The 256094-nt window shown below is 36.7% G+C and overlaps 68 non-coding genes across 68 annotated transcripts; all 68 read right to left on the bottom strand.

Moving 5' to 3' along the window:
- Positions 1-13034: 13034 nt before the first annotated feature.
- TRNAI-UAU (transfer RNA isoleucine (anticodon UAU)) lies at positions 13035-13127 on the bottom strand. The gene is given in 2 exon segments: positions 13035-13070; positions 13090-13127. It is a non-coding gene; the product is annotated as a tRNA-Ile (tRNA).
- Positions 13128-15408: 2281 nt separating this feature from the next.
- On the bottom strand, positions 15409-15501 carry TRNAI-UAU (transfer RNA isoleucine (anticodon UAU)). The gene is given in 2 exon segments: positions 15409-15444; positions 15464-15501. It is a non-coding gene; the product is annotated as a tRNA-Ile (tRNA).
- A 20207-nt stretch (positions 15502-35708) lies between these two features.
- TRNAI-AAU (transfer RNA isoleucine (anticodon AAU)) lies at positions 35709-35801 on the bottom strand. Its single transcript is given in 2 exon segments — positions 35709-35754; positions 35764-35801. It is a non-coding gene; the product is annotated as a tRNA-Ile (tRNA).
- A 3513-nt stretch (positions 35802-39314) lies between these two features.
- TRNAI-AAU (transfer RNA isoleucine (anticodon AAU)) lies at positions 39315-39407 on the bottom strand. The gene is given in 2 exon segments: positions 39315-39360; positions 39370-39407. It is a non-coding gene; the product is annotated as a tRNA-Ile (tRNA).
- Positions 39408-40220: 813 nt separating this feature from the next.
- TRNAI-AAU (transfer RNA isoleucine (anticodon AAU)) lies at positions 40221-40313 on the bottom strand. Its single transcript is given in 2 exon segments — positions 40221-40256; positions 40276-40313. It is a non-coding gene; the product is annotated as a tRNA-Ile (tRNA).
- Positions 40314-42929: 2616 nt separating this feature from the next.
- On the bottom strand, positions 42930-43022 carry TRNAI-AAU (transfer RNA isoleucine (anticodon AAU)). The gene is given in 2 exon segments: positions 42930-42965; positions 42985-43022. It is a non-coding gene; the product is annotated as a tRNA-Ile (tRNA).
- Positions 43023-43833: 811 nt separating this feature from the next.
- Positions 43834-43926, bottom strand: TRNAI-AAU (transfer RNA isoleucine (anticodon AAU)). Its single transcript is given in 2 exon segments — positions 43834-43869; positions 43889-43926. It is a non-coding gene; the product is annotated as a tRNA-Ile (tRNA).
- Positions 43927-46530: 2604 nt separating this feature from the next.
- On the bottom strand, positions 46531-46623 carry TRNAI-UAU (transfer RNA isoleucine (anticodon UAU)). Its single transcript is given in 2 exon segments — positions 46531-46566; positions 46586-46623. It is a non-coding gene; the product is annotated as a tRNA-Ile (tRNA).
- A 3556-nt stretch (positions 46624-50179) lies between these two features.
- Positions 50180-50272, bottom strand: TRNAI-UAU (transfer RNA isoleucine (anticodon UAU)). Its single transcript is given in 2 exon segments — positions 50180-50215; positions 50235-50272. It is a non-coding gene; the product is annotated as a tRNA-Ile (tRNA).
- A 2627-nt stretch (positions 50273-52899) lies between these two features.
- On the bottom strand, positions 52900-52992 carry TRNAI-UAU (transfer RNA isoleucine (anticodon UAU)). The gene is given in 2 exon segments: positions 52900-52935; positions 52955-52992. It is a non-coding gene; the product is annotated as a tRNA-Ile (tRNA).
- Positions 52993-57412: 4420 nt separating this feature from the next.
- On the bottom strand, positions 57413-57505 carry TRNAI-UAU (transfer RNA isoleucine (anticodon UAU)). Its single transcript is given in 2 exon segments — positions 57413-57448; positions 57468-57505. It is a non-coding gene; the product is annotated as a tRNA-Ile (tRNA).
- A 7123-nt stretch (positions 57506-64628) lies between these two features.
- Positions 64629-64721, bottom strand: TRNAI-UAU (transfer RNA isoleucine (anticodon UAU)). The gene is given in 2 exon segments: positions 64629-64664; positions 64684-64721. It is a non-coding gene; the product is annotated as a tRNA-Ile (tRNA).
- Positions 64722-69151: 4430 nt separating this feature from the next.
- TRNAI-UAU (transfer RNA isoleucine (anticodon UAU)) lies at positions 69152-69244 on the bottom strand. The gene is given in 2 exon segments: positions 69152-69187; positions 69207-69244. It is a non-coding gene; the product is annotated as a tRNA-Ile (tRNA).
- A 4422-nt stretch (positions 69245-73666) lies between these two features.
- Positions 73667-73759, bottom strand: TRNAI-UAU (transfer RNA isoleucine (anticodon UAU)). Its single transcript is given in 2 exon segments — positions 73667-73702; positions 73722-73759. It is a non-coding gene; the product is annotated as a tRNA-Ile (tRNA).
- Positions 73760-75477: 1718 nt separating this feature from the next.
- TRNAI-UAU (transfer RNA isoleucine (anticodon UAU)) lies at positions 75478-75570 on the bottom strand. The gene is given in 2 exon segments: positions 75478-75513; positions 75533-75570. It is a non-coding gene; the product is annotated as a tRNA-Ile (tRNA).
- A 1706-nt stretch (positions 75571-77276) lies between these two features.
- On the bottom strand, positions 77277-77369 carry TRNAI-UAU (transfer RNA isoleucine (anticodon UAU)). Its single transcript is given in 2 exon segments — positions 77277-77312; positions 77332-77369. It is a non-coding gene; the product is annotated as a tRNA-Ile (tRNA).
- Positions 77370-85470: 8101 nt separating this feature from the next.
- On the bottom strand, positions 85471-85563 carry TRNAI-UAU (transfer RNA isoleucine (anticodon UAU)). The gene is given in 2 exon segments: positions 85471-85506; positions 85526-85563. It is a non-coding gene; the product is annotated as a tRNA-Ile (tRNA).
- Positions 85564-87278: 1715 nt separating this feature from the next.
- On the bottom strand, positions 87279-87371 carry TRNAI-AAU (transfer RNA isoleucine (anticodon AAU)). Its single transcript is given in 2 exon segments — positions 87279-87314; positions 87334-87371. It is a non-coding gene; the product is annotated as a tRNA-Ile (tRNA).
- A 1711-nt stretch (positions 87372-89082) lies between these two features.
- Positions 89083-89175, bottom strand: TRNAI-AAU (transfer RNA isoleucine (anticodon AAU)). Its single transcript is given in 2 exon segments — positions 89083-89118; positions 89138-89175. It is a non-coding gene; the product is annotated as a tRNA-Ile (tRNA).
- An 808-nt stretch (positions 89176-89983) lies between these two features.
- On the bottom strand, positions 89984-90076 carry TRNAI-UAU (transfer RNA isoleucine (anticodon UAU)). The gene is given in 2 exon segments: positions 89984-90019; positions 90039-90076. It is a non-coding gene; the product is annotated as a tRNA-Ile (tRNA).
- A 1726-nt stretch (positions 90077-91802) lies between these two features.
- On the bottom strand, positions 91803-91895 carry TRNAI-UAU (transfer RNA isoleucine (anticodon UAU)). The gene is given in 2 exon segments: positions 91803-91838; positions 91858-91895. It is a non-coding gene; the product is annotated as a tRNA-Ile (tRNA).
- Positions 91896-94505: 2610 nt separating this feature from the next.
- Positions 94506-94598, bottom strand: TRNAI-AAU (transfer RNA isoleucine (anticodon AAU)). The gene is given in 2 exon segments: positions 94506-94541; positions 94561-94598. It is a non-coding gene; the product is annotated as a tRNA-Ile (tRNA).
- A 1256-nt stretch (positions 94599-95854) lies between these two features.
- TRNAT-AGU (transfer RNA threonine (anticodon AGU)) lies at positions 95855-95947 on the bottom strand. Its single transcript is given in 2 exon segments — positions 95855-95890; positions 95910-95947. It is a non-coding gene; the product is annotated as a tRNA-Thr (tRNA).
- Positions 95948-97648: 1701 nt separating this feature from the next.
- TRNAM-CAU (transfer RNA methionine (anticodon CAU)) lies at positions 97649-97741 on the bottom strand. The gene is given in 2 exon segments: positions 97649-97684; positions 97704-97741. It is a non-coding gene; the product is annotated as a tRNA-Met (tRNA).
- An 889-nt stretch (positions 97742-98630) lies between these two features.
- Positions 98631-98723, bottom strand: TRNAI-UAU (transfer RNA isoleucine (anticodon UAU)). Its single transcript is given in 2 exon segments — positions 98631-98666; positions 98686-98723. It is a non-coding gene; the product is annotated as a tRNA-Ile (tRNA).
- A 1787-nt stretch (positions 98724-100510) lies between these two features.
- On the bottom strand, positions 100511-100603 carry TRNAI-UAU (transfer RNA isoleucine (anticodon UAU)). The gene is given in 2 exon segments: positions 100511-100546; positions 100566-100603. It is a non-coding gene; the product is annotated as a tRNA-Ile (tRNA).
- Positions 100604-101401: 798 nt separating this feature from the next.
- TRNAI-UAU (transfer RNA isoleucine (anticodon UAU)) lies at positions 101402-101494 on the bottom strand. Its single transcript is given in 2 exon segments — positions 101402-101437; positions 101457-101494. It is a non-coding gene; the product is annotated as a tRNA-Ile (tRNA).
- A 4487-nt stretch (positions 101495-105981) lies between these two features.
- Positions 105982-106074, bottom strand: TRNAI-UAU (transfer RNA isoleucine (anticodon UAU)). Its single transcript is given in 2 exon segments — positions 105982-106017; positions 106037-106074. It is a non-coding gene; the product is annotated as a tRNA-Ile (tRNA).
- Positions 106075-106876: 802 nt separating this feature from the next.
- TRNAI-UAU (transfer RNA isoleucine (anticodon UAU)) lies at positions 106877-106969 on the bottom strand. Its single transcript is given in 2 exon segments — positions 106877-106912; positions 106932-106969. It is a non-coding gene; the product is annotated as a tRNA-Ile (tRNA).
- A 1700-nt stretch (positions 106970-108669) lies between these two features.
- Positions 108670-108762, bottom strand: TRNAL-UAA (transfer RNA leucine (anticodon UAA)). The gene is given in 2 exon segments: positions 108670-108705; positions 108725-108762. It is a non-coding gene; the product is annotated as a tRNA-Leu (tRNA).
- A 2600-nt stretch (positions 108763-111362) lies between these two features.
- On the bottom strand, positions 111363-111455 carry TRNAI-UAU (transfer RNA isoleucine (anticodon UAU)). The gene is given in 2 exon segments: positions 111363-111398; positions 111418-111455. It is a non-coding gene; the product is annotated as a tRNA-Ile (tRNA).
- A 1712-nt stretch (positions 111456-113167) lies between these two features.
- Positions 113168-113260, bottom strand: TRNAI-UAU (transfer RNA isoleucine (anticodon UAU)). The gene is given in 2 exon segments: positions 113168-113203; positions 113223-113260. It is a non-coding gene; the product is annotated as a tRNA-Ile (tRNA).
- Positions 113261-114971: 1711 nt separating this feature from the next.
- TRNAI-UAU (transfer RNA isoleucine (anticodon UAU)) lies at positions 114972-115064 on the bottom strand. Its single transcript is given in 2 exon segments — positions 114972-115007; positions 115027-115064. It is a non-coding gene; the product is annotated as a tRNA-Ile (tRNA).
- Positions 115065-121368: 6304 nt separating this feature from the next.
- On the bottom strand, positions 121369-121461 carry TRNAI-UAU (transfer RNA isoleucine (anticodon UAU)). Its single transcript is given in 2 exon segments — positions 121369-121404; positions 121424-121461. It is a non-coding gene; the product is annotated as a tRNA-Ile (tRNA).
- A 1705-nt stretch (positions 121462-123166) lies between these two features.
- Positions 123167-123259, bottom strand: TRNAI-UAU (transfer RNA isoleucine (anticodon UAU)). The gene is given in 2 exon segments: positions 123167-123202; positions 123222-123259. It is a non-coding gene; the product is annotated as a tRNA-Ile (tRNA).
- A 4438-nt stretch (positions 123260-127697) lies between these two features.
- On the bottom strand, positions 127698-127790 carry TRNAI-UAU (transfer RNA isoleucine (anticodon UAU)). The gene is given in 2 exon segments: positions 127698-127733; positions 127753-127790. It is a non-coding gene; the product is annotated as a tRNA-Ile (tRNA).
- Positions 127791-129498: 1708 nt separating this feature from the next.
- TRNAI-UAU (transfer RNA isoleucine (anticodon UAU)) lies at positions 129499-129591 on the bottom strand. The gene is given in 2 exon segments: positions 129499-129534; positions 129554-129591. It is a non-coding gene; the product is annotated as a tRNA-Ile (tRNA).
- Positions 129592-134987: 5396 nt separating this feature from the next.
- Positions 134988-135080, bottom strand: TRNAI-UAU (transfer RNA isoleucine (anticodon UAU)). Its single transcript is given in 2 exon segments — positions 134988-135023; positions 135043-135080. It is a non-coding gene; the product is annotated as a tRNA-Ile (tRNA).
- A 2597-nt stretch (positions 135081-137677) lies between these two features.
- Positions 137678-137770, bottom strand: TRNAI-UAU (transfer RNA isoleucine (anticodon UAU)). The gene is given in 2 exon segments: positions 137678-137713; positions 137733-137770. It is a non-coding gene; the product is annotated as a tRNA-Ile (tRNA).
- Positions 137771-142757: 4987 nt separating this feature from the next.
- On the bottom strand, positions 142758-142850 carry TRNAI-UAU (transfer RNA isoleucine (anticodon UAU)). Its single transcript is given in 2 exon segments — positions 142758-142793; positions 142813-142850. It is a non-coding gene; the product is annotated as a tRNA-Ile (tRNA).
- Positions 142851-145454: 2604 nt separating this feature from the next.
- TRNAI-UAU (transfer RNA isoleucine (anticodon UAU)) lies at positions 145455-145547 on the bottom strand. Its single transcript is given in 2 exon segments — positions 145455-145490; positions 145510-145547. It is a non-coding gene; the product is annotated as a tRNA-Ile (tRNA).
- A 1722-nt stretch (positions 145548-147269) lies between these two features.
- On the bottom strand, positions 147270-147362 carry TRNAI-UAU (transfer RNA isoleucine (anticodon UAU)). The gene is given in 2 exon segments: positions 147270-147305; positions 147325-147362. It is a non-coding gene; the product is annotated as a tRNA-Ile (tRNA).
- Positions 147363-148155: 793 nt separating this feature from the next.
- TRNAI-UAU (transfer RNA isoleucine (anticodon UAU)) lies at positions 148156-148248 on the bottom strand. Its single transcript is given in 2 exon segments — positions 148156-148191; positions 148211-148248. It is a non-coding gene; the product is annotated as a tRNA-Ile (tRNA).
- A 2698-nt stretch (positions 148249-150946) lies between these two features.
- Positions 150947-151039, bottom strand: TRNAI-UAU (transfer RNA isoleucine (anticodon UAU)). Its single transcript is given in 2 exon segments — positions 150947-150982; positions 151002-151039. It is a non-coding gene; the product is annotated as a tRNA-Ile (tRNA).
- A 793-nt stretch (positions 151040-151832) lies between these two features.
- TRNAI-UAU (transfer RNA isoleucine (anticodon UAU)) lies at positions 151833-151925 on the bottom strand. Its single transcript is given in 2 exon segments — positions 151833-151868; positions 151888-151925. It is a non-coding gene; the product is annotated as a tRNA-Ile (tRNA).
- Positions 151926-156474: 4549 nt separating this feature from the next.
- TRNAI-UAU (transfer RNA isoleucine (anticodon UAU)) lies at positions 156475-156567 on the bottom strand. The gene is given in 2 exon segments: positions 156475-156510; positions 156530-156567. It is a non-coding gene; the product is annotated as a tRNA-Ile (tRNA).
- Positions 156568-157379: 812 nt separating this feature from the next.
- On the bottom strand, positions 157380-157472 carry TRNAI-AAU (transfer RNA isoleucine (anticodon AAU)). The gene is given in 2 exon segments: positions 157380-157415; positions 157435-157472. It is a non-coding gene; the product is annotated as a tRNA-Ile (tRNA).
- Positions 157473-164032: 6560 nt separating this feature from the next.
- TRNAI-AAU (transfer RNA isoleucine (anticodon AAU)) lies at positions 164033-164125 on the bottom strand. Its single transcript is given in 2 exon segments — positions 164033-164068; positions 164088-164125. It is a non-coding gene; the product is annotated as a tRNA-Ile (tRNA).
- Positions 164126-170543: 6418 nt separating this feature from the next.
- Positions 170544-170636, bottom strand: TRNAI-AAU (transfer RNA isoleucine (anticodon AAU)). Its single transcript is given in 2 exon segments — positions 170544-170579; positions 170599-170636. It is a non-coding gene; the product is annotated as a tRNA-Ile (tRNA).
- A 5351-nt stretch (positions 170637-175987) lies between these two features.
- Positions 175988-176080, bottom strand: TRNAI-UAU (transfer RNA isoleucine (anticodon UAU)). The gene is given in 2 exon segments: positions 175988-176023; positions 176043-176080. It is a non-coding gene; the product is annotated as a tRNA-Ile (tRNA).
- A 20909-nt stretch (positions 176081-196989) lies between these two features.
- Positions 196990-197082, bottom strand: TRNAI-AAU (transfer RNA isoleucine (anticodon AAU)). The gene is given in 2 exon segments: positions 196990-197025; positions 197045-197082. It is a non-coding gene; the product is annotated as a tRNA-Ile (tRNA).
- Positions 197083-198849: 1767 nt separating this feature from the next.
- On the bottom strand, positions 198850-198942 carry TRNAI-AAU (transfer RNA isoleucine (anticodon AAU)). The gene is given in 2 exon segments: positions 198850-198885; positions 198905-198942. It is a non-coding gene; the product is annotated as a tRNA-Ile (tRNA).
- Positions 198943-200652: 1710 nt separating this feature from the next.
- TRNAI-AAU (transfer RNA isoleucine (anticodon AAU)) lies at positions 200653-200745 on the bottom strand. The gene is given in 2 exon segments: positions 200653-200688; positions 200708-200745. It is a non-coding gene; the product is annotated as a tRNA-Ile (tRNA).
- Positions 200746-202453: 1708 nt separating this feature from the next.
- TRNAM-CAU (transfer RNA methionine (anticodon CAU)) lies at positions 202454-202546 on the bottom strand. Its single transcript is given in 2 exon segments — positions 202454-202489; positions 202509-202546. It is a non-coding gene; the product is annotated as a tRNA-Met (tRNA).
- Positions 202547-203349: 803 nt separating this feature from the next.
- Positions 203350-203442, bottom strand: TRNAI-UAU (transfer RNA isoleucine (anticodon UAU)). Its single transcript is given in 2 exon segments — positions 203350-203385; positions 203405-203442. It is a non-coding gene; the product is annotated as a tRNA-Ile (tRNA).
- A 3451-nt stretch (positions 203443-206893) lies between these two features.
- TRNAI-UAU (transfer RNA isoleucine (anticodon UAU)) lies at positions 206894-206986 on the bottom strand. Its single transcript is given in 2 exon segments — positions 206894-206929; positions 206949-206986. It is a non-coding gene; the product is annotated as a tRNA-Ile (tRNA).
- A 4339-nt stretch (positions 206987-211325) lies between these two features.
- TRNAI-AAU (transfer RNA isoleucine (anticodon AAU)) lies at positions 211326-211418 on the bottom strand. Its single transcript is given in 2 exon segments — positions 211326-211361; positions 211381-211418. It is a non-coding gene; the product is annotated as a tRNA-Ile (tRNA).
- Positions 211419-213188: 1770 nt separating this feature from the next.
- Positions 213189-213281, bottom strand: TRNAI-AAU (transfer RNA isoleucine (anticodon AAU)). The gene is given in 2 exon segments: positions 213189-213224; positions 213244-213281. It is a non-coding gene; the product is annotated as a tRNA-Ile (tRNA).
- Positions 213282-214990: 1709 nt separating this feature from the next.
- On the bottom strand, positions 214991-215083 carry TRNAM-CAU (transfer RNA methionine (anticodon CAU)). The gene is given in 2 exon segments: positions 214991-215026; positions 215046-215083. It is a non-coding gene; the product is annotated as a tRNA-Met (tRNA).
- Positions 215084-215886: 803 nt separating this feature from the next.
- TRNAI-UAU (transfer RNA isoleucine (anticodon UAU)) lies at positions 215887-215979 on the bottom strand. Its single transcript is given in 2 exon segments — positions 215887-215922; positions 215942-215979. It is a non-coding gene; the product is annotated as a tRNA-Ile (tRNA).
- Positions 215980-224813: 8834 nt separating this feature from the next.
- TRNAT-UGU (transfer RNA threonine (anticodon UGU)) lies at positions 224814-224906 on the bottom strand. The gene is given in 2 exon segments: positions 224814-224849; positions 224869-224906. It is a non-coding gene; the product is annotated as a tRNA-Thr (tRNA).
- A 2588-nt stretch (positions 224907-227494) lies between these two features.
- Positions 227495-227587, bottom strand: TRNAI-UAU (transfer RNA isoleucine (anticodon UAU)). The gene is given in 2 exon segments: positions 227495-227530; positions 227550-227587. It is a non-coding gene; the product is annotated as a tRNA-Ile (tRNA).
- A 5294-nt stretch (positions 227588-232881) lies between these two features.
- Positions 232882-232974, bottom strand: TRNAT-UGU (transfer RNA threonine (anticodon UGU)). Its single transcript is given in 2 exon segments — positions 232882-232917; positions 232937-232974. It is a non-coding gene; the product is annotated as a tRNA-Thr (tRNA).
- Positions 232975-234669: 1695 nt separating this feature from the next.
- On the bottom strand, positions 234670-234762 carry TRNAI-UAU (transfer RNA isoleucine (anticodon UAU)). The gene is given in 2 exon segments: positions 234670-234705; positions 234725-234762. It is a non-coding gene; the product is annotated as a tRNA-Ile (tRNA).
- Positions 234763-240064: 5302 nt separating this feature from the next.
- TRNAT-UGU (transfer RNA threonine (anticodon UGU)) lies at positions 240065-240157 on the bottom strand. Its single transcript is given in 2 exon segments — positions 240065-240100; positions 240120-240157. It is a non-coding gene; the product is annotated as a tRNA-Thr (tRNA).
- Positions 240158-241852: 1695 nt separating this feature from the next.
- TRNAI-UAU (transfer RNA isoleucine (anticodon UAU)) lies at positions 241853-241945 on the bottom strand. The gene is given in 2 exon segments: positions 241853-241888; positions 241908-241945. It is a non-coding gene; the product is annotated as a tRNA-Ile (tRNA).
- A 2596-nt stretch (positions 241946-244541) lies between these two features.
- TRNAT-UGU (transfer RNA threonine (anticodon UGU)) lies at positions 244542-244634 on the bottom strand. The gene is given in 2 exon segments: positions 244542-244577; positions 244597-244634. It is a non-coding gene; the product is annotated as a tRNA-Thr (tRNA).
- A 6175-nt stretch (positions 244635-250809) lies between these two features.
- On the bottom strand, positions 250810-250902 carry TRNAI-UAU (transfer RNA isoleucine (anticodon UAU)). Its single transcript is given in 2 exon segments — positions 250810-250845; positions 250865-250902. It is a non-coding gene; the product is annotated as a tRNA-Ile (tRNA).
- Positions 250903-256094: the final 5192 nt, after the last annotated feature.

Genomic DNA, 256094 nt, shown 5'->3' with positions numbered 1-256094 from the left:
GGCACAGCACCCACTTGTATGGCAGACAGAGCACCCAGTGATTTATTATGGAGCACAGCCCAAGCACAGGACTGATTTGTGGCAGACAGGCACAGCACCCACTTGTATGGCAGACAGAGCACCCAGTGATTTATTATGGAGCACAGCCCAAGCACAGGACTGATTTGTGGCAGACAGGCACAGCACCCACTTGTATGGCAGACAGAGCACCCAGTGATTTATTATGTAGCACAGCCCAAGCACAGGACTGATTTGTGGCAGACAGGCACAGCACCCACTTGTATGGCAGACAGAGCACCCAGTGACTTATTATGGAGCACAGCCCAAGCACAGGACTGATTTGTGGCAGACAGGCACAGCACCCACTTGTATGGCAGACAGAGCACCCAGTGACTTATTATGGAGCACAGCCCAAGCACAGGACTGATTTGTGGCAGACAGGCACAGCACCCACTTGTATGGCAGACAGAGCACCCAGTGACTTATTATGGCAACACAGCCTCAGCGCTGGACCGATTTGTGGCAGACAGGTGCAGCACCCACGTGTATGGCACACAGAGCACCCAGTGACTTATTATGGCAACACAGCCTCAGCGCTGGACCGATTTGTGGCAGACAGACGCAGCACCCACTTGTATGGCAGACACTGTCGATCTTCAGACCGGATCCCAGTGAAATATATGTGGTATTGAAATACCAAAAATTCTCTCTACTCACACCTTAACCACCAAACAATTGCAAAAAATGACAAGTATCAATAGTGCCTTTTAGTTAGTATCATAATTTCTATATTGAATCTCTGTGTGGAGTTTGTATGAACTCTTCATCAGCACATTATCAATCACAAGGAAAAAGATTTTTTTAAACATATAGGCAACATTGAGCCAGGTACATGTTGGAAGTTAGTATGAGAGATGTATTTGAAAAATATTAATACTTCACAATTAGCTGCTGCAGCTGATATTCCCGTGTGCATGATGGATAAATTGCCCTGCACATACGGCTCATGGGGGTCATTCTGACCCGATCGCTGCTGCTGACCAGCCGCTGCGGGCCGTGTAGTAATGAGTAGCTCCCGGCCAGCACGCTAAAGCTGCGCTGGCCGGGAGCTACTCCTGAAGTACAAAAGCATCTCCGCTGTGCAATACTTTTGCACTTCTGCAGGGGGGGGCGTAACTGACCTGCGGGGCGGACTGGCCCTGTGCTGGGCATCCCCCGCATGTCTCTGTTCCTGATCGTAGCCCTGCAAAATTTTGCAGGGCTACGATCAACTCGGAATGACACCCCATAGCTGCAATTTTGTTAGCAGATGGGCAAAACCATGGGGGTCATGCAGGCCTGATTGCACACTAGGTTGTTTTGCTGAGCTGCGATCAGGACATAACTGCGCATGTGTGTGCCCCGCAATACGCAGGTGCGTCGCACAGGTACAAAGTGGATCGTTGCTGAGCAATGGATTTAATGAATAATCCATTCGCACAGACAATCGCAAGGAGATTGACTGGAAGAAAACATTTGTGGATGTCAACTGACCATTTTCTGGGAGTGTTTGGAAAAACGCAGGTGTGTCAATGCGTTTGCAGGGTGGGTGTCTGATGTAAATTCGGGGCAAACACTTTAGCCTGTTCGTGTCCGGAATTGACGTCAGACACCTGCCCTGCAAACGCTTGGACACGCCTGCGTTTTTCCAAACACTCCCAGAAAGCGTTCAGTTGCCACCCACAAATGCCCTCTTCCTGTCAATCTCCTTGCGATCTGCTGTGCGAATCGATTCTTCGTTAAATCCATTGCTCAGCAATGATCCGCTTTGTACCCGTACGACGCACATGCGCATTGAGGTGCATACGCATGTGCAGTTTCGACCTGATCGCACCGCTGTAAAACAACCTAGCGTGCGATCATTTCGGAATGACCCCCATGGTTTTGCCCATTTGCAAATAAAATGCTGCTAGAATCAGGTCTGAACTACTCCCTCTAGAATCTCTTTATCAGACTTTCTGCTTGCTCAGTTTCTGAAAATGCCACCTGCTGTCTGAAAAGTGGTACTGCACTATATTTCAGAGGAGATACACATGGCTTGCCGTCTATATCTTAAGAGGAAATCTTATCTCGTGCCATGAACGGCAGGCCATGATACTTTTTTCAGAAAGGTAATAGTGGACACATCTGTAGCAGAAAATCAATTTGATGCAACTGCTTTACCAACAGTATGTTAATCTTTTCCATTGCTGTTTTGTTGGCTAACTGAAGGAAGATATGCAGTGCATTTGAACCAAAGCAGATGTGTGCTGACAACTTAAATGCACAATCATGTTTTTGTTTTTTCTTTCTTTCTTCGATCCTTAGTAATATCATATTAAATATTAAGGTAGCAGTTTATAATCAATGACTAATGACATAAGAAAAGGAAAAAAAACAGTATACAAAGATACTCCAGGTGAGGCTTGAACTCACAACCTCAGCATTGCTCAACAGATACTGTCTTATAAGTACCGTGCGCTGACCAATTGCGCCACTGGAGCACTTTGCAGCATTAATTGATTATGCTAGATGTAGATTTTATTCAATACAATCAGTACAGTCATAAGAATTGAAAAAGAAAATCATTTTTGGTGATGAATGATGAGCAACAAAGGAACATGCATGCCAGATGGCACTTGAATAAGCTGTCCACGGTGATAGAAAAGGTTTAAAAAACAACAACAACAACAATGTTATCATAATTAATGTAATATTTTAGCTTCTGTAGTCATTTTTTTACAAGCTAAACACTGCAAGACTGTTTTACAGTTGAAGCAAGGATAAAATATCAACTCTAGTGATGAGACACTTGCTGTAATGACTTCCAACTCAGACGGGACTTAAACCCACAACCACTGGCTTAGGAGAACAGTGCCTTATCCATTATGCCAGTGGTGCTTACTGATGTCCTTATTTAAGACTGATAGGTTTTTAATAGTCAATTATTTATTTTTGAAAAAAAGTGAAGCTGTTTACTGTGTTCTTTGCATTACCAAGTCCAGCAAGAAATGTGCTAATACTATCCAGAGCTGTCAGTATGGATTATCATGCTATATTGCAGAAAATCAATTTGATGCAACTGCTTTACCAACAGTATGTTAATCTTTTCCATTGCTGTTTTGTTGGCTGACTGAAGGAAGATATGCAGTGCATTTGAACCAAAGCAGATGTTAAATATTAATTTAATCAATGACTAATGACATAAGAAAAGGAAAAAAAAAACAGGATACAAAGATGCTCCAGGTGAGGCTTGAACTCACAACCTCTGCATTGCTCAACAGATACCATCTTATAAGTACCGCTTGCTGACCAATTGCGCCACTGGAGCACTTTGCAGCATTGTTTGTTTATGCTAGATGTGGATTTTATTCAATACAATCAGTACAGTCATAAGAATTGAAAAAGAAAATCATTTTTGGTGATGAATGATGAGCAACAAAGGAACATGCATGCCAGATGGCACTTGAATAAGCTGTCCACAGGGATAAAAAAGGTTTAAAAAACAACAACAACAACAACAATGTTATCATAATTAATGTCATATTTTAGCTTCTGTGGTCATTTTTTACAAGCTAAACACTGCAAGACTGTTTTACAGTTGAAGCAAGGATAAAATATCAACTCTAGTGATGAGACACTTACTGTAATTACTTCCACCCCATATGGGACTTGGACCCCCTGGCTTAGGAGGGCAGTGACTTATCCATTATGCCAGTGGTGCTTACTGATGTTCTTATTTAAGACTGTTAGGTTTTTAATAGTCAATTATTTATTTTTGAGGAAAAAGTGAAGCTGTTTACTGTGTTCTTTGCATTACCAAGTCCAGCAAGAAATGTGCTGGTACTATCCAGAGCTGTCAGTATGGATTATCATGCTATATAGCAGAAAATCAATTTGATGCAACTGCTTTACCAACAGTATGTTAATCTTTTCCATTGCTGTTTTGTTGGCTAACTGAAGGAAGATATGCAGTGCATTTGAACCAAAGCAGATGTGTGCTGACAACTTAAATGCACAATCATGTTTGTGTTTTTTCTTTCTTTCTTCGATCCTTAGTAATATCATATTAAATATTAAGGTAGCAGTTTATAATCAATGACTAATGACATAAGAAAAGGAAAAAAAACAGTATACAAAGACACTCCAGGTGAGGCTTGAACTCACAACCTCAGCATTGCTCAACAGATACTGTCTTATAAGTACCGTGCGCTGACCAATTGCGCCACTGGAGCACTTTGCAACATTAATTGATTATGCTAGATGTAGATTTTATTCAATACAATCAGTACAGTCATAAGAATTGAAAAAGAAAATCATTTTTGGTGATGAATGATGAGCAACAAAGGAACATGCATGCCAGATGGCACTTGAATAAGCTGTCCACGGTGATAGAAAAGGTTTAAAAAACAACAACAACAACAATGTTATCATAATTAATGTAATATTTTAGCTTCTGTAGTCATTTTTTTACAAGCTAAACACTGCAAGACTGTTTTACAGTTGAAGCAAGGATAAAATATCAACTCTAGTGATGAGACACTTGCTGTAATGACTTCCAACTCAGACGGGACTTAAACCCACAACCACTGGCTTAGGAGAACAGTGCCTTATCCATTATGCCAGTGGTGCTTACTGATGTCCTTATTTAAGACTGATAGGTTTTTAATAGTCAATTATTTATTTTTGAAAAAAAGTGAAGCTGTTTACTGTGTTCTTTGCATTACCAAGTCCAGCAAGAAATGTGCTAATACTATCCAGAGCTGTCAATATGGATTATCATGCTATATTGCAGAAAATCAATTTGATGCAACTGCTTTACCAACAGTATGTTAATCTTTTCCATTGCTGTTTTGTTGGCTGACTGAAGGAAGATATGCAGTGCATTTGAACCAAAGCAGATGTTAAATATTAATTTAATCAATGACTAATGACATAAGAAAAGGAAAAAAAAACAGGATACAAAGATGCTCCAGGTGAGGCTTGAACTCACAACCTCTGCATTGCTCAACAGATACCATCTTATAAGTACCGCTTGCTGACCAATTGCGCCACTGGAGCACTTTGCAGCATTGTTTGGTTATGCTAGATGTGGATTTTATTCAATACAATCAGTACAGTCATAAGAATTGAAAAAGAAAATCATTTTTGGTGATGAATGATGAGCAACAAAGGAACATGCATGCCAGATGGCACTTGAATAAGCTGTCCACGGTGATAAAAAAGGTATAAAAAACAACAACAACAATGTTATCATAATTAATGTCATATTTTAGCTTCTGTGGTCATTTTTTACAAGCTAAACACTGCAAGACTGTTTTACAGTTGAAGCAAGGATAAAATATCAACTCTAGTGATGAGACACTTACTGTAATTACTTCCACCCCATATGGGACTTGGACCCCCTGGCTTAGGAGGGCAGTGACTTATCCATTATGCCAGTGGTGCTTACTGATGTTCTTATTTAAGACTGTTAGGTTTTTAATAGTCAATTATTTATTTTTGAGGAAAAAGTGAAGCTGTTTACTGTGTTCTTTGCATTACCAAGTCCAGCAAGAAATGTGCTGGTACTATCCAGAGCTGTCAGTATGGATTATCATGCTATATAGCAGAAAATCAATTTGATGCAACTGCTTTACCAACAGTATGTTAATCTTTTCCATTGCTGTTTTGTTGGCTAACTGAAGGAAGATATGCAGTGCATTTGAACCAAAGCAGATGTGTGCTGACAACTTAAATGCACAATCATGTTTGTGTTTTTTCTTTCTTTCTTCGATCCTTAGTAATATCATATTAAATATTAAGGTAGCAGTTTATAATCAATGACTAATGACATAAGAAAAGGAAAAAAAACAGTATACAAAGATACTCCAGGTGAGGCTTGAACTCACAACCTCAGCATTGCTCAACAGATACTGTCTTATAAGTACCGTGCGCTGACCAATTGCGCCACTGGAGCACTTTGCAGCATTAATTGATTATGCTAGATGTAGATTTTATTCAATACAATCAGTACAGTCATAAGAATTGAAAAAGAAAATCATTTTTGGTGATGAATGATGAGCAACAAAGGAACATGCATGCCAGATGGCACTTGAATAAGCTGTCCACGGTGATAGAAAAGGTTTAAAAAACAACAACAACAACAACAATGTTATCATAATTAATGTAATATTTTAGCTTCTGTAGTCATTTTTTTACAAGCTAAACACTGCAAGACTGTTTTACAGTTGAAGCAAGGATAAAATATCAACTCTAGTGATGAGACACTTGCTGTAATGACTTCCAACTCAGACGGGACTTAAACCCACAACCACTGGCTTAGGAGAACAGTGCCTTATCCATTATGCCAGTGGTGCTTACTGATGTCCTTATTTAAGACTGATAGGTTTTTAATAGTCAATTATTTATTTTTGAAAAAAAGTGAAGCTGTTTACTGTGTTCTTTGCATTACCAAGTCCAGCAAGAAATGTGCTAATACTATCCAGAGCTGTCAGTATGGATTATCATGCTATATTGCAGAAAATCAATTTGATGCAACTGCTTTACCAACAGTATGTTAATCTTTTCCATTGCTGTTTTGTTGGCTGACTGAAGGAAGATATGCAGTGCATTTGAACCAAAGCAGATGTTAAATATTAATTTAATCAATGACTAATGACATAAGAAAAGGAAAAAAAAAACAGGATACAAAGATGCTCCAGGTGAGGCTTGAACTCACAACCTCTGCATTGCTCAACAGATACCATCTTATAAGTACCGCTTGCTGACCAATTGCGCCACTGGAGCACTTTGCAGCATTGTTTGGTTATGCTAGATGTGGATTTTATTCAATACAATCAGTACAGTCATAAGAATTGAAAAAGAAAATCATTTTTGGTGATGAATGATGAGCAACAAAGGAACATGCATGCCAGATGGCACTTGAATAAGCTGTCCACGGTGATAAAAAAGGTATAAAAAACAACAACAACAATGTTATCATAATTAATGTCATATTTTAGCTTCTGTGGTCATTTTTTACAAGCTAAACACTGCAAGACTGTTTTACAGTTGAAGCAAGGATAAAATATCAACTCTAGTGATGAGACACTTACTGTAATTACTTCCACCCCATATGGGACTTGGACCCCCTGGCTTAGGAGGGCAGTGACTTATCCATTATGCCAGTGGTGCTTACTGATGTTCTTATTTAAGACTGTTAGGTTTTTAATAGTCAATTATTTATTTTTGAGGAAAAAGTGAAGCTGTTTACTGTGTTCTTTGCATTACCAAGTCCAGCAAGAAATGTGCTGGTACTATCCAGAGCTGTCAGTATGGATTATCATGCTATATAGCAGAAAATCAATTTGATGCAACTGCTTTACCAACAGTATGTTAATCTTTTCCATTGCTGTTTTGTTGGCTAACTGAAGGAAGATATGCAGTGCATTTGAACCAAAGCAGATGTGTGCTGACAACTTAAATGCACAATCATGTTTGTGTTTTTTCTTTCTTTCTTCGATCCTTAGTAATATCATATTAAATATTAAGGTAGCAGTTTATAATCAATGACTAATGACATAAGAAAAGGAAAAAAAACAGTATACAAAGATACTCCAGGTGAGGCTTGAACTCACAACCTCAGCATTGCTCAACAGATACTGTCTTATAAGTACCATGCGCTGACCAATTGCGCCACTGGAGCACTTTGCAGCATTAATTGATTATGCTAGATGTAGATTTTATTCAATACAATCAGTACAGTCATAAGAATTGAAAAAGAAAATCATTTTTGGTGATGAATGATGAGCAACAAAGGAACATGCATGCCAGATGGCACTTGAATAAGCTGTCCACGGTGATAGAAAAGGTTTAAAAAACAACAAAAACAACAATGTTATCATAATTAATGTAATATTTTAGCTTCTGTAGTCATTTTTTTACAAGCTAAACACTGCAAGACTGTTTTACAGTTGAAGCAAGGATAAAATATCAACTCTAGTGATGAGACACTTGCTGTAATGACTTCAAACTCAGACGGGACTTAAACCCACAACCACTGGCTTAGGAGAACAGTGCCTTATCCATTATGCCAGTGGTGCTTACTTATGTTCGTATTTAAGACTGATAGGTTTTTAATAGTCAATTATTTATTTTTGAAAAAAAGTGAAGCTGTTTACTGTGTTCTTTGCATTACCAAGTCCAGCAAGAAATGTGCTGGTACTATCCAGAGCTGTCAGTATGGATTATCATGCTATATTGCAGAAAATCAATTTGATGCAACTGCTTTACCAACAGTATGGTAATCTTTTCCATTGCTTTTTTGTTGGCTGACTGAAGGAAGATATGCAGTGCATTTGAACCAAAGCAGATGTGTGCTGACAACTTAAATGCACAATCATGTTTGTGTTTTTTCTTTCTTTCTTCCATCCTTTGTAATATCATATTAAATATTAAGGTAGCAGTTTATAATCAATGACTAATGACATAAGAAAAGGAAAAAAAAACAGTATACAAAGATGCTCCAGGTGAGGCTTGAACTCACAACCTCAGCATTGCTCAACAGATACTGTCTTATAAGTACCGCGTGCTGACCAATTGCGCCACTGGAGCACTTTGCAGCATTGTTTGGTTATGCTAGATGTGGATTTTATTCAATACAATCAGTACAGTCATAAGAATTGAAAAAGAAAATCATTTTTGGTGATGAATGATGAGCAACAAAGGAACATGCATGCCAGATGGCACTTGAATAAGCTGTCCACGGTGATAAAAAAAGGTTTAAAAAACAACAACAACAATGTTATCATAATTAATGTCATATTTTAGCTTCTGTGGTCATTTTTTACAAGCTAAACACTGCAAGACTGTTTTACAGTTGAAGCAAGGATAAAATATCAACTCTAGTGATGAGACACTTACTGTAATTACTTCCACCCCATATGGGACTTGGACCCCCTGGCTTAGGAGGGCAGTGACTTATCCATTATGCCAGTGGTGCTTACTGATGTTCTTATTTAAGACTGTTAGGTTTTTAATAGTCAATTATTTATTTTTGAGGAAAAAGTGAAGCTGTTTACTGTGTTCTTTGCATTACCAAGTCCAGCAAGAAATGTGCTGGTACTATCCAGAGCTGTCAGTATGGATTATCATGCTATATAGCAGAAAATCAATTTGATGCAACTGCTTTACCAACAGTATGTTAATCTTTTCCATTGCTGTTTTGTTGGCTGACTGAAGGAAGATATGCAGTGCATTTGAACCAAAGCAGATATGTGCTGACAACTTAAATGCACAATCATGTTTGTGTTTTTTCTTTCTTTCTTCGATCCTTAGTAATATCATATTAAATATTAAGGTAGCAGTTTATAATCAATGACTAATGACATAAGAAAAGGAAAAAAAACAGTATACAAAGATACTCCAGGTGAGGCTTGAACTCACAACCTCAGCATTGCTCAACAGATACTGTCTTATAAGTACCACGCGCTGACCAATTGCGCCACTGGAGCACTTTGCAGCATTAATTGGTTATGCTAGATGTGGATTTTATTCAATACAATCAGTACAGTCAGAAGAATTGAAAAAGAAAATCATTTTTGGTGATGAATGATGAGCAACAAAGGAACATGCATGCCAGATGGCACTTGAATAAGCTGTCCACGGTGATAGAAAAGGTTTAAAAAACAACAACAACAACAACAACAATGTTATCATAATTAATGTAATATTTTAGCTTCTGTGGTCATTTTTTACAAGCTAAACACTGCAAGACTGTTTTACAATTGAAGCAAGGATAAAATATCAACTCTAGTGATGAGACACTTGCTGTAATGACTTCCAACTCAGACGGGACTTAAACCCACAACCACTGGCTTAGGAGAACAGTGCCTTATCCATTATGCCAGTGGTGCTTACTTATGTTCGTATTTAAGACTGATAGGTTTTTAATAGTCAATTATTTATTTTTGAAAAAAAGTGAAGCTGTTTACTGTGTTCTTTGCATTACCAAGTCCAGCAAGAAATGTGCTGGTACTATCCAGAGCTGTCAGTATGGATTATCATGCTATATTGCAGAAAATCAATTTGATGCAACTGCTTTACCAACAGTATGGTAATCTTTTCCATTGCTTTTTTGTTGGCTGACTGAAGGAAGATATGCAGTGCATTTGAACCAAAGCAGATGTGTGCTGACAACTTAAATGCACAATCATGTTTGTGTTTTTTCTTTCTTTCTTCCATCCTTTGTAATATCATATTAAATATTAAGGTAGCAGTTTATAATCAATGACTAATGACATAAGAAAAGGAAAAAAAACAGTATACAAAGATGCTCCAGGTGAGGCTTGAACTCACAACCTCGGCATTGCTCAACAGATACTGTCTTATAAGTACCGCGCGCTGTGCAAATGCGCAACTGGAGCACTTTGCAGCATTAATTGGTTATGCTAGATGTGGATTTTATTCAATACAATCAGTACAGTCATAAGAATTGAAATAGAAAATCATTTTTGGTGATGAATGATGAGCAACAAAGGAACATGCATGCCAGATGGCACTTGAATAAGCTGTCCACGGTGATAGAAAAGGTTTAAAAAACAACAACAACAATGTTATCATAATTAATGTCATATTTTAGCTTCTGTGGTCATTTTTTACAAGCTAAACACTGCAAGACTGTTTTACAGTTGAAGCAAGGATAAAATATCAACTCTAGTGATGAGAGTGTTGCTGTAATGACTTCCATCTCAGACGGGACTTAAACCCACAACCACTGGCTTAGGAGAACAGTGCCTTATCCATTATGCCAGTGGTGCTTACTTATGTTCTTATTTAAGACTGATAGGTTTTTAATAGTCAATTATTTATTTTTGAAAAAAAGTGAAGCTGTTTACTGTGTTCTTTGCATTACCAAGTCCAGCAAGAAATGTGCTGGTACTATCCAGAGCTGTCAGTATGGATTATCATGCTATATTGCAGAAAATCAATTTGATGCAACTGCTTTACCAACAGTATGTTAATCTTTTCCATTGCTGTTTTGTTGGCTGACTGAAGGAAGATATGCAGTGCATTTGAACCAAAGCAGATGTGTGCTGACAACTTAAATGCACTATCATGTTTGTGTTTTTTCTTTCTTTCTTCCATCCTTTGTAATATCATATTAAATATTAAGGTAGCAGTTTATAATCAATGACTAATGACATAAGAAAAGGAAAAAAAAACAGTATACAAAGATGCTCCAGGTGAGGCATGAACTCATAAACTTGGCATTGCTCAACAGATACTGTCTTATAACTACCGCACGTTGACCAATTGCGCCACTGGAGCACTTTGCAGCATTGTTTGGTTATGCTAGATGTGGATTTTATTCAATACAATCAGTACAGTCATAAGAATTGAAAAAGAAAATCATTTTTGGTGATGAATGATGAGCAACAAAGGAACATGCATGCCAGATGGCACTTGAATAAGCTGTCCACGGTGATAGAAAAGGTTTAAAAAACAACAACAACAATGTTATCATAATTAATGTCATATTTAAGCTTCTGTGGTCATTTTTTACAAGCTAAACACTGCAAGACTGTTTTACAGTTGAAGCAAGGATAAAATATCAACTCTAGTGATGAGACACTTGCTGTAATTACTTCCACCCCATATGGGACTTGGACCCCCTGGCTTAGGAGGGCAGTGACTTATCCATTATGCCAGTGGTGCTTACTGATGTACTTATTTAAGACTTTTAGGTTTTTAATAGTCAATTATTTTTTTTTGAGGAAAAAGTGAAGCTGTTTACTGTGTTCTTTGCATTACCAAGTCCAGCAAGAAATGTGCTGGTACTATCCAGAGCTGTCAGTATGGATTATCATGCTATATTGCAGAAAATCAATTTGATGCAACTGCTTTACCAACAGTATGTTAATCTTTTCCATTGCTGTTTTGTTGGCTGACTGAAGGAAGATATGCAGTGCATTTGAACCAAAGCAGATGTGTGCTGACAACTTAAATGCACAATCATGTTTGTGTTTTTTCTTTCTTTCTTCCATCCTTTGTAATATCATATTAAATATTAAGACTACCAGTTTATAATCAATGACTAATGACATAAGAAAAGAAAAAAAAACAGTATACAAAGAAACTCCAGGTGAGGCTTGAACTCACAAACTCGGCATTGCTCAATAGATACTGTGTTATAAGTACCGCGCGCTGACCAATTGCACCACTGGAGCATTCTGCAGCATTAATTGATTATACTAGATGTGGATTTTATTCAATACAATCAGTACAGTCATAAGAATTGAAAAAGAAAATCATTTTTGGTGATGAATGATGAGCAACAAAGGAACATGCATGCCAGATGGCACTTGAATAAGCTGTCCACGGTGATAGAAAAGGTTTAAAAAACAACAACAATGTTATTATAATTAATGTCATATTTTAGCTTCTGTGGTCATTTTTTACAAGCTAAACACTGCAAGATTGTTTTACAGTTGAAGCAAGGATAAAATATCAACTCTAGTGATGAGACACTTGCTGTAATGACTTCCAACTCAGACGGGACTTAAACCCACAACCACTGGCTTAGGAGAACAGTGCCTTATCCATTATGCCAGTGGTGCTTACTGATGTCCTTATTTAAGACTGATAGGTTTTTAATAGTCAATTAAATATTTTTGAAAAAAAGTGAAGTTGTTTACTGTGTTCTTTGCATTACCAAGTCCAGCAAGAAATGTGCTGGTACTATCCAGAGCTGTCAGTATGGATTATCATGCTATATAGCAGAAAATCAATTTGATGCAACTGCTTTACCAACAGTATGTTAATCTTTTCCATTGCTGTTTTGTTGGCTGACTGAAGGAAGATATGCAGTGCATTTGAACCAAAGCAGATGTGTGCTGACAACTTAAATGCACAATCATGTTTGTGTGTTTTCTTTCTTTCTTCCATCCTTTGTAATATCATATTAAATATTAAGGTAGCAGTTTATAATCAATGACTAATGACATAAGAAAAGGAAAAAAAACAGTATACAAAGATGCTCCAGGTGAGGCTTGAACTCACAACCTCGGCATTGCTCAACAGATACTGTCTTATAAGTACCGCACGCTGACCAATTGCGCCACTGGAGCACTTTGCAGCATTGTTTGGTTATGCTAGATGTGGATTTTATTCAATACAATCAGTACAGTAATAAGAATTGAAAAAGAAAATCATTTTTGGTGATGAATGATGAGTAACAAAGGAACATGCATGCCAGATGGCACTTGAATAAGCTGTCCACGGTGATAAAAAAAGGTTTAAAAAACAACAACAACAATGTTATCATAATTAATGTCATATTTTAGCTTCTGTGGTCATTTTTTACAAGCTAAACACTGCAAGACTGTTTTACAGTTGAAGCAAGGATAAAATATCAACTCTAGTGATGAGACACTTGCTGTAATGACTTCCAACTCAGACGGGACTTAAACCCACAACCACTGGCTTAGGAGAACAGTGCCTTATCCATTATGCCAGTGGTGCTTACTGATGTCCTTATGTAAGACTGATAGGTTTTTAATAGTCAATTATTTATTTTTGAAAAAAAGTGAAGCTGTTTACTGTGTTCTTTGCATTACCAAGTCCAGCAAGAAATGTGCTGGTACTATCCAGAGCTGTCAGTATGGATTATTATGCTATATTGCAGAAAATCAATTTGATGCAACTGCTTTACCAACAGTATGTTAATCTTTTCCATTGCTGTTTTGTTGGCTGACTGAAGGAAGATATGCAGTGCATTTGAACCAAAGCAGATGTTAAATATTAATTTAATCAATGACTAATGACATAAGAAAAGGAAAAAAAAACTGGATAAAAAGATGCTCCAGGTGAGGCTTGAACTCACAACCTCTGCATTGCTCAACAGATACTGTCTTATAAGTACCACGCGCTGACCAATTGCGCCACTAGAGTACTTTGCAGCATTAGTTGGTTATGCTAGATGTGGATTTTATTCAATACAATCAGTACAGTCATAAGAATTGAAAAAGAAAATCATTTTTGGTGATGAATGATGAGCAACAAAGGAACATGCATGCCAGATGGCACTTGAATAAGCTGTCCACGGTTATAGAAAAGGTTTAAAAAACAACAACAACAATGTTATCATAATTAATGTCATATTTTAGCTTCTGTGGTCATTTTTTACAAGCTAAACACTGCAAGACTGTTTTACAGTAGAAGCAAGGATAAAATATCAACTCTAGTAATGAGACACTTGCTGTAATGACTTCCAACTCAGACGGGACTTAAATCCACAACCACTGGCTTAGGAGAACTGTGCCTTATCCATTATGCCAGTGGTGCTTACTGATGTCCTTATTTAAGATTGATAGGTTTTTAATAGTCAATTAAATATTTTTGAAAAAAAGTGAAGCTGTTTACTGTGTTCTTTGAATTACCAAGTCCAGCAAGAAATGTGCTGGTACTATCCAGAGCTGTCAGTATGGATTATCATGCTATATTGTAGAAAATCAATTTGATGCAACTGCTTTACCAACAGTATGTTAATCTTTTCCATTGCTGTTTTGTTGGCTGACTGAAGGAAGATATGCAGTGCATTTGAACCAAAGCAGCATTGTTTGGTTATGCTAGATGTGGATTTTATTCAATACAATCAGTACAGTCATAAGAATTGAAAAAGAAAATCATTTTTGGTGATGAATGATGAGCAACAAAGGAACATGCATGCCAGATGCCACTTGAATAAGCTGTCCACGGTGATAAAAAATGTTTAAAAAACAACAACAACAATGTTATCATAATTAATGTCATATTTTAGCTTCTGTGGTCATTTTTTACAAGCTAAACACTGCAAGACTGTTTTACAGTTGAAGCAAGGATAAAATATCAACTCTAGTGATGAGACACTTACTGTAATTACTTCCACCCCATATGGGACTTGGACCCCCTGGCTTAGGAGGGCAGTGACTTATCCATTATGCCAGTGGTGCTTACTGATGTTCTTATTTAAGACTGTTAGGTTTTTAATAGTCAATTATTTATTTTTGAGGAAAAAGTGAAGCTGTTTACTGTGTTCTTTGCATTACCAAGTCCAGCAAGAAATGTGCTGGTACTATCCAGAGCTGTCAGTATGGATTATCATGCTATATAGCAGAAAATCAATTTGATGCAACTGCTTTACCAACAGTATGTTAATCTTTTCCATTGCTGTTTTGTTGGCTGACTGAAGGAAGATATGCAGTGCATTTGAACCAAAGCAGATGTGTGCTGACAACTTAAATGCACAATCATGTTTGTGTGTTTTCTTTCTTTCTTCCATCCTTTGTAATATCATATTAAATATTAAGGTAGCAGTTTATAATCAATGACTAATGACATAAGAAAAGGAAAAAAAACAGTATACAAAGATGCTCCAGGTGAGACTTGAACTCACAACCTCGGCATTGCTCAACAGATACTGTCTTATAAGTACCGCACGCTGACCAATTGCGCCACTGGAGCACTTTGCAGCATTGTTTGGTTATGCTAGATGTGGATTTTATTCAATACAATCAGTACAGTAATAAGAATTGAAAAAGAAAATCATTTTTGGTGATGAATGATGAGCAACAAAGGAACATGCCTGCCAGATGGCACTTGAATAAGCTGTCCACGGTGATAAAAAAAGGTTTAAAAAACAACAACAACAATGTTATCATAATTAATGTCATATTTTAGCTTCTGTGGTCATTTTTTACAAGCTAAACACTACAAGACTGTTTTACAGTTGAAGCAAGGATAAAATATCAACTCTAGTGATGAGACACTTGCTGTAATGACTTCCAACTCAGACGGGACTTAAACCCACAACCACTGGCTTAAGAGAACAGTGCCTTATCCATTATGCCAGTGGTGCTTACTGATGTCCTTATGTAAGACTGAAAGTTTTTAATAGTCAATTATTTATTTTTGAAAAAAAGTGAAGCTGTTTACTGTGTTCTTTGCATTACCAAGTCCAGCAAGAAATGTGCTGGTACTATCCAGAGCTGTCAGTATGGATTATTATGCTATATTGCAGAAAATCAATTTGATGCAACTGCTTTACCAACAGTATGTTAATCTTTTCCATTGCTGTTTTGTTGGCTGACTGAAGGAAGATATGCAGTGCATTTGAACCAAAGCAGATGTTAAATATTAATTTAATCAATGACTAATGACATAAGAAAAGGAAAAAAAAAACTGGATAAAAAGATGCTCCAGGTGAGGCTTGAACTCACAACCTCTGCATTGCTCAACAGATACTGTCTTATAAGTACCGCGCGCTGACCAATTGCACCACTAGAGCACTTTGCAGTATTAATTGGTTATGCTAGATGTGGATTTTATTCAATACAATCAGTACAGTCATAAGAATTGAAAAAGAAAATCATTTTTGGTGATGAATGATGAGCAACAAAGGAACATGCATGCCAGATGGCACTTGAATAAGCTGTCCACGGTTATAGAAAAGGTTTAAAAAACAACAACAACAATGTTATCATAATTAATGTCATATTTTAGCTTCTGTGGTCATTTTTTACAAGCTAAACACTGCAAGACTGTTTTACAGTAGAAGCAAGGATAAAATATCAACTCTAGTAATGAGACACTTGCTGTAATGACTTCCAACTCAGACGGGACTTAAACCCACAACCACTGGCTTAGGAGAACAGTGCCTTATCCATTATGCCAGTGGTGCTTACTGATGTCTTTATTTAAGATTGATAGATTTTTAATAGTCAATTAAATATTTTTGAAAAAAAGTGAAGCTGTTTACTGTGTTCTTTGAATTACCAAGTCCAGCAAGAAATGTGCTTGTACTATCCAGAGCTGTCAGTATGGATTATCATGCTATATTGCAGAAAATCAATTTGATGCAACTGCTTTACCAACAGTATGTTAATCTTTTCCATTGCTGTTTTGTTGGCTGACTGAAGGAAGATATGCAGTGCATTTGAACCAAAGCAGATGTGTGCTGACAACTTAAATGCACAATCATGTTTCTGTTTTTTCTTTCTTCCATCCTTTGTAATATCATATTAAATATTAAGGTAGCAGTTTATAATCAATGACTAATGACATAAGAAAAGGAAAAAAAAACAGTATACAAAGATGCTCCAGGAGAGGCTTGAACTCACAAACTTGGCATTGCTCAACAGATACTGTCTTATAAGTACCGCACATTGACCAATTGCGCCACTGGAGCACTTTGCAGCATTGTTTGGTTATGCTAGATGTGGATTTTATTCAATACAATCAGTACAGTCATAAGAATTGAAAAAGAAAATCATTTTTGGTGATGAATGATGAGCAACAAAGGAACATGCATGCCAGATGGCACTTGAATAAGCTGTCCACGGTGATAGAAAAGGTTTTAAAAACAACAACAACAATGTTATCATAATTAATGTCATATTTTAGCTTCTGTGGTCATTTTTTACAAGCTAAACACTGCAAGACTGTTTTACAGTTGAAGCAAGGATAAAATATCAACTCTAGTGATGAGACACTTGCTGTAATTACTTCCACCCCATATGGGACTTGGACCCCCTGGCTTAGGAGGGCAGTGACTTATCCATTATGCCAGTGGTGCTTACTGATGTACTTATTTAAGACTTTTAGGTTTTTAATAGTCAATTATTTTTTTTTGAGGAAAAAGTGAAGCTGTTTACTGTGTTCTTTGCATTACCAAGTCCAGCAAGAAATGTGCTGGTACTATCCAGAGCTGTCAGTATGGATTATCATGCTATATTGCAGAAAATCAATTTGATGCAACTGCTTTACCAACAGTATGTTAATCTTTTCCATTGCTGTTTTGTTGGCTGACTGAAGGAAGATATGCAGTGCATTTGAACCAAAGCAGATGTGTGCTGACAACTTAAATGCACAATCATGTTTGTGTTTTTTCTTTCTTTCTTCCATCCTTTGTAATATCATATTAAATATTAAGACTACCAGCTTATAATCAATGACTAATGACATAAGAAAAGAAAAAAAACAGTATACAAAGAAACTCCAGGTGAGGCTTGAACTCACAAACTCGGCATTGCTCATCAGATACTGTGTTATAAGTACCGCGCGCTGACCAATTGCACCACTGGAGCACTCTGCAGCATTAATTGATTATGCTAGATGTGGATTTTATTCAATACAATCAGTACAGTCATAAGAATTGAAAAAGAAAATCATTTTTGGTGATGAATGATGAGCAACAAAGGAACATGCATGCCAGATGGCACTTGAATAAGCTGTCCACGGTGATAGAAAAGGTTTAAAAAACAACAACAATGTTATTATAATTAATGTCATATTTTAGCTTCTGTGGTCATTTTTTACAAGCTAAACACTGCAAGATTGTTTTACAGTTGAAGCAAGGATAAAATATCAACTCTAGTGATGAGACACTTGCTGTAATGACTTCCAACTCAGACGGGACTTAAACCCACAACCACTGGCTTAGGAGAACTGTGCCTTATCCATTATGCCAGTGGTGCTTACTGATGTCCTTATTTAAGACTGATAGGTTTTTAATAGTCAATTAAATATTTTTGAAAAAAAGTGAAGTTGTTTACTGTGTTCTTTGCATTACCAAGTCCAGCAAGAAATGTGCTGGTACTATCCAGAGCTGTCAGTATGGATTATCATGCTATATAGCAGAAAATCAATTTGATGCAACTGCTTTACCAACAGTATGTTAATCTTTTCCATTGCTGTTTTGTTGGCTGACTGAAGGAAGATATGCAGTGCATTTGAACCAAAGCAGATGTGTGCTGACAACTTAAATGCACAATCATGTTTGTGTGTTTTCTTTCTTTCTTCCATCCTTTGTAATATCATATTAAATATTAAGGTAGCAGTTTATAATCAATGACTAATGACATAAGAAAAGGAAAAAAAACAGTATACAAAGATGCTCCTGGTGAGGCTTGAACTCACAACCTCGGCATTGCTCAACAGATACTGTCTTATAAGTACCGCACGCTGACCAATTGCGCCACTGGAGCACTTTGCAGCATTGTTTGGTTATGCTAGATGTGGATTTTATTCAATACAATCAGTACAGTAATAAGAATTGAAAAAGAAAATCATTTTTGGTGATGAATGATGAGCAACAAAGGAACATGCATGCCAGATGGCACTTGAATAAGCTGTCCACGGTGATAAAAAAAGGTTTAAAAAACAACAACAACAATGTTATCATAATTAATGTCATATTTTAGCTTCTGTGGTCATTTTTTACAAGCTAAACACTGCAAGACTGTTTTACAGTTGAAGCAAGGATAAAATATCAACTCTAGTGATGAGACACTTGCTGTAATGACTTCCAACTCAGACGGGACTTAAACCCACAACCACTGGCTTAGGAAAACAGTGCCTTATCCATTATGCCAGTGGTGCTTACTGATGTCCTTATGTAAGACTGATAGGTTTTTAATAGTCAATTATTTATTTTTGAAAAAAAGTGAAGCTGTTTACTGTGTTCTTTGCATTACCAAGTCCAGCAAGAAATGTGCTGGTACTATCCAGAGCTGTCAGTATGGATTATTATGCTATATTGCAGAAAATCAATTTGATGCAACTGCTTTACCAACAGTATGTTAATCTTTTCCATTGCTGTTTTGTTGGCTGACTGAAGGAAGATATGCAGTGCATTTGAACCAAAGCAGATGTTAAATATTAATTTAATCAATGACTAATGACATAAGAAAAGGAAAAAAAAAACTGGATAAAAAGATGCTCCAGGTGAGGCTTGAACTCACAACCTCTGCATTGCTCAACAGATACTGTCTTATAAGTACCGCGCGCTGACCAATTGCGCCACTAGAGCACTTTGCAGCATTGATTGGTTATGCTAGATGTGGATTTTATTCAATACAATCAGTACAGTCATAAGAATTGAAAAAGAAAATCACTTTTGGTGATGAATGATGAGCAACAAAGGAACATGCATGCCAGATGGCACTTGAATAAGCTGTCCACGGTTATAGAAAAGGTTTAAAAAACAACAACAACAATGTTATCATAATTAATGTCATATTTTAGCTTCTGTGGTCATTTTTTACAAGCTAAACACTGCAAGACTGTTTTACAGTAGAAGCAAGGATAAAATATCAACTCTAGTAATGAGACACTTTCTGTAATGACTTCCAACTCAGACGGGACTTAAACCCACAACCACTGGCTTAGGAGAACAGTGCCTTATCCATTATGCCAGTGGTGCTTACTGATGTCCTTATTTAAGATTGATAGGTTTTTAATAGTCAATTAAATATTTTTGAAAAAAAGTGAAGCTGTTTACTGTGTTCTTTGAATTACCAAGTCCAGCAAGAAATGTGCTGGTACTATCCAGAGCTGTCAGTATGGATTATCATGCTATATTGCAGAAAATCAATTTGATGCAACTGCTTTACCAACAGTATGTTAATCTTTTCCATTGCTGTTTTGTTGGCTGACTGAAGGAAGATATGCAGTGCATTTGAACCAAAGCAGATGTGTGCTGACAACTTAAATGCACAATCATGTTTGTGTTTTTTCTTTCTTTCTTCCATCCTTTGTAATATCATATTAAATATTAAGGTAGCAGTTTATAATCAATGACTAATGACATAAGAAAAGGAAAAAAAAACAGTATACAAAGATGCTCCATGTAAAGCTTGAACTCACAACCTCGGCATTGCTCAACAGCTACTGTCTTATAAGTACCGCGCGCTGACCAATTGCGCCACTGGAGCACTTTGCCGCATTAATTGGTTATGCTAGATGTGGATTTTATTTAATACAATCAGTACAGTCATAAGAATTGAAAAAGAAAATCATTTTTGGTGATGAATGATGAGCAACAAAGGAACATGCATGCCAGATGGCACTTGAATAAGCTGTCCACGGTGATAGAAAAGGTTTAAAAAACAACAACAACAATGTTATCATAATTAATGTCATATTTTAGCTTCTGTGGTCATTTTTTACAAGCTAAACACTGCAAGACTGTTTTACAGTAGAAGCAAGGATAAAATATCAACTCTAGTGATGAGACACTTGCTGTAATGACTTCCAACTCAGACAGGACTTAAACCCACAACCACTGGCTTAGGAGAACAGTGCCTTATCCATTATGCCAGTGGTGCTTACTGATGTCCTTATGTAAGACTGATAGGTTTTTAATAGTCAATTATTTATTTTTGAAAAAAAGTGAAGCTGTTTACTGTGTTCTTTGCATAACCAAGTCCAGCAAGAAATGTGCTGGTACTATCCAGAGCTGTCAGTATGGATTATCATGCTATATTGCAGAAAATCAATTTGATGCAACTGCTTTACCAACAGTATGTTAATCTTTTCCATTGCTGTTTTGTTGGCTGACTGAAGGAAGATATGCAGTGCATTTGAACCAAAGCAGATGTGTGCTGACAACTTAAATGCACAATCATGTTTGTGTTTTTTCTTTCTTTCTTCCATCCTTTGTAATATCATATTAAATATTAAGGTAGCAGTTTATAATCAATGACTAATGACATAAGAAAAGGAAAAAAAAACAGTACACAAAGATGCTCCAGGTGAGGCTTGAAATCACAACCTCGGCATTGCTCAACAGATACTGTCTTATTAGTACTGCGAGCTGACCAATTGCGCCACTGGAGCACTTTGCAGCATTAATTGGTTATGCTAGATGTGGATTTTATTCAATACAATCAGTACAGTAATAAGAATTGAAAAAGAAAATAATTTTTGGTGATGAATGATGAGCAACAAAGGAACATGCATGCCAGATGGCATTTGAATAAGCTGTCCACGGTGATAGAAAAGGTTTAAAAATAACAACAACAATGTTATCATAATTAATGCCATATTTTAGCTAGAGATGAGCGGGTTCGGTTCCTCGGAATCCGAACCCGCCCGAACTTAATGTTTTTTTACACGGGTCCGAGCGACTCGGATCTTCCCGCCTTGCTCGGTTAACCCGAGCGCGCCCGAACGTCATCATGACGCTGTCGGATTCTCGCGAGGCTCGGATTCTATCGCGAGACTCGGATTCTATATAAGGAGCCGCGCGTCGCCGCCATTTTCACACGTGCATTGAGATTGATAGGGAGAGGACGTGGCTGGCGTCCTCTCCATTTAGATTAGAAGAGAGAGAGTGAGATTGAGACAGAGACACTTGATTTACTGGAGCTTAGGAGTACTAGAGAGTGCAGAGTTTACTAGTGACTGACCACTGACCAGTGACCACCAGTGCAGTTTTATTTAATATAATCCGTTCTCTGCCTGAAAAAAAATGATACACAGTGACTCAGTCACATACCATATCTGTGCTCAGCCCAGTGTGCTGCATCATCTATGTATAATATCTGACTGTGCTCACACAGCTTAATTGTGGGGGAGACTGGGGAGCAGTTATAGGTTATAGCAGGAGCCAGGAGTACATACATATTATTAAAATTAAACAGTGCACACTTTTGCTGCAGGCAGGAGTGCCACTGCCAGTGTGACTGACCAGTGACCTGACCACACTGACCACCAGTATAGTATACTATATTGTGATTGCCTGAAAAAGTTAAACACTCGTCGTGTGACTTGTGTGGTGTTTTTTTTTTTATTCTATAAAAAACTCATTCTGCTGACAGACAGTGTCCAGCAGGTCCGTCATTATATAATATATACCTGTCCGGCTGCAGTAGTGATATATATATATATTTTTATATCATTATTTATCATCCAGTCGCAGCAGACACAGTACGGTAGTTCACGGCTGTAGCTACCTCTGTGTCAGCACTCGGCAGTCCATCCATAATTGTATACCACCTACCCGTGGTTTTTTTTTTCTTTCTTCTTTATACATACTACATCTCATTATCATCCAGTCTATATTAGCAGCAGACACAGTACAGTACGGTAGTCCACGGCTGTAGCTACCTCTGTGTCGGCACTCGGCAGTCCATCCATAATTGTATACCACCTACCCGTGGTTTTTTTTTTCTTTCTTCTTTATACATACTACATCTCATTATCATCCAGTCTATATTAGCAGCAGACACAGTACAGTACGGTAGTCCACGGCTGTAGCTACCTCTGTGTCGGCACTCGGCAGTCCGTCCATAATTGTATACCACCTACCCGTGTTTTTTTTTTCTTTCTTCTTTATACATACATACTACATCTCATTATCAACCAGTCTATGTTAGCAGCAGACACAGTACAGTACGGTAGTCCACGGCTGTAGCTACCTCTGTGTCGGCACTCGGCAGTCCATCCATAATTGTATACCACCTACCCGTGGTTTTTTTTTCTTTCTTCTTTATACATACATACTACATCTCATTATCATCCAGTCTATATTAGCAGCAGACACAGTACAGTACGGTAGTCCACGGCTGTAGCTACCTCTGTGTCGGCACTCGGCAGTCCATCCATAATTGTATACCACCTACCCGTGGTTTTTTTTTTCTTTCTTCTTTATACATACTACATCTCATTATCATCCAGTCTATATTAGCAGCAGACACAGTACAGTACGGTAGTCCACGGCTGTAGCTACCTCTGTGTCGGCACTCGGCAGTCCATCCATAATTGTATACCACCTACCCATGGTTTTTTTTTCTTTCTTCTTTATACATACATACTACATCTCATTATCAACCAGTCTATATTAGCAGCAGACACAGTACAGTACAGTAGTCCACGGCTGTAGCTACCTCTGTGTCGGCACTCGGCAGTCCATCCATAATTGTATACCACCTACCCGTGGTTTTTTTTTCTTTCTTCTTTATACATACATACTACATCTCATTATCAACCAGTCTATATTAGCAGCAGACACAGTACAGTACGGTAGTCCACGGCTGTAGCTACCTCTGTGTCGGCACTCGGCAGTCCATCCATAATTGTATACCACCTACCCGTGGTTTTTTTTTCTTTCTTCTTTATACATACTACATCTCTGTTAGGAATATTTGTGTTTTGTTTTGCCTTGCATTACCTCATTCCTGCCTCTAGGGGTCTCACTTGTTGCCTCAGGTCTGAATGGCAGTTGCACACTGCCTCTGCAGGGTAATTACCTGATTGTGTGCACCTGGAGCCCAACACCCTGCTGCTATTTAACTCCAGCTCACAGGCACTTAGTTGCAGATCATTGCGGTTCCGTATGGAGTGAGACTGGGCTCTCTCCAGTAACCCTGTCCAGATTCTGCCTTATTTGCTTCTTGGAGACTTCCCTGCAGTTTGCTAAAATGCATGTGCCTTGCTTCTGGACTTCTTACCCTGCCAGTTCAACATCTACATTTCTGGACTATTATTTGCAGTTTGTTTCCATTCCTGCCTGATCACTTCATTTTTGGTATGTTATTTTTCCCCTGCTTGATTTAAACCCGGATTTCTTCATGTTTATTTTGCATCTATGTTTAACCTGAAATATTCCATTTATCGTGTTTTGTTCCATGTAATCAAGCATCCAGTTTATATTTATTTTTACCACCACTTTTTCCACAATAAACTTTACTTAATTTTCACCTGGCTTCAGCTGACATCTTTCCAAGCACGCACACACAGAGAACTCTAGAAATCGTTACAGAATGATCTGCCAAAATAAACGTGTGCAGGAGTTTTGTTTTGATTCAGCTGAATCTCATAAAATGGCTTCACTTCAGAAAGGTTCCCTGCCTCTCAAGTTTTTGCCGTTTTTGAGTTCTGCATTGCTGGTGGATTTCAGAGAGAAACTGGAGGGTATTCAAATCCTATCTTCAGAGATACTGTCTGCTCTGCCTGAAGATTCAGTAAGGTTACCTGCTCCCTTTAAGGAGACGCAGGAAAAAAGGGGAAAAGATCAGTCTGGTACTCTCAATTCTGGCTGCTGTTTTTCTAGCGTAAGCAAAGGCAAGTTTTGGAGTTTTCCACGACCCAGTCTCTCTGAGGAAGAAAGGAGACATAGAAGGGATAAGAAGCTCTGTTTTTATTGCGGCAGGTCGGGACATTTTATTCAGTTATGTCCTGCTCGCAAACATAAAAAGAGCTTTCCTCATTCTGCCATAGTGCCAAATTCTGCTCAGTTATGCCACTGTGGTGCTCAAATTTCGAAAGGAGGGGTGTCCGGCCAAGCGACCCCAGGAGGGGTGTCCGGCCAAGCGACCCCAGGAGGGGTGTCCGGCCAAGCGACCCCAGGAGGGGTGTCCGGCCAAGCGACCCCAGGAGGGGTGTCCGGCCAAGCGACCCCAGGAGGGGTGTCCGGCCCTGCGACCCCAGGAGGGGTGTCCGGCCCTGCGACCCCAGGAGGGGTGTCCGGCCCTGCGACCCCAGGAGGGGTGTCCGGCCCTGCGACCCCAGGAGGGGTGTCCGGCCCTGCGACCCCAGGAGGGGTGTCCGGCCCTGCGACCCCAGGAGGGGTGTCCGGCCCTGCGACCCCAGGAGGGGTGTCCTGCCCTGCGACCCCAGGAGGGGTGTCCGGCCCTGCGACCCCAGGAGGGGTGTCGGTCCCTGCTGCCCTTGCCTTCGGGCATGAGGTCCCTGCTGCCCTTGCCTTCGGGCATGAGGTCCCTGCTGCCCTTGCCTTTGGGCATGAGGTCCCTGCTGCCCTTGCCTTTGGGCATGAGGTCCCTGCTGCCCTTGCCTTTGGGCATGAGGTCCCTGCTGCCCTTGCCTTTGGGCATGAGGTCCCTGCTGCCCTTGCCTTCGGGCATGAGGTCCCTGCTGCCCTTGCCTCACGGCATGAGGTCCCCGTTGCCCTTGCCTCACGGCATGAGGTCCCCGTTGCCCTTGCCTCACGGCATGAGGTCCCCGTTGCCCTTGCCTCACGGCATGAGGTCCCCGTTGCCCTTGCCTCACGGCATGAGGTCCCCGTTGCCCTTGCCTCACGGCATGAGGTCCCCGTTGCCCTTGCCTCACGGCATGAGGTCCCCGCTGCCCTTGCCTCACGGCATGAGGTCCCCGCTGCCCTTGCCTCACGGCATGAGGTCCCCGCTGCCCTTGCCTCACGGCATGAGGTCTCCGCTGCCCTTGCCTCACAGCATGAGGTCCCCGTTGCCCTTGCCTCACGGCATGAGGTCCCCGTTGCCCTTGCCTCACGGCATGAGGTCCCCGTTGCCCTTGCCTCACGGCATGAGGTCCCCGTTGCCCTTGCCTCACGGCATGAGGTCCCCATTGCCCTTGCCTCACGGCATGAGGTCCCCGTTGCCCTTGCCTCACGGCATGAGGTCCCCGTTGCCCTTGCCTCAAGGCATGAGGTCCGAGAGGTGCCCGCTTCGCCAGAGGTCCGAGAGGTGCCCGCTTCGCCAGAGGTCCGAGAGGTGCCCGCTTCGCCAGAGGTCCGAGAGGTGCCCGCTTCGCCAGAGGTCCGAGAGGTGCCCGCCTTGCCAGAGGTCCGAGAGGTGCCCGCCTTGCCAGAGGTGCCCGCCTTGCCAGAGGTCCGAGAGGTGCCCGCCTTGCCAGAGGTCCGAGAGGTGTCCACCTTGCCAGAGGTCCGGCCAAGGCCTGTCCAGCCCCAGGAGGGGGCTCTGCCTGTCCAGCCCCAGGAGGGGGTTCTGCCTGTCCAGCCCCAGGAGGGGGTTCTGCCTGTCCAGCCCCAGGAGGGGGTTCTGCCTGTCCAGCCCCAGGAGGGGGTTCTGCCTGCCCAGCCCCAGGAGGGGGTTCTGCCTGCCCAGCCCCAGGAGGGGGTTCTGCCTGTCCAGCCCCAGGAGGGGGTTCCGCCTGTCCAACACCAGATAGAGGTGCCTGCCATGCCCGAGATCCAAGATTTGCCCGAGGATCTGCCTTACTTTTATGGAAATATCTCTCACTGTTTAGCTCTCTTCAGATATTATCTGAGTTTTGATGACTTGTCCCCTATTGATATCATTGCTAACGTATGTATGAGATTCAGAGGGAGGGCCTTGAAGTGGGTAAATGGTCTTATAGATAAGGGAGATCCAGTGTTACAAGATTTGCCCGGTTTCCTCAAGGCTGTGACCGAAAGATTCAGTCCACCAACTGTCCTCACGCTCCTAGATGAATCTACTAAGGTGTGCCCCTCTGAGAACCTGCCTTTGCAGTCTGGGGAGCACCCTCAGTTTTTCAGATGTGGGCAGGTATCTCTAGGTGTTCACGCAGATTGCTCGGCAAGTTTAACATCTACAAGTTTACCATCCGCTCTTGATTCCATCCAGGAAAATAAGAGGTCAGTTCTACCGCTGGGTGGTGGCTCCGACTCTGAGAGTGAGCTTCTGGATGATCCGAGACTCGTTTTTGATGGACCTGTATTGCCTAATAGTGTCTTTGTGACACCTTCAAATAGGGTTAGGCAACCCAGAAAGAAAAAAGGAAAAAAGAAGAGAAGGTGAACTTTGAGGCGTCTGGAATCCGCCTGTTTAAGGGGGGGATAATGTTAGGAATATTTGTGTTTTGTTTTGCCTTGCATTACCTCATTCCTGCCTCTAGGGGTCTCACTTGTTGCCTCAGGTCTGAATGGCAGTTGCACACTGCCTCTGCAGGGTAATTACCTGATTGTGTGCACCTGGAGCCCAACACCCTGCTGCTATTTAACTCCAGCTCACAGGCACTTAGTTGCAGATCATTGCGGTTCCGTATGGAGTGAGACTGGGCTCTCTCCAGTAACCCTGTCCAGATTCTGCCTTATTTGCTTCTTGGAGACTTCCCTGCAGTTTGCTAAAACGCATGTGCCTTGCTTCTGGACTTCTTACCCTGCCAGTTCAACATCTACATTTCTGGACTATTATTTGCAGTTTGTTTCCATTCCTGCCTGATCACTTCATTTTTGGTATGTTATTTTTCCCCTGCTTGATTTAAACCCGGATTTCTTCATGTTTATTTTGCATCTATGTTTAACCTGAAATATTCCATTTATCGTGTTTTGTTCCATGTAATCAAGCATCCAGTTTATATTTATTTTTACCACCACTTTTTCCACAATAAACTTTACTTAATTTTCACCTGGCTTCAGCTGACATCTTTCCAAGCACGCACACACAGAGAACTCTAGAAATCGTTACAATCTCATTATCATCCAGTCTATATTAGCAGCAGACACAGTACAGTACGGTAGTCCACGGCTGTAGCTACCTCTGTGTCGGCACTCGGCAGTCCGTCCATAATTGTATACCACCTACCCGTGGTTTTTTTTTTCTTTCTTCTTTATACATACATACTACATCTCATTATCATCCAGTCTATATTAGCAGCAGACACAGTACAGTACGGTAGTCCACGGCTGTTGCTACCTCTGTGTCGGCACTCGGCAGTCCATTCATAATTGTATACTAGTATCCATCCATCTCCATTGTTTACCTGAGGTGCCTTTTAGTTGTGCCTATTAAAATATGGAGAACAAAAATGTTGAGGTTCCAAAATTAGGGAAATATCAAGATCCACTTCCACCTCGTGCTGAAGCTGCTGCCACTAGTCATGGCCGAGACGATGAAATGCCAGCAACGTCGTCTGCCAAGGCCGATGCCCAATGTCATAGTACAGAGCATGTCAAATCCAAAACACCAAATATCAGTAAAAAAAGGACTCCAAAACCTAAAATAAAATTGTCGGAGGAGAAGCGTAAACTTGCCAATATGCCATTTACCACACGGAGTGGCAGGGAACGGCTGAGGCCCTGGCCTATGTTCATGGCTAGTGGTTCAGCTTCACATGAGGATGGAGGCACTCAGCCTCTCGCTAGAAAAATGAAAAGACTCAAGCTGGCAAAAGCAGTTGCACCGCAAAGAACTGTGCGTTCTTCGAAATCCCAAATCCACAAGGAGAGTCCAATTGTGTCGGTTGCGATGCCTGACCTTCCCAACACTGGACGTGAAGAGCATGCGCCTTCCACCATTTGCACGCCCCCTGCAAGTGCTGGAAGGAGCACCCGCAGTCCAGTTCCTGATAGTCAGATTGAAGATGTCAGTGTTGAAGTACACCAGGATGAGGAGGATATGGGTGTTGCTGGCGCTGGGGAGGAAATTGACCAGGAGGATTCTGATGGTGAGGTGGTTTGTTTAAGTCAGGCACCCGGGGAGACACCTGTTGTCCGTGGGAGGAATATGGCCGTTGACATGCCTGGTGAAAATACCAAAAAAATCAGCTCTTCGGTGTGGAACTATTTCAACAGAAATGCGGACAACAGGTGTCAAGCCGTGTGTTCCCTTTGTCAAGCTGTAATAAGTAGGGGTAAGGACGCTAACCACCTTGGAACATCCTCCCTTATACGTCACCTGCAGCGCATTCATAATAAGTCAGTGACAAGTTCAAAAACTTTGGGTGACAGCGGAAGCAGTCCACTGACCAGTAAATCCCTTCCTCTTGTAACCAAGCTCACGCAAACCACCCCACCTACTCCCTCAGTGTCAATTTCCTCCTTCCCCAGGAATGCCAATAGTCCTGCAGGCCATGTCACTGGCAATTCTGACGAGTCCTCTCCTGCCTGGGATTCCTCCGATGCATCCTTGCGTGTAACGCCTACTGCTGCTGGCGCTGCTGTTGTTGCTGCTGGGAGTCGATGGTCATCCCAGAGGGGAAGTCATAAGCCCACTTGTACTACTTCCAGTAAGCAATTGACTGTTCAACAGTCCTTTGCGAGGAAGATGAAATATCACAGCAGTCATCCTGCTGCAAAGCGGATAACTGAGGCCTTGACAACTATGTTGGTGTTAGACGTGCGTCCGGTATCCGCCGTTAGTTCACAGGGAACTAGACAATTCATTGAGGCAGTGTGCCCCCCGTTACCAAATACCATCTAGGTTCCACTTCTCTAGGCAGGCGATACCGAAAATGTACACGGACCTCAGAAAAAGACTCACCAGTGTCCTAAAAAATGCAGCTGGACCCAATGTCCACTTAACCACGGACATGTGGACAAGTGGAGCAGGGCAGGGTCAGGACTATATGACTGTGACAGCCCACTGGGTAGATGTATGGACTCCCGCCGCAAGAACAGCAGCGGCGGCACCAGTAGCAGCATCTCGCAAACGCCAACTCTTTCCTAGGCAGGCTACGCTTTGTATCACCGCTTTCCAGAATACGCACACAGCTGAAAACCTCTTACGGCAACTGAGGAAGATCATCGCGGAATGGCTTACCCCAATTGGACTCTCCTGTGGATTTGTAGCATCGGACAACGCCAGCAATATTGTGTGTGCATTAAATATGGGCAAATTCCAGCACGTCCCATGTTTTGCACATACCTTGAATTTGGTGGTGCAGAATTTTTTAAAAAACGACAGGGGCGTGCAAGAGATGCTGTCGGTGGCCAGAAGAATTGCGGGACACTTTCGGCGTACAGGCACCACGTACAGAAGACTGGAGCACCACCAAAAACTACTGAACCTGCCCTGCCATCATCTGAAGCAAGAAGTGGTAACGAGGTGGAATTCAACCCTCTATATGCTTCAGAGGTTGGAGGAGCAGCAAAAGGCCATTCAAGCCTATACAATTGAGCACGATATAGGAGGTGGAATGCACCTGTCTCAAGCGCAGTGGAGAATGATTTCAACGTTGTGCAAGGTTCTGATGCCCTTTGAACTTGCCACACGTGAAGTCAGTTCAGACACTGCCAGCCTGAGTCAGGTCATTCCCCTCATCAGGCTTTTGCAGAAGAAGCTGGAGACATTGAAGGAGGAGCTAACACGGAGCGATTCCGCTAGGCATGTGGGACTTGTGGATGGAGCCCTTAATTCGCTTAACAAGGATTCACGGGTGGTCAATCTGTTGAAATCAGAGCACTACATTTTGGCCACCGTGCTCGATCCTAGATTTAAAGCCTACCTTGGATCTCTCTTTCCGGCAGACACAAGTCTGCTGGGGTTGAAAGACCTGCTGGTGAGAAAATTGTCAAGTCAAGCGGAACGCGACCTGTCAACATCTCCTCCTTCACATTCTCCCGCAACTGGGGGTGCGAGGAAAAGGCTCAGAATTCCGAGCCCACCCGCTGGCGGTGATGCAGGGCAGTCTGGAGCGACTGCTGATGCTGACATCTGGTCCGGACAGAAGGACCTGACAACGATTACGGACATGTCGTCTACTGTCACTGCATATGATTCTCTCAACATTGAAAGAATGGTGGAGGATTATATGAGTGACCGCATCCAAGTAGGCACGTCACACAGTCCGTACTTATACTGGCAGGAAAAAGAGGCAATTTGGAGGCCCTTGCACAAACTGGCTTTATTCTACCTAAGTTGCCCTCCCACAAGTGTGTACTCCGAAAGAGTGTTTAGTGCCGCCGCTCACCTTGTCAGCAATCGGCGTACGAGGTTACATCCAGAAAATGTGGAGAAGATGATGTTCATTAAAATGAATTATAATCAATTCCTCCGCGGAGACATTGACCAGCAGCAATTGCCTCCACAAAGTACACAGGGAGCTGAGATGGTGTATTCCAGTGGGGACGAATTGATAATCTGTGAGGAGGGGGATGTACACGGTGATATATCGGAGGATGATGATGAGGTGGACATCTTGCCTCTGTAGAGCCAGTTTGTGCAAGGAGAGATTAATTGCTTCTTTTTTGGGGGGGGTCCAAACCAACCCGTCATATCAGTCACAGTCGTGTGGCAGACCCTGTCACTGAAATGATGGGTTGGTTAAAGTGTGCATGTCCTGTTTATACAACATAAGGGTGGGTGGGAGGGCCCAAGGACAATTCCATCTTGCACCTCTTTTTTCTTTTATTTTTCTTTGCGTCATGTGCTGTTTGGGGAGGGTTTTTTTGGAAGGGCCATCCTGCGTGACACTGCAGTGCCACTCCTAGATGGGCCCGGTGTTTGTGTCGGCCACTAGGGTCGCTTATCTTACTCACACAGTCAGCTACCTCATTGCGCCTCTTTTTTTCTTTGCGTCATGTACTGTTTGGGGAGGGTTTTTTGGAAGGGCCATCCTGCGTGACACTGCAGTGCCACTCCTAGATGGGCCCGGTGTTTGTGTCGGCCACTAGGGTCGCTTATCTTACTCACACAGTCAGCTACCTCATTGCGCCTCTTTTTTTCTTTGCGTCATGTGCTGTTTGGGGAGGGTTTTTTGGAAGGGACATCCTGCGTGACACTGCAGTGCCACTCCTAGATGGGCCCGGTGTTTGTGTCGGCCACTAGGGTCGCTTATCTTACTCACACAGCGACCTCGGTGCAAATTTTAGGACTAAAAATAATATTGTGAGGTGTGAGGTATTCAGAATAGACTGAAAATTAGTGGAAATTATGGTTTTTGAGGTTAATAATACTTTGGGATCAAAATGACCCCCAAATTCTATGATTTAAGCTGTTTTTTAGGGTTTTTTGAAAAAAACACCCGAATCCAAAACACACCCGAATCCGACAAAAAAAATTTGGTGAGGTTTTGCCAAAACGCGGTCGAACCCAAAACACGGCCGCGGAACCGAACCCAAAACCAAAACACAAAACCCGAAAAATTTCAGGCGCTCATCTCTAATTTTAGCTTCTGTGGTCATTTTTTACAAGCTAAACCCCGCAAGACTGTTTTACAGTTGAAGCAAGGATAAAATATCAACTCTATTGATGAGACACTTGCTGTAATGACTTCCACCCCATATGGGACTTGGAACCCCTGGCTTAGGAGGGCAGTGACTTATCCATTATGCCAGTGGTGCTTACTGATGTTCTTATTTAAGACTGTTAGGTTTTTAATAGTCAATTATTTATTTTTGAGGAAAAAGTGAAGCTGTTTACTGTGTTCTTTGCATTACCAAGTCCAGCAAGAAATGTGCTGGTACTATCCAGAGCTGTCAGTATGGATTATCATGCTATATTGCAGAAAATCTATTTGATGCAACTGCTTTACCAACAGTATGTTAATCTTTTCCATTGCTGTTTTGTTGGCTGACTGAAGGAAGATATGCAGTGCATTTGAACCAAAGCAGATGTGTGCTGACAACTTAAATGCACAATCATGTTTGTGTTTTTTCTTTCTTTCTTCCATCCTTTGTAATATCATATTAAATATTAAGGAAGCAGTTTGTAATCAATGACTAATGACATAAGAAAAGGAAAAAAAAAACAATATACAAAGATGCTCCAGGTGAGGCTTGAACTCACAACCTCAGCATTACTCAACAGATACTGTTTTATAAGTACCGCGCGCTGACCAATTGCACCACTGGAGCACTTTGCAGCATTAATTGGTTATGCTAGATGTGGATTTTATTCAATACAATCAGTACAGTCATAAGAATTGAAAAAGAAAATCATTTTTGGTGATAAATGATGAGCAACAAAGGAACAAGCATGCCAGATGGCTCTTGAATAAGCTGTCCACGGTGATAGAAAAGGTTTAAAAAACAACAACAACAACAACAATGTTATCATAATTAATGTCATATTTTAGCTTCTGTGGTCATTTTTTACAAGCTAAACCCTGCAAGACTGTTTTACAGTTGAAGCAAGGATAAAATATCAACTCTAGTGATGAGACACTTGCTGTAATGACTTCCACCCCATATGGGACTTGGAACCCCTGGCTTAGGAGGGCAGTGACTTATCCATTATGCCAGTGGTGCTTACTGATGTTCTTATTTAAGACTGTTAGGTTTTTAATAGTCAATTATTTATTTTTGAGGAAAAAATGAAGCTGTTTACTGTGTTCTTTGCATTACCAAGTCCAGCAAGAAATGTGCTGGTACTATCCAGAGCTGTCAGTATGGATTATCATGCTATATTGCAGAAAATCAATTTGATGCAACTGCTTTACCAACAGTATGTTAATCTTTTCCATTGCTGTTTTGTTGGCTGACTGAAGGAAGATATGCAGTGCATTTGAACCAAAGCAGATGTGTGCTGACAACTTAAATGCACAATCATGTTTGAGTTTTTTCTTTCTTTCTTCCATCCTTTGTAATATCATATTAAATATTAAGGTAGCAGTTTATAATCAATGACTAATGACATAAGAAAAGAAAAAAAACAGTGTACAAAGATGCTCCAGGTGAGGCGTGAACTCACAACCTCGGCATTGCTCAACAGATACTGTCTTATAAGTACTGCGCGCTGACCAATTGCGCCACTGGAGCACTTTGCAGCATTAATTGGTTATGCTAGATGTGGATTTTATTCAATACAATCAGTACAGTCATAAGAATTGAAAAAGAAAATAATTTTTGGTGATGAATGATGAGCAACAAAGGAACATGCATGCCAGATGGCACTTGAATAAGCTGTCCACGGTGATAGAAAAGGTTTAAAAAACAACAACAACAATGTTATCATAATTAATGTCATATTTTAGCTTCTGTGGTCATTTTTTACAAGCTAAACACTGCAAGACTGTTTTACAGTTGAAGCAAGGATAAAATATCAACTCTAGTGATGAGACACTTGCTGTAATGACTTCCACCCCATATGGGACTTGGAACCCCTGGCTTAGGAGGGCAGTGACTTATCCATTATGCCAGTGGTGCTTACTGATGTTCTTATTTAAGACTGTTAGGTTTTTAATAGTCAATTATTTATTTTTGAGGAAAAAGTGAAGCTGTTTACTGTGTTCTATGCATTACCAAGTCCAGCAAGAAATGTGCTGGTACTATCCAGAGCTGTCAGTATGGATTATCATGCTATATTGCAGAAAATCAATTTGATGCAACTGCTTTACCAACAGTATGTTAATCTTTTCCATTGCTGTTTTGTTGGCTGACTGAAGGAAGATATGCAGTGCATTTGAACCAAAGCAGATGTGTGCTGACAACTTAAATGCACAATCATGTTTGTGTTTTTTCTTTCTTTCTTCCATCCTTTGTAATATCATATTAAATATTAAGGTAGCAGTTTATAATCAATGACTAATGACATAAGAAAAGGAAAAAAAAAACAGTATACAGAGATACTCCGGGTGAGGCTTGAACTCACAACCTCACCATTGCTCAACAGATACTGTCTTATAAGTACCGCGTGCTGACCAATTGCGCCACTGGAGCACTTTGCAGCATTAATTGGTTATGCTAGATGTGGATTTTATTCAATACAATCAGTACAGTCATAAGAATTGAAAAAGAAAATCATTTTTGGTGATAAATGATGAGCAACAAAGGAACAAGCATGCCAGATGGCTCTTGAATAAGCTGTCCACGGTGATAGAAAAGGTTTAAAAAACAACAACAACAATGTTATCATAATTAATGTCATATTTTAGCTTCTGTGGTAATTTTTTACAAGCTAAACACTGCAAGACTGTTTTACAGTTGAAGCAAGGATAAAATATCAACTCTAGTGATGAGACACTTGCTGTTATGACTTCCAACTCAGACGGGACTTAAACCCACAACCACTGGCTTAGGAGAACAGTGCCTTATCCATTATGCCAGTGGTGCTTACTGATGTCTTTATTTAAGACTGTTAGGTTTTTAATAGTCAATTATTTATTTTTGAAAAAAAGTGAAGCTGTTTACTGTGTTCTTTGCATTACCAAGTCCAGCAAGAAATGTGCTGGTACTATCCAGAGCTGTCAGTATGGATTATCATGCTATATTGCAGAAAATCAATTTGATGCAACTGCTTTACCAACAGTATGTTAATCTTTTCCATTGCTGTTTTGTTGGCTGACTGAAGGAAGATATGCAGTGCATTTGAACCAAAGCAGATGTGTGCTGACAACTTAAATGCACAATCATGTTTGTGTTTTTTCTTTCTTTCTTCCATCCTTTGTAATATCATATTAAATATTAAGGTAGCAGTTTATAATCAATGACTAATGACATAAGAAAAGGAAAAAAAAACAGTATAAAAAGATGCTCCAGGTGAGGCTTGAACTCACAACCTCGGCCTTGGTCAACAGATACTGTTTTATTAGTACTGCGCGCTGACCAATTGCGCCACTGGAGCACTTTGCAGCATTAATTGGTTATGCTAGATGTGGATTTTATTCAATACAATCAGTACAGTCATAAGAATTGAAAAAGAAAATCATTTTTGGTGATGAATGATGAGCAACAAAGGAACATGCATGCCAGATGGCACTTGAATAAGCTGTCCACGGTGATAGAAAAGGTTTATAAAACAACAACAACAATGTTATCATAATTAATGTCATATTTTAGCTTCTGTGGTCATTTTTTACAAGCTAAACACTGCAAGACTGTTTTACAGTTGAAGGAAGGATAAAATATCAACTCTAGTGATGAGACACTTGCTGTAATGACTTCCACCCCATATGGGACTTGGAACCCCTGGCTTAGGAGGGCAGTGACTTATCCATTATGCCAGTGGTGCTTACTGATGTTCTTATTTAAGACTGTTAGGTTTTTAATAGTCAATTATTTATTTTTGAGGAAAAAGTGAAGCTGTTTACTGTGTTCTATGCATTACCAAGTCCAGCAAGAAATGTGCTGGTACTATCCAGAGCTGTCAGTATGGATTATCATGCTATATTGCAGAAAATCAATTTGATGCAACTGCTTTACCAACAGTATGTTAATCTTTTCCATTGCTGTTTTGTTGGCTGACTGAAGGAAGATATGCAGTGCATTTGAACCAAAGCAGATGTGTGCTGACAACTTAAATGCACAATCATGTTTGTGTTTTTTCTTTCTTTCTTCCATCCTTTGTAATATCATATTAAATATTAAGGTAGCAGTTTATAATCAATGACTAATGACATAAGAAAAGGAAAAAAAAAACAGTATACAAATATACTCCAGGTGAGGCTTGAACTCACGACCTCACCATTGCTCAACAGATACTGTGTTATAAGTACCGCGTGCTGACCAATTGCACCACTGGAGCACTTTGCAGCATCAATTGGTTATGCTAGATGTGGATTTTATTCAATACAATCAGTACAGTCATAAGAATTGAAAAAGAAAATCATTTTTGGTGATGAATGATGAGCAACAAAGGAACATGCATGCCAGATGGCACTTGAATAAGCTGTCCACGGTGATAGAAAAGGTTTAAAAAACAACAACAACAATGTTATCATAATTAATGTCATATTTTAGCTTCTGTGGTCATTTTTTACAAGCTAAACACTGCAAGACTGTTTTACAGTTGAAGCAAGGATAAAATATCAACTCTAGTGATGAGACACTTGCTGTAATGACTTCCATTTCAGACGGGACTTAAACCCACAACCACTGGCTTAGGAGAACAGTGCCTTATCCATTATGCCAGTGGTGCTTACTGATGTCTTTATTTAAGACTGATAGGTTTTTAATAGTCAATTATTTATTTTTGAAAAAAAGTGAAGCTGTTTACTGTGTTCTTTGCATTACCAAGTCCAGCAAGAAATGTGCTGGTACTATCCAGAGCTGTCAGTATGGATTATCATGCTATATTGCAGAAAATCAATTTGATGCAACTGCTTTACCAACAGTATGTTAATCTTTTCCATTGCTGTTTTGTTGGCTGACTGAAGGAAGATATGCAGTGCATTTGAACCAAAGCAGATGTGTGCTGACAACTTAAATGCACAATCATGTTTGAGTTTTTTCTTTCTTTCTTCCATCCTTTGTAATATCATATTAAATATTAAGGTAGCAGTTTATAATCAATGACTAATGACATAAGAAAAGAAAAAAAACAGTGTACAAAGATGCTCCAGGTGAGGCGTGAACTCACAACCTCGGCATTGCTCAACAGATACTGTCTTATAAGTACTGCGCGCTGACCAATTGCGCCACTGGAGCACTTTGCAGCATTAATTGGTTATGCTAGATGTGGATTTTATTCAATACAATCAGTACAGTCATAAGAATTGAAAAAGAAAATAATTTTTGGTGATGAATGATGAGCAACAAAAGAACATGCATGCCAGATGGCACTTGAATAAGCTGTCCACGGTGATAGAAAAGGTTTAAAAAACAACAACAACAATGTTATCATAATTAATGTCATATTTTAGCTTCTGTGGTCATTTTTTACAAGCTAAACACTGCAAGACTGTTTTACAGTTGAAGCAAGGATAAAATATCAACTCTAGTGATGAGACACTTGCTGTAATGACTTCCACCCCATATGGGACTTGGAACCCCTGGCTTAGGAGGGCAGTGACTTATCCATTATGCCAGTGGTGCTTACTGATGTTCTTATTTAAGACTGTTAGGTTTTTAATAGTCAATTATTTATTTTTGAGGAAAAAGTGAAGCTGTTTACTGTGTTCTATGCATTACCAAGTCCAGCAAGAAATGTGCTGGTACTATCCAGTGCTGTCAGTATGGATTATCATGCTATATTGCAGAAAATCAATTTGATGCAACTGCTTTACCAACAGTATGTTAATCTTTTCCATTGCTGTTTTGTTGGCTGACTGAAGGAAGATATGCAGTGCATTTGAACCAAAGCAGATGTGTGCTGACAACTTAAATGCACAATCATGGTTGTGTTTTTTCTTTCTTTCTTCCATCCTTTGTAATATCATATTAAATATTAAGGTAGCAATTTATAATCAATGACTAATGACATAAGAAAAGGAAACAAAAAGTATACAAAGATGCTCCAGGTGAGGCTTGAACTCACGACCTCGGCATTGCTCAACAGATACTGTCTTAAAAGTACTGTGCGCTGACCAATTGCGCCACTGGAGCACTTTTCAGCATTAATTGGTTATGCTAGATGTGGATTTTATTCAATACAATCAGTACAGTCATAAGAATTGAAAAAGAAAATCATTTTTGGTGATGAATGATGAGCAACAAAGGAATATGCATGCCAGATGGCACTTGAATAAGCTGTCCACGGTGATAGAAAAGGTTTAAACAACAACAACAACAACAATGTTATCATAATTAATGTCATATTTTAGCTTCTGTGGTCATTTTTTACAAGCTAAACACTGCAAGACTGTTTTACAGTTGAAGCAAGGATAAAATATCAACTCTAGTGATGAGACACTTGCTGTAATGACTTCCAACTCAGACGGGACTTAAACCCACAACCACTGGCTTAGGAGAACAGTGCCTTATCCATTATGCCAGTGGTGCTTACTGATGTCTTTATTTAAGACTGTTAGGTTTTTAATAGTCAATTATTTATTTTTGAAAAAAAGTGAAGCTGTTTACTGTGTTCTTTGCATTACCAAGTCCAGCAAGAAATGTGCTGGTACTATCCAGAGCTGTCAGTATGGATTATCATGCTATATTGCAGAAAATCAATTTGATGCAACTGCTTTACCAACAGTATGTTAATCTTTTCCATTGCTGTTTTGTTGGCTGACTGAAGGAAGATATGCAGTGCATTTGAACCAAAGCAGATGTGTGCTGACAACTTAAATGCACAATCATGTTTGTGTTTTTTCTTTCTTTCTTCCATCCTTTGTAATATCATATTAAATATTAAGGTAGCAGTTTATAATCAATGACTAATGACATAAGAAAAGGAAAAAAAAACAGTATACAAAGATGCTCCAGGTGAGGCTTGAACTCACAACCTCGGCCTTGGTCAACAGATACTGTGTTATTAGTACTGCGCGCTGACCAATTGCGCCACTGGAGCACTTTGCAGCATTAATTGGTTATGCTAGATGTGGATTTTATTCAATACAATCAGTACAGTCATAAGAATTGAAAAAGAAAATCATTTTTGGTGATGAATGATGAGCAAAAAAGGAACATGCATGCCAGATGGCACTTGAATAAGCTGTCCACGGTGATAGAAAAGGTTTAAAAAACAGCAACAACAATGTTATCATAATTAATGTCATATTTTAGCTTCTGTGGTCACTTTTTTACAAGCTAAACCCTGCAAGACTGTTTTACAGTTGAAGCAAGGATAAAATATCAACTCTAGTGATGAGACACTTGCTGTAATGACTTCCAACTCAGACGGGACTTAAAACCCACAACCACTGGCTTAGGAGAACAGTGCCTTATCCATTATGCCAGTGGTGCTTACTGATGTCTTTATTTAAGACTGATCGGTTTTTAATAGTCAATTATTTATTTTTGAAAAAAAGTGAAGCTGTTTACCGTGTTCTTTGCATTACCAAGTCCAGCAAGAAATGTGCTGGTACTATCCAGAGCTGTCAGTATGGATTATCATGCTATATTGCAGAAAATCAATTTGATGCAACTGCTTTACCAACAGTATGTTAATCTTTTCCATTGCTGTTTTGTTGGCTGACTGAAGGAAGATATGCAGTGCATTTGAACCAAAGCAGATGTGTGCTGACAACTTAAATGCACAATCATGTTTGTGTTTTTTCTTTCTTTCTTCCATCCTTTGTAATATCGTATTAAATATTAAGGTAGCAGTTTATAATCAATGACTAATGACATAAGAAAAGGAAAAAAAAACAATATACAAAGATGCTCCAGGTGAGGCTTGAACTCACAACCGCGGCATTGCTTAACAGATACTGTCTTATTAGTACTGCACGCTGACCAATTGCGCCACTGGAGCACTTTGCAGCATTAATTGGTTATGCTAGATGTGGATTTTATTCAATACAATCAGTACAGTCATAAGAATTGAAAAAGAAAATCATTTTTGGTGATGAATGATGAGCAACAAAGGAACATACATGCCAGATGGCACTTGAATAAGCTGTCCACGGTGATAAAAAAGGTTTAAAAAACAACAACAACAATGTTATCATAATTAATGTCATATTTTAGCTTCTGTGGTCATTTTTTACAAGCTAAACCCTGCAAGACTGTTTTACAGTTGAAGCAAGGGTAAAATATTAACTCTAGTGATGAAACACTTGCTGTAATGACTTCCACCCTATATGGGACTTGGAACCCCTGGCTTAGGAGGGCAGTGACTTATCCATTATGCCAGTGGTGCTTACTGATGTTCTTATTTAAGACTGTTAGGTTTTTAATAGTCAATTATTTATTTTTGAGGAAAAAGTGAAGCTGTTTACTGTGTTCTTTGCATTACCAAGTCCAGCAAGAAATGTGCTGGTACTATCCAGAGCTGTCAGTATGGATTATCATGCTATATTGCAGAAAATCAATTTGATGCAACTGCTTTACCAACAGTATGTTAATCTTTTCCATTGCTGTTTTGTTGGCTGACTGAAGGAAGATATGCAGTGCATTTGAACCAAAGCAGATGTGTGCTGACAACTTAAATGCACAATCATGTTTGAGTTTTTTCTTTCTTTCTTCCATCCTTTGTAATATCATATTAAATATTAAGGTAGCAGTTTATAATCAATGACTAATGACATAAGAAAAGAAAAAAAAAACAGTATACAGAGATACTCCGGGTGAGGCTTGAACTCACAACCTCACCATTGCTCAACAGATACTGTCTTATAAGTACCGCGTGCTGACCAATTGCGCCACTGGAGCACTTTGCAGCATTAATTGGTTATGCTAGATGTGGATTTTATTCAATACAATCAGTACAGTCATAAGAATTGAAAAAGAAAATCATTTTTGGTGATAAATGATGAGCAACAAAGGAACAAGCATGCCAGATGGCTCTTGAATAAGCTGTCCACGGTGATAGAAAAGGTTTAAAAAACAACAACAACAATGTTATCATAATTAATGTCATATTTTAGCTTCTGTGGTCATTTTTTACAAGCTAAACACTGCAAGACTGTTTTACTGTTAAAGCAAGGATAAAATATCAACTCTAGTGATGAGACACTTGCTGTAATGACTTCCAACTCAGACGGGACTTAAACCCACAACCACTGGCTTAGGAGAACAGTGCCTTATCCATTATGCCAGTGGTGCTTACTGATGTCTTTATTTAAGACTGATAGGTTTTTAATAGTCAATTATTTATTTTTGAAAAAAAGTGAAGCTGTTTACCGTGTTCTTTGCATTACCAAGTCCAGCAAGAAATGTGCTGGTACTATCCAGAGCTGTCAGTATGGATTATCATGCTATATTGCAGAAAATCAATTTGATGCAACTGCTTTACCAACAGTATGTTAATCTTTTCCATTGCTGTTTTGTTGGCTGACTGAAGGAAGATATGCAGTGCATTTGAACCAAAGCAGATGTGTGCTGACAACTTAAATGCACAATCATGTTTGTGTTTTTTCTTTCTTTCTTCCATCCTTTGTAATATCATATTAAATATTAAGGTAGCAGTTTATAATCAATGACTAATGACATAAGAAAAGGAAAAAAAAAACAGTATACAAAGATACTCCAGGTGAGGCTTGAACTCACGACCTCACCATTGCTCAACAGATACTGTGTTATAAGTACCGCGTGCTGACCAATTGCACCACTGGAGCACTTTGCAGCATTAATTGGTTATGCTAGATGTGGATTTTATTCAATACAATCAGTACAGTCATAAGAATTGAAAAAGAAAATAATTTTTGGTGATGAATGATGAGCAACAAAGGAACATGCATGCCAGATGGCACTTGAATAAGCTGTCCACGGTGATAGAAAAGGTTTAAAAAACAACAACAACAATGTTATCATAATTAATGTCATATTTTAGCTTCTGTGGTCATTTTTTACAAGCTAAACACTGCAAGACTGTTTTACAGTTGAAGCAAGGATAAAATATCAACTCTAGTGATGAGACACTTGCTGTAATGACTTCCAACTCAGACGGGACTTAAACCCACAACCACTGGCTTAGGAGAACAGTGCCTTATCCATTATGCCAGTGGTGCTTACTGATGTCTTTATTTAAGACTGATAGGTTTTTAATAGTCAATTATTTATTTTTGAAAAAAAGTGAAGCTGTTTACCGTGTTCTTTGCATTACCAAGTCCAGCAAGAAATGTGCTGGTACTATCCAGAGCTGTCAGTATGGATTATTATGCTATATTGCAGAAAATCAATTTGATGCAACTGCTTTACCAACAGTATGTTAATCTTTTCCATTGCTGTTTTGTTGGCTGACTGAAGGAAGATATGCAGTGCATTTGAACCAAAGCAGATGTGTGCTGACAACTTAAATGCTCTATCATGTTTGTGTTTTTTCTTTCTTTCTTCCATCCTTTGTAATATCATATTAAATATTAAGGTAGCAGTTTATAATCAATGACTAATGACATAAGAAAAGGAAAAAAAAAACAATATACAAAGATGCTCCAGGTGAGGCTTGAACTCACAACCTCGGCATTGTTTAACAGATACTGTCTTATTAGTACTGCACGCTGACCAATTGCGCCACTGGAGCACTTTGCAGCATTAATTGGTTATGCTAGATGTGGATTTTATTCAATACAATCAGTACAGTCATAAGAATTGAAAAAGAAAATCATTTTTGGTGATGAATGATGAGCAACAAAGGAACATGCATGCCAGATGGCACTTGAATAAGCTGTCCACGGTGATAGAAAAGGTTTAAAAAACAACAACAACAATGTTATCATAATTAATGTCATATTTTAGCTTCTGTGGTCATTTTTTACAAGCTAAACACTGCAAGACTGTTTTACAGTTGAAGCAAGGATAAAATATCAACTCTAGTGATGAGACACTTGCTGTAATGACTTCCAACTCAGACAGGACTTAAACCCACAACCACTGGCTTAGGAGAACAGTGCCTTATCCATTATGCCAGTGCTGCTTACTTATGTCTTTATTTAAGACTGATAGGTTTTTAATAGTCAATTATTTATTTTTGAAAAAAAGTGAAGCTGTTTACTGTGTTCTTTGCATTACCAAGTCCAGCAAGAAATGTGCTGGTACAATCCAGAGCTGTCAGTATGGATTATCATGCTATATTGCAGAAAATCAATTTGATGCAACTGCTTTACCAACAGTATGTTAATCTTTTCCATTGCTGTTTCGTTAGCTGACTGAAGGAAGATATGCAGTGCATTTGAACCAAAGCAGATGTGTGCTGACAACTTAAATGCACAATCATGTTTGTGTTTTTTCTTTCTTTCTTCCATCCTTTGTAATATCATATTAAATATTAAGGTAGCAGTTTATAATCAATGACTAATGACATAAGAAAAGGAAAAAAAAACAGTATACAAAGATGCTCCAGGTGAGGCTTGAACTCACAACCTCAGCATTGCTCAACAGATATTGTCTTATTAGTACTGCGCGCTGACCAATTGCGCCACTGGAGCACTTTGCAGCATTAATTGGTTATGCTAGATGTGGATTTTATTCAATACAATCAGTACAGTCATAAGAATTGAAAAAGAATATCATTTTTGGTGATGAATGATGAGCAACAAAGGAACATGCATGCCAGATGGCACTTGAATAAGCTGTCCACGGTGATAGAAAAGGTTTAAAAAACAACAACAACAACAATGTTATCATAATTAATGTCATATTTTAGCTTGTGTGGTCATTTTTTACAAGCTAAACCCTGCAAGACTGTTTTACAGTTGAAGCAAGGATAAAATATCAACTCTAGTGATGAGACACTTGCTGTAATGACTTCCACCCCATATGGGACTTGGAACCCCTTGCTTAGGAGAACAGTGCCTTATCCATTATGCCAGTGGTGCTTACTGATGTCCTTATTTAAGACTGATAGGTTTTTAATAGTCAATTGTTTATTTTTGAAAAAAAGTGAAGCTGTTTACTGTGTTCTTTGCATTACCAAGTCCAGCAAGAAATGTGCTGGTACTATCCAGAGCTGTCAGTATGGATTATCATGCTATATTGCAGAAAATCAATTTGATGTAACTGCTTTACCAACAGTATGTTAATCTTTTCCATTGCTGTTTTGTTGGCTGACTGAAGGAAGATATGCAGTGCATTTGAACCAAAGCAGATGTGTGCTGACAACTTAAATGCACAATCATGGTTGTGTTTTTTCTTTCTTTCTTCCATCCTTTGTAATATCATATTAAATATTAAGGTAGCAATTTATAATCAATGACTAATGACATAAGAAAAGGAAACAAAAAGTATACAAAGATGCTCCAGGTGAGGCTTGAACTCACGACCTCGGCATTGCTCAACAGATACTGTCTTAAAAGTACTGTGCGCTGACCAATTGCGCCACTGGAGCACTTTTCAGCATTAATTGGTTATGCTAGATGTGGATTTTATTCAATACAATCAGTACAGTCATAAGAATTGAAAAAGAAAATCATTTTTGGTGATGAATGATGAGCAACAAAGGAACATGCATGCCAGATGGCACTTGAATAAGCTGTCCACGGTGATAGAAAAGGTTTAAACAACAACAACAACAACAATGTTATCATAATTAATGTCATATTTTAGCTTCTGTGGTCATTTTTTACAAGCTAAACACTGCAAGACTGTTTTACAGTTGAAGCAAGGATAAAATATCAACTCTAGTGATGAGACACTTGCTGTAATGACTTCCACCCCATATGGGACTTGGAACCCCTGGCTTAGGAGGGCAGTGACTTATCCTTTATGCCAGTGGTGCTTACTGATGTCCTTATTTAAGACTGATAGGTATTTAATAGTCAATTATTTATTTTTGAAAAAAAGTGAAGCTGTTTACTGTATTCTTTACATTACCAAGTCCAGCAAGAAATGTGCTGGTACTATCCAGAGCTGTCAGTATGGATTATCATGCTATATTGCAGAAAATCAATTTGATGCAACTGCTTTACCAACAGTATGTTAATCTTTTCCATTGCTGTTTTGTTGGCTGACTAAAGGTAGATATGCAGTGCATTTGAACCAAAGCAGATGTGTGCTGACAACTTAAATACACAATCATGTTTGTGTTTTTCTTTCTTTCTTCCATCCTTTGTAATATCATATTAAATATTAAGGTAGCAGTTTATAATCAATGACTAATGACATAAGAAAAGGAAAAAAAAACAGTATACAAAGATGCTCCAGGTGAGGCTTGAACTCACAACCTCGGCATTGCTCAACATATACTGTCTTATAAGTATAGCGCGCTGACCAATTGCGCCACTGGAGCACTTTGCAGCATTAATTGGTTATGCTAGATGTGGATTTTTTTCAATACAATCAGTACAGTCATAAGAATTGAAAAAGAAAATCATTTTTGGTGATGAATGATGAGCAACAAAGGAACATGCATGCCAGATGGCACTTGAATAAGCTGTCCACGGTGATAGAAAAGGTTTAAAAAACAACAACAACAATGTTATCATAATTAATGTCATATTTTAGCTTCTGTGGTCATTTTTAACAAGCTAAACACTGCAAGACTGTTTTACAGTTGAAGCAAGGATAAAATATCAACTCTAGTGATGAGACACTTGCTGTAATGACTTCCACCCCATATGGGACTTGGAACCCCTGGCTTAGGAGGGCAGTGACTTATCCATTATGCCAGTGGTGCTTACTGATGTTCTTATTTAAGACTGTTAGGTTTTTAATAGTCAATTATTTATTTTTGAGGAAAAAGTGAAGCTGTTTACTGTGTTCTTTGCATTACCAAGTCCAGCAAGAAATGTGCTGGTACTATCCAGAGCTGTCAGTATGGATTATCATGCTATATTGCAGAAAATCAATTTGATGCAACTGCTTTACCAACAGTATGTTAATCTTTTCCATTGCTGTTTTGTTGGCTGACTGAAGGAAGATATGCAGTGCATTTGAACCAAAGCAGATGTGTGCTGACAACTTAAATGCACAATCATGTTTGAGTTTTTTCTTTCTTTCTTCCATCCTTTGTAATATCATATTAAATATTAAGGTAGCAGTTTATAATCAATGACTAATGACATAAGAAAAGGAAAAAAAACAGTGTACAAACATGCTCCAGGTGAGGCTTGAACTCACAACCTCGGCATTGCTCAGCAGATACTGTCTTATAAGTACTGCGCGCTGACCAATTGCGCCACTGGAGCACTTTGCAGCATTAATTGGTTATGCTAGATGTGGATTTTATTCAATACAATCAGTACAGTCATAAGAATTGAAAAAGAAAATCATTTTTGGTGATGAATGATGAGCAACAAAGGAACATGCATGCCAGATGGCACTTGAATAAGCTGTCCACGGTGATAGAAAAGGTTTAAAAAACAACAACAACAACAACAATGTTATCATAATTAATGTCATATTTTAGCTTCTGTGGTCATTTTTTACAAGCTAAACACTGCAAGACTGTTTTACAGTTGAAGCAAGGATAAAATATCAACTCTAGTGATGAGACACTTGCTGTAATGACTTCCAACTCAGACGGGACTTAAACCCACAACCACTGGCTTAGGAGAACAGTGCCTTATCCATTATGCCAGTGGTGCTTACTGATGTCCTTATTTAAGAATGTTAGGTTTTTAATAGTCAATTATTTATTTTTTGAAAAAAAAGTGAAGCTGTTTACTGTGTTCTTTGCATTACCAAGTCTAGCAAGAAATGTGCTGGTACTATCCAGAGCTCTCAGTATGGATTATCATGCTATATTGCAGAAAATCAATTTGATGCAACTGCTTTACCAACAGTATGTTAATCTTTTCCATTGCTGTATTGTTGGCTGACTGAAGGAAGATATGCAGTGCATTTGAACCAAAGCAGATGTGTGCTGACAACTTAAATGCACAATCATGTTTGTGTGCTTTCTTTCTTTCTTCCATCCTTTGTAATATCATATTAAATATTAAGGTAGCAGTTTATAATCAATGACTAATGACATAAGAAAAGGAAAAAAAAACAGTATACAAAGCTGCTCCGGGTGAGGCTTGAACTCACAACCTCGGCATTGCTCAACAGATACTGTCTTATAAGTACTGCGCGCTGACCAATTGCGCCACTGGAGCAATTTGCAGCATTAATTGGTTATGCTAGATGTGGATTTTATTCAATACAATCAGTACAATCTTAAGAATTGAAAAAGAAAATAATTTTTGGTGATGAATGATGAGCAACAAAGGAACATGCATGCCAGATGGCACTTGAATAAGCTGTCCACGGTGATAGAAAAGGTTTAAAAAACAACAACAACAATGTTATCATAATTAATGTCATATTTTAGCTTCTGTGGTCATTTTTTACAAGCAAAACACTGCAAGACTGTTTTACAGTTGAAGCAAGGATAAAATATCAACTCTAGTGATGAGACACTTGCTGTAATGACTTCCAACTCAGACGGGACTTAAAGCCACAACCACTGGCTTAGGAGAACAGTGCCTTATCCATTATGCACATGGTGCTTACTGATGTCCTTATTTAAGACTGATAGGTTTTTAATAGTCAATTATTTATTTTTGAAAAAAAGTGAAGCTGTTTACTGTGTTCTTTGCATTACCAAGTCCAGCAAGAAATGTGCTGGTACTATCCAGAGCTGTCAGTATGGATTATCATGCTATATTGCAGAAAATCAATTTGATGCAACTGCTTTACCAACAGTATGTTAATCTTTTCCATTGCTGTTTTGTTGGCTGACTGAAGGAAGATATGCAGTGCATTTGAACCAAAGCAGATGTGTGCTGACAACTTAAATGCACAATCATGTTTGTGTTTTTTCTTTCTTTCTTCCATCCGTTGTAATATCATATTAAATATTAAGGTAGCAGTTTATAATCAATGACTAATGACATAAGAAAAGGAAAAAAACAGTATACAAAGCTGCTCTAGGTGAGGATTGAACACACAACCTCAGCGTTGCTCAACAGATACTGTCTTATAAGTACCACGCACTTACCAACTGCGCCACTGGAGCACTTTGCAGCATTTATTGGTTATGCTAGATGTGGATTTTATTCAATACAATCAGTACAGTCATAAGAATTGAAAAAGAAAATCATTTTTGGTGATGAATGATGAGCAACAAAGGAACATGCATGCCAGATGGCACTTGAATAAGCTGTCCACGGTGATAGAAAAGGTTTAAAAAACAACAACAACAATGTTATCATAATTAATGTCATATTTTAGCTTCTGTGGTCATTTTTTACAAGCTAAACACTGCAAGACTGTTTTACAGTTGAAGCAAGGATAAAATATCAACTCTAGTGATGAGACACTTGCTGTAATGACTTCCAACTCAGACGGGACTTAAACCCACAACCACTGGCTTAGGAGAACAGTGCATTATCCATTATGCCAGTGGTGCTTACTGATGTTCTTATTTAAGAATGTTAGGTTTTTAATAGTCAATTATTTATTTTTTGAAAAAAAAGTGAAGCTGTTTACTGTGTTCTTTGCATTACCAAGTCTATCAAGAAATGTGCTGGTACTATCCAGAGCTCTCAGTATGGATTATCATGCTATATTGCAGAAAATCAATTTGATGCAACTGCTTTACCAACAGTATGTTAATCTTTTCCATTGCTGTATTGTTGGCTGACTGAAGGAAGATATGCAGTGCATTTGAACCAAAGCAGATGTGTGCTGACAACTTAAATGCACAATCATGTTTGTGTGCTTTCTTTCTTTCTTCTATCCTTTGTAATATCATATTAAATATTAAGGTAGCAGTTTATAATCAATGACTAATGACATAAGAAAAGGAAAAAAAACAGTATACAAAGATGCTCCAGGTGAGGTTTAAACTCACAAACTCGGCATTGCTCAACAGAAACTGTCTTATAAGTACTGCGCGCTGACCAATTGCACCACTTGAGCAATTTGCAGCATTAATTGGTTATGCTAGATGTGGATTTTATTCAATACAATCAGTACAATCATAAGAATTGAAAAAGAAAATAATTTTTGGTGATGAATGATGAGCAACAAAGGAACATGCATGCCAGATGGCACTTGAATAAGCTGTCCACGGTGATAGAAAAGGTTTAAAAAACAACAACAACAACAACAATGTTATCATAATTAATGTCATATTTTAGCTTCTGTGGTCATTTTTTACAAGCTAAACACTGCAAGACTGTTTTACAGTTGAAGCAAGGATAAAATATCAACTCTAGTGATGAGACACTTGCTGTAATGACTTTCAACTCAGACGGGACTTAAACCCACAACCACTGGCTTAGGAGAACAGTGCCTTATCCATTATGCACATGGTGCTTACTGATGTCCTTATTTAAGACTGATAGGTTTTTAATAGTCAATTATTTATTTTTGAAAAAAAGTAAAGCTGTTTACTGTGTTCTTTGCATTACCAAGTCCAGCAAGAAATGTGCTGGTACTATCCAGAGCTGTCAGTATGGATTATAATGCTATATTGCAGAAAATCAATTTGATGCAACTGCTTTACCAACAGTATGTTAATCTTTTCCATTGCTGTTTTGTTGGCTGACTCAAGGAAGATATGCAGTGCATTTGAACCAAAGCAGATGTGTGCTGACAACTTAAATGCACAATCATGTTTGTGTTTTTTCTTTCTTTCTTTCTTTCTTTCTTTCTTTCTTCCATCCTTTGTAATATCATATTAAATATTAAGGTAGCAGTTTATAATCAATGACTAATGACATAAGAAAAGGAAAAAAAAACAGTATACAAAGCTGCTCCGGGTGAGACTTGAACTCACAACCTCGGCATTGCTCAACAGATACTGTCTTATAAGTACCGCGCGCTGACCAATTGCGCCACTGGAGCACTTTGCAGCATTAATTGGTTATGCTAGATGTGGAGTTTATTCAATACAATCAGTACAGTCATAAGAATTGAAAAAGAAAATAATTTTTGGTGATGAATGATGAGCAACAAAGGAACATGCATGCCAGATGGCACTTGAATAAGCTGTCCACGATGATAAAAAAGGTTTAAAAAACAACAACAACAATGTTATCATAATTAATATCATATTTTAGCTTCTGTGGTCATTTTTTACAAGCTAAACACTGCAAGACTGTTTTACAGTTAAAGCAAGGATAAAATATCAACTCTAGTGATGAGACACTTGCTGTAGTTACTTCCACCCCATATGGGACTTGGACCCCCTGGCTCAGGAGGGCAGTGACTTATCAATTATGCCAGTGGTGCTTACTGATGTTCTTATTTAAGACTGTTAGGTTTTTAATAGTCAATTATTTATTTTTGAGGGAAAAGTGAAGCTGTTTACTGTGTTCTTTGCATTACCAAGTCCAGCAAGAAATGTGCTGGTACTATCCAGAGCTGTCAGTATGGATTATCATGCTCTATTGCAGAAAATCAATTTGATGCAACTGCTTTACCAACAGTATGTTAATCTTTTTCATTGCTGTTTTGTTGGCTGACTGAAGGAAGATATGCAGTGCATTTGAACCAAAGCAGATGTGTGCTGACAACTTAAATGCACAATCATGTTTGTGTTTTTTCTTTCTTTCTTCCATCCTTTGTAATATCATATTAAATATTAAGGTAGCAGTTTATAATCAATGACTAATGACATAAGAAAAGGAAAAAAACAGTATACAAAGCTGCTCCAGGTGAGGCTTGAACACACAACCTCGGCGTTGCTCAACAGATACTGTCTTATAAGTACCACGCACTTACCAATTGCGCCACTGGAGCACTTTGCAGCATCAGTTGGTTATGCTAGATGTGGATTTTATTCAATACAATCAGTACAGTCATAAGAATTGAAAAAGAAAATCATTTTTGGTGATGAATGATGAGCAACAAAGGAACATGCATGCCAGATGGCACTTGAATAAGCTGTCCACGGTGATAGAAAAGGTTTAAAAAACAACAACAACAATGTTATCATAATTAATGTCATATTTTAGCTTCTGTGGTCATTTTTTACAAGCTAAACACTGCAAGACTGTTTTACAGTTGAAGCAAGGATAAAATATCAACTCTAGTGATGAGACACTTGCTGTAATGACTTCCAACTCAGACGGGACTTAAACCCACAACCACTGGCTTAGGAGAACAGTGCCTTATCCATTATGCCAGTGGTGCTTACTGATGTCCTTATTTAAGAATGTTAGGTTTTTAATAGTCAATTATTTATTTTTTGAAAAAAAAGTGAAGCTGCTTACTGTGTTCTTTGCATTACCAAGTCTATCAAGAAATGTGCTGGTACTATCCAGAGCTCTCAGTATGGATTATCATGCTATATTGCAGAAAATCAATTTGATGCAACTGCTTTACCAACAGTATGTTAATCTTTTCCATTGCTGTTTTGTTGGCTGACTGAAGGAAGATATGCAGTGCATTTGAACCAAAGCAGATGTGTGCTGACAACTTAAATGCACAATCATGTTTGTGTGCTTTCTTTCTTTCTTCTATCCTTTGTAATATCATATTAAATATTAAGGTAGCAGTTTATAATCAATGACTAATGACATAAGAAAAGGAAAAAAAACAGTATACAAAGATGCTCCAGGTGAGGTTTAAACTCACAAACTCGGCATTGCTCAACAGAAACTGTCTTATAAGTACTGCGCGCTGACCAATTGCGCCACTGGAGCAATTTGCAGCATTAATTGGTTATGCTAGATGTGGATTTTATTCAATACAATCAGTACAATCATAAGAATTGAAAAAGAAAATAATTTTTGGTGATGAATGATGAGCAACAAAGGAACATGCATGCCAGATGGCACTTGAATAAGCTGTCCACGGTGATAGAAAAGGTTTAAAAAACAACAACAACAACAACAATGTTATCATAATTAATGTCATATTTTAGCTTCTGTGGTCATTTTTTACAAGCTAAACACTGCAAGACTGTTTTACAGTTGAAGCAAGGATAAAATATCAACTCTAGTGATGAGACACTTGCTGTAATGACTTCCAACTCAGACGGGACTTAAAGCCACAGCCACTGGCTTAGGAGAACAGTGCCTTATCCATTATGCACATGGTGCTTACTGATGTCCTTATTTAAGACTGATAGGTTTTTAATAGTCAATTATTTATTTTTGAAAAAAAGTGAAGCTGTTTACTGTGTTCTTTGCATTACCAAGTCCAGCAAGAAATGTGCTGGTACTATCCAGAGTTGTCTGTATGGATTATAATGCTATATTGCAGAAAATCAATTTGATGCAACTGCTTTACCAACAGTATGTTAATCTTTTCCATTGCTGTTTTGTTGGCTGACTCAAGGAAGATATGCAGTGCATTTCAACCAAAGCAGATGTGTGCTGACAACTTAAATGCACAATCATGTTTGTGTTTTTTCTTTCTTTCTTTCTTTCTTCCATCCTTTGTAATATCATATTAAATATTAAGGTAGCAGTTTATAATCAATGACTAATGACATAAGAAAAGGAAAAAAAAACAGTATACAAAGCTGCTCCGGGTGAGGCTTGAACTCACAACCTCGGCATTGCTCAACAGATACTGTCTTATAAGTACCGCGCGCTGACCAATTGCGCCACTGGAGCACTTTGCAGCATTAATTGGTTATGCTAGATGTGTATTTTATTCAATACAATCAGTACAGTCATAAGAATTGAAAAAGAAAATCATTTTTGGTGATGAATGATGAGCAACAAAGGAACATGCATGCCAGATGGCACTTGAATAAGCTGTCCACGGTGATAGAAAAGGTTTAAAAAACAACAACAACAATGTTATCATAATTAATGTCATATTTTAGCTTCTGTTGTCATTTTTTAAAAGCTAAACACTGCAAGACTGTTTTAGAGTTGAAGCAAGGATAAAATATCAACTCTAGTGATGAGACACTTGCTGTAATTACTTCCACCCCATATGGGACTTGGACCCCCTGGCTCAGGAGGGCATTGACTTATCCATTATGCCAGTAGTGCTTACTGATGTTCTTATTTAAGACTGTTAGGTTTTTAATAGTCAATTATTTATTTTTGAGGGAAAAGTGAAGCTGTTTACTGTGTTCTTTGCATTACCAAGTCCAGCAAGAAATGTGCTGGTACTATCCAGAGCTGTCAGTATGGATTATCATGCTCTATTGCAGAAAATCAATTTGATGCAACTGCTTTACCAACAGTATGTTAATCTTTTCCATTGCTGTTTTGTTGGCTGACTGAAGGAAGATATGCAGTGCATTTGAACCAAAGCAGATGTGTGCTGACAACTTAAATGCACAATCATGTTTGTGTTTTTTCTTTCTTTCTTCCATCCTTTGTAATATCATATTAAATATTAAGGTAGCAGTTTATAATCAATGACTAATGACATAAGAAAAGGAAAAAAAACAGTAAACAAAGCTGCTCCAGGTGAGGCTTGAACACACAACCTTGGCGTTGCTCAACAGATACTGTCTTATAAGTACCACGCACTTACCAATTGCGCCACTGGAGCACTTTGCAGCATTGATTGGTTATGCTAGATGTAGATTTTATTCAATACAATCAGTACAGTCATAAGAAGTGAAAAAGAAAATCATTTTTGGTGATGAATGATGAGCAACAAAGGAACATGCATGCCAGATGGCACTTGAATAAGCTGTCCACGGTGATAGAAAAGGTTTAAAAAACAACAACAACAACAATGTTATCATAATTAATGTCATATTTTAGCTTCTGTGGTCATTTTTTACAAGCTAAACACTGCAAGACTGTTTTACAGTTGAAGCAAGGATAAAATATCAACTCTAGTGATGAGACACTTGCTGTAATGACTTCCAACTCAGACGGGACTTAAACCCACAACCACTGGCTTAGGAGAACAGTGCCTTATCCATTATGCCAGTGGTGCTTACTGATGTCCTTATTTAAGAATGTTAGGTTTTTAATAGTCAATTATTTATTTTTTGAAAAAAAAGTGAAGCTGTTTACTGTGTTCTTTGCATTACCAAGTCTATCAAGAAATGTGCTGGTACTATCCAGAGCTCTCAGTATGGATTATCATGCTATATTGCAGAAAATCAATTTGATGCAACTGCTTTACCAACAGTATGTTAATCTTTTCCATTGCTGTATTGTTGGCTGACTGAAGGAAGATATGCAGTGCATTTGAACCAAAGCAGATGTGTGCTGACAACTTAAATGCACAATCATGTTTGTGTGCTTTCTTTCTTTCTTCCATCCTTTGTAATATCATATTAAATATTAAGGTAGCAGTTTATAATCAATGACTAATGACATAAGAAAAGGAAAAAAAACAGTATACAAAGATGCTCCAGGTGAGGTTTAAACTCACAACCTCGGCATTGCTCAACAGAAACTGTCTTATAAGTACTGCGCGCTGACCAATTGCGCCACTGGAGCAATTTGCAGCATTAATTGGTTATGCTAGATGTGGATTTTATTCAATACAATCATTACAATCATAAGAATTGAAAAAGAAAATCATTTTTGGTGATGAATGATGAGCAACAAAGGAACATGCAAGCCAGATGGCACTTGAATAAGCTGTCCACGGTGATAGAAAAGGTTTAAAAAATAACAACAACAATGTTATCATAATTAATGTCATATTTTAGCTTCTGTGGTCATTTTTTACAAGCTAAACACTGCAAGACTGTTTTACAGTTGAAGCAAGGATAAAATATCAACTCTAGTGATGAGACACTTGCTGTAATGACTTCCAACTCAGACGGGACTTAAACCCACAACCACTGGCTTAGGAGAACAGTGCCTTATCCATTATGCACATGGTGCTTACTGATGTCCTTATTGAAGACTGATAGGTTTTTAATAGTCAATTATTTATCTTTGAAAAAAAGTGAAGCTGTTTACTGTGTTCTTTGCATTACCAAGTCTTGCAAGAAATGTGCTGGTACAATCCAGAGCTCTCAGTATGGATTATCATGCTATATTGCAGAAAATCAATTTGATGCAACTGCTTTACCAACAGTATGTTAATCTTTTCCATTGCTGTTTTGTTGGCTGACTGAAGGAAGATATGCAGTGCATTTGAACCAAAGCAGATGTGTGCTGACAACTTAAATGCACAATCATGTTTGTGTGCTTTCTTTCTTTCTTCCATCCTTTGTAATATCATATTAAATATTAAGGTAGCAGTTTATAATCAATGACTAATGACATAAGAAAAGGAAAAAAAAACATTGTACAAAGATGCTCCAGGTGAGGCTTGAACTCTCAACCTTGGCATTGCTTAACAGATACTGTCTTATAAGTACTGCGCGCTGACCAAAGCGCCACTGGAGCAATTTGCAGCATCAGTTGGTTATGCTAGATGTGGATTTTATTCAATATAATCAGTACAGTCATAAGAATTGAAAAAGAAAATCATTTTTGGTGATGAATGATGAGCAACAAAGGAACATGCATGCCAGATGGCACTTGAATAAGCTGTCCACGATAATAAAAAAGGTTTAAAAAACAACAACAACAATGTTATCATAATTAATATCATATTTTAGCTTCTGTGGTCATTTTTTACAAGCTAAACACTGCAAGACTGTTTTACAGTTGAAGCAAGGATAAAATATCAACTCTAGTGATGAGACACTTGCTGTAATTACTTCCACTGCATATGGGACTTGGACCCCCTGGCTCAGGAGGGCAGTGACTTATCCATTATGCCAGTGGTGCTTACTGATGTTCTTATTTAAGACTGTTAGGTTTTTAATAGTCAATTATTTATTTTTGAGGGAAAAGTGAAGCTGTTGACTGTGTTCTTTGCATTACCAAGTCCAGCAAGAAATGTGCTGGTACTATCCAGAGCTGTCAGTATGGATTATCATGCTATATTGCAGAAAATCAATTTGATGCAACTGCTTTACCAACAGTATGTTAATCTTTTCCATTGCTGTTTTGTTGGCTGACTGAAGGAAGATATGCAGTGCATTTGAACCAAAGCAGATGTGTGCTGACAACTTAAATGCACAATCATGTTTGTGTTTTTTCTTTCTTTCTTCCATCCTTTGTAATATCATATTAAATATTAAGGTAGCAGTTTATAATCAATGACTAATGACATAAGAAAAGGAAAAAAAACAGTATACAAAGATGCTCCAGGTGAGGCTTGAACTCAAAACCTCGGCATTGCTCAACAGATACTGTCTTATAAGAACCGCGCGCAGACCAATTGCGCCACTGGAGCACTTTGTAGCATTGATTTGTTATGCTAGATGTGGATTTTATTCAATACAATCAGTACAGTCATAAGAATTGAAAAAGAAAATCATTTTTGGTGATGAATGATGAGCAACAAAGGAACATGCATGCCAGATGGCACTTGAATAAGCTGTCCACGGTGATAGAAAAGGTTTAAAAAACAACAACAACAATGTTATCATAATTAATGTCATATTTTAGCTTCTGTGGTCATTTATTACAAGCTAAACACTGCAAGACTGTTTTACAGTTGAAGCAAGGATAAAATATCAACTCTGGTGATGAGACACTTGCTGTAATGACTTCCACCCCATATGGGACTTGGACCCCCTGGCTTAGGAGGGCAGTGACTTATCCATTATGCCAGTGGTGCTTACTGATGTCCTTATTTAAGACTGATAGGTTTTTAATAGTCAATTATTTATTTTTGAAAAAAAGTGAAGCTGTTTACTGTGTTCTTTGCATTACCAAGTCCAGCAAGAAATGTGCTGGTACTATCCAGAGTTGTCTGTATGGATTATAATGCTATATTGCAGAAAATCAATTTGATGCAACTGCTTTACCAACAGTATGTTAATCTTTTCCATTGCTGTTTTGTTGGCTGACTCAAGGAAGATATGCAGTGCATTTCAACCAAAGCAGATGTGTGCTGACAACTTAAATGCACAATCATGTTTGTGTTTTTTCTTTCTTTCTTTCTTTCTTCCATCCTTTGTAATATCATATTAAATATTAAGGTAGCAGTTTATAATCAATGACTAATGACATAAGAAAAGGAAAAAAAAACAGTATACAAAGCTGCTCCGGGTGAGGCTTGAACTCACAACCTCGGCATTGCTCAACAGATACTGTCTTATAAGTACCGCGCGCTGACCAATTGCGCCACTGGAGCACTTTGCAGCATTAATTGGTTATGCTAGATGTGTATTTTATTCAATACAATCAGTACAGTCATAAGAATTGAAAAAGAAAATCATTTTTGGTGATGAATGATGAGCAACAAAGGAACATGCATGCCAGATGGCACTTGAATAAGCTGTCCACGGTGATAGAAAAGGTTTAAAAAACAACAACAACAATGTTATCATAATTAATGTCATATTTTAGCTTCTGTTGTCATTTTTTAAAAGCTAAACACTGCAAGACTGTTTTAGAGTTGAAGCAAGGATAAAATATCAACTCTAGTGATGAGACACTTGCTGTAATTACTTCCACCCCATATGGGACTTGGACCCCCTGGCTCAGGAGGGCATTGACTTATCCATTATGCCAGTAGTGCTTACTGATGTTCTTATTTAAGACTGTTAGGTTTTTAATAGTCAATTATTTATTTTTGAGGGAAAAGTGAAGCTGTTTACTGTGTTCTTTGCATTACCAAGTCCAGCAAGAAATGTGCTGGTACTATCCAGAGCTGTCAGTATGGATTATCATGCTCTATTGCAGAAAATCAATTTGATGCAACTGCTTTACCAACAGTATGTTAATCTTTTCCATTGCTGTTTTGTTGGCTGACTGAAGGAAGATATGCAGTGCATTTGAACCAAAGCAGATGTGTGCTGACAACTTAAATGCACAATCATGTTTGTGTTTTTTCTTTCTTTCTTCCATCCTTTGTAATATCATATTAAATATTAAGGTAGCAGTTTATAATCAATGACTAATGACATAAGAAAAGGAAAAAAAACAGTAAACAAAGCTGCTCCAGGTGAGGCTTGAACACACAACCTTGGCGTTGCTCAACAGATACTGTCTTATAAGTACCACGCACTTACCAATTGCGCCACTGGAGCACTTTGCAGCATTGATTGGTTATGCTAGATGTAGATTTTATTCAATACAATCAGTACAGTCATAAGAATTGAAAAAGAAAATCATTTTTGGTGATGAATGATGAGCAACAAAGGAACATGCATGCCAGATGGCACTTGAATAAGCTGTCCACGGTGATAGAAAAGGTTTAAAAAACAACAACAACAACAATGTTATCATAATTAATGTCATATTTTAGCTTCTGTGGTCATTTTTTACAAGCTAAACACTGCAAGACTGTTTTACAGTTGAAGCAAGGATAAAATATCAACTCTAGTGATGAGACACTTGCTGTAATGACTTCCAACTCAGACGGGACTTAAACCCACAACCACTGGCTTAGGAGAACAGTGCCTTATCCATTATGCCAGTGGTGCTTACTGATGTCCTTATTTAAGAATGTTAGGTTTTTAATAGTCAATTATTTATTTTTTGAAAAAAAAGTGAAGCTGTTTACTGTGTTCTTTGCATTACCAAGTCTATCAAGAAATGTGCTGGTACTATCCAGAGCTCTCAGTATGGATTATCATGCTATATTGCAGAAAATCAATTTGATGCAACTGCTTTACCAACAGTATGTTAATCTTTTCCATTGCTGTATTGTTGGCTGACTGAAGGAAGATATGCAGTGCATTTGAACCAAAGCAGATGTGTGCTGACAACTTAAATGCACAATCATGTTTGTGTGCTTTCTTTCTTTCTTCCATCCTTTGTAATATCATATTAAATATTAAGGTAGCAGTTTATAATCAATGACTAATGACATAAGAAAAGGAAAAAAAACAGTATACAAAGATGCTCCAGGTGAGGTTTAAACTCACAACCTCGGCATTGCTCAACAGAAACTGTCTTATAAGTACTGCGCGCTGACCAATTGCGCCACTGGAGCAATTTGCAGCATTAATTGGTTATGCTAGATGTGGATTTTATTCAATACAATCATTACAATCATAAGAATTGAAAAAGAAAATCATTTTTGGTGATGAATGATGAGCAACAAAGGAACATGCAAGCCAGATGGCACTTGAATAAGCTGTCCACGGTGATAGAAAAGGTTTAAAAAATAACAACAACAATGTTATCATAATTAATGTCATATTTTAGCTTCTGTGGTCATTTTTTACAAGCTAAACACTGCAAGACTGTTTTACAGTTGAAGCAAGGATAAAATATCAACTCTAGTGATGAGACACTTGCTGTAATGACTTCCAACTCAGACGGGACTTAAACCCACAACCACTGGCTTAGGAGAACAGTGCCTTATCCATTATGCCAGTGGTGCTTACTGATGTCCTTATTTAAGACTGATAGGTTTTTAATAGTCAATTATTTATCTTTGAAAAAAAGTGAAGCTGTTTACTGTGTTCTTTGCATTACCAAGTCTTGCAAGAAATGTGCTGGTACAATCCAGAGCTCTCAGTATGGATTATCATGCTATATTGCAGAAAATCAATTTGATGCAACTGCTTTACCAACAGTATGTTAATCTTTTCCATTGCTGTTTTGTTGGCTGACTGAAGGAAGATATGCAGTGCATTTGAACCAAAGCAGATGTGTGCTGACAACTTAAATGCACAATCATGTTTGTGTGCTTTCTTTCTTTCTTCCATCCTTTGTAATATCATATTAAATATTAAGGTAGCAGTTTATAATCAATGACTAATGACATAAGAAAAGGAAAAAAAACAGTATACAAAGATGCTCCAGGTGAGGTTTAAACTCACAACCTCGGCATTGCTCAACAGAAACTGTCTTATAAGTACTGCGCGCTGACCAATTGCGCCACTGGAGCAATTTGCAGCATTAATTGGTTATGCTAGATGTGGATTTTATTCAATACAATCATTACAATCATAAGAATTGAAAAAGAAAATCATTTTTGGTGATGAATGATGAGCAACAAAGGAACATGCAAGCCAGATGGCACTTGAATAAGCTGTCCACGGTGATAGAAAAGGTTTAAAAAATAACAACAACAATGTTATCATAATTAATGTCATATTTTAGCTTCTGTGGTCATTTTTTACAAGCTAAACACTGCAAGACTGTTTTACAGTTGAAGCAAGGATAAAATATCAACTCTAGTGATGAGACACTTGCTGTAATGACTTCCAACTCAGACGGGACTTAAACCCACAACCACTGGCTTAGGAGAACAGTGCCTTATCCATTATGCCAGTGGTGCTTACTGATGTCCTTATTTAAGAATGTTAGGTTTTTAATAGTCAATTATTTATTTTTTGAAAAAAAAGTGAAGCTGTTTACTGTGTTCTTTGCATTACCAAGTCTATCAAGAAATGTGCTGGTACTATCCAGAGCTCTCAGTATGGATTATCATGCTATATTGCAGAAAATCAATTTGATGCAACTGCTTTACCAACAGTATGTTAATCTTTTCCATTGCTGTATTGTTGGCTGACTGAAGGAAGATATGCAGTGCATTTGAACCAAAGCAGATGTGTGCTGACAACTTAAATGCACAATCATGTTTGTGTGCTTTCTTTCTTTCTTCCATCCTTTGTAATATCATATTAAATATTAAGGTAGCAGTTTATAATCAATGACTAATGACATAAGAAAAGGAAAAAAAACAGTATACAAAGATGCTCCAGGTGAGGTTTAAACTCACAACCTCGGCATTGCTCAACAGAAACTGTCTTATAAGTACTGCGCGCTGACCAATTGCGCCACTGGAGCAATTTGCAGCATTAATTGGTTATGCTAGATGTGGATTTTATTCAATACAATCATTACAATCATAAGAATTGAAAAAGAAAATCATTTTTGGTGATGAATGATGAGCAACAAAGGAACATGCAAGCCAGATGGCACTTGAATAAGCTGTCCACGGTGATAGAAAAGGTTTAAAAAATAACAACAACAATGTTATCATAATTAATGTCATATTTTAGCTTCTGTGGTCATTTTTTACAAGCTAAACACTGCAAGACTGTTTTACAGTTGAAGCAAGGATAAAATATCAACTCTAGTGATGAGACACTTGCTGTAATGACTTCCAACTCAGACGGGACTTAAACCCACAACCACTGGCTTAGGAGAACAGTGCCTTATCCATTATGCACATGGTGCTTACTGATGTCCTTATTTAAGACTGATAGGTTTTTAATAGTCAATTATTTATCTTTGAAAAAAAGTGAAGCTGTTTACTGTGTTCTTTGCATTACCAAGTCTTGCAAGAAATGTGCTGGTACAATCCAGAGCTCTCAGTATGGATTATCATGCTATATTGCAGAAAATCAATTTGATGCAACTGCTTTACCAACAGTATGTTAATCTTTTCCATTGCTGTTTTGTTGGCTGACTGAAGGAAGATATGCAGTGCATTTGAACCAAAGCAGATGTGTGCTGACAACTTAAATGCACAATCATGTTTGTGTGCTTTCTTTCTTTCTTCCATCCTTTGTAATATCATATTAAATATTAAGGTAGCAGTTTATAATCAATGACTAATGACATAAGAAAAGGAAAAAAAAACATTGTACAAAGATGCTCCAGGTGAGGCTTGAACTCTCAACCTTGGCATTGCTTAACAGATACTGTCTTATAAGTACTGCGCGCTGACCAAAGCGCCACTGGAGCAATTTGCAGCATCAGTTGGTTATGCTAGATGTGGATTTTATTCAATATAATCAGTACAGTCATAAGAATTGAAAAAGAAAATCATTTTTGGTGATGAATGATGAGCAACAAAGGAACATGCATGCCAGATGGCACTTGAATAAGCTGTCCACGATAATAAAAAAGGTTTAAAAAACAACAACAACAATGTTATCATAATTAATATCATATTTTAGCTTCTGTGGTCATTTTTTACAAGCTAAACACTGCAAGACTGTTTTACAGTTGAAGCAAGGATAAAATATCAACTCTAGTGATGAGACACTTGCTGTAATTACTTCCACTGCATATGGGACTTGGACCCCCTGGCTCAGGAGGGCAGTGACTTATCCATTATGCCAGTGGTGCTTACTGATGTTCTTATTTAAGACTGTTAGGTTTTTAATAGTCAATTATTTATTTTTGAGGGAAAAGTGAAGCTGTTGACTGTGTTCTTTGCATTACCAAGTCCAGCAAGAAATGTGCTGGTACTATCCAGAGCTGTCAGTATGGATTATCATGCTATATTGCAGAAAATCAATTTGATGCAACTGCTTTACCAACAGTATGTTAATCTTTTCCATTGCTGTTTTGTTGGCTGACTGAAGGAAGATATGCAGTGCATTTGAACCAAAGCAGATGTGTGCTGACAACTTAAATGCACAATCATGTTTGTGTTTTTTCTTTCTTTCTTCCATCCTTTGTAATATCATATTAAATATTAAGGTAGCAGTTTATAATCAATGACTAATGACATAAGAAAAGGAAAAAAAACAGTATACAAAGATGCTCCAGGTGAGGCTTGAACTCAAAACCTCGGCATTGCTCAACAGATACTGTCTTATAAGAACCGCGCGCAGACCAATTGCGCCACTGGAGCACTTTGTAGCATTGATTTGTTATGCTAGATGTGGATTTTATTCAATACAATCAGTACAGTCATAAGAATTGAAAAAGAAAATCATTTTTGGTGATGAATGATGAGCAACAAAGGAACATGCATGCCAGATGGCACTTGAATAAGCTGTCCACGGTGATAGAAAAGGTTTAAAAAACAACAACAACAATGTTATCATAATTAATGTCATATTTTAGCTTCTGTGGTCATTTATTACAAGCTAAACACTGCAAGACTGTTTTACAGTTGAAGCAAGGATAAAATATCAACTCTGGTGATGAGACACTTGCTGTAATGACTTCCACCCCATATGGGACTTGGACCCCCTGGCTTAGGAGGGCAGTGACTTATCCATTATGCCAGTGGTGCTTACTGATGTCCTTATTTAAGACTGATTGGTTTTTAATAGTCAATTATTTATTTTTGAAAAAAAGTGAAGCTGTTTACTGTGTTATTTGCATTACCAAGTCCAGCAAGAAATGTGCTGGTACTATCCAGAGCTGTCAGTATGAATTATCATGCTATATTGCAGAAAATCAATTTGATGCAACTTCTTTACCAACAGTATGTTAATCTTTTCCATTGCTGTTTTGTTGGCTGACTGAAGGAAGATATGCAGTGCATTTGAACAAAAGCAGATGTGTGCTGACAACTTAAATGCACAATCATGTTTGTGTTTTTTCTTTCTTTCTTCCATCCTTTGTAATATCATATTAAATATTAAGGTAGCAGTTTATAATCAATGACTAATGACAAGAAATGGAAAAAACAGTATACAAAGATGCTCCATGTGAGGCTTGAACTCACAACCTCGGCATTGCTCAACAGATACTGTCTTATAAGTACCGCGCGCTGACCAATCGCGCCACTGGAGCACTTTGCAGCATTAATTGGTTATGCTAGATGTGGATTTTATTCAATACAATCAGTACATTCATAAGAATTGAAAAAGAAAATCATTTTTGGTGATGAATGAAGAGCAACAAAGGAACATGCATGCCAGATGGCACTTGAATAAGCTGTCCACGGTGATAGAAAAGGTTTAAAAAACAACAACAACAATGTTATCATAATTAATGTCATATTTTAGCTTCTGTGGTCATTTTTTACAAGCTAAGCACTGCAAGACTGTTTTACAGTTGAAGCAAGGATAAAATATCAACTCTAGTGATGAGACACTTGCTGTAATGACTTCCAACTCAGACGGGACTTAAACCCACAACCACTGGCTTAGGAGAACAGTGCCTTATCCATTATGCCAGTGGTGATTACTGATGTCCTTATTTAAGAATGTTAGGTTTTTAATAGTCAATTATTTATTTTTTGAAAAAAAGTGAAGCTGTTTACTGTGTTCTTTGCATTACCAAGTCTAGCAAGAAATGTGCTGGTACTATCCAGAGCTCTCAGTATGGATTATCATGCTATGTTGCAGAAAATCAATTTGATGCAACTGCTTTACCAACAGTATGTTAATCTTTTCCATTGCTGTTTTGTTGGCTGACTGAAGGAAGATATGCAGTGCATTTGAACCAAAGCAGATGTGTGCTGAAAACTTAAATGCACAATCATGTTTGTGTGCTTTCTTTCTTTCTTTCTTCCATCCTTTGTAATATCATATTAAATATTAAGGTAGCAGTTTATAATCAATGACTAATGACATAAGAAAAGGAAAAAAAACAGTAAACAAAGATGCTCCAGGTGAGGCTTGAACTCACAACCTCGGCATTGCTCAACAGATACTGTCTTATAAGTACCGCGCGCTGACCAATTGCGCCACTGGAGCACTTTGAAGCATTGATTGGTTATGCTAGATGTGGATTTCATTCAATACAATCAGTACAGTCATAAGAATTGAAAAAGAAAATCATTTTTGGTGATGAATGATGAGCAACAAAGGAACATGCATGCCAGATGGAACTTGAATAAGCTGTCCACGGTGATAGAAAAGGTTTAAAAAACAACAACAAAAATGTTATCATAATTAATGTCATATTTTAGCTTCTGTGGTCATTTTTTTAAAGCTAAACACTGCAAGACTGTTTTAGAGTTGAAGCAAGGATAAAATATCAACTCTAGTGATCAGACACTTGCTGTAATGACTTCCAACTCAGACGGGACTTAAACCCACAACCACTGGCTTAGGAGAACAGTGCTTTATCCATTATGCCAGTGGTGCTTACTGATGTCCTTATTTAAGACTGTTAGGTTTTTAATAGTCAATTATTATTATTTTTTTTAAAAATTGAAGCTGTTTACTGTGTTCTTTGCATTACCAAGTCTAGCAAGAAATGTGCTGGTACTATCCCGAGCTCTCAGTTTGGATTATCATGCTATATTGCAGAAAATCAATTTGATGCAACTGCTTTACCAACAGTATGTTAATCTTTTCCATTGCTGTTTTGTTGGCTGACTGAAGGAAGATATGCAGTGCATTTGAACCAAAGCAGATGTGTGCTGACAACTTAAATGCACAATCATGTTTGTGTGCTTTCTTTCTTTCTTCCTTCCATCCTTTGTAATATCATATTAAATATTAAGGTAGCAGTTTATAATCAATGACTAATGACATAAGAAAAGGGAAAATAACAGTGTACAAAGATGCTCCAGGTGAGGCTTGAACTCACAACCTCGGCATTGCTCAACAGATACTGTCTTATAAGTACCGCGTGCTGACCAATTGCGACACTGGAGCACTTTGCAGCATTAATTGGTTATGCTAGATGTGGATTTTATTCAATACAATCAGTACAGTCATAAGAATGGAAAAAGAAAATCATTTTTGGTGATGAATGATGAGCAACAAAGGAACATGCATGCCAGATGGCACTTGAATAAGCTGTCCACGGTGATAGAAAAGGTTTAAAAAACAACAACAACAATGTTATCATAATTAATGTCATATTTTAGCATCTGTGGTCATTTTTTACAAGCTAAACACTGCAAGACTGTTTTACAGTTGAAGCAAGGATAAAATATCAACTCTAGTGATGAGACACTTGCTGTAATGACTTCCAACTCAGACAGGACTTAAACCCACAACCACTGGCTTAGGAGAACAGTGCCTTATCCATTATGCCAGTGGTGCTTACTGATGTCCTTATTTAAGACTGATAGGTTTATAATAGTCAATTATTTATTTTTGAAAAAAATTGAAGCTGTTTACAGTGTTCTTTGCATTACCAAGTCCAGCAAGAAATGTGCTGGTACTATCCAGAGCTGTCAGTATGGATTATCATGCTATATTGCAGAAAATCAATTTGATGCAACTGCTTTACCAACAGTATGTTAATCTTTTCCATTGCTGTTTTGTTGACTGACTGAAGGAAGATATGCAGTGCATTTGAACCAAAGCAGATGTGTGCTGACAACTTAAATGCACAATCATGTTTGTGTTTTTACTTTCTTTCTTCCATCCTTTGTAATATCATATTAAATATTAAGGTAGCAGTTTATAATCAATGACTATTGACATAAGAAAAGGAAAAAAAACAGTATACAAAGACGCTCCAGGTGAGGCTTGATCTCACAACCTCGGCATTGCTCAACAGATACTGTCTTATAAGTTTCGCACGCTGACCAATCGCGCCACTGGAGCACTTTGCAGCATTAATTGGTTATGCTAGATGTGGATTTTATTCAATACAATCAGTACATTCATAAGAATTGAAAAAGAAAATCATTTTTGGTGATGAATGAAGAGCAACAAAGGAACATGCATGCCAGATTGCACTTGAATAAGCTGTCCACGGTGATAGAAAAGGTTTAAAAAACAACAACAATGTTATCATAATTAATGTCATATTTTAGCATCTGTGGTCATTTTTTACAAGCTAAACACTGCAAGACTGTTTTACAGTTGAAGCAAGGATAAAATATCAACTCTAGTGATGAGACACTTGCTGTAATGACTTCCAACTCAGACGGGACTTAAACCCACAACCACTGGCTTAGGAGAACAGTGCCTTATCCATTATGCCAGTGGTGCTTACTGATGTCCTTATTTAAGACTGATAGGTTTTAATAGTCAATTTTTTATTTTTGAAAAAAAGTGAAGCTGTTTACTGTGTTCTTTGCATTACCAAGTCCAGCAAGAAATGTGCTGGTACTATCCAGAGCTGTCAGTATGGATTATCATGCTATATTGCAGAAAATCAATTTGATGCAACTGCTTTACCAACAGTATGTTAATCTTTTCCATTGCTGTTTTGTTGGCTGACTGAAGGAAGATATGCAGTGCATTTGAACCAAAGCAGATGTGTGCTGACAACTTAAATGCACAATCATGTTTGTGTTTTTTCTTTCTTTCTTCCATCCTTTTTAATATCATATTAAATATTAAGGTAGCAGTTTATAATCAATGACTAATGACATAAGAAAAGGAAAAAAAAACAGTAAACAAAGATGCTCCAGGAGAGGCTTGAACTCACAACCTCGGCATTGCTCAACAGATACTGTCTTATAAGTTTTGCGCGCTGACCAACTGCACCACTGGAGCATTTTGCAGCATTATCTGGTTATGCGAGATGTGGATTTTATTCAATACAATCAGTACATTCATAAGAATTGAAAAAGAAAATCATTTTTGGTGATGAATGATGAGCAACAAAGGAACATGCATGCCAGATGGCACTTGAATAAGCTGTCCACGGTGATAGAAAAGGTTTAAAAAACAACAACAACAACAATGTTATCATATTTAATGTCATATTTTAGCTTCTGTGGTCATTTTTTACAAGCTAAACACTGCAAGACTGTTTTACAGTTGAAGCAAGGATAAAATATAAACTCTAGTGATGAGACACGTGCTGTAATGACTTCCAACTCAGACGGGACTTAAACCCATAACCACTGGCTTAGGAGAACAGTGCCTTATCCATTATGCCAGTTGTGCTTACTGATGTCCTTATTTAAGACTGATAGGTTTTAATAGTCAATTTTTTATTTTTGAAAAAAAGTGAAGTTGTTTACTGTGTTCTTTGCATTACCAAGTCCAGCAAGAAATGTGCTGGTACTATCCAGAGCTGTCAGTATGGATTATCATGCTATATTGCAGAAAATCAATTTGATGCAACTGCTTTACCAACAGTATGTTAATCTTTTCCATTGCTGTTTTGTTGGCTGACTGAAGGAAGATATGCAGTGCATTTGAACCAAAGCAGATGTGTGCCGACAACTTAAATGCACAATCATGTTTGTGTTTTTTCTTTCTTTCTTCCAACCTTTGTAATATCATATTAAATATTAAGGTAGCAGTTTATAATCAATGACTAATGACATAAGAAAAGGAAAAAAAACAGTATACAAAGATGCTCCAGGTGAGGCTTGAACTCACAACCTCGGCATTGCTCAACAGATACTGTCTTATAAGTTTCACGTGCTGACCAATTGCGCCACTGGAGCACTTTGCAGCATTAATTGGTTATGCTAGATGTGGATTTTATTCAATACAATCAGTACATTCATAAGAATTGAAAAAGAAAATCATTTTTGGTGATGAATGATGAGCAACAAAGGAACATGCATGCCAGATGGCACTTGAATAAGCTGTCCACGGTGATAGAAAAGGTAAAAAAAACAACAACAACAACAATGTTATCATAATTAATGTCATATTTTAGCTTCTGTGGTAATTTTTTACAAGCTAAACACTGCAAGACTGTTTTACAGTTGAAGCAAGGATAAAATATCAACTCTAGTGATGAGACACTTGCTGTAATGACTTCCAACTCAGACGGGACTTAAACCCACAACCACTGGCTTAGGAGAACAGTGCCTTATCCATTATGCCAGTGGTGCTTACTGATGTCCTTATTTAAGACTGATAGGTTTTTAATAGTCAATTATTTATTTTTGAAATAAAGTGAAGCTGTTTACTGTGTTCTTTGCATTACCAAGTCTAGCAAGAAATGTTCTGGTACTATCCAGAGCTGTCAGTATGGATTATCATGCTATATTGCAGAAAATCAATTTGATGCAACTGCTTTACCAACAGTATGTTAATCTTTTCCATTGCTGTTTTTTTGGCTGACTGAAGGAAGATATGCAGTGCATTTGAACAAAAGCAGATGTGTGCTGACAACTTAAATGCACAATCATGTTTGTGTTTTTTCTTTCTTTCTTCCATCCTTTGTAATATCATATTAAATATTAAGGTAGCAGTTTATAATCAATGACTAATGACATAAGAAAAGGAAAAAAAACAGTAAACAAAGATGCTCCAGGTGAGGCTTGAACTCACAACCTCGGCATTGCTCAACAGATACTGTCTTATAAGTACCGCGCGCTGACCAATTGCGCCACTGGAGCACTTTGAAGCATTCATTGGTTATGCTAGATGTGGATTTCATTCAATACAATCAGTACAGTCATAAGAATTGATAAAAGAAAATCATTTTTGGTGATGAATGATGAGCAACAAAGGAACATGCATGCCAGATGGAACTTGAATAAGCTGTCCACGGTGATAGAAAAGGTTTAAAAAACAACAACAAAAATGTTATCATAATTAATGTCATATTTTAGCTTCTGTGGTCATTTTTTTAAAGCTAAACACTGCAAGACTGTTTTAGAGTTGAAGCAAGGATAAAATATCAACTCTAGTGATCAGACACTTGCTGTAATGACTTCCAACTCAGACGGGACTTAAACCCACAACCACTGGCTTAGGAGAACAGTGCTTTATCCATAATGCCAGTGGTGCTTACTGATGTCCTTATTTAAGACTGTTAGGTTTTTAATAGTCAATTATTATTATTTTTTTTAAAAATTGAAGCTGTTTACTGTGTTCTTTGCATTACCAAGTCTAGCAAGAAATGTGCTGGTACTATCCCGAGCTCTCAGTTTGGATTATCATGCTATATTGCAGAAAATCAATTTGATGCAACTGCTTTACCAACAGTATGTTAATCTTTTCCATTGCTGTTTTGTTGGCTGACTGAAGGAAGATATGCAGTGCATTTGAACCAAAGCAGATGTGTGCTGACAACTTAAATGCACAATCATGTTTGTGTGCTTTCTTTTTTTCTTCCATCCTTTGTAATATCATATTAAATATTAAGGTAGCAGTTTATAATCAATGACTAATGACATAAGAAAAGGGAAAAAAACAGTGTACAAAGATGCTCCAGGTGAGGCTTGAACTCACAACCTCGGCATTGCTCAACAGATACTGTCTTATAAGTACCGCGTGCTGACCAATTGCGACACTGGAGCACTTTGCAGCATTAATTGGTTATGCTAGATGTGGATTTTATTCAATACAATCAGTACAGTCATAAGAATGGAAAAATAAAATCATTTTTGGTGATGAATGATGAGCAACAAAGGAACATGCATGCCAGATGGCACTTGAATAAGCTGTCCACGGTGATAGAAAAGGTTTAAAAAACAACAACAACAATGCTATCATAATTAATGTCATATTTTAGCATCTGTGGTCATTTTTTACAAGCTAAACACTGCAAGACTGTTTTACAGTTGAAGCAAGGATAAAATATCAACTCTAGTGATGAGACACTTGCTGTAATGACTTCCAACTCAGACAGGACTTAAACCCACAACCACTGGCTTAGGAGAACAGTGCCTTATCCATTATGCCAGTGGTGCTTACTGATGTCCTTATTTAAGACTGATAGGTTTATAATAGTCAATTATTTATTTTTGAAAAAAAGTGAAGCTGTTTACAGTGTTCTTTGCATTACCAAGTCCAGCAAGAAATGTGCTGGTACTATCCAGAGCTGTCAGTATGGATTATCATGCTATATTGCAGAAAATCAATTTGATGCAACTGCTTTACCAACAGTATGTTAATCTTTTCCATTGCTGTTTTGTTTACTGACTGAAGGAAGATATGCAGTGCATTTGAACCAAAGCAGATGTGTGCTGACAACTTAAATGCACAATCATGTTTGTGTTTTTACTTTCTTTCTTCCATCCTTTGTAATATCATATTAAATATTAAGGTAGCAGTTTATAATCAATGACTATTGACATAAGAAAAGGAAAAAAAACAGTATACAAAGATGCTCCAGGTGAGGCTTGATCTCACAACCTCGGCATTGCTCAACAGATACTGTCTTATAGGTTTCGCACGCTGACCAATTGCGCCACTGGAGCACTTTGCAGCATTTATTGGAAATGCTAGATGTGGATTGTATTCAATACAATCAGTACATTCATAAGAATTGAAAAAGAAAATCATTTTTGGTGATGAATGATGAGCAACAAAGGAACATGCATGCCAGATGGCACTTGAATAAGCTGTCCACGGTGATAGAAAAGGTTTAAAAAACAACAACAACAATGTTATCATATTTAATGTCAAATTTTAGCTTCTGTGGTCATTTTTTACAAGCTAAACACTGCAAGACTGTTTTACAGTTGAAGCAAGGATAAAATATCAACTCTAGTGATGAGACACTTGCTGTAATGACTTCCAACTCAGACGAGACTTAAACCCACAAACACTGGCTTAGGAGAACAGTGCCTTATCCATTATGCCAGTGGTGCTTACTGATGTCCTTATTTAAGACTGATTGGTTTTTAATAGTCAATTATTTATTTTTGAAAAAAAGTGAAGCTGTCTACTGTGTTATTTGCATTACCAAGTCCAGCAAGAAATGTGCTGGTACTATCCAGAGCTGTCAGTATGAATTATCATGCTATATTGCAGAAAATCAATTTGATGCAACTTCTTTACCAACAGTATGTTAATCTTTTCCATTGCTGTTTTGTTGGCTGACTGAAGGAAGATATGCAGTGCATTTGAACAAAAGCAGATGTGTGCTGACAACTTAAATGCACAATCATGTTTGTGTTTTTTCTTTCTTTCTTCCATCCTTTGTAATATCATATTAAATATTAAGGTAGCAGTTTATAATCAATGACTAATGACAAGAAATGGAAAAAACAGTATACAAAGATGCTCCATGTGAGGCTTGAACTCACAACCTCGGCATTGCTCAACAGATACTGTCTTATAAGTACCGCGCGCTGACCAATCGCGCCACTGGAGCACTTTGCAGCATTAATTGGTTATGCTAGATGTGGATTTTATTCAATACAATCAGTACATTCATAAGAATTGAAAAAGAAAATCATTTTTGGTGATGAATGATGAGCAACAAAGGAACATGCATGCCAGATTGCACTTGAATAAGCTGTCCACGGTGATAGAAAAGGTTTAAAAAACAACAACAACAATGTTATCATAATTAATGTCATATTTTAGCATCTGTGGTCATTTTTTACAAGCTAAACACTGCAAGACTGTTTTACAGTTGAAGCAAGGATAAAATATCAACTCTAGTGATGAGACACTTGCTGTAATGACTTCCAACTCAGACGGGACTTAAACCCACAACCACTGGCTTAGGAGAACAGTGCCTTATCCATTATGCCAGTGGTGCTTACTGATGTCCTTATTTAAGACTGATAGGTTTTAATAGTCAATTTTTTATTTTTGAAAAAAAGTGAAGCTGTTTACTGTGTTCTTTGCATTACCAAGTCCAGCAAGAAATGTGCTGGTACTATCCAGAGCTGTCAGTATGGATTATCATGCTATATTGCAGAAAATCAATTTGATGCAACTGCTTTACCAACAGTATGTTAATCTTTTCCATTGCTGTTTTGTTGGCTGACTGAAGGAAGATATGCAGTGCATTTGAACCAAAGCAGATGTGTGCCGACAACTTAAATGCACAATCATGTTTGTGTTTTTTCTTTCTTTCTTCCAACCTTTGTAATATCATATTAAATATTAAGGTAGCAGTTTATAAACAATGACTAATGACATAAGAAAAGGAAAAAAAACAGTATACAAAGATGCTCCAGGTGAGGCTTGAACTCACAACCTCGGCATTGCTCAACAGATACTGTCTTATAAGTTTCACGCGCTGACCAATTGCGCCACTGGAGCACTTTGCAGCATTAATTGGTTATGCTAGATGTGGATTTTATTCAATACAATCAGTACATTCATAAGAATTGAAAAAGAAAATCATTTTTGGTGATGAATGATGAGCAACAAAGGAACATGCATGCCAGATGGCACTTGAATAAGCTGTCCACGGTGATAGAAAAGGTAAAAAAACAACAACAACAACAATGTTATCATAATTAATGTCATATTTTAGCTTCTGTGGTAATTTTTTACAAGCTAAACACTGCAAGACTGTTTTACAGTTGAAGCAAGGATAAAATATCAACTCTAGTGATGAGACACTTGCTGTAATGACTTCCAACTCAGACGGGACTTAAACCCACAACCACTGGCTTAGGAGAACAGTGCCTTATCCATTATGCCAGTGGTGCTTACTGATGTCCTTATTTAAGACTGATAGGTTTTTAATAGTCAATTATTTATTTTTGAAAAAAAGTGAAGTTGTTTACTGTGTTCTTTGCATTACCAAGTCCAGCAAGAAATGTGCTGGTACTATCCAGAGCTGTCAGTATGGATTATCATGCTATATTGCAGAAAATCAATTTGATGCAACTGCTTTACCAACAGTATGTTAATCTTTTCCATTGCTGTTTTGTTGGCTGACTGAAGGAAGATATGCAGTGCATTTGAACCAAAGCAGATGTGTGCTGACAACTTAAATGCACAATCATGTTTGTGTTTTTTCTTTCTTTCTTTCATCCTTTGTAATATCATATTAAATATTAAGGTAGCAGTTTATAATCAATGACTAATGACATAAGAAAAGGAAAAAAAACAGTATACAAAGATGCTCCAGGTGAGGCTTGAACTCACAACCTCAGCATTGCTCAACAGATACTGTCTTATAAGTACCGCGCGCTGACCAACTGCGCCACTGGAGCACTTTGCAGCATTGATTGGTTATGCTAGATGTGGATTTTATTCAATACAATCAGTACATTCATAAGAATTGAAAAAGAAAATCATTTTTGGTGATGAATGATGAGCAACAAAGGAACAAGCATGCCAGATGGCACTTGAATAAGCTGTCCACGGTGATAGAAAAGGTTTAAAAAACAACAACAACAATGTTATCATATTTAATGTCATATTTTAGCTTCTGTGGTCATTTTTTACAAGCTAAACACTGCAAGACTGTTTTACAGTTGAAGCAAGGATAAAATATCAACTCTAGTGATGAGACACTTGCTGTAATGACTTCCAACTCAGACGGGACTTAAACCCACAACCACTGGCTTAGGAGAACAGTGCCTTATCCATTATGCCAGTGGTGCTTACTGACGTCCTTATTTAAGACTGATAGGTTTTTAATAGTCAATTATTTATTTTTGAAAAAAAGTGAAGCTGTTTATTGTGTTCTTTGCATTACCAAGTCCAGCAAGAAACGTGCTGGTACTATCCAGAGCTGTCAGTATGAATTATCATGCTATATTGCAGAAAATCAATTTGATGCAACTGCTTTACCAACAGTATGTTAATCTTTTCCATTGCTGTTTTGTTGGCTGACTGAAGGAAGATATGCAGTGCATTTGAACCAAAGCAGATGTGTGCCGACAACTTAAATGCACAATCATGTTTGTGTTTTTTCTTTCTTTCTTCCAACCTTTGTAATATCATATTAAATATTAAGGTAGCAGTTTATAAACAATGACTAATGACATAAGAAAAGGAAAAAAAACAGTATACAAAGATGCTCCAGGTGAGGCTTGAACTCACAACCTCGGCATTGCTCAACAGATACTGTCTTATAAGTTTCACGCGCTGACCAATTGCGCCACTGGAGCACTTTGCAGCATTAATTGGTTATGCTAGATGTGGATTTTATTCAATACAATCAGTACATTCATAAGAATTGAAAAAGAAAATCATTTTTGGTGATGAATGATGAGCAACAAAGGAACATGCATGCCAGATGGCACTTGAATAAGCTGTCCACGGTGATAGAAAAGGTAAAAAAACAACAACAACAACAACAATGTTATCATAATTAATGTCATATTTTAGCTTCTGTGGTAATTTTTTACAAGCTAAACACTGCAAGACTGTTTTACAGTTGAAGCAAGGATAAAATATCAACTCTAGTGATGAGACACTTGCTGTAATGACTTCCAACTCAGACGGGACTTAAACCCACAACCACTGGCTTAGGAGAACAGTGCCTTATCCATTATGCCAGTGGTGCTTACTGATGTCCTTATTTAAGACTGATAGGTTTTTAATAGTCAATTATTTATTTTTGAAAAAAAGTGAAGTTGTTTACTGTGTTCTTTGCATTACCAAGTCCAGCAAGAAATGTGCTGGTACTATCCAGAGCTGTCAGTATGGATTATCATGCTATATTGCAGAAAATCAATTTGATGCAACTGCTTTACCAACAGTATGTTAATCTTTTCCATTGCTGTTTTGTTGGCTGACTGAAGGAAGATATGCAGTGCATTTGAACCAAAGCAGATGTGTGCTGACAACTTAAATGCACAATCATGTTTGTGTTTTTTCTTTCTTTCTTTCATCCTTTGTAATATCATATTAAATATTAAGGTAGCAGTTTATAATCAATGACTAATGACATAAGAAAAGGAAAAAAAACAGTATACAAAGATGCTCCAGGTGAGGCTTGAACTCACAACCTCAGCATTGCTCAACAGATACTGTCTTATAAGTACCGCGCGCTGACCAACTGCGCCACTGGAGCACTTTGCAGCATTGGTTGGTTACGCTAGATGTGGATTTTATTCAATACAATCAGTACATTCATAAGAATTGAAAAAGAAAATCATTTTTGGTGATGAATGATGAGCAACAAAGGAACAAGCATGCCAGATGGCACTTGAATAAGCTGTCCACGGTGATAGAAAAGGTTTAAAAAACAACAACAACAATGTTATCATATTTAATGTCATATTTTAGCTTCTGTGGTCATTTTTTACAAGCTAAACACTGCAAGACTGTTTTACAGTTGAAGCAAGGATAAAATATCAACTCTAGTGATGAGACACTTGCTGTAATGACTTCCAACTCAGACGGGACTTAAACCCACAACCACTGGCTTAGGAGAACAGTGCCTTATCCATTATGCCAGTGGTGCTTACTGACGTCCTTATTTAAGACTGATAGGTTTTTAATAGTCAATTATTTATTTTTGAAAAAAAGTGAAGCTGTTTATTGTGTTCTTTGCATTACCAAGTCCAGCAAGAAACGTGCTGGTACTATCCAGAGCTGTCAGTATGAATTATCATGCTATATTGCAGAAAATCAATTTGATGCAACTGCTTTACCAACAGTATGTTAATCTTTTCCATTGCTGTTTTGTTGGCTGACTGAAGGAAGATATGCAGTGCATTTGAACCAAAGCAGATGTGTGCTGACAACTTAAATGCACAAGCATGTTTGTGTTTTTTCTTTCTTTCTTCCGTCCTTTGTAATATCATATTAAATATTAAGGTAGCAGTTTATAATCAATGACTAATGACAAGAAATGGAAAAAAACAGTATACAAAGATACTCCATGTGAGGCTTGAACTCACAACCTCTTCATTGCTCAACAGATACTGTCTTATAAGTACCGCGCGCTGACCAATTGCGCCACTGGAGCACTTTGCAGCATTCCTTGGTTATGCTAGATGTGGATTTTATTCAATACAATCAGTACATTCATAAGAATTGAAAAAGAAAATCATTTTTGGTGATGAATGATGAGCAACAAAGGAACATGCATGCCAGATGGCACTTGAATAAGCTGTCCACGGTGATAGAAAAGGTTTAAAAAACAACAACAATGTTATCATAATTAATGTCATATTTTAGCATCTGTGGTCATTTTTTACAAGCTAAACACTGCAAGACTGTTTTACAGTTGAAGCAAGGATAAAATATCAACTCTAGTGATGAGACACTTGCTGTAATGACTTCCAACTCAGACGGGACTTAAACCCACAACCACTGGCTTAGGAGAACAGTGCCTTATCCATTATGCCAGTGGTGCTTACTGATGTCCTTATTTAAGACTGATAGGTTTTAATAGTCAATTTTTTATTTTTGAAAAAAAGTGAAGCTGTTTACTGTGTTCTTTGCATTACCAAGTCCAGCAAGAAATGTGCTGGTACTATCCAGAGCTATCAGTATGGATTATCATGCTATATTGCAGAAAATCAATTTGATGCAACTGCTTTACCAACAGTATGTTAATCTTTTCCATTGCTGTTTTGTTGGCTGACTGAAGGAAGATATGCAGTGCATTTGAACCAAAGCAGATGTGTGCTGACAACTTAAATGCACAATCATGTTTGTGTTTTTTCTTTCTTTCTTTCATCCTTTGTAATATAATATTAAATATTAAGGTAGCAGTTTATAATCAATGACTAATGACATAAGAAAAGGAAAAAAAACAGTATACAAAGATGCTCCAGGTGAGGCTTGAACTCACAACCTCGGCATTGCTCAACAGATACTGTCTTATAAGTACCGCGCGCTGACCAACTGCGCCACTGGAGCACTTTGCAGCATTGATTGGTTATGCTAGATGTGGATTTTATTCAATACAATCAGTACATTCATAAGAATTGAAAAAGAAAATCATTTTTGGTGATGAATGATGAGCAACAAAGGAACATGCATGCCAGATGGCACTTGAATAAGCTGTCCACGGTGATAGAAAAGGTTTAAAAAACAACAACAACAATGTTATCATATTTAATGTCATATTTTAGCTTCTGTGGTCATTTTTTACAAGCTAAACACTGCAAGACTGTTTTACAGTTGAAGCAAGGATAAAATATCAACTCTAGTGATGAGACACTTGCTGTAATGACTTCCAACTCAGACGGGACTTAAACCCACAACCACTGGCTTAGGAGAACAGTGCCTTATCCATTATGCCAGTGGTGCTTACTGATGTCCTTAATTAAGACTGATAGGTTTTTAATAGTCAATTATTTATTTTTGAAAAAAAGTGAAGCTGTTTACTGTGTTCTTTGCATTACCAAGTCCAGCAAGAAATGTGCTGGTACTATCCAGAGCTGTCAGTATGAATTATCATGCTATATTGCAGAAAATCAATTTGATGCAACTGCTTTACCAACAGTATGTTAATCTTTTCCATTGCTGTTTTGTTGGCTGACTGAAGGAAGATATGCAGTGCATTTGAACCAAAGCAGATGTGTGCTGACAACTTAAATGCACAATCATGTTTGTGTTTTTTCTTTCTTTCTTCCGTCCTTTGTAATATCATATTAAATATTAAGGTAGCAGTTTATAATCAATGACTAATGACAAGAAAAGGAAAAAAACAGTATACAAAGATGTTCCATGTGAGGCTTGAACTCACAACCTCGGCATTGCTCAACAGATACTGTCTTATAAGTACCGCGTGCTGACCAATTGCGCCACTGGAGCACTTTGCAGCATTCATTGGTTATGCTAGATGTGGATTTTATTCAATACAATCAGTACATTCATAAGAATTGAAAAAGAAAATCATTTTTGGTGATGAATGATGAGCAACAAAGGAACATGCATGCCAGATGGCACTTGAATAAGCTGTCCACGGTGATAGAAAAGGTTTAAAAAACAACAACAACAATGTTATCATAATTAATGTCATATTTTAGCATCTGTGGTCATTTTTTACAAGCTAAACACTGCAAGACTGTTTTACAGTTGAAGCAAGGATAAAATATCAACTCTAGTGATGAGACACTTGCTGTAATGACTTCCAACTCAGACGGGACTTAAACCCACAACCACTGGCTTAGGAGAACAGTGCCTTATCCATTATGCCAGTGGTGCTTACTGATGTCCATATTTAAGACTGATAGGTTTTAATAGTCAATTTTTTATTTTTGAAAAAAAGTGAAGTTGTTTACTGTGTTCTTTGCATTACCAAGTCCAGCAAGAAATGTGCTGGTACTATCCAGAGCTGTCAGTATGGATTATCATGCTATATTGCAGAAAATCAATTTGATGCAACTGCTTTACCAACAGTATGTTAATCTTTTCCATTGCTGTTTTGTTGGCTGACTGAAGGAAGATATGCAGTGCATTTGAACCAAAGCAGATGTGTGCTGACAACTTAAATGCACAATCATGTTTGTGTTTTTTCTTTCTTTCTTCCATCCTTTGTAATATCATATTAAATATTAAGGTAGCAGTTTATAATCAATGACTATTGACATAAGAAAATGAAAAAAAACAGTATACAAAGATGCTCCAGGTGAGGCTTGAACTCACAACCTCGGCATTGCTCAACAGATACTGTCTTATAAGTTTCGCGTGCTGTCCAATTGCGCCACTGGAGCACTTTGCAGCATTCATTGGTTATGCTAGATGTGGATTTTATTCAATACAATCAGTACATTCATAAGAATTGAAAAAGAAAATCATTTTTGGTGATGAATGATGAGCAACAAAGGAACATGCATGCCAGATGGCACTTGAATAAGCTGTCCACGGTGATAGAAAAGGTTTAAAAAACAACAACAACAATGTTATCATAATTAATGTCATATTTTAGCATCTGTGGTCATTTTTTACAAGCTAAACACTGCAAGACTGTTTTACAGTTGAAGCAAGGATAAAATATCAACTCTAGTGATGAGACACTTGCTGTAATGACTTCCAACTCAGACGGGACTTAAACCCACAACCACTGGCTTAGGAGAACAGTGCCTTATCCACTATGCCAGTGGTGCTTACTGATGTCCTTATTTAAGACTGATAGGTTTTAATAGTCAATTTTTTATTTTTGAAAAAAAGTGAAGTTGTTTACTGTGTTCTTTGCATTACCAAGTCCAGCAAGAAATGTGCTGGTACTATCCAGAGCTGTCAGTATGGATTATCATGCTATATTGCAGAAAATCAATTTGATGCAACTAATTTACCAACAGTATGTTAATCTTTTCCATTGCTGTTTTGTTGGCTGACTGAAGGAAGATATGCAGTGCATTTGAACCAAAGCAGATGTGTGCTGACAACTTAAATGCACAATCATGTTTGTGTTTTTTCTTTCTTTCTTCCATCCTTTTTAATATCATATTAAATATTAAGGTAGCAGTTTATAATCAATGACTAATGACATAAGAAAAGGAAAAAAAAACAGTATACAAAGATGCTCCAGGTGAGGCTTGAACTCACAACCTCAGCATTGCTCAACAGATACTGTCTTATAAGTTTCACGTGCTGACCAATTGCGCCACTGGAGCACTTCGCAGCCTTAATTGGTTATGCTAGATGTGGATTTTATTCAATACAATCAGTACATTCATAAGAATTGCGCCACTGGAGCACTTTGCAGCCTTAATTGGTTATGCTAGATGTGGATTTTATTCAATACAATCAGTACATTCATAAGAATTGAAAAAGAAAATCATTTTTGGTGATGAATGATGAGCAACAAAGGAACATGCATGCCAGATGGCACTTGAATAAGCTGTCCACGGTGATAGAAAAGGTTTAAAAAACAACAACAACAATGTTATCATAATTAAAGTCATATTTCAGCTTCTGTGGTAATTTTTTACAAGCTAAACACTGCAAGACTGTTTTACAGTTGAAGCAAGGATAAAATATCAACTCTAGTGATGAGACACTTGCTGTAATGACTTCCAACTCAGACGAGACTTAAACCCACAACCACTGGCTTAGGAGAACAGTGCCTTATCCATTATGCCAGTGGTGCTTACTGATGTCCTTATTTAAGACTGATAGGTTTTTAATAGTCAATTATTTATTTTTGAAAAAAAGTGAAGTTGTTTACTGTGTTCTTTGCATTACCAAGTCCAGCAAGAAATGTGCTGGTACTATCCAGAGCTGTCAGTATGGATTATCATGCTATATTGCAGAAAATCAATTTGATGCAACTGCTTTACCAACAGTATGTTAATCTTTTCCATTGCTGTTTTGTTGGCTGACTGAAGGAAGATATGCAGTGCATTTGAACCAAAGCAGATGTGTGCTGACAACTTAAATGCACAATCATGTTTGTGTTTTTTCTTTCTTTCTTTCATCCTTTGTAATATCATATTAAATATTAAGGTAGCAGTTTATAATCAATGACTAATGACATAAGAAAAGGAAAAAAAACAGTATACAAAGATGCTCCAGGTGAGGCTTGAACTCACAACCTCGGCATTGCTCAACAGATACTGTCTTATAAGTTTTGTGCGCTGACCAACTGCGCAACTGGAGCACTTTGCAGCATTAATTGGTTATGCTAGATGTGGATTTTATTCAATACAATCAGTACATTCATAAGAATTGAAAAAGAAAATCATTTTTGGTGATGAATGATGAGCAACAAAGGAACATGCATGCCAGATGGCACTTGAATAAGCTGTCCACGGTGATAGAAAATGTTTAAAAACAACAACAACAATGTTATCATATTTAATGTCATATTTTAGCTTCTGTGGTCATCTTTTACAAGCTAAACACTGCAAGACTGTTTTACAGTTGAAGCAAGGATAAAATATCAACTCTAGTGATGAGACACTTGCTGTAATGACTTCCAACTCAGATGGGACTTAAACCCACAACCACTGGCTTAGGAGAACAGTGCCTTATCCATTATGCCAGTGGTGCTTACTGATGTCCTTATTTAAGACTGATAGGTTTTTAATAGTCAATTATTTATTTTTGAAAAAAAGTGAAGCTGTTTACTGTGTTCTTTGCATTACCAAGTCCAGCAAGAAATGTGCTGGTACTATCCAGAGCTGTCAGTATGAATTATCATGCTATATTGCAGAAAATCAATTTGATGCAACTGCTTTACCAACAGTATGTTAATCTTTTCCATTGCTGTTTTGTTGGCTGACTGAAGGAAGATATGCAGTGCATTTGAACCAAAGCAGATGTGTGCTGACAACTTAAATGCACAATCATGTTTGTGTTTTTTCTTTCTTTCTTCCATCCTTTGTAATATCATATTAAATATTAAGGTAGCAGTTTATAATCAATGACTAATGACAAGAAATGGAAAAAAACAGTATACAAAGATGCTCCATGTGAGGCTTGAACTCACAACCTCGGCAGTGCTCAACAGATACTGTCTTATAAGTACCGCGCGCTGACCAATTGCGCCACTGGAGCACTTTGCAGCATTAATTGGTTATGCTAGATGTGGATTTTATTCAATACAATCAGTACATTCATAAGAATTGAAAAAGAAAATCATTTTTGGTGATGAATGATGAGCAACAAAGGAACATGCATGCCAGATGGCACTTGAATAAGCTGTCCACGGTGATAGAAAAGGTTTAAAAAACAACAACAACAATGTTATCATAATTAATGTCATATTTTAGCATCTGTGGTCATTTTTTACAAGCTAAACACTGCAAGACTGTTTTACAGTTGAAGCAAGGATAAAATATCAACTCTAGTGATGAGACACTTGCTGTAATGACTTCCAACACAGACGGGACTTAAACCCACAACCACTGGCTTAGGAGAACAGTGCCTTATCCAGTATGCCAGTGGTGCTTACTGATGTCTTTATTTAAGACTGATAGGTTTTAATAGTCAATTTTTTATTTTTGAAAAAAAGTGAAGTTGTTTACTGTGTTCTTTGCATTACCAAGTCCAGCAAGAAATGTGCTGGTACTATCCAGAGCTGTCAGTATGGATTATCATACTATATTGCAGAAAATCAATTTGATGCAACTGCTTTACCAACAGTATGTTAATCTTTTCCATTGCTGTTTTGTTGGCTGACTGAAGGAAGATATGCAGTGCATTTGAACCAAAGCAGATGTGTGCTGACAACTTAAATGCACAATCATGTTTGTGTTTTTTCTTTCTTTCTTCCATCCTTTGTAATATCATATTAAATATTAAGGTAGCAGTTTATAATCAATGACTATTGACATAAGAAAAGGAAAAAAAACAGTATACAAAGATGCTCCAGGTGAGGCTTGAACTCACAACCTCGGCATTGCTCAACAGATACTGTCTTATAAGTTTCGCGCGCTGACCAATTGCGCCACTGGAGCACTTTGCAGCATTAATTGGTTATGCTAGATGTGGATTTTATTGAATACAATCAGTACAGTCATAAGAATTGAAAAAGAAAATCATTTTTGGTGATGAATGATGAGCAACAAAGGAACATGCATGCCAGATGGCACTTGAATAAGCTATCCACGGTGATAGAAAAGGTTTAAAAAACAACAACAACAATGTTATCATAATTAATGTCATATTTTAGCTTCTGTGGTCATTTTTTACAAGCTAAACACTGCAAGACTGTTTTACAGTTGAAGCAAGGATAAAATATCAACTCTAGTGATGAGACACTTGCTGTAATGACTTCCAACTCAGACGGGACTTAAACCCACAACCACTGGCTTAGGAGAACAGTGCCTTATCTATTATGCCAGTGGTGCTTACTGATGTCCTTATTTAAGACTGATAGGTTTTTAATAGTCAATTATTTATTTCTGAGAAAAAGTGAAGCTGTTTACTGTGTTCTTTGCATTACCAAGTCCAGCAAGAAATGTGCTTGTACTATCCAGGGCTGTCATTATGGATTATCATGCTATATTGCAGAAAATCAATTTGATGCAACTGCTTTACCAACAGTATGTTAATCTTTTCCATTGCTGTTTTGTTGGCTGACTGAAGGAAGATATGCAGTGCATTTGAACCAAAGCAGATGTGTGCTGACAACTTAAATGCACAATCATGTTTGTGTTTTTTGCTTTCTTTCTTCCATCCTTTGTAATATCATATTAAATATTAAGGTAGCAGTTTATAATCAATGACTAATGACATAAGAAAAGGAAAAAAACAGTAAACAAAGATGTTCCAGATGAGGCTTGAACTCACAACCACGGCATTGCTCAACAGATACTGTCTTATAAGTTTTGCGCGCTGACCAACTGCGCCACTGGAGCACTTTGCAGCGTTCATTGGTTATGCTAGATGTGGATTTTATTCAATACAATCAGTACATTCATAAGAATTGAAAAAGAAAATCATTTTTGGTGATGAATGATGAGCAACAAAGGAACATGCATGCCAGATGGCACTTGAATAAGCTGTCCACGGTGATAGAAAAGGTTTAAAAAACAACAACAACAATGTTATCATAATTAATGTCATATTTTAGCTTCTGTGGTCATTTTTTACAAGCTAAACACTGCAAGACTGTTTTACAGTTGAAGCAAGGATAATATATCAACTCTAGTGATGAGACACTTGCTGTAATGACTTCCAACTCAGACGGGACTTAAACCCACAACCACTGGCTTAGGAGAACAGTGCCTTATCCATTATGCCAGTGGTGCTTACTGATGTTCTTATTTAAGACTGATAGGTTTTTAATAGTCAATTATTTATTTTTGATGAAAAAGTGAAGCTGTTTACTGTGTTCTTTGCATTACCAAGTCCAGCAAGAAATGTGCGGGTACTATCCAGAGCTGTCAGTATGGATTATCATGCTATATTGCAGAAAATCAATTTGATGCAACTGCTTTACCAACAGTATGTTAATCTTTTCCATTGCTGTTTTTTTGGCTGACTGAAGGAAGATATGCAGTGCATTTGAACCAAAGCAGATGTGTGCTGACAGCTTAAATGCACAATCATGTTTATATTTTTTCTTTCTTTCTTCCATCCTTTGTAATATCATATTAAATATTAAGGTAGCAGTTTATAATCAATGACTAATGACATAAGAAAAGGAAAAAAAACAGTTTACAAAGATGCTCAAGGTAAGGCTTGAACTCACAACCTCGGCATTGCTCAACAGATACTGTCTTATAAGTACCGCGCGCTGAACAATTGCGCCACTGGAGCACTTTACAGCATTAATTATTTATGCTAGATGTGGATTTTATTCAATACAATCAGTGCAGTCATAAGAATTGAAAAAGAAAATCATTGTTGGTGATGAATGATGAGCAACAAAGGAACATGCATGCCAGATGGCACTTGAATAAGCGGTCCACGGTGATAGAAAAGGTTTAAACAACAACATCAATGTTATCATAATTAATGTCATATTTTAGCTTCTGTGGTCATTTTTTATAAGCTAAACACTGCAAGACTGTTTTACAGTTGAAGCAAGGATAAAATAACAACTCTAGTGATGAGACACTTGCTGTAATGACTTCCACCCCATATGGGACTTGGACCCCCTGGCTTAGGAGGGCAGTGACTTATCCATTATGCCAGTGGTGCTTACTGATGTTCTTATTTAAGACTGTTAGGTTTTTAATAGTCAATTATTTATTTTTGAGGAAAAAGTGAAGCTGTTTACTGTGTTCTTTGCATTACCAAGTCCAACAAGAAATGTGCTGGTACTATCCAGAGCTTTCAGTATGGATTATCATGCTATATTGCAGAAAATCAATTTGATGCAACTGCTTTACCAACAGTATGTTAATCTTTTCCATTGCTGTTTTGTTGGCTGACTGAAGGAAGATATGCAGTGCATTTGAACCAAAGCAGATGTGTGCTGACAACTTAAATGCACAATCATGTTTGTGTTTTTTCTTTCTTTCTTCCATCCTTTGTAATATCATATTAAATATTAAGGTAGCAGTTTATAATCAATGACTAATGACATAAGAAAAGGAAAAAAAACAGTATACAAAGAAGCTCCAGGTGAGGCTTGAACTCACAACCTCGGCATCGCTCAGCAGATATTGTCTTATAAGTACCGCGCGCTGACCAATTGCGCCACTGGAGCACTTTGCAGCATTAATTGGTTATGCTAGATGTGGATTTTATTCAATACAATCAGTACAGTCATAAGAATTGAAAAAGAAAATCATTTTTGGTGATGAATGATGAGCAACAAAGGAACATGCATGCCAGATGGCACTTGAATAAGCTGTCCACGGTGATAGAAAAGGTTTAAAAAACAACAACAACAACAATGTTATCATAATTAATGTCATATTTTAGCTTCTGTGGTCATTTTTTACAAGCTAAACACTGCAAGACTGTTTTACAGTTGAAGCAAGGATAAAATATCAACTCTAGTGATGAAACACTAGCTGTAATGACTTCCAACTCAGACGGGACTTAAACCCACAACCACTGGCTTAGGAGAACAGTGCCTTACCCATTATGCCAGTGGTGCTTACTGATGTTCTTATTTAAGACTGTTAGGTTTTTAATAGTCAATTATTTATTTTTGATGAAAAGTGAAGCTGTTTACTGTGTTCTTTGCATTACCAAGTCCAGCAAGAAATGTGCTGGTACTATCCAGAGCTGTCAGTATGGATTATCATGCTATATTGCAGAAAATCAATTTATGCAACTGCTTTACCAACAGTATGTTAATCTTTTCCATTGCTGTTTTGTTGGCTGACTGAAGGAAGATATGCAGTGCATTTGAACCAAAGCAGATGTGTGCTGACAACTTAAATGCACAATCATGTTTGTGTTTTTTCTTTCTTTCTTTCATCCTTTGTAATATCATATTAAATATTAAGGTAGCAGTTTATAATCAATGACTAATGACATAAGAAAAGGAAAAAAAACAGTATACAAAGAAGCTCCAGGTGTATCTTGAACTCACAACCTCGGCATCGCTCAACAGATACTGTCTTATAAGTACCGCGCGCTGACCAATTGCGCCACTGGAGCACTTTGCAGCATTAATTGGTTATGCTAGATGTGGATTTTATTCAATACAATCAGTACAGTCATAAGAATTGAAAAAGAAAAACATTTTTGGTGATAAATGATGAGCAACAAAGGAACATGCATGCCAGATGGCACTTGAATAAGCTGTCCACGGTGATAGAAAAGGTTTAAAAAACAACAACAACAATGTTATCATAATTAATGTAATATTTTAGCTTCTGTTGTCATTTTTTACAAGCTAAACACTGCAAGACTGTTTTACAGTTGAAGCAAGGATAAAATATCAACTCTAGTGATGAGACACTTGCTGTAATGACTTCCAACTCAGACGGGACTTAAACCCACAACCACTGGCTTAGGAGAACAGTGCCTTATCCATTATGCCAGTGGTGCTTACTGATGTCCTTATTTAAGACTGATAGGTTTTTAATAGTCAATTATTTATTTTTGAAAAAAGTGAAGCTGTTTACTGTGTTCTTTGCATTACCAAGTCCAGCAAGAAATGTGCTGGTACTATCCAGAGCTGTCAGTATGGATTATCATGCTATATTGCAGAAAATCAATTTGATGCAACTGCTTTACCAACAGTATGTTAATCTTTTCCATTGCTGTTTTGTTGGCTGACTGAAGGAAGATATGCAGTGCATTTGAACCAAAGCAGATGTGTGCTGACAACTAAAATGCACCATCATGTTTGTGTGTTTTCTTTCTTTCTTCCATCCTTTGTAATATCATATTAAATATTAAGGCTACAAGTTTATAATCAATGACTAATGACATAAGAAAAGGAAAAAAATCAGTATACAAAGATGCTCCAGGTGAGGCTTGAACTCACAACCTCGGCATTGCTCTACAAATACTGTCTTATTAGTACCACACGCTGACCAATTGCGCCACTGGAGCACTTTGCAGCATTAGTTGGTTATGCTAGATGTGGATTTTATTCAATACAATCAGTACAGTCATAAGAATTGAAAAAGAAAATCATTTTTGGTGATGAATGATGAGCAACAAAGGAACATGCATGCCAGATGGCACCTGAATAAGCTGTCCACGGTGATAGAAAAGGTTTAAAAAACAACAACAACAATGTTATCATAATTAATGTCATATTTTAGCTTCTGTGGTCATTTTTTACAAGCTAAACACTGCAAGACTGTTTTACAGTTGAAGCAAGGATAAAATATCAACTCTAGTGATGAGACACTTGCTGTAATGACTTCCACCCCATATGGGACTTGGGCCCCCTGGCATAGGAGGGCGCAGTGACTTATCCATTATGCCAGTGGTGCTTACTGATGTTCTTATTTAAGACTGTTAGGTTTTTAATAGTCAATTATTTATTTTTGAGGAAAAAGTGAAGCTGTTTACTGTGTTCTTTGCATTACCAAGTCCAACAAGAAATGTGCTGGTACTATCCAGAGCTTTCAGTATGGATTATCATGCTATATTGCAGAAAATCAATTTGATGCAACTGCTTTACCAACAGTATGTTAATCTTTTCCATTGCTGTTTTGTTGGCTGACTGAAGGAAGATATGCAGTGCATTTGAACCAAAGCAGATGTGTGCTGACAACTTAAATGCACAATCATGTTTGTGTTTTTTCTTTCTTTCTTCCATCCTTTGTAATATCATATTAAATATTAAGGTAGCAGTTTATAATCAATGACTAATGACATAAGAAAAGGAAAAAAAACAGTATACAAAGAAGCTCGAGGTGAGGCTTGAACTCACAACCTCGGCATCTCTCAACAGATATTGTCTTATAAATACCGCGCGCTAACCAATTGCGCCACTGGAGCACTTTACAGCATTAATTGGTTATGCTAGATGTGGATTTTATTCAATACAATCAGTACAGTCATAAGAATTGAAAAAGAAAATCATTTTTGGTGATAAATGATGAGCAACAAAGGAATATGCATGCCATATGGCACTTGAATAAGCTGTCCACGGTGATAGAAAAGGTTTAAAAAACAACAACAACAATGTTATCATAATTAATGTCATATTTTAGCTTCTGTTGTCATTTTTTACAAGCTAAACACTGCAAGACTGTTTTACAGTTGAAGCAAGGATAAAATATCAACTCTAGTGATGAGACACTTGCTGTAATGACTTCCAACTCAGACGGGACTTAAACCCACAACCACTGGCTTAGGAGAACAGTGCCTTATCCATTATGCCAGTGGTGCTTACTGATGTCCTTATTTAAGACTGATAGGTTTTTAATAGTCAATTATTTCTTTTTGAAAAAAAGTGAAGCTGTTTACTGTGTTCTTTGCATTACCAAGTCCAGCAAGAAATGTGCTGGTACTATCCAGAGCTGTCAGTATGGATTATCATGCTATATTGCAGAAAATCAATTTGATGCAACTGCTTTACCAACAGTATGTTAATCTTTTCCATTGCTGTTTTGTTGGCTGACTGAAGGAAGATATGCAGTGCATTTGAACCAAAGCAGAAGTGTGCTGACAACTAAAATGCACCATCATGTTTGTGTTTTTTCTTTCTTTCTTCCATCCTTTGTAATATCATATTAAATATTAAGGTAGCAGTTTATAATCAATGACTAATGACATTAGAAATAGAAAAAAAAACAGTATACAAAGACGCTCCAGGTGAGGCTTGAACTCACAACCTCAGCATTGCTCAACAGATACTGTCTTATTAGTACCGCACGCTGACCAATTGCGCCACTGGAGCACTTTGCAGTATTAGTTGGTTATGCTAGATGTGGATTTTATTCAATACAATCAGTACAGTCATAAGAATTGAAAAAGAAAATCATTTTTGGTGATGAATGATGAGCATCAAAGGAACATACATTCCAGATGGCACTTGAATAAGCTGTCCACGGTGATAGAAAAGGTTTAAAAAAACAACAACAACAATGTTATCATAATTAATGTCATATTTTAGCTTCTGTGGTCATTTTTTACAAGCTAAACACTGCAAGACTGTTTTACAGTTGAAGCAAGGATAAAATATCAACTCTAGTGATGAGACACTTGCTGTAATGACTTCCACCCCATATGGGACTTGGGCCCCCTGGCGTAGGAGGGCGCAGTGACTTATCCATTATGCCAGTGGTGCTTACTGATGTTCTTATTTAAGACTGTTAGGTTTTTAATAGTCAATTATTTATTTTTGAGGAAAAAGTGAAGCTGTTTACTGTGTTCTTTGCATTACCAAGTCCAACAAGAAATGTGCTGGTACTATCCAGAGCTTTCAGTATGGATTATCATGCTATATTGCAGAAAATCAATTTGATGCAACTGCTTTACCAACAGTATGTTAATCTTTTCCATTGCTGTTTTGTTGGCTGACTGAAGGAAGATATGCAGTGCATTTGAACCAAAGCAGATGTGTGCTGACAACTTAAATGCACAATCATGTTTGTGTTTTTTCTTTCTTTCTTCCATCCTTTGTAATATCATATTAAATATTAAGGTAGCAGTTTATAATCAATGACTATTGACATAAGAAAAGGAAAAAAAACAGTATACAAAGAAGCTCCAGGTGAGGCTTGAACTCACAACCTCGGCATCTCTCAACAGATATTGTCTTATAAATACCGCGCGCTGACCAATTGCGCCACTGGAGCACTTTGCAGCATTAATTGGTTATGCTAGATGTGGATTTTATTCAATACAATCAGTACAGTCATAAGAATTGAAAAAGAAAATCATTTTTGGTGATGAATGATGAGCAACAAAGGAACATGCATGCCAGATGGCACTTGAATAAGCAGTCCACGGTGATAAAAAAAAAGGTTTAAAAAACAACAACAACAATGTTATCATAATTAATGTCATATTTTAGCTTCTATGGTCATTTTTTACAAGCTAAACACTGCAAGACTGTTTTACAGTTGAAGCAAGGATAAAATATCAACTCTAGTGATGAGACACTTGCTGTAATTACTTCCACCCCATATGGGACTTGGACGCCATGGCTTAGGAGGGCAGTGACTTATCCATTATGCAAGTGGTGCTTACTGATGTTCTTATTTAAGACTGTTAGGTTTTTAATAGTCAATTATTTATTTTTGAGGAAAAAGTGAAGCTGTTTACTGTGTTCTTTGCATTACCAAGTCCAGCAAGAAATGTGCTGGTACTATCCTGAGCTGTCAGTATGGATTATTATGCTATATTGCAGAAAATCAATGTGATGCAACTGCTTTACCAACAATATGTTAATCTTTTCCATTGCTGTTTTGTTGGCTGACTGAAGGAAGATATGCAGTGCATTTGAACCAAAGCAGGTATGTGCTGACAACTTAAATGCACAATCATGTTTGTGTTTTTTCTTTATTTCTTCCATCCTTTGTAATATCATATTAAATATTAAGGTAGCAGTTTATAATCAATGACTAATGACATAAGAAAAGGAAAAAAAAACAGTATACAAAGATTCTCCAGGTGAGGCTTGAACTCACAACCTCGGCATTGCTCAACAGATACTGTCTTATAAGTACCGTGCGCTGACCAATTGCGCCATTGGAGCACTTTGCAGCATTAGTTGGTTATGCTAGATGTGGATTTTATTCAATACAATCAGTACAGTCATAAGAATTGAAAAAGAAAATCATTTTTGGTGATAAATGATGAGCAACAAAGGAACATGCATGCCAGATGGCACTTGAATAAGCTGTCCACGGTGATAGAAAAGGTTTAAAAAACAACAACAACAACAACAACAACAATGTTATCATAATTTATGTCATATTTTAGCTTCTGTGGTCATTTTTTACAAGCTAAACACTGCAAGACTGTTTTACAGTTGAAGCAAGGATAAAATATCAACTCTAGTGATGAAAAACTTGCTGTAATGACTTCCAACTCAGACGGGACTTAAACCCACAACCACTGGCTTAGGAGAACAGTGCCTTACCCATTATGCCAGTGGTGCTTACTGATGTTCTTATTTAAGACTGTTAGGTTTTTAATAGTCAATTATTTATTTTTGAGGAAAAAGTGAAGCTGTTTACTGTGTTCTTTGCATTACCAAGTCCAGCAAGAAATGTGCTGGTACTATCCAGAGCTGTCAGTATGGATTATCATGCTATATTGCAGAAAATCAATTTGATGCAACTGCTTTACCAACAGTATGTTAATCTTTTCCATTGCTGTTTTGTTGGCTGACTGAAGAAAGATATGCAGTGCATTTGAACCAAAGCAGATGTGTGCTGACAACTTAAATGCACAATCATGTTTGTGTTATTTCTTTCTTTCTTCCATCCTTTGTAATATCATATTAAATATTAAGTTAGCAGTTTATAATCAATGACTAATGACATAAGAAAAGGAAAAAAAAACAGCATACAAATATGCTCCAGGTGAGGCTTGAACTCACAACCTCGGCATTGCTCAACAGATACTGTCTTATAAGTACCGCACGCTGACCAATTGCGCCACTGGAGCACTTTGCAGCATTAATTGATTATGCTAGATGTGGATTTTATTCAATACAATCAGTACAGTCATAAGAATTGAAAAAGAAAATCATTTTTGGTGATGAATGATGAGCAACAAAGGAACATGCATGCCAGACGGCACTTGAATAAGCTGTCCACGGTGATAGAAAAGGTTTAAAAAACAACAACAACAACAACAATGTTATCATAATTAATGTCATATTTTAGCTCTGTGGTCATTTTTTACAAGCTAAACACTGCAAGACTGTTTTACAGTTGAAGCAAGGATAAAATATCAACTCTAGTGATGAGACACTTGCTGTAATGACTTCCACCCCATATGGGACTTGGACCCCGTGGCTTAGGAGGGCAGTGACTTATCCATTATGCCAGTGGTGCTTACTGATGTTCTTATTTAAGACTGTTATTTTTTTAATAGTCAATTATTTATTTTTGATGAAAAAGTGAAGCTGTTTACTGTGTTCTTTGCATTACCAAGTCCAGCAAGAAATGTGCTGGTACTATCCAGAGCTGTCAGTATGGATTATCATGCTATATTGCAGAAAATCAATTTGATGCAACTGCTTTACCAACAATATGTTAATCTTTTCCATTGCTGTTTTGTTGGCTGACTGAAGGAAGATATGCAGTGCATTTGAACCAAAGCAGATGTGTGCTGACAACTTAAATGCACAATCATGTTTGTGTTTTTTCTTTCTTTCTTCCATCCTTTGTAATATCATATTGAATATTAAGGTAGCAGTTTATAATCAATGACTAATGACATAAGAAAAGGAAAAAAAAACAGCATACAAAGATGCTCCAGGTGAGGCTTGAACTCACAACCTCGGCATTGCTCAACAGATACTGTCTTATAAATACCTCGCGCTGACCAATTGCGCCACTGGTGCACTTTGCAGCATTAATTGGTTATGCTAGATGTGGATTTTATTCAATACAATCAGTACAGTCATAAGAATTGAAAAAGAAAATCATTGTTGGTGATGAATGATGAGCAACAAAGGAACATGCATGCCAGATGGCACTTGAATAAGCTGTCCACGGTGATAGAAAAGGCTTAAACAACAACAACAATGTTATCATAATTAATGTCATATTTTAGCTTCTGTGGTCATTTTTTATAAGCTAAACACTGCAAGACTGTTTTACAGTTGAAGCAAGGATAAAATATCAACTCTAGTGATGAGACACTTGCTGTAATGACTTCCACCCCATATGGGACTTGGACCCGCTGGCTTAGGAGGGCAGTGACTTATCCATTATGCCAGTGGTGCTTACTGATGTTCTTATTTAAGACTGTTAGGTTTTTAATAGTCAATTATTTATTTTTGAGGAAAAAGTGAAGCTGTTTACTGTGTTCTTTGCATTACCAAGTCCAACAAGAAATCTGCTGGTACTATCCAGAGCTTTCAGTATGGATTATCATGCTATATTGCAGAAAATCAATTTGATGCAACTGCTTTACCAACAGTATGTTAATCTTTTTCATTGCTGTTTTGTTGGCTGACTGAAGGAAGATATGCAGTGCATTTGAACCAAAGCAAATGTGTGCTGACAACTTAAATGCACAATCATGTTTGTGTTTTTTCTTTCTTTCTTCCATCCTTTGTAATATCAAAATAAATATTAAGGTAGCAGTTTATAATCAATGACTAATGACATAAGAAAAGGAAAAAAAAACAGTATACAAAGATGCTCCAGGTGAGGCTTGAACTCACAACCTCGGCATTGCTCAACAGATACTGTCTTATAAGTACCGTGCGCTGACCAATTGCGCCACTCTAGCACCTTGCAGCATTAATTGGTTATGCTAGATGTGGATTTTTTTCAATACAATCAGTACAGTCATAAGAATTGAAAAAGAAAATCATTTTTGGTGATAAATGATGAGCAACAAAGGAACATGCATGCCAGATGGCACTTGAATAAGCTGTCCACGGTGATAGAAAAGGTTTGAAAAACAACAACAATGTTATCATAATTAATGTCATATTTTAGCTTCTGTGGTCATTTTTTACAAGCTAAACACTGCAAGACTGTTTTACAGTTGAAGCAAGGATAAACTATCAACTCTAGTGATGAAACACTTGCTGTAATGACTTCCAACTCAGACGGGACTTAAACCCACAACCACTGGCTTAGGAGAACAGTGCCTTACCCATTATGCCAGTGGTGCTTACTGATGTTCTTATTTAAGACTGTTAGGTTTCTAATAGTCAATTATTTATTCTTGAGGAAAAAGTGAAGCTGTTTACTGTGTTCTTTGCATTACCAAGTCCAGCAAGTAATGTGCTGGTACTATCCAGAGCTGTCAGTATGGATTATCATGCTATATTGCAGAAAATCAATTTGATGCAACTGCTTTACCAACAGTATGTTAATCTTTTCCATTGCTGTTTTGTTGGCTGACTGAAGGAAGATATGCAGTCCATTTGAACCAAAACAGATGTGTGCTGACAACTTAAATGCACAATCATGTTTGTGTTTTTTCTTTCTTTCTTCCATCCTTTGTAATATCATATTAAATATTAAGGTAGCAGTTTATAATCAATGACTAATGACATAAGAAAAGGAAAAAAAAAACAGTATACAAAGAAGCTCCAGGTGAGGCTTGAACTCACAACCTCGGCATCGCTCAACAGATACTGTCTTATTAGTATCACGCGCTGACCAATTGCGCCACTGGAGCACTTTGCAGCATTAGTTGGTTATGCTAGATGTGGATTTTATTCAATACAATCAGTACAGTCATAAGAATTGAAAAAGAAAATCATTTTTGGTGATAAATGATGAGCAACAAAGGAACATGCAAGCCATATGGCACTTGAATAAGCTGTCCACGGTGATAGAAAAGGTTTAAAAAACAACAACAACAATGTTATCATAATTAATGTCATATTTTAGCTTCTGTGGTCATTTTTTACAAGCTAAACACTGCAAGACTGTTTTACAGTTGAAGTAAGGATAAAATATCAACTCTAGTAATGAGACACTTGCTGTAATGACTTCCAAATCAGACGGGACTTAAACCCACAACCACTGGCTTAGGAGAACAGTGCCTTATCCATTATGCCAGTGGTGCTTACTGATGTCCTTATTTAAGACTGATAGGTTTTTAATAGTCAATTATTTATTTTTGAAAAAAAGTGAAGCTGTTTACTGTGTTCTTTGCATTACCAAGTCCAGCAAGAAATGTGCTGGTACTATCCAGAGCTGTCAGTATTAATTATCATGCTATATTGCAGAAAATCAATTTGATGCAACTGCTTTACCAACAGTATGTTAATCATTTCCATTGCTGTTTTGTTGGCTGACTGAAGGAAGATATGCAGTGCATTTGAACCAAAGCAGATGTGTGCTGACAACTAAAATGCACAATCATGTTTGTGTTTTTTCTTTCTTTCTTCCATCCTTTGTAATACAGGTTGAGTATCCCATATCCAAATATTCCGAAATACGGAATATTCTGAAATACGAACTTTTTTGAGTGAGAGTGAGATTGTGAAACCTTTGTTTTTTGATGGCTCAATGTACACAAACTTTGTTTAATACACAAAGTTATTAAAATATTGTATTAAATGACCTTCAGGCTGTGTGTATAAGGTGTATATGAAACATAAATGAATTGTGTGTATGTAGACACAGTTTGTTTTATGCACAAAGTTATAAAAAAATATTGGCTAAAATGACCTTCAGGCTGTGTGTATAAGGTGTATATGTAACATAAATGCATTCTGTGCTTAGATTTAGGTCCCATCACCATGATATCTCATTATGGTATGCAATTATTCCAAAATACGGAAAAATCCCATATCCAAAATACCTCTGGTCCCAAGCATTTTGGATAAGGGAGACTCAACCTGTATCATATTAAATATTAAGGTAGCAGTTTATAATCAATGACTAATGACATTAGAAATAGAAAAAAAAAACAGTGTACAAAGACGCTCCAGGTGAGGCTTGAACTCACAACCTCAGCATTGCTCAACAGATACTGGCTTACTAATACCACGCGCTGACCAATTGCGCCACTGGAGCACTTTGCAGTATTAATTGGTTATGCTAGATGTGGATTTTATTCAATACAATCAGTACAGTCATAAGAATTGAAAAAGAAAATCATTTTTGGTGATGAATGATGAGCAACAAAGGAACATGCATGCCAGATGGCACTTGAATAAGCTGTCCACGGTGATAGAAAAGGTTTAAAAAACAACAACAACAATGTTATCATAATTAATGTCATATTTTAGCTTCTGTGGTCATTTTTTACAAGCTAAACACTGCAAGACTGTTTTACAGTTGAAGCAAGGATAAAATATCAACTTTAGTGATGAGACACTTGCTGTAATGACTTCCACCTCATATGGGACTTGGACCCCGTGGCTTAGGAGGGCAGTGACTTATCCATTATGCCAGTGGTGCTTACTGATGTTCTTATTTAAGACTATTATGTTTTTTATAGTCAATTATTTATTTTTGAGGAAAAAGTGAAGCTGTTTACTGTGTTCTTTGCATTACCAAGTCCAGTAAGAAATGTGCTGGTACTATCCAGAGCTGTCAGTATGGATTATCATGCTATATTGCAGAAAATCAATTTGATGCAACTGCTTTACCAACAGTATGTTAATCTTTTCCATTGCTGTTTTGTTGGCTGGCTGAAGGAAGATATGCAGTGCATTTGAACCAAAGCAGATGTGTGCTGACAACTTAAATGCACAATCATGTTTGTGTTTTTCTTTCTTTCTTCCATCCTTTGTAATATCATATTAAATATTAAGGTAGCAGTTTATAATCAATGACTAATGACATAAGAAAAGGAAAAAAACAGTATATAAAGATGCTCCAGGTGAGGCTTGAACTCACAACCTCGGCATTGCTCAACAGATACTGTCTTATAAGTACCGTGCGCTGATCAATTGCACCACTGGAGCACTTTGCAGCATTGATTGGTTATGCTAGATGTGGATTTTATTCAATACAATCAGTACAGTCATAAGAATTGAAAAAGAAAATCATTTTTGGTGATGAATGATGAGCAACAAAGGAACATGCATGCCAGATGGCACTTGAATAAGCTGTCCACGGTGATAGAAAAGGTTTAAAAAACAACAACAACAATGTTATCATAATTAATGTCATATTTTAGCTTCTGTGGTCATTTTTTACAAGCTAAACACTGCAAGACTGTTTTACAGTTGAAGCAAGGATAAAATATCAACTCTAGTGATGAGACACTTGCTGTAATGACTTCCACCCCATATGGGACTTGGACCCCCTGGCTTAGGAGGGCAGTGACTTATCCATTATGCCAGTGGTGCTTACTGATGTTCTTATTTAAGACTGTTAGGTTTTTAATAGTCAATTATTTATTTTTGAGGAAAAAGTGAAGCTGTTTACTGTGTTCTTTGCATTACCAAGTCCAGCAAGAAATGTGCTGGTACTATCCAGAGCTGTCAGTATCGATTATCATGCTATATTGCAGAAAATCAATTTGATGCAACTGCTTTACCAACAGTATGTTAATCTTTTCCATTGCTGTTTTGTTGGCTGACTGAAGGAATATATGCAGTGCATTTGAACCAAAGCAGATGTGTGCTGACAACTTAAATGCACAATCATGTTTGTGTTTTTTCTTTCTTTCTTCCATCCTTTGTAATATCATATTAAATATTAAGGTAGCAGTTTATAATCAATGACTAATGACATAAGAAAAGGAAAAAAAACAGTATACAAAGATGCTTCAGGTGAGGCTTGAACTCACAACCTCGGCATTGCTCAACCGATACTGTCTTATGAGTACCGCGTGCTGACCAATTGCGCCACTGGAGCACTTTGCAGCATTAATTGGTTATGCAAGATGTGGATTTTATTCAATACAATCAGTACAGTCATAAGAATTGAAAAAGAAAATAATTTTTGGTGATGAATGATGAGCAACAAAGGAACATGCATGCCAGATGGCACTTGAATAAGCTGTCCACGGTGACAGAAAAGGTTTAAAAAACAACAACAACAATGTTATCATAATTAATGTCATATTTTAGCTTCTGTGGTCATTTTTTACAAGCTAAACACTGCAAGACTGTTTTACAGTTGAAGCAAGGATAAAATATCAACTCTAGTGATGAGACACTTGCAGTAATGACTTCCACCCCATATGGGACTTAGACCCCGTGGCTTAGGAGGGCAGTGACTTATCCATTATGCCACTTGCTGTAATGACTTCCAACTCAGATGGGACTTAAACCCACAACGACTGGCTTAGGAGAACAGTGCCTTATCCATTATGCCAGTGGTGCTTACTGATGTCCTTATTTAAGACTGATAGGTTTTTAATAGTCAATTATTTATTTTTGAAGAAAAGTTAAGCTGTTTACTGTGTTCTTTGCATTGCCAAGTCCAGCAAGAAATGTGCTGGTACTATCCAGAGCTGTCAGTATGGATTATCATGCTATATTGCAGAAAATCAATTTGATGCAACTGCTTTACCAACAGTATGTTAATCTTTTCCATTGCTGTTTTGTTGGCTGACTGAAGGAAGATATGCAGTGCATTTGAACCAAAGCAGATGTGTGCTGACAACTTAAATGCACAATCATGTTTGTGTTTTTTCTTTCTTTCTTCCATCCTTTGTAATATCATATTAAATATTAAGGTAGCAGTTTATAATCAATTACTAATGACATAAGAAAAGGAAAAAAAAAACAGTATACAAAGATGCTGCAGGTGAGGCTTGAACTCACAACCTCGGCATTGCTCAACAGATACTATCTTATAAGTACCGCGCGCTGACCAATTGCGCCACTGGAGCACTTTGCAGGATTAATTGGTTATGCTAGATGTGGATTTTATTCAATACAATCAGTACAGTCATAAGAATTGAAAAAGAAAATCATTTTTGGTGATGAATGAGGAGCAACAAAGGAACATGCATGCCAGATGGCACTTGAGTAAGCTGTCCACGGTGATAGAAAAGGTTTAAAAAACAACAACAACAATGTTATCATAATTAATGTCATATTTTAGCTTCTGTGGTCATTTTTTACAAGCTAAACACTGCAAGACTATTTTACAGTTTAAGCAAGGATAAAATATCAACTTTAGTGATGAGACACTTGCTGTAATGACTTCCACCTCATATGGGACTTGGACCCCGTGGCTTAGGAGGGCAGTGACTTATCCATTATGCCAGTGGTGCTTACTGATGTTCTTATTTAAGACTGTTAGGTTTTTAATAGTCAATTATTTTTTTTTGAGGAAAAAGTGAAGCTGTTTACTGTGTTCTTTGCATTTCCAAGTCCAGCAAGAAATGTGCTGGTACTATCCAGAGCTGTCAGTATCGATTATCATGCTATATTGCAGAAAATCAATTTGATGCAACTGCTTTACCAACAGTATGTTAATCTTTTCCATTGCTGTTTTGTTGGCTGACTGAAGGAATATATGCAGTGCATTTGAACCAAAGCAGATGTGTGCTGACAACTTAAATGCACAATCATGTTTGTGTTTTTTCTTTCTTTCTTCCATCCTTTGTAATATCATATTAAATATTAAGGTAGCAGTTTATAATCAATGACTAATGACATAAGAAAAGGAAAAAAAACAGTATACAAAGATGCTTCAGGTGAGGCTTGAACTCACAACCTCGGCATTGCTCAACAGATACTGTCTTATAAGTACCGCGTGCTGACCAATTGCGCCACTGGAGCACTTTGCAGCATTAATTGGTTATGCAAGATGTGGATTTTATTCAATACAATCAGTACAGTCATAAGAATTGAAAAAGAAAATAATTTTTGGTGATGAATGATGAGCAACAAAGGAACATGCATGCCAGATGGCACTTGAATAAGCTGTCCACGGTGACAGAAAAGGTTTAAAAAACAACAACAACAATGTTATCATAATTAATGTCATATTTTAGCTTCTGTGGTCATTTTTTACAAGCTAAACACTGCAAGACTGTTTTACAGTTGAAGCAAGGATAAAATATCAACTCTAGTGATGAGACACTTGCAGTAATGACTTCCACCCCATATGGGACTTGGACCCCGTGGCTTAGGAGGGCAGTGACTTATCCATTATGCCACTTGCTGTAATGACTTCCAACTCAGATGGGACTTGGACCCACAACGACTGGCTTAGGAGAACAGTGCCTTATCCATTATGCCAGTGGTGCTTACTGATGTCCTTATTTAAGACTGATAGGTTTTTAATAGTCAATTATTTATTTTTGAAGAAAAGTTAAGCTGTTTACTGTGTTCTTTGCATTGCCAAGTCCAGCAAGAAATGTGCTGGTACTATCCAGAGCTGTCAGTATGGATTATCATGCTATATTGCAGAAAATCAATTTGATGCAACTGCTTTACCAACAGTATGTTAATCTTTTCCATTGCTGTTTTGTTGGCTGACTGAAGGAAGATATGCAGTGCATTTGAACCAAAGCAGATGTGTGCTGACAACTTAAATGCACAATCATGTTTGTGTTTTTTCTTTCTTTCTTCCATCCTTTGTAATATCATATTAAATATTAAGGTAGCAGTTTATAATCAATTACTAATGACATAAGAAAAGGAAAAAAAAAACAGTATACAAAGATGCTCCAGGTGAGGCTTGAACTCACAACCTCGGCATTGCTCAACAGATACTATCTTATAAGTACCGCGTGCTGACCAATTGCGCCACTGGAGCACTTTGCAGGATTAATTGGTTATGCTAGATGTGGATTTTATTCAATACAATCAGTACAGTCATAAGAATTGAAAAAGAAAATCATTTTTGGTGATGAATGAGGAGCAACAAAGGAACATGCATGCCAGATGGCACTTGAATAAGCTGTCCACGGTGATAGAAAAGGTTTAAAAAACAACAACAACAATGTTATCATAATTAATGTCATATTTTAGCTTCTGTGGTCATTTTTTACAAGCTAAACACTGCAAGACTATTTTACAGTTGAAGCAAGGATAAAATATCAACTCTAGTGATGAGACACTTGCTGTAATGACTTCCACCCCATATGGGACTTGGACCCCCTGGCTTAGGAGGGCAATGACTTATCCATTATGCCAGTGGTGCTTACTGATGTTCTTATTTAAGACTGTTAGGTTTTTAATAGTCAATTATTTATTTTTGATGAAAAAGTGAAGCTGTTTACTGTGTTCTTTGCATTACCAAGTCCAGCAAGAAATGTGCTGGTACTATCCAGAGCTGTCATTATGGATTATCATGCTATATTGCAGAAAATCAATTTGATGCAACTGTTTAACCAACAGTATGTTAATCTTTTCCATTGCTGTTTTGTTGGCTGACTGAAGGAAGATATGCAGTGCATTTGAACCAAAGCAGATGTGTGCTGACAACTTAAATGCACAATCATGTTTGTGTTTTTTCTTTCTTTCTTCCATCCTTTGTAATATCATATTAAATATTAAGGTAGCAGTTTATAATCAATGACTAATGACATAAGAAAAGGAAAAAAATACAATATGCTCCAGGTGAGGCTTGAACTCACAACCTCGGCATTGCTCAACAGATTCTGTCTTATAAGAACCGTGCGCTGACCAATTGCGCCACTGGAGCACTTTGCAGCATTAGTTGGTTATGCTAGATGTGGATTTTATTCAATACAATCAGTACAGTCATAAGAATTGAAAAAGAAAATCATTTTTGGTGAAAAATGATGAGCAACAAAGGAACATGCATGCCAGATGGCACTTGAATAAGCTGTCCACGGTGATAGAAAAGGTTTAAAAAACAATAACAACAATGTTATCATAATTAATGTCATATTTTAGCTTCTGTGGTCATTTTTTACAAGCTAAACACTGCAAGACTGTTTTACAGTTGAAGCAAGGATAAAATATCAAATCTAGTGATGAGACACTTGCTGTAATGACTTCCAACTGAGACGGGACTTAAATTCACAACCACTGGCTTAGGAGAACAGTGCCTTATCCATTATGCCAGTGGTGCTTACTGTTGTCCTTATTTAAGACTGCTAGGTTTTTAATAGTCAATTATTTATTTTTGAAAAAAAGTGAAGCTGTTTACTGTGTTCTTTGCATTACCAAGTCCAGCAAGAAATGTGCTGGTACTATCCAGAGCTGTCAGTATGGATTATCATGCTATATTGCAGAAAATCAATTTGATGCAACTGCTTTACCAACAGTATGTTAATCTTTTCCATTGCTGTTTTGTTGGCTGACTGAAGGAAGATATGCAGTGCATTTGAACCAAAGCAGATGTGTGCTGACAACTTAAATGCACAATCATGTTTGTGTTTTTTCTTTCTTTCTTCCATCCTTTGTAATATCATATTAAATATTAAGGTAGCAGTTTATAATCAATGACTAATGACATAAGAAAAGGGAAAAAACAGTAAACAAAGATGCTCCAGGTGAGGCTTGAACTCACAACCTCGGCATTGCTCAACAGATACTGTCTTATAAATAACGTGCGCTGACCAATTGCACAACTGGAGCACTTTGCAGCATTAATTGGTTATGCTAGATGTGGATTTTATTCAATACAATTAGTACAGTCATAAGAATTGAAAAAGAAAATCATTTTTGGTGATGAATGATGAGCAACAAAGGAACATGCATGCCAGATGGCACTTGAATAAGCTGTCCACGGTGATAGAAAAGGTTTAAAAAACAACAACAACAACAACAATGTTATCATAATTAATGTCATATTTTAGCTCTGTGGTCATTTTTTACAAGCTAAACACTGCAAGACTGTTTTACAGTTGAAGCAAGGATAAAATATCAACTCTAGTGATGAGACACTTGCTGTAATGACTTCCACCCCATATGGGACTCGGACCCCCTGGCTTAGGAGGGCAGTGACTTATTCATTATGCCAGTGGTGCTTACTGATGTTCTTATTTAAGACTGTTAGGTTTTTAATAGTCAATTATTTATTTTTGAGGAAAAAGTGAAGCTGTTTACTGTGTTCTTTGCATTACCAAGTCCAGCAAGAAATGTGCTGGTACTATCCAGAGCTGTCAGTATGGATTATCATGCTATATTGCAGAAAATCAATTTGATGCAACTGCTTTACCAACAGTATGTTAATCTTTTCCATTGCTGTTTTGTTGGCTGACTGAAGGAAGATATGCAGTGCATTTGAACCAAAGCAGATGTGTGCTGACAACTTAAATGCACAATCATGTTTGTGTTTTTTCTTTCTTTCTTCCATCCTTTGTAATATCATATTAAATATTAAGGTAGCAGTTTATAATCAATGACTAATGACATAAGAAAAGGAAAAAAAGCAGTATACAAAGATGCTCCAGGTGAGGCTTGAACTCACAACCTCTGCATTGCTCAACAGATACTGTCTTATAAATAACGTGCGCTGACCAATTGCACCACTTGAGCACTTTGCAGCATTAATTGGTTATGCTAGATGTGGATTTTATTCAATACAATTAGTACAGTCATAAGAATTGAAAAAGAAAATCATTTTTGGTGATGAATGATGAGCAACAAAGGAACATGCATGCCAGATGGCACTTGAATAAGCTGTCCACGGTGATAGAAAAGGTTTAAAAAACAACAACAACAATGCTATCATAATTAATGTCATATTTTAGCTTCTGTGGTCATGTTTTACAAGCTAAACACTGCAAGAAGGTTTTACAGTTGAAGCAAGGATAAAATATCAACTCTAGTGATGAGACACTTGCTGTAATGACTTCCACCCCATATGGGACTTGGACCCCGTGGCTTAGGAGGGCAGTGACTTATCCATTATGCCACTTGCTGTAATGACTTCCAACTCAGAAGGGACTTAAACCCACAACGACTGGCTTAGGAGAACAGTGCCTTATCCATTATGCCAGTGGTGCTTACTGATGTCCTTATTTAAGACTGATAGGTTTTTAATAGTCAATTATTTATTTTTGAAGAAAAGTTAAGCTGTTTACTGTGTTCTTTGCATTGCCAAGTCCAGCAAGAAATGTGCTGGTACTATCCAGAGCTGTCAGTATGGATTATCATGCTATATTGCAGAAAATCAATTTGATGCAACTGCTTTACCAACAGTATGTTAATCTTTTCCATTGCTGTTTTGTTGGCTGACTGAAGAAAGATATGCAGTGCATTTGAACCAAAGCAGATGTGTGCTGACAACTTAAATGCACAATCATGTTTGTGTTATTTCTTTCTTTCTTCCATCCTTTGTAATATCATATTAAATATTAAGGTAGCAGTTTATAATCAATGACTAATGACATAAGAAAAGGAAAAAAAAACAGTATACAAAGATGCTCCAGGTGAGGCTTGAACTCACAACCTTGACATTGCTCAACAGATACTGTCTTATAAGTACCGCGCGCTGACCAATTGTGCCACTGGAGCACTTTGCAGCATTAATTGGTTATGCTAGATGTGGATTTAATTCAATACAATCAGTACAGTCATAAGAATTGAAAAAGAAAATCATTTTTGGTGATGAATGATGAGCAACAAAGGAACATGCATGCCAGACGGCACTTGAATAAGCTGTCCACGGTGATAGAAAAGGTTTAAAAAACAACAACAACAATGTTATCATAATTAATGTCATATTTTAGCTCTGTGGTCATTTTTTACAAGCTAAACACTGCAAGACTGTTTTACAGTTGAAGCAAGGATAAAATATCAACTCTAGTGATGAGACACTTGCTGTAATGACTTCCACCCCATATGGGACTTGGACCCCCTGGCTTAGGAGGGCAGTGACTTATCCATTATGCCAGTGGTGCTTACTGATGTTCTTATTTAAGACTTTTATGTTTTTAATAGTCAATTATTTATTTTTGAGGAAAAGTGAAGCTGTTTACAGTGTTCTTTGCATTACCAAGTCCAGCAAGAAATGTGCTGGTACTATCCAGAGCTGTCAGTATGGATTATTATGCTATATTGCAGAAAATCAATTTGATGCAACTGCTTTACCAACAGTATGTTAATCTTTTCCATTGCTGTTTTGTTGGCTGACTGAAGGAAGATATGCAGTGCATTTGAACCAAAGCAGATGTGTGCTGACAACTTAAATGCACAATCATGTTTGTGTTTTTTCTTTCTTTCTTCCATCCTTTGTAATATCATATTAAATATTAAGGTAGCAGTTTATAATCAATGACTAATGACATAAGAAAAGGAAAAAAAACAGTATACAGAGATGCTCCAGGTGAGGCTTGAACTCACAACTTCTTCATTGCTCAACAGATACTGTCTTATAAGTACCGCGCGCTGACCAATTGCGCCACTGGAGCACTTTGCAGCATTAATTGGTTATGCTAGATGTGGATTTTATTCAATACAATCAGTACAGTCATAAGAATTTAAAAAGAAAATCATTTTTGGTGATAAATGATGAGCAACAAAGGAACATGCATGCCAGATGGCACTTGAATAAGCTGTCCACGGTGATAGAAAAGGTTTAAAAAACAACAACAACAATGTTATCATAATTAATGTCATATTTTAGCTTCTGTGGTCATTTTTTACAAGCTAAACACTGCAAGACTGTTTTACAGTTGAAGCAAGGATAAAATATCAACTCTAGTGATGAGACACTTGCTGTAATGACTTCCACCTTATATGGGACTTGGACCCCGTGGCTTAGGAGGGCAGTGACTTATCCATTATGCCAGTGGTGCTTACTGATGTTCTTATTTAAGACTGTTATTTTTTTAATAGTCAATTATTTATTTTTGATGAAAAAGTGAAGCTGTTTACTGTGTTCTTTGCATTACCAAGTCCAGCAAGAAATGTGCTGGTACTATCCAGAGCTGTCAGTATGGATTATCATGCTATATTGCAGAAAATCAATTTGATGCAACTGCTTTACCAACAGTATGTTAATCTTTTCCATTGCTGTTTTGTTGGCTGACTGAAGGAAGATATGCAGTGCCTTTGAACCAAAGCAGATGTGTGCTGACAACTTAAATGCACAATCATGTTTGTGTTTTTTCTTTCTTTCTTCCATCCTTTGAAATATCATATTAAATATTAAGGTAGCAGTTTATAATCAATGACTAATGACATAAGAAAAGGAAAAAAAACAGTATACAAAAATGCTCCAGGTGAGGCTTGAACTCACAACTTCGGCATTGCTCAACAGAAACTGTCTTATAAGTACCACGCGCTGACCAATTGCGCCACTGGAGCACTTTGCAGCATTAATTGGTTATGCTAGATGTGGATTTTATTCAATACAATCAGTACAGTCATAAGAATTGAAAAAGAAAATCATTGTTGGTGATGAATGATGAGCAACAAAGGAACATGCATGCCAGATGGCACTTGAATAAGCTGTCCACGGTGATAGAAAAGGCTTAAACAACAACAATGTTATCATAATTAATGTCATATTTTAGCTTCTGTGGTCATTTTTTATAAGCTAAACACTGCAAGACTGTTTTACAGTTGAAGCAAGGATAAAATATCAACTCTAGTGATGAGACACTTGCTGTAATGACTTCCACCCCATATGGGACTTGGACCCCCTGGCTTAGGAGGGCAGTGACTTATCCATTATGCCAGTGGTGCTTACTGATGTTCTTATTTAAGACTGTTAGGTTTTTAATAGTCAATTATTTATTTTTGAGGAAAAAGTGAAGCTGTTTACTGTGTTCTTTGCATTACCAAGTCCAACAAGAAATGTGCTGGTACTATCCAGAGCTTTCAGTATGGATTATCATGCTATATTGCAGAAAATCAATTTGATGCAACTGCTTTACCAACAGTATGTTAATCTTTTTCATTGCTGTTTTGTTGGCTGCCTGAAGGAAGATATGCAGTGCATTTGAACCAAAGCAGATGTGTGCTGACAACTTAAATGCACAATCATGTTTGTGTTTTTTCTTTCTTTCTTCCATCCTTTGTAATATCATATTAAATATTAAGGTAGCAGTTTATAATCAATGACTAATGACATAAGAAAAGGAAAAAAAAAAACAGTATACAAAGATGCTCCAGGTGAAGCTTGAACTCACAACCTCGGCATCGCTCAACAGATACTGTTTTATAAGTACCGCGCGCTGACCAATTGCGCCACTGGAGCACTTTGCAGCATTAATTGGTTATGCTAGATGTGGATTTTATTCAATACAATCAGTACAGTCATAAGAATTTAAAAAGAAAATCATTTTTGGTGATAAATGATGAGCAACAAAGGAACATGCATGCCAGATGGCACTTGAATAAGCTGTCCACGGTGATAGAAAAGGTTTAAAAAACAACAACAACAATGTTATCATAATTAATGTCATATTTTAGCTTCTGTGGTCATTTTTTACAAGCTAAACACTGCAAGACTGTTTTACAGTTGAAGCAAGGATAAAATATCAAATCTAGTGATGAGACACTTGCTGTAATGACTTCCACCCCATATGGGACTTTGACCCCGTGGCTTAGGAGGGCAGTGACTTATCCATTATGCCAGTGGTGCTTACTGATGTTCTTATTTAAGACTGTTATTTTTTTAATAGCCAATTATTTATTTTTGATGAAAAAGTGAAGCTGTTTACTGTGTTCTTTGCATTACCAAGTCCAGCAAGAAATGTGCTGGTACTATCCAGAGCTGTCAGTATGGATTATCATGCTATATTGCAGAAAATCAATTTGATGCAACTGCTTTACCAACAGTATGTTAATCTTTTCCATTGCTGTTTTGTTTGCTGACTGAAGGAAGATATGCAGTGCATTTGAACCAAAGCAGATGTGTGCTGACAACTTAAATGCACAATCATGTTTGTGTTTTTTCTTTCTTTCTTCCATCCTTTGTAATATCATATTAAATATTAAGGTAGCAGTTTATAATCAATGACTAATGACATAAGAAAAGGAAAACAAACAGTATACAAAGATGCTCCAGGTGAGGCTTGAACTCACAACTTCGGCATTGCTCAACAGATACTGTCTTATAAGTACCGCGCGCTGACCAATTGCACCACTGGAGCACTTTGCAGCATTTATTGGTTATGCTAGATGTGGATTTTATTCAATACAATCAGTACAGTCATAAGAATTGAAAAAGAAAATCATTGTTAGTGATGAATGATGAGCAACAAAGAAACATGCATGCCAGATGGCACTTGAATAAGCTGTCCACGGTGATAGAAAAGGCTTAAACAACAACAACAATGTTATCATAATTAATGTCATATTTTAGCTTCTGTGGTCATTTTTTATAAGCTAAACACTGCAAGACTGTTTTACAGTTGAAGCAAGGATAAAATATCAACTCTAGTGATGAGACACTTGCTGTAATGACTTCCACCCCATATGGGACTTGGACCCCCTGGCTTAGGAGGGCAGTGACTTATCCATTATGCCAGTGGTGCTTACTGATGTTCTTATTTAAGACTGATAGATTTTAATAGTCAATTATTAATTTTTGAAAAAAAGTGAAGCTGTTTACTGTGTTCTTTGCATTACCAAGTCCAGCAAGAAATGTGCTGGTACTATCCAGAGCTGTCAGTATGGATTATCATGCTATATTGCAGAAAATCAATTTGATGCAACTGCTTTACCAACAGTATGTTAATCTTTTCCATTGCTGTTTTGTTGGCTGACTGAAGGAAGATATGCAGTGCATTTGAACCAAAGCAGATGTGTGCTGACAACTTAAATGCACAATCATGTTTGTGTTTTTTCTTTCTTTCTTCCATCCTTTGTAATATCATATTAAATATTAAGGTAGCAGTTTATAATCAATTACTAATGACATAAGAAAAGGAAAAAAAAAACAGTATACAAAGATGCTCCAGGTGAGGCTTGAACTCACAACCTCGGCATTGCTCAACAGATACTGTCTTTTAAGTACCACGCGTTGACCAATTGCGCCACTGGAGCACTTTGCTGGATTAATTGGTTATGCTAGATGTGGATTTTATTCAATACAATCAGTACAGTCATAAGAATTGAAAAAGAAAATCATTTTTGGTGATGAATGATTAGCAACAAAGGAACATGCATGCCAGATGGCACTTGAATAAGCTGTCCACGGTGATAGAAAAGGTTTAAAAAACAACAAAAACAATGTTATCATAATTAATGTCATATTTTAGCTTCTGTGGTCATTTTTTACAAGCTGAACACTGCAAGACTATTTTACAGTTGAAGCAAGGATAAAATATCAACTCTAGTGATGAGACACTTGCTGTAATGACTTCCAACTCAGACAGGACTTAAACCCACAACCAATGGCTTAGGAGACCAGTGCCTTACCCATTATGCCAGTGGTGCTTACTGATGTTCATATTTAAGACTGTTAGGTTTTTAATAGTCAATTATTTATTTTTGAGGAAAAAGTGAAGCTGGTTACTGTGTTCTTTGCATTACCAAGTCCAGCAAGAAATGTGCTGGTACTATCCAGAGCTGTCAGTATGGATTATCATGCTATATTGCAGAAAATCAATTTGATGCAACTGCTTTACCAACAGTATGTTAATCTTTTCCATTGCTGTTTTGTTGGCTGACTGAAGGAAGATATGCAGTGCATTTGAACCAAAGCAGATGTGTGCTGACAACTTAAATGCACAATCATGTTTGTGTTTTTTCTTTCTTTCTTCCATCCTTTGTAATATCATATTAAATACAAAGGTAGCAGTTTATAATCAATGACTAATGACATAAGAAAAGGAAAAAAAAAAACAGTATACAAAGATGCTCCAGGTGAGGCTTGAACTCACAACCTCGGCATCGCTCAACAGATACTGTCTTATAAGTACCGCGTGCTGACCAATTGCGCCACTGGAGAACTTTGCAGCATTAATTGGTTATGCTAGATGTGGATTTTATTCAATACAATCAGTACAGTCATAAGAATTGAAAAAGAAAATCATTTTTGGTGATAAATGATGAGCAACAAAGGAACATGCATGCCATATAGCACTTGAATAAGCTGTCCACGGTGATAGAAAAGGTTTAAAAAACAACAAAAACAATGTTATCATAATTAATGTCATATTTTAGCTTCTGTGGTCATTTTTTACAAGCTAAACACTGCAAGACTGTTTTACAGTTGAAGCAAGGATAAAATATCAAATTTAGTGATGAGACACTTGCTGTAATGACTTCCACCCCATATGGGACTTGGACCCCGTGGCTTAGGAGGGCAGTGACTTATCCATTATGCCAGTGGTGCTTACTGATGTTCTTATTTAAGACTATTAGGTTTTTAATAGTCAATTATTAATTTTTGAGGAAAAAGTGAAGCTGTTTACTGTGTTCTTTGCATTACCAAGTCCAGCAAGAAATGTGCTGGTACTATGCAGAGCTGTCAGTATGGATTATCATGCTATATTGCAGAAAATTAATTTGATGCAACTGCTTTACCAACAGTATGTTAATCTTTTCCATTTTGTTGGCTGACTGAAGGAAGATATGCAGTGCATTTGAACCAAAGCAGATGTGTGCTGACAACTTAAATGCACAATCATGTTTGTGTTTTTTCTTTCTTTCTTCCATCCTTTGTAATATCATATTAAATATTAAGGTAGCAGTTTATAATCAATGACTAATGACATAAGAAAAGGAAAAAAACAGTATATAAAGATGCTCCAGGTGAGGCTTGAACTCACAACCTCGGCATTGCTCAACAGATACTGTCTTATAAGACCCGTGCACTGATCAATTGCGCCACTGGAGCACTTTGCAGCATTGATTGGTTATGCTAGATGTGGATTTTATTCAATACAATCAGTACAGTCATAAGAATTGAAAAAGAAAATCATTGTTGGTGATGAATGATGAGCAACAAAGGAACATGCATGCCAGATGGCACTTGAATAAGCTGTCCACGGTGATAGAAAAGGCTTAAACAACAACAACAATGTTATCATAATTAATGTCATATTTTAGCTTCTGTGGTCATTTTTTATAAGCTAAACACTGCAAGACTGTTTTACAGTTGAAGCAAGGATAAAATATCAACTCTAGTGATGAGACACTTGCTGTAATGACTTCCACCCCATATGGGACTTGGACCCCCTGGCTTAGGAGGGCAGTGACTTATCCATTATGCCAGTGGTGCTTACTGATGTTCTTATTTAAGACTGTTAGGTTTTTAATAGTCAATTATTTATTTTTGAGGAAAAAGTGAAGCTGTTTACTGTGTTCTTTGCATTACCAAGTCCAACAAGAAATGTGCTGGTACTATCCAAAGCTTTCAGTATGGATTATCATGCTATATTGCAGAAAATCAATTTGATGCAACTGCTTTACCAACAGTATGTTAATCTTTTTCATTGCTGTTTTGTTGGCTGCCTGAAGGAAGATATGCAGTGCATTTGAACCAAAGCAGATGTGTGCTGACAACTTAAATGCACAATCATGTTAGTGTTTTTTCTTTCTTTCTTCCATCCTTTGTAATATCAAAATAAATATTAAGGTAGTAGTTTATAATCAATGACTAATGACATAAGAAAAGGAAAAAAAACAGTATACAAAGATGCTCCAGGTGAGGCTTGAACTCACAACCTCGGCATTGCTCAACAGATACTGTCTTATAAGTACCGCGCGCTGACCAATTGCGCCACTGGAGCACCTTGCAGCATTAATTGGTTATGCTAGATGTGGATTTTTTTCAATACAATCAGTACAGTCATAAGAATTGAAAAAGAAAATCATTTTTGGTGATAAATGATGAGCAACAAAGGAACATGCATGCCAGATGGCACTTGAATAAGCTGTCCACGGTGATAGAAAAGGTTTAAAAAACAACAACAACAACAACAATGTTATCATAATTAATGTAATATTTTAGCTTCTGTGGTCATTTTTTACAAGCTAAACACTGCAAGACTGTTTTACAGTTGAAGCAAGGATAAAATATCAACTCTAGTGATGAGACACTTGCTGTAATGACTTCCAACTCAGACGGGACTTAAACCCACAACCACTGGCTTAGGAGAACAGTGTCTTACCCATTATGCCAGTGGTGCTTACTGATGTTCTTATTTAAGACTGTTAGGTTTCTAATAGTCAATTATTTATTCTTGAGGAAAAAGTGAAGCTGTTTACTGTGTTCTTTGCATTACCAAGTCCAGCAAGAAATGTGCTGGTACTATCCAGAGCTGTCAGTATGGATTATCATGCTATATTGCAGAAAATCAATTTGATGCAACTGCTTTACCAACAGTATGTTAATCTTTTCCATTGCTGTTTTGTTGGCTGACTGAAGGAAGATATGCAGTGCATTTGAACCAAAGCAGATGTGTGCTGACAACTTAAATGCACAGTCATGTTTGTGTTTTTTCTTTCTTTCTTCCATCCTTTGTAATATCATATTAAATATTAAGGTAGCAGTTTATAATCAATGACTAATGACATAAGAAAAGGAAAAAAAACAGCATACAAAGAAACTCCAGGTGAGGCTTGAACTCACAACTTCGGCATCGCTCAGCAATTACTGTCTTATAAGTACCACGCGCTGACCAATTGCACCACTGGAGCACTTTGCAGCATTGATTGGTTATGCTAGATGTGGATTTTATTCAATACAATCAGTACAGTCATAAGAATTGAAAAAGAAAATCATTTTTGGTGATAAATGATGAGCAACAAAGGAACATGCATGCCATATGGCACTTGAATAAGCTGTCCACGGTGATAGAAAAGGTTTAAAAAACAACAACAACAATGTTATCATAATTAATGTCATATTTTAGCTTCTGTGGTCATTTTTTACAAGCTAAACACTGCAATACTGTTTTACAGTTGAAGCAAGGATAAAATATCAACTCTAGTAATGAGACACTTGCTGTAATGACTTCCAACTCAGACGGGACTTAAACCCACAACCACTGGCTTAGGAGAACAGTGCCTTATCCATTATGCCAGTGGTGCTTATTGATGTCCTTATTTAAAACTGATAGGTTTTTAATAGTCAATTATTTATTTTTGAAAAAAAGTGAAGCTGTTTACTGTGTTCTTTGCATTACCAAGTCCAGCAAGAAATGTGCTGGTACTATCCAGAGCTGTCAGTATGGATTATCATGCTATATTGCAGAAAATCAATTTGATGCAACTGCTTTACCAACAGTATGTTAATCTTTTCCATTGCTGTTTTGTTGGCTGACTGAAGGAAGATATGCAGTGCATTTGAACCAAAGCAGATGTGTGCTGACAACTTAAATGCACAATCATGTTTGTGTTTTTCTTTCTTTCTTCCATCCTTTGTAATATCATATTAAATATTAAGGTAGCAGTTTATAATCAATGACTAATGACATAAGAAAAGGAAAAAAAAACAGTATGCTCCAGGTGAGGCTTGAACTCACAACCTCGGCATTGCTCAACAGATTCTGTCTTATAAGAACCACGCGCTGACCAATTGCGCCACTGGAGCACTTTGCAGATTAATTGGTTATGCTAGATGTGGATTTTATTCAATACAATCAGTACAGTCATAAGAATTGAAAAATAAAATCATTTTTGGTGATGAATGATGAGCAACAAAGGAACATGCATGCCAGATGGCACTTGAGTAAGCTGTCCACAGTGATAGAAAAGGTTTAAAAAATAACAACAACAATGTTATCATAATTAATGTCATATTTTAGCTTCTGTGGTCATTTTTTACAAGCTAAACACTGCAAGACTGTTTTACAGTTGAAGCAAGGATAAAATATCAACTCTAGTGATGAGACACTTGCTGTAATGACTTCCAACTCAGACGGGACTTAAACCCACCACCACAGGCTTAGGAGAACAGTGCCTTACCTATTATGCCAGTGGTGCTTACTGATGTTCTTATTTAAGACTGTTAGGTTTTTAATAGTCAATTATTTATTTTTGGGGAAAAAGTGAAGCTGTTTACTGTGTTCTTTGCATTACCAAGTCCAGCAACAAAAGTGCTGGTATTATCCAGAGCTGTCAGTATGGATTATCATGCTATATTGCAGAAAATCAATTTGATGCAACTGCTTTACCAACAGTATGTTCATCTTTTCCATTGCTGTTTTGTTGGCTGACTGAAGGAAGATATGCAGTGCATTTGAAACAAAGCAGATGTGTGCTGACAACTTAAATGCACAATCATGTTTGTGTTTTTTCTTTCTTTCTTCCATCCTTTGTAATATCATATTAAATATTAAGGTAGCAGTTTATAATCAATGACTAATGACATAAGAAAAGGAAAAAAAACAGTATACAAAGATGCTCCAGGTGAGGCTGAAACTCACAACTTTGGCATTGCTCAACAGATACTGTCTTATAAGTACCGCACGCTGTCCAATTGCGCCACTGGAGCACTTTGCAGCATTGATTGGTTATGCTAGATGTGGATTTTATTCAATACAATCAGTACAGTCATAAGAATTGAAAAAGAAAATCATTTTTGGTGATGAATGATGAGCAACAAAGGAACATGCATGCCAGATGGCACTTGAATAAGCTGTCCACGGTGATAAAAAAGGTTTAAAAAACAACAACAACAACAATGTTATCATAATTAATGTCATATTTTAGCTTCTGTGGTCATTTTTTACATGCTAAACACTGCAAGACTGTTTTACAGTTGAAGCAAGGATAAAATATCAACTCTAGTGATGAGACACTTGCTGTAATGACTTCCACCCCATATGGGACTTGGACCCCCTGGCTTAGGAGGGCAGTGACTTATCCATTATGCCAGTGGTGCTTACTGATGTTCTTATTTAAGACTGTTAGGTTTTTAATAGTCAAATATTTATTTTTGATGAAAAAGTGAAGCTGTTTACTGTGTTCTTTGCATTATTAAGTCCAGCAAGAAATGTGCTGGTACTATCCAGAGCTGTCAGTATGGATTATCATGCTATATTGCAGAAAATCAATTTGATGCAACTGCTTTATCAACAGTATGTTAATTTTTTCCATTGCTGTTTTGTTGGCTGACTGAAGGAAGATATGCAGTGCATTTGAACCAAAGCAGATGTGTGCTGACAACTTAAATGCACAATCATGTTTGTGTTTTTTCTTTCTTTCTTCCATCCTTTGTAATATCAAAATAAATATTAAGGTAGCAGTTTATAATCAATGACTAATGACATAAGAAAAGGAAAAAAAACAGTATACAAAGATGCTCCAGATGAGGCTTGAACTCACAACCTCGGCATTGCTCAACAGATACTGTCTTATAAGTACCGCACGCTGACCAATTGCGCCACTGGAGCACCTTGTAGCATTAATTGGTTATGCGAGATGTGGATTTTTTTCAATATAATCAGTACAGTCATAAGAATTGAAAAAGAAAATCATTTTTGGTGATAAATGATGAGCAACAAAGGAACATGCATGCCAGATGGCACTTGAATAAGCTGTCCACGGTGATAGAAAAGGTTTAAAAAACAACAACAACAACAACAATGTTATCATAATTAATGTAATATTTTAGCTTCTGTGGTCATTTTTTACAAGCTAAACACTGCAAGACTGTTTTACAGTTGAAGCAAGGATAAAATATCAACTCTAGTGATGAGACACTTGCTGTAATGACTTCCAACGCAGACGGGACTTAAACCCACAACGACTGGCTTAGGAGAACAGTGCCTTATCCATTATGCCAGTGGTGCTTACTGATGTCCTTATTTAAGACTGATAGGTTTTTAATAGTCAATTATTTATTTTTGAAGAAAAGTTAAGCTGTTTACTGTGTTCTTTGCATTGCCAAGTCCAGCAAGAAATGTGCTGGTACTGTCCAGAGCTGTCAGTATGGATTATCATGCTATATTGCAGAAAATCAATTTGATGCAACTGCTTTACCAACAGTATGTTAATCTTTTCCATTGCTGTTTTGTTGGCTGACTGAAGGAAGATATGCAGTGCATTTGAACCAAAGCAGATGTGTGCTGACAACTTAAATGCACAATTATGTTTGTGTGCTTTCTTTCTTTCTTTCTTTCTTTCTTCCATCCTTTGTGATATCATATTAAATATTAAGGTAGCAGTTTATAATAAATGACTAATGACATAAGAAAAGGAAAAAAAGCAGTATACAAAGATGATCCAGGTAAGGCTTGAACTCACAACCTCGGAATTGCTCAACAGATACTGTCTTATAATTACTGCGCGCTGACCAATTGCGCCACTGGAGCACTTTGCAGCATTAATTGGTTATGCTAGATGTGGATTTTATTCAATACAATCAGTACAGTCATAAGAATTGAAAAAGAAAATCATTTTTGGTGATGAATGATGAGCAACAAAGGAACATGCATGCCAGATGGCACTTGAATAAGCTATCCACGGTGATAGAAAAGGTTTAAAAAACAACAACAACAATGTTATCATAATTAATGTCATATTTTAGCTTCTGTGGTCATTTTTTACAAGCTAAACACTGCAAGACTGTTTTACAGTTGAAGCAAGGATAAAATATCAACTCTAGTGATGAGACACTTGCTGTAATGACTTCCAACTCAGACGGGACTTAAACCCACAACCACTGGCTTAGCAGAACAGTGCCTTATCCATTATGCCAGTGGTGCTTACTGATGTCCTTATTTAAGACTGATAGGTTTTTAATAGTCAATTATTTATTTCTGAGAAAAAGTGAAGCTGTTTAATGTGTTCTTTGCATTACCAAGTCCAGCAAGAAATGTGCTGGTACTATCCAGAGCTGTCAGTATGGATTATCATGCTATATTGCAGAAAATCAATTTGATGCAACTGCTTTACCAACAGTATGTTAATCTTTTCCATTGCTGTTTTGTTGGCTGACTGAAGGAAGATATGCAGTGCATTTGAACCAAAGCAGATGTGTGCTGACAACTTAAATGCACAATCATGTTTGTGTTTTTTCTTTCTTTCTTCCATCCTTTGTAATATCATATTAAATATTAAGGTAGCAGTTTATAATCTATGACTAATGACATAAGAAAAGTAAAAAAAAAAACAGTATACAAAGAAGCTCCAGGTGAGGCTTGATGAGTTCAAGCCTCACCTGGAGCTTCTTTGTATACTGTTTTTTTTTCCATTTCTTATGTCAACCTCGGCATTGCTCAACAGATACTGTCTTATAAGTACCGCGCGCTGACCAATTGCGCCACTGGAGCACTTTGCAGCATTAATTGGTTATACTAGATGTGGATTTTATTCAATACAATCAGTACAGTCATAAGAATTGAAAAAGAAAATCATTTTTGGTGATAAATGATGAGCAACAAAGGAACATGCATGCCAGATGGCACTTGAATAAGCTGTCCACGGTGATATAAAAGGTTTAAAAAAACAACAACAACAACAACAATGTTATCATAATTAATGTCATATTTTAGCTTCTGTGGTCATTTTTTACAAGCTAAACCCTGCAAGACTGTTTTATAGTTGAAGCAAGGATAAAATATCAACTCTAGTGATGAGACACTTGCTGTAATGACTTCCAACTCAGACGGGACTTAAACCCACAACGACTGGCTTAGGAGAACAGTGCCTTACCCATTATGCCAGTGGTGCTTACTGATGTTCTTATTTAAGACTGTTAGGTTTCTAATAGTCAATTATTTATTCTTGAGGAAAAAGTGAAGCTTTTTACTGTGTTCTTTGCATTACCAAGTCCAGCAAGAAATGTGCTGGTACTATCCAGAGCTGTCAGTATGGATTATCATGCTATATTGCAGAAAATCTATTTGATGCAACTGCTTTACCAACAGTATGTTAATCTTTTCCATTGCTGTTTTGTTGGCTGACTGAAGGAAGATATGCAGTGCATTTGAACCAAAGCAGATGTGTGCTGACAACTTAAATGCACAATCATGTTTGTGTATTTTCTTTCTTTCTTCCATCCTTTGTAATATCATATTAAATATTAAGGTAGAAGTTTATAATCAATGACTAATGACATAAGAAAAGGAAAAAAAACAGCATACAAAGAAGCTCCAGGTGGGCTTGAACTCACAACTTCGGCATTGCTCAACAAATACTGTCTTATAAGTACCACGTGCTGACCAATTGCGCCACTGGAGCACTTTGCAGCGTTGATTGGTTATGCTAGATGTGGATTTTATTCAATACAATCAGTACAGTCATAAGAATTGAAAAAGAAAATCATTTTTGGTGATAAATGATGAGCAACAAAGGAACATGCATGCCATATGGCACTTGAATAAGCTGTCCACGGTGATAGAAAAGGTTTAAAAAACAACAACAACAATGTTATCATAATTAATGTCATATTTTAGCTTCTGTGGTCATTTTTTACAAGCTAAACACTGCAATACTGTTTTACAGTTGAAGCAAGGATAAAATATCAACTCTAGTAATGAGACACTTGCTGTAATGACTTCCAACTCAGACGGGACTTAAACCCACAACCACTGGCTTAGGAGAACAGTGCCTTATCCATTATGCCAGTGGTGCTTACTGATGTCCTTATTTAAGACTGATAGGTTTTTAATAGTCAATTATTTATTTTTGAAAAAAAGTGAAGCTGTTTACTGTGTTCTTTGCATTACCAAGTCCAGCAAGAAATGTGCTGGTACTATCCAGAGCTGTCAGTATGGATTATCATGCTATATTGCAGAAAATCAATATGATGCAACTGCTTTACCAACAGTATGTTAATCTTTTCCATTGCTGTTTTGTTGGCTGACTGAAGGAAGATATGCAGTGCATTTGAACCAAAGCAGATGTGTGCTGACAACTTAAATGCACAATCATGTTTGTGTTCTTTCTTTCTTTCTTCCATCCTTTGTAATATCATATTAAATATTAAGGTAGCAGTTTATAATCAATGACTAATGACATAAGAAAAGGAAAAAAGACAGTATATAAAGATGCTCCAGGTGAGGCTTGAACTCACAACCTCGGCATTGCTCAACAGATACTGTCTTATAAGTACCGTGAGCTGATCAATTGCGCCACTGGAGCACTTTGCAGCTTTGATTGGTTATGCTAGATGTGGATTTTATTCAATACAATCAGTACAGTCATAAGAATTGAAAAATAAAATCATTTTTGGTGATGAATGATGAGCAACAAAGGAACATGCATGCCAGATGGCACTTGAATAAGCTGTCCACGGTGATATAAAAGGTTTAAAAAACAACAACAACAACAACAATGTTATCATAATTAATGTCATATTTTAGCTTCTGTGGTCATTTTTTACAAGCTAAACCCTGCAAGACTGTTTTATAGTTGAAGCAAGGATAAAATATCAACTCTAGTGATGAGACACTTGCTGTAATGACTTCCAACTCAGACGGGACTTAAACCCACAACGACTGGCTTAGGAGAACTGTGCCTTACCCATTATGCCAGTGGTGCTTACTGATGTTCTTATTTAAGACTGTTAGGTTTCTAATAGTCAATTATTTATTCTTGAGGAAAAAGTGAAGCTTTTTACTGTGTTCTTTGCATTACCAAGTCCAGCAAGAAATGTGCTGGTACTATCCAGAGCTGTCAGTATGGATTATCATGCTATATTGCAGAAAATCAATTTGATGCAACTGCTTTACCAACAGTATGTTAATCTTTTCCATTGCTGTTTTGTTGGCTGACTGAAGGAAGATATGCAGTGCATTTGAACCAAAGCAGATGTGTGCTGACAACTTAAATGCACAATCATGTTTGTGTATTTTCTTTCTTTCTTCCATCCTTTGTAATATCATATTAAATATTAAGGTAGAAGTTTATAATCAATGACTAATGACATAAGAAAAGGAAAAAAAACAGCATACAAAGAAGCTCCAGGTGGGCTTGAACTCACAACTTCGGCATTGCTCAACAAATACTGTCTTATAAGTACCACGTGCTGACCAATTGCGCCACTGGAGCACTTTGCAGCGTTGATTGGTTATTCTAGATGTGGATTTTATTCAATACAATCAGTACAGTCATAAGAATTGAAAAAGAAAATCATTTTTGGTGATAAATGATGAGCAACAAAGGAACATGCATGCCATATGGCACTTGAATAAGCTGTCCACGGTGATAGAAAAGGTTTAAAAAACAACAACAACAATGTTATCATAATTAATGTCATATTTTAGCTTCTGTGGTCATTTTTTACAAGCTAAACACTGCAATACTGTTTTACAGTTGAAGCAAGGATAAAATATCAACTCTAGTAATGAGACACTTGCTGTAATGACTTCCAACTCAGACGGGACTTAAACCCACAACCACTGGCTTAGGAGAACAGTGCCTTATCCATTATGCCAGTGGTGCTTACTGATGTCCTTATTTAAGACTGATAGGTTTTTAATAGTCAATTATTTATTTTTGAAAAAAAGTGAAGCTGTTTACTGTGTTCTTTGCATTACCAAGTCCAGCAAGAAATGTGCTGGTACTATCCAGAGCTGTCAGTATGGATTATCATGCTATATTGCAGAAAATCAATTTGATGCAACTGCTTTACCAACAGTATGTTAATCTTTTCCATTGCTGTTTTGTTGGCTGACTGAAGGAAGATATGCAGTGCATTTGAACCAAAGCAGATGTGTGCTGACAACTTAAATGCACAATCATGTTTGTGTTCTTTCTTTCTTTCTTCCATCCTTTGTAATATCATATTAAATATTAAGGTAGCAGTTTATAATCAATGACTAATGACATAAGAAAAGGAAAAAAAACAGTATATAAAGATGCTCCAGGTGAGGCTTGAACTCACAACCTCGGCATTGCTCAACAGATACTGTCTTATAAGTACCGTGAGCTGATCAATTGCGCCACTGGAGCACTTTGCAGCTTTGATTGGTTATGCTAGATGTGGATTTTATTCAGTACAATCAGTACAGTCATAAGAATTGAAAAATAAAATCATTTTTGGTGATGAATGATAAGCAACAAAGGAACATGCATGCCAGATGGCACTTGAATAAGCTGTCCATGGTCATAGAAAAGGTTTAAAAAATAACAACAACAATGTTATCATAATTAATGTCATATTTTAGCTTCTGTGGTCATTTTTTACAAGCTAAACACTGCAAGACTGTTTTACAGTTGAAGCAAGGATAAAATATCAACTCTAGTGATGAGACACTTGCTGTAATGACTTCCACCCCATATGGGACTTGGACCCCCTGGCTTAGGAGGGCAGTGACTTATCCATTATGCCAGTGGTGCTTACTGATGTTCTTATTTAAGACTGTTAGGTTTTTAATAGTCAATTATTTATTTTTGATGAAAAAGTGAAGCTGTTTACTGTGTTCTTTGCATTACCAAGTCCAGCAAGAAATGTGCTGGTTCTATCCAGAGCTGTCAGTATGGATTATCATGCTATATTGCAGAAAATCAATTTGATGCAACTGCTTTACCAACAGTATGTTAATCTTTTCCATTGCTGTTTTGTTGGCTGACTGAAGGAAGATATGCAGTGCATTTGAACCAAAGCAGATGTGTGCTGACAACTTAAATGCACAATCATGTTTGTTTTTTTTCTTTCTTTTTTCCATCCTTTGTAATATCATATTAAATATTAAGGTAGCAGTTTATAATCAATGACTAATGACATAAGAAAAGAAAAAAAAAACAGTATGCTCCAGGTGAGGCTTGAACTCACAACCTCGGCATTGCTCAACAGATTCTGTCTTATAAGAACCGCGCGCTGACCAATTGCGCCACTGGAGCACTTTACAGCATTGATTGGTTATGCTAGATGTGGATTTCATTCAATACAATCAGTACAGTCATAAGAATTGAAAAATAAAATCATTTTTGGTGATGAATGATGAGCAACAAAGGAACATGCATGCCAGATGGCACTTGAATAAGCTGTCCATGGTCATAGAAAAGGTTTAAAAAATAACAACAACAATGTTATCATAATTAATGTCATATTTTAGCTTCTGTGGTCATTTTTTACAAGCTAAACACTGCAAGACTGTTTTACAGTTGAAGCAAGGATAAAATATCAACTCTAGTGATGAGACACTTGCTGTAATGACTTCCAACTGAGACGGGACTTAAATTCACAACCACTGGCTTAGGAGAACAGTGCCTTATCCATTATGCCAGTGGTGCTTACTGATGTCCTTATTTAAGACTGATAGGTTTTTAATAGTCAATTATTTATTTTTGAAAAAAAGTGAAGCTGTTTACTGTGTTCTTTGCATTACCAAGTCCAGCAAGAAATGTGTTGGTACTATCCAGAGCTGTCAGTATGGATTATCATGCTATATTGCAGAAAATCAATTTGATGCAACTGCTTTACCAACAGTATGTTAATCTTTTCCATTGCTGTTTTGTTGGTTGACTGAAGGAAGATATGCAGTGCATTTGAACCAAAGCAGATGTGTGCTGACAACTTAAATGCACAATCATGTTTGTGTTTTTTCTTTCTTTCTTCCATCCTTTGTAATATCATATTAAATATTAAGGTAGCAGTTTATAATCAATGACTAATGACATAAGAAAAGGAAAAAAAGCAGTATACAAAGATGCTCCAGGTGAGGCTTGAACTCACAACCTCAGCATTGCTCAACAGATACTGTCTTATAAGTAACGTGCGCTGACCAATTGCACCACTGGAGCACTTTGCAGCATTAATTGGTTATGCTAGATGTGGATTTTATGCAATACAATTAGTACAGTCATAAGAATTGAAAAAGAAAATCATTTTTGGTGATGAATGATGAGCAACAAAGGAACATGCATGCCAGATGGCACTTGAATAAGCTGTCCACGGTGATAGAAAAGGTTTAAACAACAACAACAATGTTATCATAATTAATGTCATATTTTAGCTTCTGTGGTCATTTTTTATAAGCTAAACACTGCAAGACTGTTTTACAGTTGAAGCAAGGATAAAATATCAACTCTAGTGATGAGACACTTGCTGTAATGACTTCCACCCCATATGGGACTTGGACCCCCTGGCTTAGGAGGGCAGTGACTTATCCATTATGCCAGTGGTGCTTACTGATGTTCTTATTTAAGACTGTTAGGTTTTTAATAGTCAATTATTTATTTTTGAGGAAAAAGTGAAGCTGTTTACTGTGTTCTTTGCATTACCAAGTCCAACAAGAAATGTGCTGGTACTATCCAAAGCTTTCAGTATGGATTATCATGCTATATTGCAGAAAATCAATTTGATGCAACTGCTTTACCAACAGTATGTTAATCTTTTTCATTGCTGTTTTGTTGGCTGCCTGAAGGAAGATATGCAGTGCATTTGAACCAAAGCAGATGTGTGCTGACAACTTAAATGCACAATCATGTTTGTGTTTTTTCTTTCTTTCTTCCATCCTTTGTAATATCAAAATAAATATTAAGGTAGCAGTTTATAATCAATGACTAATGACATAAGAAAAGGAAAAAAAACAGTATACAAAGATGCTCCAGGTGAGGCTTGAACTCACAACCTCGGCATTGCTCAACAGATACTGTCTTATAAGTACCGCACGCTGACCAATTGCGCCACTGGAGCACCTTAGAGCATTAATTGGTTATGCTGGATGTGGATTTTTTTCAATACAATCAGTAGAGTCATAAGAATTGAAAAAGAAAATCATTTTTGGTGATAAAAGATGAGCAACAAAGGAACATGCGTGCCAGATGGCACTTGAATAAGCTGTCCACGGTGATAGAAAAGGTTTAAAAAACAACAACAACAACAACAACAATGTTATCATAATTAATGTAATATTTTCGCATCTGTGGTCATTTTTTACAAGCTAAACACTGCAAGACTGTTTTACAGTTGAAGCAAGGATAAAATATCAACTCTAGTGATGAGACACTTGCTGTAATGACTTCCAACGCAGACGGGACTTAAACCCACAACCACTGGCTTAGGAGAACAGTGCCTTACCCATTATGCCAGTGGTGCTTACTGATGTTCTTATTTAAGACTGTTAGGTTTCTAATAGTCAATTATTTATTCTTGAGGAAAAAGTGAAGCTGTTTACTGTGTTCTTTGCATTACCAAGTCCAGCAAGAAATGTGCTGGTACTATCCAGAGCTGTCAGTATGGATTATCATGCTATATTGCAGAAAATCAATTTGATGCAACTGCTTTACCAACAGTATGTTAATCTTTTCCATTGCTGTTTTGTTGGCTGACTGAAGGAAGATATGCAGTGCATTTGAACCAAAGCAGATGTGTGCTGACAACTTAAATGCACAATCATGTTTGTTTTTTTTCTTTCTTTCTTCCATCCTTTGTAATATCAAAATAAATATTAAGGTAGCAGTTTATAATCAATGACTAATGACATAAGAAAAGGAAAAAAAAACAGTATATAAAGATAATACAGGTGAGGCTTGAACTCACAACCTCAGCATTGCTCAACAGATACTGTCTTATAAGTACCGTGCGCTGATCAATTGCACCACTGGAGCACTTTGCAGCATTGATTGGTTATGCTAGATGTGGATTTTATTCAATACAATCAGTACAGTCATAAGAATTGAAAAAGAAAATCATTTTTGGTGATGAATGATTAGCAACAAAGGAACATGCATGCCAGATGGCACTTGAATAAGCTGTCCACGGTGACTGAAAAGGTTTAAAAAACAACAACAACAACAACAATGTTATCATAATTAATGTCATATTTTAGCTTCTGTGGTCATTTTTTACAAGCTAAACACTGCAAGACTGTTTTACAGTTGAAGCAAGGATAAAATATCAACTCTAGTGATGAGACACTTGCTGTAATGACTTCCAACTCAGACGGGACTTAAACCCACAACCACAGGCTTAGGAGAACAGTGCCTTACCCATTATGCTAGTGGTGCTTACTGATGTTCTTATTTAAGACTGTTAGGTTTTTAATAGTCAATTATTTATTTTTGAGGAAAAAGTGAAGCTGTTTACTGTGTTCTTTGCATTACCAAGTCCAGCAACAAAAGTGCTGGTACTATCCAGAGCTGTCAGTATGGATTATCATGCTATATTGCAGAAAATCAATTTGATGCAACTGCTTTACCAACAGTATGTTCATCTTTTCCTTTGCTGTTTTGTTGGCTGACTGAAGGAAGATATGCAGTGCATTTGAAACAAAGCAGATGTGTGCTGACAACTTAAATACACAATCATGTTTGTGTTTTTTCTTTCTTTCTTCCATCCTTTTTAATATCATATTAAATATTAAGGTAGCAGTTTATAATCAATGACTAATGACATAAGAAAAGGAAAAAAAACAGTATACAAAGATGCTCCAGGTGAGGCTTGAACTCACAACTTCAGCATCGCTCAACAAATACTGTCTGATAAGTACCACGCGCTGACCAATTGCGCCACTGGAGCACTTTGCAGCATTGATTGGTTATGCTAGATGTGGATTTTATTCAATACAATCAGTACAGTCATAAGAATTGAAAAAGAAAATCATTTTTGGTGATAAATGATGAGCAACAAAGGAACATGCATGCCATATGGCACTTGAATAAGCTGTCCACGGTGATAGAAAAGGTTTAAAAAACAACAACAACAATGTTATCATAATTAATGTCATATTTTAGCTTCTGTGGTCATTTTTTACAAGCTAAACACTGCAAGACTGTTTTACAGTTGAAGCAAGGATAAAATATCAAGTCTAGTAATGAGACACTTGCTGTAATGACTTCCAACTCAGACGGGACTTAAACCCACAACCACTGGCTTAGGAGAACAGTGCCTTATCCATTATGCCAGTGGTGCTTACTGATGTCCTTATTTAAGACTGATAGGTTTTTAATAGTCAATTATTTATTTTTGAAAAAAAGTGAAGCTGTTTACTGTGTTCTTTGCATTACCAAGTCCAGCAAGAAATGTGCTGGTACTATCCAGAGCTGTCAGTATGGATTATCATGCTATATTGCAGAAAATCAATTTGATGCAACTGCTTTACCAACAGTATGTTAATCTTTTCCATTGCTGTTTTGTTGGCTGACTGAAGGAAGATATGCAGTGCATTTGAACCAAAGCAGATGTGTGCTGACAACTTAAATGCACAATCATGTTAGTGTTTTTTCTTTCTTTCTTCCATCCTTTGTAATATCAAAATAAATATTAAGGTAGTAGTTTATAATCAATGACTAATGACATAAGAAAAGGAAAAAAAACAGTATACAAAGATGCTCCAGGTGAGGCTTGAACTCACAACCTTGGCATTGCTCAGCAGATACTGTCTTATAAGTACCGCGCACTGACCAATTGCGCCACTGGAGCACCTTGCAGCATTAATTGGTTATGCTAGATGTGGATTTTTTTCAATACAATCAGTACAGTCATAAGAATTGAAAAAGAAAATCATTTTTGGTGATAAATGATGAGCAACAAAGGAACATGCATGCCAGATGGCACTTGAATAAGCTGTCCACGGTGATAGAAAAGGTTTAAAAAACAACAACAACAACAACAATGTTATCATAATTAATGTAATATTTTAGCTTCTGTGGTCATTTTTTACAAGCTAAACACTGCAAGACTGTTTTACAGTTGAAGCAAGGATAAAATATCAACTCTAGTGATGAGACACTTGCTGTAATGACTTCCAACTCAGACGGGACTTAAACCCACAACCACTGGCTTAGGAGAACAGTGTCTTACCCATTATGCCAGTGGTGCTTACTGATGTTCTTATTTAAGACTGTTAGGTTTCTAATAGTCAATTATTTATTCTTGAGGAAAAAGTGAAGCTGTTTACTGTGTTCTTTGCATTACCAAGTCCAGCAAGAAATGTGCTGGTACTATCCAGAGCTGTCAGTATGGATTATCATGCTATATTGCAGAAAATCAATTTGATGCAACTGCTTTACCAACAGTATGTTAATCTTTTCCATTGCTGTTTTGTTGGCTGACTGAAGGAAGATATGCAGTGCATTTGAACCAAAGCAGATGTGTGCTGACAACTTAAATGCACAATCATGTTTGTGTTTTTCTTTCTTTCTTCCATCCTTTGCAATATCATATTAAATATTAAGGTAGCAGTTTATAATCAATGACTAATGACATAAGAAAAGGAAAAAAAACAGCATACAAAGAAACTCCAGGTGAGGCTTGAACTCACAACTTCGGCATCGCTCAGCAAATACTGTCTTATAAGTACCACGCGCTGACCAATTGCACCACTGGAGCACTTTGCAGCATTGATTGGTTATGCTAGATGTGGATTTTATTCAATACAATCAGTACAGTCATAAGAATTGAAAAAGAAAATCATTTTTGGTGATAAATGATGAGCAACAAAGGAACATGCATGCCATATGGCACTTGAATAAGCTGTCCACGGTGATAGAAAAGGTTTAAAAAACAACAACAACAATGTTATCATAATTAATGTCATATTTTAGCTTCTGTGGTCATTTTTTACAAGCTAAACACTGCAATACTGTTTTACAGTTGAAGCAAGGATAAAATATCAACTCTAGTAATGAGACACTTGCTGTAATGACTTCCAACTCAGACGGGACTTAAACCCACAACCACTGGCTTAGGAGAACAGTGCCTTATCCATTATGCCAGTGGTGCTTACTGATGTCCTTATTTAAAACTGATAGGTTTTTAATAGTCAATTATTTATTTTTGAAAAAAAGTGAAGCTGTTTACTGTGTTCTTTGCATTACCAAGTCCAGCAAGAAATGTGCTGGTACTATCCAGAGCTGTCAGTATGGATTATCATGCTATATTGCAGAAAATCAATTTGATGCAACTGCTTTACCAACAGTATGTTAATCTTTTCCATTGCTGTTTTGTTGGCTGACTGAAGGAAGATATGCAGTGCATTTGAACCAAAGCAGATGTGTGCTGACAACTTAAATGCACAATCATGTTTGTGTTTTTCTTTCTTTCTTCCATCCTTTGTAATATCATATTAAATATTAAGGTAGCAGTTTATAATCAATGACTAATGACATAAGAAAAGGAAAAAAAAACAGTATGCTCCAGGTGAGGCTTGAACTCACAACCTCGGCATTGCTCAACAGATTCTGTCTTATAAGAACCACGCGCTGACCAATTGCGCCACTGGAGCACTTTGCAGATTAATTGGTTATGCTAGATGTGGATTTTATTCAATACAATCAGTACAGTCATAAGAATTGAAAAATAAAATCATTTTTGGTGATGAATGATGAGCAACAAAGGAACATGCATGCCAGATGGCACTTGAGTAAGCTGTCCACAGTGATAGAAAAGGTTTAAAAAATAACAACAACAATGTTATCATAATTAATGTCATATTTTAGCTTCTGTGGTCATTTTTTACAAGCTAAACACTGCAAGACTGTTTTACAGTTGAAGCAAGGATAAAATATCAACTCTAGTGATGAGACACTTGCTGTAATGACTTCCAACTCAGACGGGACTTAAACCCACAACCACAGGCTTAGGAGAACAGTGCCTTACCTATTATGCCAGTGGTGCTTACTGATGTTCTTATTTAAGACTGTTAGGTTTTTAATAGTCAATTATTTATTTTTGGGGAAAAAGTGAAGCTGTTTACTGTGTTCTTTGCATTACCAAGTCCAGCAACAAAAGTGCTGGTATTATCCAGAGCTGTCAGTATGGATTATCATGCTATATTGCAGAAAATCAATTTGATGCAACTGCTTTACCAACAGTATGTTCATCTTTTCCATTGCTGTTTTGTTGGCTGACTGAAGGAAGATATGCAGTGCATTTGAAACAAAGCAGATGTGTGCTGACAACTTAAATGCACAATCATGTTTGTGTTTTTTCTTTCTTTCTTCCATCCTTTGTAATATCATATTAAATATTAAGGTAGCAGTTTATAATCAATGACTAATGACATAAGAAAAGGAAAAAAAACAGTATACAAAGATGCTCCAGGTGAGGCTGAAACTCACAACTTTGGCATTGCTCAACAGATACTGTCTTATAAGTACCGCACGCTGTCCAATTGCGCCACTGGAGCACTTTGCAGCATTGATTGGTTATGCTAGATGTGGATTTTATTCAATACAATCAGTACAGTCATAAGAATTGAAAAAGAAAATCATTTTTGGTGATGAATGATGGGCAACAAAGGAACATGCATGCCAGATGGCACTTGAATAAGCTGTCCACGGTGATAAAAAAGGTTTAAAAAACAACAACAACAATGTTATCATAATTAATGTCATATTTTAGCTTCTGTGGTCATTTTTTACATGCTAAACACTGCAAGACTGTTTTACAGTTGAAGCAAGGATAAAATATCAACTCTAGTGATGAGACACTTGCTGTAATGACTTCCACCCCATATGGGACTTGGACCCCCTGGCTTAGGAGGGCAGTGACTTATCCATTATGCCAGTGGTGCTTACTGATGTTCTTATTTAAGACTGTTAGGTTTTTAATAGTCAAATATTTATTTTTGATGAAAAAGTGAAGCTGTTTACTGTGTTCTTTGCATTATTAAGTCCAGCAAGAAATGTGCTGGTACTATCCAGAGCTGTCAGTATGGATTATCATGCTATATTGCAGAAAATCAATTTGATGCAACTGCTTTATCAACAGTATGTTAATTTTTTCCATTGCTGTTTTGTTTGCTGACTGAAGGAAGATATGCAGTGCATTTGAACCAAAGCAGATGTGTGCTGACAACTTAAATGCACAATCATGTTTGTGTTTTTTCTTTCTTTCTTCCATCCTTTGTAATATCAAAATAAATATTAAGGTAGCAGTTTATAATCAATGACTAATGACATAAGAAAAGGAAAAAAAACAGTATACAAAGATGCTCCAGATGAGGCTTGAACTCACAACCTCGGCATTGCTCAACAGATACTGTCTTATAAGTACCACACGCTGACCAATTGCGCCACTGGAGCACCTTGTAGCATTAATTGATTATGCGAGATGTGGATTTTTTTCAATATAATCAGTACAGTCATAAGAATTGAAAAAGAAAATCATTTTTGGTGATAAATGATGAGCAACAAAGGAACATGCATGCCAGATGGCACTTGAATAAGCTGTCCACGGTGATAGAAAAGGTTTAAAAAACAACAACAACAACAACAATGTTATCATAATTAATGTAATATTTTAGCTTCTGTGGTCATTTTTTACAAGCTAAACACTGCAAGACTGTTTTACAGTTGAAGCAAGGATAAAATATCAACTCTAGTGATGAGACACTTGCTGTAATGACTTCCAACGCAGACGGGACTTAAACCCACAACGACTGGCTTAGGAGAACAGTGCCTTATCCATTATGCCAGTGGTGCTTACTGATGTCCTTATTTAAGACTGATAGGTTTTTAATAGTCAATTATTTATTTTTGAAGAAAAGTTAAGCTGTTTACTGTGTTCTTTGCATTGCCAAGTCCAGCAAGAAATGTGCTGGTACTGTCCAGAGCTGTCAGTATGGATTATCATGCTATATTGCAGAAAATCAATTTGATGCAACTGCTTTACCAACAGTATGTTAATCTTTTCCATTGCTGTTTTGTTGGCTGACTGAAGGAAGATATGCAGTGCATTTGAACCAAAGCAGATGTGTGCTGACAACTTAAATGCACTATTATGTTTGTGTGCTTTCTTTCTTTCTTTCTTCCATCCTTTGTGATATCATATTAAATATTAAGGTAGCAGTTTATAATAAATGACTAATGACATAAGAAAAGGAAAAAAAACAGTATACAAAGATGATCCAGGTAAGGCTTGAACTCACAACCTCGGAATTGCTCAACAGATACTGTCTTATAATTACTGCGCACTGACCAATTGCGCCACTGGAGCACTTTGCAGCATTAATTGGTTATGCTAGATGTGGATTTTATTCAATACAATCAGTACAGTCATAAGAATTGAAAAAGAAAATCATTTTTGGTGATGAATGATGAGCAACAAAGGAACATGCATGCCAGATGGCACTTGAATAAGCTATCCACGGTGATAGAAAAGGTTTAAAAAACAACAACAACAATGTTATCATAATTAATGTCATATTTTAGCTTCTGTGGTCATTTTTTACAAGCTAAACACTGCAAGACTGTTTTACAGTTGAAGCAAGGATAAAATATCAACTCTAGTGATGAGACACTTGCTGTAATGACTTCCAACTCAGACGGGACTTAAACCCACAACCACTGGCTTAGCAGAACAGTGCCTTATCCATTATGCCAGTGGTGCTTACTGATGTCCTTATTTAAGACTGATAGGTTTTTAATAGTCAATTATTTATTTCTGAGAAAAAGTGAAGCTGTTTAATGTGTTCTTTGCATTACCAAGTCCAGCAAGAAATGTGCTGGTACTATCCAGAGCTGTCAGTATGGATTATCATGCTATATTGCAGAAAATCAATTTGATGCAACTGCTTTACCAACAGTATGTTAATCTTTTCCATTGCTGTTTTGTTGGCTGACTGAAGGAAGATATGCAGTGCATTTGAACCAAAGCAGATGTGTGCTGACAACTTAAATGCACAATCATGTTTGTGTTTTTTCTTTCTTTCTTCCATCCTTTGTAATATCATATTAAATATTAAGGTAGCAGTTTATAATCTATGACTAATGACATAAGAAAAGTTAAAAAAAAAACAGTATACAAAGAAGCTCCAGGTGAGGCTTGATGAGTTCAAGCCTCACCTGGAGCTTCTTTGTATACTGTTTTTTTTTCCATTTCTTATGTCAACCTCGGCATTGCTCAACAGATACTGTCTTATAAGTACCGCGCGCTGACCAATTGTGCCACTGGAGCACTTTGCAGCATTAATTGGTTATACTAGATGTGGATTTTATTCAATACAATCAGTACAGTCATAAGAATTGAAAAAGAAAATCATTTTTGGTGATAAATGATGAGCAACAAAGGAACATGCATGCCAGATGGCACTTGAATAAGCTGTCCACGGTGATATAAAAGGTTTAAAAAACAACAACAACAACAACAACAATGTTATCATAATTAATGTCATATTTTAGCTTCTGTGGTCATTTTTTACAAGCTAAACCCTGCAAGACTGTTTTATAGTTGAAGCAAGGATAAAATATCAACTCTAGTGATGAGACACTTGCTGTAATGACTTCCAACTCAGACGGGACTTAAACCCACAACGACTGGCTTAGGAGAACAGTGCCTTACCCATTATGCCAGTGGTGCTTACTGATGTTCTTATTTAAGACTGTTAGGTTTCTAATAGTCAATTATTTATTCTTGAGGAAAAAGTGAAGCTTTTTACTGTGTTCTTTGCATTACCAAGTCCAGCAAGAAATGTGCTGGTACTATCCAGAGCTGTCAGTATGGATTATCATGCTATATTGCAGAAAATCAATTTGATGCAACTGCTTTACCAACAGTATGTTAATCTTTTCCATTGCTGTTTTGTTGGCTGACTGAAGGAAGATATGCAGTGCATTTGAACCAAAGCAGATGTGTGCTGACAACTTAAATGCACAATCATGTTTGTGTATTTTCTTTCTTTCTTCCATCCTTTGTAATATCATATTAAATATTAAGGTAGAAGTTTATAATCAATGACTAATGACATAAGAAAAGGAAAAAAAACAGCATACAAAGAAGCTCCAGGTGGGCTTGAACTCACAACTTCGGCATTGCTCAACAAATACTGTCTTATAAGTACCACGTGCTGACCAATTGCGCCACTGGAGCACTTTGCAGCGTTGATTGGTTATGCTAGATGTGGATTTTATTCAATACAATCAGCACAGTCATAAGAATTGAAAAAGAAAATCATTTTTGGTGATAAATGATGAGCAACAAAGGAACATGCATGCCATATGGCACTTGAATAAGCTGTCCACGGTGATAGAAAAGGTTTAAAAAACAACAACAACAATGTTATCATAATTAATGTCATATTTTAGCTTCTGTGGTCATTTTTTACAAGCTAAACACTGCAATACTGTTTTACAGTTGAAGCAAGGATAAAATATCAACTCTAGTAATGAGACACTTGCTGTAATGACTTCCAACTCAGACGGGACTTAAACCCACAACCACTGGCTTAGGAGAACAGTGCCTTATCCATTATGCCAGTGGTGCTTACTGATGTCCTTATTTAAGACTGATAGGTTTTTAATAGTCAATTATTTATTTTTGAAAAAAAGTGAAGCTGTTTACTGTGTTCTTTGCATTACCAAGTCCAGCAAGAAATGTGCTGGTACTATCCAGAGCTGTCAGTATGGATTATCATGCTATATTGCAGAAAATCAATTTGATGCAACTGCTTTACCAACAGTATGTTAATCTTTTCCATTGCTGTTTTGTTGGCTGACTGAAGGAAGATATGCAGTGCATTTGAACCAAAGCAGATGTGTGCTGACAACTTAAATGCACAATCATGTTTGTGTTCTTTCTTTCTTTCTTCCATCCTTTGTAATATCATATTAAATATTAAGGTAGCAGTTTATAATCAATGACTAATGACATAAGAAAAGGAAAAAAAACAGTATATAAAGATGCTCCAGGTGAGGCTTGAACTCACAACCTCGGCATTGCTCAACAGATACTGTCTTATAAGTACCGTGAGCTGATCAATTGCGCCACTGGAGCACTTTGCAGCTTTGATTGGTTATGCTAGATGTGGATTTTATTCAATACAATCAGTACAGTCATAAGAATTGAAAAATAAAATCATTTTTGGTGATGAATGATGAGCAACAAAGGAACATGCATGCCAGATGGCACTTGAATAAGCTGTCCACGGTGATATAAAAGGTTTAAAAAACAACAACAACAACAACAATGTTATCATAATTAATGTCATATTTTAGCTTCTGTGGCCATTTTTTACAAGCTAAACCCTGCAAGACTGTTTTATAGTTGAAGCAAGGATAAAATATCAACTCTAGTGATGAGACACTTGCTGTAATGACTTCCAACTCAGACGGGACTTAAACCCACAACGACTGGCTTAGGAGAACAGTGCCTTACCCATTATGCCAGTGGTGCTTACTGGTGTTCTTATTTAAGACTGTTAGGTTTCTAATAGTCAATTATTTATTCTTGAGGAAAAAGTGAAGCTTTTTACTGTGTTCTTTGCATTACCAAGTCCAGCAAGAAATGTGCTGGTACTATCCAGAGCTGTCAGTATGGATTATCATGCTATATTGCAGAAAATCAATTTGATGCAACTGCTTTACCAACAGTATGTTAATCTTTTCCATTGCTGTTTTGTTGGCTGACTGAAGGAAGATATGCAGTGCATTTGAACCAAAGCAGATGTGTGCTGACAACTTAAATGCACAATCATGTTTGTGTTCTTTCTTTCTTTCTTCCATCCTTTGTAATATCATATTAAATATTAAGGTAGCAGTTTATAATCAATGACTAATGACATAAGAAAAGGAAAAAAAACAGTATATAAAGATGCTCCAGGTGAGGCTTGAACTCACAACCTCGGCATTGCTCAACAGATACTGTCTTATAAGTACCGTGAGCTGATCAATTGCGCCACTGGAGCACTTTGCAGCTTTGATTGGTTATGCTAGATGTGGATTTTATTCAATACAATCAGTACAGTCATAAGAATTGAAAAATAAAATCATTTTTGGTGATGAATGATGAGCAACAAAGGAACATGCATGCCAGATGGCACTTGAATAAGCTGTCCATGGTCATAGAAAAGGTTTAAAAAATAACAACAACAATGTTATCATAATTAATGTCATATTTTAGCTTCTGTGGTCATTTTTTACAAGCTAAACACTGCAAGACTGTTTTACAGTTGAAGCAAGGATAAAATATCAACTCTAGTGATGAGACACTTGCTGTAATGACTTCCACCCCATATGGGACTTGGACCCCCTGGCTTAGGAGGGCAGTGACTTATCCATTATGCCAGTGGTGCTTACTGATGTTCTTATTTAAGACTGTTAGGTTTTTAATAGTCAATTATTTATTTTTGATGAAAAAGTGAAGCTGTTTACTGTGTTCTTTGCATTACCAAGTCCAGCAAGAAATGTGCTGGTACTATCCAGAGCTGTCAGTATGGATTATCATGCTATATTGCAGAAAATCAATTTGATGCAACTGCTTTACCAACAGTATGTTAATCTTTTCCATTGCTGTTTTGTTGGCTGACTGAAGGAAGATATGCAGTGCATTTGAACCAAAGCAGATGTGTGCTGACAACTTAAATGCACAATCATGTTTGTGTTTTTTCTTTCTTTTTTCCATCCTTTGTAATATCATATTAAATATTAAGGTAGCAGTTTATAATCAATGACTAATGACATAAGAAAAGGAAAAAAAAACAGTATGCTCCAGGTGAGGCTTGAACTCACAACCTCGGCATTGCTCAACAGATTCTGTCTTATAAGAACCGCGCGCTGACCAATTGCGCCACTGGAGCACTTTACAGCATTGATTGGTTATGCTAGATGTGGATTTCATTCAATACAATCAGTACAGTCATAAGAATTGAAAAATAAAATCATTTTTGGTGATGAATGATTAGCAACAAAGGAACATGCATGCCAGATGGCACTTGAATAAGCTGTCCACGGTGACTGAAAAGGTTTAAAAAACAACAACAACAATGTTATCATAATTAATGTCATATTTTAGCTTCTGTGGTCATTTTTTACAAGCTAAACACTGCAAGACTGTTTTACAGTTGAAGCAAGGATAAAATATCATCTCTAGTGATGAGACACTTGCTGTAATGACTTCCAACTCAGACGGGACTTAAACCCACAACCACAGGCTTAGGAGAACAGTGCCTTACCCATTATGCTAGTGGTGCTTACTGATGTTCTTATTTAAGACTGTTAGGGTTTTAATAGTCAATTATTTATTTTTGAGGAAAAAGTGAAGCTGTTTACTGTGTTCTTTGCATTACCAAGTCCAGCAACAAAAGTGCTGGTACTATCCAGAGCTGTCAGTATGGATTATCATGCTATATTGCAGAAAATCAATTTGATGCAACTGCTTTACCAACAGTATATTCATCTTTTCCTTTGCTGTTTTGTTGGCTGACTGAAGGAAGATATGCAGTGCATTTGAAACAAAGCAGATGTGTGCTGACAACTTAAATGCACAATCATGTTTGTGTTTTTTCTTTCTTTTTTCCATCCTTTGTAATATCATATTAAATATTAAGGTAGCAGTTTATAATCAATGACTAATGACATAAGAAAAGGAAAAAAATCAGTATACAAAGATGTTCACAACTTTGGCATTGCTCAACAGATACTGTCTTATAAGTACCGCGCGCTGACCAATTGCGCCACTGGAGCACTATGCAGCATTGATTGGTTATGCTATATGTGGATTTTATTCAATACAATCAGTACAGTCATAAGAATTGAAAAAGAAAATCATTTTTGGTGATGAATGATGAGCAACAAAGAAACATGCATGCCAGATGGCACTTGAATAAGCTGTCCACGGTGATAGAAAAGGTTTAAAAAACAACAACAACAATGTTATCATAATTAATGTCATATTTTAGCTTATGTGATCATTTTTTACAAGCTAAACACTGCAAGACTGTTTTAAAGTTGAAGCAAGGATAAAATATCAACTCTAGTGATGAGACACTTGCTGTAATGACTTCCACCCCATATGGGACTTGGACCCCCTGGCTTAGGAGGGCAGTGACTTATCCATTATGCCAGTGGTGCTTACTGATGTTCTTATTTAAGACTGTTAGGGTTTTAATAGTCAATTATTTATTTTTGAGGAAAAAGTGAAGCTGTTTACTGTGTTCTTTGCATTACCAAGTCCAGCAAGAAATGTGCTGGTACTATCCAGAGCTGTCAGTATGGATTATCATGCTATATTGCAGAAAATCAATTTGATGCAACTGCTTTACCAACAATATGTTAATCTTTTTCATTGCTGTTTTGTTGGTTGACTGAAGGAAGATATGCAGTGCATTTGAACCAAAGCAGATGTGTGCTGACAACTTTAATGCACAATCATGTTTGTGTTTTTTCTTTCTTTCTTCCATCCTTTGTAATATCATATTAAATATTAAGGTAGCAGTTTATAATCAATGACTAATGACATAAGAAAATGAAAAAAAAAACAGTATACAAAGATGCTCCAGGTGAGGCTTGAACTCACAACCTCAGCATTGCTCAACAGATATTGTCTTATAAGTACCGCACACTGACCAATTGCGCCACTGGAGCACTTTACAGTAATAATTGATTATGCTAGATGTGGATTTTATTCAATACAATCAGTACAGTCATAAGAAATGAAAAAGAAAATCATTTTTGGTGATAAATGATGAGCAACAAAGGAACATGCATGCCAGATGGCACTTGAATAAGCTGTCCACGGTTATAGAAAAGGTTTAAAAAACAACAACAACAATGTTATCATAATTAATGTCATATTTTAGCTTCTGTGGTCATTTTTTACAAGCTAAACACTGCAAGACTGTTTTACAGTTGAAGCAAGGATAAAATATCAACTCTAGTGATGAGACACTTGCTGTAATGGCTTCCAACTGAGACGGGACTTAAATTCACAACCACTGGCTTAGGAGAACAGTGCCTTATCCATTATGTCAGTGGTGCTTACTGATGTTCTTATTTGAGACTGATAGGTTTTTAGTAGTCAATTATTTATTTTTGAAAAAAAGTGAAGCTGTTTACTGTGTTCTTTGCATTTCCAAGTCCAGCAAGAAATGTGCTGGTACTATCCAGAGCTGTCAGTATGGATTATCATGCTATATTGCAGAAAATCAATTTGATGCAACTGCTTTACCAACAGTATGTTAATCTTTTCCATTGCTGTTTTGTTGGCTGACAGAAGGAAGATATGCAGTGCATTTGAACCAAAGCAGATGTGTGCTGACAACTTAAATGCACAATCATGTTTGTGTTTTTTCTTTCTTTCTTCCATCCTTTGTAATATCATATTAAATATTAAGGTAGCAGTTTATAATCAATAACTAATGACATAAGAAAAGGAAAAAAAAACAGTATACAAAGATGCTCCAGGTGAGGCTTGAACTCACAACCTCGGCATTGCTCAACAGATACTGTCTTATAAGTACCGCGCGCTGACCAATTGCACCACTGGAGCACTTTGCAGGATTCATTGGTTATGCTAGATGTGGATTTTATTCAATACAATCAGTACAGTCATAAGAATTGAAAAAGAAAATCATTTTTGGTGATGAATGAGGAGCTACAAAGGAACATGCATGCCAGATGGCACTTGAATAAGCTGTCCACGGTGATAGAAAAGGTTTAAAAATCAACAACAATGTTATCATAATTAATGTCATATTTTAGCTTCTGTGGTCATTTTTTACATGCTGAACACTGCAAGACTATTTTACAGTTGAAGCAAGGATAAAATATCAACTCTAGTGATGAGATACTTGCTGTAATGACTTCCACCCCATATGGGACTTGGACCCCGTGGCTTAGGAGGGCAGTGACTTATCCATTATGCCAGTGGTGCTTACTGATGTTCTTATTTAAGACTGTTAGGTTTTTAATAGTCAATTATTTATTTTTGAGGAAAAAGTGAAGCTGTTTACTGTGTTCTTTGCATTACCAAGTCCAGCAAGAAATGTGCTGGTACTATCCAGAGCTGTCAGTATGGATTATCATGCTATATTGCAGAAAATCAATTTGATGCAACTGCTTTACCAACAGTATGTTAATCTTTTCCATTGCTGTTTTGTTGGCTGACTGAAGGAAGATATGCAGTGCATTTGAACCAAAGCAGATGTGTGCTGACAACTTAAATGCACAATCATGTTTGTGTTTTTTCTTTCTTTCTTCCATCCTTTGTAATATCATATTAAATATTAAGGTAGCAGTTTATAATCAATGACTAATGACATAAGAAAAGGAAAAAAAATAGTGTACAAAGATGCTCCAAGTGAGGCTTGAACTCACAACATCGGCATTGCTCAACAGATACTGTCTTATAAGTACCGCGCGCTGACTAATTGAGCCACTGGAGCACTTTGCAGCATTAATTGGTTATGCTAGATGTGGATTTTATTCAATACAATCAGTACAGTCATAAGAATTGAAAAAGAAAATCATTTTTGGTGATGAATGATGAGCAACAAAGGAACATGCATGCCAGATGGCACTTGAATAAGCTGTCCACGGTGATAGAGAAGGTTTAAAAAAACAACAACAACAATGTTATCATAATTAATGTCATATTTTAGCTTCTGTGGTCATTTTTTACAAGCTAAACACTGCAAGACTGTTTTACTGTTGAAGCAAGGATAAAATATCAACTCTAGTGATGAGACACTTGCTGTAATGACTTCCACCCAGAGGCAGAACTCTGGGAGGCAATGGAGTCATCTGCCACCGGGCTCCTGCTCTGAAGGGGGCACCTCTCCTCCCACTCTGTGACACCATTGAATTAAGTTAATTGATAGCTGTCGCTGTCTTTTCAGTGGCCGACTTCCTCACTGGTCCCTGCACCTTACAAATCACACCCTCTTTATTATACAGAATATACACATTTTACAAGTGTCACATCCAGGATTAGAAACCACAACCTATTACACTGGAAGCAGACACCTTACTGATGAAGCTGTTTGCTCCTGTATAGGAAATATGAGAGTTCTAACTATATGAAGATACTTCTCTGACAATTACACGTAACTTCATATAGTTAGAATTCTCATGCTTCCTCTACATGAGCAAATATCTCTATCAGTAAAGTATCTGCTGTTACTGTAACAGGTCATGGGTTTTTATCCTGGGTATGACTGCTAAGAAATGTGTGATTTAAAATAAAACACAATGAAATGTATAAATACAGTATATATATTTTTTTCAGAAATAGGGGGGCACCAATATTTATCTTGCCTCCGGGCAACTGGGACGAACTTACGCCACTGCTTCCACCACATATGGGACTTGGACCCCCTGGCTTAGGAGGGCAGTGACTTATCCATTATGCCAGTGGTGCTTACTGATGTTCTAATTTAAGACTGTTAGGTTTTTAATAGTCAATTATTTATTTTTGAGGAAAAAGTGAAGCTGTTTACTGTGTTCTTTGCATTACCAAGTCCAGCAAGAAATGTGCTGGTACTATCCAGAGCTGTCAGTATGGATTATCATGCTATATTGCAGAAAATCAATTTGATGCAACTGCTTTACCAACAGTATGTTAATCTTTTCCATTGCTGTTTTGTTGGCTGACTGAAGGAAGATATGCAGTGCATTTGAACCAAAGCAGATGTGTGCTGACAACTTAAATGCACAATCATGTTTGTGTTTTTTCTTTCTTTCTTCCATCCTTTGTAATATCATCTTAAATATTATGGTAGCAGTTTATAATCAATGACTAATGACATAAGAAAAGGAAAAAAAAACTGTATACAAAGATGCTCCAAATGAGGCTTGAACTCACAACCTCGGCATTGCTCAACAGATACTGTCTAATAAGTACCGCGCGCTGACCAATTGCGCCACTGGAGCACTTTGCAGCATTAATTGGTTATGCTAGATGTGGATTTTATTCAATACAATCAGTACAGTCATAAGAATTGAAAAAGAAAATCATTTTTGGTGATGAATGATGAGCAACAAAGGAACATGCATGCCAGATGGCACTTGAATAAGCTGTCCACGGTGATAGAAAAGGTTTAAAAAACAACAACAACAATGTTATCATAATTAATGTCATATTTTAGCTCTGTGGTCATTTTTTACAAGCTAAACACTGCAAGACTGTTTTACAGTTGAAGCAAGGATAAAATATCAACTCTAGTGATGAGACACTTGCTGTAATGACTTCCACCCCATATGGGACTTGGACCCCCTGGCTTAGGAGGGCAGTGACTTATCCATTATGCCAGTGGTGCTTACTGATGTTCTTATTTAAGACTGTTAGGTTTTTAATAGTCAATTATTTATTTTTGAGTAAAAAGTGAAGCTGTTTACTGTGTTCTTTGCATTACCAAGTCCAGCAAGAAATGTGCTGGTACTATCCAGAGCTGTCAGTATGGATTATCATGCTATATTGCAGAAAATCAATTTGATGCAACTGCTTTACCAACAGTATGTTAATCTTTTCCATTGCTGTTTTGTTGGCTGACTGAAGGAAGATATGCAGTGCATTTGAACCAAAGCAGATGTGTGCTGACAACTTAAATGCACAATCATGTTTGTGTTTTTTCTTTCTTTCTTCCATCCTTTGTAATATCATGTTAAATACTAAGGTAGCAGTTTATAATCAATGACTAATGACATAAGAAAAGGAAAAAAAAAACAGTATACAAAGATGCTCCAGGTGAGGCTTGAACTCACAACTTTGGCATCGCTCAACAGATACTGTCTTATAAGTACCGCGCGCTGACCTATTGCGCCACTGGAGCACTTTGCAGCATTAGTTGGTTATGCTAGATGTGGATTTTATTCAATAAAATCAGTACAGTCATAAGAATTGAAAAAGAAAATCATTTTTGGTGATGAATGATGAGCAACAAAGGAACATGCATGCCAGATGGCACTTGAATAAGCTGTCCACGGTGATAGAAAAGGTTTAAAAAACAACAAAAACAATGTTATCATAATTAATGTCATATTTTAGCTTCTATGGTCATTTTTTACAAGCTAAACACTGCAAGACTGTTTTACAGTTGAAGCAAGGATAAAATATCAACTCTAGTGATGAGACACTTGCTGTAATGACTTCCACCCCATATGGGATTTGGACCCCGTGGCTTAGGAGGGCAGTGACTTATCCATTATGCCAGTGGTGCTTACTGATGTTCTTATTTAAGACTGATATTTTTTTAATAGTCAATTATTTATTTTTGATGAAAAAGTGAAGCTGTTTACTGTGTTCTTTGCATTACCAAGTCCAGCAAGAAATGTGCTGGTACTATCCAGAGCTGTCAGTATGGATTATCATGCTATATTGCAGAAAATCAATTTGATGCAACTGCTTTACCAACAGTATGTTAATCTTTTCCATTGCTGTTTTGTTGGCTGACTGAAGGAAGATATGCAGTGCATTTGAACCAAAGCAGATGTGTGCTGACAACTTAAATGCACAATCATGTTTGTGTTTTTTCTTTCTTTCTTCCATCCTTTGTAATATCATATTAAATATTAAGGTAGCAGTTTATAATCAATGACTAATGACATAAGAAAAGGAAAAAAAATAGTGTACAAAGATACTCCAAGTGAGGCTTGAACTCACAACATCGACATTGCTCAACAGATACTGTCTTATAAGTACCGCGCGCTGACCAATTGCGCCACTGGAGCACTTTGCAGCATTAATTGGTTATGCTAGATGTGGATTTTATTCAATACAATCAGTACAGTCATAAGAATTGAAAAAGAAAATCATTTTTGGTGATGAATGATGAGCAACAAAGGAACATGCATGCCAGATGGCACTTGAATAAGCTGTCCACGGTGATAGAAAAGGTTTAATAAACAACAACAACAACAATGTTATCATAATTAATGTCATATTTTAGCTTCTGTGGTCATTTTTTACAAGCTAAACACTGCAAGACTGTTTTACTGTTGAAGCAAGGATAAAATATCAACTCTAGTGATGAGACACTTGCTGTAATGACTTCCACCACATATGGGACTTGGACCCCCTGGCTTAGGAGGGCAGTGACTTATCCATTATGCCAGTGGTGCTTACTGATGTTCTAATTTAAGACTGTTAGGTTTTTAATAGTCAATTATTTATTTTTGAGGAAAAAGTGAAGCTGTTTACTGTGTTCTTTGCATTACCAAGTCCTGCAAGAAATGTGCTGGTACTATCCAGAGCTGTCAGTATGGATTATCATGCTATATTGCAGAAAATCAATTTGATGCAACTGCTTTACCAACAGTATGTTAATCTTTTCCATTGCTGTTTTGTTGGCTGACTGAAGGAAGATATGCAGTGCATTTGAACCAAAGCAGATGTGTGCTGACAACTTAAATGCACAATCATGTTTGTGTTTTTTCTTTCTTTCTTCCATCCTTTGTAATATCATATTAAATATTAAGGTAGCAGTTTATAATCAATGACTAATGACATAAGAAAAGGGAAAAAAAACAGTATACAAATATGCTCCAAGTGAGGCTTGAACTCACAACCTCGGCATTGCTCAACAGATACTGTCTTATAAGTACCGCGCGCTGACCAATTGCGCCACTGGAGCACTTTGCAGCATTAATTGGTTATGCTAGATGTGGATTTTATTCAATACAATCAGTACAGTCATAAGAATTGAAAAAGAAAATCATTTTTGGTGATGAATGATGAGCAACAAAGGAACATGCATGCCAGATGGCACTTGAATAAGCTGTCCACGGTGATAGAAAAGGTTTAAAAAACAACAACAACAATGTTATCATAATTAATGTCATATTTTAGCTCTGTGGTCATTTTTTACAAGCTAAACACTGCAAGACTGTTTTACAGTTGAAGCAAGGATAAAATATCAACTCTAGTAATGAGACACTTGCTGTAATGACTTCCACCCCATATGGGACTTGGACCCCCTGGCTTAGGAGGGCAGTGACTTATCCATTATGCCAGTGGTGCTTACTGATGTTCTTATTTAAGACTGTTAGGTTTTTAATAGTCAATTATTTATTTTTGAGTAAAAAGTGAAGCTGTTTACTGTGTTCTTTGCATTACCAAGTCCAGCAAGAAATGTGCTGGTACTATCCAGAGCTGTCAGTATGGATTATCATGCTATATTGCAGAAAATCAATTTGATGCAACTGCTTTACCAACAGTATGTTAATCTTTTCCATTGCTGTTTTGTTGGCTGACTGAAGGAAGATATGCAGTGCATTTGAACCAAAGCAGATGTGTGCTGACAACTTAAAGGCACAATCATGTTTGTGTTTTTTCTTTCTTTCTTCCATCCTTTGTAATATCATATTAAATATTAAGGTAGCAGTTTATAATCAATGACTAATGACATAAGAAAAGGAAAAAAAATAGTGTACAAAGATGCTCCAAGTGAGGCCTGAACTCACAACCTCAGCATTGCTCAACAGATACTGTCTTATAAGTACCGCACGCTGACCAATTGCGCCACTGGAGCACTTTGCAGCATTAATTGGTTATGCTAGATATGGATTTTATTCAATACAATCAGTACAGTCATAAGAATTGAAAAAGAAAATCATTTTTGGTGATGAATGATGAGCAACAAAGGAACATGCATGCCAGATGGCACTTGAATAAGCTGTCCACGGTGATAGAAAAGGTTTAAAAAACAACAAAAACAATGTTATCATAATTAATGTCATATTTTAGCTTCTGTGGTCATTTTTTACAAGCTAAACACTGCAAGACTGTTTTACAGTTGAAGCAAGGATAAAATATCAACTCTAGTGATGAGACACTTGCTGTGATGACTTCCACCCCATATGGGATTTGGACCCCGTTGCTTAGGAGGGCAGTGACTTATCCATTATGCCAGTGGTGCTTACTGATGTTCTTATTTAAGACTGATATTTTTTTAATAGTCAATTATTTATTTTTGATGAAAAAGTGAAGCTGTTTACTGTGTTCTTTGCATTACCAAGTCCAGCAAGAAATGTGCTGGTACTATCCAGAGCTGTCAGTATGGATTATCATGCTATATTGCAGAAAATCAATTTGATGCAACTGCTTTACCAACAGTATGTTAATCTTTTCCATTGCTGTTTTGTTGGCTGACTGAAGGAAGATATGCAGTGCATTTGAACCAAAGCAGATGTGTGCTGACAACTTAAATGCACAATCATGTTTGTGTTTTTTCTTTCTTTCTTCCATCCTTTGTAATATCATATTAAATATTAAGGTAGCAGTTTATAATCAATGACTAATGACATAAGAAAAGGAAAAAAAATAGTGTACAAAGATGCTCCAAGTGAGGCTTGAACTCACAACCTCGGCATTGCTCAACAAATACTGTCTTATAAGTACCGCGTGCTGACCAAATGCGCCACTGGAGCACTTTGCAGCATTAATTGGTTATGCTGGATGTGGATTTTATTCAATACAATCAGTACAGTCATAAGAATTGAAAAAGAAAATCATTTTTGGTGATGAATGATGAGCAACAAAGGAATATGCATGCCAGATGGCACTTGAATAAGCTGTCCACGGTGATAGAAAAGGTTTAAAAAACAACAACAACAACAATGTTATCATAATTAATGTCATATTTTAGCTTCTGTGGTCATTTTTTACAAGCTAAACACTGCAAGACTGTTTTACTGTTGAAGCAAGGATAAAATATCAACTCTAGTGATGAGACACTTGCTGTAATGACTTCCACCACATATGGGACTTGGACCCCCTGGCTTAGGAGGGCAGTGACTTATCCATTATGCCAGTGGTGCTTACTGATGTTCTAATTTAAGACTGTTAGGTTTTTAATAGTCAATTATTTATTTTTGAGGAAAAAGTGAAGCTGTTTACTGTGTTCTTTGCATTACCAAGTCCAGCAAGAAATGTGCTGGTACTATCCAGAGCTGTCAGTATGGATTATCATGCTATATTGCAGAAAATCAATTTGATGCAACTGCTTTACCAACAGTATGTTAATCTTTTCCATTGCTGTTTTGTTGGCTGACTGAAGGAAGATATGTAGTGCATTTGAACCAAAGCAGATGTGTGCTGACAACTTAAATGCACAATCATGTTTGTGTTTTTTCTTTCTTTCTTCCATCCTTTGTAATATCATATTAAATATTAAGGTAGCAGTTTATAATCAATGACTAATGACATAAGAAAAGGAAAAAAAAACAGTATACAAAGATGCTCCAAGTGAGGCTTGAACTCACAACCTCGGCATTGCTCAACAAATACTGTCTTATAAGTACCGCGCGCTGACCAATTGCGCCACTGGAGCACTTTGCAGCATTAATTGGTTATGCTAGATGTGGATTTTATTCAATACAATCAGTACAGTCATAAGAATTGAAAAAGAAAATCATTTTTGGTGATGAATGATGAGCAACAAAGGAACATGCATGCCAGATGGCACTTGAATAAGCTGTCCACGGTGATAGAAAAGGTTTAAAAAACAACAACAACAATGTTATCATAATTAATGTCATATTTTAGCTTCTGTGGTCATTTTTTACAAGCTAAACACTGCAAGACTATTTTACAGTTGAAGCAAGGATAAAATATCAACTCTAGTGATGAGACACTTGCTGTAATGACTTCCAACTCAGACAGGACTTAAACCCACAACCACTGGCTTAGGAGAACAGTGCCTTACCCATTATGCCAGTGGTGCTTACTGATGTTCTTATTTAAGACTGATATTTTTTTAATAGTCAATTATTTATTTTTGATGAAAAAGTGAAGCTGTTTACTGTGTTCTTTGCATTACCAAGTCCAGCAAGAAATGTGCTGGTACTATCCAGAGCTGTCAGTATGGATTATCATGCTATATTGCAGAAAATCTATTTGATGCAACTGCTTTACCAACAGTATGTTAATCTTTTCCATTGCTGTTTTGTTGGCTGACTGAAGGAAGATATGCAGTGCATTTGAACCAAAGCAGATGTGTGCTGACAACTTAAATGCACAATCATGTTTGTGTTTTTTCTTTCTTTCTTCCATCCTTTGTAATATCATATTAAATATTAAGGTAGCAGTTTATAATCAATGACTAATGACATAAGAAAAGGAAAAAAAATAGTGTACAAAGATGCTCCAAGTGAGGCTTGAACTCACAACCTCGGCATTGCTCAACAGATACTGTCTTATAAGTACCGCGTGCTGACCAATTGCGCCACTGGAGCACTTTGCAGCATTGATTGGTTATGCTAGATGTGGATTTTATTCAATACAATCAGTACAGTCATAAGAATTGAAAAAGAAAATCATTTTTGGTGATGAATGATGAGCAACAAAGGAACATGCATGCCAGATGGCACTTGAATAAGCTGTCCACGGTGATAGAAAAGGTTTAAAAAACAACAACAACAACAACAATGTTATCATAATTAATGTCATATTTTAGCTTCTGTGGTCATTTTTTACAAGCTAAACACTGCAAGACTGTTTTACTGTTGAAGCAAGGATAAAATATCAACTCTAGTGATGAGACACTTGCTGTAATGACTTCCACCACATATGGGACTTGGACCCCCTGGCTTAGGAGGGCAGTGACTTATCCATTATGCCAGTGGTGCTTACTGATGTTCTAATTTAAGACTGTTAGGTTTTTAATAGTCAATTATTTATTTTTGAGGAAAAAGTGAAGCTGTTTACTGTGTTCTTTGCATTACCAAGTCCAGCAAGAAATGTGCTGGTACTATCCAGAGCTGTCAGTATGGATTATCATGCTATATTGCAGAAAATCAATTTGATGCAACTGCTTTACCAACAGTATGTTAATCTTTTCCATTGCTGTTTTGTTGGCTGACTGAAGGAAGATATGTAGTGCATTTGAACCAAAGCAGATGTGTGCTGACAACTTAAATGCACAATCATGTTTGTGTTTTTTCTTTCTTTCTTTCTTCAATCCTTTGTAATATCATATTAAATACTAAGGTAGCAGTTTATAATCAATGACTAATGACATAAGAAAAGGAAAAAAAAAAACAGTATACAAAGATGCTCCAGGTGAGGCTTGAACTCACAACCTCGGCATTGCTCAACAGATACTGTCTTATAAGTTCCGCGCGCTGACCAATTGCGCCACTGGAGCACTTTGCAGCAATTATTGGTTATGCTAGATGTGGATTTTATTCAATACAATCAGTACAGTCATAAGAATTGAAAAAGAAAATCATTTTTGGTGATAAATGATGAGCAACAAAGGATGGCACTTGAATAAGCTGTCCACGGTGATAGAAAAGGTTTAAAAAAACAACAACAACAATGTTATCATAATTAATGTCATATTTTAGCTTCTGTGGTCATTTTTTACAAGCTAAACACTGCAAGACTGTTTTACAGTTGAAGCAAGGATAAAATATCAACTCTAGTGATGAGACACTTGCTGTAATGACTTCCACCCCATATGGGACTTGGACCCTGTGGCTTAGGAGGGCAGTGACTTATCCATTATGCCAGTGGTGCTTACTGATGTTCTTATTTATGACTGATATTTTTTTAATAGTCAATTATTTATTTTTGATGAAAAAGTGAAGCTGTTTACTGTGTTTTTTGCATTACCAAGTCCAGCAAGAAATGTGCTGGTACTATCCAGAGCTGTCAGTATGGATTATCATGCTATATTGCAGAAAATCAATTTGATGCAACTGCTTTACCAACAGTATGTTAATCTTTTCCATTGCTGTTTTGTTGGCTGACTGAAGGAAGATATGCAGTGCATTTGAACCAAAGCAGATGTGTGCTGACAAGTTAAATGCACAATCATGTTTGTGTTTTTTCTTTCTTTCTTCCATCCTTTGTAATATCATATTAAATATTAAGGTAGCAGTTTATAATCAATGACTAATGACATAAGAAAAGGAAAAAAAAACAGTATACAAAGATGCTCCAAGTGAGGCTTGAACTCACAACCTCGGCATTGCTCAACAAATACTGTCTTATAAGTACCGCGCGCTGACCAATTGCGCCACTGGAGCACTTTGCAGCATTAATTGGTTATGCTAGATGTGGATTTTATTCAATACAATCAGTACAGTCATAAGAATTGAAAAAGAAAATCATTTTTGGTGATGAATGATGAGCAACAAAGGAACATGCATGCCAGATGGCACTTGAATAAGCTGTCCACGGTGATAGAAAAGGTTTAAAAAACAACAACAACAATGTTATCATAATTAATGTCATATTTTAGCTTCTGTGGTCATTTTTTACAAGCTAAACACTGCAAGACTATTTTACAGTTGAAGCAAGGATAAAATATCAACTCTAGTGAAGAGACACTTGATGTAATGACTTCCAACTCAGACAGGACTTAAACCCACAACCACTGGCTTAGGAGAACAGTGCCTTACCCATTATGCCAGTGGTGCTTACTGATGTTCTTATTTAAGACTGTTAGGTTTTTAATAGTCAATTGTTTATTTTTGAGGAAAAAGTGAAGCTGGTTCCTGTGTTCTTTGCATTACCAAGTCCAGCAAGAAATGTGCTGGTACTGTCCAGAGCTGTCAGTATGGATTATCATGCTATATTGCAGAAAATCAATTTGATGCAACTGCTTTACCAACAGTATGTTAATCTTTTCCATTGCTGTTTTGTTGGCTGACTGAAGGAAGATATGCAGTGCATTTGAACCAAAGCAGATGTGTGCTGACAACTTAAATGCACAATCATGTTTGTGTTTTTTCTTTCTTTCTTCCATCCTTTGTAATATCATATTAAATATTACGGTAGCAGTTTATAATCAATGACTAATGACATAAGAAAAGGAAAAAAAAACAGTATACAAAAATGCTCCAGGTGAGGCTTGAACTTACAACCTCTGCATTGCTCAACAGATACTGTCTTATAAGTACCGTGCACTGACAAATTGCGCCACTGGAGCACTTTGCAGCATTAACTGGTTATGCTAGATGTGGATTTTATTCAATACAATAAGTACAGTCATAAGAATTGAAAAAGAAAATCATTTTTGGTGATGAATGATGAGCAAAAAGGAAACATGCATGCCAGGTGGCACTTGAATAAGCTGTCCACGGTGATAGAAAAGGTTTAAAAAACAACAACAACAATGTTATCATAATTAATGTCATATTTTAGCTCTGTGGTCATTTTTTACAAGCTAAACACTGCAAGACTGTTTTACAGTTGAAGCAAGGATAAAATATCAACTCTAGTGATGAGACACTTGCTGTAATGACTTCCACCCCATATGGGACTTAGACCCCCTGGCTTAGGAGGGCAGTGACTTATTCATTATGCCAGTGGTGCTTACTGATGTTCTTATTTAAGACTGTTAGGTTTTTAATAGTCAATTATTTATTTTTGAGGAAAAAGTGAAGCTGTTTACTGTGTTCTTTGCATTACCAAGTCCAGCAAGAAATGTGCTGGTACTATCCAGAGCTGTCAGTATGGATTATCATGCTATATTGCAGAAAATCTATTTGATGCAACTGCTTTACCAACAGTATGTTAATCTTTTCCATTGCTGTTTTGTTGGCTGACTGAAGGAAGATATGCAGTGCATTTGAACCAAAGCAGATGTGTGCTGACAACTTAAATGCACAATCATGTTTGTGTTTTTTCTTTCTTTCTTCCATCCTTTGTAATATCATATTAAACACTAAGGTAGCAGTTTATAATCAATGACTAATGACATAAGAAAAGGAAAAAAAAACAGTATACAAAAATGCTCCAGGTGAGGCTTGAACTCACAACCTCGGCATCACTCAACAGATACTGTCTTATAAGTACTGCGTGCTGACCAATTGCGCCACTGGAGCACTTTGCAGCAATAATTGGTTATGCTAGATGTGGATTTTATTCAATACAATCAGTACAGTCATAAGAATTGAAAAAGAAAATCATTTTTGGTGATAAATGATGAGCAACAAAGGAACATGCATGCCAGATGGCACTTGAATAAGCTGTCCACGGTGATAGAAAAGGTTTAAAAAACAACAACAACAATGTTATCATAATTAATGTCATATTTTAGCTTCTGTGGTCATGTTTTACAAGCTAAACACTGCAAGACTGTTTTACAGTTGAAGCAAGGATAAAATATCAACTCTAGTGATGAGACACTTGCTGTAATGACTTCCACCCCATATGGGACTTGGACCCCGTGGCTTAGGAGGGCAGTGATTTATCCATTATGCCACTTGCTGTAATGACTTCCAACTCAGACGGGACTTAAACCCACAATGACTGGCTTAGGAGAACAGTGCCTTATCCATTATGCCAGTGGTGCTTACTGATGTCCTTATTTAAGACTGATAGGTTTTTAATAGTCAATTATTTATTTTTGAGGAAAAAGTGAAGCTGTTTACTGTGTTCTTTGCATTACCAAGTCCAGCAAGAAATGTGCTGGTACTATCCAGAGCTGTCAGTATGGATTATCATGCTATATTGCAGAAAATCAATTTGATGCAACTGCTTTACCAACAGTATGTTAATCTTTTCCATTGCTGTTTTGTTGGCTGACTGAAGGAAGATATGTAGTGCATTTGAACCAAAGCAGATGTGTGCTGACAACTTAAATGCACAATCATGTTTGTGTTTTTTCTTTCTTTCTTTCTTCAATCCTTTGTAATATCATATTAAATACTAAGGTAGCAGTTTATAATCAATGACTAATGACATAAGAAAAGGAAAAAAAAAAACAGTATACAAAGATGCTCCAGGTGAGGCTTGAACTCACAACCTCGGCATTGCTCAACAGATACTGTCTTATAAGTTCCGCGCGCTGACCAATTGCGCCACTGGAGCACTTTGCAGCAATTATTGGTTATGCTAGATGTGGATTTTATTCAATACAATCAGTACAGTCATAAGAATTGAAAAAGAAAATCATTTTTGGTGATAAATGATGAGCAACAAAGGATGGCACTTGAATAAGCTGTCCACGGTGATAGAAAAGGTTTAAAAAAACAACAACAACAATGTTATCATAATTAATGTCATATTTTAGCTTCTGTGGTCATTTTTTACAAGCTAAACACTGCAAGACTGTTTTACAGTTGAAGCAAGGATAAAATATCAACTCTAGTGATGAGACACTTGCTGTAATGACTTCCACCCCATATGGGACTTGGACCCTGTGGCTTAGGAGGGCAGTGACTTATCCATTATGCCAGTGGTGCTTACTGATGTTCTTATTTATGACTGATATTTTTTTAATAGTCAATTATTTATTTTTGATGAAAAAGTGAAGCTGTTTACTGTGTTTTTTGCATTACCAAGTCCAGCAAGAAATGTGCTGGTACTATCCAGAGCTGTCAGTATGGATTATCATGCTATATTGCAGAAAATCAATTTGATGCAACTGCTTTACCAACAGTATGTTAATCTTTTCCATTGCTGTTTTGTTGGCTGACTGAAGGAAGATATGCAGTGCATTTGAACCAAAGCAGATGTGTGCTGACAAGTTAAATGCACAATCATGTTTGTGTTTTTTCTTTCTTTCTTCCATCCTTTGTAATATCATATTAAATATTAAGGTAGCAGTTTATAATCAATGACTAATGACATAAGAAAAGGAAAAAAAAACAGTATACAAAGATGCTCCAAGTGAGGCTTGAACTCACAACCTCGGCATTGCTCAACAAATACTGTCTTATAAGTACCGCGCGCTGACCAATTGCGCCACTGGAGCACTTTGCAGCATTAATTGGTTATGCTAGATGTGGATTTTATTCAATACAATCAGTACAGTCATAAGAATTGAAAAAGAAAATCATTTTTGGTGATGAATGATGAGCAACAAAGGAACATGCATGCCAGATGGCACTTGAATAAGCTGTCCACGGTGATAGAAAAGGTTTAAAAAACAACAACAACAATGTTATCATAATTAATGTCATATTTTAGCTTCTGTGGTCATTTTTTACAAGCTAAACACTGCAAGACTATTTTACAGTTGAAGCAAGGATAAAATATCAACTCTAGTGAAGAGACACTTGATGTAATGACTTCCAACTCAGACAGGACTTAAACCCACAACCACTGGCTTAGGAGAACAGTGCCTTACCCATTATGCCAGTGGTGCTTACTGATGTTCTTATTTAAGACTGTTAGGTTTTTAATAGTCAATTGTTTATTTTTGAGGAAAAAGTGAAGCTGGTTCCTGTGTTCTTTGCATTACCAAGTCCAGCAAGAAATGTGCTGGTACTGTCCAGAGCTGTCAGTATGGATTATCATGCTATATTGCAGAAAATCAATTTGATGCAACTGCTTTACCAACAGTATGTTAATCTTTTCCATTGCTGTTTTGTTGGCTGACTGAAGGAAGATATGCAGTGCATTTGAACCAAAGCAGATGTGTGCTGACAACTTAAATGCACAATCATGTTTGTGTTTTTTCTTTCTTTCTTCCATCCTTTGTAATATCATATTAAATATTACGGTAGCAGTTTATAATCAATGACTAATGACATAAGAAAAGGAAAAAAAAACAGTATACAAAAATGCTCCAGGTGAGGCTTGAACTTACAACCTCTGCATTGCTCAACAGATACTGTCTTATAAGTACCGTGCACTGACAAATTGCGCCACTGGAGCACTTTGCAGCATTAACTGGTTATGCTAGATGTGGATTTTATTCAATACAATAAGTACAGTCATAAGAATTGAAAAAGAAAATCATTTTTGGTGATGAATGATGAGCAAAAAGGAAACATGCATGCCAGGTGGCACTTGAATAAGCTGTCCACGGTGATAGAAAAGGTTTAAAAAACAACAACAACAATGTTATCATAATTAATGTCATATTTTAGCTCTGTGGTCATTTTTTACAAGCTAAACACTGCAAGACTGTTTTACAGTTGAAGCAAGGATAAAATATCAACTCTAGTGATGAGACACTTGCTGTAATGACTTCCACCCCATATGGGACTTAGACCCCCTGGCTTAGGAGGGCAGTGACTTATTCATTATGCCAGTGGTGCTTACTGATGTTCTTATTTAAGACTGTTAGGTTTTTAATAGTCAATTATTTATTTTTGAGGAAAAAGTGAAGCTGTTTACTGTGTTCTTTGCATTACCAAGTCCAGCAAGAAATGTGCTGGTACTATCCAGAGCTGTCAGTATGGATTATCATGCTATATTGCAGAAAATCTATTTGATGCAACTGCTTTACCAACAGTATGTTAATCTTTTCCATTGCTGTTTTGTTGGCTGACTGAAGGAAGATATGCAGTGCATTTGAACCAAAGCAGATGTGTGCTGACAACTTAAATGCACAATCATGTTTGTGTTTTTTCTTTCTTTCTTCCATCCTTTGTAATATCATATTAAACACTAAGGTAGCAGTTTATAATCAATGACTAATGACATAAGAAAAGGAAAAAAAAACAGTATACAAAAATGCTCCAGGTGAGGCTTGAACTCACAACCTCGGCATCACTCAACAGATACTGTCTTATAAGTACTGCGTGCTGACCAATTGCGCCACTGGAGCACTTTGCAGCAATAATTGGTTATGCTAGATGTGGATTTTATTCAATACAATCAGTACAGTCATAAGAATTGAAAAAGAAAATCATTTTTGGTGATAAATGATGAGCAACAAAGGAACATGCATGCCAGATGGCACTTGAATAAGCTGTCCACGGTGATAGAAAAGGTTTAAAAAACAACAACAACAATGTTATCATAATTAATGTCATATTTTAGCTTCTGTGGTCATGTTTTACAAGCTAAACACTGCAAGACTGTTTTACAGTTGAAGCAAGGATAAAATATCAACTCTAGTGATGAGACACTTGCTGTAATGACTTCCACCCCATATGGGACTTGGACCCCGTGGCTTAGGAGGGCAGTGATTTATCCATTATGCCACTTGCTGTAATGACTTCCAACTCAGACGGGACTTAAACCCACAATGACTGGCTTAGGAGAACAGTGCCTTATCCATTATGCCAGTGGTGCTTACTGATGTCCTTATTTAAGACTGATAGGTTTTTAATAGTCAATTATTTATTTTTGAAGAAAAGTTAAGCTGTTTACTGTGTTCTTTGCATTGCCAAGTCCAGCAAGAAATGTGCTGGTACTACCCAGAGCTGTCAGTATGGATTATCATGCTATATTGCAGAAAATCAATTTGATGCAACTGCTTTACCAACAGTATGTTATTCTTTTCCATTGCTGTTTTGTTGGCTGACTGAAGGAAGATATGCAGTGCATTTGAACCAAAGCAAATGTGTGCTGACAACTTAAATGCACAATCATGTTTGTGTTTTTTCTTTCTTTCTTCCATCCTTTGTAATGTCATATTAAATATTAAGGTAGCAGTTTCTAATCAATGACTAATGACATAAGAAAAGGAAAAAAAACAGTATACAAAGATGCTCCAGGTGAGGCTTGAACTTACAACCTCTGCATTGCTCAACAGATACTGTCTTATAAGTACCGTGCACTGAGAAATTGCGCCACTGGAGCACTTTGCAGCATTGATTGGTTATGCTAGATGTGGATTTTATTCAATACAATCAGTACAGTCATAAGAATTGAAAAAGAAAATCATTTTTGGTGATGAATGATGAGCAAAAAAGGAACATGCATGCCAGATGGCACTTGAATAAGCTGTCCACGGTGATAGAAAAGGTTTAAAAAACAACAACAACAACAACAATGTTATCATAATTAATGTCATATTTTAGCTCTGTGGTAATTTTTTACAAGCTAAACACTGCAAGACTGTTTTACAGTTGAAGCAAGGATAAAATATCAACTCTAGTGATGAGACACTTGCTGTAATGACTTCCACCCCATATGGGACTTGGACCCCCTGGCTTAGGAGGGCAGTGACTTATCCATTATGCCAGTGGTGCTTACTGATGTTCTTATTTAAGACTGTTAGGTTTTTAATAGTCAATTATTTATTTTTGAGGAAAAAGTGAAGCTGTTTACTGTGTTCTTTGCATTACCAAGTCCAGCAAGAAATGTGCTGGTACTATCAAGAGCTGTCAGTATGGATTATCATGCTATATTGCAGAAAATCAATTTGATGCAACTGCTTTACCAACAGTATGTTAATCTTTTCCATTGCTGTTTTGTTAACTGACTGAAGGAAGATATGCAGTGCATTTGAACCAAAGCAGATGTGTGCTGACAACTTAAATGCACAATCATGTTTGTGTTTTTTCTTTCTTTCTTCCATCCTTTGTAATATCATATTAATTATTAAGGTAGCAGTTTATAATCAATGACTAATGGCATAAGAAAAGTAAAAAATAAAACAGTATACAAAGAAGCTCCAGGTGAGGCTTGATGAGTTCAAGCCTCACCTGGAGCTTCTTTGTATACTGTTTTTTTTTCCATTTCTTATGTCAACCTCGGCATCGCTCAACAGATACTGTCTTATAAGTACCGCGCGCTGACCAATTGCGCCACTGGAGTACTTTGCAGCATTAATTGGTTATGCTAGATGTGGATTTTATTCAATACAATCAGTACAGTCATAAGAATTGAAAAAGAAAATCATTTTTGGTGATAAATGATGAGCAACAAAGGAACATGCATGCCAGATGGCACTTGAATAAGCTGTCCACGGTGATAGAAAAGGTTTAAAAAACAACAACAACAATGTTATCATAATTAATGTCATATTTTAGCTTCTGTGGTCATTTTTTACAAGCTAAACACTGCAAGACTGTTTTACAGTTGAAGCAAGGATAAAATATCAACTCTAGTGATGAGACACTTGCTGTAATGACTTCCACCCCATATGGGACTTGGACCCTGTGGCTTAGGAGGGCAGTGACTTATCCATTATGCCAGTGGTGCTTACTGATGTTCTTATTTAAGACTGATATTTTTTTAATAGTCAATTATTTATTTTTGATGAAAAAGTGAAGCTGTTTACTGTGTTCTTTGCATTACCAAGTCCAGCAAGAAATGTGCTGGTACTATCCAGAGCTGTCAGTATGGATTATCATGCTATATTGCAGAAAATCAATTTGATGCAACTGCTTTACCAACAGTATGTTAATCTTTTCCATTGCTGTTTTGTTGGCTGACTGAAGGAAGATATGCAGTGCATTTGAACCAAAGCAGATGTGTGCTGACAACTTAAATGAACAACCATGTTTGTGTTTTTTCTTTCTTTCTTCCATCCTTTGTAATATCATATTAAATATTAAGGTAGCAGTTTATAATCAATGACTAATGACATAAGAAAAGGAAAAAAAAACAGTATACAAAGATGCTCCAAGTGAGGCTTGAACTCACAACCTCGGCATTGCTCAACAAATACTGTCTTATAAGTACCGCGCGCTGACCAATTGCGCCACTGGAGCACTTTGCAGCATTAATTGGTTATGCTAGATGTGGATTTTATTCAATACAATCAGTACAGTCATAAGAATTGAAAAAGAAAATCATTTTTGGTGATGAATGATGAGCAACAAAGGAACATGCATGCCAGATGGCACTTGAATAAGCTGTCCACGGTGATAGAAAAGGTTTAAAAAACAACAACAACAATGTTATCATAATTAATGTCATATTTTAGCTTCTGTGGTCATTTTTTACAAGCTAAACACTGCAAGACTATTTTACAGTTGAAGCAAGGATAAAATATCAACTCTAGTGATGAGACACTTGCTGTAATGACTTCCAACTCAGACAGGACTTAAACCCACAACCACTGGCTTAGGAGAACAGTGCCTTACCCATTATGCCAGTGGTGCTTACTGATGTTCTTATTTAAGAATGTTAGGTTTTTAATAGTCAATTATTTATTTTTGAGGAAAAAGTGAAGCTGGTTCCTGTGTTCTTTGCATTACCAAGTCCAGCAAGAAATGTGCTGGTACTATCCAGAGCTGTCAGTATGGATTATCATGCTATATTGCAGAAAATCAATTTGATGCAACTGCTTTACCAACAGTATGTTAATCTTTTCCATTGCTGTTTTGTTGGCTGACTGAAGGAAGATATGCAGTGCATTTGAACCAAAGCAGATGTGTGCTGACAACTTAAATGCACAATCATGTTTGTGTTTTTTCTTTCTTTCTTCCATCCTTTGTAATATCATATTAAATATTAAGGTAGCAGTTTATAATCAATGACTAATGACATTAGAAAAAGGAAAAAAAGCAGTATACAAAGACGCTACAGGTGAGGCTTGAACTCACAACCTCGGCATTGCTCAACAGATACAGTCTTATTAGTACCGTGCGCTGACCAATTACGCCACTGGAGCACTTTGCAGCATTAATTGGTTATGCTAGATGTGGATTTTATTCAATACAATCAGTACAGTCATAAGAATTGAAAAAGAAAATCATTTTTGGTGATGAATGATGAGCAACAAAGAAACATGCATGCCAGATGGCACTTGAATAAGCTGTCCCCAGTGATAGAAAAGGTTTATAAAACAACAACAGCAATGTTATCATAATTAATGTCATATTTTAGCTTCTGTGGTCATTTTTTTACAAGCTAAACACTGCAAGACTGTTTTACAGTTGAAGCAAGGATAAAATATCAACTCTAGTGATAAGACACTTGCTGTAATGACTTCCAACCCATATGGGACTTGGACCCCGTGGCTTAGGAGGGCAGTGACTTATCCATTATGCCAGTGGTGCTTACTGATGTCCTTATTTAAGACTGTTAGGTTTTTAATAGTCAATTATTTATTTTTGAAGAAAAGTTAAGCTGTTTACTGTGTTCTTTGCATTGCCAAGTCCAGCAAGAAATGTGCTGGTACTACCCAGAGCTGTCAGTATGGATTATCATGCTATATTGCAGAAAATCAATTTGATGCAACTGCTTTACCAACAGTATGTTATTCTTTTCCATTGCTGTTTTGTTGGCTGACTGAAGGAAGATATGCAGTGCATTTGAACCAAAGCAGATGTGTGCTGACAACTTAAATGCACAATCATGTTTGTGTTTTTTCTTTCTTTCTTCCATCCTTTGTAATATCATATTAAATATTAAGGTAGCAGTTTCTAATCAATGACTAATGACATAAGAAAAGGAAAAAAAACAGTATACAAAGATGCTCCAGGTGAGGCTTGAACTTACAACCTCTGCATTGCTCAACAGATACTGTCTTATAAGTACCGTGCACTGAGAAATTGCGCCACTGGAGCACTTTGCAGCATTGATTGGTTATGCTAGATGTGGATTTTATTCAATACAATCAGTACAGTCATAAGAATTGAAAAAGAAAATCATTTTTGGTGATGAATGATGAGCAAAAAAGGAACATGCATGCCAGATGGCACTTGAATAAGCTGTCCACGGTGATAGAAAAGGTTTAAAAAACAACAACAACAACAATGTTATCATAATTAATGTCATATTTTAGCTCTGTGGTAATTTTTTACAAGCTAAACACTGCAAGACTGTTTTACAGTTGAAGCAAGGATAAAATATCAACTCTAGTGATGAGACACTTGCTGTAATGACTTCCACCCCATATGGGACTTGGACCCCTGGCTTAGGAGGGCAGTGACTTATCCATTATGCCAGTGGTGCTTACTGATGTTCTTATTTAAGACTGTTAGGTTTTTAATAGTCAATTATTTATTTTTGAGGAAAAAGTGAAGCTGTTTACTGTGTTCTTTGCATTACCAAGTCCAGCAAGAAATGTGCTGGTACTATCAAGAGCTGTCAGTATGGATTATCATGCTATATTGCAGAAAATCAATTTGATGCAACTGCTTTACCAACAGTATGTTAATCTTTTCCATTGCTGTTTTGTTAACTGACTGAAGGAAGATATGCAGTGCATTTGAACCAAAGCAGATGTGTGCTGACAACTTAAATGCACAATCATGTTTGTGTTTTTTCTTTCTTTCTTCCATCCTTTGTAATATCATATTAATTATTAAGGTAGCAGTTTATAATCAATGACTAATGGCATAAGAAAAGTAAAAAATAAAACAGTATACAAAGAAGCTCCAGGTGAGGCTTGATGAGTTCAAGCCTCACCTGGAGCTTCTTTGTATACTGTTTTTTTTTCCATTTCTTATGTCAACCTCGGCATCGCTCAACAGATACTGTCTTATAAGTACCGCGCGCTGACCAATTGCGCCACTGGAGTACTTTGCAGCATTAATTGGTTATGCTAGATGTGGATTTTATTCAATACAATCAGTACAGTCATAAGAATTGAAAAAGAAAATCATTTTTGGTGATAAATGATGAGCAACAAAGGAACATGCATGCCAGATGGCACTTGAATAAGCTGTCCACGGTGATAGAAAAGGTTTAAAAAACAACAACAACAATGTTATCATAATTAATGTCATATTTTAGCTTCTGTGGTCATTTTTTACAAGCTAAACACTGCAAGACTGTTTTACAGTTGAAGCAAGGATAAAATATCAACTCTAGTGATGAGACACTTGCTGTAATGACTTCCACCCCATATGGGACTTGGACCCTGTGGCTTAGGAGGGCAGTGACTTATCCATTATGCCAGTGGTGCTTACTGATGTCCTTATTTAAGACTGATAGGTTTTTAATAGTCAATTATTTATTTTTGAAAAAAGTGAAGCTGTTTACTGTGTTCTTTGCATTACCAAGTCCAGCAAGAAATGTGCTGGTACTATCCAGAGCTGTCAGTATGGATTATCATGCTATATTGCAGAAAATCAATTTGATGCAACTGCTTTACCAACAGTATGTTAATCTTTTCCATTGCTGTTTTGTTGGCTGACTGAAGGAAGATATGCAGTGCATTTGAAACAAAGCAGATGTGTGCTGACAACTTAAATGCACAATCATGTTTGTGTTTTTTCTTTGTTTCTTCCATCCTTTGTATTATCATATTAAATATTAAGGTAGCAGTTTATAATCAATGACTAATGACATAAGAATAGTAAAAAAAAAACAGTATACAAAAAGCTCCAGGTGAGGCTTGATGAGTTCAAGCCTCACCTGGAGCTTCTTTGTATACTGTTTTTTTTCCATTTCTTATGTCAACCTCGGAATCGCTCAACAGATACTGTCTTATAAGTACCGCGCGCTAACCAATTGCGCCACTGGAGCACTTTGCAGCATTAATTGGTTATGCTAGATGTGGATTTTATTCAATACAATCAGTACAGTCATAAGAATTGAAAAAGAAAATCATTTTTGGTGATAAATGATGAGCAACAAAGGAACATGCATGCCAGATGGCACTTGAATAAGCTGTCCACGGTGATAGAAAAGGTTTTTAAAACAACAACAACAACAATGTTATCATAATTAATGTCATATTTTAGCTTCTGTGGTCATTTTTTACAAGCTAAACACTGCAAGACTGTTTTACAGTTGAAGCAAGGATAAAATATCAACTCTAGTGATGAGACACTTGCTGTAATGACTTCCAACTCAGACGGGACTTAAACCCACAACCACTGGCTTAGGAGAACAGTGCCTTTTCCATTATGCCAGTGGTGCTTACTGATGTCCTTATTTAAGACTGATAGGTTTTTAATAGTCAATTATTTATTTTTTTAAAAAGTGAAGCTGTTTACTGTGTTCTTTGCATTACCAAGTCCAGCAAGAAATGTGCTGGTACTATCCAGAGCTGTCAGTATGGATTATCATGCTATATTGCAGAAAATCAATTTGATGCAACTGCTTTACCAACAGTATGTTAATCTTTTCCATTGCTGTTTTGTTGGCTGACTGAAGGAAGATATGCAATGCATTTGAACCAAAGCAGATGTGTGCTGACAACTTAAATGTACAATCATGTTTGTGTTTTTTCTTTCTTTCTTCCATCCTTTGTAATATCATATTAAATATTAAGGTAGCAGTTTATAATCAAAGACTAATGACATTAGAAAAAGGAAAAAAAACAATATACAAAGACGCTCCAGGTGATGCTTGAACTCACAACCTCGGCATTGCTCAACAGATACTGTCTTATTAGTACCGCGTGCTGACCAATTACGCCACTGGAGCACTTTGCAGCATTAATTGGTTATGCTAGATGTGGATTTTATTCAATACAATCAGTACAGTCATAAGAATTGAAAAAGAAAATCATTTTTGGTGATGAATGATGAGCAACAAAGGAACATGCATGCCAGATGGCACTTGAATAAGCTGTCCACGGTGATAGAAAAGGTTTAAAAAACAACAACAACAATGTTATCATAATTAATGTCATATTTTAGCTTCTGTGGTCATTTTTTACAAGCTAAACCCTGCAAGACTGTTTTACAGTTGAAGCAAGGATAAAATATCAACTCTAGTGATGAGACACTTGCTGTGATGACTTCCACCCCATATGGGATTTGGACCCCGTGGCTTAGGAGGGCAGTGACTTATCCATTATGCCAGTGGTGCTTACTGATGTTCTTATTTAAGACTGATATTTTTTTAATAGTCAATTATTTATTTTTGATGAAAAAGTGAAGCTGTTTACTGTGTTCTTTGCATTACCAAGTCAAGCAAGAAATGTGCTGGTACTATCCAGAGCTGTCAGTATGGATTATCATGCTATATTGCAGAAAATCTATTTGATGCAACTGCTTTACCAACAGTATGTTAATCTTTTCCATTGCTGTTTTGTTGGCTGACTGAAGGAAGATATGCAGTGCATTTGAACCAAAGCAGATGTGTGCTGACAACTTAAATGCACAATCATGTTTGTGTTTTTTCTTTCTTTCTTCCATCCTTTGTAATATCATATTAAATATTAAGGTAGCAGTTTATAATCAATGACTAACGACATAAGAAAAGGAAATAAAATAGTGTACAAAGATGCTCCAAGTGAGGCTTGAACTCACAACCTCGGCATTGCTCAACAGATACTGTTTTATAAGTACCACGTGCTGACCAATTGCGCCACTGGAGCACTTTGCAGCATTAATTGGTTATGCTAGATGTGGATTTTATTCAATACAATCAGTACAGTCATAAGAATTGAAAAAGAAAATCATTTTTGGTGATGAATGATGAGCAACAAAGGAACATGCATGCCAGATGGCACTTGAATAAGCTGTCCCCAGTGATAGAAAAGGTTTATAAAACAACAACAGCAATGTTATCATAATTAATGTCATATTTTAGCTTCTGTGGTCAGTTTTTTACAAGCTAAACACTGCAAGACTGTTTTACAGTTGAAGCAAGGATAAAATATCAACTCTAGTGATAAGACACTTGCTGTAATGACTTCCAACAGCTGTCCACGGTGATAGAAAAGGTTTAAAAAACAACAACAACAACAACAACAATGTTATCATAATTAATGTCATATTTTAGCTCTGTGGTAATTTTTTACAAGCTAAACACTGCAAGACTGTTTTACAGTTGAAGCAAGGATAAAATATCAACTCTAGTGATGAGACACTTGCTGTAATGACTTCCACCCCATATGGGACTTGGACCCCCTGGCTTAGGAGGGCAGTGACTTATCCATTATGCCAGTGGTGCTTACTGATGTTCTTATTTAAGACTGTTAGGTTTTTAATAGTCAATTATTTATTTTTGAGGAAAAAGTGAAGCTGTTTACTGTGTTCTTTGCATTACCAAGTCCAGCAAGAAATGTGCTGGTACTATCAAGAGCTGTCAGTATGGATTATCATGCTATATTGCAGAAAATCAATTTGATGCAACTGCTTTACCAACAGTATGTTAATCTTTTCCATTGCTGTTTTGTTAACTGACTGAAGGAAGATATGCAGTGCATTTGAACCAAAGCAGATGTGTGCTGACAACTTAAATGCACAATCATGTTTGTGTTTTTTCTTTCTTTCTTCCATCCTTTGTAATATCATATTAATTATTAAGGTAGCAGTTTATAATCAATGACTAATGGCATAAGAAAAGTAAAAAATAAAACAGTATACAAAGAAGCTCCAGGTGAGGCTTGATGAGTTCAAGCCTCACCTGGAGCTTCTTTGTATACTGTTTTTTTTTCCATTTCTTATGTCAACCTCGGCATCGCTCAACAGATACTGTCTTATAAGTACCGCGCGCTGACCAATTGCGCCACTGGAGTACTTTGCAGCATTAATTGGTTATGCTAGATGTGGATTTTATTCAATACAATCAGTACAGTCATAAGAATTGAAAAAGAAAATCATTTTTGGTGATAAATGATGAGCAACAAAGGAACATGCATGCCAGATGGCACTTGAATAAGCTGTCCACGGTGATAGAAAAGGTTTAAAAAACAACAACAACAATGTTATCATAATTAATGTCATATTTTAGCTTCTGTGGTCATTTTTTACAAGCTAAACACTGCAAGACTGTTTTACAGTTGAAGCAAGGATAAAATATCAACTCTAGTGATGAGACACTTGCTGTAATGACTTCCACCCCATATGGGACTTGGACCCTGTGGCTTAGGAGGGCAGTGACTTATCCATTATGCCAGTGGTGCTTACTGATGTTCTTATTTAAGACTGATATTTTTTTAATAGTCAATTATTTATTTTTGATGAAAAAGTGAAGCTGTTTACTGTGTTCTTTGCATTACCAAGTCCAGCAAGAAATGTGCTGGTACTATCCAGAGCTGTCAGTATGGATTATCATGCTATATTGCAGAAAATCAATTTGATGCAACTGCTTTACCAACAGTATGTTAATCTTTTCCATTGCTGTTTTGTTGGCTGACTGAAGGAAGATATGCAGTGCATTTGAACCAAAGCAGATGTGTGCTGACAACTTAAATGAACAACCATGTTTGTGTTTTTTCTTTCTTTCTTCCATCCTTTGTAATATCATATTAAATATTAAGGTAGCAGTTTATAATCAATGACTAATGACATTAGAAAAAGGAAAAAAAGCAGTATACAAAGACGCTACAGGTGAGGCTTGAACTCACAACCTCGGCATTGCTCAACAGATACTGTCTTATTAGTACCGTGCGCTGACCAATTACGCCACTGGAGCACTTTGCAGCATTAATTGGTTATGCTAGATGTGGATTTTATTCAATACAATCAGTACAGTCATAAGAATTGAAAAAGAAAATCATTTTTGGTGATGAATGATGAGCAACAAAGAAACATGCATGTCAGATGGCACTTGAATAAGCTGTCCCCAGTGATAGAAAAGGTTTATAAAACAACAACAACAATGTTATCATAATTAATGTCATATTTTAGCTTCTGTGGTCATTTTTTTACAAGCTAAACACTGCAAGACTGTTTTACAGTTGAAGCAAGGATAAAATATCAACTCTAGTGATAAGACACTTGCTGTAATGACTTCCAACCCATATGGGACTTGGACCCCGTGGCTTAGGAGGGCAGTGACTTATCCATTATGCCAGTGGTGCTTACTGATGTCCTTATTTAAGACTGATAGGTTTTTAATAGTCAATTATTTATTTTTGAAAAAAGTGAAGCTGTTTACTGTGTTCTTTGCATTACCAAGTCCAGCAAGAAATGTGCTGGTACTATCCAGAGCTGTCAGTATGGATTATCATGCTATATTGCAGAAAATCAATTTGATGCAACTGCTTTACCAACAGTATGTTAATCTTTTCCATTGCTGTTTTGTTGGCTGACTGAAGGAAGATATGCAGTGCATTTGAAACAAAGCAGATGTGTGCTGACAACTTAAATGCACAATCATGTTTGTGTTTTTTCTTTGTTTCTTCCATCCTTTGTAATATCATATTAAATATTAAGGTAGCAGTTTATAATCAATGACTAATGACATAAGAATAGTAAAAAAAAAACAGTATACAAAAAGCTCCAGGTGAGGCTTGATGAGTTCAAGCCTCACCTGGAGCTTCTTTGTATACTGTTTTTTTTCCATTTCTTATGTCAACCTCGGAATCGCTCAACAGATACTGTCTTATAAGTACCGCGCGCTAACCAATTGCGCCACTGGAGCACTTTGCAGCATTAATTGGTTATGCTAGATGTGGATTTTATTCAATACAATCAGTACAGTCATAAGAATTGAAAAAGAAAATCATTTTTGGTGATAAATGATGAGCAACAAAGGAACATGCATGCCAGATGGCACTTGAATAAGCTGTCCACGGTGATAGAAAAGGTTTTTAAAACAACAACAACAACAATGTTATCATAATTAATGTCATATTTTAGCTTCTGTGGTAATTTTTTACAAGCTAAACACTGCAAGACTGTTTTACAGTTGAAGCAAGGATAAAATATCAACTCTAGTGATGAGACACTTGCTGTAATGACTTCCAACTCAGACGGGACTTAAACCCACAACCACTGGCTTAGGAGAACAGTGCCTTTTCCATTATGCCAGTGGTGCTTACTGATGTCCTTATTTAAGACTGATAGGTTTTTAATAGTCAATTATTTATTTTTTTAAAAAGTGAAGCTGTTTACTGTGTTCTTTGCATTACCAAGTCCAGCAAGAAATGTGCTGGTACTATCCAGAGCTGTCAGTATGGATTATCATGCTATATTGCAGAAAATCAATTTGATGCAACTGCTTTACCAACAGTATGTTAATCTTTTCCATTGCTGTTTTGTTGGCTGATTGAAGGAAGATATGCAATGCATTTGAACCAAAGCAGATGTGTGCTGACAACTTAAATGTACAATCATGTTTGTGTTTTTTCTTTCTTTCTTCCATCCTTTGTAATATCATATTAAATATTAAGGTAGCAGTTTATAATCAATGACTAATGACATTAGAAAAAGGAAAAAAAACAATATACAAAGACGCTCCAGGTGATGCTTGAACTCACAACCTCGGCATTGCTCAACAGATACTGTCTTATTAGTACCGCGTGCTGACCAATTACGCCACTGGAGCACTTTGCAGCATTAATTGGTTATGCTAGATGTGGATTTTATTCAATACAATCAGTACAGTCATAAGAATTGAAAAAGAAAATCATTTTTGGTGATGAATGATGAGCAACAAAGGAACATGCATGCCAGATGGCACTTGAATAAGCTGTCCACGGTGATAGAAAAGGTTTAAAAAACAACAACAACAATGTTATCATAATTAATGTCATATTTTAGCTTCTGTGGTCATTTTTTACAAGCTAAACCCTGCAAGACTGTTTTACAGTTGAAGCAAGGATAAAATATCAACTCTAGTGATGAGACACTTGCTGTGATGACTTCCACCCCATATGGGATTTGGACCCCGTGGCTTAGGAGGGCAGTGACTTATCCATTATGCCAGTGGTGCTTACTGATGTTCTTATTTAAGACTGATATTTTTTTAATAGTCAATTATTTATTTTTGATGAAAAAGTGAAGCTGTTTACTGTGTTCTTTGCATTACCAAGTCCAGCAAGAAATGTGCTGGTACTATCCAGAGCTGTCAGTATGGATTATCATGCTATATTGCAGAAAATCTATTTGATGCAACTGCTTTACCAACAGTATGTTAATCTTTTCCATTGCTGTTTTGTTGGCTGACTGAAGGAAGATATGCAGTGCATTTGAACCAAAGCAGATGTGTGCTGACAACTTAAATGCACAATCATGTTTGTGTTTTTTCTTTCTTTCTTCCATCCTTTGTAATATCATATTAAATATTAAGGTAGCAGTTTATAATCAATGACTAACGACATAAGAAAAGGAAATAAAATAGTGTACAAAGATGCTCCAAGTGAGGCTTGAACTCACAACCTCGGCATTGCTCAACAGATACTGTTTTATAAGTACCACGTGCTGACCAATTGCGCCACTGGAGCACTCTGCAGCATTAATTGGTTATGCTAGATGTGGATTTTATTCAATACAATCAGTACAGTCATAAGAATTGAAAAAGAAAATCATTTTTGGTGATGAATGATGAGCAACAAAGGAACATGCATGCCAGATGGCACTTGAATAAGCTGTCCACGGTGATAGAAAAGGTTTAAAAAACAACAACAACAATGTTATCATAATTAATGTCATATTTTAGCTTCTGTGGTCATTTTTTACAAGCTAAACACTGCAAGACTGTTTTACTGTTGAAGCAAGGATAAAATATCAACTCTAGTGATGAGACACTTGCTGTAATGACTTCCACCACATATGGGACTTGGACCCCCTGGCTTAGGAGGGCAGTGACTTATCCATTATGCCAGTGGTGCTTACTGATGTTCTAATTTAAGACTGTTAGGTTTTTAATAGTCAATTATTTATTTTTGAGGAAAAAGTGAAGCTGTTTACTGTGTTCTTTGCATTACCAAGTCCAGCAAGAAATGTGCTGGTACTATCCAGAGCTGTCAGTATGGATTATCATGCTATATTGCAGAAAATCAATTTGATGCAACTGCTTTACCAACAGTATGTTAATCTTTTCCATTGCTGTTTTGTTGGCTGACTGAAGGAAGATATGTAGTGCATTTGAACCAAAGCAGATGTGTGCTGACAACTTAAATGCACAATCATGTTTGTGTTTTTTCTTTCTTTCTTTCTTCCATCCTTTGTAATATCATATTAAATACTAAGGTAGCAGTTTATAATCAATGACTAATGACATAAGAAAAGGAAAAAAAAACAGTATACAAAGATGCTCCAGGTGAGGCTTGAACTCACAACTTTGGCATCGCTCAACAGATACTGTCTTATAAGTTCCGCACGCTGACCAATTGCGCCACTGGAGCACTTTGCAGCAATTATTGGTTATGCTAGATGTGGATTTTATTCAATACAATCAGTACAGTCATAAGAATTGAAAAAGAAAATCATTTTTGGTGATAAATGATGAGCAACAAAGGATGGCACTTGAATAAGCTGTCCACGGTGATAGAAAAGGTTTAAAAAACAACAACAACAACAACAATGTTATCATAATTAATGTCATATTTTAGCTTCTGTGGTCATTTTTTACAAGCTAAACACTGCAAGACTGTTTTACAGTTGAAGCAAGGATAAAATATCAACTCTAGTGATGAGACACTTGCTGTAATGACTTCCACCCCATATGGGACTTGGACCCCGTGGCTTAGGAGGGCAGTGACTTATCCATTATGCCAGTGGTACTTACTGATGTTCTTATTTAAGACTGATATTTTTTTAATAGTCAATTATTTATTTTTGATGAAAAAGTGAAGCTGTTTACTGTGTTCTTTGCATTACCAAGTCCAGCAAGAAATGTGCTGGTACTATCCAGAGCTGTCAGTATGGATTATCATGCTATATTGCAGAAAATCAATTTGATGCAACTGCTTTACCAACAGTATGTTAATCTTTTCCATTGCTGTTTTGTTGGCTGACTGAAGGAAGATATGCAGTGCATTTGAACCAAAGCAGATGTGTGCTGACAACTTAAATGCACAATCATGTTTGTGTTTTTTCTTTCTTTCTTCCATCCTTTGTAATATCATATTAAACACTAAGGTAGCAGTTTATAATCAATGACTAATGACATAAGAAAAGGAAAAAAAAACAGTATACAAAGATGCTCCAGGTGAGGCTTGAACTCACAACCTCGGCATCGCTCAACAGATACTGTCTTATAAGTACTGCGTGCTGACCAATTGCGCCACTGGAGCACTTTGCAGCAATAATTGGTTATGCTAGATGTGGATTTTATTCAATACAATCAGTACAGTCATAAGAATTGAAAAAGAAAATCATTTTTGGTGATAAATGATGAGCAACAAAGGAACATGCATGCCAGATGGCACTTGAATAAGCTGTCCACGGTGATAGAAAAGGTTTAAAAAACAACAACAACAATGTTATCATAATTAATGTCATATTTTAGCTTCTGTGGTCATGTTTTACAAGCTAAACACTGCAAGACTGTTTTACAGTTGAAGCAAGGATAAAATATCAACTCTAGTGATGAGACACTTGCTGTAATGACTTCCACCCCATATGGGACTTGGACCCCGTGGCTTAGGAGGGCAGTGACTTATCCATTATGCCACTTGCTGTAATGACTTCCAACTCAGACGGGACTTAAACCCACAACGACTGGCTTAGGAGAACAGTGCCTTATCCATTATGCCAGTGGTGCTTACTGATGTCCTTATTTAAGACTGATAGGTTTTTAATAGTCAATTATTTATTTTTGAAGAAAAGTTAAGCTGTTTACTGTGTTCTTTGCATTACCAAGTCCAGCAAGAAATGTGCTGGTACTATCCAGAGCTGTCAGTATGGATTATCATGCTATATTGCAGAAAATCAATTTGATGCAACTGCTTTACCAACAGTATGTTAATCTTTTCCATTGCTGTTTTGTTGGCTGACTGAAGGAAGATATGCAGTGCATTTGAACCAAAGCAGATGTGTGCTGACAACTTAAATGCACAATCATGTTTGTGTTTTTTCTTTCTTTCTTCCATCCTTTGTAATATCATATTAAACACTAAGGTAGCAGTTTATAATCAATGACTAATGACATAAGAAAAGGAAAAAAAAACAGTATACAAAGATGCTCCAGGTGAGGCTTGAACTCACAACCTCGGCATCGCTCAACAGATACTGTCTTATAAGTACTGCGTGCTGACCAATTGCGCCACTGGAGCACTTTGCAGCAATAATTGGTTATGCTAGATGTGGATTTTATTCAATACAATCAGTACAGTCATAAGAATTGAAAAAGAAAATCATTTTTGGTGATAAATGATGAGCAACAAAGGAACATGCATGCCAGATGGCACTTGAATAAGCTGTCCACGGTGATAGAAAAGGTTTAAAAAACAACAACAACAATGTTATCATAATTAATGTCATATTTTAGCTTCTGTGGTCATGTTTTACAAGCTAAACACTGCAAGACTGTTTTACAGTTGAAGCAAGGATAAAATATCAACTCTAGTGATGAGACACTTGCTGTAATGACTTCCACCCCATATGGGACTTGGACCCCGTGGCTTAGGAGGGCAGTGACTTATCCATTATGCCACTTGCTGTAATGACTTCCAACTCAGACGGGACTTAAACCCACAATGACTGGCTTAGGAGAACAGTGCCTTATCCATTATGCCAGTGGTGCTTACTGATGTCCTTATTTAAGACTGATAGGTTTTTAATAGTCAATTATTTATTTTTGAAGAAAAGTTAAGCTGTTTACTGTGTTCTTTGCATTACCAAGTCCAGCAAGAAATGTGCTGGTACTATCCAGAGCTGTCAGTATGGATTATCATGCTATATTGCAGAAAATCAATTTGATGCAACTGCTTTACCAACAGTATGTTAATCTTTTCCATTGCTGTTTTGTTGGCTGACTGAAGGAAGATATGCAGTGCATTTGAACCAAAGCAGATGTGTGCTGACAACTTAAATGCACAATCATGTTTGTGTTTTTTCTTTCTTTCTTCCATCCTTTGTAATATCATATTAAATATTAAGGTAGCAGTTTATAATCAATGACTAATGACATTAGAAAAAGGAAAAAAAGCAGTATACAAAGACGCTACAGGTGAGGCTTGAACTCACAACCTCGGCATTGCTCAACAGATACTGTCTTATTAGTACCGTGCGCTGACCAATTACGCCACTGGAGCACTTTGCAGCATTAATTGGTTATGCTAGATGTGGATTTTATTCAATACAATCAGTACAGTCATAAGAATTGAAAAAGAAAATCATTTTTGGTGATGAATGATGAGCAACAAAGAAACATGCATGCCAGATGGCACTTGAATAAGCTGTCCCCAGTGATAGAAAAGGTTTATAAAACAACAACAACAATGTTATCATAATTAATGTCATATTTTAGCTTCTGTGGTCATTTTTTTACAAGCTAAACACTGCAAGACTGTTTTACAGTTGAAGCAAGGATAAAATATCAACTCTAGTGATAAGACACTTGCTGTAATGACTTCCAACCCATATGGGACTTGGACCCCGTGGCTTAGGAGGGCAGTGACTTATCCATTATGCCAGTGGTGCTTACTGATGTCCTTATTTAAGACTGATAGGTTTTTAATAGTCAATTATTTATTTTTGAAAAAAGTGAAGCTGTTTACTGTGTTCTTTGCATTACCAAGTCCAGCAAGAAATGTGCTGGTACTATCCAGAGCTGTCAGTATGGATTATCATGCTATATTGCAGAAAATCAATTTGATGCAACTGCTTTACCAACAGTATGTTAATCTTTTCCATTGCTGTTTTGTTGGCTGACTGAAGGAAGATATGCAGTGCATTTGAAACAAAGCAGATGTGTGCTGACAACTTAAATGCACAATCATGTTTGTGTTTTTTCTTTGTTTCTTCCATCCTTTGTAATATCATATTAAATATTAAGGTAGCAGTTTATAATCAATGACTAATGACATAAGAATAGTAAAAAAAAACAGTATACAAAAAGCTCCAGGTGAGGCTTGATGAGTTCAAGCCTCACCTGGAGCTTCTTTGTATACTGTTTTTTTTCCATTTCTTATGTCAACCTCGGAATCGCTCAACAGATACTGTCTTATAAGTACCGCGCGCTAACCAATTGCGCCACTGGAGCACTTTGCAGCATTAATTGGTTATGCTAGATGTGGATTTTATTCAATACAATCAGTACAATCATAAGAATTGAAAAAGAAAATCATTTTTGGTGATAAATGATGAGCAACAAAGGAACATGCATGCCAGATGGCACTTGAATAAGCTGTCCACGGTGATAGAAAAGGTTTTTAAAACAACAACAACAATGTTATCATAATTAATGTCATATTTTAGCTTCTGTGGTCATTTTTTACAAGCTAAACACTGCAAGACTGTTTTACAGTTGAAGCAAGGATAAAATATCAACTCTAGTGATGAGACACTTGCTGTAATGACTTCCAACTCAGACGGGACTTAAACCCACAACCACTGGCTTAGGAGAACAGTGCCTTTTCCATTATGCCAGTGGTGCTTACTGATGTCCTTATTTAAGACTGATAGGTTTTTAATAGTCAATTATTATTTTTTTTAAAAAGTGAAGCTGTTTACTGTGTTCTTTGCATTACCAAGTCCAGCAAGAAATGTGCTGGTACTATCCAGAGCTGTCAGTATGGATTATCATGCTATATTGCAGAAAATCAATTTGATGCAACTGCTTTACCAACAGTATGTTAATCTTTTCCATTGCTGTTTTGTTGGCTGACTGAAGGAAGATATGCAATGCATTTGAACCAAAGCAGATGTGTGCTGACAACTTAAATGTACAATCATGTTTGTGTTTTTTCTTTCTTTCTTCCATCCTTTGTAATATCATATTAAATATTAAGGTAGCAGTTTATAATCAATGACTAATGACATTAGAAAAAGGAAAAAAAACAATATACAAAGACGCTACAGGTGATGCTTGAACTCACAACCTCGGCATTGCTCAACAGATACTGTCTTATTAGTACCGCGTGCTGACCAATTACGCCACTGGAGCACTTTGCAGCATTAATTGGTTATGCTAGATGTGGATTTTATTCAATACAATCAGTACAGTCATAAGAATTGAAAAAGAAAATCATTTTTGGTGATGAATGATGAGCAACAAAGGAACATGCATGCCAGATGGCACTTGAATAAGCTGTCCACGGTGATAGAAAAGGTTTAAAAAACAACAACAACAATGTTATCATAATTAATGTCATATTTTAGCTTCTGTGGTCATTTTTTACAAGCTAAACCCTGCAAGACTGTTTTACAGTTGATGCAAGGATAAAATATCAACTCTAGTGATGAGACACTTGCTGTGATGACTTCCACCCCATATGGGATTTGGACCCCGTGGCTTAGGAGGGCAGTGACTTATCCATTATGCCAGTGGTGCTTACTGATGTTCTTATTTAAGACTGATATTTTTTTAATAGTCAATTATTTATTTTTGATGAAAAAGTGAAGCTGTTTACTGTGTTCTTTGCATTACCAAGTCCAGCAAGAAATGTGCTGGTACTATCCAGAGCTGTCAGTATGGATTATCATGCTATATTGCAGAAAATCTATTTGATGCAACTGCTTTACCAACAGTATGTTAATCTTTTCTATTGCTGTTTTGTTGGCTGACTGAAGGAAGATATGCAGTGCATTTGAACCAAAGCAGATGTGTGCTGAAAACTTAAATGCACAATAATGTTTGTGTTTTTTCTTTCTTTCTTCCATCCTTTGTAATATCATATTAAATATTAAGGTAGCAGTTTATAATCAATGACTAACGACATAAGAAAAGGAAATAAAATAGTGTACAAAGATGCTCCAAGTGAGGCTTGAACTCACAACCTCGGCATTGCTCAACAGATACTGTCTTATAAGTACCACGTGCTGACCAATTGCGCCACTGGAGCACTTTGCAGCATTAATTGGTTATGCTAGATGTGGATTTTATTCAATACAATCAGTACAGTCATAAGAATTGAAAAAGAAAATCATTTTTGGTGATGAATGATGAGCAACAAAGGAACATGCATGCCAGATGGCACTTGAATAAGCTGTCCACGGTGATAGAAAAGGTTTAAAAAACAACAACAACAATGTTATCATAATTAATGTCATATTTTAGCTTCTGTGGTCATTTTTTACAAGCTAAACACTGCAAGACTGTTTTACTGTTGAAGCAAGGATAAAATATCAACTCTAGTGATGAGACACTTGCTGTAATGACTTCCACCACATATGGGACTTGGACCCCCTGGCTTAGGAGGGCAGTGACTTATCCATTATGCCAGTGGTGCTTACTGATGTTCTAATTTAAGACTGTTAGGTTTTTAATAGTCAATTATTTATTTTTGAGGAAAAAGTGAAGCTGTTTACTGTGTTCTTTGCATTACCAAGTCCAGCAAGAAATGTGCTGGTACTATCCAGAGCTGTCAGTATGGATTATCATGCTATATTGCAGAAAATCAATTTGATGCAACTGCTTTACCAACAGTATGTTAATCTTTTCCATTGCTGTTTTGTTGGCTGACTGAAGGAAGATATGTAGTGCATTTGAACCAAAGCAGATGTGTGCTGACAACTTAAATGCACAATCATGTTTGTGTTTTTTCTTTCTTTCTTTCTTCCATCCTTTGTAATATCATATTAAATACTAAGGTAGCAGTTTATAATCAATGACTAATGACATAAGAAAAGGAAAAAAAAACAGTATACAAAGATGCTCCAGGTGAGGCTTGAACTCACAACCTCGGCATCGCTCAACATATACTGTCTTATAAGTTCCGCACGCTGACCAATTGCGCCACTGGAGCACTTTGCAGCAATTATTGGTTATGCTAGATGTGGATTTTATTCAATACAATCAGTACAGTCATAAGAATTGAAAAAGAAAATCATTTTTGGTGATAAATGATGAGCAACAAAGGATGGCACTTGAATAAGCTGTCCACGGTGATAGAAAAGGTTTAAAAAACAACAACAACAACAATGTTATCATAATTAATGTCATATTTTAGCTTCTGTGGTCATTTTTTACAAGCTAAACACTGCAAGACTGTTTTACAGTTGAAGCAAGGAAAAAATATCAACTCTAGTGATGAGACACTTGCTGTAATGACTTCCACCCCATATGGGACTTGGACCCCGTGGCTTAGGAGGGCAGTGACTTATCCATTATGCCAGTGGTACTTACTGATGTTCTTATTTAAGACTAATATTTTTTTAATAGTCAATTATTTATTTTTGATGAAAAAGTGAAGCTGTTTACTGTGTTCTTTGCATTACCAAGTCCAGCAAGAAATGTGCTGGTACTATCCAGAGCTGTCAGTATGGATTATCATGCTATATTGCAGAAAATCAATTTGATGCAACTGCTTTACCAACAGTATGTTAATCTTTTCCATTGCTGTTTTGTTGGCTGACTGAAGGAAGATATGCAGTGCATTTGAACCAAAGCAGATGTGTGCTGAAAACTTAAATGCACAATAATGTTTGTGTTTTTTCTTTCTTTCTTCCATCCTTTGTAATATCATATTAAATATTAAGGTAGCAGTTTATAATCAATGACTAACGACATAAGAAAAGGAAATAAAATAGTGTACAAAGATGCTCCAAGTGAGGCTTGAACTCACAACCTCGGCATTGCTCAACAGATACTGTCTTATAAGTACCACGTGCTGACCAATTGCGCCACTGGAGCACTTTGCAGCATTAATTGGTTATGCTAGATGTGGATTTTATTCAATACAATCAGTACAGTCATAAGAATTGAAAAAGAAAATCATTTTTGGTGATGAATGATGAGCAACAAAGGAACATGCATGCCAGATGGCACTTGAATAAGCTGTCCACGGTGATAGAAAAGGTTTAAAAAACAACAACAACAATGTTATCATAATTAATGTCATATTTTAGCTTCTGTGGTCATTTTTTACAAGCTAAACACTGCAAGACTGTTTTACTGTTGAAGCAAGGATAAAATATCAACTCTAGTGATGAGACACTTGCTGTAATGACTTCCACCACATATGGGACTTGGACCCCCTGGCTTAGGAGGGCAGTGACTTATCCATTATGCCAGTGGTGCTTACTGATGTTCTAATTTAAGACTGTTAGGTTTTTAATAGTCAATTATTTATTTTTGAGGAAAAAGTGAAGCTGTTTACTGTGTTCTTTGCATTACCAAGTCCAGCAAGAAATGTGCTGGTACTATCCAGAGCTGTCAGTATGGATTATCATGCTATATTGCAGAAAATCAATTTGATGCAACTGCTTTACCAACAGTATGTTAATCTTTTCCATTGCTGTTTTGTTGGCTGACTGAAGGAAGATATGTAGTGCATTTGAACCAAAGCAGATGTGTGCTGACAACTTAAATGCACAATCATGTTTGTGTTTTTTCTTTCTTTCTTTCTTCCATCCTTTGTAATATCATATTAAATACTAAGGTAGCAGTTTATAATCAATGACTAATGACATAAGAAAAGGAAAAAAAAACAGTATACAAAGATGCTCCAGGTGAGGCTTGAACTCACAACCTCGGCATCGCTCAACATATACTGTCTTATAAGTTCCGCGCGCTGACCAATTGCGCCACTGGAGCACTTTGCAGCAATTATTGGTTATGCTAGATGTGGATTTTATTCAATACAATCAGTACAGTCATAAGAATTGAAAAAGAAAATCATTTTTGGTGATAAATGATGAGCAACAAAGGATGGCACTTGAATAAGCTGTCCACGGTGATAGAAAAGGTTTAAAAAACAACAACAACAACAATGTTATCATAATTAATGTCATATTTTAGCTTCTGTGGTCATTTTTTACAAGCTAAACACTGCAAGACTGTTTTACAGTTGAAGCAAGGAAAAAATATCAACTCTAGTGATGAGACACTTGCTGTAATGACTTCCACCCCATATGGGACTTGGACCCCGTGGCTTAGGAGGGCAGTGACTTATCCATTATGCCAGTGGTACTTACTGATGTTCTTATTTAAGACTAATATTTTTTTAATAGTCAATTATTTATTTTTGATGAAAAAGTGAAGCTGTTTACTGTGTTCTTTGCATTACCAAGTCCAGCAAGAAATGTGCTGGTACTATCCAGAGCTGTCAGTATGGATTATCATGCTATATTGCAGAAAATCAATTTGATGCAACTGCTTTACCAACAGTATGTTAATCTTTTCCATTGCTGTTTTGTTGGCTGACTGAAGGAAGATATGCAGTGCATTTGAACCAAAGCAGATGTGTGCTGACAACTTAAATGAACAACCATGTTTGTGTTTTTTCTTTCTTTCTTCCATCCTTTGTAATATCATATTAAATATTAAGGTAGCAGTTTATAATCAATGACTAATGACATAAGAAAAGGAAAAAAAACAGTATACAAAGATGCTCCAAGTGAGGCTTGAACTCACAACCTCGGCATTGCTCAACAAATACTGTCTTATAAGTACCGCGCGCTGACCAATTGCGCAACTGGAGCACTTTGCAGCATTAATTGGTTATGCTAGATGTGGATTTTATTCAATACAATCAGTACAGTCATAAGAATTGAAAAAGAAAATCATTTTTGGTGATGAATGATGAGCAACAAAGGAACATGCATGCCAGATGGCACTTGAATAAGCTGTCCACGGTGATAGAAAAGGTTTAAAAAACAACAACAACAATGTTATCATAATTAATGTCATATTTTAGCTTCTGTGGTCATTTTTTACAAGCTAAACACTGCAAGACTATTTTACAGTTGAAGCAAGGATAAAATATCAACTCTAGTGATGAGACACTTGCTGTAATGACTTCCAACTCAGACAGGACTTAAACCCACAACCACTGGCTTAGGAGAACAGTGCCTTACCCATTATGCCAGTGGTGCTTACTGATGTTCTTATTTAAGACTGTTAGGTTTTTAATAGTCAATTATTTATTTTTGAGGAAAAAGTGAAGCTGTTTACTGTGTTCTTTGCATTACCAAGTCCAGCAAGAAATGTGCTGGTACTATCCAGAGCTGTCAGTATGGATTATCATGCTATATTGCAGAAAATCAATTTGATGCAACTGCTTTACCAACAGTATGTTAATCTTTTCCATTGCTGTTTTGTTGGCTGACTGAAGGAAGATATGCAGTGCATTTGAACCAAAGCAGATGTGTGCTGACAACTTAAATGCACAATCATGTTTGTGTTTTTTCTTTCTTTCTTCCATCCTTTGTAATATCATATTAAATATTACGGTAGCAGTTTATAATCAATGACTAATGACATAAGAAAAGGAAAAAAAAACAGTATACAAAGATGCTCCAGGTGAGGCTTGAACTTACAACCTCTGCATTGCTCAACAGATACTGTCTTATAAGTACCGTGCACTGACAAATTGCGCCACTGGAGCACTTTGCAGCATTAATTGGTTATGCTAGATGTGGATTTTATTCAATACAATAAGTACAGTCATAAGAATTGAAAAAGAAAATCATTTTTGGTGATGAATGATGAGCAAAAAAGAAACATGCATGCCAGGTGGCACTTGAATAAGCTGTCCACGGTGATAGAAAAGGTTTATAAAACAACAACAACAATGTTATCATAATTAATGTCATATTTTAGCTTCTGTGGTCATTTTTTTACAAGCTAAACACTGCAAGACTGTTTTACACTTGAAGCAAGGATAAAATATCAACTCTAGTGATAAGACACTTGCTGTAATGACTTCCAACCCATATGGGACTTGGACCCCGTGGCTTAGGAGGGCAGTGACTTATCCATTATGCCAGTGGTGCTTACTGATGTCCTTATTTAAGACTGATAGGTTTTTAATAGTCAATTATTTATTTTTGAAAAAAGTGAAGCTGTTTACTGTGTTCTTTGCATTACCAAGTCCAGCAAGAAATGTGCTGGTACTATCCAGAGCTGTCAGTATGGATTATCATGCTATATTGCAGAAAATCAATTTGATGCAACTGCTTTACCAACAGTATGTTAATCTTTTCCATTGCTGTTTTGTTGGCTGACTGAAGGAAGATATGCAGTGCATTTGAAACAAAGCAGATGTGTGCTGACAACTTAAATGCACAATCATGTTTGTGTTTTTTCTTTGTTTCTTCCATCCTTTGTAATATCATATTAAATATTAAGGTAGCAGTTTATAATCAATGACTAATGACATAAGAATAGTAAAAAAAAAACAGTATACAAAGAAGCTCCAGGTGAGGCTTGATGAGTTCAAGCCTCACCTGGAGCTTCTTTGTATACTGTTTTTTTTTCCATTTCTTATGTCAACCTCGGAATCGCTCAACAGATACTGTCTTATAAGTACCGCGCGCTAACCAATTGCGCCACTGGAGCACTTTGCAGCATTAATTGGTTATGCTAGATGTGGATTTTATTCAATACAATCAGTACAGTCATAAGAATTGAAAAAGAAAATCATTTTTGGTGATAAATGATGAGCAACAAAGGAACATGCATGCCAGATGGCACTTGAATAAGCTGTCCACGGTGATAGAAAAGGTTTAAAAAACAACAACAACAATGTTATCATAATTAATGTCATATTTTAGCTTCTGTGGTCATTTTTTACAAGCTAAACACTGCAAGACTGTTTTACAGTTGAAGCAAGGATAAAATATCAACTCTAGTGATGAGACACTTGCTGTAATGACTTCCAACTCAGACGGGACTTAAACCCACAACCACTGGCTTAGGAGAACAGTGCCTTTTCCATTATGCCAGTGGTGCTTACTGATGTCCTTATTTAAGACTGATAGGTTTTTAATAGTCAATTATTTATTTTTTAAAAAAGTGAAGCTGTTTACTGTGTTCTTTGCATTACCAAGTCCAGCAAGAAATGTGCTGGTACTATCCAGAGCTGTCAGTATGGATTATCATGCTATATTGCAGAAAATCATTTTGATGCAACTGCTTTACCAACAGTATGTTAATCTTTTCCATTGCTGTTTTGTTGGCTGACTGAAGGAAGATATGCAATGCATTTGAACCAAAGCAGATGTGTGCTGACAACTTAAATGTACAATCATGTTTGTGTTTTTTCTTTCTTTCTTCCATCCTTTGTAATATCATATTAAATATTAAGGTAGCAGTTTATAATCAATGACTAATGACATTAGAAAAAGGAAAAAAAACAATATACAAAGACGCTCCAGGTGATGCTTGAACTCACAACCCCGGCATTGCTCAACAGATACTGTCTTATTAGTACCGCGTGCTGACCAATTACGCCACTGGAGCACTTTGCAGCATTAATTGGTTATGCTAGATGTGGATTTTATTCAATACAATCAGTACAGTCATAAGAATTGAAAAAGAAAATCATTTTTGGTGATGAATGATGAGCAACAAAGGAACATGCATGCCAGATGGCACTTGAATAAGCTGTCCACGGTGATAGAAAAGGTTTAAAAAACAACAACAACAATGTTATCATAATTAATGTCATATTTTAGCTTCTGTGGTCATTTTTTACAAGCTAAACCCTGCAAGACTGTTTTACAGTTGAAGCAAGGATAAAATATCAACTCTAGTGATGAAACACTTGCTGTGATGACTTCCACCCCATATGGGATTTGGACCCCGTGGCTTAGGAGGGCAGTGACTTATCCATTATGCCAGTGGTGCTTACTGATGTTCTTATTTAAGACTGATATTTTTTTAAAAGTCAATTATTTATTTTTGAAGAAAAAGTGAAGCTGTTTACTGTGTTCTTTGCATTACCAAGTCCAGCAAGAAATGTGCTGGTACTATCCAGAGCTGTCAGTATGGATTATCATGCTATATTGCAGAAAATCTATTTGATGCAACTGCTTTACCAACAGTATGTTAATCTTTTCCATTGCTGTTTTGTTGGCTGACTGAAGGAAGATATGCAGTGCATTTGAACCAAAGCAGATGTGTGCTGACAACTTAAATGCACAATCATGTTTGTGTTTTTTCTTTCTTTCTTCCATCCTTTGTAATATCATATTAAATATTAAGGTAGCAGTTTATAATCAATGACTAACGACATAAGAAAAGGAAATAAAATAGTGTACAAAGATGCTCCAAGTGAGGCTTGAACTCACAACCTCGGCATTGCTCAACAGATACTGTCTTATAAGTACCACGTGCTGACCAATTGCGCCACTGGAGCACTTTGCAGCATTAATTGGTTATGCTAGATGTGGATTTTATTCAATACAATCAGTACAGTCATAAGAATTGAAAAAGAAAATCATTTTTGGTGATGAATGATGAGCAACAAAGGAACATGCATGCCAGATGGCACTTGAATAAGCTGTCCACGGTGATAGAAAAGGTTTAAAAAACAACAACAACAACAATGTTATCATAATTAATGTCATATTTTAGCTTCTGTTGTCATTTTTTACAAGCTAAACACTGCAAGACTGTTTTACTGTTGAAGCAAGGATAAAATATCAACTCTAGTGATGAGACACTTGCTGTAATGACTTCCACCCCATATGGGACTTGGACCCCCTGGCTTAGGAGGGCAGTGACTTATCCATTATGCCAGTGGTGCTTACTGATGTTCTTATTTAAGACTGTTAGGTTTTTAATAGTCAATTATTTATTTTTGAGGAAAAAGTGAAGCTGTTTACTGTGTTCTTTGCATTACCAAGTCCAGCAAGAAATGTGCTGGTACTATCAAGAGCTGTCAGTATGGATTATCATGCTATATTGCAGAAAATCAATTTGATGCAACTGCTTTACCAACAGTATGTTAATCTTTTCCATTGCTGTTTTGTTGGCTGACTGAAGGAAGATATGTAGTGCATTTGAACCAAAGCAGATGTGTGCTGACAACTTAAATGCACAATCATGTTTGTGTTTTTTCTTTCTTTCTTTCTTCCATCCTTTGTAATATCATATTAAATACTAAGGTAGCAGTTTATAATCAATGACTAATGACATAAGAAAAGGAAAAAAATACAGTATACAAAGATGCTCCAGGTGAGGCTTGAACTCACAACCTCGGCATCGCTCAACAGATACTGTCTTATAAGGTCCGCGCGCTGACCAATTGCGCCACTGGAGCACTTTGCAGCAATTATTGGTTATGCTAGATGTGGATTTTATTCAATACAATCAGTACAGTCATAAGAATTGAAAAAGAAAATCATTTTTGATGATAAATGATGATTACCAAGTCCAGCAAGAAATGTGCTGGTACTATCCAGAGCTGTCAGTATGGATTATCATGCTATATTGCAGAAAATCAATTTGATGCAACTGCTTTACCAACAGTATGTTAATCTTTTCCATTGCTGTTTTGTTGGCTGACTGAAGGAAGATATGCAGTGCATTTGAACCAAAGCAGATGTGTGCTGACAACTTAAATGAACAACCATGTTTGTGTTTTTTCTTTCTTTCTTCCATCCTTTGTAATATCATATTAAATATTAAGGTAGCAGTTTATAATCAATGACTAATGACAAAAGAAAAGGAAAAAAAAACAGTATACAAAGATGCTCCAAGTGAGGCTTGAACTCACAACCTCGGCATTGCTCAACAAATACTGTCTTATAAGTACCGCGCGCTGACCAATTGCGCAACTGGAGCACTTTGCAGCATTAATTGGTTATGCTAGATGTGGATTTTATTCAATACAATCAGTACAGTCATAAGAATTGAAAAAGAAAATCATTTTTGGTGATGAATGATGAGCAACAAAGGAACATGCATGCCAGATGGCACTTGAATAAGCTGTCCACGGTGATAGAAAAGGTTTAAAAAACAACAACAACAATGTTATCATAATTAATGTCATATTTTAGCTTCTGTGGTCATTTTTTACAAGCTAAACACTGTAAGACTATTTTACAGTTTAAGCAAGGATAAAATATCAACTCTAGTGATGAGACACTTGCTGTAATGACTTCCAACTCAGACAGGACTTAAACCCACAACCACTGGCTTAGGAGAACAGTGCCTTACCCATTATGCCAGTGGTGCTTACTGATGTTCTTATTTAAGACTGTTAGGTTTTTAATAGTCAATTATTTATTTTTGAGGAAAAAGTGAAGCTGTTTACTGTGTTCTTTGCATTACCAAGTCCAGCAAGAAATGTGCTGGTACTATCCAGAGCTGTCAGTATGGATTATCATGCTATATTGCAGAAAATCAATTTGATGCAACTGCTTTACCAACAGTATGTTAATCTTTTCCATTGCTGTTTTGTTGGCTGACTGAAGGAAGATATGCAGTGCATTTGAACCAAAGCAGATGTGTGCTGACAACTTAAATGCACAATCATGTTTGTGTTTTTTCTTTCTTTCTTCCATCCTTTGTAATATCATATTAAATATTACGGTAGCAGTTTATAATCAATGACTAATGACATAAGAAAAGGAAAAAAAAAACAGTATACAAAGATGCTCCAGGTGAGGCTTGAACTTACAACCTCTGCATTGCTCAACAGATACTGTCTTATAAGTACCGTGCACTGACAAATTGCGCCACTGGAGCACTTTGCAGCATTAATTGGTTATGCTAGATGTGGATTTTATTCAATACAATAAGTACAGTCATAAGAATTGAAAAAGAAAATCATTTTTGGTGATGAATGATGAGCAAAAAAGAAACATGCATGCCAGGTGGCACTTGAATAAGCTGTCCACGGTGATAGAAAAGGTTTAAAAAACAACAACAATGTTATCATAATTAATGTCATATTTTAGCTCTGTGGTCATTTTTTACAAGCTAACAGTATGTTAATCTTTTCCATTGCTGTTTTGTTGGCTGACTGAAGGAAGATATGCAGTGCATTTGAACCAAAGCAGATGTGTGCTGACAACTTAAATGCACAATCATGTTTGTGTTTTTTCTTTCTTTCTTCCATCCTTTGTAATATCATATTAAATATTAAGGTAGCAGTTTATAATCAATGACTAATGGCATAAGAAAAGTAAAAAATAAAACAGTATACAAAGAAGCTCCAGGTGAGGCTTGATGAGTTCAAGCCTCACCTGGAGCTTCTTTGTATACTGTTTTTTTTTCCATTTCTTATGTCAACCTCGGCATCGCTCAACAGATACTGTCTTATAAGTACCGCGCGCTGACCAATTGCGCCACTGGAGCACTTTGCAGCATTAATTGGTTATGCTAGATGTGGATTTTATTCAATACAATCAGTACAGTCATAAGAATTGAAAAAGAAAATAATTATTGGTGATAAATGATGAGCAACAAAGGGACATGCATGCCAGATGGCACTTGAATAAGCTGTCCACGGTGATAGAAAAGGTTTAAAAAACAACAACAACAATGTTATCATAATTAATGTCATATTTTAGCTTCTGTGGTCATTTTTTACAAGCTAAACACTGCAAGACTGTTTTACAGTTGAAGCAAGGATAAAATATCAACTCTAGTGATGAGACACTTGCTGTAATGACTTCCAACTCAGACGGGAATTAAACTTACAACCACTGGCTTAGGAGAACAGTGCCTTTTCCATTATGCCAGTGGTGCTTACTGATGTCCTTATTTAAGACTGATAGGTTTTTAATAGTCAATTATTTATTTTTTAAAAAAGTGAAGCTGTTTACTGTGTTCTTTGCATTACCAAGTCCAGCAAGAAATGTGCTGGTACTATCCAGAGCTGTCAGTATGGATTATCATGCTATATTGCAGAAAATCAATTTGATGCAACTGCTTTACCAACAGTATGTTAATCTTTTCCATTGCTGTTTTGTTGGCTGACTGAAGGAAGATATGCAATGCATTTGAACCAAAGCAGATGTGTGCTGACAACTTAAATGTACAATCATGTTTGTGTTTTTTCTTTCTTTCTTCCATCCTTTGTAATATCATATTAAATATTAAGGTAGCAGTTTATAATCAATGACTAATGACATTAGAAAAAGGAAAAAAAACAATATACAAAGACGCTCCAGGTGATGCTTGAACTCACAATCTCGGCATTGCTCAACAGATACTGTCTTATTAGTACCGCGTGCTGACCAATTACGCCACTGAAGCACTTTGCAGCATTAATTGGTTATGCTAGATATGGATTTTATTCAATACAATCAGTACAGTCATAAGAATTGAAAAAGAAAATCATTTTTGGTGATGAATGATGAGCAACAAAGGAACATGCATGCCAGATGGCACTTGAATAAGCTGTCCACGGTGATAGAAAAGGTTTAAAAAACAACAACAACAACAATGTTATCATAATTAATGTCATATTTTAGCTTCTGTGGTCATTTTTTACAAGCTAAACCCTGCAAGACTGTTTTACAGTTGAAGCAAGGATAAAATATCAACTCTAGTGATGAGACACTTGCTGTGATGACTTCCACCCCATATGGGATTTGGACCCCGTGGCTTAGGAGGGCAGTGACTTATCCATTATGCCAGTGGTGCTTACTGATGTTCTTATTTAAGACTGATATTTTTTTAATAGTCAATTATTTATTTTTGATGAAAAAGTGAAGCTGTTTACTGTGTTCTTTGCATTACCAAGTCCAGCAAGAAATGTGCTGGTACTATCCAGAGCTGTCAGTATGGATTATCATGCTATATTGCAGAAAATCTATTTGATGCAACTGCTTTACCAACAGTATGTTAATCTTTTCCATTGCTGTTTTGTTGGCTGACTGAAGGAAGATATGCAGTGCATTTGAACCAAAGCAGATGTGTGCTGACAACTTAAATGCACTATCATGTTTGTGTTTTTTCTTTCTTTCTTCCATCCTTTGTAATATCATATTAAATATTAAGGTAGCAGTTTATAATCAATGACTAACAACATAAGAAAAGGAAATAAAATAGTGTACAAAGATGCTCCAAGTGAGGCTTGAACTCACAACCTAGGCATTGCTCAACAGATACTGTCTTATAAGTACCACGTGCTGACCAATTGCGCCACTGGAGCACTTTGCAGCATTAATTGGTTATGCTAGATGTGGATTTTATTCAATACAATCAGTACAGTCATAAGAATTGAAAAAGAAAATCATTTTTGGTGATGAATGATGAGCAACAAAGGAACATGCATGCCAGATGGCACTTGAATAAGCTGTCCACGGTGATAGAAAAGGTTTAAAAAACAACAACAACAATGTTATCATAATTAATGTCATATTTTAGCTTCTGTGGTCATTTTTTACAAGCTAAACACTGCAAGACTGTTTTACTGTTGAAGCAAGGATAAAATATCAACTCTAGTGATGAGACACTTGCTGTAATGACTTCCACCACATATGGGACTTGGACCCCCTGGCTTAGGAGGGCAGTGACTTATCCATTATGCCAGTGGTGCTTACTGATGTTCTAATTTAAGACTGTTAGGTTTTTAATAGTCAATTATTTATTTTTGAGGAAAAAGTGAAGCTGTTTACTGTGTTCTTTGCATTACCAAGTCCAGCAGGAAATGTGCTGGTACTATCCAGAGCTGTCAGTATGGATTATCATGCTATCTTGCAGAAAATCAATTTGATGCAACTGCTTTACCAACAGTATGTTAATCTTTTCCATTGCTGTTTTGTTGGCTGACTGAAGGAAGATATGCAGTGCATTTGAACCAAAGCAGATGTGTGCTGACAACTTAAATGCACAATCATGTTTGTGTTTTTTCTTTCTTTCTTCCATCCTTTGTAATATCATATTAAATATTACGGTAGCAGTTTATAATCAATGACTAATGACATAAGAAAAGGAAAAAAAAAACAGTATACAAAGATGCTCCAGGTGAGGCTTGAACTTACAACCTCTGCATTGCTCAACAGATACTGTCTTATAAGTACCGTGCACTGACAAATTGCGCCACTGGAGCACTTTGCAGCATTAATTGGTTATGCTAGATGTGGATTTTATTCAATACAATAAGTACAGTCATAAGAATTGAAAAAGAAAATCATTTTTGGTGATGAATGATGAGCAAAAAAGAAACATGCATGCCAGGTGGCACTTGAATAAGCTGTCCACGGTGATAGAAAAGGTTTAAAAAACAACAACAATGTTATCATAATTAATGTCATATTTTAGCTCTGTGGTCATTTTTTACAAGCTAACAGTATGTTAATCTTTTCCATTGCTGTTTTGTTGGCTGACTGAAGGAAGATATGCAGTGCATTTGAACCAAAGCAGATGTGTGCTGACAACTTAAATGCACAATCATGTTTGTGTTTTTTCTTTCTTTCTTCCATCCTTTGTAATATCATATTAAATATTAAGGTAGCAGTTTATAATCAATGACTAATGGCATAAGAAAAGTAAAAAATAAAACAGTATACAAAGAAGCTCCAGGTGAGGCTTGATGAGTTCAAGCCTCACCTGGAGCTTCTTTGTATACTGTTTTTTTTTCCATTTCTTATGTCAACCTCGGCATCGCTCAACAGATACTGTCTTATAAGTACCGCGCGCTGACCAATTGCGCCACTGGAGCACTTTGCAGCATTAATTGGTTATGCTAGATGTGGATTTTATTCAATACAATCAGTACAGTCATAAGAATTGAAAAAGAAAATAATTATTGGTGATAAATGATGAGCAACAAAGGGACATGCATGCCAGATGGCACTTGAATAAGCTGTCCACGGTGATAGAAAAGGTTTAAAAAACAACAACAACAATGTTATCATAATTAATGTCATATTTTAGCTTCTGTGGTCATTTTTTACAAGCTAAACACTGCAAGACTGTTTTACAGTTGAAGCAAGGATAAAATATCAACTCTAGTGATGAGACACTTGCTGTAATGACTTCCAACTCAGACGGGAATTAAACTTACAACCACTGGCTTAGGAGAACAGTGCCTTTTCCATTATGCCAGTGGTGCTTACTGATGTCCTTATTTAAGACTGATAGGTTTTTAATAGTCAATTATTTATTTTTTAAAAAAGTGAAGCTGTTTACTGTGTTCTTTGCATTACCAAGTCCAGCAAGAAATGTGCTGGTACTATCCAGAGCTGTCAGTATGGATTATCATGCTATATTGCAGAAAATCAATTTGATGCAACTGCTTTACCAACAGTATGTTAATCTTTTCCATTGCTGTTTTGTTGGCTGACTGAAGGAAGATATGCAATGCATTTGAACCAAAGCAGATGTGTGCTGACAACTTAAATGTACAATCATGTTTGTGTTTTTTCTTTCTTTCTTCCATCCTTTGTAATATCATATTAAATATTAAGGTAGCAGTTTATAATCAATGACTAATGACATTAGAAAAAGGAAAAAAAACAATATACAAAGACGCTCCAGGTGATGCTTGAACTCACAATCTCGGCATTGCTCAACAGATACTGTCTTATTAGTACCGCGTGCTGACCAATTACGCCACTGAAGCACTTTGCAGCATTAATTGGTTATGCTAGATATGGATTTTATTCAATACAATCAGTACAGTCATAAGAATTGAAAAAGAAAATCATTTTTGGTGATGAATGATGAGCAACAAAGGAACATGCATGCCAGATGGCACTTGAATAAGCTGTCCACGGTGATAGAAAAGGTTTAAAAAACAACAACAACAACAATGTTATCATAATTAATGTCATATTTTAGCTTCTGTGGTCATTTTTTACAAGCTAAACCCTGCAAGACTGTTTTACAGTTGAAGCAAGGATAAAATATCAACTCTAGTGATGAGACACTTGCTGTGATGACTTCCACCCCATATGGGATTTGGACCCCGTGGCTTAGGAGGGCAGTGACTTATCCATTATGCCAGTGGTGCTTACTGATGTTCTTATTTAAGACTGATATTTTTTTAATAGTCAATTATTTATTTTTGATGAAAAAGTGAAGCTGTTTACTGTGTTCTTTGCATTACCAAGTCCAGCAAGAAATGTGCTGGTACTATCCAGAGCTGTCAGTATGGATTATCATGCTATATTGCAGAAAATCTATTTGATGCAACTGCTTTACCAACAGTATGTTAATCTTTTCCATTGCTGTTTTGTTGGCTGACTGAAGGAAGATATGCAGTGCATTTGAACCAAAGCAGATGTGTGCTGACAACTTAAATGCACTATCATGTTTGTGTTTTTTCTTTCTTTCTTCCATCCTTTGTAATATCATATTAAATATTAAGGTAGCAGTTTATAATCAATGACTAACAACATAAGAAAAGGAAATAAAATAGTGTACAAAGATGCTCCAAGTGAGGCTTGAACTCACAACCTAGGCATTGCTCAACAGATACTGTCTTATAAGTACCACGTGCTGACCAATTGCGCCACTGGAGCACTTTGCAGCATTAATTGGTTATGCTAGATGTGGATTTTATTCAATACAATCAGTACAGTCATAAGAATTGAAAAAGAAAATCATTTTTGGTGATGAATGATGAGCAACAAAGGAACATGCATGCCAGATGGCACTTGAATAAGCTGTCCACGGTGATAGAAAAGGTTTAAAAAACAACAACAACAATGTTATCATAATTAATGTCATATTTTAGCTTCTGTGGTCATTTTTTACAAGCTAAACACTGCAAGACTGTTTTACTGTTGAAGCAAGGATAAAATATCAACTCTAGTGATGAGACACTTGCTGTAATGACTTCCACCACATATGGGACTTGGACCCCCTGGCTTAGGAGGGCAGTGACTTATCCATTATGCCAGTGGTGCTTACTGATGTTCTAATTTAAGACTGTTAGGTTTTTAATAGTCAATTATTTATTTTTGAGGAAAAAGTGAAGCTGTTTACTGTGTTCTTTGCATTACCAAGTCCAGCAGGAAATGTGCTGGTACTATCCAGAGCTGTCAGTATGGATTATCATGCTATCTTGCAGAAAATCAATTTGATGCAACTGCTTTACCAACAGTATGTTAATCTTTTCCATTGCTGTTTTGTTGGCTGACTGAAGGAAGATATGTAGTGCATTTGAACCAAAGCAGATGTGTGCTGACAACTTAAATGCACAATCATGTTTGTGTTTTTTCTTTCTTTCTTTCTTCCATCCTTTGTAATATCATATTAAATATTAAGGTAGCAGTTTATAATCAATGACTAATGACATTAGAAAAAGGAAAAAAAACAATATACAAAGACGCTCCAGGTGATGCTTGAACTCACAATCTCGGCATTGCTCAACAGATACTGTCTTATAAGTACCGTGCACTGACAAATTGCGCCACTGGAGCACTTTGCAGCATTAATTGGTTATGCTAGATGTGGATTTTATTCAATACAATAAGTACAGTCATAAGAATTGAAAAAGAAAATCATTTTTGGTGATAAATGATGAGCAACAAAGGATGGCACTTGAATAAGCTGTCCACGGTGATAGAAAAGGTTTAAAAAACAACAACAACAACAATGTTATCATAATTAATGTCATATTTTAGCTTCTGTGGTCATTTTTTACAAGCTAAACACTGCAAGACTGTTTTACAGTTGAAGCAAGGATAAAATATCAACTCTAGTGATGAGACACTTGCTGTAATGACTTCCACCCCATATGGGACTTGGACCCCGTGGCTTAGGAGGGCAGTGACTTATCCATTATGCCAGTGGTACTTACTGATGTTCTTATTTAAGACTGATATTTTTTTAATAGTCAATTATTTATTTTTGATGAAAAAGTGAAGCTGTTTACTGTGTTCTTTGCATTACCAAGTCCAGCAAGAAATGTGCTGGTACTATCCAGAGCTGTCAGTATGGATTATCATGCTATATTGCAGAAAATCAATTTGATGCAACTGCTTTACCAACAGTATGTTAATCTTTTCCATTGCTGTTTTGTTGGCTGACTGAAGGAAGATATGCAGTGCATTTGAACCAAAGCAGATGTGTGCTGACAACTTAAATGAACAACCATGTTTGTGTTTTTTCTTTCTTTCTTCCATCCTTTGTAATATCATATTAAATATTAAGGTAGCAGTTTATAATCAATGACTAATGACATAAGAAAAGGAAAAAAAACAGTATACAAAGATGCTCCAAGTGAGGCTTGAACTCACAACCTCGGCATTGCTCAACAAATACTGTCTTATAAGTACCGCGCGCTGACCAATTGCGCAACTGGAGCACTTTGCAGCATTAATTGGTTATGCTAGATGTGGATTTTATTCAATACAATCAGTACAGTCATAAGAATTGAAAAAGAAAATCATTTTTGGTGATGAATGATGAGCAACAAAGGAACATGCATGCCAGATGGCACTTGAATAAGCTGTCCACGGTGATAGAAAAGGTTTAAAAAACAACAACAACAATGTTATCATAATTAATGTCATATTTTAGCTTCTGTGGTCATTTTTTACAAGCTAAACACTGCAAGACTATTTTACAGTTGAAGCAAGGATTAAATATCAACTCTAGTGATGAGACACTTGCTGTAATGACTTCCACCCCATATGGGACTTGGACCCCGTGGCTTAGGAGGGCAGTGACTTATCCATTATGCCACTTGCTGTAATGACTTCCAACTCAGACGGGACTTAAACCTACAACGACTGGCTTAGGAGAACAGTGCCTTATCCATTATGCCAGTGGTGCTTACTGATGTCCTTATTTAAGACTGATAGGTTTTTAATAGTCAATTATTTATTTTTGAAGAAAAGTTAAGCTGTTTACTGTGTTCTTTGCATTGCCAAGTCCAGCAAGAAATGTGCTGGTACTACCCAGAGCTGTCAGTATGGATTATCATGCTATATTGCAGAAAATCAATTTGATGCAACTGCTTTACCAACAGTATGTTAATCTTTTCCATTGCTGTTTTGTTGGCTGACTGAAGGAAGATATGCAGTGCATTTGAACCAAAGCAGATGTGTGCTGACAACTTAAATGCACAATCATGTTTGTGTTTTTTCTTTCTTTCTTCCATCCTTTGTAATATCATATTAAATATTAAGGTAGCAGTTTATAATCAATGACTAATGACATAAGAAAAGGAAAAAAAACAGTATACAAAGATGCTCCAGGTGAGGCTTGAACTTACAACCTCTGCATTGCTCAACAGATACTGTCTTATAAGTACCGTGCACTGAGAAATTGCGCCACTGGAGCACTTTGCAGCATTGATTGGTTATGCTAGATGTGGATTTTATTCAATACAATCAGTACAGTCATAAGAATTGAAAAATAAAATCATTTTTGGTGATGAATGATGAGCAGAAAAGGAACATGCATGCCAGATGGCACTTGAATAAGCTGTCCACGGTGATAGAAAAGGTTTAAAAAACAACAACAACAACAACAACAATGTTATCATAATTAATGTCATATTTTAGCTCTGTGGTAATTTTTTACAAGCTAAACACTGCAAGACTGTTTTACAGTTGAAGCAAGGATAAAATATCAACTCTAGTGATGAGACACTTGCTGTAATGACTTCCACACCATATGGGACTTGGACCCCCTGGCTTAGGAGGGCAGTGACTTATCCATTATGCCAGTGGTGCTTACTGATGTTCTTATTTAAGACTGTTAGGTTTTTAATAGTCAATTATTTATTTTTGAGGAAAAAGTGAAGCTGTTTACTGTGTTCTTTGCATTACCAAGTCCAGCAAGAAATGTGCTGGTACTATCAAGAGCTGTCAGTATGGATTATCATGCTATATTGCAGAAAATCAATTTGATGCAACTGCTTTACCAACAGTATGTTAATCTTTTCCATTGCTGTTTTGTTGGCTGACTGAAGGAAGATATGCAGTGCATTTGAACCAAAGCAGATGTGTGCTGACAACTTAAATGCACAATCATGTTTGTGTTTTTTCTTTCTTTCTTCCATCCTTTGTAATATCATATTAAATATTAAGGTAGCAGTTTATAATCAATGACTAATGGCATAAGAAAAGTAAAAAATAAAACAGTATACAAAGAAGCTCCAGGTGAGGCTTGATGAGTTCAAGCCTCACCTGGAGCTTCTTTGTATACTGTTTTTTTTTCCATTTCTTATGTCAACCTCGGCATCGCTCAACAGATACTGTCTTATAAGTACCGCGCGCTGACCAATTGCGCCACTGGAGCACTTTGCAGCATTAATTGGTTATGCTAGATGTGGATTTTATTCAATACAATCAGTACAGTCATAAGAATTGAAAAAGAAAATCATTTTTGGTGATAAATGATGAGCAACAAAGGGACATGCATGCCAGATGGCACTTGAATAAGCTGTCCACGGTGATAGAAAAGGTTTAAAAAACAACAACAACAATGTTATCATAATTAATGTCATATTTTAGCTTCTGTGGTCATTTTTTACAAGCTAAACACTGCAAGACTGTTTTACAGTTGAAGCAAGGATAAAATATCAACTCTAGTGATGAGACACTTGCTGTAATGACTTCCAACTCAGACGGGACTTAAACCCACAACCACTGGCTTAGGAGAACAGTGCCTTATCCATTATGCCAGTGGTGCTTACTGATGTCCTTATTTAAGACTGATAAGTTTTTAATAGTCAATTATTTATTTTTGAAAAAAGTGAAGCTGTTTACTGTGTTCTTTGCATTACCAAGTCCAGCAAGAAATGTGCTGGTACTATCCAGAGCTGTCAGTATGGATTATCGTGCTATATTGCAGAAAATCAATTTGATGCAACTGCTTTACCAACAGTATGTTAATCTTTTCCATTGCTGTTTTGTTGGCTGACTGAAGGAAGATATGCAATGCATTTGAACCAAAGCAGATGTGTGCTGACAACTTAAATGCACAATCATGTTTGTGTTTTTTCTTTCTTTCTTCCATCCTTTGTAATATCATATTAAATATTAAGGTAGCAGTTTATAATCAATGACTAATGACATTAGAAAAAGGAAAAAAAACAATATACAAAGACGCTCCAGGTGATGCTTGAACTCACAATCTCGGCATTGCTCAACAGATACTGTCTTATTAGTACCGCGTGCTGACCAATTACGCCACTGAAGCACTTTGCAGCATTAATTGGTTATGCTAGATGTGGATTTTATTCAATACAATCAGTACAGTCATAAGAATTGAAAAAGAAAATCATTTTTGGTGATGAATGATGAGCAACAAAGGAACATGCATGCCAGATGGCACTTGAATAAGCTGTCCACGGTGATAGAAAAGGTTTAAAAAACAACAACAACAACAATGTTATCATAATTAATGTCATATTTTAGCTTCTGTGGTCATTTTTTACAAGCTAAACACTGCAAGACTGTTTTACAGTTGAAGCAAGGATAAAATATCAACTCTAGTGATGAGACACTTGCTGTAATGACTTCCACCCCATATGGGACTTGGACCCCGTGGCTTAGGAGGGCAGTGACTTATCCATTATGCCAGTGGTACTTACTGATGTTCTTATTTAAGACTGATATTTTTTTAATTGTCAATTATTTATTTTTGATGAAAAAGTGAAGCTGTTTACTGTGTTCTTTGCATTACCAAGTCCAGCAAGAAATGTGCTGGTACTATCCAGAGCTGTCAGTATGGATTATCATGCTATATTGCAGAAAATCAATTTGATGCAACTGCTTTACCAACAGTATGTTAATCTTTTCCATTGCTGTTTTGTTGGCTGACTGAAGGAAGATATGCAGTGCATTTGAACCAAAGCAGATGTGTGCTGACAACTTAAATGAACAACCATGTTTGTGTTTTTTCTTTCTTTCTTCCATCCTTTGTAATATCATATTAAATATTAAGGTAGCAGTTTATAATCAATGACTAATGACATAAGAAAAGGAAAAAAAACAGTATACAAAGATGCTTCAAGTGAGGCTTGAACTCACAACCTCGGCATTGCTCAACAAATACTGTCTTATAAGTACCGCGCGCTGACCAATTGCGCAACTGGAGCACTTTGCAGCATTAATTGGTTATGCTAGATGTGGATTTTATTCAATACAATCAGTACAGTCATAAGAATTGAAAAAGAAAATCATTTTTGGTGATGAATGATGAGCAACAAAGGAACATGCATGCCAGATGGCACTTGAATAAGCTGTCCACGGTGATAGAAAAGGTTTAAAAAACAACAACAATAATGTTATCATAATTAATGTCATATTTTAGCTTCTGTGGTCATTTTTTACAAGCTAAACACTGCAAGACTATTTTACAGTTGAAGCAAGGATAAAATATCAACTCTAGTGATGAGACACTTGCTGTAATGACTTCCACCCCATATGGGACTTGGACCCCGTGGCTTAGGAGGGCAGTGACTTATCCATTATGCCACTTGCTGTAATGACTTCCAACTCAGACGGGACTTAAACCTACAACGACTGGCTTAGGAGAACAGTGCCTTATCCATTATGCCAGTGGTGCTTACTGATGTCCTTATTTAAGACTGATAGGTTTTTAATAGTCAATTATTTATTTTTGAAGAAAAGTTAAGCTGTTTACTGTGTTCTTTGCATTGCCAAGTCCAGCAAGAAATGTGCTGGTACTACCCAGAGCTGTCAGTATGGATTATCATGCTATATTGCAGAAAATCAATTTGATGCAACTGCTTTACCAACAGTATGTTAATCTTTTCCATTGCTGTTTTGTTGGCTGACTGAAGGAAGATATGCAGTGCATTTGAACCAAAGCAGATGTGTGCTGACAACTTAAATGCACAATCATGTTTGTGTTTTTTCTTTCTTTCTTCCATCCTTTGTAATATCATATTAAATATTAAGGTAGCAGTTTATAATCAATGACTAATGACATAAGAAAAGGAAAAAAAACAGTATACAAAGATGCTCCAGGTGAGGCTTGAACTTACAACCTCTGCATTGCTCAACAGATACTGTCTTATAAGTACCGTGCACTGAGAAATTGCGCCACTGGAGCACTTTGCAGCATTGATTGGTTATGCTAGATGTGGATTTTATTCAATACAATCAGTACAGTCATAAGAATTGAAAAATAAAATCATTTTTGGTGATGAATGATGAGCAGAAAAGGAACATGCATGCCAGATGGCACTTGAATAAGCTGTCCACGGTGATAGAAAAGGTTTAAAAAACAACAACAACAACAACAACAACAACAATGTTATCATAATTAATGTCATATTTTAGCTCTGTGGTAATTTTTTACAAGCTAAACACTGCAAGACTGTTTTACAGTTGAAGCAAGGATAAAATATCAACTCTAGTGATGAGACACTTGCTGTAATGACTTCCACACCATATGGGACTTGGACCCCCTGGCTTAGGAGGGCAGTGACTTATCCATTATGCCAGTGGTGCTTACTGATGTTCTTATTTAAGACTGTTAGGTTTTTAATAGTCAATTATTTATTTTTGAGGAAAAAGTGAAGCTGTTTACTGTGTTCTTTGCATTACCAAGTCCAGCAAGAAATGTGCTGGTACTATCAAGAGCTGTCAGTATGGATTATCATGCTATATTGCAGAAAATCAATTTGATGCAACTGCTTTACCAACAGTATGTTAATCTTTTCCATTGCTGTTTTGTTGGCTGACTGAAGGAAGATATGCAGTGCATTTGAACCAAACCAGATGTGTGCTGACAACTTAAATGCACAATCATGTTTGTGTTTTTTCTTTCTTTCTTCCATCCTTTGTAATATCATATTAAATATTAAGGTAGCAGTTTATAATCAATGACTAATGGCATAAGAAAAGTAAAAAATAAAACAGTATACAAAGAAGCTCCAGGTGAGGCTTGATGAGTTCAAGCCTCACCTGGAGCTTCTTTGTATACTGTTTTTTTTTCCATTTCTTATGTCAACCTCGGCATCGCTCAACAGATACTGTCTTATAAGTACCGCGCGCTGACCAATTGCGCCACTGGAGCACTTTGCAGCATTAATTGGTTATGCTAGATGTGGATTTTATTCAATACAATCAGTACAGTCATAAGAATTGAAAAAGAAAATCATTTTTGGTGATAAATGATGAGCAACAAAGGGACATGCATGCCAGATGGCACTTGAATAAGCTGTCCACTGTGATAGAAAAGGTTTAAAAAACAACAACAACAATGTTATCATAATTAATGTCATATTTTAGCTTCTGTGGTCATTTTTTACAAGCTAAACACTGCAAGACTGTTTTACAGTTGAAGCAAGGATAAAATATCAACTCTAGTGATGAGACACTTGCTGTAATGACTTCCAACTCAGACGGGACTTAAACCCACAACCACTGGCTTAGGAGAACAGTGCCTTATCCATTATGCCAGTGGTGCTTACTGATGTCCTTATTTAAGACTGATAAGTTTTTAATAGTCAATTATTTATTTTTGAAAAAAGTGAAGCTGTTTACTGTGTTCTTTGCATTACCAAGTCCAGCAAGAAATGTGCTGGTACTATCCAGAGCTGTCAGTATGGATTATCGTGCTATATTGCAGAAAATCAATTTGATGCAACTGCTTTACCAACAGTATGTTAATCTTTTCCATTGCTGTTTTGTTGGCTGACTGAAGGAAGATATGCAATGCATTTGAACCAAAGCAGATGTGTGCTGACAACTTAAATGCACAATCATGTTTGTGTTTTTTCTTTCTTTCTTCCATCCTTTGTAATATCATATTAAATATTAAGGTAGCAGTTTATAATCAATGACTAATGACATTAGAAAAAGGAAAAAATCAGTATACAAAGACGCTACAGGTGAGGCTTGAACTCACAACCTCGGCATTGCTCAACAGATACTGTCTTATTAGTACCGCGCGCTGACCAATTACGCCACTGGAGCACTTTGCAGCATTAATTGGTTATGCTAGATGTGGATTTTATTCAATACAATCAGTACAGTCATAAGAATTGAAAAAGAAAATCATTTTTGGTGATGAATGATGAGCAACAAAGAAGCATGCATGCCAGATGGCACTTGAATAAGCTGTCCCCAGTGATAGAAAAGGTTTATAAAACAACAACAACAATGTTATCATAATTAATGTCATATTTTAGCTTCTGTGGTCATTTTTTTACAAGCTAAACACTGCAAGACTGTTTTACAGTTGAAGCAAGGATAAAATATCAACTCTAGTGATAAGACACTTGCTGTAATGACTTCCAACCCATATGGGACTTGGACCCCGTGGCTTAGGAGGGCAGTGACTTATCCATTATGCCAGTGGTGCTTACTGATGTCCTTATTTAAGACTGATAGGTTTTTAATAGTCAATTATTTATTTTTGAAAAAAGTGAAGCTGTTTACTGTGTTCTTTGCATTACCAAGTCCAGCAAGAAATGTGCTGGTACTATCCAGAGCTGTCAGTATGGATTATCATGCTATATTGCAGAAAATCAATTTGATGCAACTGCTTTACCAACAGTATGTTAATCTTTTCCATTGCTGTTTTGTTGGCTGACTGAAGGAAGATATGCAGTGCATTTGAAACAAAGCAGATGTGTGCTGACAACTTAAATGCACAATCATGTTTGTGTTTTTTCTTTGTTTCTTCCATCCTTTGTAATATCATATTAAATATTAAGGTAGCAGTTTATAATCAATGACTAATGACATAAGAAAAGTAAAAAAAAAAACAGTATACAAAGAAGCTCCAGGTGAGGCTTGATGAGTTCAAGCCTCACCTGGAGCTTCTTTGTATACTGTTTTTTTTTCCATTTCTTATGTCAACCTCGGAATCGCTCAACAGATACTGTCTTATTAGTACCGCGCGCTGACCAATTACGCCACTGGAGCACTTTGCAGCATTAATTGGTTATGCTAGATGTGGATTTTATTCAATACAATCAGTACAGTCATAAGAATTGAAAAAGAAAATCAATTTTGGTGATAAATGATGAGCAACAAAGGAACATGCATGCCAGATGGCACTTGAATAAGCTGTCCACGGTGATAGAAAAGGTTTAAAAAACAACAACAACAACAATGTTATCATAATTAATGTCATATTTTAGCTTCTGTGGTCATTTTTTACAAGCTAAACACTGCAAGACTGTTTTACAGTTGAAGCAAGGATAAAATATCAACTCTAGTGATGAGACACTTGCTGTAATGACTTCCAACTCAGACGGGACTTAAACCCACAACCACTGGCTTAGGAGAACAGTGCCTTTTCCATTATGCCAGTGGTGCTTACTGATGTCCTTATTTAAGACTGATAGGTTTTTAATAGTCAATTATTTATTTTTAAAAAAAGTGAAGCTGTTTACTGTGTTCTTTGCAATACCAAGTCCAGCAAGAAATGTGCTGGTACTATCCAGAGCTGTCAGTATGGATTATCATGCTATATTGCATAAAATCAATTTGATGCAACTGCTTTACCAACAGTATGTTAATATTTTCCATTGCTGTTTTGTTGGCTGACTGAAGGAAGATATGCAATGCATTTGAACCAAAGCAGATGTGTGCTGACAACTTAAATGTACAATCATGTTTGTGTTTTTTCTTTCTTTCTTCCATCCTTTGTAATATCATATTAAATATTAAGGTAGCAGTTTATAATCAATGACTAATGACATTAGAAAAAGGAAAAAAAACAATATACAAAGACGCTCCAGGTGATGCTTGAACTCACAACCTCGGCATTGCTCAACAGATACTGTCTTATTAGTACCGCGTGCTGACCAATTGCACCACTGGAGCACTTTGCAGCATTAATTGGTTATGCTAGATGTGGATTTTATTCAATACAATCAGTACAGTCATAAGAATTGAAAAAGAAAATCATTTTTGGTGATGAATGATGAGCAACAAAGGAACATGCATGCCAGATGGCACTTGAATAAGCTGTCCACGGTGATAGAAAAGGTTTAAAAAACAACAACAACAATGTTATCATAATTAATGTCATATTTTAGCTTCTGTGGTCATTTTTTACAAGCTAAACCCTGCAAGACTGCTTTACAGTTGAAGCAAGGATAAAATATAAATTCTAGTGATGAGACACTTGCTGTAATGACTTCCACCCCATATGGGACTTGGAACCCCTGGCTTAGGAGGGCAGTGACTTATCCATTATGCCAGTGGTGCTTACTGATGTTCTTATTTAAGACTGTTAGGTTTTTAATAGTCAATTATTTATTTTTGAGGAAAATGTGAAGCTGTTTACTGTGTTCTTTGCATTACCAAGTCCAGCAAGAAATGTGCTGGTACTATCCAGAGCTGTCAATATGGATTATCATGCTATATTGCAGAAAATCAATTTGATGCAACTGCTTTACCAACAGTATGTTAATCTTTTCCATTGCTGTTTTGTTGGCTGACTGAAGGAAGATATGCAGTGCATTTGAACCAAAGCAGATGTGTGCTGACAACTTAAATGCAGAATCATGTTTGTGTTTTTTCTTTCTTTCTTCCATCCTTTGTAATATCATAGTAAATATTAAGGTAGCAGTTTATAATCAATGACTAATGACATAAGAAAAGAAAAAAAAAACAGTATACAAAGATGCTCCAGGTGAGGCTTGAACTCACAACCTCGCCATTGCTCAACAAATACTGTCTTAAAAGTACCGCGTGCTGACCAATTGCGCCACTGGAGCACTTTGCAGCATTAATTGGTTAAGCTAGATGTGGATTTTATTCAATACAATCAGTACAGTCAAAAGAATTGAAAAAGAAAATCATTTTTGGTGATAAATGATGAGCAACAAAGGAAGAAGCATGCCAGATGGCTCTTGAGTAAGCTGTCCACGGTGATAGAAAAGGTTTAAAAAACAACAACAACAATGTTATCATAATTAATGTCATATTTTAGCTTCTGTGGTCATTTTTTACAAGCTAAACACTGCAAGACTGTTTTACAGTTGAAGCAAGGATAAAATATCAACTCTAGTGATGAGACACTTGCTGTAATGACTTCCAACTCAGACGGGACTTAAACCCACAACCACTGGCTTAGGAGAACAGTGCCTTATCTATTATGCCAGTGGTGCTTACTGATGTCTTTATTTAAGACTGATAGGTTTTTAATAGTCAATTATTTATTTTTGAAAAAAAGTGAAGCTGTTTACTGTGTTCTTTGCATTACCAAGTCCAGCAAGAAATGTGCTGGTACTATCCAGAGCTGTCAGTATGGATTATCATGCTATATTGCAGAAAATCAATTTGATGCAACTGCTTTACCAACAGTATGTTAATCTTTTCCATTGCTGTTTTGTTGGCTGACTGAAGGAAGATATGCAATGCATTTGAACCAAAGCAGATGTGTGCTGACAACTTAAATGTACAATCATGTTTGTGTTTTTTCTTTCTTTCTTCCATCCTTTGTAATATCATATTAAATATTAAGGTAGCAGTTTATAATCAATGACTAATGACATTAGAAAAAGGATAAAAAACAATATACGAAGACGCTCCAGGTGATGCTTGAACTCACAACCTCGGCATTGCTCAACAGATACTGTCTTATTAGTACCGCGTGCTGACCAATTGCACCACTGGAGCACTTTGCAGCATTAATTGGTTATGCTAGATGTGGATTTTATTCAATACAATCAGTACAGTCATAAGAATTGAAAAAGAAAATCATTTTTGGTGATGAATGATGAGCAACAAAGGAACATGCATGCCAGATGGCACTTGAATAAGCTGTCCACGGTGATAGAAAAGGTTTAAAAAACAACAACAACAATGTTATCATAATTAATGTCATATTTTAGCTTCTGTGGTCATTTTTTACAAGCTAAACCCTGCAAGACTGCTTTACAGTTGAAGCAAGGATAAAATATAAATTCTAGTGATGAGACACTTGCTGTAATGACTTCCACCCCATATGGGACTTGGAACCCCTGGCTTAGGAGGGCAGTGACTTATCCATTATGCCAGTGGTGCTTACTGATGTTCTTATTTAAGACTGTTAGGTTTTTAATAGTCAATTATTTATTTTTGAGGAAAATGTGAAGCTGTTTACTGTGTTCTTTGCATTACCAAGTCCAGCAAGAAATGTGCTGGTACTATCCAGAGCTGTCAATATGGATTATCATGCTATATTGCAGAAAATCAATTTGATGCAACTGCTTTACCAACAGTATGTTAATCTTTTCCATTGCTGTTTTGTTGGCTGACTGAAGGAAGATATGCAGTGCATTTGAACCAAAGCAGATGTGTGCTGACAACTTAAATGCAGAATCATGTTTGTGTTTTTTCTTTCTTTCTTCCATCCTTTGTAATATCATAGTAAATATTAAGGTAGCAGTTTATAATCAATGACTAATGACATAAGAAAAGGAAAAAAAAACAGTATACAAAGATGCTCCAGGTGAGGCTTGAACTCACAACCTCGCCATTGCTCAACAAATACTGTCTTAAAAGTACCGCGTGTTGACCAATTGCGCCACTGGAGCACTTTGCAGCATTAATTGGTTAAGCTAGATGTGGATTTTATTCAATACAATCAGTACAGTCAAAAGAATTGAAAAAGAAAATCATTTTTGGTGATAAATGATGAGCAACAAAGGAAGAAGCATGCCAGATGGCTCTTGAGTAAGCTGTCCACGGTGATAGAAAAGGTTTAAAAAACAACAACAACAATGTTATCATAATTAATGTCATATTTTAGCTTCTGTGGTCATTTTTTACAAGCTAAACACTGCAAGACTGTTTTACAGTTGAAGCAAGGATAAAATATCAACTCTAGTGATGAGACACTTGCTGTAATGACTTCCAACTCAGACGGGACTTAAACCCACAACCACTGGCTTAGGAGAACAGTGCCTTATCTATTATGCCAGTGGTGCTTACTGATGTCTTTATTTAAGACTGATAGGTTTTTAATAGTCAATTATTTATTTTTGAAAAAAAGTGAAGCTGTTTACTGTGTTCTTTGCATTACCAAGTCCAGCAAGAAATGTGCTGGTACTATCCAGAGCTGTCAGTATGGATTATCATGCTATATTGCAGAAAATCAATTTGATGCAACTGCTTTACCAACAGTATGTTTATCTTTTCCATTGCTATTTCGTTGACTGACTGAAGGAAGATATGCAGTGCATTTGAACCAAACCAGATGTGTGCTGACAACTTAAATGCACAATCATGTTTGTGTTTTTTCTTTCTTTATTCCATCCTTTGTAATATCATATTAAATATTAAGGTAGCAGTTTATAATCAATGACTAATGACATAAGAAAAGGAAAAAAACAGTATACAAAGATGCTCCAGGTGAGGCTTGAACTCACAACCGCAGCATTGCTCAACAGATACTGTTTTATGAGAACTGCGCGCTGACCAATTGCGCCACTGGAGCACTTTGCAGCATTAATTGGTTATGCTAGATGTGGATTTTATTCAATACAATCAGTACAGTCATAAGAATTGAAAAATAAAATCATTTTTGGTGATGAATGATGAGCAACAAAGGAACATGCATGCCAGATGGCACTTGAATAAGCTGTCCACGGTGATAGAAAAGGTTTAAAAAACAACAACAACAATGTTATCATAATTAATGTCATATTTTAGCTTCTGTGGTCATTTTTTACAAGCTAAACACTGCAATATTGTTTTACAGTTGAAGCAAGAATTTAATATCAACTCTAGTGATGAGACACTTGCTGTAATGACTTCCACCCCATATGGGACTTGCACCCCCTGGCTTAGGAGGGCAGTGACTTATCCATTATGCCAGTGGTGCTTACTGATGTTCTTATTTAAGACTGTTAGGTTTTTAATAGTCAATTATTTATTTTTGAGGAAAAAGTGAAGCTGTTTACTGTGTTCTTTGCATTACCAAGTCCAGCAAGAAATGTGCTGGTACTATCCAGAGCTGTCAGTATGGATTATCATGCTATATTGCAGAAAATCAATTTGATGCAACTGCTTTACCAACAGTATGTTAATCTTTTCCATTGCTGTTTTGTTGGCTGACTGAAGGAAGATATGCAGTGCATTTGAACCAAAGCAGATGTGTGCTGACAACTTAAATGCACAATCATGTTTGTGTTTTTCTTTCTTTCTTCCATACTTTGTAATATCATATTAAATATTAAGGTAGCAGTTTATAATCAATGACTAATGACATAAGAAAAGGAAAAAAAAAGTAGACACAGATGCTCCAGGTGAGGCTTGAACTCACAACCTCGGCATTGCTCAACAGATACTGTCTTATAAGAACCGCGTGCTGACCAATTGCACCACTGGAGCACTTTGCAGCATTAATTGGTTATGCTAGATGTGGATTTTATTCTATACAATCAGTACAGTCATAAGAATTGAAAAAGAAAATCATTTTTGGTGATGAATGATGAGCAACAAAGGAACATGCATGCCAGATGGCACTTGAATAAGCTGTCCATGGTGATAGAAAATGTTTAAAAAACAACAACAACAATGTTATCATAATTAATGTCATATTTTAGCTTCTGTGGTAATTTTTTACAAGCTAAACACTGCAAGACTGTTTTACAGTTGAAGCAACGATAAAATATCAACTCTAGTGATGAGACACTTGCTGTAATGACTTCCAACTCAGACGGGACTTAAACCCACAACCACTGGCTTAGGAGAACAGTGCCTTATCCATTATGCCAGTGGTGCTTACTGATGTCCTTATTTAAGACTGATAGGTTTTTAATAGTCAATTATTTATTTTTGAAAAAAAGTGAAGCTGTTTACTGTGTTCTTTGCATTACCAAGTCCAGCAAGAAATGTGCTGGTACTATCCAGAGCTGTCAGTATGGATTATCATACTATATTGCAGAAAATCAATTTGATGCAACTGCTTTACCAACAGTATGTTAATCTTTTCCATTGCTGTTTTGTTGGCTGACTGAAGGAAGATATGCAGTGCATTTGAACCAAAGCAGATGTGTGCTGACAACTTAAATGCACAATCATGTTTGTGTTTTTCTTTCTTTCTTCCATACTTTGTAATATCATATTAAATATTAAGGTAGCAGTTTATAATCAATGACTAATGACATAAGAAAAGGAAAAAAAAACAGTATACAAAGATGCTCCAGGTGAGGCGTGAACTCACAACCTCGGCATTGCTCAACAGATACTGTCTCATAAGTACCGCGCGCTGACCAATTGCGCCACTGGAGCACTTTTCAGCATTAATTGGTTATGCTAGATGTGGATTTTATTCAAAGCAATCAGTACAGTCATAAGAATTGAAAAAGAAAATCATTTTTGGTGATGAATGATGAGCAACAAAGGAACATGCATGCCAGATGGCACTTGAATAAGCTGTCCACGGTGATAGAAAAGGTTTAAAAAACAACAACATCAATGTTATCATAATTAATGTCATATTTTAGCTTCTGTGGTCATTTTTTACAAGCTAAACACTGCAAGACTGTTTTACAGTTGAAGCAAGGATAAAATATCAACTCTAGTGAAGAGACACTTGCTGTAATGACTTCCAGCCCATATGGGACTTGGACCCCGTGGCTTAGGAGGGCAGTGACTTATCCATTATGGCAGTGGTGCTTACTGATGTTCTTATTTAAGACTGTTAGGTTTTTAATAGTCAATTATTTATTTTTGAGGAAAAAGTGAAGCTGTTTACTGTGTTCTTTGCATTACCAAGTCCAGCAAGAAATGTGCTGGTACTATCCAGAGCTGTCAGTATGGATTATCATGCTATATTGCAGAAAATAAATTTGATGCAACTGCTTTACCAACAGTATGTTAATCTTATCCATTGCTGTTTTGTTGGCTGACTGAAGGAAGATATGCAGTGCATTTGAACCAAAGCAGATGTGTGCTGACAACTTAAATGCACAATCATGTTTGTGTTTTTTCTTTCTTTCTTCCATCCTTTGTAATATCATATTAAATATTAAGGTAGTAGTTTATAATCAATGACTAATGACATAAGAAAAGGGAAAAAAAACAGTATACAAAGCTTGAACTCACAACCTCGGCATTGTCTTATAAGTACCGCGCACTGACCAATTGCGCCACTGGAGCATTTTGCAGTATTAATTGGTTATGCTAGATGTGGATTTTATTCAATACAATCAGTACAGTCATAAGAATTGAAAAAGAAAATCATTTTTGGTGATGAATGATGAGCAACAAAGGCACATGCGTGCCAGATGGCACTTGAATAAGCTGTCCACGGTGATAGAAAAGGTTTAAAAAACAACAACAACAATGTTATCATAATTAATGTCATATTTTAGCTTCTTTGGTCATTTTTTACAAGCTAAACACTGCAAGACTGTTTTACAGTTGAAGCAAGGATAAAATATCAACTCTAGTGATGAGACACTTGCTGTAATGACTTCCAACTCAGACAGGACTTAAACCCACAACAACTGGCTTAGGAGAACAGTGCCTTACCCATTATGCCAGTGGTGGTTACTGATGTCCTTATTTAAGACTGATAGGTTTTTAATAGTCAATTATTTATTTTTGAAAAAAATTGAAGCTATTTACTGTGTTCTTTGCATTACCAAGTCCAGCAAGGAATGTGCTGGTACTAACCAGAGCTGTCAGTATGGATTATCATGCTATATTGCAGAAAATCAATTTGATGCAACTGCTTTACCAACAGTATGTTAATCTTATCCATTGCTGTTTTGTTGGCTGACTGAAGGAAGATATGCAGTGCATTTGAACCAAAGCAGATGTGTGCTGACAACTTAAATGCACAATCATGTTTGTGTTTTTTCTTTCTTTCTTCCATCCTTTGTAATATCATATTAAATATTAAGGTAGTAGTTTATAATCAATGACTAATGACATAAGAAAAGGAAAAAAATACAGTATACAAAGCTTGAACTCACAACCTCGGCATTGTCTTATAAGTACCGCGCACTGACCAATTGCGCCACTGGAGCACTTTGCAGTATTAATTGGTTATGCTAGATGTGGATTTTATTCAATACAATCAGTACAGTCATAAGAATTGAAAAAGAAAATCATTTTTGGTGATGAATGATGAGCAACAAAGGAACATGCATGCCAGATGGCACTTGAATAAGCTGTCCACGGTGATAGAAAAGGTTTAAAAAACAACAACAACAATGTTATCATAATTAATGTCATATTTTAGCTTCTGTGGTCATTTTTTACAAGCTAAACACTGCAATATTGTTTTACAGTTGAAGCAAGGATAAAATATCAACTCTAGTGATGAGACACTTGCTGTAATGACTTCCACCCCATATGGGACTTGCACCCCCTGGCTTAGGAGGGCAGTGACTTATCCATTATGCCAGTGGTGCTTACTGATGTTCTTATTTAAGACTGTTAGGTTTTTAATAGTCAATTATTTATTTTTGAGGAAAAAGTGAAGCTGTCTACTGTGTTCTTTGCATTACCAAGTCCAGCAAGAAATGTGCTGGTACTATCCAGAGCTGTCAGTATGGATTATCATGCTATATTGCAGAAAATCAATTTGATGCAACTGCTTTACCAACAGTATGTTAATCTTTTCCATTGCTGTTTTGTTGGCTGACTGAAGGAAGATATGCAGTGCATTTGAACCAAAGCAGATGTGTGCTGACAACTTAAATGCACAATCATGTTTGTGTTTTTCTTTCTTTCTTCCATACTTTGTAATATCATATTAAATATTAAGGTAGCAGTTTATAATCAATGACTAATGACATAAGAAAAGGAAAAAAAAAGTAGACACAGATGCTCCAGGTGAGGCTTGAACTCACAACCTCGGCATTGCTCAACAGATACTGTCTTATAAGAACCGCGTGCTGACCAATTGCACCACTGGAGCACTTTGCAGCATTAATTGGTTATGCTAGATGTGGATTTTATTCTATACAATCAGTACAGTCATAAGAATTGAAAAAGAAAATCATTTTTGGTGATGAATGATGAGCAACAAAGGAACATGCATGCCAGATGGCACTTGAATAAGCTGTCCATGGTGATAGAAAATGTTTAAAAAACAACAACAACAATGTTATCATAATTAATGTCATATTTTAGCTTCTGTGGTAATTTTTTACAAGCTAAACACTGCAAGACTGTTTTACAGTTGAAGCAACGATAAAATATCAACTCTAGTGATGAGACACTTGCTGTAATGACTTCCAACTCAGACGGGACTTAAACCCACAACCACTGGCTTAGGAGAACAGTGCCTTATCCATTATGCCAGTGGTGCTTACTGATGTCCTTATTTAAGACTGATAGGTTTTTAATAGTCAATTATTTATTTTTGAAAAAAAGTGAAGCTGTTTACTGTGTTCTTTGCATTACCAAGTCCAGCAAGAAATGTGCTGGTACTATCCAGAGCTGTCAGTATGGATTATCATACTATATTGCAGAAAATCAATTTGATGCAACTGCTTTACCAACAGTATGTTAATCTTTTCCATTGCTGTTTTGTTGGCTGACTGAAGGAAGATATGCAGTGCATTTGAACCAAAGCAGATGTGTGCTGACAACTTAAATGCACAATCATGTTTGTGTTTTTCTTTCTTTCTTCCATACTTTGTAATATCATATTAAATATGAAGGTAGCAGTTTATAATCAATGACTAATGACATAAGAAAAGGAAAAAAAAACAGTATACAAAGATGCTCCAGGTGAGGCGTGAACTCACAACCTCGGCATTGCTCAACAGATACTGTCTCATAAGTACCGCGCGCTGACCAATTGCGCCACTGGAGCACTTTTCAGCATTAATTGGTTATGCTAGATGTGGATTTTATTCAAAACAATCAGTACAGTCATAAGAATTGAAAAAGAAAATCATTTTTGGTGATGAATGATGAGCAACAAAGGAACATGCATGCCAGATGGCACTTGAATAAGCTGTCCACGGTGATAGAAAAGGTTTAAAAAACAATAACATCAATGTTATCATAATTAATGTCATATTTTAGCTTCTGTGGTCATTTTTTACAAGCTAAACACTGCAAGACTGTTTTACAGTTGAAGCAAGGATAAAATATCAACTCTAGTGAAGAGACACTTGCTGTAATGACTTCCAGCCCATATGGGACTTGGACCCCGTGGCTTAGGAGGGCAGTGACTTATCCATTATGGCAGTGGTGCTTACTGATGTTCTTATTTAAGACTGTTAGGTTTTTAATAGTCAATTATTTATTTTTGAGGAAAAAGTGAAGCTGTTTACTGTGTTCTTTGCATTACCAAGTCCAGCAAGAAATGTGCTGGTACTATCCAGAGCTGTCAGTATGAATTATCATGCTATATTGCAGAAAATAAATTTGATGCAACTGCTTTACCAACAGTATGTTAATCTTATCCATTGCTGTTTTGTTGGCTGACTGAAGGAAGATATGCAGTGCATTTGAACCAAAGCAGATGTGTGCTGACAACTTAAATGCACAATCATGTTTGTGTTTTTTCTTTCTTTCTTCCATCCATCCTTGGTAATATCATATTAAATATTAAGGTAGTAGTTTATAATCAATGACTAATGACATAAGAAAAGGGAAAAAAAACAGTATACAAAGCTTGAACTCACAACCTCGGCATTGTCTTATAAGTACCGCGCACTGACCAATTGCGCCACTGGAGCACTTTGCAGTATTAATTGGTTATGCTAGATGTGGATTTTATTCAATACAATCAGTACAGTCATAAGAATTGAAAAAGAAAATCATTTTTGGTGATGAATGATGAGCAACAAAGGAACATGCGTGCCAGATGGCACTTGAATAAGCTGTCCACGGTGATAGAAAAGGTTTAAAAAAACAACAACAACAATGTTATCATAATTAATGTCATATTTTAGCTTCTTTGGTCTTTTTTTACAAGCTAAACACTGCAAGACTGTTTTACAGTTGAAGCAAGGATAAAATATCAACTCTAGTGATGAGACACTTGCTGTAATGACTTCCAACTCAGACAGGACTTAAACCCACAACAACTGGCTTAGGAGAACAGTGCCTTACCCATTATGCCAGTGGTGGTTACTGATGTCCTTATTTAAGACTGATAGGTTTTTAATAGTCAATTATTTATTTTTGAAAAAAATTGAAGCTATTTACTGTGTTCTTTGCATTACCAAGTCCAGCAAGGAATGTGCTGGTACTAACCAGAGCTGTCAGTATGGATTATCATGCTATATTGCAGAAAATCAATTTGATGCAACTGCTTTACCAACAGTATGTTAATCTTATCCATTGCTGTTTTGTTGGCTGACTGAAGGAAGATATGCAGTGCATTTGAACCAAAGCAGATGTGTGCTGACAACTTAAATGCACAATCATGTTTGTGTTTTTTCTTTCTTTCTTCCATCCTTTGTAATATCATATTAAATATTAAGGTAGTAGTTTATAATCAATGACTAATGACATAAGAAAAGGAAAAAAATACAGTATACAAAGCTTGAACTCACAACCTCGGCATTGTCTTATAAGTACCGCGCACTGACCAATTGCGCCACTGGAGCACTTTGCAGTATTAATTGGTTATGCTAGATGTGGATTTTATTCAATACAATCAGTACAGTCATAAGAATTGAAAAAGAAAATCATTTTTGGTGATGAATGATGAGCAACAAAGGAACATGCGTGCCAGATGGCACTTGAATAAGCTGTCCACGGTGATAGAAAAGGTTTAAAAAACAACAACAACAATGTTATCATAATTAATGTCATATTTTAGCTTCTTTGGTCATTTTTTACAAGCTAAACACTGCAAGACTGTTTTACAGTTGAAGCAAGGATAAAATATCAACTCTAGTGATGAGACACTTGCTGTAATGACTTCCAACTCAGACAGGACTTAAACCCACAACAACTGGCTTAGGAGAACAGTGCCTTACCCATTATGCCAGTGGTGGTTACTGATGTCCTTATTTAAGACTGATAGGTTTTTAATAGTCAATTATTTATTTTTGAAAAAAATTGAAGCTGTTTACTGTGTTCTTTGCATTACCAAGTCCAGCAAGGAATGTGCTGGTACTAACCAGAGCTGTCAGTATGGATTATCATGCTATATTGCAGATAATCAATTTGATGCAACTGCTTTACCAACAGTATGTTAATCTTATCCATTGCTGTTTTGTTGGCTGACTGAAGGAAGATATGCAGTGCATTTGAACCAAAGCAGATGTGTGCTGACAACTTAAATGCACAATCATGTTTGTGTTTTTTCTTTCTTTCTTCCATCCTTTGTAATATCATATTAAATATTAAGGTAGCAGTTTATAATAAATGACTAATGACATAAGAAAAGGAAAAAAAACAGTATACAAAGCTTGAACTCACAACCTCGGCATTGTCTTATAAGTACCATGCACTGACCAATTGCGCAACTGGAGCACGTTGCAGTATTAATTGGTTATGCTAGATGTGGATTTTATTCAATACAATCAGTACAGTCATAAGAATTGAAAAAGAAAATCATTTTTGGTGATGAATGATGAGCAACAAAGGAACATGCGTGCCAGATGACACTTGAATAAGCTGTCCACGGTGATAGAAAAGGTTTAAAAAACAACAACAACAACAATGTTATCATAATTAATGTCATATTTTAGCTTCTTTGGTCATTTTATACAAGCTAAACACTGCAAGACTGTTTTACAGTTGAAGCAAGGATAAAATATCAACTCTAGTGATGAGACACTTGCTGTAATGACTTCCAACTCAGACAGGACTTAAACCCACAACCACTGGCTTAGGCGAACAGTGCCTTACCCATTATGCCTGTGGTGCTTACTGATGTCCTTATTTAAGACTGATAAGTTTTTAATAGTCAATTATTTATTTTTGAAAAAAGTGAAGCTGTTTACTGTGTTCTTTGCATTACCAAGTCCAGCAAGAAATGTGCTGGTACTATCCAGAGCTGTCAGTATGGATTATCGTGCTATATTGCAGAAAATCAATTTGATGCAACTGCTTTACCAACAGTATGTTAATCTTTTCCATTGCTGTTTTGTTGGCTGACTGAAGGAAGATATGCAATGCATTTGAACCAAAGCAGATGTGTGCTGACAACTTAAATGCACAATCATGTTTGTGTTTTTTCTTTCTTTCTTCCATCCTTTGTAATATCATATTAAATATTAAGGTAGCAGTTTATAATCAATGACTAATGACATTAGAAAAAGGAAAAAAGCAGTATACAAAGACGCTACAGATGAGGCTTGAACTCACAACCTCGGCATTGCTCAACAGATACTGTCTTATTAGTACCGCGCGCTGACCAATTACGCCACTGGAGCACTTTGCAGCATTAATTGGTTATGCTAGATGTGGATTTTATTCAATACAATCAGTACAGTCATAAGAATTGAAAAAGAAAATCATTTTTGGTGATGAATGATGAGCAACAAAGAAGCATGCATGCCAGATGGCACTTGAATAAGCTGTCCCCAGTGATAGAAAAGGTTTATAAAACAACAACAACAATGTTATCATAATTAATGTCATATTTTAGCTTCTGTGGTCATTTTTTTACAAGCTAAACACTGCAAGACTGTTTTACAGTTGAAGCAAGGATAAAATATCAACTCTAGTGATAAGACACTTGCTGTAATGACTTCCAACCCATATGGGACTTGGACCCCGTGGCTTAGGAGGGCAGTGACTTATCCATTATGCCAGTGGTGCTTACTGATGTCCTTATTTAAGACTGATAGGTTTTTAATAGTCAATTATTTATTTTTGAAAAAAGTGAAGCTGTTTACTGTGTTCTTTGCATTACCAAGTCCAGCAAGAAATGTGCTGGTACTATCCAGAGCTGTCAGTATGGATTATCATGCTATATTGCAGAAAATCAATTTGATGCAACTGCTTTACCAACAGTATGTTAATCTTTTCCATTGCTGTTTTGTTGGCTGACTGAAGGAAGATATGCAGTGCATTTGAAACAAAGCAGATGTGTGCTGACAACTTAAATGCACAATCATGTTTGTGTTTTTTCTTTGTTTCTTCCATCCTTTGTAATATCATATTAAATATTAAGGTAGCAGTTTATAATCAATGACTAATGACACAAGAAAAGTAAAAAAAAAAAAAGTATACAAAGAAGCTCCAGGTGAGGCTTGATGAGTTCAAGCCTCACCTGGAGCTTCTTTGTATACTGTTTTTTTTTCCATTTCTTATGTCAACCTCGGAATCGCTCAACAGATACTGTCTAATAAGTACCGCGCGCTAACCAATTGCGCCACTGGAGCACTTTGCAGCATTAATTGGTTATGCTAGATGTGGATTTTATTCAATACAATCAGTACAGTCATAAGAATTGAAAAAGAAAATCAATTTTGGTGATAAATGATGAGCAACAAAGGAACATGCATGCCAGATGGCACTTGAATAAGCTGTCCACAGTGATAGAAAAGGTTTAAAAAACAACAACAACAACAACAATGTTATCATAATTAATGTCATATTTTAGCTTCTGTGATCATTTTTTACAAGCTAAACACTGCAAGACTGTTTTACAGTTGAAGCAAGGATAAAATATCAACTCTAGTGATGAGACACTTGCTGTAATGACTTCCAACTCAGACGGGACTTAAACCCACAACCACTGGCTTAGGAGAACAGTGCCTTTTCCATTATGCCAGTGGTGCTTACTGATGTCCTTATTTAAGACTGATAGGTTTTTAATAGTCAATTATTTATTTTTAAAAAAAGTGAAGCTGTTTACTGTGTTCTTTGCATTACCAAGTCCAGAAAGAAATGTGCTGGTACTATCCAGAGCTGTCAGTATGGATTATCATGCTATATTGCATAAAATCAATTTGATGCAACTGCTTTACCAACAGTATGTTAATATTTTCCATTGCTGTTTTGTTGGCTGACTGAAGGAAGATATGCAATGCATTTGAACCAAAGCAGATGTGTGCTGACAACTTAAATGTACAATCATGTTTGTGTTTTTTCTTTCTTTCTTCCATCCTTTGTAATATCATATTAAATATTAAGGTAGCAGTTTATAATCAATGACTAATGACATTAGAAAAAGGAAAAAAAACAATATACAAAGACGCTCCAGGTGATGCTTGAACTCACAACCTCGGCATTGCTCAACAGATACTGTCTTATTAGTACCGCGTGCTGACCAATTGCACCACTGGAGCACTTTGCAGCATTAATTGGTTATGCTAGATGTGGATTTTATTCAATACAATCAGTACAGTCATAAGAATTGAAAAAGAAAATCATTTTTGGTGATGAATGATGAGCAACAAAGGAACATGCATGCCAGATGGCACTTGAATAAGCTGTCCACGGTGATAGAAAAGGTTTAAAAAACAACAACAACAATGTTATCATAATTAATGTCATATTTTAGCTTCTGTGGTCATTTTTTACAAGCTAAACCCTGCAAGACTGTTTTACAGTTGAAGCAAGGATAAAATATAAATTCTAGTGATGAGACACTTGCTGTAATGACTTCCACCCCATATGGGACTTGGAACCCCTGGCTTAGGAGGGCAGTGACTTATCCATTATGCCAGTGGTGCTTACTGATGTTCTTATTTAAGACTGTTAGGTTTTTAATAGTCAATTATTTATTTTTGAGGAAAATGTGAAGCTGTTTACTGTGTTCTTTGCATTACCAAGTCCAGCAAGAAATGTGCTGGTACTATCCAGAGCTGTCAATATGGATTATCATGCTATATTGCAGAAAATCAATTTGATGCAACTGCTTTACCAACAGTATGTTAATCTTTTCCATTGCTGTTTTGTTGGCTGACTGAAGGAAGATATGCAGTGCATTTGAACCAAAGCAGATGTGTGCTGACAACTTAAATGCAGAATCATGTTTGTGTTTTTTCTTTCTTTCTTCCATCCTTTGTAATATCATAGTAAATATTAAGGTAGCAGTTTATAATCAATGACTAATGACATAAGAAAAGGAAAAAAAAACAGTATACAAAGATGCTCCAGGTGAGGCTTGAACTCACAACCTCGCCATTGCTCAACAAATACTGTCTTAAAAGTACCGCGTGCTGACCAATTGCGCCACTGGAGCACTTTGCAGCATTAATTGGTTAAGCTAGATGTGGATTTTATTCAATACAATCAGTACAGTCAAAAGAATTGAAAAAGAAAATCATTTTTGGTGATAAATGATGAGCAACAAAGGAAGAAGCATGCCAGATGGCTCTTGAGTAAGCTGTCCACGGTGATAGAAAAGGTTTAAAAAACAACAACAACAATGTTATCATAATTAATGTCATATTTTAGCTTCTGTGGTCATTTTTTACAAGCTAAACACTGCAAGACTGTTTTACAGTTGAAGCAAGGATAAAATATCAACTCTAGTGATGAGACACTTGCTGTAATGACTTCCAACTCAGACGGGACTTAAACCCACAACCACTGGCTTAGGAGAACAGTGCCTTATCTATTATGCCAGTGGTGCTTACTGATGTCTTTATTTAAGACTGATAGGTTTTTAATAGTCAATTATTTATTTTTGAAAAAAAGTGAAGCTGTTTACTGTGTTCTTTGCATTACCAAGTCCAGCAAGAAATGTGCTGGTACTATCCAGAGCTGTCAGTATGGATTATCATGCTATATTGCAGAAAATCAATTTGATGCAACTGCTTTACCAACAGTATGTTTATCTTTTCCATTGCTATTTCGTTGACTGACTGAAGGAAGATATGCAGTGCATTTGAACCAAACCAGATGTGTGCTGACAACTTAAATGCACAATCATGTTTGTGTTTTTTCTTTCTTTATTCCATCCTTTGTAATATTATATTAAATATTAAGGTAGCAGTTTATAATCAATGACTAATGACATAAGAAAAGGAAAAAAAACAGTATACAAAGATGCTCCAGGTGAGGCTTGAACTCACAACCGCAGCATTGCTCAACAGATACTGTTTTATGAGAACTGCGCGCTGACCAATTGCGCCACTGGAGCACTTTGCAGCATTAATTGGTTATGCTAGATGTGGATTTTATTCAATACAATCAGTACAGTCATAAGAATTGAAAAATAAAATCATTTTTGGTGATGAATGATGAGCAACAAAGGAACATGCATGCCAGATGGCACTTGAATAAGCTGTCCACGGTGATAGAAAAGGTTTAAAAAACAACAACAACAATGTTATCATAATTAATGTCATATTTTAGCTTCTGTGGTCATTTTTTACAAGCTAAACACTGCAATATTGTTTTACAGTTGAAGCAAGGATAAAATATAAACTCTAGTGATGAGACACTTGCTGTAATGACTTCCACCCCATATGGGACTTGCACCCCCTGGCTTAGGAGGGCAGTGACTTATCCATTATGCCAGTGGTGCTTACTGATGTTCTTATTTAAGACTGTTAGGTTTTTAATAGTCAATTATTTATTTTTGAGGAAAAAGTGAAGCTGTTTACTGTGTTCTTTGCATTACCAAGTCCAGCAAGAAATGTGCTGGTACTATCCAGAGCTGTCAGTATGGATTATCATGCTATATTGCAGAAAATCAATTTGATGCAACTGCTTTACCAACAGTATGTTAATCTTTTCCATTGCTGTTTTGTTGGCTGACTGAAGGAAGATATGCAGTGCATTTGAACCAAAGCAGATGTGTGCTGACAACTTAAATGCACAATCATGTTTGTGTTTTTCTTTCTTTCTTCCATACTTTGTAATATCATATTAAATATTAAGGTAGCAGTTTATAATCAATGACTAATGACATAAGAAAAGGAAAAAAAAAGTAGACACAGATGCTCCAGGTGAGGCTTGAACTCACAACCTCGGCATTGCTCAACAGATACTGTCTTATAAGAACCGCGTGCTGACCAATTGCACCACTGGAGCACTTTGCAGCATTAATTGGTTATGCTAGATGTGGATTTTATTCTATACAATCAGTACAGTCATAAGAATTGAAAAAGAAAATCATTTTTGGTGATGAATGATGAGCAACAAAGGAACATGCATGCCAGATGGCACTTGAATAAGCTGTCCATGGTGATAGAAAATGTTTAAAAAACAACAACAACAATGTTATCATAATTAATGTCATATTTTAGCTTCTGTGGTAATTTTTTACAAGCTAAACACTGCAAGACTGTTTTACAGTTGAAGCAACGATAAAATATCAACTCTAGTGATGAGACACTTGCTGTAATGACTTCCAACTCAGACGGGACTTAAACCCACAACCACTGGCTTAGGAGAACAGTGCCTTATCCATTATGCCAGTGGTGCTTACTGATGTCCTTATTTAAGACTGATAGGTTTTTAATAGTCAATTATTTATTTTTGAAAAAAAGTGAAGCTGTTTACTGTGTTCTTTGCATTACCAAGTCCAGCAAGAAATGTGCTGGTACTATCCAGAGCAGTCAGTATGGATTATCATACTATATTGCAGAAAATCAATTTGATGCAACTGCTTTACCAACAGTATGTTAATCTTTTCCATTGCTGTTTTGTTGGCTGACTGAAGGAAGATATGCAGTGCATTTGAACCAAAGCAGATGTGTGCTGACAACTTAAATGCACAATCATGTTTGTGTTTTTCTTTCTTTCTTCCATACTTTGTAATATCATATTAAATATTAAGGTAGCAGTTTATAATCAATGACTAATGACATAAGAAAAGGAAAAAAAAACAGTATACAAAGATGCTCCAGGTGAGGCGTGAACTCACAACCTCGGCATTGCTCAACAGATACTGTCTCATAAGTACCGCGCGCTGACCAATTGCGCCACTGGAGCACTTTTCAGCATTAATTGGTTATGCTAGATGTGGATTTTATTCAAAACAATCAGTACAGTCATAAGAATTGAAAAAGAAAATCATTTTTGGTGATGAATGATGAGCAACAAAGGAACATGCATGCCAGATGGCACTTGAATAAGCTGTCCACGGTGATAGAAAAGGTTTAAAAAACAACAACATCAATGTTATCATAATTAATGTCATATTTTAGCTTCTGTGGTCATTTTTTACAAGCTAAACACTGCAAGACTGTTTTACAGTTGAAGCAAGGATAAAATATCAACTCTAGTGAAGAGACACTTGCTGTAATGACTTCCAGCCCATATGGGACTTGGACCCCGTGGCTTAGGAGGGCAGTGACTTATCCATTATGGCAGTGGTGCTTACTGATGTTCTTATTTAAGACTGTTAGGTGTTTAATAGTCAATTATTTATTTTTGAGGAAAAAGTGAAGCTGTTTACTGTGTTCTTTGCATTACCAAGTCCAGCAAGAAATGTGCTGGTACTTTCCAGAGCTGTCAGTATGGATTATCATGCGATATTGCAGAAAATCAATTTGATGCAACTGCTTTACCAACAGTATGTTAATCTTTTCCATTGCTGTTTTGTTGGCTGACTGAAGGAAGATATGCAGTGCATTTGAACCAAAGCAGATGTGTGCTGACAACTTAAATGCACAATCATGTTTGTGTTTTTTCTTTCTTTCTTCCATCCTTTGTAATATCATATTAAATATTAAGGTAGTAGTTTATAATCAATGACTAATGACATAAGAAAAGGAAAAAAATACAGTATACAAAGCTTGAACTCACAACCTCGGCATTGTCTTATAAGTACCGCGCACTGACCAATTGCGCCACTGGAGCACTTTGCAGTATTAATTGGTTATGCTAGATGTGGATTTTATTCAATACAATCAGTACAGTCATAAGAATTGAAAAAGAAAATCATTTTTGGTGATGAATGATGAGCAACAAAGGAACATGCGTGCCAGATGGCACTTGAATAAGCTGTCCACGGTGATAGAAAAGGTTTAAAAAACAACAACAACAATGTTATCATAATTAATGTCATATTTTAGCTTCTTTGGTCATTTTTTACAAGCTAAACACTGCAAGACTGTTTTACAGTTGAAGCAAGGATAAAATATCAACTCTAGTGATGAGACACTTGCTGTAATGACTTCCAACTCAGACAGGACTTAAACCCACAACAACTGGCTTAGGAGAACAGTGCCTTACCCATTATGCCAGTGGTGGTTACTGATGTCCTTATTTAAGACTGATAGGTTTTTAATAGTCAATTATTTATTTTTTAGGAAAAAGTGTAGCTGTTTACTGTGTTCTTTGCATTACCAGGTCCAGCAAGAAATCTGCAGGTACTATCCAGAGCTGTCAGTATGGATTATCATGCTATATAGCAGAAAATCAATTTGATGCAACTGCTTTACCAACAGTATGTTAATCTTTTCCATTGCTGTTTTGTTGGCTGACTGAAGGAAGATATGCAGTGCATTTGAACCAAAGCAGATGTGTGCTGACAACTTAAATGCACAATCATGTTTGTGTTTTTTCTTTCTTTCTTCCATCCTTTGTAATATCTTATTACATATTAAGGTAGCAGTTTATAATCAATGACTAATGACTTAAGAAAAGGAAAAAACTGTATACAAAAATGCTCCAGGTGAGGCTTGAACTCACAACCTCGGCATTGCTCAACAGATACTGTCTTATAAGTACCGCACGCGGACCAATTGCGCCACTGGAGCACTTTTCAGCATTGGTTGGTTATGCTAGATGTGGATTTTATTCAATCAGTACAGTCATAAGAATTGAAAAAGAAAATCATTTTTGGTGATGAATGATGAGCAACAAAGGAACATGCATGCCAGATGGCACTTGAATAAGCTGTCCACGGTGATAGAAAAGGTTTAAAAAACAACAACAACAATGTTATCATAATTAATGTCATATTTTAGCTTCTGCGGTTATTTTTTACAAGCTAAACACTGCAAGACTGTTTTACAGTTGAAGCAAGGATAAAATATCAACTCTAGTGATGAGACACTTGCTGTAATGACTTCCACCCCATATGGGACTTGGACCCCTGGCTTAGGAGGGCAGTGACTTATCCATTATGCCAGTGGTGCTTACTGATGTTCTTATTTAAGACTGTTAGGTTTTTAATAGTCAATTATTTATCTTTTAGGAAAAAGTGAAGCTGTTTACTGTGTTCTTTGCATTACCAGGTCCAGCAAGAAATCTGCAGGTACTATCCAGAGCTGTCAGTATGGATTATCATGCTATATTGCAGAAAATCAATTTGATGCAACTGCTTTACCAACAGTATGTTAATCTTATCCATTGCTGTTTTGTTGGCTGACTGATGGAAGATATGCAGTGCATTTGAACCAAAGCAGATGTGTGCTGACAACTTAAATGTACAATCATGTTTGTGTTTTTTCTTTCTTTCTTTCTTCCATCCTTTGTAATATCATATTAAATATTAAGGTAGCAGTTTATAATCAATGACTAATGACATAAGAAAAGGAAAAAAAAACAGTATACAAAGATGCTCCAGGTGAGGCTTTTACTCACAACCTCGGCTTTGCTCAACAGATACTGTCTTATAAGTACAGCGCACTGACCAATTGCGCCAATGGAGCACTTTGCAGCATTAATTGGTTATGCTAGATGTGGATTTTATTCAATACAATCAGTACAGTCATAAGAATTGAAAAAGAAAATCATTTTTGGTGATGAATGATGAGCAACAAAGGAACATGCATGCCAGATGGCACTTGAATAAGCTGTCCACGGTGATAGAAAAGGTTTAAAAAAAACAACAACAATGTTATTTTTGTCATATTTTAGCTTCTGTGGTCGTTTTTTACAAGCTAAACACTGCAAGACTGTTTTACAGTTGAAGCAAGGATAAAATATCAACTCTAGTGATGAGACACTTGCTGTAATGACTTCCAAATCAGACAGAACTTACACCCACAACCACTGGCTTAGGAGAACAGTGCCTTACCCACTATGCTAGTGGTGCTTACTGATGTCCTTATTTAAGACTGATAGGTTTTTAATAGTCAATTATTTATTTTTGAAAAAAATTGAAGCTGTTTACTGTGTTCTTTGCATTACCAAGTCCAGCAAGGAATGTGCTGGTACTAACCAGAGCTGTCAGTATGGATTATCATGCTATATTGCAGATAATCAATTTGATGCAACTGCTTTACCAACAGTATGTTAATCTTATCCATTGCTGTTTTGTTGGCTGACTGAAGGAAGATATGCAGTGCATTTGAACCAAAGCAGATGTGTGCTGACAACTTAAATGCACAATCATGTTTGTGTTTTTTCTTTCTTTCTTCCATCCTTTGTAATATCATATTAAATATTAAGGTAGCAGTTTATAATAAATGACTAATGACATAAGAAAAGGAAAAAAAACAGTATACAAAGCTTGAACTCACAACCTCGGCATTGTCTTATAAGTACCGTGCACTGACCAATTGCGCCACTGGAGCACGTTGCAGTATTAATTGGTTATGCTAGATGTGGATTTTATTCAATACAATCAGTACAGTCATAAGAATTGAAAAAGAAAATCACTTTTGGTGATGAATGATGAGCAACAAAGGAACATGCGTGCCAGATGACACTTGAATAAGCTGTCCACGGTGATAGAAAAGGTTTAAAAAACAACAACAACAACAATGTTATCATAATTAATGTCATATTTTAGCTTCTTTGGTCATTTTTTACAAGCTAAACACTGCAAGACTGTTTTACAGTTGAAGCAAGGATAAAATATCAACTCTAGTGATGAGACACTTGCTGTAATGACTTAAAACTCAGACAGGACTTAAACCCACAACCACTGGCTTGGGAGAACAGTGCCTTACCCATTATGCCTGTGGTGCTTACTGATGTCCTTATTTAAGACTGATAGGTTTTTAATAGTCAATTATTTATTTTTGAAAAAAAGTGAAGCTGTTTACTGTGTTCTTTGCATTACCAAGTCCAGTAAGAAATGTGCTGGTACTTTCCAGAGCTGTCAGTATGGATTATCATGCGATATTGCAGAAAATCAATTTGATGCAACTGCTTTACCAACAGTATGTTAATCTTTTCCATTGCTGTTTTGTTGGCTGACTGAAGGAAGATATGCAGTGCATTTGAACCAAAGCAGATGTGTGCTGACAACTTAAATGCACAATCATGTTTGTGTTTTTTCTTTCTTTCTTCCATCCTTTGTAATATCATATTAAATATTAAGGTAGCAGTTTATAAACAATGACTAATGACATAAGAAAAGGAAAAAAAAAGAGTATACAAATACGCTCCAGGTGAGGCTTGAACTCACAACCTCAGCATTGCTCAACAGATACTGTCTTATAAGTACCGCGTGCTGACCAATTGCGCCACTGGAGCACTTTGCAGCATTAATTGTTAATGCTAGATGTGGATTTTATTCAATACAATCAGTACAGTCATAAGAATTGAAAAAGAAAATCATTTTTGGTGATGAATGATGAGCAACAAAGGAACATGCATGCCAGATGGCACTTGAATAAGCTGTCCACGGTGATAGAAAAGGTTTAAAAAACAACAACAACAACAATGTTATCATAATTAATGTCATATTTTAGCTTCTGCGGTCATTTTTTACAAGCTAAACACTGCAAGACTGTTTTACAGTTGAAGCAAGGATAAAATATCAACTCTAGTGATGAGACACTTGCTGTAATGACTTCCACCCCATATGGGACTTGGACCCCTGGCTTAGGAGGGCAGTGACTTATCCATTATGCCAGTGGTGCTTACTGATGTTCTTATTTAAGACTGTTAGGTTTTTAATAGTCAATTATTTATTTTTTAGGAAAAAGTGTAGCTGTTTACTGTGTTCTTTGCATTACCAGGTCCAGCAAGAAATCTGCAGGTACTATCCAGAGCTGTCAGTATGGATTATCATGCTATATAGCAGAAAATCAATTTGATGCAACTGCTTTACCAACAGTATGTTAATCTTTTCCATTGCTGTTTTGTTGGCTGACTGAAGGAAGATATGCAGTGCATTTGAACCAAAGCAGATGTGTGCTGACAACTTAAATGCACAATCATGTTTGTGTTTTTTCTTTCTTTCTTCCATCCTTTGTAATATCTTATTACATATTAAGGTAGCAGTTTATAATCAATGACTAATGACTTAAGAAAAGGAAAAAACTGTATACAAAAATGCTCCAGGTGAGGCTTGAACTCACAACCTCGGCATTGCTCAACAGATACTGTCTTATAAGTACCGCACGCGGACCAATTGCGCCACTGGAGCACTTTTCAGCATTGGTTGGTTATGCTAGATGTGGATTTTATTCAATCAGTACAGTCATAAGAATTGAAAAAGAAAATCATTTTTGGTGATGAATGATGAGCAACAAAGGAACATGCATGCCAGATGGCACTTGAATAAGCTGTCCACGGTGATAGAAAAGGTTTAAAAAACAACAACAACAATGTTATCATAATTAATGTCATATTTTAGCTTCTGCGGTTATTTTTTACAAGCTAAACACTGCAAGACTGTTTTACAGTTGAAGCAAGGATAAAATATCAACTCTAGTGATGAGACACTTGCTGTAATGACTTCCACCCCATATGGGACTTGGACCCCTGGCTTAGGAGGGCAGTGACTTATCCATTATGCCAGTGGTGCTTACTGATGTTCTTATTTAAGACTGTTAGGTTTTTAATAGTCAATTATTTATCTTTTAGGAAAAAGTGAAGCTGTTTACTGTGTTCTTTGCATTACCAGGTCCAGCAAGAAATCTGCAGGTACTATCCAGAGCTGTCAGTATGGATTATCATGCTATATTGCAGAAAATCAATTTGATGCAACTGCTTTACCAACAGTATGTTAATCTTATCCATTGCTGTTTTGTTGGCTGACTGATGGAAGATATGCAGTGCATTTGAACCAAAGCAGATGTGTGCTGACAACTTAAATGTACAATCATGTTTGTGTTTTTTCTTTCTTTCTTTCTTCCATCCTTTGTAATATCATATTAAATATTAAGGTAGCAGTTTATAATCAATGACTAATGACATAAGAAAAGGAAAAAAAAACAGTATACAAAGATGCTCCAGGTGAGGCTTGAACTCACAACCTCGGCTTTGCTCAACAGATACTGTCTTATAAGTACAGCGCACTGACCAATTGCGCCAATGGAGCACTTTGCAGCATTAATTGGTTATGCTAGATGTGGATTTTATTCAATACAATCAGTACAGTCATAAGAATTGAAAAAGAAAATCATTTTTGGTGATGAATGATGAGCAACAAAGGAACATGCATGCCAGATGGCACTTGAATAAGCTGTCCACGGTGATAGAAAAGGTTTAAAAAAAACAACAACAATGTTATTTTTGTCATATTTTAGCTTCTGTGGTCGTTTTTTACAAGCTAAACACTGCAAGACTGTTTTACAGTTGAAGCAAGGATAAAATATCAACTCTAGTGATGAGACACTTGCTGTAATGACTTCCAAATCAGACAGAACTTACACCCACAACCACTGGCTTAGGAGAACAGTGCCTTACCCACTATGCTAGTGGTGCTTACTGATGTCCTTATTTAAGACTGATAGGTTTTTAATAGTCAATTATTTATTTTTGAAAAAAATTGAAGCTGTTTACTGTGTTCTTTGCATTACCAAGTCCAGCGAGAAATGTGCTGGTACTATCCAGAGCTGTCAGTATGGATTATCATGCTATATTGCAGAAAATCAATTTGATGCAACTGCTTTACCAACAGTATGTTAATCTTTTCCATTGCTGTTTTGTTGGCTGACTGAAGGAAGATATGCAGTGCATTTGAACCAAAGCAGATGTGTGCTGACAACTTAAATGCACAATCATGTTTGTGTTTTTTCTTTCTTTCTTCCATCCTTTGTAATATCTTATTACATATTAAGGTAGCAGTTTATAATCAATGACTAATGACTTAAGAAAAGGAAAAAAACAGTATACAAAGATGCTCCAGGTGAGGCTTTAACTCACAACCTCAGCATTGCTCAACAGATACTGTCTTATAAGTACCGCACGCTGACCAATTGCGCCACTGGAGCACTTTTCAGCATTGATTGGTTATGCTAGATGTGGATTTTATTCAATCAGTACAGTCATAAGAATTGAAAAAGAAAATCATTTTTGGTGATGAATGATGAGCAACAAAGGAACATGCATGCCAGATGGCACATGAATAAGCTGTCCACGGTGATAGAAAAGGTTTAAAAAACAACAACAACAATGTTATCATAATTAATGTCATATTTTAGCTTCTGCAGTCATTTTTTACAAGCTAAACACTGCAAGACTGTTTTACAGTTGAAGCAAGGATAAAATATCAACTCTAGTGATAAGACACTTGCTGTAATGACTTCCACCCCATATGGGACTTGGACCCCAGGCTTAGGAGGGCAGTGACTTATCCATTATGCCAGTGGTGCTTACTGATGTTCTTATTTAAGACTGTTAGGTTTTTAATAGTCAATTGTTTATTTTTTAGGAAAAAGTGAAGCTGTTTACTGTGTTCTTTGCATTACCAGGTCCAGCAAGAAATCTGCAGGTACTATCCAGAGCTGTCAGTATGGATTATCATGCTATATTGCAGAAAATCAATTTGATGCAACTGCTTTACCAACAGTATGTTAATCTTTTCCATTGCTGTTTTGTTGGCTGACTGAAGGAAGATATGCAGTGCATTTGAACCAAAGCAGATGTGTGCTGACAACTTAAATGCACAATCATGTTTGTGTTTTTTCTTTCTTTCTTCCATCCTTTGTAATATCTTGTTACATATTAAGGTAGCGGTTTATAATCAATGACTAATGACTTTAGAAAAGGAAAAAAACAGTATACAAAAATGCTCCAGGTGAGGCTTGAACTCACAACCTCGGCATTGCTCAACAGATACTGTCTTACAAGTACCGCACGCTGACCAATTGCGCCACTGGAGCACTTTTCAGCATTAATTGATTATGCTAGATGTGGATTTTATTCAATCAGTACAGTCATAAGAATTGAAAAAGAAAATCATTTTTGGTGATGAATGATGAGCAACAAAGGAACATGCATGCCAGATGGCACTTGAATAAGCTGTCCACGGTGATAGAAAAGGTTTAAAAAACAACAACAACAATGTTATCATAATTAATGTCATATTTTAGCTTCTGCGGTTATTTTTTACAAGCTAAACACTGCAAGACTGTTTTACAGTTGAAGCAAGGATAAAATATCAACTCTAGTGATGAGACACTTGCTGTAATGTCTTCCACCCCATATGGGACTTGGACCCCTGGCTTAGGAGGGCAGTGACTTATCCATTATGCCAGTGGTGCTTACTGATGTTCTTATTTAAGACTGTTAGGTTTTTAATAGTCAATTATTTATTTTTTAGGAAAAAGTGAAGCTGTTTACTGTGTTCTTTGCATTACCAGGTCCAGCAAGAAATCTGCAGGTACTATCCAGAGCTGTCAGTATGGATTATCATGCTATATTGCAGAAAATCAATTTGATGCAACTGCTTTACCAACAGTATGTTAATCTTATCCATTGCTGTTTTGTTGGCTGACTGATGGAAGATATGCAGTGCATTTGAACCAAAGCAGATGTGTGCTGACAACTTAAATGTACAATCATGTTTGTGTTTTTTCTTTCTTTCTTTCTTTCTTCCATCCTTTGTAATATCATATTAAATATTAAGGTAGCAGTTTATAATCAATGACTAATGACATAAGAAAAGGAAAAAACAAACATTATACAAAGATGCTCCAGGTGAGGCTTGAACTCACAACCTCGGCATTGCTCAACAGATACTGTCTTATAAGTACCGCGCACTGACCAATAGCACCAATGGAGCACTTTGCAGCATTAATTGGTTATGCTAGATGTGGATTTTATTCAATACAATCAGTACAGTCATAAGAATTGAAAAAGAAAATCATTTTTGGTGATGAATGATGAGCAACAAAGGAACATGCGTGCCAGATGGCACTTGAATAAGCTGTCCACGGTGATAGAAAAGGTTTAAAAAAAACAACAACAATGTTATTTTTGTCATATTTTAGCTTCTGTGGTCATTTTTTACAAGCTAAACACTGCAAGACTGTTTTACAGTTGAAGCAAGGATAAAATATCAACTCTAGTGATGAGACACTTGCTGTAATGACTTCCAACTCTGACAGAACTTACACCCACAACCACTGGCTTAGGAGAACAGTACCTTACCCACTATGCTAGTGGTGCTTACTGATGTCCTTATTTAAGACTGATAGGTTTTTAATAGTTAATTATTTATTTTTGAAAAAAATTGAAGCTGTTTACTGTGTTCTTTGCATTACCAAGTCCAGCGAGAAATGTGCTGGTACTATCCAGAGCTGTCAGTATGGATTATCATGCTATATTGCAGAAAATCAATTTGATGCAACTGCTTTACCAACAGTATGTTAATCTTTTCCATTGCTGTTTTGTTGGCTGACTGAAGGAAGATATGCAGTGCATTTGAACCAAAGCAGATGTGTGCTGACAACTTAAATGCACAATCATGTTTGTGTTTTTTCTTTCTTTCTTCCATCCTTTGTAATATCTTATTACATATTAAGGTAGCAGTTTATAATCAATGACATAAGAAAAGGAAAAAAAAACAGTATACAAAGATGCTCCAGGCGAGGCTTGAACTTACAACCTCAGCATTGCTCAACAGATACTTTCTTACAAGTACCGCGTGCCGACCAATATCACCACTGGAGCACTTTGCAGCATTGGTTGGTTCTGCTAGATGTGGATTTTATCAATACAATTAGTACAGTCATAAGAATTGAAAAAGAAAATCATTTTTGGTGATGAATTATGAGCAACAAATGAACATGCATGTCAGATGGTACTTGAATAAGCTGTCCACTGTGATAGAAAAGGTTTAAAAAAAAAAACAACAACAATGTTATCATAATAAATGTCATATTTTAGCTTCTGTGGTCATTTTTTGCAAGCTAAACACTGCAAGACTGTTTTACAGTTGAAGCAAGGATAAAATATCAACTCTAGTGATGAGACACTTGCTGTAATGACTTCCACCCCATATGGGACTTGGACCCCCTGGCTTAGGAGGGCAGTGACTTATCCATTATGCCAGTGGTGCTTACTGATGTCCTTATTTAAGACTGATTGGTTTTTAATAGTCAATTATTTATTTTTGAAAAAAAGTGAAGCTGTTTACTGTGTTCTTTGCATTACCAAGTCCAGCAAGAAATGTGCTGGTACTAACCAGAGCTGTCAGTATGGATTATCATGCTATATTGCAGAAAATCAATTTGATGCAACTGCTTTACCAACAGTATGTTAATCTTTTCCATTGCTGTTTTGTTGGTTGACTAAGCAGTGCATTTGAACCAAAGCAGATGTGTGCTGACAACTTAAATGCACAATCATGTTTGTGTTTTTTCTTTCTTTCTTCTATCCTTTGTAATATCATATTAAATATTAATGTAGCAGTTTATAATCAATGACTAATGACATAAGAAAAGGAAAAAAAACCAGTATACAAAGATGCTCCAGGTGAGGCTTGAACTCACAACCTCAGCATTGCTCAACAGATACTGGCTTATAAGTACCGCGCGCTGACCAATTGCGCCACTGGAGCACTTTGCAGCATTAATAGGTTATGCTAGATGTGGATTTTATTCAATACAATCAGAACAGTCATAAGAATTGAAAAATCATTTTTGGTGATGAATGATGAGCAACAAAGGAACATGCATGCCAGATGGCACTTGAATAAGCTGTCCACGGTGATAGAAAAGGTTTAAAAAACAACAACAACAATGTTATCATAATTAATGTCATATTTTAGCTTCTGTGGTCATTTTTTACAAGCTAAACACTGCAAGACTGTTTTACAGTTGAAGCAAGGATAAAATATCAACTCTAGTGATGAGACACTTGCTGTAAATAACTTCCAACTCAGACGGGACTTAAACCCACAATCTCTGGCTTAGGAGAACAGTGCCTTACCCATTATGCCAGTGGTGCTTACTGATGTCCTTATTTAAGACTGATAGGTTTTTAATAGTCAATTATTTATTTTTGAAAAAAATTGAAGCTGTTTACTGTGTTCTTTGCATTACCAAGTCCAGTAAGAAATGTGCTGTTACTATCCAGAGCTGTCAGTATGGATTATCATGCTATATTGCAGAAAATCAATTTGATGCAACTGCTTTGCCAACAGTATGTTAATCTTTTCCATTGCTGTTTTGTTGGCTGACTGAAGGAAGATATGCAGTGCATTTGAACCAAAGCAGATGTGTGCTGACAACTTAAATGCACAATCATGTTTGTGTTTTTTCTTGCTTTCTTCCATCCTTTGTAATATCTTATTAAATATTAATGTAGCAGTTTATAATCAATGACTAATGACATAAGAAAAGGAAAAAACAAACATTATACAAAGATGCTCCAGGTGAGGCTTGAACTCACAACCTCGGCATTGCTCAACAGATACTGTCTTATAAGTACCGCGCACTGACCAATTGCACCAATGGAGCACTTTGCAGCATTAATTGGTTATGCTAGATGTGGATTTTATTCAATACAATCAGTACAGTCATAAGAATTGAAAAAGAAAATCATTTTTGGTGATGAATGATGAGCAACAAAGGAACATGCGTGCCAGATGGCACTTGAATAAGCTGTCCACGGTGATAGAAAAGGTTTAAAAAAAACAACAACAATGTTATTTTTGTCATATTTTAGCTTCTGTGGTCATTTTTTACAAGCTAAACACTGCAAGACTGTTTTACAGTTGAAGCAAGGATAAAATATCAACTCTAGTGATGAGACACTTGCTGTAATGACTTCCAACTCTGACAGAACTTACACCCACAACCACTGGCTTAGGAGAACAGTACCTTACCCACTATGCTAGTGGTGCTTACTGATGTCCTTATTTAAGACTGATAGGTTTTTAATAGTCAATTATTTATTTTTGAAAAAAATTGAAGCTGTTTACTGTGTTCTTTGCATTACCAAGTCCAGCGAGAAATGTGCTGGTACTATCCAGAGCTGTCAGTATGGATTATCATGCTATATTGCAGAAAATCAATTTGATGCAACTGCTTTACCAACAGTATGTTAATCTTTTCCATTGCTGTTTTGTTGGCTGACTGAAGGAAGATATGCAGTGCATTTGAACCAAAGCAGATGTGTGCTGACAACTTAAATGCACAATCATGTTTGTGTTTTTTCTTTCTTTCTTCCATCCTTTGTAATATCTTATTACATATTAAGGTAGCAGTTTATAATCAATGACATAAGAAAAGGAAAAAAAAACAGTATACAAAGATGCTCCAGGCGAGGCTTGAACTCACAACCTCAGCATTGCTCAACAGATACTTTCTTACAAGTACCGCGTGCCGACCAATAGCACCACTGGAGCACTTTGCAGCATTGGTTGGTTCTGCTAGATGTGGATTTTATCAATACAATTAGTACAGTCATAAGAATTGAAAAAGAAAATCATTTTTGGTGATGAATTATGAGCAACAAATGAACATGCATGTCAGATGGTACTTGAATAAGCTGTCCACTGTGATAGAAAAGGTTTAAAAAAAAAAACAACAACAATGTTATCATAATAAATGTCATATTTTAGCTTCTGTGGTCATTTTTTGCAAGCTAAACACTGCAAGACTGTTTTACAGTTGAAGCAAGGATAAAATATCAACTCTAGTGATGAGACACTTGCTGTAATGACTTCCACCCCATATGGGACTTGGACCCCCTGGCTTAGGAGGGCAGTGACTTATCCATTATGCCAGTGGTGCTTACTGATGTCCTTATTTAAGACTGATTGGTTTTTAATAGTCAATTATTTATTTTTGAAAAAAAGTGAAGCTGTTTACTGTGTTCTTTGCATTACCAAGTCCAGCAAGAAATGTGCTGGTACTAACCAGAGCTGTCAGTATGGATTATCATGCTATATTGCAGAAAATCAATTTGATGCAACTGCTTTACCAACAGTATGTTAATCTTTTCCATTGCTGTTTTGTTGGTTGACTAAGCAGTGCATTTGAACCAAAGCAGATGTGTGCTGACAACTTAAATGCACAATCATGTTTGTGTTTTTTCTTTCTTTCTTCTATCCTTTGTAATATCATATTAAATATTAAGGTAGCAGTTTATAATCAATGACTAATGACATAAGAAAAGGGAAAAAAACAGTATACAAAGATGCTTCAGGTGAGGCTTGAACTCACAACCTCAGCATTGCTCAACAGATACTGGCTTATAAGTACCGCGCGCTGACCAATTGCGCCACTGGAGCACTTTGCAGCATTAATTGGTTATGCTAGATGTGGATTTTATTCAATACAATCAGAACAGTCATAAGAATTGAAAAATCATTTTTGGTGATGAATGATGAGCAACAAAGGAACATGCATGCCAGATGGCACTTGAATAAGCTGTCCACGGTGATAGAAAAGGTTTAAAAAACAACAACAACAATGTTATCATAATTAATGTCATATTTTAGCTTCTGTGGTCATTTTTTACAAGCTAAACACTGCAAGACTGTTTTACAGTTGAAGCAAGGATAAAATATCAACTCTAGTGATGAGACACTTGCTGTAAATAACTTCCAACTCAGACGGGACTTAAACCCACAATCTCTGGCTTAGGAGAACAGTGCCTTACCCATTATGCCAGTGGTGCTTACTGATGTCCTAATTTAAGACAGATAGGTTTTTAATAGTCAATTATTTATTTTTGAAAAAAATTGAAGCTGTTTACTGTGTTCTTTGCATTACCAAGTCCAGTAAGAAATGTGCTGTTACTATCCAGAGCTGTCAGTATGGATTATCATGCTATATTGCAGAAAATCAATTTGATGCAACTGCTTTACCAACAGTATGTTAATCTTTTCCATTGCTGTTTTGTTGGCTGACTGAAGGAAGATATGCAGTGCATTTGAACCAAAGCAGATGTGTGCTGACAACTTAAATGCACAATCATGTTTGTGTTTTTTCTTTCTTTCTTCCATCCTTTGTAATATCTTATTAAATATTAAGGTAGCAGTTTATAATCAATGACTAATGACTTAAGAAAAGGAAAAAAAAACAGTATACAAAGATGCTCCAGGTGAGGCTTGAACTCACAACCTCGGCATTGCTCAACAGATACTGTTTTATAAGTACCGCGCGCGTGCTGACCAATTGCGCCACTGGAGCACTTTTCATTATTTATTGGTTATGCTAGATGTGGATTTTATTCAATACAATCAGTACAGTCATAAGAATTGAAAAAGAAAATCATTTTTGGTGATGAATGATGAGCAACAAAGGAACATGCATGCTAGATGGCACTTGAATAAGCTGTCCACGGTGATAGAAAAGGTTTAAAAAACAACAACAACAACAATGTTATCATAATAAATGTCATATTTTAGCTTCTGTGGTCATTTTTTGCAAGCTAAATACTGCAAGACTGTTTTACAGTTGAAGCAAGGATAAAATATCAACTCTAGTGATGAGACACTTGCTGTAATGACTTCCACCCCATATGGGACTTGGACCCCCTGGCTTAGGAGGGCAGTGACTTATCCATTATGCCAGTGGTGCTTACTGATGTCCTTATTTAAGACTGATAGGTTTTTAATAGTCAATTATTTATTTTTGAAAAAAATTGAAGCTGTTTACTGTGTTCTTTGCATTACCAAGTCCAGCGAGAAATGTGCTGGTACTATCCAGAGCTGTCATTATGGATTATCATGCTATATTGCAGAAAATCAATTTGATGCAACTGCTTTACCAACAGTATGTTAATCTTTTCCATTGCTGTTTTGTTGGCTGACTGAAGGAAGATATGCAGTGCATTTGAACCAAAGCAGATGTGTGCTGACAACTTAAATGTACAATCATGTTTGTGTATTTTCATTCTTTCTTCCATCCTTTGTAATATTATATTAAATATTAAGGTAGCAGTTTATAATCAATGACTAATTACATAAGAAAAGGAAAAAAAAAATACAGTATACAAAGATGCTCCAGGTGAGGCTTGAACTCACAACCTCAGCATTGCTCAACAGATATTGGCTTATAAGTACCGCGCGCTGACCAATTGCGCCACTGGACCACTTTGCAGCATTAGTTGGTTATGCTAGATGTGGATTTTATTCAATACAATCAGAACAGTCATAAGAATTGAAAAAGAAAATCATTTTTGGTGATGAATGATGAGCAACAAAGGAACATGCATGCCAGATGGCACTTGAATAAGCTGTCCACGGTGATAGAAAAGGTTTAAAAAACAACAACAACAACAACAATGTTATCATAATAAATGTCATATTTTAGCTTCTGTGGTCATTTTTTGCAAGCTAAATACTGCAAGACTGTTTTACAGTTGAAGCAAGGATAAAATATCAACTCTAGTGATGAGACACTTGCTGTAATGACTTCCACCCCATATGGGACTTGGACCCCCTGGCTTAGGAGGGCAGTGACTTATCCATTATGCCAGTGGTGCTTACTGATGTCCTTATTTAAGACTGATAGGTTTTTAATAGTCAATTATTTATTTTTGAAAAAAATTGAAGCTGTTTACTGTGTTCTTTGCATTACCAAGTCCAGCGAGAAATGTGCTGGTACTATCCAGAGCTGTCAGTATGGATTATCATGCTATATTGCAGAAAATCAATTTGATGCAACTGCTTTACCAACAGTATGTTAATCTTTTCCATTGCTGTTTTGTTGGCTGACTGAAGGAAGATATGCAGTGCATTTGAACCAAAGCAGATGTGTGCTGACAACTTAAATGCAGAATCATGTTTGTGTTTTTTCTTTCTTTCTTCCATCCTTTGTAATATCATATTAAATATTAAGGTAGCAGTTTATAATCAATTACATAAGAAAAGGAAAAAAAAAATACAGTATACAAAGATGCTCCAGGTGAGGCTTGAACTCACAACCTCAGCATTGCTCAACAGATATTGGCTTACAAGTACCGCGCGCTGACCAATTACACCACTGGAGCACTTTGCAGCATTGGTTGGTTCTGCTAGATTTGGATTTTATCAATACAATTAGTACAGTCATAAGAATTGAAAAAGAAATTCATTTTTGGTGATGAATTATGAGCAACAAATGAACATGCATGTCAGATGGTACTTGAATAAGCTGTCCACTGTGATAGAAAAGGTTTAAAAAAAAAAACAACAACAATGTTATCATAATAAATGTCATATTTTAGCTTCTGTGGTCATTTTTTGCAAGCTAAACACTGCAAGACTGTTTTACAGTTGAAGCAAGGATAAAATATCAACTCTAGTGATGAGACACTTGCTGTAATGACTTCCACCCCATATGGGGCTTGGACCCCCTGGCTTAAGAGGGCAGTGACTTATCCATTATGCCAGTGGTGCTTACTGATGTCCTTATTTAAGACTGATAGGTTTTTAATAGTCAATTATTTATTTTTGAAAAAAAGTGAAGCTGTTTACTGTGTTCTTTGCATTACCAAGTCCAGCAAGAAATGTGCTGGTACTAACCAGAGCTGTCAGTATGGATTATCATGCTATATTGCAGAAAATCAATTTGATGCAACTGCTTTACCAACAGTATGTTAATCTTTTCCATTGCTGTTTTGTTGGTTGACTAAGCAGTGCATTTGAACAAAAGCAGATGTGTGCTGACAACTTAAATGCACAATCATGTTTGTGTTTTTTCTTTCTTTCTTCTATCCTTTGTAATATCATATTAAATATTAAGGTAGCAGTTTATAATCAATGACTAATGACATAAGAAAAGGGAAAAAAACAGTATACAAAGATGCTTCAGGTGAGGCTTGAACTCACAACCTCAGCATTGCTCAACAGATACTGGCTTATAAGTACCGCGCGCTGACCAATTGCGCCACTGGAGCACTTTGCAGCATTAATTGGTTATGCTAGATGTGGATTTTATTCAATACAATCAGAACAGTCATAAGAATTGAAAAATCATTTTTGGTGATGAATGATGAGCAACAAAGGAACATGCATGCCAGATGGCACTTGAATAAGCTGTCCACGGTGATAGAAAAGGTTTAAAAAACAACAACAACAATGTTATCATAATTAATGTCATATTTTACCTTCTGTGGTCATTTTTTACAAGCTAAACACTGCAAGACTGTTTTACAGTTGAAGCAAGGATAAAATATCAACTCTAGTGATGAGACACTTGCTGTAAATAACTTCCAACTCAGACGGGACTTAAACCCACAATCTCTGGCTTAGGAGAACAGTGCCTTACCCATTATGCCAGTGGTGCTTACTGATGTCCTTATTTAAGACTGATAGGTTTTTAATAGTCAATTATTTATTTTTGAAAAAAATTGAAGCTGTTTACTGTGTTCTTTGCATTACCAAGTCCAGTAAGAAATGTGCTGTTACTATCCAGAGCTGTCAGTATGGATTATCATGCTATATTGCAGAAAATCAATTTGATGCAACTGCTTTACCAACAGTATGTTAATCTTTTCCATTGCTGTTTTGTTGGCTGACTGAAGGAAGATATGCAGTGCATTTGAACCAAAGCAGATGTGTGCTGACAACTTAAATGCACAATCATGTTTGTGTTTTTTCTTTCTTTCTTCCATCCTTTGTAATATCTTATTAAATATTAAGGTAGCAGTTTATAATCAATGACTAATGACTTAAGAAAAGGAAAAAAAAACAGTATACAAAGATGCTCCAGGTGAGGCTTGAACTCACAACCTCGGCATTGCTCAACAGATACTGTTTTATAAGTACCGCGTGCTGACCAATTGCACCACTGGAGCACTTTTCAGCATTTATTGGTTATGCTAGATGTGGATTTTATTCAATACAATCAGTACAGTCATAAGAATTGAAAAAGAAAATCATTTTTGGTGATGAATGATGAGCAACAAAGGAACATGCATGCTAGATGGCACTTGAATAAGCTGTCCACGGTGATAGAAAAGGTTTAAAAAACAACAACAACAACAATGTTATCATAATAAATGTCATATTTTAGCTTCTGTGGTCATTTTTTGCAAGCTAAATACTGCAAGACTGTTTTACAGTTGAAGCAAGGATAAAATATCAACTCTAGTGATGAGACACTTGCTGTAATGACTTCCACCCCATATGGGACTTGGACCCCCTGGCTTAGGAGGGCAGTGACTTATCCATTATGCCAGTGGTGCTTACTGATGTCCTTATTTAAGACTGATAGGTTTTTAATAGTCAATTATTTATTTTTGAAAAAAATTGAAGCTGTTTACTGTGTTCTTTGCATTACCAAGTCCAGCGAGAAATGTGCTGGTACTATCCAGAGCTGTCATTATGGATTATCATGCTATATTGCAGAAAATCAATTTGATGCAACTGCTTTACCAACAGTATGTTAATCTTTTCCATTGCTGTTTTGTTGGCTGACTGAAGGAAGATATGCAGTGCATTTGAACCAAAGCAGATGTGTGCTGACAACTTAAATGTACAATCATGTTTGTGTATTTTCATTCTTTCTTCCATCCTTTGTAATATTATATTAAATATTAAGGTAGCAGTTTATAATCAATGACTAATTACATAAGAAAAGGAAAAAAAAAATACAGTATACAAATATGCTCCAGGTGAGGCTTGAACTCACAACCTCAGCATTGCTCAACAGATACTGGCTTATAAGTACCGCGCGCTGACCAATTGCGCCACTGGACCACTTTGCAGCATTAGTTGGTTATGCTAGATGTGGATTTTATTCAATACAATCAGAACAGTCATAAGAATTGAAAAAGAAAATCATTTTTGGTGATGAATGATGAGCAACAAAGGAACATGCATGCCAGATGGCACTTGAATAAGCTGTCCACGGTGATAGAAAAGGTTTAAAAAACAACAACAACAACAACAATGTTATCATAATAAATGTCATATTTTAGCTTCTGTGGTCATTTTTTGCAAGCTAAATACTGCAAGACTGTTTTACAGTTGAAGCAAGGATAAAATATCAACTCTAGTGATGAGACACTTGCTGTAATGACTTCTACCCCATATGGGACTTGGACTCCCTGGCTTAGGAGGGCAGTGACTTATCCATTATGCCAGTGGTGCTTACTGATGTCCTTATTTAAGACTGATAGGTTTTTAATAGTCAATTATTTATTTTTGAAAAAATTGAAGCTGTTTACTGTGTTCTTTGCATTACCAAGTCCAGCGAGAAATGTGCTGGTACTATCCAGAGCTGTCAGTATGGATTATCATGCTATATTGCAGAAAATCAATTTGATGCAACTGCTTTACCAACAGTATGTTAATCTTTTCCATTGCTGTTTTGTTGGCTGACTGAAGGAAGATATGCAGTGCATTTGAACCAAAGCAGATGTGTGCTGACAACTTAAATGCACAATCATGTTTGTGTTTTTTCTTTCTTTCTTCCATCCTTTGTAATATCATATTAAATATTAAGGTAGCAGTTTATAATCAATGACATAAGAAAAGGAAAAAAAACAGTATACAAAGATGCTCCAGGCGAGGCTTGAACTCACAACCTCAGCATTGCTCAACAGATACTTTCTTACAAGTACCGCGTGCCGACCAATAGCACCACTGGAGCACTTTGCAGCATTGGTTGGTTCTGCTAGATGTGGATTTTATCAATACAATTAGTACAGTCATAAGAATTGAAAAAGAAAATCATTTTTGGTGATGAATTATGAGCAACAAATGAACATGCATGTCAGATGGTACTTGAATAAGCTGTCCACTGTGATAGAAAAGGTTTAAAAAAAAAAACAACAACAATGTTATCATAATAAATGTCATATTTTAGCTTCTGTGGTCATTTTTTGCAAGCTAAACACTGCAAGACTGTTTTACAGTTGAAGCAAGGATAAAATATCAACTCTAGTGATGAGACACTTGCTGTAATGACTTCCACCCCATATGGGACTTGGACCCCCTGGCTTAGGAGGGCAGTGACTTATCCATTATGCCAGTGGTGCTTACTGATGTCCTTATTTAAGACTGATTGGTTTTTAATAGTCAATTATTTATTTTTGAAAAAAAGTGAAGCTGTTTACTGTGTTCTTTGCATTACCAAGTCCAGCAAGAAATGTGCTGGTACTAACCAGAGCTGTCAGTATGGATTATCATGCTATATTGCAGAAAATCAATTTGATGCAACTGCTTTACCAACAGTATGTTAATCTTTTCCATTGCTGTTTTGTTGGTTGACTAAGCAGTGCATTTGAACCAAAGCAGATGTGTGCTGACAACTTAAATGCACAATCATGTTTGTGTTTTTTCTTTCTTTCTTCTATCCTTTGTAATATCATATTAAATATTAAGGTAGCAGTTTATAATCAATGACTAATGACATAAGAAAAGGGAAAAAAACAGTATACAAAGATGCTTCAGGTGAGGCTTGAACTCACAACCTCAGCATTGCTCAACAGATACTGGCTTATAAGTACCGCGCGCTGACCAATTGCGCCACTGGAGCACTTTGCAGCATTAATTGGTTATGCTAGATGTGGATTTTATTCAATACAATCAGAACAGTCATAAGAATTGAAAAATCATTTTTGGTGATGAATGATGAGCAACAAAGGAACATGCATGCCAGATGGCACTTGAATAAGCTGTCCACGGTGATAGAAAAGGTTTAAAAAACAACAACAACAATGTTATCATAATTAATGTCATATTTTAGCTTCTGTGGTCATTTTTTACAAGCTAAACACTGCAAGACTGTTTTACAGTTGAAGCAAGGATAAAATATCAACTCTAGTGATGAGACACTTGCTGTAAATAACTTCCAACTCAGACGGGACTTAAACCCACAATCTCTGGCTTAGGAGAACAGTGCCTTACCCATTATGCCAGTGGTGCTTACTGATGTCCTAATTTAAGACAGATAGGTTTTTAATAGTCAATTATTTATTTTTGAAAAAAATTGAAGCTGTTTACTGTGTTCTTTGCATTACCAAGTCCAGTAAGAAATGTGCTGTTACTATCCAGAGCTGTCAGTATGGATTATCATGCTATATTGCAGAAAATCAATTTGATGCAACTGCTTTACCAACAGTATGTTAATCTTTTCCATTGCTGTTTTGTTGGCTGACTGAAGGAAGATATGCAGTGCATTTGAACCAAAGCAGATGTGTGCTGACAACTTAAATGCACAATCATGTTTGTGTTTTTTCTTTCTTTCTTCCATCCTTTGTAATATCTTATTAAATATTAAGGTAGCAGTTTATAATCAATGACTAATGACTTAAGAAAAGGAAAAAAAAACAGTATACAAAGATGCTCCAGGTGAGGCTTGAACTCACAACCTCGGCATTGCTCAACAGATACTGTTTTATAAGTACCGCGCGCGTGCTGACCAATTGCGCCACTGGAGCACTTTTCATTATTTATTGGTTATGCTAGATGTGGATTTTATTCAATACAATCAGTACAGTCATAAGAATTGAAAAAGAAAATCATTTTTGGTGATGAATGATGAGCAACAAAGGAACATGCATGCTAGATGGCACTTGAATAAGCTGTCCACGGTGATAGAAAAGGTTTAAAAAACAACAACAACAACAATGTTATCATAATAAATGTCATATTTTAGCTTCTGTGGTCATTTTTTGCAAGCTAAATACTGCAAGACTGTTTTACAGTTGAAGCAAGGATAAAATATCAACTCTAGTGATGAGACACTTGCTGTAATGACTTCCACCCCATATGGGACTTGGACCCCCTGGCTTAGGAGGGCAGTGACTTATCCATTATGCCAGTGGTGCTTACTGATGTCCTTATTTAAGACTGATAGGTTTTTAATAGTCAATTATTTATTTTTGAAAAAAATTGAAGCTGTTTACTGTGTTCTTTGCATTACCAAGTCCAGCGAGAAATGTGCTGGTACTATCCAGAGCTGTCATTATGGATTATCATGCTATATTGCAGAAAATCAATTTGATGCAACTGCTTTACCAACAGTATGTTAATCTTTTCCATTGCTGTTTTGTTGGCTGACTGAAGGAAGATATGCAGTGCATTTGAACCAAAGCAGATGTGTGCTGACAACTTAAATGTACAATCATGTTTGTGTATTTTCATTCTTTCTTCCATCCTTTGTAATATTATATTAAATATTAAGGTAGCAGTTTATAATCAATGACTAATTACATAAGAAAAGGAAAAAAAAAATACAGTATACAAAGATGCTCCAGGTGAGGCTTGAACTCACAACCTCAGCATTGCTCAACAGATATTGGCTTATAAGTACCGCGCGCTGACCAATTGCGCCACTGGACCACTTTGCAGCATTAGTTGGTTATGCTAGATGTGGATTTTATTCAATACAATCAGAACAGTCATAAGAATTGAAAAAGAAAATCATTTTTGGTGATGAATGATGAGCAACAAAGGAACATGCATGCCAGATGGCACTTGAATAAGCTGTCCACGGTGATAGAAAAGGTTTAAAAAACAACAACAACAACAACAATGTTATCATAATAAATGTCATATTTTAGCTTCTGTGGTCATTTTTTGCAAGCTAAATACTGCAAGACTGTTTTACAGTTGAAGCAAGGATAAAATATCAACTCTAGTGATGAGACACTTGCTGTAATGACTTCCACCCCATATGGGACTTGGACCCCCTGGCTTAGGAGGGCAGTGACTTATCCATTATGCCAGTGGTGCTTACTGATGTCCTTATTTAAGACTGATAGGTTTTTAATAGTCAATTATTTATTTTTGAAAAAAATTGAAGCTGTTTACTGTGTTCTTTGCATTACCAAGTCCAGCGAGAAATGTGCTGGTACTATCCAGAGCTGTCAGTATGGATTATCATGCTATATTGCAGAAAATCAATTTGATGCAACTGCTTTACCAACAGTATGTTAATCTTTTCCATTGCTGTTTTGTTGGCTGACTGAAGGAAGATATGCAGTGCATTTGAACCAAAGCAGATGTGTGCTGACAACTTAAATGCAGAATCATGTTTGTGTTTTTTCTTTCTTTCTTCCATCCTTTGTAATATCATATTAAATATTAAGGTAGCAGTTTATAATCAATTACATAAGAAAAGGAAAAAAAAAATACAGTATACAAAGATGCTCCAGGTGAGGCTTGAACTCACAACCTCAGCATTGCTCAACAGATATTGGCTTACAAGTACCGCGCGCTGACCAATTACACCACTGGAGCACTTTGCAGCATTGGTTGGTTCTGCTAGATTTGGATTTTATCAATACAATTAGTACAGTCATAAGAATTGAAAAAGAAATTCATTTTTGGTGATGAATTATGAGCAACAAATGAACATGCATGTCAGATGGTACTTGAATAAGCTGTCCACTGTGATAGAAAAGGTTTAAAAAAAAAAACAACAACAATGTTATCATAATAAATGTCATATTTTAGCTTCTGTGGTCATTTTTTGCAAGCTAAACACTGCAAGACTGTTTTACAGTTGAAGCAAGGATAAAATATCAACTCTAGTGATGAGACACTTGCTGTAATGACTTCCACCCCATATGGGGCTTGGACCCCCTGGCTTAAGAGGGCAGTGACTTATCCATTATGCCAGTGGTGCTTACTGATGTCCTTATTTAAGACTGATAGGTTTTTAATAGTCAATTATTTATTTTTGAAAAAAAGTGAAGCTGTTTACTGTGTTCTTTGCATTACCAAGTCCAGCAAGAAATGTGCTGGTACTAACCAGAGCTGTCAGTATGGATTATCATGCTATATTGCAGAAAATCAATTTGATGCAACTGCTTTACCAACAGTATGTTAATCTTTTCCATTGCTGTTTTGTTGGTTGACTAAGCAGTGCATTTGAACAAAAGCAGATGTGTGCTGACAACTTAAATGCACAATCATGTTTGTGTTTTTTCTTTCTTTCTTCTATCCTTTGTAATATCATATTAAATATTAAGGTAGCAGTTTATAATCAATGACTAATGACATAAGAAAAGGGAAAAAAACAGTATACAAAGATGCTTCAGGTGAGGCTTGAACTCACAACCTCAGCATTGCTCAACAGATACTGGCTTATAAGTACCGCGCGCTGACCAATTGCGCCACTGGAGCACTTTGCAGCATTAATTGGTTATGCTAGATGTGGATTTTATTCAATACAATCAGAACAGTCATAAGAATTGAAAAATCATTTTTGGTGATGAATGATGAGCAACAAAGGAACATGCATGCCAGATGGCACTTGAATAAGCTGTCCACGGTGATAGAAAAGGTTTAAAAAACAACAACAACAATGTTATCATAATTAATGTCATATTTTACCTTCTGTGGTCATTTTTTACAAGCTAAACACTGCAAGACTGTTTTACAGTTGAAGCAAGGATAAAATATCAACTCTAGTGATGAGACACTTGCTGTAAATAACTTCCAACTCAGACGGGACTTAAACCCACAATCTCTGGCTTAGGAGAACAGTGCCTTACCCATTATGCCAGTGGTGCTTACTGATGTCCTTATTTAAGACTGATAGGTTTTTAATAGTCAATTATTTATTTTTGAAAAAAATTGAAGCTGTTTACTGTGTTCTTTGCATTACCAAGTCCAGTAAGAAATGTGCTGTTACTATCCAGAGCTGTCAGTATGGATTATCATGCTATATTGCAGAAAATCAATTTGATGCAACTGCTTTACCAACAGTATGTTAATCTTTTCCATTGCTGTTTTGTTGGCTGACTGAAGGAAGATATGCAGTGCATTTGAACCAAAGCAGATGTGTGCTGACAACTTAAATGCACAATCATGTTTGTGTTTTTTCTTTCTTTCTTCCATCCTTTGTAATATCTTATTAAATATTAAGGTAGCAGTTTATAATCAATGACTAATGACTTAAGAAAAGGAAAAAAAAACAGTATACAAAGATGCTCCAGGTGAGGCTTGAACTCACAACCTCGGCATTGCTCAACAGATACTGTTTTATAAGTACCGCGTGCTGACCAATTGCACCACTGGAGCACTTTTCAGCATTTATTGGTTATGCTAGATGTGGATTTTATTCAATACAATCAGTACAGTCATAAGAATTGAAAAAGAAAATCATTTTTGGTGATGAATGATGAGCAACAAAGGAACATGCATGCTAGATGGCACTTGAATAAGCTGTCCACGGTGATAGAAAAGGTTTAAAAAACAACAACAACAACAATGTTATCATAATAAATGTCATATTTTAGCTTCTGTGGTCATTTTTTGCAAGCTAAATACTGCAAGACTGTTTTACAGTTGAAGCAAGGATAAAATATCAACTCTAGTGATGAGACACTTGCTGTAATGACTTCCACCCCATATGGGACTTGGACCCCCTGGCTTAGGAGGGCAGTGACTTATCCATTATGCCAGTGGTGCTTACTGATGTCCTTATTTAAGACTGATAGGTTTTTAATAGTCAATTATTTATTTTTGAAAAAAATTGAAGCTGTTTACTGTGTTCTTTGCATTACCAAGTCCAGCGAGAAATGTGCTGGTACTATCCAGAGCTGTCATTATGGATTATCATGCTATATTGCAGAAAATCAATTTGATGCAACTGCTTTACCAACAGTATGTTAATCTTTTCCATTGCTGTTTTGTTGGCTGACTGAAGGAAGATATGCAGTGCATTTGAACCAAAGCAGATGTGTGCTGACAACTTAAATGTACAATCATGTTTGTGTATTTTCATTCTTTCTTCCATCCTTTGTAATATTATATTAAATATTAAGGTAGCAGTTTATAATCAATGACTAATTACATAAGAAAAGGAAAAAAAAAATACAGTATACAAATATGCTCCAGGTGAGGCTTGAACTCACAACCTCAGCATTGCTCAACAGATACTGGCTTATAAGTACCGCGCGCTGACCAATTGCGCCACTGGACCACTTTGCAGCATTAGTTGGTTATGCTAGATGTGGATTTTATTCAATACAATCAGAACAGTCATAAGAATTGAAAAAGAAAATCATTTTTGGTGATGAATGATGAGCAACAAAGGAACATGCATGCCAGATGGCACTTGAATAAGCTGTCCACGGTGATAGAAAAGGTTTAAAAAACAACAACAACAACAACAATGTTATCATAATAAATGTCATATTTTAGCTTCTGTGGTCATTTTTTGCAAGCTAAATACTGCAAGACTGTTTTACAGTTGAAGCAAGGATAAAATATCAACTCTAGTGATGAGACACTTGCTGTAATGACTTCTACCCCATATGGGACTTGGACTCCCTGGCTTAGGAGGGCAGTGACTTATCCATTATGCCAGTGGTGCTTACTGATGTCCTTATTTAAGACTGATAGGTTTTTAATAGTCAATTATTTATTTTTGAAAAAATTGAAGCTGTTTACTGTGTTCTTTGCATTACCAAGTCCAGCGAGAAATGTGCTGGTACTATCCAGAGCTGTCAGTATGGATTATCATGCTATATTGCAGAAAATCAATTTGATGCAACTGCTTTACCAACAGTATGTTAATCTTTTCCATTGCTGTTTTGTTGGCTGACTGAAGGAAGATATGCAGTGCATTTGAACCAAAGCAGATGTGTGCTGACAACTTAAATGCACAATCATGTTTGTGTTTTTTCTTTCTTTCTTCCATCCTTTGTAATATCATATTAAATATTAAGGTAGCAGTTTATAATCAATGACATAAGAAAAGGAAAAAAAACAGTATACAAAGATGCTCCAGGCGAGGCTTGAACTCACAACCTCAGCATTGCTCAACAAATACTTTTTTACAAGTACCGCACGCTGACCAATTACACCACTGGAGCACTTTGCAGCATTGGTTGGTTCTGCTAGATTTGGATTTTATCAATACAATTAGTACAGTCATAAGAATTGAAAAAGAAATTCATTTTTGGTGATGAATTATGAGCAACAAATGAACATGCATGTCAGATGGTACTTGAATAAGCTGTCCACTGTGATAGAAAAGGTTTAAAAAAAAACCAACAACAATGTTATCATAATAAATGTCATATTTTAGCTTCTGTGGTCATTTTTTGCAAGCTAAACACTGCAAGACTGTTTTACAGTTGAAGCAAGGATAAAATATCAACTCTAGTGATGAGACACTTGCTGTAATGACTTCCACCCCATATGGGACTTGGACCCCCTGGCTTAGGAGGGCAGTGACTTATCCATTATGCCAGTGGTGCTTACTGATGTCCTTATTTAAGACTGATAGGTTTTTAATAGTCAATTATTTATTTTTGAAAAAAATTGAAGCTGTTTACTGTGTTCTTTGCATTACCAAGTCCAGCGAGAAATGTGCTGGTACTATCCAGAGCTGTCAGTATGGATTATCATGCTATATTGCAGAAAATCAATTTGATGCAACTGCTTTACCAACAGTATGTTAATCTTTTCCATTGCTGTTTTGTTGGCTGACTGAAGGAAGATATGCAGTGCATTTGAACCAAAGCAGATGTGTGCTGACAACTTAAATGCAGAATCATGTTTGTGTTTTTTCTTTCTTTCTTCCATCCTTTGTAATATCATATTAAATATTAAGGTAGCAGTTTATAATCAATGACATAAGAAAAGGAAAAAAAACAGTATACAAAGATGCTCCAGGCGAGGCTTGAACTCACAACCTCAGCATTGCTCAACAGATACTTTCTTACAAGTACCGCGCGCTGACCAATTACACCACTGGAGCACTTTGCAGCATTGGTTGGTTCTGCTAGATTTGGATTTTATCAATACAATTAGTACAGTCATAAGAATTGAAAAAGAAATTCATTTTTGGTGATGAATTATGAGCAACAAATGAACATGCATGTCAGATGGTACTTGAATAAGCTGTCCACTGTGATAGAAAAGGTTTAAAAAAAAACAACAACAATGTTATCATAATAAATGTCATATTTTAGCTTCTGTGGTCATTTTTTGCAAGCTAAACACTGCAAGACTGTTTTACAGTTGAAGCAAGGATAAAATATCAACTCTAGTGATGAGACACTTGCTGTAATGACTTCCACCCCATATGGGACTTGGACCCCCTGGCTTAGGAGGGCAGTGACTTATCCATTATGCCAGTGGTGCTTACTGATGTCCTTATTTAAGACTGATAGGTTTTTAATAGTCAATTATTTATTTTTGAAAAAAAGTGAAGCTGTTTACTGTGTTCTTTGCATTACCAAGTCCAGCAAGAAATGTGCTGGTACTAACCAGAGCTGTCAGTATGGATTATCATGCTATATTGCAGAAAATCAATTTGATGCAACTGCTTTACCAACAGTATGTTAATCTTTTCCATTGCTGTTTTGTTGGTTGACTAAGCAGTGCATTTGAACCAAAGCAGATGTGTGCTGACAACTTAAATGCACAATCATGTTTGTGTTTTTTCTTTCTTTCTTCTATCCTTTGTAATATCATATTAAATATTAAGGTAGCAGTTTATAATCAATGACTAATGACATAAGAAAAGGGAAAAAAACAGTATACAAAGATGCTTCAGGTGAGGCTTGAACTCACAACCTCAGCATTGCTCAACAGATACTGGCTTATAAGTACCGCGCGCTGACCAATTGCGCCACTGGAGCACTTTGCAGCATTAATTGGTTATGCTAGATGTGGATTTTATTCAATACAATCAGAACAGTCATAAGAATTGAAAAATCATTTTTGGTGATGAATGATGAGCAACAAAGGAACATGCATGCCAGATGGCACTTGAATAAGCTGTCCACGGTGATAGAAAAGGTTTAAAAAACAACAACAACAATGTTATCATAATTAATGTCATATTTTAGCTTCTGTGGTCATTTTTTACAAGCTAAACACTGCAAGACTATTTTACAGTTGAAGCAAGGATAAAATATCAACTCTAGTGATGAGACACTTGCTGTAAATAACTTCCAACTCAGACGGGACTTAAACCCACAATCTCTGGCTTAGGAGAACAGTGCCTTACCCATTATGCCAGTGGTGCTTACTGATGTCCTTATTTAAGACTGATAGGTTTTTAATAGTCAATTATTTATTTTTGAAAAAAATTGAAGCTGTTTACTGTGTTCTTTGCATTACCAAGTCCAGTAAGAAATGTGCTGTTACTATCCAGAGCTGTCAGTATGGATTATCATGCTATATTGCAGAAAATCAATTTGATGCAACTGCTTTACCAACAGTATGTTAATCTTTTCCATTGCTGTTTTGTTGGCTGACTGAAGGAAGATATGCAGTGCATTTGAACCAAAGCAGATGTGTGCTGACAACTTAAATGCACAATCATGTTTGTGTTTTTTCTTTCTTTCTTCCATCCTTTGTAATATCTTATTAAATATTAAGGTAGCAGTTTATAATCAATGACTAATGACTTAAGAAAAGGAAAAAAAAACAGTATACAAAGATGCTCCAGGTGAGGCTTGAACTCACAACCTCAGCATTGCTCAACAGATACTGTTTTATAAGTACCGCGTGCTGACCAATTGCGCCACTGGAGCACTTTTCAGCATTTATTGGTTATGCTAGATGTGGATTTTATTCAATACAATCAGTACAGTCATAAGAATTGAAAAAGAAAATCATTTTTGGTGATGAATGATGAGCAACAAAGGAACATGCATGCTAGATGGCACTTGAATAAGCTGTCCACGGTGATAGAAAAGGTTTAAAAAACAACAACAACAATGTTATCATAATAAATGTCATATTTTAGTTTCTGTGGTCATTTTTTGCAAGCTAAATACTGCAAGACTGTTTTACAGTTGAAGCAAGGATAAAATATCAACTCTAGTGATGAGACACTTGCTGTAATGACTTCCACCCCATATGGGACTTGGACCCCCTGGCTTAGGAGGGCAGTGACTTATCCATTATGCCAGTGGTGCTTACTGATGTCCTTATTTAAGACTGATAGGTTTTTAATAGTCAATTATTTATTTTTGAAAAAAATTGAAGCTGTTTACTGTGTTCTTTGCATTACCAAGTCCAGCGAGAAATGTGCTGGTACTATCCAGAGCTGTCATTATGGATTATCATGCTATATTGCAGAAAATCAATTTGATGCAACTGCTTTACCAACAGTATGTTAATCTTTTCCATTGCTGTTTTGTTGGCTGACTGAAGGAAGATATGCAGTGCATTTGAACCAAAGCAGATGTGTGCTGACAACTTAAATGTACAATCATGTTTGTGTATTTTCATTCTTTCTTCCATCCTTTGTAATATTATATTAAATATTAAGGTAGCAGTTTATAATCAATGACTAATTACATAAGAAAAGGAAAAAAAAAATACAGTATACAAAGATGCTCCAGGTGAGGCTTGAACTCACAACCTCAGCATTGCTCAACAGATACTGGCTTATAAGTACCGCGCGCTGACCAATTGCGCCACTGGACCACTTTGCAGCATTAGTTGGTTATGCTAGATGTGGATTTTATTCAATACAATCAGAACAGTCATAAGAATTGAAAAAGAAAATCATTTTTGGTGATGAATGATGAGCAACAAAGGAACATGCATGCCAGATGGCACTTGAATAAGCTGTCCACGGTGATAGAAAAGGTTTAAAAAACAACAACAACAACAACAACAATGTTATCATAATAAATGTCATATTTTAGCTTCTGTGGTCATTTTTTGCAAGCTAAATACTGCAAGACTGTTTTACAGTTGAAGCAAGGATAAAATAGCAACTCTAGTGATGAGACACTTGCTGTAATGACTTCCACCCCATATGGGACTTGGACCCCCTGGCTTAAGAGGGCAGTGACTTATCCATTATGCCAGTGGTGCTTACTGATGTCCTTATTTAAGACTGATAGGTTTTTAATAGTCAATTATTTATTTTTGAAAAAAAGTGAAGCTGTTTACTGTGTTCTTTGCATTACCAAGTCCAGCAAGAAATGTGCTGGTACTAACCAGAGCTGTCAGTATGGATTATCATGCTATATTGCAGAAAATCAATTTGATGCAACTGCTTTACCAACAGTATGTTAATCTTTTCCATTGCTGTTTTGTTGGTTGACTAAGCAGTGCATTTGAACAAAAGCAGATGTGTGCTGACAACTTAAATGCACAATCATGTTTGTGTTTTTTCTTTCTTTCTTCTATCCTTTGTAATATCATATTAAATATTAAGGTAGCAGTTTATAATCAATGACTAATGACATAAGAAAAGGGGAAAAAACAGTATACAAAGATGCTTCAGGTGAGGCTTGAACTCACAACCTCAGCATTGCTCAACAGATACTGGCTTATAAGTACCGCGCGCTGACCAATTGCGCCACTGGAGCACTTTGCAGCATTAATTGGTTATGCTAGATGTGGATTTTATTCAATACAATCAGAACAGTCATAAGAATTGAAAAATCATTTTTGGTGATGAATGATGAGCAACAAAGGAACATGCATGCCAGATGGCACTTGAATAAGCTGTCCACGGTGATAGAAAAGGTTTAAAAAACAACAACAACAATGTTATCATAATTAATGTCATATTTTAGCTTCTGTGGTCATTTTTTACAAGCTAAACACTGCAAGACTGTTTTACAGTTGAAGCAAGGATAAAATATCAACTCTAGTGATGAGACACTTGCTGTTAATAACTTCCAACTCAGACGGGACTTAAACCCACAATCTCTGGCTTAGGAGAACAGTGCCTTACCCATTATGCCAGTGGTGCTTACTGATGTCCTTATTTAAGACTGATAGGTTTTTAATAGTCAATTATTTATTTTTGAAAAAAATTGAAGCTGTTTACTGTGTTCTTTGCATTACCAAGTCCAGTAAGAAATGTGCTGTTACTATCCAGAGCTGTCAGTATGGATTATCATGCTATATTGCAGAAAATCAATTTGATGCAACTGCTTTACCAACAGTATGTTAATCTTTTCCATTGCTGTTTTGTTGGCTGACTGAAGGAAGATATGCAGTGCATTTGAACCAAAGCAGATGTGTGCTGACAACTTAAATGTACAATCATGTTTGTGTATTTTCATTCTTTCTTCCATCCTTTGTAATATTATATTAAATATTAAGGTAGCAGTTTATAATCAATGACTAATTACATAAGAAAAGGAAAAAAAAAATACAGTATACAAAGATGCTCCAGGTGAGGCTTGAACTCACAACCTCAGCATTGCTCAACAGATACTGGCTTATAAGTACCGCGCGCTGACCAATTGCGCCACTGGACCACTTTGCAGCATTAGTTGGTTATGCTAGATGTGGATTTTATTCAATACAATCAGAACAGTCATAAGAATTGAAAAAGAAAATCATTTTTGGTGATGAATGATGAGCAACAAAGGAACATGCATGCCAGATGGCACTTGAATAAGCTGTCCACGGTGATAGAAAAGGTTTAAAAAACAACAACAACAACAACAATGTTATCATAATAAATGTCATATTTTAGCTTCTGTGGTCATTTTTTGCAAGCTAAATACTGCAAGACTGTTTTACAGTTGAAGCAAGGATAAAATATCAACTCTAGTGATGAGACACTTGCTGTAATGACTTCTACCCCATATGGGACTTGGACTCCCTGGCTTAGGAGGGCAGTGACTTATCCATTATGCCAGTGGTGCTTACTGATGTCCTTATTTAAGACTGATAGGTTTTTAATAGTCAATTATTTATTTTTGAAAAAATTGAAGCTGTTTACTGTGTTCTTTGCATTACCAAGTCCAGCGAGAAATGTGCTGGTACTATCCAGAGCTGTCAGTATGGATTATCATGCTATATTGCAGAAAATCAATTTGATGCAACTGCTTTACCAACAGTATGTTAATCTTTTCCATTGCTGTTTTGTTGGCTGACTGAAGGAAGATATGCAGTGCATTTGAACCAAAGCAGATGTGTGCTGACAACTTAAATGCAGAATCATGTTTGTGTTTTTTCTTTCTTTCTTCCATCCTTTGTAATATCATATTAAATATTAAGGTAGCAGTTTATAATCAATGACATAAGAAAAGGAAAAAAAACAGTATACAAAGATGCTCCAGGCGAGGCTTGAACTCACAACCTCAGCATTGCTCAACAAATACTTTTTTACAAGTACCGCACGCTGACCAATTACACCACTGGAGCACTTTGCAGCATTGGTTGGTTCTGCTAGATTTGGATTTTATCAATACAATTAGTACAGTCATAAGAATTGAAAAAGAAATTCATTTTTGGTGATGAATTATGAGCAACAAATGAACATGCATGTCAGATGGTACTTGAATAAGCTGTCCACTGTGATAGAAAAGGTTTAAAAAAAACCCAACAACAATGTTATCATAATAAATGTCATATTTTAGCTTCTGTGGTCATTTTTTGCAAGCTAAACACTGCAAGACTGTTTTACAGTTGAAGCAAGGATAAAATATCAACTCTAGTGATGAGACACTTGCTGTAATGACTTCCACCCCATATGGGACTTGGACCCCCTGGCTTAGGAGGGCAGTGACTTATCCATTATGCCAGTGGTGCTTACTGATGTCCTTATTTAATACTGATAGGTTTTTAATAGTCAATTATTTATTTTTGAAAAAAAGTGAAGCTGTTTACTGTGTTCTTTGCATTACCAAGTCCAGCAAGAAATGTGCTGGTACTAACCAGAGCTGTCAGTATGGATTATCATGCTATATTGCAGAAAATCAATTTGATGCAACTGCTTTACCAACAGTATGTTAATCTTTTCCATTGCTGTTTTGTTGGTTGACTAAGCAGTGCATTTGAACCAAAGCAGATGTGTGCTGACAACTTAAATGCACAATCATGTTTGTGTTTTTTCTTTCTTTCTTCTATCCTTTGTAATATCATATTAAATATTAAGGTAGCAGTTTATAATCAATGACTAATGACATGAGAAAAGGAAAAAAAACAGTATACAAAGATGCTCCAGGTGAGGCTTGAACTCACAACCTCAGCATTGCTCAACAGATACTGGCTTATAAGTACCGCGCGCTGACCAATTGCGCCACTGGAGCACTTTGCAGCATTAATTGGTTATGCTAGATGTGGATTTTATTCAATACAATCAGAACAGTCATAAGAATTGAAAAATCATTTTTGGTGATGAATGATGAGCAACAAAGGAACATGCATACCAGATGGCACTTGAATAAGCTGTCCACGGTGATAGAAAAGGTTTAAAAAACAACAACAACAATGTTATCATAATTAATGTCATATTTTAGCTTCTGTGGTCATTTTTTACAAGCTAAACACTGCAAGACTGTTTTACAGTTGAAGCAAGGATAAAATATCAACTCTAGTGATGAGACACTTGCTGTAAATAACTTCCAACTCAGACGGGACTTAAACCCACAATCTCTGGCTTAGGAGAACAGTGCTTTACCCATTATGCCAGTGGTGCTTACTGATGTCCTTATTTAAGACTGATAGGTTTTTAATAGTCAATTATTTATTTTTGAAAAAAATTGAAGCTGTTTACTGTGTTCTTTGCATTACCAAGTCCAGTAAGAAATGTGCTGTTACTATCCAGAGCTGTCAGTATGGATTATCATGCTATATTGCAGAAAATCAATTTGATGCAACTGCTTTACCAACAGTATGTTAATCTTTTCCATTGCTGTTTTGTTGGCTGACTGAAGGAAGATATGCAGTGCATTTGAACCAAAGCAGATGTGTGCTGTAGAGATGAGCGCCTGAAATTTTTCGGGTTTTGTGTTTTGGTTTTGGGTTCGGTTCCGCGGCCGTGTTTTGGGTTCGAACGCGTTTTGGCAAAACCTCACCGAATTTTTTTTGTCGGATTCGGGTGTGTTTTGGATTCGGGTGTTTTTTTCAAAAAACACTAAAAAACAGCTTAAATCATAGAATTTGGGGGTCATTTTGATCCCAAAGTATTATTAACCTCAAAAACCATAATTTACACTCATTTTCAGTCTATTCTGAATACCTCACACCTCACAATATTATTTTTAGTCCTAAAATTTGCACCGAGGTCGCTGTGTGAGTAAGATAAGCGACCCTAGTGGCCGACACAAACACCGGGCCCATCTAGGAGTGGCACTGCAGTGTCACGCAGGATGTCCCTTCCAAAAAACCCTCCCCAAACAGCACATGACGCAAAGAAAAAAAGAGGCGCAATGAGGTAGCTGTGTGAGTAAGATTAGCGACCCTAGTGGCCGACACAAACACCGGGCCCATCTAGGAGTGGCACTGCAGTGTCACGCAGGATGGCCCTTCCAAAAAACTAGAGATGAGCGCCGGAAATTTTTCGGGTTTTGTGTTTTGGTTTTGGGTTCGGTTCCGCGGCCGTGTTTTGGGTTCGACCGCGTTTTGGCAAAACCTCACCGAATTTTTTTTGTCGGATTCGGGTGTGTTTTGGATTCGGGTGTTTTTTTCAAAAAACCCTAAAAAACAGCTTAAATCATAGAATTTGGGGGTAATTTTGATCCCAAAGTATTATTAACCTCAAAAAACATAATTTACACTCATTTTCAGCCTATTCTGAACACATCACACCTCACAATATTATTTTTAGTCCTAAAATTTGCACCGAGGTCGCTGTGTGAGTAAGATAAGCGACCCTAGTGGCCGACACAAACACCGGGCCCATCTAGGAGTGGCACTGCAGTGTCACGCAGGATGTCCCTTCCAAAAAACCCTCCCCAAACAGCACATGACGCAAAGAAAAAAAGAGGCGCAATGAGGTAGCTGTGTGAGTAAGATTAGCGACCCTAGTGGCCGACACAAACACCGGGCCCATCTAGGAGTGGCACTGCAGTGTCACGCAGGATGTCCCTTCCAAAAAACCCTCCCCAAACAGCACATGACGCAAAGAAAAAAAGAGGCGCAATGAGGTAGCTGACTGTGTGAGAAAGATAAGCGACCCTAGTGGCCGACACAAACACCGGGCCCATCTAGGAGTGGCACTGCAGTGTCACGCAGGATGTCCCTTCCAAAAAACCCTCCCCAAACAGCACATGACGCAAAGAAAAAAAGAGGCGCAATGAGGTAGCTGACTGTGTGAGAAAGATAAGCGACCCTAGTGGCCGACACAAACACCGGGCCCATCTAGGAGTGGCACTGCAGTGTCACGCAGGATGTCCCTTCCAAAAAACCCTCCCCAAACAGCACATGACGCAAAGAAAAAAAGAGGCGCAATGAGGTAGCTGTGTGAGTAAGATTAGCGACCCTAGTGGCCGACACAAACACCGGGCCCATCTAGGAGTGGCACTGCAGTGTCACGCAGGATGTCCCTTCCAAAAAACCCTCCCCAAACAGCACATGACGCAAAGAAAAAAAGAGGCGCAATGAGGTAGCTGTGTGAGAAAGATAAGCGACCCTAGTGGCCGACACAAACACCGGGCCCATCTAGGAGTGGCACTGCAGTGTCACGCAGGATGTCCCTTCCAAAAAACCCTCCCCAAACAGCACATGACGCAAAGAAAAATAAAAGAAAAAAGAGGTGCAAGATGGAATTGTCCTTGGGCCCTTCCCACCCACCCTTATGTTGTATAAACAAAACAGGACATGCACACTTTAACCAACCCATCATTTCAGTGACAGGGTCTGCCACACGACTGTGACTGAAATGACGGGTTGGTTTGGACCCCCACCAAAAAAGAAGCAATTAATCTCTCCTTGCACAAACTGGCTCTACAGAGGCAAGATGTCCACCTCATCATCATCCTCCGATATATCACCGTGTACATCCCCCTCCTCACAGATTATCAATTCGTCCCCACTGGAATCCACCATGTCAGCTCCCTGTGTACTTTGTGGAGGCAATTGCTGCTGGTCAATGTCTCCGCGGAGGAATTGATTATAATTCATTTTAATGAACATCATCTTCTCCACATTTTCTGGATGTAACCTCGTACGCCGATTGCTGACAAGGTGAGCGGCGGCACTAAACACTCTTTCGGAGTACACACTTGTGGGAGGGCAACTTAGGTAGAATAAAGCCAGTTTGTGCAAGGGCCTCCAAATTGCCTCTTTTTCCTGCCAGTATAAGTACGGACTGTGTGACGTGCCTACTTGGATGCGGTCACTCATATAATCCTCCACCATTCTATCAATGGTGATAGAATCATATGCAGTGACAGTAGACGACATGTCCGTAATGGTTGTCAGGTCCTTCAGTCCGGACCAGATGTCAGCATCAGCAGTCGCTCCAGACTGCCCTGCATCACCGCCAGCGGGTGGGCTCGGAATTCTGAGCCTTTTCCTCGCAGCCCCAGTTGCGGGAGAATGTGAAGGAGGAGATGTTGACAGGTCGCGTTCCGCTTGACTTGACAATTTTCTCACCAGCAGGTCTTTGAAACCCAGCAGACTTGTGTGCGCCGGAAAGAGAGATCCAAGGTAGGTTTTAAATCTAGGATCGAGCACGGTGGCCAAAATGTAGTGCTCTGATTTCAACAGATTGACCACCCGTGAATCCTTGTTAAGCGAATTAAGGGCTCCATCCACAAGTCCCACATGCCTAGCGGAATCGCTCTGTCTTAGCTCCTCCTTCAATGTCTCCAGCTTCTTCTGCAAAAGCCTGATGAGGGGAATGACCTGACTCAGGCTGGCAGTGTCTGAACTGACTTCACGTGTGGCAAGTTCAAAAGGTTGCAGAACCTTGCACAACGTTGAAATCATTCTCCACTGCGCTTGAGACAGGTGCATTCCACCTCCTATATCGTGGTCAGTTGTATAGGCTTGAATGGCCTTTTGCTGCTCCTCCAACCTCTGAAGCATATAGAGGGTTGAATTCCACCTCGTTACCACCTCCTGCTTCAGATGATGGCAGGGCAGGTTCAGGCGTTTTTGGTGGTGCTCCAGTCTTCTGTACGTGCTGCCTGTACGCCGAAAGTGTCCCGCAATTTTTCTGGCCACCGACAGCATCTCTTGCACGCCCCTGTCGTTTTTTAAAAAATTCTGCACCACCAAATTCAAGGTATGTGCAAAACATGGGACGTGCTGGAATTTGCCCAGATGTAATGCACGCACAATATTGCTGGCGTTGTCCGATGCCACAAATCCACAGGAGAGTCCAATTGGGGTAAGCCATTCCGCGATGATCTTCCTCAGTTGCCGTAAGAGGTTTTCAGCTGTGTGCGTATTCTGGAAACCGGTGATACAAAGCGTAGCCTGCCTAGGAACGAGTTGGCGTTTGCGAGATGCTGCTACTGGTGCCGCCGCTGCTGTTCTTGCGGCGGGAGTCCATACATCTACCCAGTGGGCTGTCACAGTCATATAGTCCTGACCCTGCCCTGCTCCACTTGTCCACATGTCCGTGGTTAAGTGGACATTGGGTACAGCTGCATTTTTTAGGACACTGGTGACTCTTTTTCTGAGGTCTGTGTACATTTTCGGTATCGCAACCCTAGAGAAATGGAACCTAGATGGTATTTGGTACCGGGGACACAGTACCTCCAACAAGTCTTTAGTTGGCTCTGCAGTAATGATGGATACCGGAACCACGTTTCTCACCACCCAGGATGTCAAGGCCTCAGTTATCCGCTTTGCAGTAGGATGACTGCTGTGATATTTAATCTTCCTCGCAAATGACTGTTGGACAGTCAATTGCTTGGTGGAAGTAGTAAAAGTGGTCTTACGACTTCCTCTCTGGGATGACCATCGACTCCCAGCAGCAACAACAGCAGCGCCAGCAGCAGTAGGCGTTACACGCAAGGATGCATCGGAGGAATCCCAGGCAGGAGAGGAATCGTCAGAATTGCCAGTGACATGGCCTGCAGGACTATTGGCATTCCTGGGGAAGGAGGAAATTGACACTGAGGGAGTTGGTGGGGTGGTTTGCGTGAGCTTGGTTACAAGAGGAAGGGATTTACTGGTCAGTGGAGTGCTTCCGCTGTCACCCAAAGTTTTTGAACTTGTCACTGACTTATTATGAATGCGCTGCAGGTGACGTATAAGGGAGGATGTTCCGAGGTGGTTAACGTCCTTACCCCTACTTATTACAGCTTGACAAAGGGAACACACGGCTTGACACCTGTTGTCCGCATTTCTGGTGAAATACCTCCACACCGAAGAGCTGATTTTTTTGGTATTTTCACCTGGCATGTCAACGGCCATATTCGTCCCACGGACAACAGGTGTCTCCCCGGGTGCCTGACTTAAACAAACCACCTCACCATCAGAATCCTCCTTGTCAATTTCCTCCCCAGCGCCAGCAACACCCATATCCTCCTCATCCTGGTGGACT

The sequence above is a fragment of the Pseudophryne corroboree genome, chromosome 4 (assembly GCF_028390025.1).
Source record: "Pseudophryne corroboree isolate aPseCor3 chromosome 4, aPseCor3.hap2, whole genome shotgun sequence".
Lineage (NCBI taxonomy): Eukaryota > Metazoa > Chordata > Amphibia > Anura > Myobatrachidae > Pseudophryne > Pseudophryne corroboree.
The sequence above is the reverse complement of the archived record's forward strand: the minus strand, read 5'-3'. Positions and strand labels throughout refer to the sequence as shown.